We start from the raw sequence: 288,358 nt of genomic DNA, 5'->3' as shown, positions 1-288,358 counted from the left end.
ATGATGTACTCTCTACATCAAGTATAAAGATTAATTAAATTGCTAGAAAATATTTTGGTTGGTCCATTTTTGAGAATTTTTGGGTTCAAACCCTTGCGGCGGGGTACGCACCCTCCGGGTTAGACACAGTGCGTGGGACTGCACTTTTTCTACACGGAAGGTGTGGACCCTAAGCTTTTTCCCAATGGAGAAAAAGTCGGGGTCCGCAGGCCCGCAATGGTAAACCTGCGGGCCACCACGCGTGGGTTTTGCGCCTAAAAACCCTCCAAAAAATGAATTAAAGGACTAAAACAAAAAATTAAACGGTTAAAAATGAAGAGTAGGATGATGTGGATTACCTGGAGAAGACGGCGCTTGATTCCGACGGTTGGATTTTCCACAATCTTCACGGGAAGTTTTCTAAGCAAAAGCACTGTTTTCTCACCCAAACTCAAACGGTAAAAATGAATTGACAAAGGCCCTTTTTATAAGTTTTTTGAGTAAATAAATCACAAATTTGTTTATGTTTCACTTTGAAAAGGCATTTTGCGACGTTTTTATCCATTTTAGACAGGTGTGAGTAATGTTTGTGTTTTTGTGCAGAATAATGGATTATTCAGGCGAAATCTATCATTTTCAATAGAAAAACATGTAGAGTCATCTTTAAGCTCTTTTCTGACTCCTAAAATATGAAAATATTGCCGAGTGTTTCTTTTAAACTCGTTAAAACGGAATTAAAAGACGGTCCCCTTACAGCTCTTTTCCGACCGTAAAAACATGAAAAGATTGTCGGATTTTTGTCGTTTCAAATTCGATATTGGTTATAAAACGACGTGTCATTGATCGCTTTTTTACTTTTTTGGGTCAAAGGCACTAATGACGAAAAGTACTCCTTGGTCATAAAAGATCAAGCGGTTCTCTCAAGTATTATTTTATACTTTTTTAGGCTTGGGAGGCACAAATTTACGAAAAAGGTCAACCCTAGAGTCTTCTTAAGTTTTTTCAGACTCTCTAAATTGAAAAACTCCGAGTTTCTCCTATACTGGACTTGTTAAAATTTCACAGTAAAGGACCTGTTCAATTACAAACAGGAACGAACCACTCCTTCTTAGGGTTCGAATTTAAACTAAGTTGGACTCATTCGAAGGATGAGCTTATAATCAAGCAAATGTTATCCTCCTCAAGCTTGTCAAAAATAAAGAGGTACTTGCCAGAAATGGTGGGGGAAAACACTGAAAAATGAGCCTGTTTGTCATACTTTGTAACCACTCTTGAACATGACACTTTTATTCACCTGGGTTGGGAAATCCTTTGCCTAACAGTTGAGCAAACCACATTGAAAGTCTTCAGCCAGTTTCTGGGTATTAAGTTTGGGACAATTGCCATCAAACCATCTTTCATGTCGTTATGTGTTCAAGAGGTCACTGCCAATAAGCCATTCATCTGCAAAATATCTGTCATCCATCTTGACCATCCCTGACTCAGTTCTTGCAACTAAATTTCTTCAACTTGATCTATGATTTCGTGTTGTGGGCTTGCCTACGACGGATCGCTTTCTATCGACATCAGCTCATTATCTAGAAAGATGATCTAGGAATCGTCAGTACCTTGAGATCTGCATGCATCAATGGCAAGTTTCTCGCCTTTGACGATAGTTTACGTCATTGACTTTCGATCAAAGGACTCCATGACATGCTCGACGTCAACACATTTATTCACATCTCATGGATTGTACTAGGTACTTTGAGAGCCATTGACATCACTGGTGGTTTCTCTCACACTTATTAACAATTTACATCACTGACTGGTAATCAAGTGGTTTCTACCATGTTCGACATCAACACATTCATTCGCATGGATAGAATCATACTGTTTCGGGAAGTAGAAATGAAGACCCTGGATCTAGTTTCCACAATCCAGGCTGCGAGGAATTTTGTACTCATTATATAATGGACTATTCATAAATAGATGGCTGCATCCATACTGTGTCCACATGAGTCTATACTTGTGATGTTTTACAAGATCATTCCTGTATCAGAGCAGTAGTTAGTTTTTCTAGTCAGTTTTGATCTGAGCATGGGAATGCCTACCTCAGCGATGATATGATCTCATATATATATATTTTGCATTGAATGTGTTTACAGGTTCCAATTGGGTTCTCCACAAGATGATCCTTGAAATGATAAAGTACTTCACTCTTCCTAAATGATAAGAAATCCTCATCTACTGCAGACTTTGCACTTTAGGGGGAAATCTGTTACACAAAAATATCATCATCATGATTATTTGCGGTCAGTATGGGTCTATCATCACTTGTACTGTCCTCCTAAGCAAGTCTCAGATCTCAGCTCTTCAAATCAAGCTTTGGAAATGAGAGAAACACATTAAAAATCAATGTAACTCTGGTTCTGCACTTTCTCTCATGGTCACCTGCGGTCCCGCACCTTCTGTGTACAAAAGCTACAGACTTTCCTGCTCTGTCCCTAACGGTGTAGGTGCGTACCCTTGTGAAAGTCAAAAGGCACAAGTTTTATCTTAAAAAACTCACTTTGGGTTAATTCTAGAGGTTTCTAGAAGGAATTTTGACGTGGATTGTTCGCTCTGAGGTGGTTCATGCATCCCAAAAGAGAAGGAGCTAGTCCCTTAATGAGAGGAGCTATCCCTTTGAAGGAGGACCTAGTAACCTCCCTCCATTGCACTATAAATACAGGCATTGGGCTGGTTGCTAGAGAGGTTAGAAGCTGAACATTTTTGAGGGTAAATGCTGGTGAAATCAAGACTTCCTAGTTAAACCTAAAAAGGAGAGATCACATACCTTTTTGGTTTCATTGGGGAGTGAGTGAAACTTGTCAAAGTAGAGGAGACTTCTTGTTGGACCCTGGGAGGAGCTTGTACAGTGTCAAGGCAAAGGCTGTAAAGTTCTTCTTCTTTTGAATTAATACAATCAAACTCATTTTTCTCAACAATTATCTTATGTTATTTGTTTCATGGACTCCTTGACTTTCATGTTAAATATGTTTTATGCAATTGGCTTTTCAGGTGCTATTTAATTTGTTTGCCTTGTTTGTGTTTGCAGATTCGTGAAAAGGAGCTCATTTGGATCGAAGGAGCGAGGGCATCCACAAGCTAGCGTTGGACCTAAGGTAGGCCCTAAAAACACTTGTTTGCTATTGTTTATTAAAGCATATTTAGAGAAAGATAGTGTCTGGTTGGTTTGCTTGTCATTAGGTCTTCTTTAGATTCTAGGAAGGTTTATCTTGTCCGCAAGATCGACTTATTCCGTGTGACACACCATGTTTTTGTTGGGGGCATGTTGGGAACGGGTTCCCCCAAGGACAGCTTTGGGGCTAAAAGCCCATGTTTTGGGACAATTTTGTAATAAAGTTGTACAGTCTCCTCATTTTGTGGTCACGGAGCGTGAAGGTGTCAAGAGTCATAAAGTGTTATCCGCCCTTATTTTGTAAAGTGTAAAGTTAGCTGGATCTTGATCCACCCATGGTCCGTAGGCCATGGGATTGTATAAAAAGGATCTAAGTAAGTAAGCTCTAAGTAGTAGTAGTGAAGAATGAAGTGAAGAGTTAGGCATTGGAGTCTAAGTTTTCTCGGGTCTTAGCATAGGTAGAGGCTCTGTAGTTGAGTACGCAGAGGCCTAGGGTGGAAGTCTGCAACTGAGTGTGCAGACCCCTACAGTTGTGTGCGCAGGGCAGATAGAGTCTGTATTAACTTAAAGATATCAATAAAGAGAAGTATTATGTAAGTACTGTGTATTTAGTTCTTGTTAATGCATTTGATTATATTGTGTTTTGGGTTTAATTTACAACGTTTATGTGATGCAAAAATATATATAATTATATTGGTTAATTGAACGCAAGCAAGGATATCAGTTTATGTGGCGCTAACTGTAATTAATTAGTAAGATAAGTAAAACACTAAAGAGAACTTGGGAACCTATACAATACGTTGTCATAGCTGCGCGGAAGTACCTGGATCACGGGTTAGGGTTGCACGAAGTTCAATCGTACACCTTCACGAAGGTACTGAAGGGCAGAATAAATGGGTAGACTGAAAGAGCCCTAAGGCTTGCTGACCTGTGCAAAAGTCGGGGTTGAGGGTATAAACTGACATTACAACCATCTCAGGGTGCAGAAACTTGGTTCCAACATCCCCCCATACTGCTTTGGGTGAGACTTTGGTCCATGCTCTATGGGCTGATGCTGAAAGGGCCAGTAGTGTAGGGATTTTTTTGGCTAACTAACGCTCAACCTGGGTTAGGCCCCACAAAGCCAACAATTTTAGAGAGAAAATTGGGTTAACATATGCTTTATCAAAGGAGGCCCAATGATTAAAAGAGGAAAAATCTATGATGGAAGAAAACAAGAATGGAGTGGTATCTATCTTTGGATTCAACATGTACTAGGAAGACATGAAGACATGAAGAGATTACCACACATATTTTTGGCAAAGGCTAGAAGACATGACCACACCTCACGAGGCATATAGAATTGATGCAAACAATGTTGGATCAGATCTCGTAGGAGAAATAGCAACAACAATGGTTGATGCTTCAATTTTTTTAAGGCACTCTGATCTCACCTAATCCAATGATATTCTCAACCATGCCAAGAAACATTTCACATTTGCTAACAAGTACAAAGGCAAATATGACAACAGCATTGTTGTTGCACATAAGTATTATGCCTTGAAGAGTAGCTATGTATATGAACTTATTTGGGCAATGACATGGCTTCATAAGGCTACTAGAGATTTGTCTTACATGAACTATTTGATTGCCAATATAGATTCTCTAGGTAGAACAAGATGGAAAATGACTGAATTCGACTGGGATGTCAAGTATGTGGGAGTTCAGGTTCTAGCCCCAAGGTCCCTGATGCAAGGTAGAGGTGGGCATAGTAATGTTGTTCTACAAAACTATCAAGAAAAAATGAAGTTTCTCATGTGTGCGTGCTTGCAAAAAGGTAATAGGATTGTATAGAAAAATCCAGGTGGCCTCCTATTTTGGAAAAAATGGAACAACATCCATTTTGTCTCCTCACAGTGAGTTAGAGTGAGATTGGAGGCTAAACCTTGTTTGGAAATGATATTGGGCTATTTGTGGTGGATATATGGCATCTAAGTGAGGATGATACGAATGTAAATAGTCAAATGACAAGTTTTACCCTATTTTTTTCTCTCCTTAAAATGTGGATTTGATGTTCATCCCTGTGTTTTTCTCTCCTTAAAATGCAAATTTAAAATCTATCTTTGCATTTTTGTACTTTCAACCATCTATTGTTCATAATTCTATTAGTTTGAAACTTGAACTTTGAAGTTTAAAGTAGATCTTCAATCATGTTTGGATATTTCTTTCCATTTACCATGGTCCCAAGAGTGAAATAACCTGCATGGATCCATTTTGATAATGAGATGTGCTACAACTTTTGCAAGAAACACAGGGATTCATAGGCTGAAACAACACTTGGCTGGTATAAGAGGCAAAATTTCCCCATGCAAGGTAACATTAGAGGATATTGGACAGATTGGATTGGAGATGCAAAGTTAGTTTTAAAAAATTGAAGAAGATAAGGTCAGGAAAAAGGAGGTAAATAATGAAATAGAGAGGAAGAGGCAACTTGTTGTAGTGGGAGAAAATGTTGGTTTTGAATTTGAGGTTGAAGACTCTCCCTCTATTCCCTATACCAATGTCTTGGACCCCTTCCATTATGTTCCTACACTTGCTAGTGTTGATAAGCAGTGTAACGAAGAACATTCAAAGTTATGTCACAACAACCCCCAGTTATGCTAGTGGCTCTCAACCAAGTCAAAATCATCCCACCTTAGATACCCATTAGAAGAAGCAATATAAATATGTTTTTTGTGAATACATAGCAATATGGTTGTATGATGCATCTATATCCCCTTCAATGCATCCCGCTCTCCTTATTACCAGCCTATGTGGGATTTTGTTATTGTTGCAAGAAAGGCTTCAAAGGCCCTAGTTTGCATGACTTGAGAGGATTTCTTTTGCAAAAGAGATTTCATCCATAGAGGAATACTTGAAGGATTTTAAAGCTTCATTTGGCCAAGTTGTACCATATGTTAGATGAATGGACTGATGGAAATAATCATACAATCATAAATTTGTGTAAATTGGCGAGCCTCTTATTAAGGTGTTGCAGTTGGTGGATGGGGAAAAGTTGGCCATGGGATACATCTATGAGGCTATGGATTAAGTAAAAGAGAAAATAAGGACAACCATAAAGATATAATAGCTAAGTATGGGCTTATCCAGGACATCATTGATAACAAATGGAACAATCAATTCCATCACCCTATACATGCAGCTGAGTATTTCTTGAACCCAATATATCATTACAAAGCTCACTTAGGGGAAGATCAAACTATGGAGGTAAAAATGTGAAATAAATAGCCCCCACCCAATAAATACTTATGGGGTTTATCCCACTCGACCGATAGGGAGAGGTACAAACCCACTCGACTCAATACTTAGGGGGTTTATCCCACTTGACCGATAGGGAGAGGTATGAACCCACTCGACTTGGTAGTGTTGAGGTTTTGTAATATCTTGTCTATACCCTAACTTTCTTGCTTCGAAGAACCAATAAGATTACAAATTATAATAGCAAGGTAAACATCTTCATAACGTCTCCATAGTGACATCATATGTGAAAACGCGTAGATATGTGATATCGTGTATATAAATAGGTCCTAGTAGTAGATCTGACACTAAGGCTCTTGTATTTCACTCTTTCTCTCTTTATTCAAAGAATGGGTGATTTAATATTGATCATAAACTAAACTGAAGTAGAATCGATTATTTGCCAACAGTGAATTGATCGTTAACTTTAAGTACTGAATGTGGAAGACTGAAGTAAAGCAGTTGATTTAAGACTTAATCAAGAACTTAAGAAGCATAATTGAACATGAATTTGTAGCAAAAACGGAGATAGAAGACAACAAACATTGATTACAGAGTTCGTCACTGATGGACTATGTCTCTGGGTTCGCTTTCAAGATGGGCAATTGATTTATTAGGATTGATCGAAAGAGGCATTTTACACAAAAAAAACACTAGAATGAATGTGCACACAAGCACTTCTAGTCTCTATCAATAGAATTCTCTCTCTCCTAGCTTTCCAACACCTATCTCGGTTCCCAATTCTGCCTCCAGACGACCAAGATACACTGAAAACAACAACCCCATTTTTGGCTCAACATCAGCATACAAGTCTCAAAATCACTCTAATTCCCCTTCTATGGCTCAAAAGGATGATTTTATAACCCTCTTAGGTTCATTCGAACTCTCTATGGGCTAATCTTGGAATGTATGTGCTATATTAAATGTGTAGTCTTATGGTCTTGTAACATTGTGACACTTAAGGACCTAGTCACATGGTGGGTATATTAAACATAGCATAAACTACAAAAAAAACCCGAAACGGACTTTGGATATACCAAAACCCATTGGCAGTGAGGAAACTGTGTGGAGAAGTTCAACTACCAACATGTGACTACCATGGTCTAACCGCAGGCTGCCACCTAAGCAGCTTGTCCTCGGCGGTTCCGGTCTCCGAGCGGTGATGGTATATCTGACAACGCACAATTCTGATGGTTGCGGCTCCATCTAGCAGCTTAACCCTGGCAATTCTGGTCAATTGTTGTGGCTTTCCCCTAGTGGTTCTGACATGGTTTACAACTCATTCACATGCTGACTGCAAACCTCCGACAACTTCCGCTACGGTATTCTCCATTGCTACAGTGACTACCATATTGGTGTTCACATGTTGTGGTCCTACTGTGGTTAGGATTGTTGCATTTAGGACTATTTATTTGCATTGTTTCTTATTATATGGTTTATACATAGTTCGAAGTGGGTTTGTGTATAGGTTTTGTAATGTAGGTTTAGTGCTAGGACTAACACCTTTGTCACTTAAGATTTAGGACTTAGGTTATGTAGTGTATATTTATAAACTTAGGTTTTTAGACCTTAGTTTAGGATTTAAGCCCCTTTAGATCACCTTATTTAAAAAAACCATTACAATCAATACTGTCACATTATGACAATTGTCATCAAACACCATATCAACAATTTGGACCACGTCCACAATGAATAAAATTGAAGACCATACTAGTGAGCTGACGATGTTGAAGATGAACTTAACTCTCTGGATACACTAGATTGACAATATCCTCCTGGACGAATTCTCTCCACTTGAAATCTTTTGGACCGCAAAAGTTTGATTTAAGCAAATATCAGGTGAGAGTACAATTCCCTCACTCTTCCGATCTCCATCCACCTTGCCTTTCTTGAATTGATGCCCTTGAGTCCCACTCGAAGATATGCAACATCTCCATGCCTTGAAGATCAAATCTTCCTGTCCAAAATGGTATCTTGCTATAACTCATTCATATACTTAGGTGCCAAATCATCAATAGTCAGAATCTATGTATCTTCCTCTAGGTCCATGATCATCGGAGGTTCATACAACTTCAGATTTTCTACATTTACAATTGAGTAAACACGCATGTAAGGAGGTAAATCCAATTGAAATGCATTATTTCCAATCTTCTCAACAATCTTGAAAGGACCATACCTGATGGGTTTCAGTTTCTTACCTTCACCTTTCAACCTGTCTTTACAGATAGATAACCATATCTGATCGTCGACTTGAAAGTGATGATCGACTCGATGCTTATCATGGCACATTTTGTACTTGGCCTGACTCTTCTCTAATTGATCCTGCACTGCTTCATGTATCTGTTGTATCCATTGAATGAACTTAACTACTTTGTTTGCATCATCATGTTCACCCACTTTATCCTCTTCACCAAACATGAAATCCATCGATGACTTTGGTAGATACCCAAAACATGTTTCAAATGGTGATCGATTAGTTGAAGAATGTAAGGCTCGATTGTAAGCATGTTGCACATAAGGTAAAGATTCATCCCACAACTTAGGATGTTTACTACAGTAACCTCGGAGAATATGTATGACTATCTTGTTCACCACTTCTGTCTGTCCGTCAGTCTGTGGATGAAAATTTGTGCTCTTCTTCAGCTTTGTGTCCATGAGTCCCCATAAAATGGACCAAAACTCTCCTACAAAACAAGTGTCTCGATCATAAATAATGGAAGTAGGCAACCCAAAATGAACCCATACCTGTTCAAAGAACATCTTTGCAGTCTGTTCAGCATTCACTTGCTTTTTGCATGGAACAAGAATGCACATCATGCTGAATTTGTCAACCACAACATACAGGTAATCATGCCCTCTCCTAGACATAGGAAGTCCTCCAAAAAAATCCATGGAAATGTTGTCCCATGGTCACAAGGGAATTAGAAGTGACATGTACAAACTTATCTTTCGATTGCTTGGCTTGTTGATCAAACACATCACACATCCTTTAATGTACTTAACAATTGTTTCATACATGCGAGGCTAGTAAAAATACCTTTGAATTTGAGCCATTGTTTTTCTTACTCCAAAATTTCTTGAAATGCGAGATGAATGTGCTTCCCAAATAACATGTGCTCTTTTTGTCTGTGGTATGCACAAATTACCCAAATGATATAACAACTTGTCATGAATATGATAATTGACTTCTTCCACCTGAGCACCATGAGTTAGTGATTCATAAATATCTTTGAAATCAACATCTCTACTATATTGTTATATATAAATTTCATTTTTTAAAGAACTATTCTGCAACACTACTGAAGCATTCAAAGATGGTCTAGACAACATACCAGCTACTTTGTTTGTGACACCTTTCTTGTACTTAATTACTAAGTGGAATTGCTGAAGAAATCCCATCCATTTATAATGACGAGATTGTTGCAACTTAGTTTGAAACTAAAGGTACTGAAGCAGATGATGACCCATGTGAATCACTGTTTCCTTACCCATTAAATAATGTTTCCATTTCTTAACACTTTCAACCAAAGAAAACAGTTCTTTATCATATGTCGGATAATTCATTACTGCCTTAGAAAAAGTTTCATGATGAAAACAAATTGGTTTCCCTTTTTGAAGTAAGACTGCACCCATTGCATAAACACTAACATCTGTTTCAATTTCAATGGCTGTTGAAGATCTAGTAAAGCTAAGATTGGTGTTGTGACAATTTTCTTCTTAAGTGTATCAAAAGTTTTTTGTTGTTTTCCTCCCCACTGAAAGGGAAATTTAGAACTTGTTAAAGCATGTAACGATGATGCAATAAAATAAAACTGAGCAATAAATTTCCTCCAATACTGAATTGCACCTATGAAACTTCTAACTTCAGTCACATTCTATGGTCTTGGCCACTTAAAAATCACATCGATTTTAGTTGGATATATTTTCAAACTTCCACCTCCAATTATGTAACCAAGATAGTTCAGTGAAGTTTTCCCAAACCCACATTTGGAATGTTTAAGGTATAAATTTTCCCTGTGCGACACTTCAAAAACCTTCTTAACATGACTAACATGCTCTTCCATACTGAAATTGAAAATCAGAATATAATATAAGTAGATTATGACAAATTTATCAATGTATGGGTAGAATACATCATTCATAACCCGCATGAAAGTTGTTGGCACATTACACAAACCAAAAGGCATTACTAACCATTCAAATAGTCCTTGCCTAGTTTTGAATGCAGTTTTCCAGATGACATTTTCTGCAATGCGAATTTGATGATACCCACTTCGTAAATCTAACTTAGTGAAATAAACAACATTTTTCAATTGATCAAGTAAAAAATCTATTCTGGGAAGAGGATACCTGTTTTTGATTGTGATTTTGTTTAAGGCCCTAAAGTTGACACACATTCTCCATGTCCTGTCTTTCTTAGGAACCTAAATTATGGGTGAGACACATGGAGATGAACTAGGTCAAATAAAATCTTTTTCAATCAATTTGTGGATTTGTTTCTTTATTTCTTCGTTCTCTATAACTGTCATGCAATATACTCTGATATTAGGAATAGGGGCATCAAACATCAATTGTATCTCATGTTGTATTTATCGCTTAGGAGGAAGATGTTTTGGTTCTTTAAATAGACTTGGAAAGGATTCTACCACTTTAACCAAACTATCTTTAAACTGAGACTCACAACCTGAAAAAGAAACCTGTAGATCCTTATGTTGTTCCTTCACAATCATGAGTACATATTTCTTACTTGAACTTATTAATCACTTCATCTGATTAACTGAAACTAAATCCAAGTGTGATTTGAGTTTATGTGCCCTGACAATATATTCAATCCCATCTTTCTTAAGGTGATATTTATTCTCTTTCCTATGAAACATTGCATCACGATCATATAGATAAGGACTTCCTAACGCTACTCCACATATGTCTATTGGAATCACATCGAAATCCACTTCATCAATGTAATTAGCTGTAATGGAAAATTTTAACCAACACTGCTTTGTGACATTAATCTAAGTTTCTTTATTTAGCCAACCTAATGGGTATGGTCTTGGATGATTCTGTGTCTCCAAACCCAATTTCTTAACTAAATCTTTAGATATTAAATTTTCCTGTGATCCACTGTCAAATAATGTATCTATTTTCTTGTGCTTAGAAGTTATCCTTATATGAAATAATTCAACCCTTTTATCCTCATTCATATGATTTATGTTTGAAGAAGGTGTAGAAGTACTAGAACTTGAACCAGTGTCAGAAGTTTTACCTGTCGAAACCATTGTGGTTATTTTACCTTCATCACCTAAGTTAGAGCCTAGATCTTCTTGGATTGCTGCATTAGCCTTCTTTTCACCTTTCTTATTCTGGAACTTCTTTGGTCTGAGTTCTGGGTAAAGTTTCCAACATTTGGATTCATCATGTTCGATCCTCTCACAATGAGTATAGGTAGGTCTTTCACTTTCCTTCTGGGCTGTCGCTAATCTCTTTCCCTTCAAATTTCCCTTCCTCTTGTTGTCTTGGAATCCTTGATTTCCAACCGCTTGGATGATTTCGGTGAAAAATTGAAAGGTCTACCACCCGATTCAATATGTATGGCTTGAACACACACTTCATCAAAGTCATCAGGATTAAACATCAATAATGTATGTTGTAAATATGAATGTAAACTACCAATTTACTTTAATAATGTTTCATGTGTATCTAATGGAATACCAAGTGCCAAGTATTTCTTCATTATGCCCCTTACCTTGCCTCAAATGCTACCAATCAATAACAACTTGTTGCGTGTATCCAAAGGATAAAATTGCTTTCTAAGAGCTTTTAAAAACTTATACCATGAAGAGATGACTTTACCTTTCTACTTTACATCTATTTGAGTTTTACTTTCCCACCAGATTAAAGTTGTTCCCCCCATTCTAAGTGTAGCTAACTGAATTTTTTTCTTTTCATCAGAAATGTTCAAAATACTACAATACACTTCTAACTGCTTAATCCAGTTATCTAACTTTTTAGGATTCATTTCACCATAAAAAATAGGTAGCTTAAATGTCACATCATGTTTCAAAATAGATTATTTCTTATGTTTCTTTTCTGTTTCAGAATCTGAACTAGAAGAAGAAGATGATGATAATGATGATGGAGATGATGGAGGAGAAGGAGGTTTATCAGCCTTTCCTTTTCCCTTGTCCTTATTCGATGTATTTGAAGAAGAAGCTGCATATATCACCTTCTTATCTTCTCAGATCTCTCCCAACATCTGCTGCATGCTCAAAAACACTTTCTAAAACTATTCCTCGCTCATCCTCTCTTTAGGAGTTTCACTTGCATCAGATCCAGTCATTGTCGATTTATGAGTGACTTTTCGCTTTCCAATCTCTAGATCAAACTCGTCAAGTGTTCTTTCTCCATGTTGCTACCTTGACCTAGTTAACATTCACTGGAAAAAATTCTACAAAACACAACCTGCTCTGATACCAAATTATATGATCTGGTATTGATCATAAACTAAGCTAAAGTAGAATTGATTATTTGCCAACAACGAATTGATCGTTATCTTTAAGTGTTGAATGTGGAAGACTGAAGGAAAGAATTTGATTTAATACTTAATTAAGAACTTAAGAAGCATAATTGAACATGAATTTGCACCAAAAACAAAGATAGAAGACATCAAACATTGATTACAGAGTTTGTCCCAGATGGACTACGTCTCTGGGTCTGCTTTCAAGATGGGTGATTGCTTTATTAGGATTGATCCAAAGAGGTCTTTTACACAACAAAAAAAACAGAACAAATGTGCACACAACGACTTCAGGTCTCTGTCAACAAAAATATCTCTCTCCTAGCTTTCCAATACCTATCTCGGTTCCCAATTCCGCCTCTGGACAGCCAAGATACATTGAAAACAACAACTGCCTCTCTGGCTCAATATCTGCATACAAGTCTAAAAATCACTCTAATTCCCCTTCTCTGGCTCAAAAGGATGTATTTATGACCCTCTTAGGTTCATTCGAACTCTCTATGGGCTAATCTTGGCATGTATGTGCTATATTAAATGTTTAGTGTTATGGTCTTGTCACATTGTGACACTTAAGGAACTAGTCACATGGTGGGTATATTAAAAATAGCATAAACTGCAAAAAAATCCCAAAACAGACTTTGGATATACCAAAACCTACTGGCGGTCAAGAAACTGTGCAGAGAAGTTGAACTGCCAACATGTGATTGTCGCAGTCTAACCACAGGCTACCACCCAAGCGGCTTGTCCCTGGTAGTTTCGGTTTGCGGGTGGTGATGGTATATGTGACAACACACACTTCTGATGGTTTTAGATCCATGTGGTGGCTTACCCCCAGCGGTTCCAGTCAACTATTGTGGCTTTCCCCCCGCAGTTTCGACACGGTTTACAACCCGTTCACATGTTGACTGCAAACCTTCAATAACTTCCGTTGCAGTCTTCTCCATTGCTACTGTTACTACCATCTTGGTGTTCACATGCTACGGTTAGGACTACTGCATTTAGGACTGCTTATTTTCATTGCTTTTTATTATATGGTTTATACATAGTCCAAAGTGTGTTTGTGTATAGGTTTTGTAATGTAGGTTTAGTGCTAGGACTAACACCTTTGTCACTTAACATTTAGGACTTAGGTTATGTAGTGTAGGTTTCTAAACTTAGGTTTTTAGACCTTAGTTTAGGATTTAAACCCCTTTACATCACCTTATTAAAAAAAACCATTACAATTGATATTGTCACATTATGACAATAATCATCAAATACTACATTGACAATTTGGACCACATCCACCATGAATAAAACTAAAGACCATATTGGCGAGCTGATGATGCTGAGATGAAATTAACTCTCTAGATACACTAGACTGACAAGATCCTCCTGGATCAATGGGAAAATATATGTAATATTCCTTCTTAGAAAAACCCCCAATTTTCAATAAATTTCTGAGTTTGCAATTAAATCTTGAGACAAATTTCTTCAAACAATTTGTATTTTCACTGTTGTAGCTGTCTTTTCATACATTTAGCTTCCACTAAATTTTATTATGAATAGTAGAAACTCGAAAATAACTCCCAGTTGGTTCATTAAAATATCTATTGATTTAGAAATTTCATATAAGATTGATGTATGAAATAAAAACAATAAAAACAACGGCAACAATTATTTTTATTAGTCACTGTGAGAATAATTCTTACATGCAATGGATTAGATGAACCTGATAATGTAACTCCAGCGAAATAGAATGCAATTAGTCATCCCTCCTCATGAGAAAGACTCCACATATTAGCTCACATTTGACTTGTTTAGCAGTAGTATTTCCCATTCAAATCGTCCTCATTCAAGCAAAATTTTCACCAGTAACTCTTACGCTTAGCTAGATGAAGGGAAGGACTGATATTCACTATGATTCTGCCTCACTCAAGCAAAACTTGCACCAGTAACTCTTAAGCTCAACTAGATGAAGGGAAGGACTAATATTCACTATGATTGTTGTTAGCATGGGTTTTGGACATGCACGTTCTAGACCTCTCCAAGTTGATATACAATCACTATGTCCTCATCAAGGGCCACACACAGTCAAAATAAATAAATAAAATTATAACTGTTATTCATATCTCACCTTTTATTGGTGCTGTTGGAAAATCCGCATAGATAGGATTTCATACTTGGTTACTCGATGAAATGGAGGGTCCCACTCTAGTATCCACTTCGATTCATGTAGTTACTATGGTAACAACAAGCGTTCCCATGATAGTGAGTTGCTCCCCTCTATTTGTATACCCACCCACGACTTTGATTGCTATTGCTTTTGTAGGGGCTATGACATGATTCTCCGCGACAACCACTGGAATATTACAGAATGATTCAAAGAGGGTAACAGCTCATCCAACTTGCAGTCAATTAGGCTATATAATATTTTCTTGCAACACTTTCAACTATTAGGCTAGCATCTCTCATTTAATGAATCGCACTTTTTCCAAAGCATTCTTATTCTTCCTTTAGCAATGAAACTCAACCCTGTGAACAAGTCTTCAGCCCAATAATAGAATGTATCACTCAGCCTCCACAGAAGAGTAATCATACCACCTTGCTCCCAGTCTTTGAACTAGTGAAGAAAAAAAGAAACGCCCTCCCCTAGAATTGAGGAATATCAATCTATTGTGACCAAAGCAGAGATAAAATCTTAAGTGCCACCTCTTGAGCTATTGTGACCAAATAAAAACTATAACTACAGGTTTGAAAGTAGGTATAGGAGGGAAAAAATGTCCAACGAAAGATGTGAAGGTTTTGAAAAATGAGAAGGTTTTGAAAAATGAGAAAGTTTCCAAAAATGAGATAGTTCATTAAAAAGGAAATATAAAGGGATGTTTTTCCCTCCTAATGGGATATATACCTTTTTCCCTCCATTGTGATTTAATGTCAAAAATGTTGTTATAACTTTTGCAATTTTTTAACTTATTAAAACTAGAAATTGTATTAAAAGGTGTAAAGGAAAGCCGATAAGAGTAGATGGAGGAGATGTTGTAGGTGAAAACAATGCATATATCACCTATACTCTTGGTCTTTGCACCATTATAAGCAACCATATATCACCTGCACTTTTGTTTTCTTTCGCTACTTTTCATCCACACATATATCCTTCACGACGAAGAGACCTACACACTATTTTTCATGTATGACATTTTTCTCTTTTCCTACCCAAATAAACCAATAAAAAATCTATAGGTAGTTACATTTTTAATCTCTATCCTATAGAGGGTTATTGGTAAACCATATCTAAAATTGACATCAATATGTTAAAGTGAACCCGCTCGATAAACATATGGATCCATGTGGATTGTGGGCCTACCTCAGTTGTTTCCTATTTATTTCTCCTGACATGGCTTGTTTGAGTAGTAATGAGGAAAATTCACTAGATCATGATATACCTAACCATAGAGTTCTCTTTTCATGGGTTCACATAGGTATCGATGGATGAATAACCTATGGATGCATGTTATAGAATGCAATTCATGTAAGATTAATTTGTCTTTATTTACTTGATATATATTTTTAAAAAATATATTTTTTTTAATCTTTGAAATTTTAATCTAAATAATAAGAGAGTGAACATATTTTATACACCAAAATTGTGTCTTCAATTTATTTAACAATGTAATAGTACATATATAAATAAATAATTTTTTTTTTTGAGATAGACGTGCTATCTTGGCACATTAAAAACTTGTTGAGGAAATTTCAATTATGCACTAACTTAAAAAATCTTGCTAAACAAAATCTTTCATCAAGCCATGATCCAACAACCTCCGAAAAACACATAAGAATAATACACATGTTGAGACCAACTCTACATCACATTGATCAATACATTAACACACCACAACCTTTTCATGTATGATCATAAGCATGACATAATATTCTATATGATAGGTAGGAGTTAATAGTCCGAGATTTCACCCTTAGTGAGTTGGACATGTCTTTATCTTTGTTAGGTAAGTCTTCATTATCATCTTCTATTGGTTCAATACGTCAAAGAAACTCTAGTTGATCAATAAATTATATATATGATCTAAGTTGGAATTTGTGTCTAATTCCCCAATCATGTAGACATTACCAAATTGTTATCATCCACATAATTGAGTGACGATCCAACAAAATAAATGGGTACCTAACTATTGCAACTACTAAACCACTAATATCTCCTTCGAGTACATGGTTCATTCATATTTAAATGAACTCCACCTAAATGTATAGGAAACTTCAGGTTTTTAGGGCTATCTCGCCCCCTAAAGTTTACAACCAACACAATCCACTCATAGAGAATTCAACTGACACATGGCCCATACTTTATTAGAGGTTGTACATTATATTAAACAAGCTATCCAGATCATCAAGGACGCATGGATAATCAGAATGCCTTCTTAGAAGAGTCATACAATGATATTCCCTTTACATAATACATAGATATATATGGTTACATAATATTTTCATGCTCCATGTTATGGAGGCAATAAGTACAAGATTTTATAATATCACTTTATATTATAGTATTCCTCCCAAGTACCAACTCTAACTAAGATCAAGCTCATAAACATCAATGACCAATATATATAATCTACACACACCATGTTAGACTTCCTCTAAATATAAGATGTGATTCATATTTCCATATGATCCTGGTTTTGATTCAATATAATAAAAGGTATACCTTGTTTGTCCATCTACAACCAATCTCCATTGCTACCACAAGGAATATCATTGCAATGATTTTGGATGAAATTCCAAAAACTCTTTATTATGTCTTGAACATCATTATGTACTCCTTGATGCAAACTCATAATTCCAACTTTGAAATATCTACCATTAACACTAGGCGTTAAACAATATTGCTTCAATTCATGTTTCACCACTATAAAAACCAACCATTAGTTATTCATTGTAGAAACTTTCTAACATTTCTACGACAAATTCTTCATATATGCTTCTCCACTATGATTTACTTATAGTATTTTCATCTCAAATAACATATGAATTGGAGACTAATAATACATTTTTGCCACACATTGGGACTACACAAAATAATTAGAAACCTATTGTACTCTAAGGCCTAACATCAACCTAATTATAAACATTGAACGATAGGGAATTTTATGTACATACTTCAATCTATCAAGACACTAATGTATCCAAATAATTTTCACACTAATTCTCTAGGAAAATGTTATAGATATAAAATGCATCCAAATTGGTCTTGCACTCTATACCTACTAATATAAAGACTTATGACACCACATTCATTAAACAACCTTTCATCAATGAACAACTAGCGGAGATACAACCTCTTGTTATATTTTCCTTTTAGCTACAACATGCCATAACAAGCAAATGAAATAATTCCATTTACATAAAAAAGTGTTTCATTGCAAGGCTACAATAATCAACAAAAGATAATGGTACTTGTGACTAAAGAATTTTCTCTACATATTTCTCTAGGGTCATGAACGTACTTGGTGTCTTCATATACATCTTCAAATTATGGACTAAACATTCATCTTGGATATTTGTACATTCCCCTTTTTTGTTAGAATCATGAAATTAACAAAATGATTGCACTCATGTATTGGGTTAATGAAGCTCAATGCACTTTTTAAGTTTTGACTTCAAGGCATTTTTATCACCACCATCAAAGTTCTACATAAACATGTACAAATTGAATTTTATCTAAGGATATAATCATGCTATCAAAAAAGCATAAGGATTTCCTACAATACCATTTTTGTTATTAAACTAACCATGCCCAATTATTGGCCAAATGGAAAGTAGATTCAGTTTGTTCTTGAAGGCACCCACCCAAGTGTTATCGGGAAATCTAGTGTCTATTCAGAACTGCTAGTCCCACTAAGACAGGTAGCTATCTTACAAACAAACAAACTAAAGTTACTTGTGTTTTCCTTTATGAGAGAGAGATGAGAAAGAAGCAGAGAGTACCAACCTTAGTCTTTTTCTTGGCTCCTTGCTTGTTTCCTTTCCCCTTGGACAGAATCTTGATACTGCCTCCTTACTTGTCCCACTTCAAAGAGTACCTGTAGAATCACAGTAGCATAATACCATCAAATCATAGAGATCTATCACTCTAAACAATATAGGATCAGATATATATTGACCATACACATGCATATATCAACACAATATTCAAAGATACACAAGAATATGGAGGAAAACTCAAATAGCTTTATTGATAAAAGTAGTAGAAGAGAGGATTACAACCACTTGGTCTGACCCAGCGCCATCCTCGCAGCTTGAAAGCCCTCTTCACCTGATACAAAGAAAGATCACCCAACAATGTCTTCAAAGAGAAACTAGCAGCACCTCTTTGCAAATTACCAAATTCCAACCTTTGGATCTCTGGGATGAGGGATCTATATATAGATATTTGCAGGGGGGTGAGTCAGCTTATGGGATTTTGATTAGTGTCATCTCTCTGATAGTTCTTGGTTCCACTTGGAGATTTCATGATATCTTACTCATCCTTGGGCGAATTCAGGGAGGCAAGTGTCAAATGAGAAACTTCTAGAAGATTCTTAGGGTCTCCACCTAGAAAATTGCTTGTGCCATTTGTCTGATCTCGCTCATCGCACCCTACAGAAGGGCTTTCTAGTATGCATCGCACTTTTTTCATGTGTCAAGTGAGATGCATCGCACCCTTTGCTTTGGGAAGTCTGTATGGTCCCGCTTTGACCAGTTCTGAGTGGTTTTTCATGGAAAACTTCTCGGAGATGATGTAATCAGTTGACCTTGCTCCTTTAGGGTATGAAACAACACTTTTAGGGACTTAAAGGCCATTGGTTTATGGACATATGTGATTGGGGTTGCAGTGCCCAAATATGTCTATAACAGTTGCCCCCTAAAGCATGAGGTCATAAATCTTTTGATGTTGGGTGAAATGATTTATAATGAGGATTCGAGGTTTTTCGAACTGGAAGGTGACCTATAATAAGATACAATACAATAGATTATCTTCATAATATTTTCATGATCTAGCTGAGGTGGGCATTCCCATGCTCAACTTGATAAATTCATTTTCATGTACATAGGACAGACAACTGTCTGTGTGAAGACTGATGATTCTAGTAGAGCCATCATCCCTTAGTTTGGATGATTATCTGTGTAGCAATGATGTACATTTGATGTTTTTATTTTCCTGAACATATCATAGCCCGGATGGATGAAACTAGATCCGGGGTCTTCAAAACTCGTTCAATTTTCGCCCAAAAGTACAAGTCGATCCATGTGAAAAGATGTTTTGATGTCGAACATGGAAGGACATCACCTGATTACCAACCAATGATGTAAGTTGTTAACAGGTGCAAGAGGAATCACCGATGATGATGATGACCCTCAAGGTACTACAGTACAATTCACGTGGTATGAATACATGAGTTGATGTCAAACACCACACAAAATATTTCGGTCGAAGGCCATTAATGTAAACCTATCACAAGAAGTGAGAAACTTGCCATTGAGGCATGCAAGCTTCAAAGTACTGAAAGGGTTGTCCCTAGGTCGACTTCTTGGATAATGAGTTGATGTCGACAAGAAGTGACCCATCGTAGGAGGGCATTAACGGATCCCACATCTACGACACAGAATGGAGCAAATGATTTTGTAGAGGTGAAAATGATCTAATGATACATGGTTTAGGGTGGCGTCATGAAAGAATGAAACGTGAAGGTATTGCAGCAGATGAGACACAATCTGGGTAGGTGAATTCTCTAAGTGACTTCTCTTGAACATATCGACGACACTGAAATGGATTGGTAGCATTAACCCCAAAACTGGATGGTATGGTGGACCAATGGTGATATGACCGGTGAATGGAATTACCCAACCCGACTCAATCATGGTGATGGAGTGAAAGTGTCATGTTCAAGAGCGACCTGCTACCAATAAAGTTTCTTAAAGTTTTCTTCCCAGGTTTCCCCAGTCATTTCTGACCAGTACCTCTTTATTTTTGTCAAGCTTGAGGAGGATAACATATGCTTGTTCTATAATTTTCCCTTCGGGCAAACCCATCGCTATGTTTTAGCGAGCCTAGCGACAGCGAAACTCGCTCTTGTCTGAATGGACAAGTTTGTCATTATTGTTTTAACAAGTTTAATGACAAGGATAACTTGGTCCTTTTCAATTTTAGAGAGTTTGAAAAGAGACAGAAAGGAAACTCCAATATTCCTTTTTCGTAGTATAATCCCTTAAGTCTGAAAAAGTATAAAACAATGCGAAAGGGATGACTTTTCGATAGTTTTAACGAGCTGAACATGACAAACGCTCGATATTTTTGTGTAATAATCCCTCAGGTCCAAAAAGATTAAAATCTAGAGGAGGGATGGCACTTCCAATCACTTTAACGAACTAGAGAGGCCAATCGCTCGACAATATTTTCATATTTTACGAGTCAGATGAAAAGAGCTTAAAGGAGACTCGTTTTTGAGGAACGGGTGATATTTTAGGTAGTAGCTGGTTCCAAGTGAGGGTTGGAACTTTCCAATCATGGCAGTGTTAAGAAGATGGCTAACAGAATCACTTGGCACATCTGTTCCTGAAAAGGGGTAAACAATCAAACGGTGGGGAATTATCGGCTAAAATAGAGTGGAGGTGATAGTAAGAACACGACCAAGGCTCAAACGCCAATGATAATGCATTAACAATGGTTATTTACCGGAGGTGGGTTCATTTTTTAATGAGCTTAAACTTTGGTGGAACATATGCTCATTGCTAGGTTTAATTTTTAACGAGCTTGAACTTCGCGTAAAACTGCTCGTTCCAGTCGTATAATAAGGATGTCTCATTGATAGCTTAATTTTTTAGGGAGCTTGCACCATTCGAAATTATGCTCTGACTCCTTTTATTATGTAAGCTAGGAATGACCAATCCTATGAGTTTGAAGGGTTAAGAACCTACAAACTAAGAAAATTAATGGTCGCTTTTCACTTTCACGCAAAAAGGTTTACATGCCCCCAGGTATAGCGAAGTAGAGTTTCCCAGGTTACCCCTCAATTTGTAGACAAAACATTTGTTCTGTCGGGAAAGGCCTACCTTCTGACAGAGGTATCTTCTTCTGGTCTAATCCCATTTTCCTAAATGGATGGGTGTGTTAGACTAGTCATATATCCTCCGTGGAAACCTACCCTATACATGAAGTTTTTCTACCGTAGTAGACTAGGGTGCATGCCCCCTGGGTTTTAGTCACCACCACCGAATCACTCACACTCATCAGGTGGACAAACTAGATATTTATGAGACATTCCCTGTGCAAAAAGACCAGTTAGGGATGGCACTTGACTATTAGCTATGTGTGAACCGGGGAATGAAATCTGGTCTATGAGCTGGACCACTCTGCCTTCATGCGGAAAACAAATCACTCGAAAGAGTGAGGAAACAATAGCTCCCATGCTATAAATGTAGTCACGCCCAAGGAGTAGATTGTAATCTAAAGGTCCTTGGACTACCATTACATTCAGATAAATGGTTTTCCTTCTCAAATTTATAGGCAAATTTGGAAGGATCCCTAACGGTCGACTGGTTCCTTTGTCGAAGCCTGTCAAATATCACATCTTAGGCAAAAGCGATGGTGAACCAAGCACTTTCCAAGCAGTTGAGGAAAGGATACTCACAGAAGCCCCTTCATCTATGATGGTACCAACCATGACCATTTTGTAAGTTTGCACTATGATTCAGAATGGTACATTAGATGGTAAACGGGGTTTGCCTAGTAGATTCCAATTGAAGGAGACAACTAGGTTGCTTGGAGGTGGGACCGAATAAATGGCCAGATACATCTCTGATGAACTTCCTTCCTGCGGTAAAGGAATGGGTAGATTTCCCCCATGTTCATCGAAATCTGTGTTTACGAAAATAATTTGAACGGTGTCGTTCTCGTTCTCTTTGGTGACTGTATCATCTGAAGGTGAATCCTCTAAATACAAGATAGGGTTGATTGTCATCTCGACCTGTTGACTTTGGTCTGATGTGGACACAGAGGATTTATCTTCAATGATAGGTGCTTCGACTGACAACAAAGGTGCGTCAGTTGGATTTTCAACTAGAAATGGAATCGACAAGAGTTTCTTGTATCTAGGAGGGAGTCGCTGCAGTGACGTAGGACCGTTATCCAAGACTCTTTTAGCTTCATCTAGGAAGGGACAACAGTGGAGGGCATGATCGCGTTCACATAGTCTGCAAGGAAATTTAGATTTTCCTTTCTGTCCGGTGACTTTGTTTTCATTAGTTGATGGTGTACTCTCAACATGATCGTCAGAGGTTGACGACACCAGATTGTGCAAGCGGGGAGACTAGTCCCTTAAGATCCGTGGGATGCAAGGACAATCTCGATGATAGTGGTCCCCTTTGTAGATGACACATGGAGATTTAGGTTTGGATGGTGCAGTGTGTGGATTTTTGCTAGATGATGTACAGTTGCCCCTTTTTTCCGTTGGTTCCTTCTTCTTCTTCTCCTTCCCTTTCTTCTTCTTCTCAGTTACTTGGTTTTTAGTTTTACTATCTTCACCAAGCGAAGAGGAAGAAGGAGAGGGAGAGACAAACGAAGTAGAAGGTTGGGGGGTAACTCTAGTATCATATAGTTGCTGATTTGATTGCTCAAGAATCACGGTGCTTTGAACGACAGAGGTCGCGAAAAGCCATACCGGCAGGCCAATCGTCAGTCTTGGAAAGGAAAATGTCGCCATATGAGGTGCACCAATATCTCCCCAAGAGGAGAAAGGACTAGGATTTTCCCCAAGGGGAAATCCTTGGTTGGTGGACTCCATTTTCTCAACCTGAGATCAACAAGGGAACAATGACGTTATTCCGATTAAAATAAATTTTAGACGCTTTGACACAACTTGCTTTTTCAATTTTTAAGACTCGAGAGAAAGCTAAAGATGACTCTAGTCGGCTTCGATTTTTAATGAGCCTGAAGTGACAGGTGCTCAAATGGACCTTTTCCTTTAAGGAGTCTGAAAAGAAACGAAAGAGACTACTCTGGAAATCTAGACAGAGGTATTACCAAACCGATGGTAAAACTACAGAATACTTTTTACAGTACAGCAGTCAATCTTCCCGAATGCTATTTTCAATGCATTGTGATCGATAGGGCGGTAGACACGGCTTCCTAAGGATAAAGGATATAGCCTATTGTGGTTTCCCAATATATACTCGATGGTACATGGGAGCACAAGTCCGTACTGGCACTTATCGTCTCAAAGAGGAGGAATCACCCAACCAACAATGAAAGTGATAGTTACTAGGCTTTACGACGCCAGAATACGTCTCTAGCCTAGATTTCTAGATGTTGTGTGTTAGGTTCCAAAGCGTTTTTATGTTCATTGAATTTACTACAGTTGATCTTTCTTAAGTAGTTTGCCTTTAAGGTTCACCGCATGATGTAGATATTCAACTCCTAAATATGCAATATAAGATGATAAATAGTCATTTACTCTTCTTTTTGCAATGAAAATCCTAGCTACTAAGGAAAGAGAAACAAAATACTTTCAACATAGAGCAGAGGGCACACACTAGATGCACTGTCCTAAATCAAAATCAACAAGAAGTCTAAATGCAAATGCACATGCATGTATTTGTTTTTCGCTTTATTAATGTGTGAATGACAAAAAGAACATTAAGTACAAATATGAATTATATTTTCTTTCAAAACGACCATACTAACGATTTTCTTTTCAAAAAACGAAAGGGATACAGGATGACACTTTGCGATTTGGAATTGAAAACTAATTTCAACACTTGAAATACTGTTAATTCAGATCAAACACAAGAGTAATAGTGTAATCGACTATCAAAAAGAGAAGGATTATTTTCCTTGACTGAAAACGAAACTTGCGACACTTTCAAATCAAAAGACGACAGTTCGATTAAGCAAATATTTTGTAAATGAGAACTGTGAATGGTGAAAAATACATAAAAAAATTCACAAATCTTTATATAATATAGGTTGGATGATGCAAAGGAAGGGGGTTTCAACAGTGGTCTATTGATCACAAACAACAAAACTCCTGAATAAAGCTAAAGAGAGTGAAGAAAAAACCAAAATTTGGAGGCAAAAATAGTCTTGTTTGATCATCGCACCTGTAACATAGGGAAACAGGGATGCATCTCACCTACTGCACACGGGAGGTGTGATGCATCTAGATTTCCGAGAGGAAAAGGTGCGATGGTCCAAGGACGAGATTTTAACTTGGTTTTTGGTCACAGTTTGCATCTTAGTTCAGGGGTTTAGGCCGAGCTAATGATAGCCAGTAAATACAAAGTATAGGGGCTGATATGATGAGGTTACTTGAGCTACCTCTAGGGCACTTAGGATGTTTTCAAGTCAATTGTTCAGTTCATAAACAACCCTGGAGATTGACTGAAGCAGCATTGATCTAATTTTCACTTGCATAGCAAATGCAGTTCGAAGGCTAGCTGGCTTAACTTCAGGCTTCGTCTATGGTTTATGAATCAAACAAATAGAGACAAGCAATCAAACTAATCACTCCCCAGTGGAGTCGCCATTTTGTTACCGGGAAATCTAGTGTCTATTCAGAACTGCCAGTCCCACTAAGATGGGTAGATATCTTAGAAACAAACAAACTAAAGTTACTTGTGTTTTCCTTTACGAGAGAAAAATGAGAAAGAATCAGAGAGTACCAACCTCAGTCTTTCGCTTGGCTCCTTGCTTGTTTCCTTTCCCCTTGGACGGAATCTTGCCACTACCTCCTTACTTGTCCCGCTTCAAAGAGTACATGTAGAATCACAGCAGCATAATACCATCAAAGCATAGAGATCTATCACTGTAAACAATATATGATCAGATATATATTGACCATACACATGCATATATCAACACAATATTTAGAGATACACAAGAATATGGAGGAAAAATCAAATAGCTTTATTGATAAAAGTAGTAGAAGAGAGGACTACAACCACTTGGTCTGACCCAGGGCCATCCTCCCAGCTTGAAATCCCTCTTCACTTCATACAAAGCAAGATCACCCAACAATGTCTTCAAAGAGAAACCAACAACACCTCTTTGCAAATTACCGAATTCCAACCTTTGGATCTCTGGGATGAGGGATCCATATATAGATATTTGTAGGGGGGTGAATCAGCTTCTGGGATTTTGATTAGTGTCATCTCTCTGATAGTTCTTGGTTCCACTTGGATATTTCATGATCTCTTACTCATCCTTGGGCAAATTCATGGAGGCAAGTGTCAAATGAGCAGCTTCTAGAAGATTCTAAGGGTCTCCACCTAGCAAACTGCTTGTGCCATTTGTCTGCTCTCGATCATCACACCCTACAGAAGGGCTTTCCAGTATGCATCGCACTTTTTTCATGTGGCAGGTGAGATGCATCACACCCTTTGCTTTGGGCAGTCTATATGGTCATGCTTTGACCAATTTTGAGTGGTTTTTCATGGAAAAATTCTGGGAGATGATGTAATCAGTTGACCTTGCTCCTTTAGGGTATGAAACAACACTTTTAGGGACTTAGAGGCCCTTGGTTTATGGACATATGTGATTGGGGTTGCAATGCCAAAATATGTCTATAACACCAAGGGATGTGACATCTAGGACCCGTTGAAGAAGTTGATATCTACTGCATGAACCTAGACACACAAACTTATAATTTCTTTCAATAACATAGATATATGGAGTACATGTTCTATTGTATTCCAATCCTTTCCCAAATCCAAAATACAGTTAACAATAGAAGATAAAGAAGGATATGAAGAGAGAGTACCCAAGGGTATCATTGTCGAAGTAGTGTTTAAGAGGAGTTGTAGATGATTAGATCTATGCTTTGTGGAAACCCCGTCAACAATCATAAGAACAGTCGCAGTGAGGCCTGGAGTTGCAGTCGTCAAGATAGTAGGGGAATCTGAGATAGTTAGAGAAAGGACGAGAGGAGTCATTTCCATTGGGACAAAGCCTTTCTCTTTCATCTGGGAGATGAGGGCTTATACTTTCCTTTTTTTCCATTGAAACCAGTGGACAACTTGTAAAATTATGGTTATGTTTGTGACATTTGTGGCATATGAAGGGGATGCCCTCATATTCTAAAGTCTAAAGAGAAGTGATGCCTTGACGTTGGAGTTCCATTTCACCACATAAGCCATATTTGATATCCAAATTTACTGATACCCTCACCATATTCATCTCCATATAGTCTTTGAAAGTGAGGTTGGACTCCAATAATTCCCCCAACTTATCTCCAATTTCCTTGAGAGACTGATCTAACCAGTATTATACTTTTAGTCCCGACGGATGGACCCAAATAGGGGCCTTGTCTAGTCCCTCCCAAGTGGGATAGAAAAGAGTCATCCACTTCTTAACAATTCAAGGGATGGAGTTGATACTACAAACCATATTCAGATCCCAATAAACCTCTTTAGACTTGTTGACAAAAAAATGAGACAACCTCTTACTAGTATCTTGTAACTTTGCAACGAGTTGATTTGAGACCCCCACTCCTTTGTCATCCATTCTTATATTGTCTTCCCACAAAAACAACGAACATGAGCACAAACCACCAATGTAAACTCATACATTTGAACGACTTCATGCATCTCGATCTTCTAACCTAGAATCAAGGAGAGTCATGATTTTCCATGACTCTGGAGAATCTAGGTTAGGGTCTTAGAATCTATGAAACTACCAACTCTAATGCCACAACAAACTACTTTTCACAGTGGAATAAATATAGTAGTAAATCAACACGTGCACAAATATACAACTTTTTATAAATTTTCAATAACCCAACTTTGTTATATTGTCAAACTATGATACAATAATCTAGGGCTCATGTACTAGGGATCATGGCTCTCATACAACAACTGATACAAGGAATAAAAACTAGGGTTTGGTGTAAGTCCTTTGACAACCAATATACCCTGAACAAGAAAACACTTGACCTACTTGTTGATGTGGCACCCCTCAACCCTTTCAGTCCATGTGTCTTGAACACATATGTTGGTCATTTTCCTCTTGATTTGTATCAACACCAATCTGCCTATATTAATGATCCTGCTCCTTGAGGCCACTGAACACAACTACAATTTTCCCTCTATATGATCATTAGTCCTTCAATGAAGCATCACATAGGGTCTTCTAGTGAGATTTTCACAACTCCATTTGTGAACAACTCCTAGATTGCCCATTGTTGCTCCTCAACATTTACTAGACTTGTTCCCACTATTGCCTTCATGTGCTACTCCAATGAAGACAAGATTAGGGTATGTAGGGCTTCCCTCTATCACTGCAAGATATACTTCTCTTCAACAAACTTGGGTAGACAAACTCCTCCCTTGGATGCTTCTTTTGTCCTTCAAAGATCAATCCTTGAGCTTTTCCAAATATTCCTCTCTTAGAAAACATATAGTCCTTCAACCTATGCACTTAGGGCATCCATAGAAATCAACATGTTTCCCTCCAATAAACCTTAATATGCCCAAACAATATGTCCTTAACTAGGACACTCAACCACCTAGAAAAACCATCAACATAGGAGAACACTTACCTCTAATCAAGGACACATTACTCTGTTGTTTCTCATGGACCTGTGAAAATATCAGACTTGATATTTTTGTCCTAGTTAGGTCGCCAGATGAGCCATCAAACTACCTCAAAATTATCATTTTCCATTTCTAATAGACCAACCCTTCTTCGCTACTACATAGGCCACCTTAGGATGTTGTTCTAGCTCCTCTTTGAATGTAAACTAGTCCTGATATAAGGGTCGGTCCCTCCTGTAATAGACCAACAGACTTTGGCCCTACTTCCTTAAGGATATCAGCCTCAAACCATGCACTTTTATGTCCCTCAAGCTTGCGGCTAGCCTCCTACTCCTACTCAAATTTGTGCCAAATGCAAAAAAAACCCAAAAACAATCCTTTTTCATCCTCAACCTTGTCCTATTGAGATGCGACTACTTCAGATGCTCTCCACAATGATGATTTTCACTTGGGTTGGTGATAATGAGTCTCCTTCTCACTCTTATTTATACTTTTCTCTAGGGCGACGTCTAGCCCTTCAAGAATCCCATTCTTCTACAAACAGAGAAAATAATGCATTCATCTCTAATGTCAAGGGACCTTCCACACATTCCCAGATCCAACCTCAATTGATTTTCTCACCATGATTTTTAGATTTTCAAAGTCTACATACATTTTTTTCAAATTGTGTCATGTTTGTGCAAAAGAAGGCTTCAGTGTTGAAGGCTACAGGGTAAAGGGTAAAATAATATAGCTATTGGGAAATAGATAACTTGAGAGAAATCATTGACTAAATATACCTCATGGTTCTAGTAAGTCCAACGTTCATGAAAGGACCTATCAAGGATCAAAGCATTCATGAACCTCAAATTCCTTTCATGTAACCAGCTTCTTGTACTCAAAAAACTTGGTTTTCTCAAATTGCAATCATAAAATTTGAAAAAACAAAATGAATTGAGAGGCTTTATTACTCACCCTTCCTTAACAATTCTACAGTCGGACAACTGTGACAATATCATGAAATTCGACGGGAAATTAGGTAAGATTCTTATCAATACCATGAGCACAAACAATGGCACCAGTACCTAGTTTCTGACCACATTGTCTAGCACCAAATCCTCAACCATTGTTACAAATCATTGTGACTAACACTCAGCAGGAAAGAACACAAAATATTCCAAAGACAAATTTATGATAACCAAGGGATTTCTATTTTCTTTTAAGGTTGTGCTGATTTCTATATTAAATTAAAAGCATGTTAGGGGGAAATTTCATCGCAATGTGAACTTCCATTATTATGGAAGTGGTTCATGTCCAACTTTTATGAAGGAATTTTGATAGGATGATTTTAAATGTTTTTCAATTTGATTTTTTTTTTCCAATTTCACTTGTAGTGTTGTATTTGTAACAAGCCTATATCTATCTTAAATTTGGACTTACCAAGCATTGAGACATGATGATTCTATTTTCACTCTAAAATAGGTTTGCACCTCAAGAGAATTGATCTCTCGACACTTGGTAAATCCGGAGTTAAGATGGATCTAGGTTGGTTTAATTATTAATTACAATTAATTATAAGTATAATTATTAATTTTACTTTTTCATTTATTTTATTTTATTTTTAATTTTATTCTATTGTATATTTATTTTTACATAATTTGATCATGTCAAAAATGTTTAACAAGATAGGATAGGACATTACAACATTTTTTCCTTACTAGGTTGGATAGCACATGTATCACCTAGAATACACTTTATCAATGGGTCCTTACCCAAGCCAAGCTAGACATCTTCCATCGTGTGGAATGTCAAAGTTCTTGTTTCACAATGAGTGATGTTGTATCATCGTCACCCAACGATAGGCAACCTACTATCACACCCCCCTATCCAAGAATATTTGAACAATCGACTACCTAATGTGAGGCCATGTTATCATCCATATAATCTAAGGCATTGATAATTGATGAACATCATACTCCTCTTTCATCAATAATTCATGTATCTTCGATGCACTCATCAATAATAATTCCTTACGACAAATAAAGCACATAGTTAATCACATTTCCAAGTGTTATGGCTAAAAACTCCACCCCCTAGGGTCAACAAAATAAGAATATCCTTTGCTAAGTCAAAGGTTCAATTTATGACAGGTGAAACATAAAAATAAAAATAAAAACGTTTTGAGGGATCAATGCTCCTTCCAAGTGGTATGGACCAAACTACAAGGTCTAGAAATGCTCCTTCCTAGTGTTGGAGGTCGAAATAGAAGACCATCAAAGCCCTCTCTACACTAGATCTTTGAAACAATGCTATAATTCACTACAAGAAAAATGTCATTGGTGAGGGTCATGCCTGTGACAGACCTTTAAGGTCTGTCACCAATGCCACATACGGTGACGGTCTTGAAAAAAACGTTGTTGTAAGTGTATATAGTGATGGTCCTTTAAGGTTTGCCACCAAAGACATTATCAATGACACTTTTGGTGAGGGTTGTTAAAGGGTCATCACTAATTCTCTCTTTGGTGACACTTTTGGTGAGGGTCGTTAAAGGCCCATCACTAATTATCTCTTTGGTGACACTTCTAGTAACAATCTTTTATTGACCATCACCAATGATTTTTTTGGTTACTTTTGGTGACGGTCAATCAATGTTCGTCATCATTGATCATTCCAATGAATTTTTGATGATGCTTCATGCCTGTGACACACCTTTGAAGTCTGTCACCAATGTCGCATATGGTGATGGTCTTTAAAAAATCGTTGTTGTAAGTGTATATAGTGATGGTCCTTTAAGGTTTGTTACCAAAGCTATTCCAATGACACTTTTGGTGAGGGTCGTTAAAGGCCCATCACTAATTCTCTCTTTGGTGACACTTTTGGTGAGGGTCATTAAAAGCCCATCACTAATTCTCTCTTTGGTGACACTTCTAGTGACGATCTTTTATTGACCCTCACCAATGCTCTTTTTGGTTACTTTTGGTGATGGTCAAAAAATGTTTGTCATCTTTGATCATTCAAATGAGTTTTTGATGACGCTATGTACCTGTTACTATATTTTTTGTCAAAAGATAACAATTTAAGACCATTGTTGTAGAGTATTTTTCATTATGTGTCCAAGGTCGTAGTGGTTATAATAGTCAATCAATTTGTTAAGAATTAATGAGTGTGTATCATTTCCCTCAAGTCATAAGAATATAATTTTCCTATGAGTCAACACTTGATTCATCTCTATTAGGTTTATTATCTAGCAAATTTCCTTTAAATAAATTTCCAATAGTGTGTGTAGGAACTATATTATTTAATGCATAATCAAACTCTATCAATTCTATTAATGAGAGAGACCTAGCACTCCTCGAAACTCATGGCACACCTTAACATGCTTTGGAATAGTACCCTAACATTCCTTGGCACCTCACATGTCTTGGAACATCTTTGTACCTGGAACAACTTTCTACCTAGAACATCTTTCCTTGAGTAGGATGCACAAGCACATGTTGCGATGCCCTATCATAGCATAGCACTCCCCTATCATGTTTTGGCATGCCCTGTAGTCCCTAGCATGCCCTGGAACACCTTGGCATAATATTGCATTGACAAACATTAGCACTTGGTACACGTTGACATTTGGCATGTATTGGAACATATTATTAGTGTGCCTAGCATGACCCTTTTGAAAAATATAAATTCCCGACTTATTAACCCTCTTATGTGTTCATTTCCTTGAATTTCAGCTTGGCTATTCCTTTTGTTTCCTTGAAACTCTATGACGCATATTGGCATACTCTGGCACCCTGCACATCCTAGCATGTCTTAGCACCTGGCATGCCTTGGCACTATTTGGCACATGTTAGCACACCATGGAACTACCTAGCACACTCTAGAACTTCTTGACATTCCTTGATATTCCCTATAATGACTTACCCATGCTTAGCATACCTTGTCGCTCCCTCCTTGGCATGGCAACTAGCACTCATTGACACTCCCCAACACACCCTCACATTCATTCACTTCCATGCATTTTGACCTAGTGCTCCCTTGTGTTGTCCTAGTACTCCCCAACACTCCTCAGCATGCATTGGAACTCTCTAGCACACCTTAGCACTCTTCGATGTGCTCTTCCACTTCATAGCATGCATCACACTCCTTGGCGCACATTGGCACTTGACACGTGTTGGCACTTGGCAAGTCTTAGCATGTTTGGCATGCATTGAGATGACTTGGTATGCTTTGGCATGATTTAATATTAAATTTATTTGAGATCAATTATTGGAAACTATATGAGAAGAAACAGAGGAAGATTTGGCACTTAGAATGCATTCACACTTGGCACTTGGCACCTATTGGCAGCTAGTGCTGGTGTGCCTAGCATGCCCCTCATGGAAAAGGTAAATTGATGACTTATTAACCCTATTATGTGATCATTTCCTTGTAGTTTAACTTGTTCCTGCCTTTTTTTTCCTTGATAGTCTGTGGCATGCATTGTCACGCCCTTGTACATCTTGTCATGCATTAGCACTTGGCACATATTAGCTTGTTTGACATGTCTTCATACTATCTCGCACATGTTAGCATGCCCTAGCATTCCCTAACACACCTTGGCAGTCATGACCTCACAACTAGCATTACATTTTTCCATGGCTTGGGAACCTTACTTTCACTAGAACACCTCGGCGCTCCCTAGTTGTCATGCCCTCTATTATATTCCTCCACAATGTCCCAAGATGATGAGGATATCGAAGAGGTAACTACAGACCACGATTTTAGTTTGGTATCTAGCCCTACAAAACCAAAGAGGGATCTCTCTATGAAATTATAGCCAAGAGATGACTAGAATGTAAAGGATTTTAGGCTAGATAGCTAGGCTCAGGTGGGTTTTGGAAAATTTAGGCTCATCATGTTTGCTTGATGACCCCACCTCCATGGGTTGTACTGACATGGTTTGTTGTTGGCTTGGTGAAGTGGTTATATGTGTTTTCAAGGCTGCCTCAATGAAGGTGTCCCATTTCATGTTCTTCTCTTTCAACTGATGGAGTACTATAACCTTTATTAGGTTATGGTGAAAGAGGCTAGGATAATACACTTTGCCTTTCAATTGCACCTTTTCATACATTTTGGTTACGATCCTATACAAGTAGTTGGACAAATTTAGAGGCATGGCAGCTGTCAAGTCCATGCAAAGTCTTATATGGTATTGATATATCCTAGACAATATTCCCTCACATGTGAAGAAATTCATGACAAACTTCATCAATGGTGCATATCTCTCCAACAAGTATCTAAATGGGAAAACATGTGAGTGAGCTTATTTGTATTGTGATTTCAAGTAGGGTTTGTACTCTTCTAGGTATAGGTTCATGTCTTTGAACCAATTTTCACCATGGTTTGGTATGCTTGTAGCTTCAGAGATGGAATCCACTGAAAACATGAAATCAGTCCTGCAATGGTGATCTTGTCTTCCTTCAAAGTGAGGGAAAATATACCTGTGAGTTGCTCATGGTAACCTACTTCCTGCACTCTTTGACAAAACACTAAACAATTGACGTCTTCAAAGAATTTCATGGTAAATGGGGAGGAGGTGAATTCATTGCAATTAGAGGGCTCAAACCTTAGAATATTTCCCCCGTTAGTATCTTTAGACCAAAAGAATTGATGCTATTATAGCTAGGTGCCTTTGGGCTAGGCCTAAATCTACAAATAAGATACTTTTGGTCTATTTAGAGGTGCTTGCGAGACAGAGAAGGATTGAGGTTGAGGTATAAAGGACACATAATGTTTTAGTAAGGCTTTAATTGTCAAGAAATTATGGAAAATTTTCCAGGGCAAAGGTATTTGGTAATAGGTTATTAAAGAGAAATATCCAAAAAATAGATAGCTTTAAGGAATGGATTAAAGAGCCAGCTCCAAAGAAGAAGGTGGCATCTTATATATGGAGAATCATGATGAGAAACAAATATTGGCTACTACGAAATCTGAGATGGGAGGTTGGAAGTGGGAATAGGATAGAAATAGGACTAGATGATATCAAAGGGGTGGAGGGAATACATACTTTTTCTATTCACATCCTTGAGCATTTACATAAGAAAAGGATTTACTTTATGAACTATATCTCTTGTGATTGAGGATCTTCTTCTATTACAAGTTATTGGATTAATGCATTTGAACTTGGATTTCCAGAGGATCTATTTGTGGAATGGGCACGTTTTACAACACAATTAAGTCTAACAGGTTTAAAACTCATTGAGAAGAAAAAAAAAATATAAAATGGGAAGGTGTTATGTATAATGAGCAGATCTCGGTTAAAAAGATTTATAAACATATTTCTCATGGACGTGGCTTGAATGATAATTCTTTTTTGTTTCATAACAGATGGAGATGGGATATACCTCTCAAATTAAAATGTTTTATGTGGCTGGTGGTCCACAATAATATTTTAACTTGGGATAATATCCATAAAAGGGGCTTTGAGGATCTTGGAATATGCTCTTTATGCAAAGAAGATTTAGAAGACGTGGAAAATCTATTTCTAACATGTCCTTTTGCGATATCGGTATGGAGTGGGGTTCTTCAAACACTTAAAATACATGTAATCTAGAACATGGTTTCCATTTAGAGATGTCTCACTCAATGGTTTGAAGGTTTCAAGACATATCGTTTCATGCCTTTCTATATTTTGTGGGGCATATGGAGAAGCAAGAATGAGAAGATTTTTGAACAAACAGAACCAGATACTAGAAATTCCTATTTAAAGATCTTTGCATATTTTATGGAGATATGGCTAATGAAGGAGGAACAACCTAGAAGACATTTTCGACTCATGGAGCTATGGTCATACTTTATTTTTTTTATTTTTTATTTTTATTTTTTATAGAGCATCCACCAACAAGGTTTGTGGAAGTGGGACACATTTGGTTTTGAAGCCAAACAACACCTTTCATTTCAGTTCCTATAGTGGCATAGGGTCAAATAATAGAGTTGAGCTAGTCATACTCTTGGGGGCTCTTCTATGTGCTAATTGGATTGCAATTGAAGATTTACCTATGTTTGGAGATTCCAAGATGATCCTAGATTGGGTACAATTGAGAACAAAATTTGGACCACCTTCCCTTACTTTCTGGATGCAATGCATAAGATCTTTGATGAATACCTTTCAAAGACTGGCCTCTAATAATGTCTATAGAGAGTAGAATCAAGTGGCAGATCTCCTATCAAAGAAGGGATGCAACTGTACATGTGCCAAGGAGGATTTTCTACTCAGTTTTCGACAAAGGAATCCTTTTGCAACTCAGGGATTTTTAACTTATAAAGGGATGCCCTTGAAATTTTTTCCTTCATCTCGTTTATTTGTCATCCATCCATGAAAATTTTCATAGATCATGATATGTTTTTGTCATGTTTGAATCATATATGTTATATTTGTCATCATAAAAAACTTTAAGCTTTTTTTGTGAAAATTGATATAATAGACAATTTTCAAAAATAAAAGAACTATAATGTAGAGTAATAAGATACTTAGAAATTTAACCATTCTATTTTAAAATCTAATATATGGCATGAAAAAACATTAACAATGAAATACCAAAGTATATATCTACTTTTTATAAATGAAAATCAATAATTATTTCCTTATTAAAAATAAAAAGAAATTTAATCTATCTAAATTCTTGAATACTTGATTAATCCAAATCTAAAATAAATCTAATAACAATGTTGAATTCCAATTCCTAGCCCACTTGACTAGTGCACAATACATCATTCAATAGCGTTGTGAACCATTACATGTAGTTACATAAAACAGTCTCACCCAATTTTAAAATTAGCTTCATAAAAAATCTCTAACTTCAATCCAGACCAACATAGGGATCCAGTCGGGATATAAGGAGTTAGAGCATGAATTGGTCAAACCTTTGTAGGACCAGCCTCACAATCATGGTGGCCTACCATGGCGGATGAAAATAAAGATGAGGGGGCAGGAGATCCTATCAAAATATTGCTCGAAGAGGCCCTTGAGCGACAAAGGACCACGATGATGGACAACTTTTCCCAGATCCTTCAACGGCTACCCAGGGGCGACACATCTACTTCTAGCAGCTACTCTGGAGGCACCACACCCTTTAAGGTACAAGTTAACTTTGACATTCCCATATCTGAGGGTCAGATAGATGTAGACACCGTAGATAAATGGTTAAATCTGCTAGAAGGGTATTTTTCTATTCATGACTTTTCCGGTCGGGAAAAGATTACTTTCGCTCTTCTCAAAGTCACCCCCCACGTCAAGGATTGGTGGGAAACCTACTATGTGCAAAAGGATGAAAGTACGACCTCACTGTTTTCAGCCACACCCAATTGGAATTCATTCCAGACTGCCATCAAGGAGCAGTACTACCCTGTCGGAAGCTATGAGGATCAATACATAAAGTGGACCACGCTACGATAGGTAAGGGACCAAGATGTGCCAGAGTTTACCAATATTTTCCATACCCTTCGCACAAATTTGGTATCAAGGATTCAGAGCAGAATTTGGTACTCAAATACTGCGGCTACCTGCACAAGCACATCTAGGAAGAAATAGAATTCCTGAACATCTCCTCGCTTGGCATGGCATACCAATATGCCATCAAGTTCGAGCAAAAGTTTAAACAGAAGAAGCAAGACTTTGGATCTGCGAATCTGAAGCAAGGGAAAGGTGCCCCCAGACCACAGAAAAAAGGATAAAGCCAAGACAGGGCAGCCCAAGACAACCCGCCAAAGCTGTAAGCAAAGAACAGTGCTGCGAAGCCGAAAAAGGACATGGGAAAGTGGTGTGAGTTCCATAAGAGCTCCACTCACAACACAAGTGAGTGTCAGGCCAAGCAGTCACTGGTCGCCGAGCTAAGGGTTTCAGAATCAGATGTTTTGAGTCAGAACACGCCAAGGGAAATGAAAAAGGGAAGCAGATTATCAATGCGAAGCCCAATGACACCGTTTCCACCATGAAGATCTGGAAGGAGGAACTTGAAGATCCAGAGGAGGAGGAGTGTCTCTTCCACTCCCATATGTGGGTAAAGGGCTCCCCACTATAGTTCATTGTCGACAGCAAGAGCCAAAAGAACCTCATTTTGGCAGACGTCGTGAAGCCGCTGGGCTTACTGACCACAGCAAATCCACAACCGTACACCATCGAGTGGCTTCACCAAGGACGAGATCTTCGCGTAAGGTAGCAGTGTCACCTTCCGTACAACATCAAGCCCTTCATGGATGAGGTATTGTGTGACATTGCTCCCCTTGAAGTTTGTGATGTATTATTATGGCAACCATACTTGTGGAAGCGACATGCTATGTATGAATCAAAGCCCCGTATTGTTATTGTTACTTTGGGAAATAAGTTGTACAGGATATTGGAGGTAGCACCACCTACCGCCATCTCTTTGGTTACTACAAAACAATGTAGTAAGCTCATTTCCAAAACTGGGGAATTTGTTTTCCTGATGATACACCCTCAAGGAAAGAAGAAGACGGTGGCCACGACCTCCAGACAGGGCCCCTCCGCATGACAGCTACAAATGAACAAGGTCGTGGAGGAGTACGAGGACATCTTCACCTCCCCCGCAGGGGTTCCTTTACACTGTCAGGTCAAGCACTCCATCGATCTGACCCGAGGTGCGTTGATGCCCAATGGGCCAATCTATCAGTGCTTCGTTCTGGAGAATGATGAAATCAGGAGGCAGATTCAGGAGCTGTTGCAGAAAGGTCACATATGTCCAAGTTCATTGCCTTGTGGGAGCCTAATCGTGTTGGTACAGAAGAAGAATGGGACTTGGAGACTTTGTATTGACTATCGAGCACTGAACAAGATCATTGTCCATAATAGGTACCCGATCCCACGGATGGATGACCTCCTGGACCAACTGAAGGGGGAAAAATATTTCAGAAAGATCGATTTGAAGTCAGGATATCACCAGGTACTAATCGAACCCTCCGAAGTGTGGAAGACTACCTTCAAAGCCAAGGAGGGCCTGTTCGAATGGATGGTTATGCCTTTCGGATTGACGAATGCTCCTGCAACCTTCATGAGGCTAATGGATGACATCTTGTAGCCATTCACCAACTCATTTGTAGTGGTATACTTGGATGACATCTTGATCTTCAGCCAGAGTTGGGAATATAACCTCCACCACATTCGACAGGTTCTCCAAACACTGTGGCAACACAAGTTATGTGCCAATTTGGAGAAATGCACTTTTGGCATGACCCAGGTTCAATATCTAGGATACATTATTGATGAACATGGGGTGCATGTGTATCTAGCCAAGATCCAAGTCATTCTGGATTGGCCATCTCTAACCACTCTGACAGAGCTCCATAGCTTTCTAGGTCTTGCCAACTTCTACCACAGGTTTGTATTGGTATTTTCTCCTATAACTTGGCCCTTGAGTCAAGTCACCAAGGGAGGAGTGAAAGAAAAATTCTTTTGCTATGAATCCCAATAGAAGGCATTCACAGAGTGGAAATATCGCCTCTTCTCAACACCAGTGCTTGCATTACCAGACTTGCAACAACCATTTAAGGTCGAGACAGATGCCTCTGATTATGCTATTGGGGCAATCCTTACTCAACAAGGGCATCCAATGGCATATCATAGTGAGACACTTTCAGACACATTCCAGAAGTATCCCACTTATGATAAAGAGATGTATTCCATTGTGAAGGCCTGCCAACAATGGAAGCATTACATTTTGGGGAAGGAAACGGTCATCCACATAGACCATCGACCCTTGCAGTTCATACAGACCCAAGGGAAATTGTAGAATGATCGCCATGAGAAGTGGTCCACATACTTGCAACATTTCCATTTTAATATCAAGTATAAGAAGGGAAACACCAATAATGTTGTAGATTGCCTCAGTCAACCACCGATCATGGTGTTAACTACCATGCTCAACTCTTGTGGGCACGAGACTTCTGATTGGCCACTTCTCTACAAAAGCAACCCAGAATTTGGTCACACATACCAAACACTCTTGGAGGGTCAACATGTTCCATATTTTCACCTCCAGAATTCCATATTATGCCATGTGGGTCACCTTTGCGTTCCTTCAAGCGAGCGTGCCAAGATGATTTAAGAAGCACACTACAGTCGAGCTGTTGGGAATTTCGGGATCGAGAAAATGGTGGTAGTACTGCAAAAGTATTTCTATTGGCCGAATCTTCGAAAGGATGTCGGGAAGTACATCATATCATGCACTGCCTGTGCCATTGCCAAATCAACCATCAAGAAGCAAGGGCTCTATACCTCGCTGCCTACCCCTATTCGACCTTGGGAACCCATGTCCACGGATTACATGTTGGGCCTTCCTTCTGCTAAGCATGGAAATGACTGTGTTTTTGTGGTCGCCGACAGGTTCTCGAAGATGGCCATTACGGCGGCCTGCTAGAAGAATATCACAGCAGAAGCCACTGCTAAACTCTTCTTCGAAAACGTGTGGGTACACTTTGGGATCCCACAGTCTATCATTTCAGATCTGGATAGTAGGTTCATCAGTACATTTTAGTCCAGTCTCTGGTCAATGCTGGACACCAAACTCAATAAGTCCACAACCTTCCATCCTCAAATTGATGGCCAGACAAAGGTTGTGAACAGGATGATCGTACACATTTTGTGCATGTACAACTCAAAGCATTCCCGCACATGGGATGAGAGCCTCCCCTATGTTCAACACAACTATAACTGGGCTCTCCATAGCTCGACTGGCCACAACCCTTTTCAGGTGGTCTTGGGATTCCAACCACTATTTCCTATTTATGTGTCCATGCCATTTGTAGCTACTCACACAGATTCGGCTCATGTCCAATCCGAAACAGATAAGGCAAACATATTCATTGAGCACATCCAACATATTCGCCAGCAGGTCCACGACATTCTGGAGAAATCAAATGCTAAGTACAAGCAGTGACATGATCAACATCGGGTGCCACACAAGTTTTAGGTGGGCAACAAAGTCTGGTTGCATTTGCAAAAGTATCGCCTTATTGGAGCCTATCAGAAAGTCAGACCACTCTGATATGGTCCTTACACCATTAACAAGGCTGTGGGAGACAATGCATTTGAGCTCAGCATTCCCCCATTCCTTGGCTTGCACCCAATTTTCAATGTGGACCACCTTTGGCCATACTTCCCACCATTACTAGACACATCTGACATTGCAAAACAGCTCACACCCACAGAGTTAAATCCATATTGCATTGAATAAGATGCAACTGATCAGATCATGGACACATAGATCAAGCACACTCACTAGCAAAATATCCAACTGTATCTAATTGCCAAAGCAGGCCAACTCCTTCACTAGGACAAGTGGCTCACCAAGGACCAAGTTCAGCAGAAGTTTCCTCATCTCATGGAGGAACTCAACACAATGGGGACCATTGTTTCCTAAGGGGGGAGGAATGATCCAAGTGGATATTGGTGGCCACCCACCATGTCCACTTGGACCCCCAATATTGTTTCTTTCAGCTTTTCAGTTTCCTTAATTGAAGCATAGTTTACTATTTTTAGCAGTTTTTCAGGTCCTGAACTTCCAGAGCTGTTTTGAGGCACTAAACAACGTTTTTTGGGAAAACTTGGAGTAACATACGTCCATGGACCGATGTTTCTCTTCCTAAAGTTGTATTTCTCAGATATATCTTTCTAACAAGATATTGTGCACGTCAAACGAAGATCGTATACCAAAGTTACGACCCCAGGAGGTTGATGTACCAATTTACCCAAACAGGGCCCACAGTTTGGTGTTTCATCTTCTAGGTTAGGTTTTTGGATGTTTAGGGTTTTCCATTCTTTCTCAACAATAAATAGGCCTACTTTTTTTCGTATCTTGTCCTGCTAGTCCTTCACTCCCATTCTTCTCTCTAGATGCCCCTTAGTCCATCAAAGGAAAGACATAGAGTCTCGAGGAGGGCTGCCACCTATCACTGCTGCAATTCGCTTCTTCTTCAATGAACACAGGATGATCCAATCTACTCTTCTAGGTTGGCCAATCCCTAAGCTCCAATCTTCCTTCTAGTAGCCTCTTTCATCCATCAAAGAGCTACACATAGGCTCCCACTAAGCCCTTAAGCACTAAGCCATTAACCTCTAACCCATATAGACCTCAACCCCATGGCACTCAACCCCCTAACCCTTTTCCCTTTACCCTTGATTCCTAAACCGTTAAACCCCTTAAATCCTAGAACCCCTAAGCATTTCTCCCAATCAATAGGTGCTCCAACACTAATATTCTTGGTCATATTAGGTTTTTGTCTACTAACCCCTCCAAATACAACCTCCAAGAACTAGTAGGGTCCAAGGAAAAGAGCCACAAAGTCTCTAAATTTGATCCACATTTTATGGATAGTCACATTTCTCCCAAATATCTTCTACATATTTTCTTTCAAAGGGAAACAATATGTTCTTCTAATGTCCACAAGTGCATCTAAGTTCACAGGAATAAAGTAAGGTTCATCTCCAAGTTGCTCCAAGTATATTTTAAACTGACACAAGAAATCCTCAACTACACGAATGGCGCAATCTTCAAGCTATCCATATCTAGGTTCATCTCCTTTTGACCCCATTTTTTGCTCCTTCAATATAAAGCTAAGCAAGGTCATCTTATAATTGGATCTCCCTTTTGCATTCGGTGAGAATACCACCTCATTATTTAGTATTGGATTTCTTCTAAACATAATTACACAAATACTCTCAACATATGTGGGGCTATTAGGTAGATTAAGAGCATAAAACAAAGGTCAAACTCAAACTTGTTGTCAAACATATATAAAAAATTAAATTGTATACACATGTAATTCTTACATTGTTTGATGTTAACTCCACCATTTTATTTACCCACATTCATGTTAGTTTTTCATTCCATTAATTCTTCAACAACCGCTTTCAATTTTGCAAGTTCCTTGACATTTTCTCCCAATATCTCTTTTGCTTCATACAATTGAAGTTGATAAATAAAACAAAAAATAAACTATCTTAGATGAGGACATGGAAATGTCAGATAAATAAATACAAGAAGTGAACTCTATGGGTCCAAATACATATTGAATCTCTATCAAAAGAAAGGCAAGCACCAAAATCTAGCGAAGAAGAGCCATGAACAGATAACCCAAAAGGAAAGAAACAATTCCAAGAGATATGGAGGATGATGAAAAAGAAATGGATGTAGAGTAAGTAACCGTGACAGGCATGGTAGAAGAGATAAAAGGAAAAAATTACAAACAATAATGGAAAAGATGGTGTAGATGTGGATAACCCATCACAAGAAATAAACTTTGTGGATCCAAATATAGATCAAAGATCTATCAAAAGAAAGGCACCAGAATCCAGCCAAGAAGAGCCATGAGAACACAAACCAGAAACAAAAAAACAATTCCAGGAGATACCTAGGATGATGCAAAAGAAATGGATGTAGAAGAAGCAACCTTGGCAAGCATGGTAGAAGAGCTAAAAGGAAAATATTTGGGAACAATCTTGAACAAATAGTGTAGATGTTGCATCAACCCTACTTGAAACTTTGTAATCATAAAGGGATGACCTCTCAAAGATAAGGTTAGTCAAGATATGGCATCCAAACTCATAACTTCAAAGAACCCTTAAAGCACCCCAAGGAAGCAAAAAAGAATGGCAAAAAAAGCAACACAAACCTCATAGAAGAAGTGAGCGAGATGCTAGCCAACTCAAGTAAGGTGGCTCTCATGATGAATGTATTCCACTCTATTCCCTATCATTCTTAGTGAAATTAATCACATGGAACATTAGGGGCCTCAAATAGAAAGGAAAGTTGAGGCTCCCAAACAGTTAAAAACATAAGGAAATACCTATAGTACTCATACTACAAAAAACAAAATTCTCCAACGATCGTGTAAGTGAAATCCTAGAGAAATGTTAGAAAGGTAGTGCTTCAGTGGAACTGGATGCAAAAGGAAAAGTAGGAAGGCTAGCTCTTATATGAAATCCTGTGGAAAGTACCATCACCAATCTAACTATAGCCCCATGCATTCTTTCAGGCCATTGTCAATTCAAAAGTTTTAAGTCAATAGGTAGAATTACAAATGCATGTGGTCTAGCGTTATTGAATGATCTCCACTCCATATCTTTAAAACACCTATGGATAATAGTGGGTAACTTCCACATCATTAAATTGATGGAAGAAAAAAGGTGGCTTGCAATAACTGGGCTCTTTCTTGACCTCATGCAAGACATGCATGCCACATATGCAGATACTATACATGTGATATTTACTTGGAATAATTGAAAAGGTGGCTGCCCTCAAATTACTTCCATATTTGACATATTTTTGGTCTCAAAAGATCCTTGGGACAATGAGACCTTTGTAGAGGTTTTAATCCTTCCCTGTTGCATATCATATCATTGGCCTATAAGCTTGGAAGTAAATATCAAAGCAAGCCCCAAAAATAGACCCTTTTTCTTTGAAAGCTTTTTTCTTAGGGATCCTTCCTTCTTGGAAAATTCCCAATAATGGTGGTAGGAAGCCACTCCTCGATTGTCCTCAATTATGCACCAATTCCAGTAGAAAATCAAGTTCTTAAAAGCTCAAATAAAAAAATGGAATAGAGAATATTTTTGGAACATCCACCAAATCAAATAGGAATTAGAGGATCACATGGAATAAGTCCAACAATGCATTATTCTTGAAGGTTGATCTAACAAATTAGTTGAGGAAGAAAGTGAGATTCTCACTCAATTAGAAGAAGGTTTCATTTAGGAAGAATTTCTTTGGTGCCAAAAATCTCACATAAGATGGCTTAAGGAGGGGTAAAAAACTCTAGATTTTTCCACAAATCCATGATCAAACACCACCATCACAACAAAATATTCTAACTTCAAAGCACTACAGGATATAAGCTTACAAAACACAAAGAGTTGGAAGGATAATTAGTTGGTTGAATTATCTTTAATAAATCAATTAAATTTAAAGTCACATTTATAATATAAATACTATTTGGTTAATTGGCAAAGGTTACAAGTCATATTTACTATGACAAAATGAAGGACCAACAAGTATGGCCACCATGTACAACATAAAAAATGTGAAAATTGATCAGGGGTTGGGAAAGTGTATGTAAAGAACACTTGAATTTTTTTAATAATCAATTCAGTTGTCTCAAAAAGACCTATAGTTACATCAATATAAACTAACATCCTTACAATTGACCTTTATCTTTCAGAAACAAAGATGTCATCCATGAGAATACTTTTTCCTAGCTTGTTTTCAATTGTGCATAAATCTTGAATAGTCTAGGGTTCCAAGGGGAGTCCAAGAAGTTTTATCCATACTAGGGTGTTTGACATGGTCTCATCCCTAGCATAAAAAAGGAGTGGTGGGGTTTTATAGACAAATAATACCTATCCACAAACCAAACTTCATTTGATATAGAAACTACATCTTCTTCATTCCAAAAGACAAAAAGAATACATCTCTCTTGCTACTATGTGAGTTGCTAGTATATAACATAAACTTCAACTTCAACTCTACTTTATCTATCTCAGAAAATAGTCCATGCCTACCCTCTTGCCAATAAAATTTCATGCCAAAGTGCATCTTGAAAGGTCAAGGATTTGGTTGACTGCAATATATTCCCCCACAACTAAGAACACATTTTTCCTCAACTTCTATTGACTTTACATCATTATTATTTCCAATGAACCAAAAACCTTAGAGGCCAAGAAAACCACATGTTCCTTATACACTCCTTGAACATCACCTTCTGTCAATAGGTATAGAGGGTTCAAGCACACAGGAAGACGTTTGTTTTTCTAAACATTATCTCGCAAATTGAAAGAATTGGTTAGAGACAATACACCCATAACCATGTCCTACTTAGGAAGGCCCTTCTAATTGTCCAAAACATGGCAATATTAGCACTTGTACCACCAATCTTATCACTACTCATAATATTTTACCAATTCAAAAAACCCGTGTGAAAATATTCCTAATCATCTTAAAGATCATGTTATTACATTATACATAGACCTTTTTCCATAAATCTTCTATTATTTTTTTACAAATTAATTAGAAAACTTATGTAATCTTTAAACAACATATCATTATCATTCACTCACTTTTCAATTTCCTTTCCCACTTCAGCTTATGTTAGCTTTTATAAAATGACAGGGGAAAATGAAAAAAAAATATTTTTTTAAATATGAGGGAAATTGAAGAAACTAATAATTTTAATAAAAATAAATAAAAGGCCAAAAATGAAAAGGAAGTTATAAAAAGGGCAAATGAGAGTTCTCCTAGTTTTGGTCATTTGTATTTTCAAAGCCATTTCCTTTCCCACTTAAGGTTATGTTAGCTTTACCACTTCAGCTTATGTTAGCTTTTATAAAGTAAGAGGTAAAAATGAAAAAAATAATATTTTTTTAAACAAGAGGGAAATTGAAAAAAAAAAAAAAATTTTAAATAGGAGGGAAATTGAAAAAAAAAATTTTTTTTTAAATAGGAAGGAAATTGAAAAAAATAATAATTTTAATAAAATAAAAAGCCATACATGAAAAGGAAATTGTAAAAAGGGCAAATGAGCATTCTCCTCATTTTGGTCATTTGTATTTTTGAAGAAGAAAACTCTTAGAGGGTTTGGAATCTTGTGAGGCTACAGTGTCCAAAAACCACATTGGGAAAATTAGTTTTGGTGGTGAGAAACCAGCCCTAGGTAGATTGGAGCTAGATTTGGCCATTCACTGCATTGTTGTGGAAGAGAAATTTGACATTGGTGCTGCCCTAGCTAGATTGCAACGAGATTTCTACATTGCTGTGGAAGAAAAATTTGACATTGGTGCAAATTGGGCAGGATTTGGAACTCACGAAGGTACTAATTTCATGAATTCTTCCACAAATATTTGTGCCATGAGATAAATTTGTAATTGCATGTTTGATGAGCGAAGTTCTAGAGATTTTGGTGTGCAATTCTCTTTCTATTGGTGTCTGAAGTAGTTCCATATGGTAGAATAAAGGTTGAAATGCTTAATCGAGGGCGTTTAGTTCCCAACCATTGCTAAATGAAATCCTGAGAAAAATAATTAAGTGTTGGCTGGTTCTCAATGCCTTAGAGGGCGTAATTCTGTGAGAAATATCCAAAATTCATTGCCAAGATTTTACAAAATCCCATCAAGAATGGCACCCAATTTCATTAAATGAAGCACATTCTCTTGGGTGCACATATACTTTCAATATAAAACTCTCTTTTAACAGGGTTCTATAGCCAAGCAACAGAACTTTTAAAACAATAGCTACACAGGAAAGGTCGTATTGAAGCTTGCAGAGGAACTTTGACAAACATTGAAACTTTTTGTTGACTCAGACACATTCAATGAGTGTCTCATTGTTTAGGATCAACCTTCCCATGGGGTTTTATAGCCAAGCAATAGAAATTTTAAAACAATAGCTACACAGGAAAAGTCGTATTGAAGCTGCGGAGGAAGTTTGACAAACAATGAAACTTTTTGTTGACTCGGACACATTAAATGAGTGTCTCCTCATTTAGGATCAACTTTCCCACGATTGTTAATATCCAGTAGAATTGAAGAGTTGGAATTCTTATACAAATCGATAGCAATGCTGTGGAGAAAGAAGTAAATGGCAGTAACCCTTGTGCCATAGAATTAGGAAATTCTAGGATCAAATTTTCGCTATGCGATGGAGGCATCCAGAAGATCAATTTTCAGCGTAAAAGCACCGTAATTTATCTTACACCCATCAATATCACTAATCACATAGAGGTACTCTTCTGTAATCTGATCACTTTTGAGGCGTGCAAGGCATCTGAAATCGATTATGTGACATGTTACTTGAGTCTAATGTACGAGTTGGTCAACTCTGAAGAAGATGTAGCTGTGCTTAGGAAAAGTGACATCGTTATAAATTACCTTGGGAGTGATTCAGAGGTTGCCGAGCTCTTCAATGGTCTATGTAAGGGAGTCACCATGAGCCAAACAGATGCATTAGCAAAACTGAAGGGAGATGTACATGATCACTACAGAAGCAAATTCAAGGTTTAGTTTACCAAGCTTATGAAGGAACATTTCTCATCGCCCTAGAGAAGTCTAGCTCTGACGGGAGAAATTGTTGCACTTTTTCTTACTGCTGTGCAAACCATCTACTCAATATTGTCACCTAATTAGCCTCTCCAGTGATGTGTCTTTTAATTCATATTCATTGTATTAGTAACAACAGGTGCTTTTTACTTATCATAGTCTTAATGTTACAACTTACATATCAAAATAGCATACTGGAAATGGAAGTTTGTGCAATAGTTCTCACATTCTGATATCACATTTGACAACCTAGCCTCTCTCTATCATCCCATTCCAGAAAACCTCAGGTTTTCCATCTATATCTAAAGAATACATCAAAAACATTTTTTTTTAAGATTGACCAGAATCCTTTTTTAGTCCATTTCTTCACAAGTTCTGAAGCTTTATTTCTCTCACTTTCTCCCAAGTATGCATAAATAAGAGTAGTATAAATAAGGGCATCACCAACAAGACCCCTCCAAACATTTTATTGATTGTGTTTTTGTCCTTTCTCAGGTTTCCTAACCTCAAATAGTGTTTCCATATAAAAAACATCTTCAGATAAACCTCTTTCGAAAAAATCATCAAGAATCTTGAGAGCTTCCTCTTCATTGTGTTGGAAACAATAGCCATCAATTAGCCATGAGTAAACACTAAAATTAGGCATAAACCTGCAATCATCATTTTAAATAGGACCTCCATTGCTTCATTTATTTCCCAAACTTTCAAAATCCATGAATAAAATCCTTGTATGTATACACAAAAAAACATCCCGCTTTGTAACATCTTGTTGTGAAGTTTCCAGGAATTAGCCATGTTACCTCTCTTGCACTATGAATTGACCAACATATCGCACGTGAAGTGCTCAGGTTCAAGATCCCTCTTCTCCATTTCACGCAAAAGGTTATTGGCTTCTTACAATTTCCCTTCGTCATAGAGCTTATGGAGGAGGACACCATATGTCAAAATTCCTGGCACTAGCCCTTTCATTCCGCAATATAAAATCCCCAATCATATTATCTTCTCTACAATCGCCATCAATCAGGGTAGTATATGTTACATTAGTTGGAAACAGATCACCTATTTCATTCAAAATATTCAATGCATACCTCAATCTACCTTCTTTACAAAATCCATGTATCCGAGTGTTGTATGTTACAATATCAGGGGAAGAACCTTTGCCTACAATCTTGGAAAGGAAATTGAATACATTTTCAGTGTCCCCTTCCTTGTAGTATCCTTGAATGAGCAACAGTGTAAGTAACAATATTTGGTAACATGAATTTAGGCATCATTTCATCTATAAGGGCATTTGATTTCATCATCTTGCCTCCTTTGGAGATACCACTAATGAGTGCAATATAAATGACAACCGTGAGTTTGATATAGTAGTCCACCATTCCATCAAACAATTTGAAAGCATCATCCATTTTGGCTTGCTTGGAATATCCATTTATCTTAATAGTATACAAGATGGTATTGGAAGGTATGTTTATGGTCCTCGTATATTTGAAAATAGCCTCTGCCTCATGTTACCCCATCAATGCACATCGACACACATCAAATGGCTTATCATGAATATATTCCAACACATTTCCAGTCATTGCTAAATGATGAAGTGTTCCATTTTAAATTTCCCAAACTCATCATTCCTTCAGTTTTTGATATATGCAGTGCTCAAAGCAAATCAGAGTAGAGGAGACTACATAAAACCATGCCCTTGGGATTGCAAATTGTCATGAATTAATATTTATTGTTCCACACAACTGATGCTATGACTCCCTTCAAATTGACTATGGAGAATGATCATTCTCACCTCCTTACACCTATTCCAGAATAAGATAAAACAAAAATTCAAAAGAAGTTGTGTATAATAATGGTGCTAGAGACAATGGATCTTTATGTAATGCATGCTTGAATTATCAGATCTACATATAAACTAGTTCCAGGGAAAATACACAAATTTGTTTGATGCAAGATCATTCCACCAAGACACACTCCACTGCCTGATCTCACTTCTCTGATACCATGTTGAAAAAACTTTTCTGATCTACAGATAATTACTTGTGATATTATTTACCATGAGTTTAGCTTATTCAATTTTCATCAAGTAATTATACATCAGAAATTTAACCAATACTATTATGGCTATAGTCTAAGAGATTTTACTTAAAACATAGGAACAAGTATATGGGAACAAAGGCAAATTTGGCTATAGCTACTGCAACTAGAGCTTGCACAACTGTGATAACATAGGTACAACTCCTTTTCTTCCTGCTTTGTCCTAGTGATTTGGATTTTCTAGCCAAATTTTGGTATTTTGACTTGTACATTTCTTGCTCAAATTTATACATAAACACTATGTTATGTGGTGGTTTATTTTGTTTTGGAAAGCCATTGGAAATAGCGTCTGCTCGGATGTAAACTAGCGCATTTGGGAAATCAAAGGGACTTTGGCAAACTCTTACTGAGGGTTCTTGGAAAGAGGCATTCGATGGACTTGGTGTGTCTTTACTCTTGATATCAAATCCTACTATATAGGTACTATTAACACCACATTGTCTATTCAGTTTCTAAGTTAAAACTTTCCATTCTGCATTTGTATATCCTTTATCCATTCTATTTTACATGTTTATCTATCATTGATATGTTCTTTGTCTGCTAATGGTTTGTTTTATTTCTTACTTGGTATGGAAAATGCATAATTGAAAATAAACTGTGAAAAATATATAAATCCAGAAAAAATCCTTTAACTACATTTCATCATGATCAAAGCCTATGGGTTTGCTAAAATAGGTCTGCAACTTTAACAAAAGAAAAGCTAGAGACTCATTATAGGTTGAACATGGCTTTAAGAATTATATAGCATCAAATCAACACCTCTGACTAAATGCAGATGCAACTTAACAAAATACTAACATTTTGTTGTACATTAAGTCATTTTCCTTTCAATCGTGGGGTTTGAAACAATTTATTATCCCATTGAGATGAATTTTCTTAAAACCATGCAGTAAATTTTTTCTTATCTATGGCAAAGATTTATACTTTGTTTGATTTCCTCTGTCTCTTCCCATGCTAGTCACTCTTTTAAGGATTCAATTTATCATTGTGGTAATATTTTTTTGATCAGTTGGTTCATATCATTTGTTAGATTTTCTACCTTATTAGATTTATCACTGTTGGTGCACTTAATTGGTAGGTACAACAATAGTAAGGGTGTACCTTTTGCAGGTCCATACAATAGTAATAATGGCAGTGGTTTGTCATGGTTCCTGTGTACATTATAGTATGAGGGAGGTGTTGTTATGTAAGAGAGTAGAGGGTATATTTCTAGTTTTTCTATCCTCAATTAATTTCAGTTTGCATGTTATTTAAGATTAAGAAATTCCATTTTTTCTTCAGTTTAGTTTAGTTTGTAGTTCAGATTCAATTTAGTTCAGTTCTATATGCATGATCTAATATTTGGAGGGCACAAAACCCTGGATAATTAGAGTTCTTTTGCATGATAAGGTTCTAGTCTTGGTAGGGGGCACAATTCAAAAGGAAGGGGATACATGCTTCTGTTTGTCTTCTAATGGAGATGCACTTACCTGGCACACTTATCCATGCAACAAGGGTACACTAGATGATTAAACTTGGGCTAGCGTTTGACTGAGTCACCTTGAGTGCTTCATGCATGTGACCAGATAATTTGTATCTTTTCTCATCTTCCTATTCTATAAAGGAGATGTAGTGAACACTTCCGTGTTGGTTAGAAAGCTTTTGGTTTTGAGGTATTGCGTTGTATTTTCTTTGCTCTGCATTCAATAGAAGATAGATGTGATTGAGAGTTCAAATTTGTGTACATGCTCTTATTACTTTTCAGTAGTGTGTTTTTTTAGATTCTAGTATACCCATCAAGGGATTTAAATTACTAGGATCTTAGGAATATTCTTTTAGTGCAAAATTTACTTACTATTGTCTAGATTACATGGTATCAGAGTACTTTCAATGAAACTAATAGGAAGTTATGCATGCATAGGATTGCAACTTGTTAGAGGGAGTTGTTGAAGGGTTTCAAGGGTGAGATTCCCGAGTTTCAGCAATTGAAGCAGATTTCGACCAGTTAAAGGTTGTGGCCCATGGGGTGTGATGTCCCAGTTGTTCCAGGGATTGGAGTGTTATTTTGCATGTTTGCAAAAGGAGGCCTCCACCTATAAGAGGTTGTAGGTTCTATTCCTAGTTCTCAATATGTTTTCATGTTTGTTTAAAGAGTTGTAATCACAAGTAGTTAGGGTCTTTAGGATGGTCATGTTGGAGGGCACTTCCAACTCTATTATAGTTCAAGATGTAGCATCTCTTGGAAGAGGTTGAATTTTGGTACGTAGTGGAGAAGGAGATTTTACTTTAAATAAATACCAAGGAGTTGGCTAAGCATGATTAGAAATTGGTCATGTTATCACCCCAAGAAACTCTCCTAGTTTGTAGCTCAGAGATGCTTGGGAACATTACAAACTCAACTTAATGTTGGAAATAGATGAATAGAAGGAATGATGCTTGTTCAAGCCAGATAACCACTTCTACTATGCTTGACTCCAGACATGGGTGAGCACCCCAAGACTACAAGGCTTTAAACCACCAATTACTCATAGTTCAGAGATTCGGTGAATATGGAGAATACTGACCACACCAGCAAATGTAAAAGACCTTGTGATGGACGGTTGCAACCAGTCAAGAGGCCTACAAATCTAATTACCTAGTGCACAGATAGGATGACAACTCTCTAGCATTAGGTGAAATTAAACCTGAATAACTCATTCACTGATACATGCAAGATTTTAACACGGAGGTAGGATGACAGCTCCTCTAATGTTAAACATCAAGAGTTCAAGAAAATTGCATATCAGGCACTGCCTAGAACAGAATAGGAATGGAAAGTGATCAATTAATAGCAAAAGAAGCTTGTATTAGCTGAAAATGAAGACGAGACGCTGCAAGTATCAAAGTGGTTACAGTCTCTAGAAGTTGAACCTTACATCAAAACAACAACCATCAACCCTGATTACATCTTGTTTCTGGGTATATATAGAGTTTTATTATGAAGGCACTCGGCCACTCTAAGTATGGAGGGGTCATAATTGACCACCAACCACTTTAACTGCCTGATGGAGTCTGAGTGTGATTGCTTGTTGTAGTGGATGAATTTGATCTTCTCGGGTGCTCCACTATCCTCTGGGGTGGCTAGATTATCGTATGGGATGAAATCCCATAACTGTTAAATGCATTTATCTGTTCGTGCTCTGTCCTTTTCCTTCTCGGCCATACTGTCTGTTAAATGTGGTTGTTGAGGAGGAAATGCACCTGGTACTGAAAACTGGTCACCTTCGTCCTTTCGGGAGCATGGAACGATAGGTAGATGGACTGTGCAGTGGGTGGAATAGTCAAATGGAGGAGCGAGACTGGCCGTCGGATTAAGGGGATAGACGACGGGGATGAGCCCACAGGGATATCGGAAGAAGAGGGAGCTGAATGAGTGTGGGCCATTGGATCTTGGCGGAGCTGATCGAACGGCGGAGGGATGATCGGGCGAGTTGCTTTATCGAACGTGGTGGGAGTCGTCGAATTGGGTTTTTGGATCTTAGACCTTTACATATGCTGACATGCGATTGCGATCAGATCGCATCGCAATATCGCATCGGCAGAAGCAGAGGGTCGCGGATTTTATACACACCCCAATGTGATTTGCGATCAGATCACATCAGAATATCGCATCGGCGAAAGCCAAGGGGTGCGGCTTTTATGCATACATGGATGTGATTTGTGATAGGACCAATGAACGGAAAATAAGCGGTTCGAGGGAAGGAGAAAGTGACCGTTATGATTCTCTTTTTGGTATGACCATGGACCAAGCTTACCTCCGGCCTTTAGAAATCAAAGCTATGTAGCAGGGGTAACACTGGCTCCTTCTGAGGATGAGATCCTCCCTTTGAGGTCTCAAAAACTACAGACCATTGCCTTCCCTGTGAAAACCAAATTAGCAAAATTTCCTAGTGTTCGATTAGGCACGAAGTCTAATTCAGCCTATACTAAAACTGACAAAATGACATAGTTACAAATTTAAGGCCAAATGCCTTAGCTAACATAAATTTTCAAAAATTAGCCATTAACTGGGCCATCAAGAACTGTCTCACCTTCCATACATTGCAGTATGAAAGTATTATTCCCTTGGACCTGAGAAATGATAAAAGGCCCTGTCCATAAAGCATCAAACTTCCCATGGTTACCTTTCTTCTCTTTCAATGCATCCCACTTAAGAACCAAGTCTCAGACCTGAAAATTATCTGTTTTTGTCCTTTTGTCAAAAGCTTCCTTGTTCTTCTTTTCATGTGTTGCAGACTTCTCCACCAGCTGTTCTCTGAGTTGATGTGCCTCTGCTAAATCAGTTATCCTTTTTGCCATGTCCTATTGCTCACTCTACTCTTCTTGCAAGAACTTTGCCACAAGGAGGCTTAACTAAATCAGGAATACAGCCTCAGTGCCATATACTAGCTTGAATGGAGAATTCCCTGTCGATTTCTTGGTGGTCACTCTGTCAGCCCATAGTGCATACTTGAGCTTAGAATCCCAATCCTTTTTGTTGTCTTCCAACAGCTTTTTAATTATCCTTATCAGGCTTTTGTTGGAAGATTTTGCTAGGCCATTTCCTTGAGGGTAGTATGAGGTGGAATGAACCAGCTTAATGCCCATTGAGTCACACATATCCACCAATTCTTTTGCCCTGAAAGCTACTACATTGTCTGTAATCAGTTTATATGGACAGCCAAACCTAGTGAAGATATTCTCTGTTAAGAACCTTATGACCACATGATGATCAACTTTTCTGGTAGGGATGGCCTCAATCCATTTAGTGAAGTAATCTGTGGCTACTAGTATCCATCTGTGTTGGCCACTGGAATGTGTATTGATTTCTCCAATGAAATCCAAGCCCCACTGCTGAAAAGGGCCACTGGAATGTATGGGTTTTAAGGGCAGGGACTTCAATTGATGTTTCCCTTCAAATATTTGGCAGTTGTCACAAGATTTAACAAATGAAAAGACATCAACAAACAAGGTGGGCCAATAATACCCAGCTCTAAGGATTTTGTGGGCTGTAGTTTTCAAATAATGGTGTCCTTCACATATGCTGGAATGGAACTGCTGCTGACTTCAATAGATTGTTCTTTGTCCAGACAGCTCACAAGAATTCCAGAGGGGTCCCTCCAGTAGAGCAGACTTTCATGAATGTAGTATTTGGCTGCCCTAAGTTTAAAAGATCTAGAATGGCTTGAACTAAGACCTGGAGGGATTTCTAGCTTCCGCAAGAATTGAGCCATGATGGAATACCATTGACAAGAGGCTATATTTTCTGCTAATGACTGATTTTTTCCTGGTTCATCTGTTTCTTCTTTTGTCTGACCATTCTCTGGAATCATGCTCATGAGATTTATGTCCAGCGTTCTACAATTTTCTTCTGCCATCAGTTTGGCAAGGCCTTGACCTTTGACAAGCTTGGTGGGCTTCAATTCTATGTTAAATTCAATAAGCTTTGTAATCCATTTATCCCTTCTTCCATCAACATCAGGCTGCGTTAGAACATCTTTTATTGAAGCAGAGGGTACATATGCAATTATCTTGGAATGCAGAATGTAAATTCTGAAAGCTTTCAAAGACTTGATAAGAGCATAAGCCTGTTTTTCAATGATATCATACTTCAGCTCAACATCCCTTAATGTTTTGCTAAAAAAAGCCACTAGATGCTCTGAGCCTTCTTCATCTGCTTGCAATAAAACTGCTGCAAGGGTGTCTTCAGAGGCAAATGAAAATATATGGAACTCCTTGCTGTAATCTAGACTTCTTAAAGTGGGAGCTTCCATAATAGCTTTCTTAATGGACTCAAAGGATCTTCTTGCTACATCAGTCCACTTGATATCTGACCCCTTTCTCAACATGGAGGTAATATGCTTTACAAGTTCTGCAAAATTTGGGATAAACCTCCTTACAAAATTTATCTTGCCCAGAAAGGACTGAATATCTTTCTTTGATCTTGGAACAGACAAGGTTTGTATTTCTATTACTTTTTCTGGGTCAATTTGGACACCTGCAGTAGAAACGACATGCCCTAACAGCTTGCCCTCCTCTAAAGCAAACTATGACTTTTTAGGATTGACTGAAATCCCAAACCTTCTACACTTTAGGAACAATTTCCTCAAATGTTGTAAATGGTCATGATGGTTGCTAGAATACACTGTTATATCATCAAGGTAGAAAAGAACAAACTTATCCTTCTCTCCAACAAATGCTATATCCATAGCTCTCTGAAAGGTGGCTCCAGCATTCATCAACCCAAAAGGCATCTTGGAATACATAAAAGTGCCCCAAGGAGTGGTGAATGCAGTCTTTTCTCGGTCACTTGGATGTACGGAAACTTGATTATACCCTAAAAATCCATCCAGGAAAGACATCACTTTGGCCCCTGAGACCTTCTGAAGCAAATGCTGCATCTTGGGTAGATGATAGTTGTCATTTTTAGAGAATTTGTTCAAGTTTCTAAAATCAATGAATAGCCTGATTTCTCCACTTTTCTTCCTCACTACCACTAAGTTGGCTACCCATTTGAAATATTTGAGAGGAACTATGATTTTGGTAGCCAGTAACTTTTTGATTTCTTTTTCAATTAGAGGAAGGAGCAAAGGATTTATGGGCCTCAGCTTCTGCTTGAAAGGGATGGTGTATTTCTCTAAAGGAATTTTATGTTGGATGATCTTTTTGTCATATGTTTTCAGGTCACTATATTCCCAGGCAAAGACATCAGCAAATTGCTTCATTAAATTGCAGTATTCAGCACTATGGGTAGTAGACAGATGAGTGGACAGATTTATGTATCTGGGCTGATATGGACTCCCTATATTATGCTTATAGACTGCAAATTGGTCTTCTTTTTGGGCAGCCTTATAAGGCACATTATTTTGGTCAAACAACCTTTCTAATGGAACCAGACCCTTAGGTATATGATTTTTGCGCAATTGGACAATGCTATCTTTACCAATTCTATTTCTAAGCAGGGATTGGGGATTTTCTTCCAAGGCTTCATTTTCTTGGTCAATTTGCATTTCAAAGAATTCATCAATGACTTGCAAGAACCTATTTATTTCATCATCATCTTCAAAAACTTTCCAATGCTGGACATTATCAGGCAAGGATGGTCTGTATTTCATTTGAACTTCATAAACTAGTTTGGGAGGCATGGGAGGGATGAACATGCTATCAGACATAGCAAGGGAATCAACAAGCTGATTTTTGGCTCTACGAATTTATGAGATACAAAAATTATCAAAAGAATATTTGAGTCTCCATACCTCATCTCTATAAGCTTTTAGCCTTGGGTTCTTTTCTTGAAAAGTTTTGTTCACTTGTTGAATGATAAGATCAGCATCTCCAAACAACTTTATGTTCCTGTTTCCTCTATCTTTAGCTGCATTAAGGCTCGATATCAGAGCCTCATACTCTACTATATTGTTGGTGACTTGAAATGCCAGCTTAAAAGACAGATGTGTGCTTCCTTGTTCTGGAGATATCAGCACCACCCTTGCTCCTATGGTCTCCCTAGAACATGCTCCATCAAAGAACATTTCCCAAACCTGACTTGCTTGCTCTCCCTCGGACTGATTCATTGGTTTCTTGATCTGCATTGAGGCCTTATAGGATTCCTCAATTTGGAGAATACATGCTCCAAAATCGGTGTCCACAGCATATATGGGATGATTAGAAGGATTCTTCTCATCACTAATGATGTAGTCCAGTTGTGATTCTCTATACAATCTCCTGCTTTCTCCTCCAAAGACTAGGATAGTGGCATAAGATAAATCATTCTGTAGTGTCCCACCTAGTCTCTTGATCCACCCTCTGGACAACGGCATGCCAAACTTGGGAGGGACATTTGCTACCACAATGTCCATAATCATGCTCTTCATGGGCAACTGAGTGAGGGTAATGGCTAGGTCTTTGATTAATCCTAGGTATTTTACCTTTCTTAAATCAAATGAGAATAAATCATGATATGGTCTAGTGATATCAAAGCCTAACTCTTCCATGCCAGCTTTAGGCATCAGACATTGTGGCTGGCCACTATGTCTAACAGGCAGTTATGGAGGATTTTATCATGAATGGTCAAGGAGACATAAAATGATGGAGAATTATCATCAGCAGGTTCAGTCATTGGGCTAAGCACAATTGTAGGCTTATCATCTTACAAATTGACGTAGTCAATGGGGTTTTGTGAGGCTTTCAGCTCAAGGGCATCAAGGATAGGCTTTCTAAAAATTTCTTTACTAGTTCTATCAGAGGTACATATATTTTTAACTTCGAGACTTCTGAATCAAAACTGAAAGGGGAAGGGAACTTATCATGACCTCTTACCTCTTGAGTTGGTGCCTTGAGGATGATAAGATCAGCTACTAGTCTCTTCTGTCTGATATTTTGTTGCTCTGTTTGGAAAACAGCTCTTTGGGCAGGGTCCTCCTTGACATTGTTTGCTTTTGACCTTAGATTGTATTTTTGTTATTCACCAGTCTGCAGAATAGCCTCTTTGTCCCATTATCGACCAGTTTGGTCCTGTAGTAATGATTCTTCATATGCGGTCAATGTCAAAAGGCAACACTGCCTCTGTCTTCCATGCAATGAATTTCATCCTCTTCTTTGAACTGCTCCTCCTCCATGACCACATTTTGGAAAGGAGCCTTAACTCTCTGTTCTTCATTTTCTTCTTTACCCCTTTGAATGATTTGCAATTGCTCATTTGCTCTTTTGAATGGATTTGGATTTCTTGGAGAAAATGTGTTTGGAAGCCTTGCTTTTCTAGAGCTCTGCTTAACTTTCAGCTTAGATATCTCAGCGGCCAATGACTCGATCATTTTAGTCACCTTATCTAATTTGGGTTCTGAATATGAAGCAGAGGAAGAAGAAGCCTCACCTCTCTACCTCCTTCTATCATCATGACTTTTAAGCTTTTTTGTAGCCATGATATTAGATTCTACCTCTAGGGCTGCATCTTGCATTTCAGCTAGAGTGGCACATCTTCTTTCTCTCAAAAGCAGGCAGAAATCAGAGTCAAAAGCATTGGCATAAGTGAGTTTGGCAGAGGTGGAGGTAGGCTTTACTTCAGCTGGTATCTTACTATACATATTGTTAAATATTTTATTAAAATCAGGCAGTGCTTCCCCATTCTCCCTCTTTAGGTTTCCAAACTCTGTATGGTAATAGAGAAAATCTTTCATATCCCACCATTGCTTTAGGAATTCATCATCCAGTGCTTCGATGTCTGCTATGGATCTAGGGGGCAATTCTCTGAACCACTTTCTAGCCTCTCCATCAAGGCTCTGGAAAAACACTCTCATCCACACATCATCTTCATTGAGATCTAGGTTATCAGCATAGCTATAAAAAGATTCAAGGTGTTCTTCAGCGGTTACTCCCTCTGTACCAATGAAATTAGGCATATATTTATGATATTCTCCTACAGACATGGCATTCAAAGGAACAGGCAAGACCAGGGGTCTGTACTTAGCAGCTATGATTCTTTCCATCTTCGTGGGAGCTTGTTGACCTGCCATGACTGAGATAGGTGGAAGGATACTGGCAGATTGAATGGTAGGAAGTAATGAAATAGATGACAGACACAAAGGAATATGATGGACTGTATGGGAGGCTTTCTTTGGACTGAGATCCAAAGGGGAACTGAATGAACAAGGATCTTTATGAATCTCTGAAGGTATTTCTTTACCAACAATTCTAGGCTCTATATCTTCAAACTATTTATTCTCAGCTATAATATTCTCTTGCAGAGATACGTAAGATTTCTTAGGCTTACCTGATCATGATGCTCCTCTCTGTGATATTTTCCTTTGCTTAGTAATCTTCTCAGGGTCAGGCACTGGTTCAGTTGGTGATTTCTAAGGATTTCTCCAAGTATGCCTCACAAACTGAGCCAGAATTGTAACGTGGATTCGCAACAAGGTTGGTCCTCCAATAGAGTCACCAGATAGATTATTACAACCAGAAATGTTTCCAAACTTTGTCAATCATCAAAGCTAGAACTGTGTTGTTCTCCCAGGGAAGCTGAGCTTAAGTCTCCTCTCCTCGGAAACGACGCCAATTAATGTTATCACCCCAAGAAACTCTCCTAGGTTGTAGCTTGGAGATGCTCGGGAACATTACAAACTCAACTTAATGTTGGAAATGGATGAATGGAAGGAATGATGCTTTTTCAAGCTAGATAACCACTTCTACTATGCTTAACTCCAGACATGTGTGAACACCCCCAGACTACAAGGCTTTAGACCACCAATTACTCACAGTTTAGAGATTGGGTGAATATGGAGAATACTGACCACACCAGTAGATGCACAAGACCTCGTGATGCCCAGCTACAACCAGTCAAGAGGCCTACAAATCTAATTCCCTAGTGCACAGACAGGATGACAGCTCTTTGGCATTAGGTGAAAAGAAACCTGAATAACTCATTCACTGATACATGCAAGAATTTAACAGGGAGGTAGGATGACAGCTCCTGTAATGCTAAACATCAAGAGTTCACGAAAACTACATATCAGGCACAGCCTAGAACAGAATAGGAATGGAAAGTGAGCAATTAACAGCAAAATAATCTTGTATTAGCTGAAAATGAAGATGATATGCTACAAGTATCAAAGTAGTTACAGTCTCCAGAATTTGAACCTTACATCAAAACAACAACCATCAACCCTAATTACATCTTGTTTCTGGGTATATATAGAGTTTTATTATGAAGGCACTCGGCCACTCTAAGTATGGAGGGGTCATAATTGACCACCAACCACTTTAACTGCCTGATGGATTCTGAGTGTAATTGCTTGTTGTAGTGGATGAATTTGATCTTCTCGGGTGCTCCGCTGTCCTCTCAGGTGGTTGGAGTATCGTATGGGATGAAATCTCATAACTGTTAAATGCATTTATCTGTTCATGCTCTATCATTTTCCTTCTCGGCCATATTATCTGTTAAATGCGGTTGTTGAGGAGGAAATGCACCTGATACTGAAAATTGGTCACCTTCATCCTTTCGGGAGCATGGAACGGTTAAGGTACGTGGACTGTGTAGTGGGTGGAATTGTCAGATGGAGGAGCGAGACTGGCCATCGGATTAAGGGGATAGATGGCGGGGATGAGCCCACGGGGATATCGGAAGAAGCGGGAGCGAAATGAGTGTGCGCCATTGGATCTTGGTGAAGCTGATTAGATGGCGGAGGGATGATTGGGCAATTCGTTTTATCGGGCGTGACGGGAGTTGTCAAATCAGGTTTTTGGATCTTGGGCCTTTATGTATAGCGATGTGCGATTGCGATCATATCGCATCGCAATATCACACCAGCAGAAGCAGAGGGTCACGAATTTTATACACACCCGGATGCGATTTGTGATCAGATCGCATCGCAATATTAGATCGGCGGAAGCCAAGGGGCGCGCATTTTATGCATACATGGATGCGATTTGCGATAGGAACGATGAAAGGAAAATAAGCGATGCGAGGGAAGGAGAAAGTGACCGTTATGAGTCTCTTTTGGGTATGACCATGGACCAAGCTTACTTTCGGCCTTTAGAAATCAAAGATATGTAGCAGGGCTAATAGGTCAAACTGGAATGAATAGTTTTGGATTTGGTGAAGAATCATCTAACCCCTTTCACTCTAGAGAGAAACATTGATAGGGAAATGCATATTACCTTGATTACAGTGTATTGGAGCGAGAACATGTCTAGGGGAATGCTCTTAATGAAGAAATTGTCTATTACTTGCATGAGCAACACTACTACAGTGGTTATCTATCTGATAAAGATGAAGAGTTGAGATATCAACAAGCTACACTTGATGACAAGGTAGAAGAGAATGGACTAATTTGGATTAGTTTGAATGGATTTGGTCCATCTTGGCACCATTTTGTACAGTTTGTATGTGCTTGTGAGAAGCTACCTTCAATCAAAAGTTTGTGGGATGCATTTATCGAGGAGTAAATGAGAATGGAGATGGTTTCAGTTAGTGATGAGGATGTACCAGAGCTATCCCTCATTGGGAGGGTGAGGAAACGAGGGAATAAAATAGGATTTTTGAAGGGTTAGAAGAAGAAGGAAGATTCAAGCTCTTCTAACCAGCAAAAAAATAATTTGGGCCATATCAAATGCAAGAAGCATGGCCAATATGCTTCTCAGTATCTTCAGAAGTAGGGGAAGGGTAAGCAACAATAACAGTAAAATAGTTTGGAAGAATTGTAGAACCTCCAAGTATTGATGGCCACTATGCTTCTTAGTGTTCTAAGAAAAAAGGGAAGGGTAAGCAAGAACATCAATAAAAACAGTTTCCATGAATTCCAGAAGCTTTAGTTTCATACAAGTTCATTGATTGGTGTGATACAACCTTTGCCATGGTTTCATGCCTTTCCACCACCACTATTTCAAGTGTTTGTGGTATGTTGAGAAGTGGAGCCTCAAGACATGACTGTAAACAAAATATCTTTTTTCAATTGTCCAGTATAGTATACCTCACAACTTCTGGTCAATGTTATCTGCCTTTAGGACAAAGTAAACATAGCACTCCACATGAGGTACATGATGTTATCTGCCTTTAGGAAAATGTAAATAGAGCATTGCACACCAGAGCCAGTTATATTTAAATATTACAACACTTGCACACACAATTAACCTAGTTGATTTGGACATTACCTCTTAAATGATCCTTAATAACCTGCAAGCTATTTCTTAGAAGCATATATTTGGATGTGAGTGAATTCATCTTACATATACATTTAGTGAAGGAAAAAATATTACTAGGAGTCGTCAAGGCCAACTATATGGTTGAAGATATATTTGTTGGCCTTGATGACTCCTAGTAATATTGATTTTGTATTGGAGTTTCTAAAATACATAAGAATTATATATGGTGTATTGGCATTTGAAAAATACATAGGATGTCACAAGTAATCCTAATAATCAACTTCCCTAATGACTAGGAGGCCTTAAAACTCCACTAGTGGTTTTTGCACTAAATGTGGGTATCATTTATTGATAAAAGTGGGATCTCATGGAGACTTTTGTGGAAGTTGTCTGTAAAGAGCAACCAAATTTAGAAGTAAAACTTTGGCACGAGTGCACTCTAAAAAAACTAAACAAGTTTCTCTTTATGCTTTTAGGGTAGCCCAGGACACCCCTATAGTTTGGTAGTTACTGATTGTACATTCTAGTCTCATTGGCATTTTTTTGTCATTTGTTGGACATCAATAAAATTATTTTTCTCTACTTACTGAAAATTAAAAATGTTAAACAACTGTAGTTTGATATGAATGCTCTGAAGGAAGGTATCCAAGTGGTGGAACCTATTATGCTTTTCTCTTAAATAAGATAATTGACCACCAATGAATTCCTTCTCCAGGACTTAGCTCTCCTACAACTACAGTCCTTCCATTGAGAGAGTATATGTTGTCCTATTAAGTTGTCTAAACACATGAGAGGCTTTGATCATCTGGAACTGCCTAGAGAGATCTTTCATCTGAGTAGATAAGGGAGATAAGGAAGTATCCTGAATCTGACCTTGTGCATTCATCCAATTAACATCTAGTTTTGAGTGCCCAAAGACCTATAGATGACCAATATCCTTGTCAAAGGAAGATGTTAATAAGGAAAATAGAGCCTTCAACTTCACCAAGTTATTTTTATCTTTTTCCATGTTTTCCTTAGTTTGGAAATAGTGAGTGTCACAACAATAAAGCACAAACGCATGACTACAAATCTGATGAGAGTCTTGGCAAGAAATTCTACATGTAGTAATTTTTTTGTTTTTGTTTCACATGTATTGCTTTTAAGTTATCAAACTGTACAGTGATCAAAGGACAATAGACACATGTGTTGATGATAATTATCACAATTGTAAGATATTCAACAATAAAAGTTTAAAACCATTTTTATGTGGACTGTGTTCATTTAGTCTCATTTGTGTTATTGTTTTCCATTAGATAGGGTCATCTTGGTCTTGTTGCTATAGTTTACCTCTTTCAGAATCTTGACAAAGATGGCTTATTTAAACTTTCATGCACACATATATCTAAATTTAATAGGAAATCAACTTACGAGTTGTACAATGGTATAATGAATCAGTTCTCTCTCAAGGAGGCCACATAGTTATGTTAATGACAAGGTTATCATGCTTCATTCAATGAGTAAGTTCAATATGCCACATGGTTCAGATATGAGCCTTCCAAATAATAACAACCAAGTTTTGATAGTTACTACGGCTTTCACCAACAGGAATATACTATAATTTTACTGAAACAATGACCTTCGAGGCCAAAAGATTGTGTAAAATGACCATCGAGTGCCAAGTGTTGACTAATCAAACCTTCTTGTGCTCAGATTATCAAAAACCTTATTTTAGGGATACCTCCAACATAACCATAATATGTCTCTTGGGATCAATATGATCCTTCTTTAACTTTTCTCTTATGCAATCCCTTAGCCTTATTCCTGCAGCAAGTTACATGATTCAATCCTTCAAGCAAGGCATCATAGTGACTTGACCCTATCGCAAAAAATTTCTATCTTCAAATTGAAATATCCTTCCAAAATCAAAGGCACTCATACAGAGAATAGGTTCTGAAAAGTTGATACTAATCAATGATCATGGTGATCATGCTTAGAATTTGATGGAGGAATTTTAGATTTCGAGACCCTTCTGAAATATGTTTTGGTCTAGGATTTGGTACTCTTGATCGATGTCCAGGACTGTAACTTCTTAGGAAAGAATCTCAGCTTCAAAAGTAATGATAGAATGAATGCAAGCCTATACTTGTTATCTGAAGTATTTGATATATCTTAGATAGATATATCCTGCACTTGATCAGTCCTCTAGAGATGAGAATAGTATTTCAAATAGATATCTGTAGAGGATTGACCTTACCTCCAAGGATCATAAAAAATATCTTTCCATAAGCTTATGATGATGATACAATCTTAAGCTTGATGAGTAGGACTGCTATAAAGTACAAGAACATATTGTGTTGTCTTCCAACTTTTCCCCGTGATAGTTGAATATATTTAGGATTATTTCCCATGTTTACTGATTAGGGCTTGAATAAGGCCTTGAGAAACAACTCAGATTTGAACTCTAACTTGATTTACCATAGAGAGATGGAGGCATCAATGAATTCTTTAGTGATTGCAATCTCTTTAAGCTTGAGTTTGTCCTCACCTGAGCTCTGATACCATGTTAGTTTTCAGTTAGCATGTTCTTTTTTTAGGTTAGATACTTCATTCAACCATATGCCCATTAATCCATTTACCAATCACATTAGACACTATATAACAGTAACTGATGAAATAACATAAATGATAGATGCAAAAGACAAGCCAAGACAGAAAGACATGAGAATATGGCTCAAACCAGGGGAAAACCCCAAGACGGGGAAAACCCTTGATCAAATCTTCTTATTATTATTATCAAATTTTCAATAGAAAAAGAGAGAGAGTAAAATGATATAAAATAACTTTCCAATATTAACATCAGGCATCACTTCTCTTAGATCCATTCAATCCTGTAATCTAGGCAGTTTGTTCATAGAGGACAAATCATATTGTTTTATAGGATCGGTCTGGTTAGGGAAACAATAGTCCATTTCTTTCTAAGTTGACTAATCCAAAAATCCTCCTTTCTACTGCGACCTTCCTTATTTCACATGATGCTCCCTTTGGCTAGCTTAAGGAGTTGGTTTATGACCGCATTAAGGTCATCGCTGATATTATCTTTGTGGTTTTGGATTAGGGCTTCTGAAGCATGCTGCTCCAGCCCTTGAATTCTGTAAACAATGTGGCCTTTTTCTTCTTACAAGGGCTCTATTATTTGTAGTAGTCCTACCCTGTTTTTAAGTTTCCATATCATCCTCAACAAGTACCTGAATACTATCATATAAGTTCAATGACTTTCTGTTGTATTTCAACTTCTCGGGCAAGTGATTCAAGGCCTGCGGTCAAGTTGTGAGAATATCTTCTAGCTGCAGCCAAACTACAAGAAGAAGTCCCATACGAAAGAAGCCACAATCCATATATAAGGTTTTCCTTAACCATAGCGAATCACTGCTTCCAAACTCGGACCTGTTATGACAAACCCCTAACCAAAATAGTCCCAATAATAACCAGAATTTATCATCCTTAATCTTCGCTGCCATAGAGATATATTTTTGTTTTGATTGATGTGTCCCAAACGAGAGAGAATTCTCCTCTATATATAAAATTCAGTGGAGTTTAGGGGACGTGACTTTTGATCTTATTAAATCAACATATAGTTGAGGCTGGCCTCAATAATTTACATGAGAGAAACATAAATTCAAAATTCCGCTTCTACTTATCCAAATTTGAGGATCTTTAGATCGATTTTGATCCTCTAGAAAAGAGGAATCCAATGGCATAATTATACTCCCAAAAGGATCTGTTCAAAGTGGAATTTGGCCCTAGTTTCCATTTAAAAAAAAATAACCATCAATATTTTTTTCTAGCATTTTGGGCTGAATTCACAATAGTATGCTAAAAAGTGTCATTTCAAAGTCTGGAAAGTAGGATATTTACATGTGAGATATATACTCTACATCGTTGGGTTATCTCCTTTTCAAATCTGAGTTTTTTTAGGCTACATGTTAATTTTGTGAACTTTGAACTTTGAAGAAATTCCTTAATGGACTTCGTAAGGCAGTGGTACCATAAATTATGTTATTTCAAAGATTTTACTTCCATATTTTCACAAAATATAATGTCCTCAATATATACTTATATATATAGATACTTATGTTTAGGATTATATGTGTTGGAGCAGTTCCTTTATGTTTTACTATAATCTTGATGTTGACAAGCTTTAACTGACTTTTTTCATCAATTGCTCATAGAGTATGCAAAAGCAAAATTATTGTCAAAATGTAGCAAAAATTACATTTCTCCTGATTTCTTTTTTATTGTTCATGACTGGATAATCATGTTGTAGGAATGAGTTATCCTATAGTTTGTTTCAATTTTTGGATTATTTTTTTCCTCCCATTTTTTTACAAGAATGTAGATTTCATTTTCATGTTGATGGTTTTTGCATGTATCATATCTAACCCCAAATGTTGGTAATGGAGCTGATCTTGAGAAGTAGTCATGGACACAGACTCTATCAGAGGTTAATCTTACAATACCACTTCCACCTGGTATCATAAAAATTTTAATGGTCTGTGACGTAAAGAAGAGTTATTTAACGACAGTGTCGAAAGGGAAACCTCATGTCTTAGTTGTAAGTCATTTATTCATGTTTCTTAGTTGTAAGTCATCTTTTTTATTTTGACCTTTATCCCATGAATTATTTCGCTAATCCAATATGCATGGCCTGTATTTCTCACCCGATCTTAGTTACCTAACATGGTTGATATAACATTTAATTCTAGGCCACTTTTATTTTAAGTAGAGATTTTATTGATTAAAAGGATGTTCATATTTTGATTGGTTTACTTGGAGTTTGATTTTAAAAAGTTTTGTCAAGTCCATGTGCCTACTATTTTTTCAGGGTGAGATCTTTGCACCAGTAAGGTCAGATGATTCCTAGAACATAGGTGTACAAGTAGTGCATTTTTGGCCTTTGTTGTGTATCTGTTATTATTTATATCATTGCTTGATGGTTATTCATTGATGTAAAACAAAGGATGGGAAGGTCCTACCAGTTCTCTTGACAAAACAAAATCAAATGGAGTGGTAGAATTGTGTTTTAAATGGTGAGCCAGAAATCAACACTTGAAAGGTAGAACTTCATAATAATAAGCTATCTGATTTGGATCTAGAGACACAATAGACCATGGAAAAAAATGATGGTATTGACGAGTCTTCCCTACAAATAAGCTCTAACTATTACACCGCTGCCCAAATTTCAGTTATCTGCAATGACAATAGTGACTCTAGCTTTACTTATATGAAAGCGACTTTGGCCATTCTCTTGTTCATTTCCTATGAATGGTTTTGATTTTCAAACCCCAACTAGTTCGTTGTTAAACTAATTAAAGCTTTGATGAAAATCATATAGCTTTCAAAGCTCTTTTCTAAATCTCTTTTCTTGAGAAAATTTGTCTTTTTATTTTAGGTATTGTAGATTGCTACCTGTGACATATGCTATGATATAGTTGCCTGGATAAATAACAGAAGTGTTGTACAACATAATCTTTTTTAAATCTAAAGAAAAAAATTCCAAATACAAATTTTATTAATTAAGAACATCTTTTAGACTTCTTAGCTAACTTATGATTATATTTCGGTAGGGGATTTTATGTACACTTATATTGTGTTGTCTCTTTCGTTTATGTCAGGTAAAAATGGTTAATAAGGAATGTTTTCTTGAGTAGCAGACACACATATTATTCTACTATCGACATGGATATCCATGGTTTTCAAGCATGAAAACAAAAACACAGATGTCAGTGGGATCTCCAAAGTCCGTGTTGGATGAATTTAATACTAGTGATGATTTCGATTCCTTGTCAAATAAAGAATGTCACAAATCAGATTCAAATAAATAGAAGCAGCTCATGAATGAAGGTGAAGCTATTGCTTTTTGTCCAAGTCAATTCCTTTTATTTGTTGGTTGCTGTCATGTTTTGAGTGTGGACTTGTGAAATGCAAAATTGCATGTTGGTTTATGTAAAAGAGAAATATATATATATATATATATATATATATATATATATCCGCGTTACGTTTGCACATAAGTTTAGATATCATTTATATATCTAAACACAAAACAAAAACAACATTGAGATTTTTCTTTCTCTCAACCTATAACATGTTTCATCTATCTTCGTCAATGTTCTTCTTCCATATGCTATCCACTTATGACATTTCCTTTGCAATATTTGGTGCATTTTCTAGTTATAGATCATTTATAGATTATAAATGTCTTCAGAGTTTCACTTCTAATTGAGTATTCAACTGAACATATTGATTCTCTTATACATAATTATTTTTCCTTCCCCCCCCCTTTCATAACTTCCATAACCATTAGGTAGGGACCTGCAGCTTCGATGTTGCTTTGCTTGTTTAGTAAAATATTGCCGAGACTTTAATTATTGAAAGTTGTAGTATTTACAATTTATGAAGTTTCAAGGTCTAATTTTTAAAAGTATAATTCTTTAAAGGGTGCTAGCTCAATGGAAGAGCACCTTATTTATAAGCAGGAGGTTGGTGGTTCGATTCCATCGTGCCCTGATATCCATATGGAATGACGACGATCAATTTTTGGTGATGGAGGATCTTTTGACCATCACCAATGAGCATTGGTGACATTTTTTGACCCCCACCAAAATATGAAATGGTGATGGTCAACGAACGCCACCATATATACGCATCAATAGTGATGACCCTCAAAGGTCTATAACCATAAATCATTGTTGCTGATATGAAACGGTGACGGTCGATGTTCGTCATTATAGTCATTATTCGTGACAGACCTTGAATGTCACCACAACACCTATACTTCTGGCAATGCAGCTTTTGGTGACGGTCAACAAACATCACCATATATATGCGGCAATAGTGACGACCATGAAAGGTCCACCACAATAAATTGTTGTTGTTCATATGAAATGGTGATGGTCACTATCCGTCATTATAATCAATAGTCGTGACGGACCTTGAATGTCACCATAAAACCTATACTTTTGGCAACGCCACCTTTGATGACATTCAATTTTTGGTGACGAAGGCTATGGTCCATCACCATTTCTCATATGAAATGGTGACAGTCGTTATCCGTCATTATAAATCATTATTGGTGACAGACTTTGAATGTCACTACAACACCTATACTTTTGGCAACGCCACATTTGGTGACATTCAGTTTCCTGTGACGGAGGCTATGGTCCATCACCATTGCTCATATGAAATGGTGATGGTCGCTATCCATCATCATAAATCATTATTGGTGATGGACTTTGAATGTCACTACAACACCTATACTTTTGGCGACGCCACCTTTGGTGACGTTCAATTTTTGGTGACAAAGGCTCTTTTAACCGTCACCAATGAGCTTATGGTGACATTTTTCGCCCCTCAACGATGTCCTTTTTTCTTGTAGTGATTCCGTTGGATAAGTTTAGATTCGGTCCAAATTAACAACTTTGTTTAAAATAATCATTGTTCATTAAAAAAATGATTGATTTGGTCTATCTTAATCTTCACCTTGATATAGTCAATAAAGTGTCTAGGTGTAATTAAGCTCAATCATGATGGGAATGTATATAAATAGAGCTCTTCACTAGTCATGGGAAGAAGAAGGAACTTCTCCGAAATTATGTCAGTGATGCAACTACGATAAACTTGGGCATCCAAACCAGTGAGCATATAGGTTATGGAGTAGATCAAGGGTAGAGGCTTGGAGGACCCATCGATGTATTATAGTTCTAACAAAGAGAAATAGTAACGAAGAGTTTCCCCATTATCTATATTTCGTGCTCTATTTTATTTGATGTGATTGATGTATTATGTTTATAATGGGATGCAAAAGTGGATGTAATAATAAACATGAAAAAAATGCAAACTTGGATGAAAAACAAGATGAAAAGAGGGATGTAAAATTGGATGAAACATGGGTGCAATAGGCGAAACAAAATTGGATGGAATGGAAGTAGATGAAAAATTAGATACAAAATGAGATGCAAAACCCAATGCATAAATCCAACGCAAAAGTGGATGCAAAAATAGATGCAATACTTGATGCAAAAGAGGATGCAAACATGGATGCAAAATTGGAAGCAAACGTGGGTACAATAGTAAGTGCATAACATGGCACAAAAAAAGTGGATGTAATGATAGATGCAAAAAAAAAAAAAAAAACTTTGATGCAAAAAGGGATGTAAAGGTGGATGTAAACATGGGTGCAATAGTGGATGGAAAATTTTATGCAAAACAAAACACAAAATCTGATGCAAATCTTAACTCAAAAGTGGATACAAAAAGGATGAAAATATATATGTCTAGAACATCATTATGTACTCCTTGCTGCAAACTCATAATTCCAACTAAGAAATATCTACCATTAACACTAGGCGTTAAACAATATTGCTTCAATTCATGTTTCACCACTATAAAAACCAACCATTAGTTATTCATTGTAGAAACTTTCTAGCATCTCTACGACAAATTCTTCATATATGCTTCTCCACTATGATTTACTTATAGTATTTTCATCTCAAAAAACATATGAATTGGAGACTAATAATACATTTTTTCCACACATTGGGACTACACAAAATAATTAGGAACCTATTGTACTCTAAGGCCTAACATCAACCTAACTATAAACATTGAATGATAGAGAATTTTATGAACATACTTCAATCTCTCAAGACACTTATGTATCCAAATAATTTTCGCACTAATTCTCTAGGAAAATGTTATAGATATAAAATGCATCCAAATTGGTCTTGCACCCTATACCTACTAATATAAAGACTTATGACACCACATTCATTAAACAACCTTTCATCATGAACAACTAGCGGAGATACAACCTCTTGTTATATTTTCCTTTTAGCTACAACATGCCATAACAAGCAAATGAAATAATTCCATTTACATAAAAAAGTGTTTCATTGCAAGGCTACAATAATCAACAAAAGATAATGGTACTTGTGACTAAAGAATTTTCTCTACATATTTCTCTAAGGTCATGAACGTACTTGGTGTCTTCATATACATCTTCAAATTATGGATTAAACATTCATCTTGGATATTTGTACATTCCCTTTTTTTGTTAGAATCGCGAAATTAATAAAATGATTGCACTCATATATTGGCTTAATGAAGCTCAATACACTTTTTAAGTTTTGACTTCAAGACATTTTTATCACCACCATCAAATTTCTACATAAACATGTACAAATTGAATTTTATCTAAGGATCTAATCATGCTATCAAAAAAGCATAAGGATTTCCTACAATACCATTTTTGTTACTAAGCTAACCATGCCCAATTATTGGCCAAATGGAAAGTAGATTCAATTTGTTCTTGAAGGCACCCACCCAAGTGTTATCGGGAAATCTAGTGTCTATTCAGAACTGCTAGTCCCACTAAGACAGGTAGCTATCTTAGAAACAAACAAACTAAAGTTACTTGTGTTTTCCTTTACGAGAGAGAGATGAGAAAGAAGCAGAGTACCAACCTCAGTCTTTTGCTTGGCTCCTTGCTTGTTTCCTTTCCCCTTGGATGGAATCTTGCCACTGCCTCCTTACTTGTCCTGCTTCAAAGAGTACGTATAGAATCACAGCAGCATAATACCATCAAAGTATAGAGATCTATCACTCTAAACAATATAGGATCAGATATATATTGACCATACACATGCATATATCAACACAATATTCAAAGATACACAAGAATATGGAGGAAAACTCAAATAGCTTTATTGATAAAAGTAGTATAAGAGAGGATTACAACCACTTGGTTTGACCTAGCACCATCCTCCCAGCTTGAAAGCCCTATTCACCTCATAGAAAGCAAGATCACCCAACAATGTCTTCAAAGAGAAACCAGCAGCACCTCTTTGCAAATTACCAAATTCCAACCTTTGGATCTATGGGATGAGGGATCTATATGCAGGGGGGTGAGTCAGCTTCTGGGATTTTGATTAGTGTCATCTCTCTGATAGTTCTTGGTTCCACTTGGAGATTTCATGATCTCTTACTCATCCTTGGGCGAATTCAGGGAGGCAAGTGTCAAATGAGCAACTTCTAGAAGATTCTCAGGGTCTCCACCTAGAAAATTACTTGTGCCATTTGTCTGCTCTCGCTCATTGCACCCTACAAAAGGGCTTTCCAGTATGCATCACACTTTTTGCATGTGGCAGGTGAGATGCATCGCACCCTTTGCTCTGGGCAGTCTGTATGGTCCTGCTTTGACCAGTTCTGAGTGGTTTTTCATGGAAAACTTCTGGGAGATGATGTAATCAGTTGACCTTGCTCCTTTAGGGTATGAAACAACACTTTTAGGGACTTAAATGCCCCTGATTTATGGACATATGTGATTGGGGTTGCAGTGCCCAAATATGTCTATAACAGTTGCCCCCTAAAGCATGAGGTCGTAAATCTTTTGATGTCGAGTGAAATGCTTTATAATGAGGATCCGAGGTTTTTCGAACTGGAAGGTGACCTATAATAAGATAAAATACAATACATTATCTTCATAATATTTTCATGATCTAGCTGAGGCGGGCATTCCCATGCTCAACTTGATAAATTCATTTTCATGTACATAGGACAGACAATTGTCTGTGTGCAGACTGATGATTCTAGTAGAGCCATCATCCCTTAGTTTGGATGATTATCTGTGTAGCAATGATGTGCATTTGATGTTTTTATTTTCCTGAACATATCATAGCCTGGATGGATGAAACTAGATTCGGGGTCTTCAAAACTCGTTCAATTTTCACCCAAAAGTACAAGTCGATCCATGTGAAAAGATGTTCTGATGTCGAACATGGAAGGACATCGCCTGATTACCAACCAATGATGTAAGTTGTTAACAAGCGTGAGAGGAATCACCGATGATGATGATGACCCTCAAGGTACTACATTACAATTCACGTGGTGTGAATACATGAGTCGATGTCAAACACCACACAAAATATTTCGCTCGAAGGCCATTAATGTAAACCTTTTGCAAGAAGTGAGAAACTTGCCATTGAGGAATGCAAGCTTCAAAGCACTGAAAGGGTTGTCCCTAGGTCGACTTCTTGGATAATGAGTTGATGTCGACAAGAAGTGACCCGTCGTAGGAAGGCATTAACGGATCCCACATCTACGACACAGAACGGAGAAAATGATTTTGTAGAGGTGAAAACGATCTAATGATACATGGTTTAGGGTGGCGTCATGAAAGAATGAAGCGTGAAGGTATTGCAGTGGATGAGACACAAGTTGGGTAGGTGAATTCTCTAAGTGACTTCTCTTGAACATATTGACGACACTGAAATGGATTGGTAGCATTAACCCCAAAAGTGGATGGTACGATGGACCAATGGTGATATGACCGGTGAATGGAATTACCCAACCCGACTCAATCATGGTGATGGAGTGAAAGTGTCATGTTCAAGAGCGACCTGCTACCAATAAAGTTTCTTCAAGTTTTCTTCCCAATTTTCCCCAGTTATTTCTGACCAGTACCTCTTTATTTTTGTCAAGCTTGAGGAGGATAACATATGTTTGTTCTATAATTTTCCCTTCGAGCAAACCCATCGCTATGTTTTAACGAGCCTAGCGACAGTGAAACTCGATCTTGTCTGAATGGACAAGTTTGTCACTATTTTTTTAACGAGTTTAACGATAAGGATAACTTGGTCCTTTTCAATTTTAGAGAGTTTGAAAAGAGACAGAAAGGAAACTCCAATATTCCTTTTTCGTAGTATAATCCCTTAAGTCTGAAAAAGTATAAAACAATGTGAAAGGGATGACTTTTCGATAGTTTTAATGAGCCAAACAAGACAAATGCTCGATATTTTTGTGTAATAATCCCTCAGGTCCAAAAAGATTAAAATCTAGAGGAGGGATGGCACTTCCAATCACTTTAACGAGCTAGAGAGGCCAATCGCTCGGTAATCTTTTCATATTTTACTAGTCAGATGAAAAGAGCTTAAAGGAGACTCATTTTTTAGGAACGAGTGATATTTCAGGTAGTAGCTGGTTCCAAGTGAGGGTTGGAACTTTCCAATTACGACAGTGTTAAGAAGATGGCTAACAGAATCACTTGGCGCATCTGTTCCTCAAAAGGGGTAAACAATCAAATGGAGGGGAATGATCGGCTAAAACAGAGTGGAGGTGATAGTAAGAACACGGCCAAGCCTCAAATGCTAATGATAATGCATTCACAATGGTTATTTACCGGAGGTGGGTTCATTTTTTAATGAGCTTAAACTTTGGTGGAACATATGCTCATTGCTAGGTTTAATTTTTAACGAGCTTGAACTTCGCGTAAAACTGCTCGTGCCAGTCGTATAATAAGGATGTCTCATCGATCGGTTCATTTTTTAGGGAGCTTGCACCATTCGAAATTATGCTTCGACTCCTTTTATTATGTAAGTTAGGAACGACCAATCCTATGAGTTTGAAGGGTTAAGAACCCACAAACTAAGAAAATTAATGGTCGATTTTCACTTTCACGCAAAAAGGTTTACATACCGCTAGGTATAGCGAAGTAGAGTTTCCCAGGTTACCCCTCAATTTGCAGACAAAACATTTGTTCTGTCGGGAAAGGCATACCTTTTGACAGAGGTATCTTATTCTGGTCTAATCCCATTTTCCTAAATGGACGAGTATGTTAGACTAGTCATATATCCTCCGTGGAAACCTACCCTATACCTGATGTTTTTCTACCGTAGCAGACCAGGGTGCATGCCCCCTGGGTTTTAGTCACCACCACTGAATCACTCGCGCTCATCAAGTGGAAAAACTGGAGATTTATGAAACATTCCCTGTGCAAAAAGACCAGTTAGGTATGGCACTTGACTATTAGCTATGTGTGAACAGGGGAATGAAAGTTGGTCTACGAGCTGGACCACTCTGCCTTCACGCGGAAAACACATCACTCGAAAGAGTGAGGAAACAATAGCTCTCATGCTATAAATGTAGTCGCGCCCAAGGAGTAGATTGTAATCTAAAGGTCCTTGGACTACCATTACGTTCAGATAAATGGTTTTCCTTGTCAAATTTATAGGCAAATTTGGAAATATCCCTAACGGTTGACTGGTTCCTTTGTCGAAGCCTGTCAGATATCGCATCTTAGGCAAAAGCGATGGCGAACCAAGTGCTTTCCAAGCAGTTGAGGAAAGGATACTCATAGAAGCCCCTTCATCTATGATGGTACCAACTGTTGGGTTCCTATACCAATAGGTTTCATTTTTCATGATTGACCAGGGAAGTGCCAAATATGTTCATCTTTTCATGCTGCAAAGGTTCCATATTTTGTAAAGAGCTAGAGAGAGTTAATAAATGTAAAGAGGGTATGCCATAAAAGAATAATCAAGGGGCAAAAAGAGTAAATTGGTCAGAAAAAATGATAGAAATGAACCCCAAACCAAAAGACTAGGAAAGTGGCCAATCAAAATGCCACTGCTATCTACTTTGCAAGTTCACAATGTGCAAATACTGCTGATTATCACACTGGATGGATGGCCCAACAGTTCAATCTGGACCATCCCATGTTTAAATTTGTTGTTGTAGAATAGAGAAAGAATATATGTCCAAGCAGTTTAAGCTTGGCAGATGAGTAGATAGGTAGAGAAATTAAGGAGCCCAAATGCTTAATCTGGGCCCTTGGAAGAGATAAGGGTAGATTTATATAGGAGGGCAGTCAAAGGAAAAAAGGAACTTCAGGGTTTGCAAGTCCAAATGCACCCAATCAAAAGGAAGAAAATATGTTAGGTGTATTAGGCTGGGTAGGCAGTTGTTCGGTTGCAGAACAGTGGAAGCATGACTAATTTCCCCTTCATTTCCCAGAAGTTATTTACTAACAATCCCCTCAAGGACATTGGGATCTGCCCAATAGTCCTATTTCACTTCATTTTTTGAGAATTACTAAGTTAAACTCTGAGTTTACTTAGTGGAAAGAAACCACATTTCTTGTGTAAAAATCATCTTCCACACTCCTTTCATTTTCTTATGCCTAAGTCTTTACTTTATAAACTTGGCCTTTACTCATTTAGTCTCACCCCATAAGATCATATTAACACCTAACTTTATTATTTAGCTCCTCAAGTCATTTTCCCACCCCTATTTCTACAAAAAACTATATCAAAATCCCAAAAAAATACTAAATACCCCTACCCCTTGGCATTATAGCCATATCATATAGTTTTGGGAAATATTATGCCCATTTGGGACTTATATTAACCCTTCCGCATCAAAACCACACTTGGGAGTAATTTAACATTTGGTCAAATTACTAACCACACCTAAACCCTCCATCTAAACCTTACCATATTACCTCCAGCGCATATATTTTTATTTTTGGATTTCATTTAATATTTGATTAAATGAATAACCATTACCACGGCGCCCTACATACAAAACCCATTAACCTAAAGTTTTCCCCCGCCATATTTTATATAATATTAAAACATATGGGCGGGTCCCCGTGTCGTATCACGCCACCATGTAGGCATCCCGTCAACCATTGATTTGTGCCCGGCAGATCGGACGGCCCTCGCTAATATCGGAGCAACCCCGCTGTACGAGGGTTAGCTCCCGATAGACGGTGGTTTTTCCGCTGTACACGGGGACGCGTGGCCCGTTTTAATTGCATCGGGCCCGCGCTGACACATACCACCCCCGTACCAAAGGCAGTCTGACACCAAACCGCTTACCGCCTGTTCTCCCCGCTGTAGAGCTGTAACAAGGGTCTCTTTCACCTCTAGTTATGCTACATTAATAAGTCAATCCGGGAACGCTTTGTTATTGCAAAGAGTAGCTCAATCCGAGGCTATTCGTCAGAGTAATGCTTCGTAGTACAGTGTCTAGAAAATACAAGAGTAAATGGATGCTAAACTATAACTAATTTTCTTTTAAAAGAAAGGAATCACACCAAACGATTTATCAGTCAAGGGTGCGGAAGCAATAACCCATCCCTCTAGAAACTGATGAAGGAAAAATAGAGCATGGACCAAAGATCTGGGAGCTAAGCAGCGACTTGCTGACTCACTACAGCTTTAGACCTTCTCTCACACCAAAACAGTAAATGCAAGGAAATGGAACAGCAGAAAGTAAAATGGAACAGCAAACGGAAAATGGAACAGCAAATCTGAAATGGAACAGCAGTAAATGGAACGGAAATAAATGGAACAGCAACTCAGTAAACTAGATCTCGCGAGTTAGAACTGAACTCTCATTCTACAATCAAATAACAATCGTCAAAAGCAATTCCAATGAACCTTACTTTATGAGGCGATATTCACAAATGAATTATGGAACAACATTTATCATATATACACAACACACTTATTATAGCAATCTGATGTTTCCAGAGAATATGACTCTGCTTCCAGATAGAATAATATTACTTTCGGGTTCCCACGAATAAGAGTTCAAATGAATCCAATAGCAATATTTAATATGAAGGCTCTGTAACAAAAACAGCTGGCTTAAATAGTGAACATGCAATCAACTTTGAAGAGATTCATTTACACGATACAGAGTTACTTACATAAATCTCCCGAATGAAACCATTAATGAATTAGTTGTAACAGAGCATGGAACCGCATATGTAAAACACGTCAGATTATCAAACTATATAAACAATCCACACAGAAACCAAATTATAATGATACAAAAGCAAGCGTCCTTCGGAGCCGGGCCCTTAGCTTCCAAGGATACACCGCCTTAGATTACTCCAGATGCAGAGATGAAATAAAGCACCAGGTCTTTAGTATTAATGCATCAACACAAGTACAGTAAAAACAAGTCTTAACGAGACTCGATGATCAAAGTTCAAACTGAGACTTAAATTTACATATATGAAAAAAGGTCTCCGAGCCTAACACTGTTGCCTCTTTTTATAAGAGAAATGGCGGAGGTATCTAGGTAGCAAAAATAAGCAAGACAGCGATCCCTCAGGATCAAAGATCCTGAGGGATTCGCCAAGCCGTTACTCCTTGATTTTCCTTTCCCTGCTTTGCCGAATCGATAATTCTTCTTTCTTTCTCGGGTCATTCTGCTTCGATTCGCTTGATCTCGTTCGCATCTGGTTCCCTCCCAAAGGGACAGCAGTTACTCTTCCTTTGTCGTTTCCTCTTAAACAGTAATCCTTCGTTTCCACCCTTTTCTGCATGAAAAGATAACAATTATCAGTGATTACGTTTTCATACTAATTCTCACATATTCTACTAAAAATGCTTTATCTCTTTAAGTTCATTATGCAGAAAGGGTTACAATTGCTACCGAAAAGTCACTAAATTGTTTGTCAAAAACATACCTTTCCAGAGCTCCACACACCCCCCTGCTTACCCTGTTTCATGCCCTCATGAAAACATTATAGTTGATATGAAAAGCAGTAAGAGAGTAGGCCGGAGAGGGAATCTCATGTGGAGACCTACAACCATGATGAGCAACCAAATCATCAAAAAACGGATTTGTTTGACCTTCAGGCATTTCATACAAGGCCTGGTATCCGGGTGCAAGGTGCCAAATGATTGGACTACGAAATCGATACCCTAACCAGGATGGCCCTACTTGCAAAATTCGCTCGCCATAAAGGTTCAAACAGCTAGCTGCCAGCTCAAAATTTTCATATCTGAATGGTTCCCTGAGCTGGATGTTTGGGTTTGAAATCTGATATCGGAATTTTGCAGCATCGGTAGCAAGGTCTTTAATAGTCAGAAAATATTCCAAATTTTGTCTGATTAAATCCTCGTGCATGGGTCCTAATGTCTCCATAACACCTGGAGTTCTCATAAGGTTTCTATGTGCTCTCCATAACCGTACTGGGTCTCTAGGCTCAGCTCTCACCCACAAGTCTAAGCTATTTTCCTGTCTCTGGAAAGTGGTATAAGCCCTGAGCCATTTTAGCTGATTAACCCCGAAGGAAACAAAGGCTTAAAATTGTATGTCCCCAACGAAAGGGCCAGGATTTAAATCAGTTTCCTGGTCTAGCACGAGGTTATGCAAGTAAAATTCACATAATAATATTTGGACCTTAATTCCATAATGCTTGCAACAATCTATGAAATCATTAAGGGTATTGATTTGTATAGGGGCACCTGCCCTGACAGCTTTTATCTTTAATCGTAAATATCGTTCAAGCAAAAATAAAGCATAGTTTTTAGCAGGGGCCCTACAGGCTAGAACGTCATTATACAAGGAACACACAGTGTCCATCTGCCTAACAACAATATCTAATCGACGAGTTACCTTTGCAACCTTTTCCTGCTCTTTTTGCCAGCCTTCGAAGGCTTGGCTCTCGGACTGACTAATATTCCGAAGTTGCTACTGCAACTCTTCATATTTCTCTCGGGGGACTGTTTGTTCCTTCAATCTTTCAGTTTCCTGTTGAGCTTCCTTCATCATTTTATGCAAGGTTCTTGTTTTTGGATCCTTTTTCCATAAGGCCGTAGAGGCCGGGAGTTTTATCTGAACCTTTTTGTTATGCTGCTTAGAATTCAGAAGCCGGATCACCCCTGAGGGCGATGCCTCTGTTTGGATCTCCTTATTCTCCTTTTCTTTCTTGACATGAACAAAAGGTTGTTGTGGTTCCTCTGCTAATGGAACGGCAGTCTGTTCTTCAGTAGCAATTGGAACAGCAGTTTGTCCCTCAGTGGCCATTGGAACAGCAGTTTGTTCCTCAGCGTCATTTGGAACAGCTGCAGGTCTTCTAATCGGGTTTCGACCAACATTGTGAGTGTAGGTCCCTCGACTTCTTATTCGACGGGATTCTGTTGTAGCGGTCCTCTTCCTCTTCTGTGTGGTCCTTTGTATCCTCAGACTAGCTTTCAGAATGCAAATTTTCTGTCGGAGTCGGGCTATAGTGCTCAGTAGCCTCTGCTGTTTAGTCTTCAATTTCCTGATTTCCCTTGTCTCGGCAGAGAGTTTGGGCCTGGCCCTTAAATCTACCCCTATGTCCAGCATTTCTTCTGGTGCTTCGGGAACAGATTGTTCCCGGCTGGCATCCCTTATTTCTTCCTCATGAACGGGTGGATTTTCTTCTCCTTGGTTCTCTGCATGTGAATTCTCGGGTATCTCTTCCTCTGGCGGCCCATCGGGAGGACCTGCTGGGCTAGAGGGTTGGCCATATTCCCCCAAACTGGCCAGAATTGCGGCCAATTCTTCTTCGCCCACAGGGTCTCGCAGCGGGCTGCTTTCTGGCTGTATTACTTCCTCCTCCCGATTGTCTTGTTCAGTGACTCCCTTGGAGTGTTCAGCTTCAAAGTGCATTTCTCCTTCCTTTCCTCCTTCTTCGGCTTGTTCAGCCTCGTCCCCAGATTGTCCAGCATTTTCATCAGAAGGTATTTCTTCTGGTTCTGGAGGTTCATCTGTAATCTCAATTGGTTGGCTGGTGTTCCGAATCTTTTCCAGCCTCCCTCGTATTCGAGCTAGCCGAATTGATTTCTTTGGTTTTTCTGGCTGTTCAGGTGTACAGGCAACAAGTTTTTCTGCTATCACTTCTCTGCGTTTTTCTGGTCGCTCCGGTGTATCTGAAGAATGCTTTCATTTCGGAGCGACACATTTTCCAGCTGCCACTTCTCTGCGTTTCTCTGATTGTTCTGGCGTGCTGGAGGAAGTTTTAGTTTTTGGGGGTGGTGCAACCAATCCCCCCTCAATCACTGCAATGAGCTCCTCCCAGCTGCTCTGCTGTTGAGTGAGACTATGGCTCACTATCAATCGAATCAATCCATGGTGGCTAACAACTGCGTCTACGTGCTGGGCCATTTTCAGGCTTCGGTCCGCATCATGCAATAGCAAATTTAAAAGTGCAGGCATATTTACAGAACATTTTTCTTTTAAAACAGCTAAGAGTTTAAGATGGCGAGGTCTTACCACGTCCTTCCTTCCTTCGCAAGTAACGTAGCTCTATACTACCTTTGCTAGTTCGGTCTAGGGTTCTTCTAACGTAGCTGGCAGAACTCCCTTCCCTTTCACTGTCAAGCTTTGGCCTTCATCTTGAAAAATCTCTATAATCTTCTGCAGTCTTTCTTTCTTCAGCGTCCATACAGGTCTGGTGGCTGGTAGGCCTGAAACTTCTGCAATTACATCGTCAGTGACCAATATCCGTCTTTCTCTTACTGTGGAGTAGTCTTCCTGTAGGTTTTGCAGAAATTCCAATGCCACTGTCTCGTTTCGTTCTTGTAGGCGATTGAAATAATTCAGCCATCCAGCCTTTTCCAGGATCTCCTGAGCAGCAGCAGAGGCTGTCAATTCTTGGGGCTCGCTTCGGATTGCCTTACCTCCCATGGTTCTACTAAGAATTTTTAATGGAACAGCAACTGTCTGAGTTGTTTTGGAATGCAGAGAAGGTGATCGTCGCGAAAAAACAGAGCATGCAGCAAAAACGGATTGCGGATGGCAACTTTGCGTAAAATAGAACTATCATACCGTTAAACCATGCCATTCCTTCGTACACTATCTACCCCGAATGGTGTGGTGACATGTACCCCGTGGAGTAATGAGATCACCTTCCCCCCCACGATGTGATAGGCTGCCCCAGCCGTCAAATAGAGGAGCAGCAGCCATCGCGTTACCAGTCATAAAGAACAACATATAAAATTACGCCATGTTTTGGATAGACAACTAAATACCGAAATCGAGGCAAAAAGGTGGATCGCGTTTTACATAAGAGCTTTCATAATATGATGCGAGGCCGAGGGATGGGACGTCTGTCACTCGTACGAAGTCCCGAGGGGTCATTGTCAGTTCCTTTGCCATGATTGGTAGTAATGAGTATTCATGCGATATGTTAATCGGGGAATAAAATATGAATTATTCATAGAATAGAAGAAATAAAGAGGTATTAATATTATCCCTGTTGGTGTAACCATTTATGACTTCGATACCATTAACAGAGCTCTGCTGCCAACAGGTGTCCATAACCTTGGCAGAGTTGTTTATTTCGCCCCCGGAACCATGATCCTATATGTGTATAAAAATATTTAGTCAAAATACAGGTCATTATGCTGGCTTGGTAACCAGGTAGCCATAATGCCATTCACCAGGAAGGCGCGAAACGTGGGCAGGCCGGCTCGTGATGAGACCCCCTGTTCCAAGGTCTGCTTAGTTAGTGTACCTTTGGACCATATCCCTGGTATGGTGGCCATGCTGGGAATGCCACTTCGCTTCCAACCTGATGATCATGGTAGGCTGGCTCTTGATGAGACCCCCTATCCTGCATTTGACAATAATTCACATTCGTCATCATTTTTCTTTTTTTTTTCTTTTGTTTTTTTTCAGTACTTTTTCTTATATATTTACACATAAGGGTGGTTCAGCACTCCTTAAGAGTGGGAATGGCGGAAGAAGTCTTATCATCCCAACAGGAAAATATAAATCCTTTGTTCTTATTCTTATGTAATAATCAAATTTTTTTATTTTTTTTTTAAGGGAATCGCCATGATAAAGATAACCAACCAGGGCAATGGGAATAAGTCAATGACAACGAGGATGAGAAGTAAGTATGTCCCCCCTCTTGTCCTCTTATCAACACTAGGCTCTATAAAGATAGCGATTTTATGATATCCTGACTTCGACATGTTGTAATTGATGTTCATTGCATAAGTGTATAGATGTATCTTAAAGACTGGAGCGACAATGGGTGAAAGAGCATCCTCAATCATGAATCATCACTGAGACAAAGATATGACTATGGTGTTCCTTTTGAAAGAGAAGAATCCATGCAAGCAAATAGTTGGGATGCCGTTCTCCTAAGATCATGAGTGCTGTCTAAAAAAATTGTCAACTGTTGTTCCTTTTGGAAAGGAACAGCAAAAACTCGCAAATGCTGTCCCTTTCTGAAAAGGAATAGCAAAAACTCACCACTGTTGTTCCTTTGAAAAGGAACAACAAAACTCAAAACGTTGTTCCTTTAAAAAGGAACAGCAAAACTCAAAACAGCAAACCCAAAATGTTGTTCCTTTTGAAAAAGGAACAGCAAAAACACGAACTGTTGTTCCTTTTGAAAAAGGAACAGCAAAAACACGAACTGCTGTTCCTTTTGAAAAAAGAACAACAAAAACACGAAGTGCTGTTCCTTTTGAAAAAGGAACAGCAAAAACACGAAGTGCTGTTCCTTTTGAAAAAGGAACAGCAAAAACACGAAGTGCTGTTCCTTTTGAAAAAGGAACAGCAAAAACACGAAGTGCTGTTCCTTTTGAAAAAGGGACAGCAAAAACACGAAGTGCTATTCCTTTTGAAAAAGGAACAGCAAAAACACGAAGTGTTGTTCCTTTTGAAAAAGGAACAGCAAAAACACAATAATGCCAAAAACACGAAAACAAGCAACTGTTGTTCCTTTTGAAAAAGGAACGGCAAGACTTCGCAACTGCTGTTCCTTTTGAAAAGGAACAGCAAAAATCCAAAAATGTTGTTCCTTCTGAAAAGGAACAACAAAAATTCACACCTGCTGTTCTTTTTGGAAAAAAGGAACAGCAAAGACACAAAAACAAACCACTGTTGTTCCTTCTGGAAAAGGAACAGCAAAAACTCAAAAATGTTGTTCCGTTTGAAAAAAAGGAACAGCAAAAACACACTGACTGTAAAGAGCAATCTTAAGAAAGAGAGATCAAAGAAATATTAAAAAACGTATATACAAGAACTTATGTACAAGTCAAAAGAATGAGTTCCTTACTGAATTGTAGGTGAGGAAGATTTTACTTCCTCTCCTAAAATTTTCATGTCAGTATCTTGACGTAGCTGATCACAGAAGGATTCCCTAGTGAGTGGCCTGCGATAGAGACGAACTCGATGGCCATTTACCTTGAATGCATATCCAGAACCATCGATTGTAATGAGAGTAAGGGTCCCATTATCATGTACTTTCTGGATTTCATATGGCCCCAGCCATCGAGTCTGCAATTTCCCCGGGAAATCCTGAAACCGAGAGTCATATAACAGAGCCCAGTCCCCTTCATGAAAGACTTTGTTCTTGATAAGTGCATCATGCCATTTAGCTTGCTGCTGTTGAATAAGTGTTGTATTCTGTAATGCAGAGAGCCTTATTTCGTCCAATTCATTAATCTGCTATAGTCGATTGATTTGTGCCTCACTTAAATCTAGGCCAACTTCCTGTGCAGTTCGTAGGGTTTGGATTTCGAATTCTATGGGGAAAATAGGTTGTTTCCCAAACACTAATTGATAGGGTGAATAACCAGTGGTACTTCTCCAGGTGGTTCTATAGGCCCAGAGTGCTTCAGGTAGTCGGGCAGCCCAATCACGCCTGTGTGAAGCAATGGTTTTTGTTAAAATTGATTCTATTACCATATTGCTGCTTTCTACTTGCCCATTCGCCTGTGGGTGATATGGGGTAGTAATTTTGTGCTGGACGTGATAGTTGTTAAGTGTTGCAGCTAATTTGTTTCCAGAAAATTGAGGTCCTCCATCTGTAATTATTTCTCTCGGAAGGCCATATCGTACAAACAAATGAAATAGAAACTGAACTACCGAATCTTCTGTAGCTCTAGGTAACGCTTCCGCTTCAACCCATTTAGTAACATATTATGTGGCTACCAAGATATATGTTCTCTGATTTGATGATGGGTTGATGGGTCCAACGAAGTCAAGAGCCCACTGTTCAAATGGTTCAATAACCAATTGTGGCCTCAGAGGCATCTCGTCGGCTTGACCAGGTCAAACTGCTCGCTGGCAGCTGTCACAGGCTTGAACGAATTTCTTCGCATCCTTAAAAATTGTAGGCCAGTAGTATCCTGTCTACAGTACCTTATGTGCTGTTCTTTTCTCTGCAAAGTTTCCCCCACATGGTCCGTCATGACAGGATTTTAAGATGTCAAAAATTTCATCTTCTCGAATACATCTCCTGATTTGCATGTCTGCCCCTGTGTGGAACAAATAGCCCCCAATCCATGAAAATCGAGTGCTTTTCTGAACAATCTACTTATGTTCATTAGGGGTTAAGTGCTTTGGTAGTCTACCTGCTGCAAGGTAATTAGCAACATCATCATACCAGGGTGTTTGAGCAGCAATAGCAAACAGGTGTTCATCTGGAAATTGGACTTCTACTGCTGCTGCTTCAATTGGTTTTGGTATCCGTGAGAGAAAATCAGCTACAGGGTTCTCCTTGTCGGGTCTATCTTTGATTGTGATATCAAATTCCTGCAATAAGATCAACCATCTTGTTACTCTGGCATTTGTAACAGGCTTATTTGCTAAATATTTAATAGCAGAATGATCTGTATATAAAACAACGGGATAGCCTGTGATATAATGTCTAAATTTATTGACAGCATGTATTACAGCAAGGAATTCTTTTTCGGTGACAGTGTAATTTAATTCAGCAGGGGTTAAATTTTTGCTGATATAGTAAATAGCATAAGGTTTTTTATCCTCCTCCTGTCCAAGGACTGCACCGATTGCTGTGTCTGAGGCATCAGATGAGATTTGGAATGGTAAATTCCAGTTTGGTCCTCGAAGGACTGGAGCTGTTGATACGAGTTTCTTTAAATCCTGGAAAGCACGGTCACATTTTTCTGTCCACATGAAATCAACATTACCCGTTAGTGCATATAGAGGTGCAGCAATGTGTGAATAATGTTCTATAAATCGTCTGTAATACCCAGAAAATCCAAGAAAGTTGCGTACCTCCGTCTGAGTAGTGGGGGTGGGAATAAGCAAAAGAATCTGAATTTTAGCCGGATCTACCTGAATGCCGGTTGCTGAGACGTAGTGCCCTAGAATAAGCCCTTCTTTCATCATCATATAACACTTTTCGTGGCTTAAACAAAGCCTGGTAGCAATGCAGCGCTGTAGGACTTTTTCTAGAGTGTTTAGAGCTGGGTCAAAATCATCTCCATATGGTGCAAAGTCATCCATGTAGACTTCAAGCCCATCATTTATTAAGTCTGCAAAGATGCTAAGAATGGCCCTTTGGAATGTGGCAGGGGCATTACATAGGCCAAAGGGTAGAACTCTATAAGCGAACGTTCCCCAAGGACAAGTAAAGGTAGTTTTGTCCTGGTCTTCAGGGGCAATCTGAATCTGATTGTATCCACTGAAGCCATCTAGGAAAGAAAAGAATTTCTTTCCTGCTAACGTGTCCAGTACTTGGTCTATGAATGGGAGGGGAAAATGGTCTTTTTGTGTGGCTTTGTTTAGTTCTCTATAATCCACACAAATCCTCCATTTCCCATTCTTCTTGGGTACAACCACAAGTGGAGAGACCTACTTACTATCAGAAATAGGATAAATAAAATTAACATCTAAAAGCTTCTGAAGTTCTGCTTTCACAACATCTTTTAGATGGGGGTTGAGTCTTCTTTGCGGTTGACGGACAGGTCTTGCATCTTTTTCTATGTAAATATGGTGGGTGCATAATTGGGGATCAATCCCTTTCATATCAGGATAGTCCCATGCAAATGCTTCTTGATATTTTCTTAACAAATTGATGAGTTTAGTTTCTTGGTCTGGTGTAAGGTTGGCATTAATGTTTAGTGTTTTTCCCGGTTCAATTTCCACTACTTTACTATTAGCAACAGAAGTCACAGGTATCGTTTGGTCATGTGTATCTTTCAAGGGGTCTTCTTCCAGTTCGTTCTCGAATGTAGCTTCTATCATAAAACACTGTGCATGAGGTCTAGATTCCGTTTGACTAACGAAGTTGTTGATGGCATCATCTTCTGTTTGATCTTTAAAGTCTAGAGCCTTCTGTATAGTCAATGGTGATCTGATATTGTCAGTAAGGTATGATACAGGGTGCTGGTTAGTTTTTATCATTGCAAGACTTGGCTGTGCTGGAGGATATAGGACTAGATTTTTGATATTTGGTCCTTTGGTTATTGTCATATTCCCCTGCCGACAACCAATGTACGCATCGGCAGTGGCCAGCCAGGGTCTACCTAAAATTAGAGGGTGTCCATCCAGTCGGGTTTTTGGATTAATTACCAGGAAGTCAGTCAGGTATTCCCAAGAATCTACAGAGACCATGACATCGTATAGAGTTCCTTCTGGTCACACTACAGATCGGTCAGCCAATTCTAACAAAGTAGAAGTGGGTTCTACCGATGTAATCCCAAGCTTTTGGCACGTAGAAGTTGTCAAAATATTAATTGCAGCTCCTAAATCAACTAAAGCATTAGTCAGAGTCTGTCCATAGATTTGAACAGTTACTATTGGGTTTCCCGGATCTTCAGATTTAATGGGTATTCCTGATAACAAGTCAGATAAAGTACCAACTACTTGGACTCTTGGGTTAGTGGTTGGATTCCTCCTTGATTTCTTTATGCACAATTCTTTTATAGTTTTTGCGTATATAGGGATGTCTTGAATGGCTTGGAGGAATGGAATTCTTATGTACAGATTTTGTAACTCCCCCATAATGTCAAAGTCTGGTTGTTGTACAGGTCGTGGTAAGACTAATCGTTCTGGGAAGGGAGGAGCGGGTTCATTTATTTGATGACGAGTCTGCTCCTTATTTACTCTCCCTTGTTGTAACAGTTGTTCTATTGGTAACTGATCTTCAATGTGCATTGTTTTATCTCCCTCTGTTTCTATTATTCATCCAGATCTTAACTGAAGATCATTGCACTCCCTCAGTTCAGGTCCGATTTCTACTGATTCTATATTTGGAGAGACTGGACCGGCCTATTATTAGGATTAGGAGTAGGTTGGGCTGGGAGTTGCGGTCTCAGATTAGACTGGGGATTTTGTTGCAAAGTTGGCAGAGTCGGTTGAGGGAGTGGAATAGTTCCTGTTGGCTGATATGTCGATCTTGGCCAATTTGTCTGCCAGGGTGAACTTTGTGAAGTAGGGGGGGTCCATTGCAGAGGGTATGAGTTATTTTGCCAATATGGTGGAGTGTAAGGAAAATTTGGCCAACCAAATTGGCTTAGTTGATTCATCCATGGATTTGGAGAAGGAAATGGTTGTGATGACCAGTTCGGAAATGGGGGTTGAGATTGATTTTGCCACATACTATATTGTGGAGGCTGAAAAGAAGAAGTCGGGTCTGAAAACATACCTGATTTCCTTGGTTGCCATTGGCGACGCTGGTTAACAAAGTATGCTGATTCTGGTTCTTCTTCTGCTTCCTTATCTACTGCTTTCAATCCAGGAAGTGAGGGGCAACTTTCAGTAAGGTGATCTTTTGTACAGATGGCACATGTTTGAACTGTATCTAGCGGACATTCCTTGTGGCTATGCTTTCTTCTACATCGGGGGCAGAAGATCACCAAATTCTGTTCTGCCTCAATCTGCTTCTGTTTAGCCTGCACAATATCAAGTTGTGTAGTTAATGTCCCCAGAATATCAGTTTTAAAATTTTCTAATAAATTGCCAAGTTCTACATGTGTTACTCCTTCTGTTGGTGCTTTGTTATCTCTGACAAACCGATCATATTCTGCTGGTTTTATCCTTGTGCTGCCTCTTGAACTTCTGATACATAGATCAATGATGTCAGCAAAATTTTCTTGATAAATATCCCCTTTTCCCATGATATTTAATGTTTCGATCCACTGCTCTTTCATGCCTCTGATTAATGCAGTTTTTAACACATTATCAGGCAGTGGTAATGATGCGTAAGGCGACCTTTGTAAATTATACTGAAAACGTTCTACATATTCTTCTAATGTTTCATTCAGTCTAGCTATCATTTGAAATATTTCGTCTTTCAATTCTCTAGACCTAAAATAGTCTTGATATTTCTTTAGAAAAGATTCATTCATCTGCTCCCAGTTATTTATAACCCCACCACCTAAACCCATAAACCATCTTAAGGCTGCTCCTTTCAAAGTGGAGGGGAACAACTTTAATTTCTGTGGGTCAGTGGTGTAATCATATCCCCTGCATAAGACATCAAATTCAAATAAGAATGCGTCCGGGTCTTCTGATGTTAGTCCATGAAATGTAGGAATGTGTTGAAGGGGAATTGCTTTCATAAGAGCATTTGCTGCGGAATCCACTATAGGATATTGTAATGTAGAAGTTTGAGTATTGGGTTGATTCTGCGCCATCGGATCGAATATGTGCCAATAACCTTCAGGGATTTCTAAAAGGGTATTCTTAGGTTGAGAAGGTACGGTTTTGGTTGTCTTAATAGCACTTCCTTTGTCCGGAATAATGGAAGCTCTTGCTACTTGAGGAGATTGAATCCCTTCAATGATTTTTACAGCGCTCCCTTTATCTGGGCTTTCTAATGGATGGATTATCATAGGAGATCTTGGTTCTTCAACTTCAACTGTTTCCCCTTCTCCTTCACAAAGATTGCTTAGATTCCCTTCCTGCAGTCGTTCTGGAATAGAATTTTCAATTTCTTGAAAGTCATGTTCATCAGTCTGACTATGCACCTCAGCGAAGGCTACAGATGGTGACCTTGTGGCCTGAAGGGAACCAGTAGGCTGTTTGGAATTGGTTTTTCTGAAACCTACTGATGGCTGAGATTCAGTTTTCTTATAGATTTCATCTATGAAGGTCGTTCGGCCAAGGGTTACCGGCCCTTTGGCTTTTTCGGGTTTGAATGGAGGTTTGATAATTTTTTCTGGCTTTTTCTGCTTAGTCATGCATTCTATAAACTACCAAATTCTATTCAACCCACAATTCTGCCAGGAAAGCGGACGGTGGAGCAGGGCTTTTACATGCTCCGTACGCAGGTTCTTACCTTCCATTTTTAAAATCCAACTCTCCCCTAGCAGACTCATACACTACTCTGTAAAAGACAAATGGCTGTACTCTTTCCCCTGCAACGGCGCCAAAATGTAGAGCTGTAACAAGGGTCTCTTTCACCTCTAGTTATGCTACATTAATAAGTCAATCCGGGGACGCTTTGTTATTGCAAAGAGTAGCTCAATCCGAGGCTATTCGTCAGAGTAATCCTTCGTAGTACAGTGTCTAGAAAATACAAGAGTAAATGGATGCTAAACTATAACTAATTTGCTTTTAAAAGAAAGGAATCACACCAAACGATTTATCAGTCAAGGGTGCGGAAGCAATAACCCATCCCTCTAGAAACTGATGAAGGAAAAATAGAGCATGGACCAAAGATCTGGGAGCTAAGCAGCGACTTGCTGACTCACTACAGCTTTAGACCTTCTCTCACACCAAAACAGTAAATGAAAGGAAATGGAACAGCAGAAAGTAAAATGGAACAGCAAACGGAAAATGGAACAGCAAATCTGAAATGGAACAGCAATAAATGGAACGACAATAAATGGAACAACAACTCAGTAAACTAGATCTCGCGAGTTAGAACTGAACTCTCATTCCGCAATCAAATAACAATCGTCAAAAGCAATTCCAATGAACCTTACTTTATGAGGCGATATTCACAAATGAATTATGGAACAACATTTATCATATATACACAACACACTTATTATAGCAATCTGATGTTTCCAGAGAATATGACTCTGCTTCCAGATAGAATAATATTACTTTCGGGTTCCCACGAATAAGAGTTCAAATGAATCCAATAGCAATATTTAATATGAAGGCTCTGTAACAGAAACAGTTGGCTTAAATAGTGAACATGCAATCAACTCTGAAGAGATTCATTTACACGATACAGAGTTACTTACATAAATCTCCCGAATGAAACCATTAATGAATTAGTCGTAACAGAGCATGGAACCACATATGTCAAACACGTCAGATTATCAAACTATATAAACAATCCACACAGAAACCAAATTATAATGATACAAAAGCAAGTGTCCTTCGGAGCCAGGCCCTTAGCTTCCAAGGATACACCGCCTTAGATTACTCCAGACGCAGAGATGAAATAAAGCACCAGGTCTTTAGTATTAATGCATCAACACAAGTACAGAAAAAACAAGTCTTAACGAGACTCGATGATCAAAGTTCAAACTGAGACTTAAATTTACATATATGAAAAAAGGTCTCCGATCTTAACACTGCTGCCTCTTTTTATAAGAGAAATGGCGGAGGTATCTAGGTAGCAAAAATAAGCAAGACAGCGATCCCTCAGGATCAAAGATCCTGAGGGATTCGCCAAGCCGTTACTCCTTGATTTTCCTTTCCCTGCTTCGCCGAATCGATAATTCTTCTTTCTTTCCCGGGTCGTTCTGCTTCGATCCGCTTGATCTCGTTCGCATCCGGTTCCCTCCCAAAGGGACAGCAGTTACTCTTCCTTTGTCTTTTCCTCTTAAACAGTAATCCTTCGTTTCCACCCTTTTCTGCATGAAAAGATAACAATTATCAGTGATTACGTTTTCATACTAATTCTCACATATTCTACTAAAAATGCTTTATCTCTTTAAGTTCATTATGCAGAAAGGGTTACAATTGCTACCGAAAAGTCACTAAATTGTTTGTCAAAAACATACATTTCCAGAGCTCCACACCCGCCACCCACGTCAACTCTGCGTCAGCCTTTTTTGTCAGCGCCTCCGCTACTATATAGTCCTCCGTGTCTGCCCCATCACCTATCCTTGTCAGCTTCCACGTCACTATCCCGTACCCGCTATGCACCAAATTACATCATGCTGACGTCATCCCCAAAAAAGCGACCAAAAGCGCAAAAATGTCCAAAATTTGATAAAAAGTCATGAAAATGACTATTTCGTTTGTTTTCTATTGTGAACCCGTGGAGCCTTTTGCATGAAATTTTATGTCCAAGTCGCCTGATAACCCGCACAGTGCATCACCCGGTGAATCCGCCTCCATAGTCCGATCTTGCAGCTCGAAGTTGTACCTACTAACAGTTCTCCGCGCCATATAAACAGGTATTTACCATCTGTTCACCTGCAAACCCTATTTTCCGCAATTTATCCACTAAAATTTGTTAAACACCTGCAAATTGAAACCAAAAAGGCCCTTCAGCTCCTGAAATTCCACCTGATAATTCACTTATTCACCCTTTATTCAAGTGAAACCCGACATATTTGCCCTCCTCTGCAAAATTGTCGTTAAAACTTGAAATCCAGCTCCAATTAGCATGCAAAACCACTGAGACTATCTGCAAAAGCCCTTTTATCTCCATCCCCTTCAAGCATACTTGTTGCAGAGCCCTGCACGCTCTATTCCCATTGAGCTCTACTCAGCAGGGCTACCTTCGTGCGGAATCCAAAACTGCAAATTCCCTGTCAAAAATCCATTTGTCAGAGCTCTGTTTTCTTGTTGAAATATACACCAAATCCAACCATAATCCAAGTAAAATCATGGAGGCCCCAATAGCTTTAAATATTGCACCATTAAATGTACCTCATAGACAATTAGAATGGATACCTCTAACAGACAGAGACTATCAAATTGCTGACATGGAGGGATTCAAGCCTCGCCTTCAGGCTTTCTGTGAGATAAGGAATAAATTCATAAACAAATATGACCTATTGGAATATGGGAATCCAATATGCCTATATATTACCTGCCCTCAGTCAATGTTTTCCCTGACCTCATCCATCAATGTTGTTCCAATTATGAGCCCTCTCAAAGGGCAGTGATGGACCCTATTGGAAATATCCTCTTTTAAATTACTCCTCAGTCTATAAATGAGATGTTGCAATTCAAACCAACTCAGCCTTTGGTCCCCCTTTCCATGAAAAATCTGCTGGATCAAGCCTCAAAATTTCCCTCTGCATAAGTTGACCAAATTTCCAAGTTGTTTATGCCACCAGACTGTTACTCCAGATTCACAATCCCCTATCTCCATGTTGCATTCACTGAGGAGGGAAAAATGCTCATAGATATGATCTCCTACATCCTGGGATTCAGAACAAGTGAAATTGTAGATAAGACTGTCTTTGCCTTGCTGTCCATCTTTACTCCAGGACAGCCCCCTACTGTCCAGCATGATTATGCCACCTTCATAGCTGACAAGATTCATAAGAAATTCAAGAACCTGGAGAGAGAAAGAGTGTCCAAATACACCTCATATATCTATCATTTGTTGTTATATTATTAGTCTGAAAGTTTCCCGGTCTTCCTGAAGAAATTGGATGCTAGGGGGGAGCGAAGGTCTGTCATATTTTGTCATCAGTACTCCACCATGTTAATTACTCCCCATACACATATTGTGAGTTCATTGACCTTTTTGTCTATCTAGCTACTTTCCTTTTATCAGCAGATCCTCCTCCTAGGCTCACTGCTGAAATGCAAAGAATCCTGCACCTCTCAAAAGGATACAGCATTGGTGACTGGTATTACTACCAAGACCACACTGTAATAAGGATCTATGGCTGTGAATTGGCTCCATGCAGACTACCAAAATACATCCCCATGAGACTCTTTGCCTTGGAGTACTACCGGCAGTTCAACAGTGCAGACTTAAAGCACTTCTATGGTACTAGGAAAAAGGCACAGCTTAAAATAAGACATCAATTGGGCCCCTTTATCTTTAATAAAAGGGAAGAGGCATGGAAGGATGCTGATGAGATTTTGAGAGAAAAACTCAAGCTCAAGCTGAGTTTCCATTGGTCACCATATGACCCTGAACACTTCATAAGCTTTAGAAGGGTCAAAAACAAGCTCACAGGGTATCCCCATCACAGAATCCCTGAAATTGAACAATATGCCAACCAACAAGAATGGGTAGAGGGCACACTTGTGGAAGAGCTTACTGAAGAAGAGATAACAGAAAAAGCAATAAAGAATCTTGAAAAATCAGTTGACTTGGAATCTTTTGGATAGGTGTTTTCACAACTCCGCGGCACCTTGGAGAAGGCACCTCATCTACCACGGCCTCCCAGCAACCTGCCCAAGTAAGTGCCCCACCAACAGCAACAGATAAAGGTAAAGAGGTGCATCATTCAGAATAGCAAGTGCACAATTTGGAATAGCAAGAAACAATGGTAGACCAGCCGATTTCTACAGATGAACAAAGTCAAGGGCTAGACCCTTCTACTCAAGCAAAGGCAACTGAAATCCCAATGTTACAGACTCATCTTAATGAGGAAAGGGTTAAGAAAAGAGATAGACAGGAAGAGACCCCTCTAGGGACATCCATAGAGCAGCAAGGAGAAAAATGTCAGAGATTAAATCCTTTCTTAGAGGAAGAAATACCAGAAGGGCCAACTGAACAGCAAGTTCCCCCAAGCATGGAGACATCAACTAGCTCCTTCCAACCTGAGCAAGAAAGACAACAAGGGGTGGAGGTTACATCCACCAGGCAACAGAGCAGACAGGGCTCTGATATTAAGAAGGCATTCACAGATATTAAAGCTAGAAATGAGCCAGTAAGGTACCAGCTTTACAACCAGTTGCTAAGGATGGCTCCCACTAATCAGCAAAGGCTAATGGCAGCCTATGACATCCAAGAAGGGAAAATGACTCTCAGTCATTTCAGACCTACAACTCAGCAACCACAATCAGTTGCCGACTATATCAGAACCAATCTAGAAGTTCTCTCCAAAGATATACATCCGATGGACCAGATTGAATTACATAAGCAAACCGGTAAAATGGTGTATTCCACCTTGGCAAATAAAACATTGTTGGCCCATAGATTGCAAAACTCTTTGCACAATACTGTTGTCCAGCTAGAATTGGAGAAATCTTCATCGTAGGCCAAGGAAAATAGAATCAAGTCCTTGGAGGAGATCATTATAGAGCTGGGACATGATCCCACTGATCCCAAGGGCATGCAAGCTTTGATAAAGAAGAAAGAGGAAGACATAGCAGCCCTCAAAAGACAACTCAAGCTGCCAGCTACACTACATCCTCAAACCACAGAGATAGCACAACAAAAAGAAGAGCAGGATGTGGTAACTTTGCTTATGAGCTTACATAAAAGGTTGATAGAAACAGAGAGTGCCTTGGAGGCATCATTACAAGGAAGACAGGGAGAGTTGGCCTCTCAGCCAATTCAAACAACTCACATTCTTACAGCTGCTCCTCCTATGGCCACCACAATAGTCCCTCCCACTGCTCCAGCATCAGAAGCAGGTACCTCAAGTTCAACACCAGTTTCGGCAACTACTACAACACCTGCAGAGCAAGAGACCAGCCTGAGTATGGACAATATGATGAAAGAAATAAAGGCCCTGGAAGTGCAAATGGCAGAATTGAGAGAGGCCAAAGAAAAGCTGGCTAAAATTGAGGAAAAATATGACAAGTCAAAGCAGGATGTAGCTGAGAAGACAAGGGAAGTGAAAGCCCTAGAAAAAAGGATAAAGGAGCTAGAGAAAGAGCTTACTCTTGATAGCACCCTAGCTGAGGTCAAGAAAATTTTGTGGGCCAAGATTGGCCAATCCATTACAGACCAATGGCAATCCATTGAAACCATTCATGAGCAAATGGATTTGATAGGCTTGGCTCAGTTTGAAAATCAAAAGGCTAGAGCATCTTTGGGAAATATGCCTGAGCAAGCTAATAGAATGATCCAATTCCTGAACACTCACACCAAAGAGTAGTTGGCAGCAATAGGAATCAGGAACAGGACTGATACTATCTTGCTAGTAAAAAGGGTGTTGACCCTAAGGAATTTTGTGCAAACCCTGGAAAGAAAATGCCAAGAAATGCAAGCAAAGGTGAATGAATTCAGAATAAATTTTGCAACATTACAGAACAGGGGGCTACCAAGTCTAGTAACTAGCGCTGGAAGACTGCTATCACATGAGCATTATGCCAACAGGGTGAACAACTATGCCTCCAATCAAATCACAGCGTCTTCAAGCACATCAGAAGAAACAGGGCCTCCATCTGGACAGAGTCTCTATGACAAACTAGAAAACCCGTTTTACATTGAGCATGAGATAAACCATCTCTTTGAAGTCCAGCCAAACTTTTATAGATACACTGAAGCTGATGAAACACTAATAAAGATACAAAGACATCAACTGCCTACAGAGGATTGGTGGAAAGGAATGATGGAGACATTGCTCAGGTGATTTTATTTATTAATTCTTTTTTTGATCAGCTACAGGTCAGCACATACAGATGGCACGGTCCACCTGTCAAAGGGAAGAAAAAGCTGCGCAAGGCAGAAATGGAATGATCACTACAGCTCATTTAATGCAAAGAAACCGAGCACTGATGATGAAGGCCAAGACAGCAACAAGCAAAGTACCAACATCAGGACAGGAAACGCAGAATGAATGCACAACAAGCAGCCGACTCACACAGCCCAGAAAAGTCAAAATATCTCTAACTAATTGGACAACTAGCACATTCATATTTATTACAGCATTTATTCCCTCATTTAATACTTCTTAAGAGTTGGTAAAGAAATTTATGAGTTCAAAAACTTATCTTCATGATATTTTGTATCTCCCTTTTTGCATAAATACCTCCCCATAATATGTATTTGGGGTTGGTGATTTTCTCTCTAAGTTGCACTGTAAATTCTAAAACTCTCTAATACAAATGGTTGTTGAAGTTCATGGTTTCTGAGTTGTCTGAATGTGCAAATGATGTTCTGGGACCTGTTACTAAATTCCTGAGTCATTCGATGGAGCAATAAGTTATTCTAAGCTTCGTTTTATGTTTTCTGTGTTTACAAATTTCACATATGTTTCATAGTCTTGATAATAGGGAGAAAGAATAGCCCAGGATTTGTTTAATTACACCCTGTACTCAATTTCTGTTATTACTTATGTTTTCCTCAGAATTAGTCATAGGTATGAATTCTTAACTACTCATGTTTGCATTAATCCCTTCACTTTGAATACTGTTTAGGAATTCTTAACTGCTCCTAGACAATACTCATACACTTTCCCTCTGCTAGCTTAATGAAAGATTCTTGATTGCCTTTCATTCCTTGACTTCATTCCATCATTTCAAATTTGAAAATTGTTCCTAGACTGCTTACCTTGCTCTGTAACATTACCACTTACCCCAAGAGACACTTTCAGCTGTAATCCATCATCCTTGACTCCATGGCCCAATGGAACAGACTGTCTTAGATTTTCTCCTCAGCTCTGCTTGAAATCACCATCCAACAAACTTAAAACAAAAACTTGTGCATCATAACTAGCCTAAAATATTATAAAACAAAGCTAAATTACAAAGAGGGAGCCCTCTCTGGTTGCAGGTAGGCTAGGACCTACAGCTAAAAGATTGGTTAGTGGTTACATCGGTCGTATTCCCTTCAGGAGGTAGGGAACAACCTGAGTGATAACACCAACCATGACCATTTTGTAAGTTTGCACTATGATTCAGAATGGTACATTAGATGGTAAACGGGGTTTGCCTAGTAGATTCCAATTGAAGGAGACAACTAGGTTGCTTGGAGGTGGGACCAAATAAATGGCCTGATACATCTCTAATGAACTTCCTTCCTGCGGTAAAGGAATGGGTAGATTTCCCCCATGTTCATCGAAGTCTGTGCTTACGAAAATAATTTGAACGGTGTCGTTCTCATTCTCTTTGGTGACTGTATCATCTGAAGGTGAATCCTCTGAAGACAAGATGGGGTTGATTGTCGTCTCGACCTATTGACTTTCTTATGATGTGGACTTAGAGGGTTTATCTTCAATGATAGGTGCTTCGACTGACAAAAAAGGTGTGTCAGTTGGATTTTCAACTAGCAATGGACTCGACAAGAGTTTCTTGTATCTAGGAGGGAGTCGATGCGGTGACGCAGGACCGTTATCCAAGACTCTTTTAGCTTCATCTAGGAAGGGACAACGGTGGAGGGCATGATCGCCTTCACATAGTCTGCAAAGAAATTTGGATTTTCCTTTTTGTCCGGTGACTTCGTTTTCACTAGTTCATGGTGTACTCTCAACATGATCGTCAGAGGTTGATGACACCAGATTGTGCAAGCGGGGAGGCTAGTCCCTTAAGATCCGTGGGATTCAAGGACAATCTCGATGATAGTGGTCCCCTTTGCAGATGACACATGGAGATTTAGGTTTGGATGGTGCAGTGTGTGGATTTTCTCTAGACGATGTACAGTTGCCCCTTTTTTTCATTGGCTCCTTCTTCTTCTTCTCCTTCCCTTTGTTATTCTTCTCAGTTACTTGGTTTTTATTTTTACTATCTTCACCAAGTGAAGAGGAAGAAGGAGAGGGAGAGACAAACGAAGTAGAAGGTTGGGGGTAACTCTAGTATCATCTAGTTGCTAATTTGATTGCTTAGGAATCACGGTGCTTTGAATGATAGAGGTCGAGAAAAGCCATACCGGCAGGCCAATTGTCAGTGTTGGAAGGGACAATGTCGCGATATGAGGTGCACCAATATCTCCCCAAGAGGAGAAAGGACTAGGATTTCCCCCAAGGGAAAATCCTTGGTTGGTGGACTCCATTTTCTCAACCTGAGATCAACGAGGGAACAGTGACGTTATTCCGATTGAAATAAATTTTAGACGCTTTGACACAACTTGCTTTTTCAATTTTTAAGAGTCAAGAAAAAGCTAAAGATGACTTTAGTCGGCTTCGATTTTTAATGAGCCTGAAGTGACAGGTGCTCAAATGGACCTTTTCCTTTAAGGAGTCTGAAAAGAAATGAAAGAGACTACTCTGGAAATCTAGACAGAGGTATTACCAAACTAATGGCAAAACTACAGAATACTTTTTACGGTACAGCCATCAATCTTCCCGAATGCTATGTTCAATGCATTGTGATCGATAGGGTGGCAGACACGACTTCCTAAGGATAAAGGATATAGCCTATTGTGGTTTCCCAATATATACTCGACGGTACGTGGGAGCACAAGTCCGTACTGGCACTTATCGTCTCAAAGAGGAGGAATCACCCAACCTACGATGAAAGTGACAGTTACTAGGCTTTACGACGCCAGAATACATCTCTAGCCTAGATTTCTAGATGTTGTGCGTTAGGTTCCAAAGCATTTTTATGTTCATTGAATTTATTTTACAATTGATCTTTCTTAAGAAGTTTTCCTTTAAGGTTCACCGCATGATGTAGATATACAACTCCTAAATATGCAATCTAAGATGATAAATAGTCATTTACTCTTCTTTTTGTAATGAAAATCCTAGCTACTAAGGAAAGAGAAACAAAATCCTTTCAACATAGAGCAGAGAGCACACACTAGATGCACTGTCCTAAATCAAAATCAACAAGCAGTCTAAATGCAAATGCACATGCATGTATTTGTTTTCCGCTTTCTTAATATATGAATGACAAAAAGAACATTAAGTACAAATCTGAATTATATTTTCTTTCAAAATGACCATACTAACGATTTTCTTTTCAAAAAATGAAAGGGAGGCAGGATGACACTTTGTGATTTTGAATTGAAAACTACTTTCAACACTTGAAATACTATTAATTCAGATCAAACACAAGAGTAATAGTGTAATCAACTATCAAAAAGAGAAGGATTCTTTTCCTTGACTGAAAACGACACTTGCGACACTTTCAAATCAAAAGACGACAGTTCGATTAAGCTACTATTTTTTAAATGAGAACAGTGAATGGTGAAAAATACATAAAAAATTTCACAATCTTTATACAATGGAAGTTGGATGATGCAAAGGAAGGGGGTTTCAATAGTGGTCTACTGATCACAGATAACAAAACTCCTGAATAAAGCTAAAGAGAGTGAAGAAAAAACCAAAATTTGGAGGCAAAAATAGTCTTGTTTGATCATCGCACTTGTAACATAGGGAAACAGGGATGCATCTCACCTACTGCACACGGGAGGTGTGATGCATCTAGATTGCCAAGAGGAGAAGGTGCGATGGTCCAAGGACGAGACTTTAACTTGGTTTTTGGTCACAATTTGCATCTTAGTTCAGGGGTTTAGGCCGAGCTAATGATAGTCAGTAAATACAAAGCATAGGGGCTGATATGATGAGGTTACTTGCGCTACGTCTAGGGCACTTAGGAAGTTTTCAAGTCAATTGTTCAGTTCATAAACAACCCTAGAGATTGACTGAAGCATCGCTGATCTACTTTTCACTTGCATAGCAAATGCAGTTCGAAGGCTAGCTGGCTTAACTTCAGGCTTCGTTTGTGGTTTATGAATCAAACAAATAGAGACAAGAAATCAAACTAATCACTCCCCAGTGGAGTCGCCATTTTGTTACCGGGAAATCTAGTGTCTATTCAGAACTGCTAGTCCCACTAAGATGGGTATCTATCTTAGAAACAAACAAACTAAAGTTACTTGTGTTTTCCTTTACGAGAGAGAAATGAGAAAGAAGCAGAGAGTACCAACCTCAGTCTTTCTCTTGGCTCCTTGCTTGTTTCCTTTCCCCTTCGACGGAATCTTGCCACTGCCTCCTTACTTGTCCCACTTCAAAGAGTACCTATAGAATCACAGCAGCATAATACCATCAAAGCATAGAGATCTATCACTGTAAACAATATAGGATCAGATATATATTGACCATACACATGCATATATCAACACAATATTCAGAGATACACAAGAATATGGAGGAAAACTCAAATAGCTTTATTGATAAAAGTAGTAGAAGAGAGGATTACAACCACTTGGTCTGACCCAGCGCCATCCTCCCAGCTTGAAAGCCCTCTTCACCTCATACAAAGCAAGATCACCCAACAATGTCTTCAAAGAGAAACCAGCAGCACCTCTTTGCAAATTACCAAATTCCAACCTTTGGATCTCTGGGATGAGGGATCCATATCTATATATATATATATATATATATATATATATATATATATATATATATATATTTGTAGGGGGGTGAATCAGCTTCTGGGATTTTGATTAGTGTCATCTCTCTGATAGTTCTTGGTTCCACTTGTAGATTTCATGATCTCTTACTCACCCTTGGGCGAATTCATGGAGGCAAGTGTCAAATGAGAAACTTCTAGAAGATTCTCAGGGTCTCCACCTAGCAAACTACTTGTGAATTTGTTTTCTCTCGCTCATCGCACCCTATAGAAGGGCATCGCACTTTTTTCATGTGGAAGGTGAGATGCATTGCGCACTTTGCTCTAGGCAGTCTATATGGTCCTGCTTTGACCAGTTCTGAGTGGTTTTTCATGGAAAACTTCTGGGAGATGATGTAATCAGTTGACCTTGCTCCTTTAGGGTATGAAACAAAATTTTTAGGGACTTAGAGGCCCTTGGTTTATGGACATATGTGATTGGGGTTGCAATGCCCAAATATGTCTATAACACCAAGGGATGTGACATCTAGGACTCGTTGAAGAAGTTGATATCTACTGCATGAACCTAGCGACACAAACTTATAATTTCTTTCAATAACATATATATATGGAGTACATGTTCTATTGTATTCCAATCCTTCCCCAAATCCAAAATACAATTAACAATATAAGATAAAGAAGGAGATGAAGAGAGAGTACCCAACGGTAGCATTGTCGAAGTAGTGGCTAAGAGGAGTTGTAGATGATTAGATCTATGCTTTGTGGAAACCCCGTCAACAATCATAAGAACAGTCGCAGTGAGGCCTGGAGTTGCAGTCGTCAAGATAGTAGGGGAATCTGAGATAGTTACAGAAAGGAAAAGAGGAGTCATTGCCATTGGGACAAAGCCTTTCTCTTTCATCTGGGAGACGAGGGCTTATACTTTCCTTTTTTTCCATTGAACCCAGTCGACAACTTGTAAAATTATGGTTGTGTTTGTGACATTTGTGGCATATGAAGGGGATGCCCTCATAGTCTAAATTCTAAAGAGAAGTGATGCCTTGATGTTAGAGTTCCATTTCACCCCATAAGCCATATTTGATATCCAAATTTACTGATACCCTCACCATATTCATCTCCATATAGTCTTTGAAAGTGAGGTTGGACTCCAAGCATTCCCCCAACTTATTTCCAATTTCCTTGAGAGACTGATCTAACCAGAATTGTGCTTTTAGTCCCGATGGATGGACCCAAATAAAGGCCTTGTCTAGTCCCTCCCAAGTGGGATAAAAAAGAGTGGTCCACTTCTTAACAATTCAAGGGATGGAGTTGATACTACAAACCATATTCAGATCCCAATAAACCTCTTTAGACTTGTTGACAAAAAAAATGAGACAACCTCTTACTAGTATCTTGTAACTTGGCAATGATTTGACTTAAGACCCCCACTCCTTTTTCATCCATTCTTATATTGTCTTCCCACTAAAACAACGAACATGAGCACAAACCACCAATGTAAACTCATACATTTGAACGACTTCATGCATCTTGATCTTCTAACCTAGAATGAAGGAGAGTCATGATTTTCCATGACTTTGGAGAATCTAGGTTAGGGTCTTAGAATCTATGAAACTACCAACTCTAATGCCAGAACAAACTACTTTTCACAGTGGAATAAATATAGTAGTAAATCAACACGTGCACAAATATACAACTTTTTACAAATTTTCAATAACCCAACTTTGTTATATTGTCAAACTATGATACAATAATCTAGGGCTCATGTACTAGGGATCATGGCCCTCATACAACAAATAATACAAGGAATAAAAACTAGGGTTTGGTGTAAGTCCTATGACAACCAATATACCCTAAACAAGAAAACACTTGACCTACTTGTTGATGTGGCACCCCTCAACCCTTTCAGTCCATGTGTCTTGAACACATATGTTGGTCATTTTCCTCTTGATTTGTATCAACACCAATTTGCCTATATTAATGATCCTGCTCCTTGAGGCCACTGAACACGACTACAGTTTTCCCCCTATATGAACATTAGTCCTTCAATTAAGCATCACATAGGGTCTTCTAGTGAGTTTTTCACAACTCCATTTGTGAACAACTTCTAGATTGCCCATTGTTGCTCCTCAACATTTACTAGACTTGTTCCCACTATTGCATTCATGTGCTACTCCAATGAAGACAAAATTAGGGCATGTAGGGCTTCCCTCTATCACTGCAAGATATACTTCTCTTCAACAAACTTGGGATAGACAAACTTCTCCCTTGGATGCCTTCTTTTGTCCTTCAAAGATCAGTCCTTGAGCTTTTCCAAATATGCCTCTCTTAGAAAACCTATAGTCCTTCAACGTATGCACTTAGGGCTTCCTTAGAAATCAACTTGTTTCCCTCCAAAAAACCTTAATATGCCCAAACAATATGTCCTTAACTAGGACACTCAACCACCTAGAAAAACCATCAACTTAGGAGAACACTTACCTCTAATCAAGGACACATTCCTCTATTGTTTCTCATGGACCTGTGAAAATATCAGACTTGATATTTTTGTCCTGGTTAGGTCACCAGATGAGCCCTCAAACTACCTCAAAATTATCATTGTCCATTTCTAACAGACCAACCCTTCTTCGCTACTACATAGGCCACCTTAGGATGTTGTTCTAGCTCCTCTTTGAATGCAAACTAGTCCTGATATAAGGGTCGGCCCCTCCTGTAATAGACCAACAAACTTTGGTCCTGCTTCCTTAAGGATATTAGCCTCAAACCATGCAATTTTATGTCCCTCAAGCTTGTGGCTAGCCTCCTACTCCTACTCAGACTTGTGCCAAACACAAACAAACCCAAAAACAATCCCTTTTCATCCTCAACCTTGTCCTCTTGAGATGCGACTACTTTAGATGCTCTCCACAATGATGATTTTCACTTGGGTTGGTGATAATGGGTCTCCTTCTCACTCTTATTTATACTTTTCTCTAGGGTGACGTCTAGCCCTTCAAGAATCCCATTCTCCTACAAACAGAAAAAATAATGCATTCATCTCTGATGTCAAGGGACATTCCACACATTCCCAGATCCAACCTCAATTGATTTTCTCACCATGATTTTTAGATTTTCAAAGTCTACATACATTTTTTTCAAATTATGTCATGTTTGTACAAAAGCAGGTTTCAGTGTTGAGGGCTACAGGGTAAAGGGTAAAATAATATAGCTATTGGGAAATAGATAACTTGAGAGAAATCATTGACTAAATATACCTCATGGTTCTAGTAAGTCCAACGTTCATGAAAGGACCTATCAAGGATCAAAGCATTCATGAACCTCAAATTCCTTTCATGTAACCAGCTTCCTGCACTCAAAAAACTTGGTTTTCTCAAATTGAATTGAGAGGCTTTATTACTCACCCTTCCTTAACAATTCTACGGTCGGACAACTGTCACAATATCATGAGCTTCGACACGAAATTAGGTAAGATTCTTATCAATACCATGACCACAAACAATGGCACCAGTACCCAGTTTCTGACCACAGTGTCTAGCACCAAATCCTCAACCATTGTTACAAATCATTGTGACTAACACTCAGTTGGAAAGAACACAAAATATTCCAAAGACAAATTTATGATAACCAAGGGATTTCTATTTTCTTTTAAGGTTGTGTTGATTTCTATTTTAAATTAAAAGCATGTTAGGGGGAATTTCATGGCAATGTGAACTTCCATTGTTATGGAAGTGGTTCATGTCCAACTTTTATGAAGGAATTTTGATAGGATGATTTTAAATGTTTTTCAATTTGAATTTTTTTTTCCAATTTCACTTGTAGTGTTGTATTTGTAACAAGCCTATATCTATCTTAAATTTGGACTTACCAAGCATTGAAACATGATGATTCTATTTTCACTCTAAAAGAGGTTTGCACCTCAAGAGATTTGATCTCTCTCGACACTTGGTAAATCCGGAGTTAAGATGGATCTAGGTTGGTTTAATTATTAATTACAATTAATTATAAGTATAATTATTAATTTTACTTTTTTATTTATTTTATTTTATTTTTAATTTTATTTCTATTGTATATTTATTTTTACATAATTTGATCATGTCAAAAATGTTTAACAAGATAGGATAGGACATTACAACATTTTTTCCTTATTAGGTTGGATAGCACATGTATCACCTAGAATACACCTAATCAATGGGTCCTTACCCAAGCCGAGCTAGACATCTTCCATCGTGTGGAATGTCAAAGTGCTTGTCTCACAATGAGTGATGTTGTATCATCGCCACCCAACTATAGGCAACCTACTATCACACCCCCCTATCCAAGCATATTTGAACAATCGACTACCTAATGTGAGGCCATGTTATCATCCATATAATCTAAGACATTGATAATTGATGAACATCATACTCCTCTTTCATCAAGAATTCATGTATCTTCGATGCACTCATCAATAATATTTCCTTATGACAAATAAAGCACATAGTTAATCACATTTCCAAGTGTTATGGCTAAAAACTCCACCCCCTAGGGTCAACAAAATAAGCATATCCTTTGCTAAGTCAAAGGTTCAATTTATGACAGGTGAAACATAAAAATAAAAATAAAAACGTTTTGAGGGATCAATGCTCCTTCCAAGTGGTATGGACCAAACTACAAGGTCTAGAAATGCTCCTTCCTAGTGTTGGAGGTCGAAACAGAAGGCCATCAAAGCCCTCTCTACACTAGAGCTTTGAAGCAATGCTATAATTCACTACAAGAAAAAGGTCATTGGTGAGGGTCATGCCTGTGACAGACCTTTAAGGTCTGTCACCAATGTCACATACGGTGACGGTCTTTAAAAAAACGTTGTTGTAAGTGTATATAGTGATGGTCCTTTAAGGTTTTCCACCAAAGACATTTTCAGTGACACTTTTGGTGAGGGTTGTTAAAGGGTCATCACTAATGCTCTCTTTGGTGACACTTTTGGTGAGGGTCGTTAAAGGCCAATCACTAATTATCTCTTTGGTGACACTTCTAGTAACAATCTTTTATTGACCGTCACCAATGATTTTTTTGGTTACTTTTGGTGACGGTCAATCAATGTTCTTGATGATGCTTCATGCCTGTGACAAACCTTTGAAGTCTGTCACCAATGTTGCATATGGTGACGGTCTTTAAAAAATCGTTGTTGTAAGTGTATATAGTGATGGTCCTTTAAGGTTTGTTACCAAAGCTATTTCAATGACACTTTTGGTGAGGGTCGTTAAAGGCCTGTCACTAATTCTCTCTTTGGCGACACTTTTGGTGAGGGTCATTAAAATCCCATCACTAATTCTCTCTTTGGTGACACTTCTAGTGACGATCTTTTATTAACCCTCACCAATGCTCTTTTTGGTTACTTTTGGTGATGGTCAAAAAATGTTCGTCATCATTGATCATTCGAATGAGTTTTTGATGACGTTATGTACCTGTTACTATATTTTTTGTCAAAAGATAATGATTTAAGACCATTGTTGTGGAGTATTTTTCAGTATGTGTCCAAGGTCGTAGTGGTTATAATAGTGAGTCAATTTTTTAAGAAGTAATTAGTGTGTATCATTTCCCTCAAGTCATAAGAATATAATTTTCCTATGAGTCAACACTTGATTCATCTCTATTAGGTTTATTATCTAGAAAATTTCCTTTAAACAAAGTTCCAATAGTGCATGTAGGAACTATATTATTTAATTCATAATCAAACTCTATCAATTCTATTAATGAGAGAGACCTAGCACTCCTCGAAACTCATGGCACACCTTAACATGCTTTGGAACAGTACACTACATTCCTTGGCACCTCACATGTCTTGGAACATCTTTCTACCTAGAACATCTTTCCATGAGTAGGATGCCCAAGCACATGTTGGCATGCCCTATCATAGCATAGCACTCCCCTATCATGTGTTGGCATGCCCTGTAGTCCCTAGCATGCCCTAGAACACCTTGGCATAATATTGCATTGACAAACATTAGCACTTGCCACGCGTTGACATTTGGCATGTATTGGAACATATTATTAGTGTGCCTAGCATGACCCTTTTGAAAAATATAAAGTCCCGGCTTATTAACCCTCTTATGTGTTCATTTCCTTGCATTTCAGCTTGGCTATTCCTTTTGTTTCCTTGAATCTCTATGACGCATATTGGCATACTCTGGCACCCTGCACATCCTAGCATGTCTTATCACCTGGCATGCCTTGGCACTATTTGGCACATGTTAGCACACCATGGAACTACCTAGCACACTCTAGAACTTCTTGACATTCCTTGATATTCCCTATAATGCCTTACCCATGCTTAGCATACCTTGTCACTCCCTCCTTGGCATGGCAACTAGCACTCATTGACACTCCCCAACACACCCTCACATTCATTGACTTCCATGCATTTTGACATAGTGCTCCCTTGTGTTGTCCTAGTACTCCCCAACACTCCTTAGCATGCATCGGAACTCTCTAGCACACCTTAGCACTCTTCGATGTGCTCTTCCACTTCATAGCATGCATCACACTCCCTGACGCACATTGGCACTTGACACATGTTGGCACTTGGCAAGTCTTAGCATGTTTGGCATGCATTGAGATGACTTGGTATGCTTTGGCATGGTTTAATATTAAATTTATTTGAGATAAATTATTGGAAGCTATATGAGAAGAAACAGAGGAAGATTTGGCACTTAGAATGCATTCACACTTGGCACTTGGCACCTATTGGCACCTAGTGCTGGTGTGCCTAGCATACCCCTCATGGAAAAGGTAAATTGATGACTTATTAACCCTATTATGTGATCATTTCCTTGTAGTTTAACTTGTTCCTGCCTTTTGTTGCCTTGACAGTCTGTGGCATGCATTGTCACGCCCTTGTACATCTTGGCATGCGTTAGCACTTGGCACATATTAGCTTGTTTGACATGTCTTCATACTATCTTGCACATGTTAGCATGCCCTAGAATTCCCTAACACACCTTGGCAGTCATGACCTCACAACTAGCATTACATTTTTCCATGGCTTGGGAACCTTACTTTCACTAGAACACCTCGGCGCTCCCTAGTTTTCATGCCCTCTATTATATTCCTCCACAATGTCCCAAGATGATGAGGATATCGATAGAGGTAACTACAGACCACGATTTTAGTTTGGTATCTAGCCCTACAAAACCAAAGAGGGATCTCTTTATTAAATTACAGCCAAGAGATGACTAGAATGTAAAGGCTTTTAGGCTAGATAGCTAGGCTCAGGTGGGCTTTGGAAAATTTAGGCTCATCATGTTTGCTTGATGACCCCACCTCCATGGGTTATACTGAAATGGTTTGTTGTTGGCTTGGTGAAGTGGTTATATGTGTTTTCAAGGCTTCCAATGAAGGTGTCCCATTTCATGTTCTTCTCTTTCAACTGATGGAGTACTATAACCTTTATTAGGTTATGGTGAAAGAGGCTAGGATCATGCACTTTTCCTTTCAATTGCACCTTTTCATACATTTTGGTTAGGATCCTATACAAGTAGTTGGAAAAATTTATAGGCATGGTAGCTGTAAAGTGCATGAGAAGTCTTATGTGGTATTGATATAACCTAGACAATATTCCCTCACATGTGAAGAAATTCATGACAAACTTCATCAATGGTGCATATCTCTCCAACAAGTATCTAAATGGGAAAACATGTGAGTGAGCTTATTTGTATTGTGATTTCAAGTAGGGTTTGTACTCTTCTAGGTATAGGTTCATGTCTTTGAACAAATTTTCACCATGGTTTGTTATGCTTGTAGCTTCAGAGATGGAATCCACTGAAAACATGAAATCAGTCCCTGTAATGGTGATCTTGTCTTCCTTCAAAGTGAGGGAAAATATACCTATGAGATGCTCATGGTAACCTACTTCCTGCACTCTTTGACAAAACACTAAACAATTGACGTCTTCAAAGAATTCCATGGTAAATGGGGAGGGGGTGATTTCATTGCAATTAGAGGGCTCAAACCTTAGTATATTTCCCCCATTAGTATCTTTATACCAAAAGAATTGATGCTATTATAGCTAGGTGCCTTTGGGCTAGGCTTAAATCTACAAATAATATACTTTTCGTCTATTTAGAGGTGCTTGCGATACAGAGAAGGATTGAGGGTGGGGTATAAAGGACACATAATGTTTTCGTAAGGCTTTAATTGTCAAGAAATTATGGAAAACTTTCCAAGGCAAAGGTATTTGGTAATAGGTTATTAAAGAGAAATATCTAAAAAATAGACAGCTTTAAGGAATGGATTAAAGAGCCGGCTCCAAAGAAGAAGGTGGCATCTTATATATGGAGAATCATGATGAGAAACAAATATTGGCTACTACGAAATCTGAGATGGGAGGTTGGAAGTGGGAATAGGATAGAAATAGGACTAGATGATATCAAAGGGGTGGAGGGAATACATACTCTTTCTATTCACATCGTTGAGCATTTACATAAGAAAAGGATTTACTTTATGAACTATATCTCTTGTGATTGAGGATCTTCTTCTATTACAAGTTATTGCATTAATGCATTTGAACATGGATTTCCAGAGGATCTATTTGTGGAATGGGCACGTTTTACAACACAACTAAGTCTAACAGGTTTAAAACTCATTGAGAAGAAAAAAAATATAAAATGGGAAGGTGTTATGTATAATGAGAAAATCTCAGTTAAAAAGATTTATAAACATATTTCTCATGGACGTGGCTTGAATGATAATTCTTTTTTGTTTCATAACAGATGGAGATGGGATATACCTCTCAAATTAAAATGTTTTATGTGGCTGGTGGTCCACAATAATATTTTAACTTGGGATAATATCCATAAAAGGGGCTTTGAGGATCTTGGAAGATGCTCTTTATGCAAAGAAGATTTAGAAGATGTGGAAAATCTATTTCTAACATGTCCTTTTGCGATCTCGATATGGAGTGGGGTTCTTCAAACACTTAAAATACATGTAATCTAGAACATGGTTTCCATTTAGAGATGTCTCACTCAATGGTTTGAAGGTTTCAAGACATATCGTTTCGTGCCTTTCTATATTTTGTGGGGCATATGGAGAAGCAAGAATGAGAAGATTTTTAAACAAACAGAACCAGATACTAGAAATGCTTATTTAAAGATCTTTGCATATTTTATGGAGATATGGCTAATGAAGGAGGAACAACCTAGAAGACATTTTTGACTCATGGAGCTATGGTCATACTTTATTCTTTTATTTTTTATTTTTTATTTTTTATTTTTATTTTTTATAGAGCATCCACCAACAAGGTTTGTGGAAGTGGGACACATTTGGTTTTGAAGCCAAACAACACATTTCATTTCAGTTGCTATAGTGGCATAGGGTCAAATAATAGAGTGTAGCTAGTCATACTCTTGGGGGCTCTTCTATGTGCTAAGTGGATTGCAATTGAAGATTTACCTATGTTTGGAGATTCCAAGATGATCCTAGATTGGGTACAATTGAGAACAAAATTTGGACCACCTTCCCTTACATTCTGGATGCAATGCCTAAGATCTTTGATGAATACCTTTCAAAGACTAGCCTGTAATAAAGTCTATAGAGAGTAGAATCAAGCAGTAGATCTCCTACCAAAGAAGGGATGCAACTGTACATGTGCCAAGGAGGATTTTCTTCTAAGTTTTCGACAAAGGAATCCTTTTGCAACTCAGGGATTTTTAACTTATAAAGGGGTGCCCTTAAATTTTTTTCCTTCATCTTGTTTATTTGTCATCCATCCATGAAAATTTTCATAGATCATGATATGTTTTTGTCATGTTTGAATCATATATGTTATATTTGTCATCATAAAAAGCTTTAAGCTTTTTTTGTGAAAATTGATATAATAGACAATTTTCAGAAATAAAAGAACTATAATGTAGAGTAATAAGATACTTAGAAATTTAACCATTCTATTTTAAAATCTAATATATGGCATGAAAAAACATTAACAATGAAATACCAAAGTATATATCTACTTTTTATAAATGAAAATCAATAATTATTTCCTTATTAAAAATAAAAATAAATTTAATCTATCTAAATTCTTGAATACTTGATTAATCCAAATCTAAAATAAATCTAATAACAATGTTGAATTCCAATTCCTAGTGCACTCGACTAGTGCACAATACCTCATTCAATAGCATTATGAACCATTACATGTAGTTACATAAAACAGTCTCACCCAATTTTAAAATTAGCTTCATAAAAAAACTCTAACTTCAATCCAAACCAGCATAGGGATCCAGTCGAGATATAAGGAGTTAGAGCTTGAATTGGTCGAACCTTTGTAGTACCAGCCTCACAAATCCTGGTGGCCTACCATGGCAGATGAAAATAAAGACGAGGGGGCAGGAGATCCTATCAAAATCTTGCTCGAAGAGGCCCTTGAGCGACAAAGGACCACGATGATGGACAACTTTTCCTAGATCCTTCAACGGCTACCCAGGGGCGACACATCTACTTCTAGTAGCTACTCTGGTGGCACCACACCCTTTAAGGTACAAGTTAACTTTGACATTCCCATATCTGAGGGTCAGATAGATGCAGACACCGTAGATAAATGGTTAAATTTGCTAGAAGGGTATTTTTCTATTCATGACTTTTCCGGCCGGGAAAATATTACTTTCGCTCTTCTCAAAGTCGCCCCCCACGTCAAGGACTGGTGGGAAACCTACTATGTGCAAAAGGATGAAAGTATGACCTCACCGTTTTCAGCCACACCCAATTGGAATTCATTCCGGACTGCCATCAAGGAGCAGTACTAACCTGTCGGAAGCTATGAGGATCAATACATAAAGTGGACCACGCTATGATAGGGAAGGGACCAAGATGTGCCAGAGTTTACCAATATTTTCCATACCCTTCGCACAAATTTGGTATCAAGGATTCGGAGCAGCATTTGGTACTCAAATACTGTGGCTACCTGCACAAGTACATATAGGAATAAATAGAATTCCTGAACATCTCCTCGCTTGGCATGGCATACCAATATGACATCAAGGTCGAGCAAAAGTTTAAACAAAAGAAGCAAGACTTTGGATTTGTGAATCTGAAGCAAGGGAAAGGTGCCCCCAAACCATAGAACAAAGGATAAAGCCAAGGCAGGGCAGCCCAAGACAACCCGCCAAAGCCGTAAGCAAAGAATAGTGCCGCGAAGCCGAAAAAGGACATGAGAAAGTGGTGTGAGTTCCATAAGAGCTCCACTCACAACACAAGTGAGTTTCAGGCCAAGCAGTCACTGGTTGTCGAGCTAAGGGTTTCAAAATCAGATGTTTTGAGTCAGAACCCAACAAGAGAAATGAAAAAGGGAAGCAGATTATCGATGGGGAGCCCAACGCCACCGTTGCCACCACGAAGATCTAGAAGGAAGAACTTGAAGATCCAGAGGAGGAGGAGAGTCTCTTCCACTCCCAGATGTGGGTAAAGGGCTCCCCACTACAGTTCATTGTTGACAACAGGAGCCAAAAGAAACTCATTTTGGCAAAAGTCATGAAGCGGCTGGGCTTACTGACCACAGAAAATCCACAATCGTACGCCATCGAGTGGCTTCACCAAGGGCGAGATCTTCGCATAAGGTAGCAATGTCACCTTTCGTACAACATCAAGCCCTTCATGGATGAGGTATTGTGTGACATTGCTCCCCTTGAAGTTTGTGATGTATTATTAGGACAACCATACTTGTGGAAGCGACATGCTATGTATGAATCAAAGCCCCGTGTTGTTATTGTTACTTTGGGAAATAAGTTGTACAGGATATCGGAGGTAGCACCACCTACCACCATCTCTTTGGTTACTACAGAATAATGCAGTAAGCTCATTTCCAAAACTGGGGAATTTGTTTTCCTGATGATACACCCTCAAGGAAAGAAGAAGACGGTGGCCACGACCTCCAGACAGGGCCCCTCCCCATGACAGCTACAAATGGACAAGGTCATGGAGGAGTACGAGGACATCTTCACCTCCCCCGTAGGGGTTCCTTTACACTGTCAGGTCAAGCACTCCATCGATCTGACCCGAGGTGCGTTGCTGCCCAATGGGCCAATCTATTGGTGCTTCGTTATGGAGAATGATGAAATCAGGAGGCAAATTCATGAGGCTAATGGATGACATCTTGCAGCCATTCACCAACTCATTTGTAGTGGTATACTTGGATGACATCCTGATCTTCAGCCAGAGTTGGGAAGAGAGCCTCCACCACATTCGACAGGTTCTCCAAACACTGTGGCAACACAAGTTATGTGCCAATTTGGAGAAATGCACTTTTGGCATGACCCAGGTTCAGTATCTAGGATACATTATTGATGAACAGGGGGTGCATGTGTATCTAGCCAAGATCCAAGTCATTCGAGATTGGCCATCTCTAACCACTCTGACAGAGCTCCACAACTTTCTAGGTCTTTCCAACTTCTACCACAGGTTTGTATTGGTATTTTCTCCTATAACTTGGCCCTTGAGTCAAGTCACCAAGGGAGGAGTGAAAGAAAAATTCTTTTGCTATGAATCCCAATAGAAGGCATTCACAGAGTGGAAATATCACCTCTTCTCAACACCAGTGCTTACATTACCAGACTTGCGACAACCATTTGAGGTCGAGACAGATGCTTCTGACTATGCTATTGGGGCAGTCCTTACTCAACCAGGGCATCCAATGGCATATCATAGTGAGACACTTTCAGACACAGTCCAGAAGTATCCCACTTATGACAAAGAGATGTATTCCATTGTGAAGGCCTGCCAACAATGGAAGCATTACATTTTGGGAAGGAAACGGTCATCCACATAGACCATCGACCCTTGCAGTTCATACAGACCTAAGGGAAATTGCAGAATGATCGCCATGAGAAGTGTTCCACATACCTGCAACATTTCCATTTTAATATCAAGTATAAGAAGGGCAACACCAATAATGTTGTAGATTGCCTCAGTCAACTACCGATCATGGTGTTAACTACCATGCTCAACTCTTGTGGGCACGAGACTTCTGATTGGCCACTTCTCTACAAAAGCAACCCAGAATTTGGCCACACATACCAGACACTCTTGGAGGGTCAACATGTTCCAGATTTTCACCTCCAAAATGCCCTATTATGCCACGTGGGTCACCTTTGCGTTCCTTCAAGCGAGCGTGCCAAGATGATTTGAGAAGCACACTACAGTCGAGCTATTGGGCATTTCAGGGTCGAGAAAATGGTGGTAGTACTGCAAAAGTATTTCTATTGGCTGAATCTTCAAAAGGATGTCGGGAAGTACATCAGATCATGCACTGCCTGTGCCATTGCCAAATCGACCATCAAGAAGCAAGGGCTTTATACCCTGCTACCTACCCCTATTCGACCTTGGGAACCCATGTCCATGGATTACATGTTGGGCCTTCCTTCTGCTAAGCATGGAAATGACTGTGTTTTTGTGGTCGTCGACAGGTTCTCGAAGATGGACATTATGGCGGCCTGCTAGAAGAATATCACAGCAAAAGCCACTGCTAAACTCTTCTTTGAACACGTGTGGGTACACTTTTGGATCCCACAGTCTATCATTTCAGATCAGGACAGTAGGTTCCTCAATACATCTTGGTCTAGTCTCTGGTCAATGCTGGACACCAAACTCACTAAGTCCACAAACTTCCATCCTCAAACTGACGGCCAGACAAAGGTTGTGAACAAGATGATCGTACACATTTTGTGCATGTACAACTCAAATCATTCACGCACATGGGATGAGAGCCTCCCTTATGTTCAACACAGCTATAACTGGGCTCTCCATAGCTCGATTGGCCACAACCCTTTTCAGGTGGGCTTGGGATTCCAACCACTATTTCCCATTTATGTGGCCATGCCATTTGTAGCTACTCACACAGATTCGGCTCATGTCCAGTCCGAAACAGATAAGGAAAACATCTTCATTGAGCACATCCAACATATTCGCCAGCAGTTCCACGACATTCTGGAGAAATCAAATGCTAAGTACAAGCAGTGACATGATCAACATCGGGTGCCACACAAGTTTTAGGTGGGCAACAAAGTCTGGTTGCATTTGCAAAAGTATCGCCTTATCGGAGCCTATCAGAAACTCAGACCACTCCGATATGTTCCTTACACCATTAAGAAGGCTGTGGGAGAAAATGCATTTGAGCTCAGCATTCCCCCATTCCTTGGATTGCACCCAATTTTCAATGTGGACCACCTTCGGCCATACTTCCCACCATTACTAGACACATCCGACATTGCAAAACAGCTCACACCCACAGAGTTAAATCCATATTGCATTGAATAAGATGCAACTGATCAGATCATGGACACATAGATCAAGCACACTCGCCAGCAAAATATCCAACTGTATCGAATTGTCAAAGTAGGCCAACTCCTTCACTAGGACAAGTGGCTCACAAGGACCAAGTTCAGCAGAAGTTTCCTCATCTCATGGAGGAACTCAACACAATGGGGACCATTGTTTCCTAAGGGGGGAGGAATGATCCAAGTGGATATTGGTGGCCACCCACCATGTCCACTTGGGCCTCCACTATTGTTTCTTTCAACTTTTCAGTTTCCTTAATTGAAGCACAGTTTACTATTTTTAGCAGTTTTTTGGGTCATGAACTTCCAAAGCCGTTTTGAGGCACTAAAACGACGTTTTTTGGGAATACTTGGAGCAACATCCATCCATGGACCGATGTTTCTCTTCCCAAAGTTGTATTTCTCAGATATATCTTTCTAACGAGATATTTTGCACGTCAAACAAAGATCATATACCAAAGTTACGACCCCAGAAGGTTGATGTACCAATTTACCCAAACAGGGCCCACAATTTGGTGTTTCATCTTCTAGGTTAGGTTCTTGGATATTTAGGGTTTTCCATTGTTTCTCAACAATAAATAGGCCTACTCTTTTTCGTATCTTGTCCTACTGGTCCTTCACTCCCATTCTTCTCTCTAGATGCCCCTTAGTCCATCAAAGGAAAGACATAGAGTCTCGAGGAGGGTTGCCACCTATCACTACTACAATTCGCTTCTTCTCCAATGAACACACGAGGATCCAATCTACTCTTCTAGGTTGGCCAATCCCTAACCTCCAATCTTCCTTCTAGAAGCCTCTTTCATCCATCAAATAGCTACACATAGGCTCTCACTAAGCTCTTAAGCACTAAGCCATTAACCTCTAACCCATATAGACCTCAACCCCATGGCACTCAACCCCCTAACCCTTTTCCCTTTACCCTTGATTCCTAAACGTTAAACCCCTTAAATCCTAGAACCCCTAAGCATTTCTCCCAATCAATAGGTGCTCCAACACTAATAATCTTGGTCATATTAGGTTTTTGTCTACTAACCCCTCCAAATACAACCTCCAAGAACTAGTAGGGTCCAAGGAAAAGAGCCACAAAGTCTCTAAATTTGATCCACATTTTATGGATAGTCACATTTCTCCCAAATATCTTCTACATATTTTCTTTCAAAGGGAAACAATATTTTCTTCTAATGTCCACAAGTGCATCTAAGTTCAGAGGAATAAAGTAAGGTTCATATCCAAGTTGCTCCAAGTATATTTTAAACGGACACAAGAAATCCTCAACTACACGAATGGCACAATCTTCAATCTATCCATATCTAGGTTCATCTTCTTTTGAACCCAGTTTTTGCTCCTTCAATATAAAGCTAAGCAAGGTCATCTTACAATTGGATCTCCCTTTTGCATTTAGTGAGAATACCACCTCATTATTTAGTATTGGATTTCTTCTAAACATAATTACACAAATACTCTCAACATATGTGGGGCTATTAGGCAAATTAAGAGCAGAAAACAAAGGTCAAACTCAAACTTATTTTCAAACATATATAAAAAATTAAATAGTATACACATGTAATTCTTACATTGTTTGATGGTTTTGGATTAACTCCACCATTTTATTTACCCACATTCATGTTAGTTTTTCATTCCATTAATTCTTCAACAACCGCTTTCAATTTTGCAAGTTCCTTGACATTTTCTCCCAATATCTCTTTTGCTTCATACAATTGGAGTTGATAAATAAAAGAAAAAATAAACTATCTTAGATGAGGACATGGAAATGTCAGATAAATAAATACAAGAAGTGAACTCTATGGATCCAAATACATATTGAAGCTTTATCAAAAGAAAGGCAAGCACCAAAATCCAGCGAAGAAGAGCCATGAACAGATAACCCAAAAAGAAAGAAACAATTCCAAGAGATATGGAGGATGATGCAAAAGAAATGGATGTAGAGTAAGTAACCGTGACAGGCATGGTAGAAGAGATAAAAGGAAAAAATTGCAAACAATAATGGAAAAAATGGTGTAGATGTGGATAACCCATCACAAGAAATAAACTTTGTGGATCCAAATATAGATCAAAGATATATCAAAAGAAAGGCACCAGAATCCAGCCAAGAAGAGCCATGAGAATACAAACCAGAAGCAAAAAAACAATTCCAGGAGATACCTAGGATGATGCAAAAGAAATGGATGTGGAAGAAGCAACCTTGGCAAGCATGGTAGAAGAGCTAAAAGGAAAATATTTGGGAACAATCTTGAACAAATAGTGTAGATGTTGCATCAACCCTACTTGAAACTCTGTAATCATAAAGGGATGACCTATCAAAGATAAGGTTAGTCAAGATATGGCATCCAAACTCATAACTTCAAAGAACCCTTAAAGCACCATAAGGAAGCAAAAAATAATGGCAAAAAAAGCAACAAAAACCTCATACAAGAAGTGAGCGAGATGCTAGCCAACTCAAGTAAGGTGCCTCTCATGACGAATGTATTCCACTCTATTCCCTATCATTCGTAGTGAAATTAATCACATGGAACATTAGGGGCCTCAACTAGAAAGGAAAGTTGAGGCTCCCAAACAATTAAAAACATAAGGAAATCCCTATAGTACTCATACTACAAAAAACAAAATTCTCCAACGATCGTGTAAGTGAAATCCTAGAGAAATGTTAGAAAGGTAGTGCTTCAGTGGAACTGGATGCAAAAGGAAAAGTAGGAAGGCTAGCTCTTATATGAAATCTTGTGGAAAGTACCATCACCAATCTAACTATAGCCCCATGCATTCTTTCAGGTCATTGTCAATTCAAAAATTTTAAGTCAATAGGTAGAATTACAAATGCATGTGGTATAACGCTATTGAATGATCTCCACTCCATATCTTTAAAATACCTATGGATAATAGTGGGTAACTGCCACATCATTAAATTGATGGAAGAAAAAAGGTGGCTTGCAATAACTGGGCTCTTTCTTGACCTCATGCAAGACATGCATGCCACATGTGCAGATACTATACATGTGATATTTACTTGGAATAATTGAAAAGGTGGCTGCCCTCAAATTACTTCCATATTTGACATATTTTTGGTCTCAAAAGATCCTGGGACAATGAGACCTTTGTGGAGGTTTTAATCCTTCCCTGTTGCATATCATATCATTGGCCTATAAGCTTGGAAGCAAATATCAAAGCAAGCCCCAAAAATAGACCCTTTTGCTTTGAAAGCTTTTTTCTTAGGGATCCTTCCTTCTTGGAAAATTCCCAATAATGGTGGTAGGAAGGCACTCCTCGATTGTGTTCAATTATGCACCAATTCCAGTAGAAAATCAAGTTCTTAAAAGCTCAAATAAAAAATGGAATAGAGAATATTTTTGGAACTTCCACCAAATCAAATAGGAATTAGAGGATCACATGGAATGAGTCGAACAATACATTATTCTTGAAGGTTGATCTGACAAATTAGTTGAGGAAGAAAGTGAGATTCTCACTCAATTAGAAGAAGGTTTCATTTAGGAAGAATTTCTTTGGTGCCAAAAATCTCACATAAGATGGCTTAAGTAGGGGTAAAAAACTCTAGATTTTTCCACAAATCCATGATCAAACACCACCATCACAACAAAATATTCTAACTTCAAAGCACTACAGGATATAAGCTTACAAAAGACAAAGAGTTGGAAGAATAATTAGTTGGTTGAATTATCTTTAATAAATCAATTAAATTTAAAGTCACATTTATAATATAAATACTATTTTGTTAATTTGCAAAGGTTACAAGTCATATTTACTATGACAAAATGAAGGACCAACAAGTATGGCCACCATGTACAACATAAAAAATGTGAAAATTGATCACGGGTTGGGAAAGTGTATGTAAAGAACGCTTGCATTTTTTTTAATAATCAATTCAGTTGTCTCAAAAAGACCTATAGTTACATCAATATAAACTAACATCCTTACAATTGACCTTTATCTTTCAGAAACAAAGACGTCATCCATGAGAATACTTTTTCCTAGCTTGTTTTCAATTGTGCATAAATCTTGAATAGTCTAGGGTTCCAAGGGGAGTCCAAGAAGTTTTATCCATACTAGGGTGTTTGACATGGTCTCATCCCTAGCATTAAAAAGGAGTGGTGGGATTTTATAGACAAATAAGACCTATCCACAAACCAAACTTCATTTGATATAGAAACTACATCTTCTTCATTCCAAAAGACAAAAAGAATGCATCTCTCTTGCTACTATGTGAGTTGCTAGTATATAACATAAACTTGAACTTTGACTCTACTTTATCTATCTCAGTAAGTAGTCCATCCCTATCCTCTTGCCAATAAAATTTCATGCCAAAGTGCATCTTGAAAGGTCAAGGATTTGGTTGACTGCAATATATTCCCCCACAACTAAGAACACATTTTTCCTCAACTTCTAATGACTTTACATCATTACTATTTCCAATGAACCAAAAACCTTAGAGGCCATGAAAACCACATGTTCCTTATACACTCCTTGAACATCACCTTCTGTCAAGAGGTATAGAGGGTTCAAGCACACAGGAAGACGTTCATTTTTCTAAACATTATCTCTCAAATTGAAAGAATTGGTTAGAGACAATACACCCATAACCATGTCCTACTTAGGAAGGCCCTTCTAATTGTCCAAAACATGGCAATATTAGCACTTGTACCACCAATCTTATCACTACTCATAATATTTTACCAATTCAAAAAATCCATGTGAAAATATTCCTAATCATCTTAAAGATCATGTTATTACATTATACATAGACCTTTTTCCATAAATTTTCTATTATTTTTTTACAAATTAATTAGAAAACTTATGTAATCTTTAAACAACATATCATTATCATTCACTCACTTTTCAATTTCCTTTCCCACTTCAGCTTAAGTTAGCTTTTATAAAATGACGGGGGAAAATGAAAAAAATAATATTTTTTTAAATATGAGGGAAATTGAAGAAACTAATAATTTTAATAAAATAAAAGGCCAAAAATGAAAAGGAAGTTATAAAAAGCGCAAATGAGAGTTCTCCTAGTTTTGGTCATTTGTATTTTCAAAGCCATTTCCTTTCCCACTTAAGGTTATGTTAGCTTTACCACTTCAGCTTATGTTAGCTTTTATAAAGTAAGAGGTAAAAATGAAAAAAATAATATTTTTTTAAATAGGAGGGAAATTGAAAAAAATAATATTTTTTTAAATAGGAGGGAAATTGAAAAAAATAATATTTTTTTAAATAGGAGGGAAATTGAAAAAAATAATAATTTTAATAAAATAAAAAGCCAGAAATGAAAAGGAAATTGTAAAAAGGGAAAATGAGCATTCTCCTCATTTTGGTCATTTGTATTTTTGAAGAAGAAAAATCTTAGAGGGTTTGGAATCTTGTGAGGCTACGGTGTCCAAAAACCCCATTGGGAAAATTAGTTTTGGTGGTGAGAAACCAGCCCTAGGTAGATTGGAGCTAGATTTCGCCATTCACTGCATTGTCGTGGAAGCGAAATTTGACATTGGTGCTGCCCTAGCTAGATTGCGAGATTTTTGCATTGTCGTGGAAGCGAAATTTGACATTGGTGCTGCCCTAGCTAGATTGCAACGAGATTTATACATTGTTGTGGAAGCGAAATTTGACATTAGTGCAAATTGGGTAGGATTTGGAACTCACGAAAGTACTAATTTCATGAATTCTTCCACAAATATTTGTGCCATGACATAAATTTGTAATTGCATGTTTGATGAGCGAAGTTCTAGAGTTTTTGGTGTGCAATTCTCTTTCTATTGGTGTCTGAAGTAGTTCCATACGGTAGACTAAAGGTTGAAATGCTTAATAGAGGGCGTTTAGTTCCCAACCATTGCTAAATGAAATCCTGAGAAAAATAATTAAGTGTTGGCTGGTTCTCAATGCCTTAGAGGGCGTAATTCTCTGAGAAATATCCAAAATTCATTGCCAAGATTTTACAAAATCCCATCAAGAATGGCACCCAATTTCATTAAATGAAGCACATTCTCTTGGGTGCGCATATACTTTCAATATAAAACTCTCTTTTAACAGGGTTCTATAGCCAAGCAACAGAACTTTTAAAACAATAGCTACACAGGAAAGGTCGTATTGAAGCTTGCAGAGGAACTTTGACAAACAATGAAACTTTTTGTTGACTCAGACACATTCAATGAGTGTCTCATTGTTTAGGATCAACCTTCCCATGGGGTTTTATAGCCAAGCAATAGAAATTTTAAAACAATAGCTACACATGAAAAGTCGTATTGAAGCTGCGGAGGAAGTTTGACAAACAATGAAACTTTTTGTTGACTCGGACACATTAAATGAGTGTCTCCTCATTTAGGATCAACTTTCCCACGATTGTTAATATCCAGTAGAATTGAAGAGTTGGAATTCTTATACAAATCGACTGCAATGTTGTGGAGAAAGAAGTAAATGGCAGTAACCCTTGTGCCATAGAATTAGGAAATTTTGGGATCAAATTTTCGCTATGCGATGGAGGCATCCAGAAGATCAATTTTGAGCATAAAAGCACCATAATTTATCTTCCACCCATCAATATCACTAATCACATAGAGGTACTCTTCTGTAATCTGATCACTTTTGAGGCGTGCAAGGCATCTGAAATCAATTATGTGACATGTTACTTGAGTCTAATGGACGAGTTGATCGACTCTGAAGAAGATGTAGCTGTGCTCAGGAAAAGTGACATCATTATAAATTACCTTGGGAGTGATTCAGAGGTTGCCGAGCTCTTCAATGGTCTATGTAAGGGAGTCACCATGAGCTAAACAGATGCATTAGCAAAACTGAAGGGAGATGTAGATGATCACTACAGAAGCAAATTCAAGGTTTGGTTTATCAAGCTTATGAAGGAACATTTCTCATCGCCCTAGAGAAGTCTAGCTCTGGCGGGAGAAATTGTTTCACTTTTGCTTACCGCTGTGCAAACCATCTTCTCAATATTTTCACGTAATTAGCCTCTCCAGTGATGTGTCTTTTAATTCCTATTCACTTCATTAGTAACAACAGGTGCTTTTTGCTTATCATAGTCTTAATGTTACAACTTACATATCAAAATAGCATACTGGAAATGGAAGTTTGTGCAATAGTTCTCACATTCTGATAGCACATTTGACAACCTAGCCTCTCTCTATCATCCCATTCTAGAAAACCTTAGGTTTTCCATCTATATCTAAAGAATACATCAAAAACATTTTTTTTTAAGATTGACCAGAATCCTTTTTTAGGCCATTTCTTCACAAGTTCTGAAGCTTTATTTCTCTCACTTTCTCCCAAGTATGCATAAATAAGAGTAGTATAAATAAGGGCATCACCAACAAGACCCCTCCAAACATTTTATTGATTGTGTTTTTGTCCTTGCTCAGGTTTCCTAACCTCAAATAGTGTTACTATATAAAAAACATCTTCAGATAAACCTCTTTCAAAAAAATCATCAAGAAGCTTCAGAGCTTCCTCTTCATTGTGTTGGAAACAATAGCCATCAATTAGCCATGAGTAAACACTAAAATTAGGCATAAACCTGCAATCATCATTTTAAATAGGACCTCCATTGCTTCATTTATTTCCCAAACTTTCAAAATCCATGAATAAAATCCTTGTATGTATACACAAAAAAACATCATGCTTTGTAACATCTTGTTGTGAAGTTTCCAGGCATTAGCCATGTTACCTCTCTTGCACTACGAATTGATCAACATATCGCATGTGAAGTGCTCAGGTTCAGGATCATTCTTCTCCATTTGACGCAAAAGGTTATTGGATTTTTCCAATTCCCTTCATCATAGATCTTATGGAGGAGGACACCATATGTCAACATTCCTGGAACTAGCCCTTTCATTCCACAATATAAAATCCCCAATCATATTATCTTCTCTACAATCGCCATCAATCAGGGTAGTATATGTTACATTAGTTGGAAACAGATCACCCATTTCATTCAAAATATTCAATGCATACCTCAATCTACCTTCTTTACAAAATCCATGTATCGAAGTGTTTTATGTTACAATATTAGGGGAAGAACCTTTGCCTGCAATCTTGGAAAGGAAATTGAATGCATTTTCAATGTCCCCTTCCTTGTAGCATCCTTGAATGAGCAACAGTGTAAGTAACAATATTTGGTAACATGCATTTAGGCATCATTTCATCTATAAGGGCATTTGATTTCATCACCTTGCCTCCTTTGGAGAGACCACTAATGAGTGCAATATAAATGACAACCGTGAGTTTGATATAATAGTCCACCATTCCATCAAACAATTTGAAAGCATCATCCATTTTGGCTTGCTTGTAATATCCATTTATCTTAATAGTATACAAGATGGTATTGGAAGGTATGTTTATGGTCCTCGTATATTTCAAAGTAGCCTCTGCCTCATGTTACCCCATCAATGCACATCGACACACATCAAATGGCTTATCATGAATATATTCCAACACATTTCCAGTCATTGCTAAATGATGAAGTGTTCCATTTTAAATTTCCCAAACTCATCGTTCCTTCAGTTTTTTATATATGCGGTGCTCAAAGCAAATCAGAGTAGAGGAGACTACATAAAACCATGCCCTTGGGATTGCAAATTGTCATGAATTAATATTTATTGTTCCACACAACTGATGCTATGACTCCCTTCAACTTGACTATGGAGAATGATCATTCTCACCTCCTTACACCTGTTCCAGAATAATATAAAACAAAAATTCAAAAGAAGTTGTGTATAATAATGGTGCTAGAGACAATGGATCTTTATGTAATGCATGCTTGAATTATCAGATCTACAGATAAACTAGTTTGAGGGAAAATACACAAATTTGTTTGATGCAAGATCATTCCACCAAGACACACTCCACTGCCTGATCTCACTTCTTTGATACCATGTTGAAAAACCTTTTCTGATCTACAGATAATTACTTGTGATATTATTTACCATGAGTTTAGCTTATTCAATTTTCATCAAGTAATTATACATTAGAAATTTAACGAATACTATTATGGCTATAGTCTAAGAGATTTTACTTAAAACATAGGAACAAGTATATGGGAACAAAGGCAAATTTGGCTATAGCTACTGCAACTAGAGCTTGCACAACTGTGATAACATAGGTACAACTCCTTTTCTTCCTGCTTTGTCCTAGTGATTTGGATTTTCTAGCCAAATTTTGGTATTTTGACTTGTACATTTCTTGCTCAAATTTATACATAAACACTATGTTATGTGGTGGTTTATTTTGTTTTGGAAAGCCACTGGACATAGCGTCTGCTCGGATGTAAACTAGCGCATTTGGGAAATCAAAGGGACTTTGGCAAACTCTTACTGAGGGTTCTTGGAAAGAGGCATTTGATGGACTTGGTGTGTCTTTACTCTTGATATCAAATCCTACTATATAGGTACTATTAACACCACATTGTCTATTCAGTTTCTGAGTTAAAACTTTCCATTCTGCATTTGTATATCCTTTATCCATTCTATTTTACATGTTTAGCTCTCATTGATATGTTCTTTGTCTGCTAATGGTTTGTTTTATTTCTTACTTGGTATGGAAAATGCATAATTGAAACTAAACTGTGAAAAATATATAAATCCAGAAAAAATCCTTTAACTACATTTCATCATGATCAAAGCCTATGGCTTTGCTAAAATAGGTCTGCAACTTTAACAACAGAAAAGCTAGAGACTCATTATAGGTTGAACATGGCTTTAAGAATTATATAGCATCAAATCAACACCTCTGAGTAAATGCAGATGCAGCTTAACAAAATACTAACATTTTGTTGTACATTAAGTCATTTTCCTTTCAATCTTGGGGTTTGAAACAATTTATTATCCCATTGAGATGAATTTTCTTAAAACCATGCAGTAAATTTTGTCTTATCTATGGCAAAGATTTATACTTTGTTTGATTTCCTCTGTCTCTTCCCATGCTATTCACTCTTTTAAGGATTCAATTTATCATTGTGGTAATATTTTTTTGATCAGTTGGTTCATATCATTTGTTAGATTTTCTACCTTGTTAGATTTATCACTGTTGGTGCACTTAATTGGTAGGTACAACATTAGTAAGGGTGTACCTTTTGTAGGTCCATAAAATAGTAATAATGGTAGTGGTTTGTCATGGTTCCTGTGCACATTATAGTATGAGGGAGGTGTTGTTATGTAAGAGAGTAGAGGGTATATTTCTAGTTTTTCTATCCTCAATTAATTTCAGTTTGCATGTTGTTTAAGATTAAGCAATTCCATTTTTTCTTCAGTTTAGTTTAGTTTGTAGTTCAGATTCAATTTAGTTCAGTTCTACATGCATGATCTAATATTTGGAGGGCACAAAACCCTGGATAATTAGAGTTCTTTTGTATGATAAGGTTCCAGTCTTGGTAGGGGGCACAATTATCAAGGAAGGGGATACATGCTTCTGTTTGTCTTCCAATGGAGATGCACTTACCTGACACACTTATCCATGCAACAAGGGTACACACCTTGAGTTCTTCATGCATGTGACCAGATACTTTGTATCTTTTCTCATCTTCCTATTCTATAAAGGAGATGTAGTGAACACTTCCGTGTTGGTTAGCAAGCTTTTGGTTTTGAGGTATTGCGTTGTATTTTCTTTGCTCTGCATTCAATAGAAGATAGATGTGATTGAGAGTTCAGATTTGTGTACATGCTCTTATTATTTTTCAGTAGTGTGTTTTTGTAGATTCTAGTATACACATTGTTAGCACTTGAATTTGGCCTCAGGCTGAAAAAGACAAAATCCAAGGCAACATCAAACCACCTAGCCTCGTAGCTAGCCCTACGAGGCAGGAGAGGGCTCTCTCCGGGTCTATCTCGGCAAAAGGTCTTCAAAGGGCGGAGATGACCAATAAAGAACACTGATTTTAGGCTAGTAAACTGATTGAGAAGGTTTGATTTCAGATTTTTAGGGTTTTGGTGGACAGGAGGAGAGCAATTTTGGGTGCGGGGATGGGACACAGCTTTTGCAGAGGTCTTTTTGGGGCAAGGTAGGAGATTGTCTTGATGCCTTTGATTTAAGTGAATGGATAGGAATGACTGATGAGGAGCTAAAGAGAGCAAGAAACTTTCGAGAGTTCTCTTTAGACAGAGGAAAACATAGATATTAAGCAAACTTAAAGGCAGAGCATATAAATTATGAATTCTACCTTAACACTTCATTTACTTAATGTGCAGAAAAGAAAAGTGGGAAAATGATACACATAACACACTTAAAAGTACATGAGAGAAGCACACCATCAACACAAATAACCACAGGAATCCCAAAAAGTGTTGCAAAACCCTGGTCTTTCCTTTGCCAAAATTGCAGAGATACAAAGTGTAATACAATAGAAGCTTATCCCTCAAGAGTCCAACCATGAAAATGACTAAGAAAATACATAATATAGGCAAGCTAACACCTTTCCTTGCCTCTAGGGGTCGATCTCATCATCCTAGGAGTTGTTTCAACCAATTCTAAACTGAGCACTACAATCTAGGCAATCAAAACAACTTGCCTCTATAAGCTAGGAAACCAATTCATTCATTAAATTTTTGCCATTTTATGAATGAATCTTCTAGAATAGGTAAAAAAATGCCATGACATCATAAAATTACATCAATTACATCAAGGAGGATTAAAAATCACTCCAAAAAGTCAAAACTAGTCAAATCTGCGTTTTGCTGAGCTGTAGGTGAAAATCTGGCAAATTTCCTTGATGCGTAGCGCCCCAATTCACAATGCGTAGCGCGCCTTTGAGCCCACTTTTGAGGCACTTCCCGGCACCCAAATGAGGCAAAAGTAGGCTTGTTGGAAAGGTCTGGATGTCTACTTTCCAACCCAAGTGTAATTTCTCAATTTGGTGTCCATTTGCCCCTCCAAAATTGCAATTTCCCAAGACTGCTTCCTGTGTGTCCAAAAAGTGGCAGAAAGTCATTTTTTGCATGTTTTTTGACCTTCTGAGGGCTCAAAACCTGATGAAATGTCTTGGAAATTGCTGAGCAAATGTAATTTGTCATAAAAAATCCAAAAATGCTGAGTTTTTGAGAAATGGACTTGCCCATCTTCAGGGTAGCGCGCAGCGCGCTACGCGTTGAGGGCAAAAACCTGCTTTTTGACCAAAAAATTCAAAAATGACCAAAATTGCTCCAAATTCTCTGAAATTTGAGCTGAAGATGTGTCATTTAGTACCATGCTCCTCCAAGGAAGCCTCAACCAAAATATGAAGGGGATCGGGCCTTTTCCTCCGTTTTAGTGCCTTGGCCAACCGTCCTTTGAGCACCTTCATTCTTGCTTTACACACATGCATTCGAGCCCAATAGTGATTCTTCATGTGTCGGAGCATGTCTTTGTCCCTGTTTGCCTTTGCTATCAACCTCTCTAGATGTGTGTTCACCTGAATGAGCATAGAGCTTTGCTCCTTAGGTGTCAAATCACCGGGTCTCTTGCGAGCCAAGTTCCGGTCTTCTCGGATCCTCCGCAACTCATCAAGAGAGTGTTCATCCTCTAATTGCTTGTTGCGCTACTCTAAATAAGTAATTGTCCAATTTTCCATCTCCAACTTTTGCTACAACAAGTCATTTTCAGCCCTTAGCTGCTGGATGATCTCCTTTGACTCTAGGCTAGGAGAAATGATATCAAGGTCAACAACATCTATGCCTGGAACACCTGATGGCCCCTCATCAATCTTGGGCTGCTTGCCTCTCTCTTGTACCTGTGCTGCTGTCAAAAGCGAGGCCCCTTCCACCTGATGTGGAGATAACACTCGCCGTGTAGATGCAAATAAGACCCTGTGGCCTCTCTGATATGTAACAAATGGAGGGGAGATGACATGCTCAGGCTCTGGAATGTCAAACTGATGTGAAGGCCCTCCCTCATCACGGACAACCTCAGGAGGTGGCTGTGGCACTGTGAACAAGTCACGAGAAATGAAATCCTCCCATGGAATACCCTATTGTGCCAACTGATGCATGACCACAATCTTGATCAGTGCATAATGATAAATGCTCTTGTGTTGCTGTGTTGGGTTCTTTCTTTGCACCAAGGGCACCATCCTCTCTATATTTCGGCACATGAAGAATGGAATGTTCATCATTCGTACCCATGTGAAATGCATCAACAAACGGATATGGTATGAATATAAACGTGAAAATCTGCCCTCGCAAGTGAATTAGCGAATGATGATCCTCATCAAAGGTGCATACTCGTCTCTTAAGAATCTGAAGGGAAAAACACTAGTTAGGTGCCTCATATATACAGGTTTGATATATGGCTCATAATGAAATCTGTCCAACTGCTGGCGCTTGTTCCACTCTTCTCCAATATTGGGTATCCCTATTGCTTGAGAAACAATCTCGAGTGACAATGTGAAGTCCACTCCTGCAAGATTCACATGCCCATTGTGCAAATGTAGGACAAACAAGCGGGCCAATTCCTTGTGGTGTTGAATTTGGGAGATTCTCTCACAATATTCATAGCATGGTTGATATCGGAAACATGACACTGCAAGTGGACAAGCTTGTAGATAAGCCAAAGAGGTGGGCTCCTCCCTGACATGCTGACCACCTTTACCACCCCTGTGATGCCTCCTTGGCACCTCTACCTCTGGTGTTGTTTCACGGTCATCACTTTGCTCATAATCTGTTTCGGTTTCTGACATGGTTTTGGAGGCAAGTGACTGAAAAATAATGCTGACTGTGCACCCAATGAACTACTGTTTTGAATTGTTTAAATGCTGTTACCAAGGGGACAAACACACATGGGAAATGTTAGGGAAAAGGGAACATTGAGGGGTTTAGGGAAAACAAATGTGAAAGGAAATTTTAGGAAAGGAACATGGAACATATATAATCATAATTTGTGGGATTTTAATGGGAAGTAGGGTTTAGGGATTTTAATGATTTTTAATAGGGAAATTATATGATTGCATGGAAAAATGTCAAGGAAAATGGTGATGAAAATATGGGGAAAGAGGAATGGAAAATGGGTAACCTTGGGCAGCAAATTTCAATGAAACCCTAGCACATTTGCATTTTTAAAATTTGATACAGCAAGGTAGGGTTTTTACTTCATATTAGCATGGCATTTTTTGCATGTTCATTGCTCATTCATCTTAGCCAAACCAAAATCACCATGGATTAGAGGCCTACCTGAAAAGATTTTGAGAGAGAAGTAGTTTTGGTGGCTTGCTGGCGATTTCCTAAGCAAGAAACCCAACGCGTAGCACGCCCAGCCTGATGCGTAGCGTGCCTCCAACGCATAGCGCCTGAGTTATTTAGCACTGGAAAATGTGCACTGATGCGTAGCGCGCCCCCAACGCGTAGCGCGCCTCCTCTGATGTGTAGTGCGCTGCTGCAATTGCCCAATTCACCCAATGAACCTTGAAATCAACTTGACAATTATTCTCTTGAAGTGTTGAGAGGCAAATGAGTTACCAATGAGGAATGGCATGCTTTTATAGGCTTCCTTTTAATTTTTACTTGCCCAAAACCCACTTTGTAATGTTTTGAATGTTGACACCTTTTGCTTTAATTGGCTCTGACCTTTAATTTCATTTCTTTGAAAAATTGGTTGAAATGATGATTTCTTCTGAAAAGTTTTGCAGGAATAGCTTCTGGGATGCTTTGGCAAAGGACACCAAGGCTGCACTTCGACATTTGAAGAATTTGAAATTTTGAGAATTTTTACAAAAATGAGATAATGACCTTGTTTTCAAAAACAGAGTTTTTGAGAACAAGGTAAAAATTTAGCTGTACAATGATGAGAAATGTTTAATGAAGGGCATCCCTCTGGCCTGCTGGTCCTTGATGACCTCTCAAGATAAAATTAGACTCAACCCTAGACCAAAGACCTTGACATTTAAAACATGGAAATGACCTTGTGAAGATTTTATTTACTCAAGAAAACATGATCCAGCAGTGCCAAACAAGAGGGGAATAAAAGACATAAGCTTCTCCACTAGGGTTATGGCATGCCTAACGGGATGCAACATGATCACATTGATGAGACACCTAATTATGAAATGCAAAGAGTTTTGATCTCTGGTGGAGGGCTACTAGACCGACTCTAACACCCATCAAGGGATTTAAATTACCAGGATCTTAGGAATATTCTTTTAGTGCAAAATTTACTTACTATTGTCTAGATTACATGGTATCAGAGCACTTTCACTGGAACTAATAGGAAGTTATGCATGCATAGGATTGCAACTTGTTAGAGGGAGTCGTTGAAGGGTTTCAAGGGTGAGATGCCCGAGTTTTAGCAATTGAAGCAGATTTCGACCAGTTAAAGGTTATGGCCCATGGGGTGTGATGTCCCAGTTGTTCCAGGGATTGGAGTGTTATTTTGCGTGTTTGCAAAAGGTGGCCTCCACCTATAAGAGGTTGTAGGTTCGATTCCTAGTTCTCGATATGTTTTCATGTTTGTTTAAAGAGTTGTAATCACAAGTAGTTAGGGTCTTTAGGATTGTCACATGTTGGAGGGCACTTCCAACTCTATTATAGTTCAGGATGCAGAATCTCTTGGAAGAGGTTGAATTTTGGTATGTAGTGGAGAAGGAAATTTTACTTTCAACAAATACCAAGGAGTTGGCTAAGCATGATTAGAAATTGGTCATGTTATCACCCCAAGAAATTCTCCTAGTTTGTAGCTCGGAGATGCTTGGGAACATTACAAACTCAACTTAATGTTGGAAATGGATGAATGGAAGGAATGATGCTTGTTCAAGCCAGATAACCACTTCTACTATGCTTGACTCCAGACATGGGTGAACACCCCCAGACTACAAGGCTTTAAACCACCAATTACTCATAGTTTAGAGATTTGGTGAATATGGAGAATACTGACCACACCAGAAAATGTACAAGACCTTGTGATGGACGGCTACAACCAGTCAAGAGGCCTACAAATCTAATTACCTAGTGCACAGACGGGATGACAACTCTCTGGCATTAGGTGAAAAGAAACCTAAATAACTCATTCACTGATACATGCAAGATTTTAACACGGAGGTAGGATGACAGCTCCTCTAATGCTAAGCATCAAGAGTTCAAGAAAATTGCATATCAGGCACTGCCTAGAACAGAATAGGAATGGAAAGTGATCAATTAACAACAAAAGAAGCTTGTATTAGCTGATTCAAAATGAAGACAAGACACTGCAAGTATCAAAGTAGTTACAGTCTCTAGAAGTTGAACCTTACATCAAAACAACAACCATCAACCCTGATTACATCTTGTTTCTGGGTATATATAGATTTTTATTACAAAGGCACTTGACCACTCTAAGTATGGAGGGGTCATAATTGACCACCAACCAATTTAACTGCCTGATGGAGTCTAAGTGTGATTGCTTGTTGTAGTGGATGAATTTGATCTTCTCGGTGCTCCGTTGTCCTCTCAGGTGGCTGGATTATCGTATGGGATGAAATCCCATAACTGTTAAATGCATTTATCTGTTCGTGCTCTGTCCTTTTGCTTCCTGGCCATACTGTCTGTTAAATGTGGTTGTTGAGGAGGAAATGCACCTGGTACTGAAAACTGGTCACCTTCGTCCTTTCGGGAGCATGGAACGGTTAAGGTATGTGGACTGTGTAGTGGGTGGAATAATCGAATGGAGGAGTGACACTGGCCGTCGGATTAAGGGGATAGATGACGGGGATGAGCCCACAGGGATAGCGGAAGAAGCAGGAGCGGAATGAGTGTGGGCCATTGGATCTTGGCGGAGCTGATCGAATGGCGGAGGGATGATTGGGCGAGTCGCTTTATCGGATGTGACGGGAGTCATCGAATTGGGTTTTTGGATCTTGGACCTTTACGTATACTAACGTGCGATTGCGATCAGATCGCATCGCAATATCGCATCGACAGAAGCAGAGGGGCGTGAATTTTATACACACCCCAATGTGATTTGCAATCAGATCACATCGCAATATCACATCGGCGAAAGCCAAGGGGTGCGGCTTTTACGCATACATGGATGTGATTTGCGATAGGACCGATGAACGAAAAATAAGCGGTGCGAGGGAAGGAGAAAGTGACCGTTATGAGTCTCTTTTGGGTATGACCATGGACCAAGCTTACTTCCGACCTTTAGAAATCAAAGCTATGTAGCAGGGCTAACACTGGCTCCTTCTGGGGATGAGATCCTCCCTGTGAGGTCTCAAGAACTACAGACCATTGCCTTCCCTGTGAAAACCAAATTAGCAAAATTTCCTAGTGTTCCATTGGGCATGGAGTCTAATTAAGCCTATACTAAAACTGACAAAATGACATATTTACAAATTTAAGGCCAAATGCCTTAACTAACATAAATTTTCAAAAATCGGCCATTAACTAGGCCATCAAGAATTGCCTCCCCTTCCATACTTCGCAGTATGAAAGTATTGTTTCCTTGGATCTGAGAAATGATAAAAGGCCCTATCCATAAAGCATCAAACTTCCCATGGTTACCTTTCTTCTCTTTCAGTGCATCCTACTTAAGAACCAAGTCTCTGACCTGAAAATTATATGTTTTTGTCCTTCTGTCCAAAGCTTCCTTGTTCTTCTTTTCATGTGTTTCAAACTTCTCCACTAGCTGTTCTCTGAGTTGATGTGCCTCTGCTAAATCAGTTATCCTTTTTGCCATGTCTTGTTGCTCACTCTACTCTTCTTGCAAGAACTTTGCCACAAGGAGGCTTAACCAAATCAGGAATACAGCCTCAGTGCCATATACCAACTTGAATGGAGAATTCCCTGTGGATTTCTTGGTGGTCACTTTGTCAGCCCATAGTGCATACTTGAGCTTAGAATCTTAATTCTTTTTTTTGTCTTCCAACAGCTTTTTAATTATCCTTATCAGGTTTTTGTTGGAAGATTTTTCTAGGCCATTTCCTTGACGGTAGTATGAGGTGGAATGAACCAGCTTAATGCCCATTGAGTCACACATATCCACCAATTCTTTTTCCCTGAAAGCTACTACATTGTCTGTAATCAGTTTATATGGACAGCCAAACCTAGTGAAGATATTCTCTGTTAAGAACCTTATGACCACATGATGATCAGCTTTTCTATTAGGGATGGCCTCAATCCATTTAGTGAAGTAATCTGTGGCTACTAGTATCCATCTGTGTTGGCCACTGGAATGTGGATTGATTTCTCCAATGAAATCCAAGCCCCACTGCTGAAAAGGGCCACTGGAATGTATGGGTTTTAAGGGTAGGGACTTCAATTGTTGTTTCCCTTCAAATCTTTGGCAGCTGTCACAAGATTTAACAAATGAAAAGACATCAGCAAACAAGGTGGGCCAATAATACCCAGCTCTAAGGATTTTGTGGGCTGTAGTTTTCCAATAATGGTGTCCTCCACATATGCTGGAATGGAACTGCTGCATGACTTCAATGGATTGTTCTTTGTCCAAACACCTCAAAAGAATTCCAGAGGGGTCCCTCCAGTAGAGCAGACTTTCATGAATGCAGTATTTGGCTGCCCTAAGTTTAACAGTTCTGGCTTGGCTTGAACTAAGACCTGGAGGGATTTCTAGCTTCCGCAAGAATTGAGCCATGATGGAATACCATTCACAAGAGGCTATATTTTCTGCTAATGACTGATTTTTTCCTGGTTCAGCTGTTTATACTTTTATCTGACCATTCTATAGAATCATGCTCATGAGATTTATGTCCAACGTTCTGCAATTTTCTTCTGCCATCAGTTTGGCAAGGCCCTGACCTTTGACAAGCTTGGTGGGCTTCAATTCTATGTTAAATTCAATAAGCTTTGTAATCCATTTAGCCCTTCTTCCATCAACATCAGGCTGCGTTAGAACATCTTTTATTGAAGCAGAGGGTACATATGCAATTATCTTGGAATGTAGAATGTAAATTCTGAAAGCTTTCAAAGACTTGATAAGAGCATAAGCATGTTTTTCAATGATATCATACTTCAGCTCAGCATCCTTATGTTTTGCTCAAAAAAGCCACTGATTCTCTGAGCCTTCTTCATCTGTTTGCAATAAAACTACTGCAAGGGTGTCTTCAGAGGCAAATGAATATATATGGAACTCCTTGCTATCATTTAGACTTCTTAAAGTGGGAGCTTCCATAATAGCTTTCTTAATGGACTCAAAGGATCTTCTTACTGCATTAGTCCATTTGATATCTGACCCCTTTCTCAACATGGAGGTAATATGCTTTACAAGTTTTGCAAAATTTGGGATAAACCTCCTTACAAAATTTATCTTGCCCAGAAAGGACTGAATATCTTTCTTTGATCTTGCAACAGAAAAGGTTTGTATTTCTCTTACTCTTTATGGGCCAATTTGGACACCTGCAGCAGAAACAACATGCCCTAACAACTTGCCCTCCTCTAAAGCAAACTATGACTTTTTAGGATTGACTGAAATCCCAAACCTTCTGCACTTTAGGAACACTTTCTTAAAATGCTGTAAATGGTCATGATGGCTGCTAGAATACACTGTTATATCATCAAGGTAGACAAGAACAAACTTATCCTTCTCTCCAACAAATGCTATATCCATGACTCTCTGAAAGGTGGCTCCAACATTCATCAACCCAAAAAGCATCTTGGAATACATAAAAGTGCCCCAAAGAGTGGTGAATGCAGTCTTTTCTCAGTCATTTGGATGTACGGAAACTTGATTATACCCTAAAAATCCATCCAGGAAAGACATCACTTTGGCCCCTGAGACCTTCTGAAGCAAATCCTCCATCTTGGGTAGAGGATAGTTGTCTTTTTTAGAGCATTTGTTCAAGTTTCTGAAATCAATGTATAGCCTGATTTCTACACTTTTCTTCCTCACTACCACTAAGTTGGCTACCCATTTAGAATATTTGAGAGGAACTATGATTTTGGTAGCCAGTAATTTTTTGATTTCTTTTTCAATTAGAGAAAGGAGCAAAGGATTTATGGGCCTCAGCTTCTGCTTGAAAGGGATGGTGTCTTTCTCTAAAGGAATTTTATTCTGGATGATATTTTTGTCATATTTTTTTAGGTCACTATATTCCCAGGCAAAGATATCAGCAAATTGCTTCATTAAATTGCAGTATTTAGCACTATGGGTAGTAGACAGACGAGTGGACAGATTTATGTATCTGGGCTGATATGGACTCCTTATATTATGCTTACAGACTGCAAATTGGTCTTCTTTTTGGGCAGCCTTATAAGGCACATCATTTTGGTCAAACAACCTTTCTAATGGAACCAGACCGTTAGGTATATGATTGTTGGGCAATTGGACAATGCTATCTTTACCAATTCTATTTCTAAGCTGGGATTGGGGATTTTCTTCCAAGGCTTCATTTTCTTGGTCAATTTTCATTTCAGAGAATTCATCAATGACTTGCAGGAACCTATTTATTTCATCATCATCTTCAAAAACTTTCTAATGCTAGACATTATTAGGCAAGGATGGTCTGTATTTCATTTGAAATTCATAAACTGGTCTGGGAGGCATGGGAGGGATGAACATGCTAGCAGACACAGCAAGGGAATCAGCAAGCTGATTTTTGGCTCTAGGGATGTATGAGATACAAAAATTATCAAAAGAATCTTTGAGTCTCCATACATCATCTATATAAGCTTTCAACATTGGGTTCTTTACTTGAATAGTTTTGTTCACTTGCTGAATGATAAGATCAGCATCTCCAAACACCTTTATGTTCGTGTTTCCTCTGTCTTTAGCTGCATTAAGGCCCGATATCAGAGCCTCATACTCTACTATATTGTTGGTGACTTGAAATGCCAGCTTAAAAGACAGATGTGTGCTTCCTTGTTCTGGAGATATCAGCACCACCCTTGCTCCTGTGGTCTCCCTAGAACATGCTCCATCAAAGAACATTTCCCAAACCTGACTTCCTTTCTCTCCCTCGTACTGATTCATTGGTTTCTTGATCTACATTGAGGCCTTATAGGATTCCTCAATTTGGAGAATACATGCTCCAAAATCGGTGTCCACAGCATATATGGGATGATTAGAATGATTCTTCTCATCACTGATGATGTAGGCCAGTTGTGCTTCTCTGTACAATCTCCTGCTTTATCCTCCAAAGACTGGGATAGTGGCATAAGATAAATCATTCTGTAGTGTCCCACCTAGTCTCTTGATCCACCCTCTGGACAACAGAATGCCAAACTTGGGAGGGACATTTTCTACCACAATGTCCATAATCATGCTCTTCATGGGCAACTAAGTGAGGGTAATGGCTAGGTCTTTTATTAATCTTAGGAATTTTACCTTTCTTAAATCAAATGAGAATAAATCATGATATGGTCTAGTGATATCAAATCCTAACTCTTCCATGACAACTTTAGGCATCGTATTGTGGCTGGCCCCTATGTCTAACAGGCAGTTATGGAGGATTTTATCATGAATGGTCAAGGAGACATAAAATGATGGAGAATTATCATCAGCAGGTTCAGTCATTGGGCTAAGCACAACTGCAGGCTTATCATCTTGCAAATTGACGTAGTCAATGGGTTTTTGTGAGGCTTTCAGCTCAAGGGCATCAAGGATAGGCTTTCTAAAAACTTCTTTACTAGTTCTATCAGAGGTACAGATATTTTTAACTTCTGGACTTCTGACTCAAAACTGAAAGGGGAAGGGAACTTATCAGGACCTCTTACCTCTTGAGCTGATGCCTTGAGGATGATAGGATCAGCTGTTGGTCTCTTTTGTTTGATATTTTTTTGCTCTGTTTGGACAACAGCTCTTTGGGCAGGGTCCTCCTTGACATTGTTTTCTTTTGACCTTAGATTGTATTTTTGTTATTCACTAGTCTGCAGAACAGCCTCTTTGTCCCATTATCGACCAGTTTGGTCTTGTAGTAACGATTCTTCATATGCAATCAATGTCAAAAGGCAGCACTGCCTTTGTCTTCCATGCAATGAATTTCATCCTCTTCTTTGAACTGCTCCTCCTCCATGATATTCTCCCTCTGATATTCTTCCCTCTGATATTCTCCTGCAGACATGTCATTCAAAGGAACAGGCGATACCAGGGGTCTGTACCTAGCAGCTATGATTCTTTCCATCTTCGTGGGAGCTTGTTGACCTGCCATGACTGAGATAGGTGGAAGGATACTGGCAGATTTGATGGTAGGAAGTAATGAAATAGATGACAGACACAAAGGAATATGATGGACTGTATGGGAGGCTTTCTTTGGACTGAGATCCAAAGGGGAACTGAATGAACAAGGAGCTTTATGAATCTCTGAAGGTATTTCTTTATCAACAATTCTAGTCTCTATATCTTCAAGCTATTTATTCTCAGCTATAATATTCTCTTGCAGAGATACGTAAAATTTCTTAGGCTTACCTGATCCTGATGCTCCTTTCTGTGATATTTTCCTTTGCTTAGCAATCTTCTCAGGGTCAGGCACTGGGTCAGCTGGTGATTTCTAAGGATTTCTCCAAGTATGCCTCACAAACTGAGCCAGAATTGTAACGTGGAGTCACAACAACGTTGGTCCTCCAGTAGAGTCACCAGATAGATGGTTACAACCAAAAATGTGTCCAAACTTTGTCAATCATCAAAGCTAGAACTGTGTTTTTCTCCCAGGGAAGCTGAGCTTCAGTCCCCTCTCCTCGAAAACGGCGCCAATTAATGTTATCACCCCAAGAAACTCTCCTAGGTTGTAGCTTGGAGATGCTCGGGAACATTACAAACTCAACTTAATGTTGTAAATGGATGAATGGAAGGAATGATGCTTTTTCAAGCTAGATAACCACTTCTACTATGCTTAACTCCAGACGTGTGTCAACACCCCCAGACTACAAGGCTTTAGACCACCAATTACTCACAGTTTAGATATTAGGTGAATATGGAGAATACTGACCACACCAGCAGATGCACAAGACCTCGTGATGGCCGGCTACAACCAGTCAATAGGCCTACAAATCTAATTCCCTATTGCACAGACAGGATGACAGCTCTTTGGCATTAGGTGAAAAGAAACCTAAATAACTCATTCACTGATACATGCAAGATTTTAACAGGGAGGTAGGATGACAACTCTTGTAATGCTAAACATCAAGATTTCAGGAAAATTTCATATCAGGCACAACCTAGAATAGAATAGGAATGGAAAGTGAGCAATTAACAACAAAAGAATCTTGTATTAGCTGAAAATGAAGATGATATGCTGCAAGTATCAAAGTAGTTATAGTCTCCAGAAGTTGAACCTTACATCAAAACAACAACCATCAACCCTGATTACATCTTGTTTCTGGGTATATATAGAGTTTTATTATGAAGGCACTCAGCCACTCTATGTATGGAGGGGTCATAATTGACCACCAACCGCTTTAACTACCTGATGGAGTCTGAGTGTGATTGCTTGCTGTGGTGGATGAATTTGACCTTCTCAGGTGCTCCGTTGTCCTCTCAGGTGGTTGGAGTATCGTATGGGATGAAATCCCATAACTATTAAATGCATTTATCTATTCATGCTCTGTCCTTTTCCTTCTCTGCCATACTATCTGTTAAAGGCAGTTGTTGAGGAGGAAATGCACCTGGTACTGAAAATTGGTCACCTTCATCCTTTCGGGAGAATGGAACGGTTAAGGTACGTGGACTGTGCAGTGGGTGGAATAGTCAGATGGAGGAGTGAGACTGGCCATCGGATTAAGGGGATAGATGGCGGGGATGAGCCCACGGGGATATCGGAAGAAGCGGGAGCGAAATGGGTGTGCGCCATTGGATCTTGGTGAAGCTGATTGGAGGGTGGAGGGATGATCGGGCAAGTCGCTTTATCGGGCGTGACAGGAGTCGTCGAATCAGGTTTTTGGATCTTGGGCCTTTATGTATGGTGACGTGCGATTGCGATCATATCACATCGCAATATCGCACCGGCAGAAGCAGAGGGTCACAGCTTTTATACACACCCGGATGCGATTTGTGATCGGATCGCATCGCAATATCACATCGGCAGAAGCCAAGGGGTGCGAATTTTATGCATACATGGATGCAATTTGCGATAGAATCGATGAAAGGAGAATAAGCGATGCGAGGGAAGGATAAAGTGACCGTTATGAGTCTCTTTTGGGTATGACCATGGACCAAGCTTACTTCCAGCCTTTAGAAATCAAAGATATGTAGCAGGGCTAATAGGTCAAACTGGAATGAATATTTTTGGATTTGGTGAAGAATCATCTAACCCCTTTCACTCTAGAGAGAAATATTGATAGGGAAATGCATATTACCTTGATTACATTGTATTAGAGCGAGAACATGTCTAGGGGAACGCTCTTAATGAAGAAATTGTCTATTACTTGCATGAGCAACACTACTACAGTGGTTATCTATCTGATAAAGATGAAGAGTTGAGATATCAACAAGCTACACTTGATGACAAGGTAGAAGAGAATGGACTAATTTGGATTAGTTTGAATGGATTTGGTCCATCTTGGCACCATTTTGTACAGTTTGTATGTGCTTGTGAGAAGCTACCTTCAATCAAAAGTTTGTGGGATGCATTTATCGAGGAGTAAATGAGAATGGAGATGGTTTCAGTTAGTGATGAGGATGTACCAGAGCTATCCCTCATTGGGAGGGTGAGGAAAGGAGGGAATAAAATAGGATTTGTGAAGGGTTAGAAGAAGAAGGAAGATTCAAGCTCTTCTAACCAGAAAAAAAAAAAAAAATTGGGCCATATCAAATGCAAGAAGCATGGCCAATATGCTTCTCAGTATCTTCAGAAGTAGGGGAAGGGTAAGCAACAATAACAATAAAATAGTTTGCAAGAATTGTAGAACCTCCAAGTATTGATGGCCATTATGCTTCTTAGTGTTCTAAGAAAAAAGGGAAGGGTAAGCAACAACATCAATAAAAACAGTTTCCATGAATTCTAGAAGCTTTAGTTTCATACAAGTTCATTGATAGGTGTGATACAACCTTTGCCATGGTGTCATGCCTTTCCACCACCACTATTTCAAGTGTTTGCAGTATGTTGAGAAGTGGAGCCTCAAGACATGACTGTAAACAAAATATCTTTTTTCAATTGTCCAGTTGAGTGTACCTCACAACTTCTGGTCAATGTTATCTGCCTTTAGGAAAAAGTAAACATAGCACTCCACATGAGGTACATGATGTTATCTGCCTTTAGGAAAATGTAAATAGAGCATTGCACACCAGAGCCAGTTATATTTAAATTTTACAACACTTGCACACACAATTAACCTGCATGATTTGGACATTACCTCTTAAATGATCCTTAATAACCTGCAAGCTATTTCTTAGAAGCATATATTTGGATGTGAGTGAATTCATCTTACATATACATTTAGTGAAGGCAAAAATATTACTAGGAGTCGTCAAGGCCAACTATATGGTTGAAGATATATTTGTTGGCCTTGATGACTCCTAGTAATATTGACTTTGTATTGGAGTTTCTAAAATACATAAGAATTATATATGGTGTATAGGCATTTGAAAAATACATAGGATGTCACAAGTAATGCTAATAATCAACTTCCCTAATGACTAGGAGGCCTTAAAACTCCACTAGTGGTTTTTGCACTAAATGTGGGTATCATTTATTGATAAAAGTGGGATCTCATGGAGACTTTTGTGGAAGTTGTCTGTAAAGAGCAACCAAATTTAGAATTAAAACTTTGGCACGAGTGCACTCTAACAAAACTAAACAAGTTTCTCTTTATGCTTTTAGGGTAGCCCAGGACACCCCTATAGATTGGTAATTACTGATTGTACATTCTAGTCTCATTGGCATTTTTTTGTCATTTGTTGGACATCAATAAAATTATTTTTCTCTTCTTACTGAAAATTAAAAATGTTAAACAACTTTAGTTTGATATGAATGCTCTGAAGGAAGGTATCCATGTGGTGGAACCTATTATGCTTTTCTCTTAAATAAGATAATTGACCACCAATGAATTCCTTCTCCAGGAATTAGTTCTCCTACAACTATAGTCCTTCCTTTGAGATAGTATATGTTGTCCTATTAAGTTGTTTGAACACATGAGAGGTTCTGATCATCTGGAACTGCCTAGAGAAATCTTTCATCTGAGTAGCTAAGGAAGATAAGGAAGTATCCTGAATCTGAACTTGTGCATTCATCCAATTAACATCTAGTTTTGAGTGCCAAAAGACCTATAGATGACCAATATCCTTGTCAAAGGAAGATGTTGATAAGGAAAACAGAGCCTTCAACTTCACCAAGTTATTTTTATATTTTTCCATGTTTTCCTTAGTTTGGAAATAGTGTGTCACAACAATAAAGCACAAACGCATGACTACAAATCTGATGAGAGTCTTGGCAAGCAATTCTACATGTAGTAATTTTTTTGTTTGTGTTTCACCTGTATTGCTTTTAAGTTATCAAATTGTAGTGTGATCAAAGGACAATAGACACATGTGTTGATGATAATTATCACAATTGTAAGATATTCAACAATAAAAGTTTAAAACCATTTTTATGTGGACTATGTTCATTTAGTCTCATTTGCATTATTGTTTTCCATCAGATAGGGTTATCTTGGTCTTGTTGCTATAGTTTACCTCTTTCAGAATCTTGACAAAGATGACTTATTTAAACTTTCATGCTCACATATATCTAAATTTAATAGGAAATCAACTTACGAGTTGTACGATGGTATAATGAATCAGTTCTCTCTCAAGGAGGCCACATAGTTATGTTAATGACAAGGTTATCATGCTTCATTCAATGAGTAAGTTCAATATGCCACATGGTTCAGATATGAGCCTTCCAAATAATAACAACCAAGTTTTGATAGTTACTACAGCTTTCACCAACAGGAATATACTATAATTTTACTGAAACAATGACCTTCAAGGAGGCCAAGAGATTGTGTAAAATGACCATCGAGTGCGAAGTGTTGACTAATCAAACCTTCTTGTGCTCAGATTATCGATAACCTTGTTTTAGGGATACCTCCAACATAACCATAATATGTCTCTTGGGATCAATATGATCCTTCTTTAACTTTTCTCTTATGCAATCCCTTAGCCTTATTCCTGTAGCAAGTTACATGATTCAATCCTTCAAGCAAGGCATCATAGTGACTTGACCCTATCGCAAAAAATTTCTATCTTCAAAGTGAAATATCCTTCCAAAACCAAAGGCACTGATACAGAGAATAGGTGCTGAACAGTTGATACTAATCAATGATCATGGTGATCATGCTTAGAATTTGATGGAGGAATTTTAGATTTCGAGACCCTTCTGAAATATGTTTTGGTCTAGGATTTGGTACTCTTGATTGATGTCCAGGACTGTAACTTCTTAGGAAAAAATCTCAGCTTCAAAAGTAATGATAGAATGAATGCAAGCCTATACTTGTTATCTAAAGTATTTGATATATCTTAGATAGATATATCCTACACTTGATCAGTCCTCTAGAGATGAGAATAGTATTTCAAATAGATATCTGTAGAGGATTGACCTTACCTCCAGGGATCATAGAAAATATCTTTCCATAAGCTTACGATGATGATACAGTCTTAAGCTTGATGAGTAGGACTGCTATAAAGTACAAGAACATACTATGTTGTCTTCCAACATTTTCCTGTGATAGTTGAATATATTTAGGATTGGTGCCCATGTTTACTAATTAGGGCTTGAATAAGGCCTTGAGAAACAACCCAGATTTGAACTCTAACTTGATTTACCACAGAGAGATGGAGGTATCAATGAAATTCTTTAGTGATTGCAATCTCTTTAAGCTTGAGTTTGTCCTCACCTGAGCTCTGATACCATGTTAATTTTCAGTTAGCATGTTCTTTGTTTAGGTTAGATACTTCATTCAACCATATGCCCATTAATCCATTTACCAATCACATTAGACATTATATAACAGTAACTGACGAAATAACATAAATGATAGATGCAGAAGACAAGCCAAGACAGAAAGACACGAGAATATGGCTCAAGCCAGGGGAAAACCCCAAGACAGGGAAAACCCTTGATCAAATATTCTTATTATTATTATCAAATTTTCAATAGAAAAAGAGAGAGAGTAAAATGATATAAAATAACTTTCCAATATTAGCATCAGGCATCACTTCTCTTAGATCCATTCAATCCTATAATTTGGGCAGTTTGTTCATAGAGGAAAAATCATATTGTTTTATAGGATCGGTCTGGTTATGGAAACAATAGTCCATTGCTTTCTAAGTTGACTGATCCAAAAATCCTCCTTTCTACTGTGACCTTCCTTATTCACATGATGCTCCCTTTGGCTGGCTTAAGGAGTTGGTTTATGACCGCATTAAGGCCATTGCTGATATTATCTTTGTGGTTTTGGATTAGGGCTTCTGAAGCATGCTGCTCCAGCCCTTGAATTATGTAAACAATGTGGACTTTTTCTTCTTACAAGGGCTCTATTATTTGTAGTAGTCCTAGCCTGTTTTTAAGTTTCCATATCATCCTCAACAAGTACCTGAATACTATCATATAAGTTCAATGACTTTCTGTTGTATTTCAGCTTCTTGGGCAAGTGATTCAAGGCCTGCGGTCAAGTTGTGAGAATATCTTCTAGCTGCAACCAAACTACAAGAAGAAGTCCCATACAAAACATGCCACAACCCATATATAATATTTTCCTTAACCATAGCGAATCACTTCTTCCAAACTCGGACCTGTTATGACAAACCCCTAACCAAAAAAGTCTCAACAATAACCAGAATTTATCATCCTTAATCTTTGCTGCCATAGAGATATATTTTTGTTTTGATTGATGTGTCCCAAATGAGAGAGAATGCTCCTCTATATATACAATTCAGTGGAGTTGAGGGGACGCGACTTTTGATCTTATTAAATCAACATATAGTTGAGTCTGGCCTCAATAATTTACATGAGAGATAAATTCAAAATTCCGCTTCTACTTATCCAAATTTGAGGATCTTTAGATCGATTTTGATCCTCTAGAAAAGAGGAATTCAATGCCATAATTATATTCCCAAAAGGATCTGTTCAAAGTGGAATTTGGCCCTAGTTTCCATTTAAAAAAAAATAACCATCAATATTTTTTTCTAGCATTTTGGGCTGAATTCACAATAGTGTGCTAAAATGTGTCATTTCAATGTCTGGAAAGGAGGATATTTACATGTGAGATATATACTCTACATCGTTGGGTTATATCCTTTTCAAATCTGAGTTTTTTTAAGCTACATGTTAATTTTTTGAACTTTGAACTTTGAAGAAATTCCTTAATGGACTTCGTAAGGCAGTGGTACCATAAATTATGTTATTTCAAAGATTTTACTTCCATATTTTCACAAAATACAATGTCCTCAATATATACTTATATGTATAGATACTTATGTTTAGGATTATATGTGTTGGAGTGGTTCCTTTACGTTTTACTATAATCTTGATGTTGACAAGCTTTAACTGACTTTTTTCATCAATTGCTCATTGAGTATGCAAAAGCAAAATTATTTTCAAAATGTGGCAAAAATTACATTTCTCTTGATTTCTTTTTCTATTGTTCATGACTGGATAATCATGTTGTAGGAATGAGTTATCCTATAGTTTGTTTCAATTTGTGGATTATTTTTTTCCTCCCATTTTTTTACAAGAATGTAGATTTCATTTTCATGTTGATGGTTTTTCCATGTATCTTATCTAACCCCAAATGCTGGTAATGGAGCTGATCTTGAGAAGTAGTCATGGACACAGACTCTATCAGAGGTTAATCTTACAATACCACTTCCACCTGGTATCATAAAAAGTTTAATGGTCTGTGACATAAAGAGGAGTTATTTAACGACAGTGTCGAAAGGGAAACCTCATGTCTTAGTTGTAAGTCATTTATTCATGTTTATTAGTTGTAAGTCATCTTTTTGATTTTGACCTTTATCCCATGAATTATTTCGCTAATCCAATATGCATGGCCTATATTTCTCACCCGATCTTAGTTACCTAACATGGTTGATATAACATTCAATTCTAGGCCACTTTTATTTTAAGTAGAGATTTTATTGATTAAAAGGATGTTCATATTTTGATTGGTTTACTTGGAGTTTGATTTTAAAAAGTTTTGTCAACTCCATGTGGTTGCTATTTTTTCAGGGTGAGCTCTTTGCACCAGTAAGGTCAGATGATTCCTAGAACATAGGTAAACAACAAGTGCATTTTTGGCCTTTGTTGTGTATCTGTTATTATTTATATCATTGCTTGATGGTTATTGATTGATGTAAAACAGAGGATGGGAAGGTCCTACCAGTTCTCTTGACAAAAAAAAATCAAATGGAGTGGTAGAATTGTGTTTTAAAGGGTGAGCCAGAAATCAACAATTGAAAGGTAGAACTTCATAATAATGAGCTATCTGATCTGGATCTAGAGACACAATAGACCATGGAAAAAAATGATGGTATTGACGAGTCTTCCCTAAAAATAAGCTCTAACTATTAGACCACTGCCCAAATTTCAGTTATCTGCAATGATAATAATGATTCTAGCTTTATTTATATGAAAGCGACTTTGGCCATTGTCTTGCTCATTTCCTATGAATGGTTTTGATTTTCAAACCCCAACTAGTTTGTTGTTAAACTAATTAAAGCTTTGATGAAAAACATATAGCTCTCAAAGCTCTTTTCTAAATCTCTTTTCTTGAGAAAATTTGTCTTTTTATTTTAGGTATTGTAGATTGCTATCTGTGACATATGCTATGATATAATTGCCTAGATAAATAAACAGAAGTGTTGTACAACATAATCTTTTTTAAATCTAAAGAAATAAAATTTCCAAATACAAATTTTATTAATTAAGAACATCTTTTAGAATTCTTAGCTAACTTATGATTATATTTCGGTAGGGGATTTTATGTACACTTATATTGTGTTGTCTCTTTCGTTTATGTCAGGTAAAAATGGTTAATAAGGAATGTTTTCTTGAGTAGCAGTCACACATATTATTCTACTATTGACATGGATATCCATGGTTTTCAAGCATGACAACAAAAACACAGATGTCAGTGGGATCTCCAAAGTCCGTGTTGGATGAATTTAATACTAGTGATGATTTCGATTACTTGTCAAATAAAGAATGTCACAAATCAAATTCAAATAAATAGAAGTAGCTCAAGAATGAAGGTAAAGCTATTGCTTTTTGTCCAAGTCAATTTCTTTTATTTGTTGGTTGCTGTCATGTTTTGAGTGTGGACTTGGGAAATTCCAAATTGCATGTTGGTTTATGTAAAAGAGAAATATATATATATATATATATATATATATATATAGATATATATATATATATATATATATATATATATATATATATATATATATATATATATATATATATATATATATATATATATATATATATATATATATATATGTCATTCATGGTTTTCAGAGATCCGTGTTACATTTGCACATAAGTTTGGATATCATTTATATATCTAAACACAAAACAAAAACAACATTGAGATTTTTCTTTCTCTCAACCTATAACATGTTTCATCTATCTACATCAATGTTCTTCTTCCATATGCTATCCACTTATGAAATTTCCTTTGCAATATTTGGTGCATTTTCTAGTTATAGATCATTTATAGATTATAAATGTCTTCAGAGTTTCACTTCTAAATGAGTATTCAACTGAACATATTGATTCTCTTATACATAATTATTTTTCCTTCCCCCCCTTTCATAACTTCCATAACCATTATGTAGGGACCTGCAGCTTCGATGTTGCTTTGCTTGTTTAGTAAAATATTGTCGAGACTTTAATTATTGAAAGTTGTAGTATTTACAATTTATGAAGTTTCAAGGTTTAATTTTTAAAAGTATAATTCTTTAAAGGGTGCTAGCTCAATGGAAGAGCACCTTATTTATAAGTAGGAGGTTGGTGGTTCGATTCCATCGTGTCCTGACATCCATATGGAATGACGACGATCAATTTTTGGTGATGGAGGATCTTTTGACCATCACCAATGAGCTTTGGTGACATTTTTTGACCCCCACCAAAATATGAAATGCTGATGGTCAACGAACGCCACCATATATATGCATCAATAGTGATGACCCTCAATGGTCTATAACCATAAATCATTGTTGTTGATATGAAACGGTGACGGTCGATGTCCGTCATTATAGTCTTTATTCGTGACAGACCTTGAATGTCACCACAACACCTATACTTCTGGCAATGCAACTTTTGGTGACGGTCAACAAACGTCACCATGTATATGCGACAATAGTGACGACCATGAAAGGTCCACCACAATAAATTGTTGTTGTTCATATGAAATGGTGATGATCACTATCCATCATTATAATCAATATTCGTGACGGATTTTGAATGTCACCATAAAACCTATACTTTTGGCGAAGCCACCTTTGGTGACATTCAATTTTTGGTGACGAAGGCTATGGTCCATCACCATTTCTCATATGAAATGGTGACAATCGTTATCTGTCATTATAAATCATTATTGGTGACAGACTTTGAATGTCACTACAACACCTATACTTTTGGCGACGCCACCTTTGGTGACATTCAGTTTCTTGTGACGGAGGCTATGGTCTATTACCATTTCTCATATGAAATGGTGGCGGTCACTATCCATCAGCATAAATCATTATTGGTGATGGACTTTGAATGTCACCACAACACCTATACTTTTGGCGACGCCACCTTTGGTGACGTTCAATTTTTGGTGACAAAGGCTCTTCTAACCGTCACCAATGAGCTTATGGTGACATTTTTTGCCCCTCACCAATGCCCTTTTTTCTTGTAGTGATTCCGTTGGAAAAGTTTAGATTTGGTCCAAATTAACAACTTTGTTTAAAATAATCATTGTTGATTAAAAAAATGATTGATTTGGTCTATCTTAATCTTCACCTTGATATATTCATAAAGTGTCTAGGTGTAATTAAGTTCAATCATGATGGGAATGTATATAAATAGAGCTCTTCACTAGTCATGGGAAGAAGAAGGAACTTCTCCCAAATTATGTCAGTGATGCAACTACGATAAACTTGTGCATCCAAACTAGTGAGCATATAGGTTATGGAGTAGATCCAGGGTAGAGGCTTGGAGGACCCATCAATGTATTATAGTTCTACCAAAGAGAAATAATAACAAAGAGTTTCCCCATTATCTATATTTCGTGCTTTATTTTATTCGATGTGATTGATGTATTATGTTTATAATGGGATGCAAAAGTGGATGTAATAACAAACGTGAAAAAAAATGCAAACTTGGAGGAAAAACAAGATGAAAAGAGGGATGTAAAAGTGGATGAAACATGGGTGCAATAGGCGAAACAAAATTGGATGGAATGGAAGTAGATGAAAAATTAGATACAAAATGAGATGCAAAACCCAATGCATAAATCCAACGCAAAAGTGGATGCAAAAATAGATGCAATACTTGATGCAAACATGGATGCAAAATTTGAAGCAAATGTGGGTACAATAGTAAGTGCATAACATGGCACAAAAAAAGTGGATGTAATGATAGATGCAAAAAAAAAAAAAATTGATGCAAAAAGCGATGTAAAGGTGGATGTAAACATGGGTGCAATAGTGGATGGAAAATTTTATGCAAAACAAAACACAAAATCCGATGCAAATCTTAACTCAAAAGTGGATACAAAAAGGATGAAAAAATATATGTAAAATTTGATGAAAACCTAGATGCAAATGAGGATGCAAACATGGATACAAAATTATAAACAAACATGGGTGAAAATGGAGGTGCCAAACTAGGTGAAAATTGTGGTACAACAAAATTGGATGCAATAGTGGGCACAATAATAGATGAAAACGAGGATGTGAATATGGATGAAAACAAGATAAAAAAGAGGATGCATCAAAAGTAGATGCAAAATTAGATCAAAACTAAACACAAAATTCGAAGTAAAACTTGGCGCAAAAGGCATGCCAAAAATGATGCAAAATGGATGAAAAATATGATTTAAAAAAGGATGCAAAATATGTTGCGAAATTTGATGCAGGGTCAGGTGCAAAAAGTGGATGCAAAAGAGGATGCTAAAGTAAGTGAAACATGTGAATACTGTAAACAACATGAAACATAACGACAACCATCAAATCACAGGACACAAACACATTGATAACGAAGTTCACCCAGTGTGGGCAATGTCTCTGAGCCCTATGTCAAGAGGATGGAGGCCGCTTCATTAACTATTGCAAATGATGATGATGTACATGGTAATTTCTTTGTCATTACAAGGAAAAATACCCTCAACCTAAGTGGCGTGTCTCCCCACGAAACGTTCTCCCTATAGGAACTCTCACTCAAATGAATCCTCCTTCAACATGACAAGCTAAACAAATCTCACATGATGTGGCAACAAGTATCCGTCAACATAATGGTAATCAGGGATCTCAACAATAAATACATCATCTCAGAAAATCAAGAAGAAAGACATGGCATAACTGTATCATATACCTCCACTTTCGAAGATGGACAAAAAATGAAAATTTCAGCTACTAAAATGGACTACACCACTAAATTCCTGGCAATGAGTGGTGTAAAATCAACTATAAACTTGTCCAATTCTGACACTATCAAATTTTGGACCCTCGGGAATCTTGAAGATTCCCCCAAAGATTCTTTCCTGAAGATGGCTGGAAAATCTGCTACTCGAATGAAGACTTTAAGCACACCACTACAATCCTTGCGAAATTCTATGAAAAATGAATATAAAGCTGGCAACATTTTGCCTCGGTCAAAAATCAGCCTACAAGGAATCTTTAAGATTCTACAAGATTCTCCAAAGTTTCTTTGTCATTGGACACCTGCGTTTTTTCTGTTGAGATGGATATTCAGACTGCACGGTTGGACTCCTAGTGAGAAAACCTGAAAAATAACTATCAACTTATCAAAACTTACATTGTGAAAATTCACCCTCCAAAGAATCTCAAAAATTCCTCACAAGCATCAAAAAGATTATGTGAAATATTCATTCTCTCAAAAAATGTACCGTCATGCTTCCCCTCAATCACTGTGTCAGGGTTCCACGGCTTTATCAAGGTTGCTGCTCCGCTCTACATTCCCCTCCGCATCCATATCTCCACGGCAGCGCCTAACGAGCCATATATAGGGTATTAAATGCCCTTGAAGATGCACGGGACATAGCCCGCTAACACACGAATTGCCTTTTTTAATTTAGTGGCGAATTTCGCAATTCCTGTGTTAATGGGTTATGTCCCGTGCATCTTCAAGGGCATTTAATACCCTATATATGGCTCGTTAGGCGCTGCCATATCTCCACCCCGAGTTGAATACAGTATACGAGTTTATATATAATATGTTTGGTGGATTTAACAAAGGCTTAGAAAAGATAATTTAATTCAAGGGTCACGATTTCAGAACTTGTGGAGTTCCTATTTGCTTTGATACAAACAAAAATATGTTGTATAAAAACCGTTGTCGATTTGGAGCTTCTTTTTGTTGGTCGTTGTTTGTATTTTTGGTTGGCGGTGGTTATGGTTTGTTTGTGGTGGACATTTGTTATGCCCATACTTTTTAATATACAACAACCCTTTTTTATATATAATTCTATGTTTGATATTTTCGAATGGTTATGGTTTAAAAAGATTTTGTTTGTATTTAATATAAATCAATATAAATCATCATATTTATTACATGGTTATATTTATTTTAAATATAATTTTTGTTTTGAAATAATATTATATGATTTTTTAAATTGATTTTGTTTTTTATGATTTTTCTCATTATATGAGATTTTTTAAATATCATTTTTTGTTGTTGCCTTTTTACAGGTGCAAGAGTTAATGATGGATTACTATGTGTTAATTGTTGATGAGCTGTCATGTACCTTGTGGATCTCACTTGCCGACTGGGATGTCATGTGGTACAGTGTGGGCCTCACTTTTTCCCTGTCTTGTCAAACATTAAAGAGCCATAAGTTGGTCATACAAACTCGGATTTGAGTGTCGTCTATGCCACCAGAATTGTAATGATGAGTACTACAACTTGGTATTGGTTTGGATACATTTTGAAGACTCTGATTTTCGAGCCTTTCTGGAGCCACCTTCGATTTCTGAGTGTGTCTAGAGCCACCTGGATCAATCAGGTGACTTCACCATGGGCGAGATCTCCACATCAGCCAACAGTTTCATCTTCCCTACAACATCAAGCCCTTAGCAAATGAGGTATTGTGTGATGTTGCTTCTCTTGAATTTTGTGATGTATTAATAGGACAACCATACTTGTGGAAGTGACATGTTGTGTATGAGTTTAGGCCCCACACTATTATTATTACTTTGGGAAATAAGTTGTACATAATACTGGAGGTAGCATCACCTACCACCATATCTTTGATCATCGTGAAGCGATGCAATAAGATCATTTCCCAAACTGGGAATTTTTTTCCCTTATGATTTGCCCTCAGGGAAAGAAGAAGATTGTGGCCACGTCTTCCAGGCATGGCTCCTCCGCATGGCGCTAGCAGATGGATAAGATTGTCATGGAGGAGTACAGAGATATATTGATCACCTCACCCACATGCGTACCTCTACACTGTCAGGTCAAGTATTCTATTGATATGACCGTAGGTGCACCGTTGCCCAATGGAATGATCAATCAACGCTCTATTTTGGAGAACAATGAAATCAAGAGGTAAATTCAGGAGTTGTTGCAGAAAGGGCACATCAGGCCAAGTTCATCACCCTATGGATCTCGATCATGTTGGCACAAAAGAAGGACGGACCTGAAGACTCTGTATTGACTATCAAACATTGAACAAGATCATTGTCCAGAATAGGTGTCCAATCCCATGGATTGATGACCTCCCAGACCAGCCCAAGGGGGCCAAATATTTCATAAATATTAACTTGAAGTCCAGGTATCACCAAGTACCAATCAAACCCTCTAATGTGTGGAAGATTGCCTTCAAATCCAAGGAAGGCCTTTTCGAATGGATGATCATGCCTTTCGGGTTGAAAAATTCCTCTGCAACCTTCATGAGGTTGATGGATGACATCTTGCAACCCTTCACCAACTCATTCATCGTGGTGTATTTGGATGACATCCTGATATTTAGCCAAAATTGGAAAGAGCACCTCTTCCATATTCTATAGGTCATCCAAACTATGCGACAACACAAGTTGTGTGCCAATTTGGATAAATGCACTTTCGGTATAACCAAGCTTCAATATGTGGTGTACATCATTGATGAGCGTGGTGTACATGTGGTCCCAACCAAGACATAATACATTTAGGACTAGCCACCCCCGACCACTCTAATGGAGCTCTGCAACTTTCTGGGTCTTGCCTATTTCTACTGCAAGTTCGTGTTGGGTTCTCTCATATCACTTGGCCTTTAAGTCAAATCACCAAGGGCAGAGTGAAATAAAATTTATTTTGGTCTGAATCCCAACAAAAGGCATTTTTCAAGTTGAAGCAACATCTCTACTCTACACCAGTGCTCACATTACTAGACCTGCAACAACCATTTGAGATTGGGACAAATTCCTCTGACTATGTTATTGGTGTAGTTCTTACTCAACAGGAGCATCCCGTGGCATATCATAGTGAGTTACTTTTAGATACAGTCCAAAAGTATCCCACCTACGACAAAGAGACATATTCCATTGTGAAATCATGTTGAAAATGGAAGCATTACATTATGGGGAAGGAAACGGCCATCCACACAGACCATCAACCCCTCCAGTTCATACAGACACAAGAGAAGTTACAAAACCATCATCATTAGAAATGGTCCACATATTTGCAACAGTTCCATTTGAACATTAAGTACAAGAAGGGCAACACCAATAATGTTGTAGAGTGCCTCAACCAACCGTTGGTCATGGCATTGATCACTTTGCTCGACTCTTGTGGGCATGAGACTTAGGGCCGGCCGCATCTTTACAAAAGAAATCCATAATTAGGCAACACATACCAGATGCTCCTAGAAGGAAAGTAAGTTCCAAATTTTCACCTCTAGGATGTATTGTTATGCCACCTAGGACACATCTTTGTTCCTTAAAGCGAGTGCACCAAGATGATTTGGGAGGCACACTACAGTCGAGTTGCTGGAAATTTTGGAGTAGAGAAAATAGTGGCAGTGCTACAGAAGTATTTTTATTGGTCGAACCTTTGACAATATGTTGGGAAGTACATCATATCGTGCACTACCTATGCCATCTCCAAACCAACCATAAAGAAGCAAGGCCTATATACTCCTCTGCCTACTCCTATTCGACCTTAGGAATCCATATCCATGGATTACATGTCAATCCTTCCTTCTACTAAGCATGGAAATGACTATGTTTTCATGGTCATTGAAAAATTCTCTAAGATGGTCATTCTAGCTGACTACAAGAAGAGTATCACAATAAAAGCCATTATTAAGCTCTTCTTTGAATGAATGTGGATACACTTTGGGATCCCACAATCCATTATCTCAAATCAGGATAGCAAGTTCCTATGTACATTTTGGTCAAGTCTCTAGTCGATCTTGGATACCAAGCTTACTAAGTCCACGACTTTCCACCCCCAAAATGATGGCCAAATAGAGGTCGTCAACAAGATGATCATGCACATTCTGCTCATGTACAACTCAAAGCATACACACACATGGGATGAAAGCCTCCCCTATGTCTAGCATAGTTATAGCAGAGCTCTCCATAACTCAACTAGCCACAACCCCTTTCAGGTGGGGTTGGGATTCCTACTACTATGTCCCATTGCTGTATCCATACCATTTGTAACTACTTAGGCATATTCGTCTCATGTCCAATCTGATGCTAACAAGACTAAGAAATTCATTGAGCACATTCAACACATACACTAGTAGGTTCATGACATATTGGACAAAGCCAATTCTAAGTACAAGCATCATCATGATCAACATCGGGTACCACATAAGTTCCAGGTGAGCGACAAAGTTTGGTTACATTTGCAGAAGGAACTCCTCGGTGGGCCCTACCGCAAGCTTTGACCTCTCCAATATGGGCCTTACAACATCACTAAGGTTGTAGGGGACAATGCTTTTGAACTCAGCATTCCACCATTTCTTGGCCTTCACCCAGTGTTCAATGTGGACCATCTTTGACCATACCTTCCACCATTACTAGACACATCAGACATTGCAGAAGAACTCACACCAACATAGTTAAACCTAAATTGCATGGAAGATGCCACAACTGATCTGATCATGGAAACACAGATCAAGAATACTCACCAACAAAAGATCTAACTATATCGGGCTAACAGAGTTGGCCAAATCTTGCACCAAGGTAAGTGGCTCACTAGGGACCCAGTTCAACATAAGTTTCCCCATCTCATGGAGGCACTCAACGCAATTAGGATCGTTGATTCCTAAGGGGGGATGACTGATCCAGGTGGATATTGGTGGCCACCCACCTATTCCACTTAGACCCCCACCAATGTTTCTTTCAGTTTTTCAGTTTCTCTAATTGTAGCTTAGTTACTATTTTTGGCAGTTTTTCAGGCCATCAACTTCCAAAGTTGTTTTGATGCCCTAAACGATGTTTTTTTGGAAAACTGGAAAACATATCTTTAAAAGTTTTTTGTAGTCAAAATTTGTAGTCCTCGGATAGATCTTTCTAACGAGGTATTGTGTGCATCAAACAGAGATTGTATGCCAAAGTTACAACCTCGAGAAGCTGATGTACCACTTTACCCAAACGAGGCCCATAGTTTTGGCACTTCATCTCCTAGGGTTAGGTTTCTGGATGTTTATGCTTTCCCATTGTTTTCCTAATAATAAATAGGCCTTCGAGCCTCATTGTAACATAGTTCATAAGCATGTAACTGCCACATCTCTTCTCAGAGATAAGCTACCATTGCTCGAACAAGTTTATTTCCATTCCCCTTGTAAGCATATTTCATTTATTTGATATTAATGAAATGAAGTTTTATGTGTGCTACATATTTGTATTTGTGGTTATATCTTTATTTTGTTGCGTTGTTGTTTAAGTTCTAATTAGTAAATGAAGAAATGCAATTATCAAATCAAAGGGCAATATAGCCCTAAGAAAAATTAACGTGGTATTAAAGCTGGGATGAAGAAAAGTCATGGAGATCACCCCTATGATGACACCATTGATGGAAGCAAGAGAAGACCTAAAAGAATTCTAGGGTTTAAAGGAAACCCTAAACGATTTTGCTATTAGGATTTGATCAATATTATGAGGTTAAGATTTGAGAGAAACCTTGGTTTATGGAAAAGATTTGAGATATGAAATCTAGAAATCCTAGCATGGTCAATGTGAAGACGCTCAAGTACTTGTGACATATTTGATGAAGCCCTAGATGGGAAAGTTTCTATTAGGCCCAGTTGTTGGTGAACTTGATGAATATATATTGAAGGAAATAAGTGGACAATGGATAGTGATGGATCTTGAAGGCTGGTTCAAGAGGGAGATGATCACCTCTCATTAAAGATAATATTTTTCGATTTATGATGCTTCGTTATGACTTTACTTTTGTTTATACTTATGAATTTGATTATTATTTTGATTTTTACTTATACTTCTTGCATGTATATGTGAGTATTTGGATACCTATTGATGGTGCTGGACCCGCCAACATTCAGGGGATCACCCCAGTATGAAGTCCCAACTAGACCTCACACTGTTTGGTGTGGGAGTCCCATCCGGTATGATGGCCCAGTTTCCATTATCTTAAGGATTTGCCTCAACTCTTGCTTGTTAGCGCAGGAGAGTGGTTCAACTTCTTTTCGAGAAGTGATGTTCACGTGCTTGGTGAGTGTAAGTATACTTGTGTCAATGGTTCTTTCACTGTAAGGGGAAGAAGGTGAAGGTGAGTTCCAGGTTGAAAGGGATTAGTCCCAACTCGGTAGGAACACACAACACAAAGGACATACACAGCTTTCTGTGGAGCAGTCCACTTGGATGCAACAATCACACATATAAGGTAAGATAACATGTACAACACTCACGGATCAGTCCGAATGAGTGCAATGGTTGTTACAACAAGGTTCATGTGAAAGGTATGTCTGATGTCTGGCAGAGCAGTCAACATGGATGGGACAACATTAGGAACATATACAACACATTTCCATTAATATATTATGCATTACAGCAAATGAATCAGTTCAGATGTAGAACACAGGTTAAAGCAACATGCATTAAAAGTGTTAAAGATTAGTCAAACAACAAATACAATACATGTGTGAAAATGTGTTGGCATGTTGACAAGCTTCTGAATTAAGAAAAAGTTCCAAGACACAACATTACACCATACATCACTAACCCCATTAGTGGGGAGTTGGAACCACTACTTACTCATCAAAGAAAAGATTATAGACTCTCTTGGCTATGTGGTAGGAGTTGAGGTGAGAAGTGCTTTCATGTACAAATGAGAGGGGTATTTATAGCCAAGGGTGAAACTGACCCTTGTGGCTGTTGGACTACCCTCATGATCATTCAACTTCCATGAATTTTTGACTTACATGACTCTATGTTCAACAAGTGGGTCCCTTGGACTTCCACATTACATCACATTGATTGACAACAAGCCCATAGTGGAGATGCGGGTAACATGAATCATGACTTGACTCAACATGACTTGACATGGCAATGCTAGTACATTCATGTTGTTGTTGGAGTGCATGTTGAGCTATAGTACTGCTGAGTGATGGATGTCTTCATAGTGTATCATAGTTTCACCTCCACATGGCGAAGTGTGCGGAGTCTTCGATAGTCCTTGGTTCGCTTGATGAACCTTTAGCATGTTGTTCCTTCCTTCCATGCTAAAAGGCTTGACAGGCTCACTTGTTTGTGAAGGTGCACGTTCGTCGCGTTCATGGAAAATTTTATGGGCGAATTTTAGCCCAAGGGCAAAATTTAAGGGTTTTTTCATTTTAGAGGGGCGAAATTTTTATAAAATGCCCATTTCATATATTTAGCCCAACTTTTATTTAAAAATTAATAATTTTTTTCATTTTAGCCCAAAAACAAAAGGGGCGGATAAACTATGAAAAGGCTCATTTGACTCGACTTGCCTAGTTTGGGAGGTTATATTCTATTCCAATTGCGTGATTTTTTGCTTTGCAATGTTAAATTCGTTTGCAATTGCCCACTTTCTGGTTTGGGTGGTTGTACTTGGTCCCAATATATAAAAATATAAATAAAGTGGAGGTATGGTAAATAAATAAAACCTCTTTCTATACTTACTCCAAAGGTTTGGTAAATAAATATAAATATAAATAAACTAAAGGTATGATAAATAAATAAAACATCTTTTTATATTTAGTCCATAACCCTCTTTCTAAATAGAAAGCTCAAAGGAAGAGGTTTTATTTAAGTGAATGCTATGGGCCAAATACCATATTTATAAAAGAGTTATGGTAAATTAATAAAAATATAAATAAATGAGAGGTATGGTAAATAAATAAAAATATAAATAAACTAGAGGTATGGTAAATAAATAAAACCTCTTTTTATATTTAGTCCACAACCCTCTTTCTATTTAAGAAGCCCCAAAAAAGAGGTTTTATTTAAGTGAATCCTATGGGCCAAATATGAAATTTATAAAATTCGTATGGTAAATTAATAAAAATATAAATAAACGAGAGGTATGGTAAATAAATAAATAAATAAATAATTATATTTACTCGATAAGTCACCTTATATTTAAGGAGACTAAAAAAATGAGTTATATTTAGGTGAAGCCTATGGGCCAAATTATTATTAATACCATGCAAAAAAACATTATTAACCCTAATATTAGTATTAGTAAAAATAAATATGGCACATGGTATTGACTCATGGTATTCATGTGGAATGTAGTCTATTTAAAGGGGGGAATTAAACCAGCATAGATCCATCTTTAGTCTGGATCTACTAAGCCCCGAGAGGGATCAAATATCGTGATATGCAAACTAGCATAGAGTGAAAAAATATTTGATCCCTCTCGGGGGTTTGGTAGATCAAGAGTAAAAATGGATCTCGTAATTTAATGTCACTCAAACATTTTAACTTGGTTAAAATAAAAATTAATTATTAATTTTATTAATTTTTATAAATTACTAGTAGTAGCTTTTAAGCTCTAGGTTTATGATAACCCATGGTATCATGTGAGCATAGACTATTTAAAGGGGAAATTATATCAGCTTAGATCCATCTTAATTCTAGGTCTACCGTGCTGAGAGGGATAAATAGATTTCATCCCTCTAAGAGTGGTAGATGTGGAGTTCAGATGGATATAGGTTGGTTTTTAGGATAACGAAGATATTAAATAGACTTAGGAAAGTATATTATAGAAAACATCTTAAGGTGAATGGTTAAAGCTACATTTAGTCACTTCACAAAATTTAGTAAAAAATACCAATATCTCCATTAATATTGGTTTTTCTGATTTAACAAAAAAAAAATCAAAACAGTGAAATATTATCACTTTTTCCACACCCCCCTCCAAGAAGAGAGATAGTCGCTGCCCAGATTTCCCACCATTTTTCAAACGTTCTCAATATGATATCTTCATGAAAAAGTTAAGGTACTGATGTTGGATTAGTTGTTTGAAAAATATGCTGGTTTGTACAACCTTTCATCTTTTCTGTTATTCTTAGTTTGTGGTAATGGGGTTGGTCCACTGCACCATATTGTCCTAAAAGGTGGAGATAGTGCACCAAAATGGAAATTAAACCACATGTTACAACACTGTTAAAAAATGAAAGACGTATGAAGGTAGTGAATTATGCTAATAAGCAATTTAGATTGGGAGAGACGTAATTAAATTTTATTATTTAATTGAAGATTTCCAATTAAAATAATAATAAATCTACATTTATATATTTATATATTGATTGGAAGGCTTTTGAAAATGGTCACTTCTTTCCATTAGATCCCCTTCAGGCCTTTGGGATACCTACTACTTTCTTATATTATATAGTTGGGGCTTGCTACTTGTTGGCATGTTGGGGTAAACAAACTTGATGTGTTTTTTTTTTATCTCGCAGTTGGAGTCTATGGAATAAGAAAGAAATTTGATAGCTTGAAAAAAGTGGTAGAGAAAAGATTAATCTCTCCTACCTTAACAAAACTGGTGGTCAAGATCAACACCTACAAGAACTTTTTTGTGGAATATTATCAAAACTAATAGAAGGATATGAAAGAGTGTACAGTAAGAACCTTGACAAACATGGCCACTGAAACTTGCAACATTGTTTGTAGCAAGAGAAAATTATGTTTCATTTTTCCAAACATGTATGTTAGTATATTACAGTTTAATGAATATGTTTTCCTATTATCATATATGGTTTCATACTTTAACAAAACATTCGCTAAGAATTCACAATCTTTTATTATTTAGTGAAAGATTCGCCATGACTTTACAAGATAATATAATCTAGTGAGAGATTCACCAAAAAAATTATATATAAATATTATATTATTGATAAAATCACCTCCCCATTTTTCTATGTATCATGGGGATTCACCCATTTATTATACATATAAATTTAGGATGGTTCTTAAAATTTTCCTTGGCCGCGTTCATCCGCTTCGCATGCTTCGTTCGTTCATTCGTTGGTGAACCTTTCCATCTACATGTGCTCCCTTCGTTCATCCCATTCGTCATCTTGACATGTTTGTTGGTGTACATGTACCTGTAGTCACTCATGATGAGACGACTTCAAATCCAAAAGCTCCTTGTCTACCATGACACTTGATCATTCGAATGAAAGTGACCAAGAGAGGCAACGGGGTTGTGATGCACGATGATGGATCTAGGAAACTACTGATAAAAATTGCGCAAGAATCACTGAGAGATGGAGACAGATAATCTGAGTCGACAGTGACTGTCTGCAAGGTTTGGCTCGGCTGCGAGGAAAAATTGCGCAAATTTTGGGAGGGACAGTCTAGGCTGCAAGAGGGCAAGTCAAGCATTCTTTGTGCATTTTCCGGAATGAACAGTTATCACGGGCTGGATAGGAAGATTTGCACAATTTTCTAGAGGAATGATTCGAGCTGCATGAAGGGTCAACATGCAAGGATTACACAGTTCTTTTTGGGAACTACTTGGGAGGCTGGTAGCCAGAACTACGCAATTCCTGGAGGGAACTGCCAGTTGGCTGCTAGGTCACTGGCATCCAGAACTACACAATTCCTAGAGGGAACTACTAGTTGGCTTCTGGATCATTGGTAGCCAAAACTACGCAATTCCCAGAGGGAACTGGCAGTTGGTTGCTAGGTTCACTGGCAGCCAAAACTGCGTAATTCCTAGAGGGAACTCGTAGTTGGCTGCTCAGTCACTGGCAAAAGAAACTGCACAATTTTTGGAGGGAACAAGTAGTCTATTGCTAGGAGCTGTTGGTTGTGAAAACTGCACTGGGGCCAGGAGGCTAGCCTACTGATCATCTCTCCACGATTTTTGAGCTGAGCTAACCAATGGGAAGCGAAAGGCTTGCTCATGGGCATTGTGAAATTTCTAAGATGAACAGTAGGTCGACTGTCTGGATGACTAGCTGAGAAAACTGCACAATTTTCTGAAGGAGACAGGGACGTGCACTTGGTGTCTGTCTAGCCTGTCTGTGCAATTTCCTCAGTCAGTTGAACGGGTGAGGTCAGTGGCCTATGAAAATTTTGAGGGGAGTCAGTCCTAGGGTGACTGTTGGGTCTAACTATCCGAGTGGCTAGCATGAGAGTTGATTGAGTTTCTTGTGCGCAACGCATATTGAAAGGACTAGCTTGGTGCTTCTGCGCTGTTCTGGTTGACAGTCGATTGAGTTGAAAGTAGGGTGATGGACCACTTGTCAGTGAGGAGTTTATTCCTCAAAACTTTAGCAAAAATGACTAAGTGTGTGAATATTCGAAAGATGAATAGGTGATCATACGAACACACACTTGCATGACTTGACGACGAAACGACCAAACCATCCAGATACACATGTTCAACATGACTGGACAACAGTGCAAGTGACAAGCGTGACACTCATGATTGATCATTCATGATCGAGATGACAATTGCGCGACAGTGAATGTGACTCCGTGTGTGAGTCCGACTGATGCTTTCATGGCAAACACAATAGACACATACAAAGAAAATACTTTGAGCATAACGAGAACACTGTCGCAAGCATGACTTGGACATCAACATGCAGAGAATTGGATGCAATGAACAAGCAAGGCGAATGTAAAGACTCAAATGAGCTCACAGAGTGAACCCGATTGTGTGCAATCATCAAGTGAAACTCTTCAGGGGAGGCTCTGAAATTGGTGCAGGCCAAAATTTTGGAGGGTGGTTGTAGCCGTTACAACACTTGGCGACACACTAGTATAACTCCAGCTTCTCTGTTTTGGTTCATTGCTAGCATAGGGCCTTGGTCTTTTGGGGAGTATTGAGTCGCTATGTAGGTTACTTCAGTTTCCCCACTTACCCCATGGACATACATGGTTCACCCTTTTCCAACTCTGTTAAACACAATAAAAAATTCAGCTTAGATATCAGTGTTTCGAATCCGGGAAGGGTAGTTTATTTCGTGAGTTGAATATTTTCAGAGTATAAGTTTTCATCTCTGGTGTTGCTCCACTGCTAGTAGGCCTGGATAATACCTCGGTGGAGTCACGCAGGAACACACACATTTCTCCACTACCAGTGAGCCTGGTCAGTACCTCGATGGAGTTGCATGCTTCACCTCTTTGCGCAGAAAGCCTTTCTCTTCTTTCATCTTTGTATTTTTTAAGAGAACTGTGCATAGGCACTTATCTATTTTTGGGGTGGAAGAGGGATCCTAACTTATTGAGAGAAGAAGAGGTTGTTCCTTCAGAGAAGCATGTAAGACCTCTAACATAGGTTTTCTCGTTTAGATTTTTCCCCTTCTCCATTTCTACTAGTTGGATAAGCTTAAACACACAGAGCAGAAAGTTGAGTACAGGCATGGGGCTTCCTAGTGTGGACACAAGTTCATAATTGGACCAAATATTTCCTTACATATGGTTCATATTTTCCATCAAAACTTCATCGGCTGAAGGTTTTAACCAAGCACAGAGAAAACAGACACAAGATTAGGCAAGTGCTGCAGTGTCACAAGTCTCTTCACATTTCAGCCACATACTATATTCAAAAGCCAGAACGTAGTAATTGGAAGCACTTATTTCTGGAAACAAAAATAGTAACATATCAAACAAACAAAATGAACGTGAAAAAAATAGTAACCAAAATCAAACAAAGCAAAAGAAAAGATAATAAGCAAAACAAACCAAATGAAAACAATAAGTAGTAGGCAGACTATGTACATGGCACAGGCGTGGCTCGGCCTATTGAAAATAATGCTTGAGATCTTGGTCGTTGATAGGAAGGTTTTAAATCCTCTCATCAAGTGATCACAAATGATACGTGCATGGGCCAAGCTTCTCATAAACTATGTATGGGCCAATCCATAGGGACTCGAACTTCGTATGTTTTCCTTTGTCTTCATGGGGCTTATCCCATTTCAGAACTAAGTCATCCACATTGAAGCTAGATTTCCATGTAGACTTCTTATCGAACCACCTCTTGATATGGTTCTGGTGGAGTGTGAATTTTTATTTTTCTTTCATACTTTCTCCCTGGAACTTATGGAGAGAATACATCCTACACCAAACTAGTTGGAAAGGCTTGCTTTGGGATTCCGGGGAAGGCTGAAGAGTAGGCAAGTAGATATTTGGCGGGAGGATAACTTCTTTATCGTAAACCAAGAAGTATGGTCAAGTTTTTAGAGAGGGCTTAGGTGTTACACGGTCAACCCATAGTGCATTCGTCAGGGTGGTATGCCATTTATACTGCTCAAAGAAAACGGTCTTCTTGATTATACGAATGAGGTTATTATTCATAGACTCTGCTAGACCATTTCCTTGTGGATAGTAATTCGATGAATGCTTTAACACAATAACATTTTTTAATGCAAAGTCATAGAGCTTCAAAGATGAAAAATAAGTTTCACTATAAAAAACAAGTGATACCGAAACGTCGAAGCGTGAGATGATATTTTGCTAGAGGAAGCTGATGACCTCTTGGTTGTTCACTTGTTTGAGCGGAATTGCCTCTGTCCACCGCGTAAAGTAGTTAGTTGCTATTAGGATATAATGGTGTTTCTTTGACTAATGAGGGAAAATTTCCCCAACAATGTCCAGGCCCCACTATTGGAATGGTTCAGTCACTACAACAGGGTGTAGTGGGGCTGTTGATCTTCATTTTCTGTCGGTGCATCGCTGACAGACCAGGAATTTGCGGGAATAGTCATGTGCATCCTTTAATAATGTGGGCCAGTAAAAACCATCTTGCATAACCATGTGTGCCATTGTATTTCCCGCAAAGTGACCCCCAACGGGTCCTTCATGCAGGTCTTGAAGTACCTTCTCTAATTATTGTGCCTCCAGGCACCTAAGAAAAACTCCATTACTGTGCTTTCTGTAAAGCACTTCATGCACCGACTGATATGCTAAGAATTTCAGGCGCAATTCCCTCTTCTGTCTGATATAAAAGTGAGAGGGTATGGGGCCATGATCAAGGTAATGGAGTACATTTGTGTACCAAAATGTTCCATTTTCCGTGGGGTTTGCTTTCCTTATTTCATACATTTCAATCTCCTACTCCTAACAGGCAAGCTTTTCTTGGTTCTCTGGAGTGTGTATCGCTTTAGCTGCAATTTTGCAGAGCCCATGTCCTTTGATTGTGTGTGCTAGCTTGATTTCAAGATCATATTCTTGCAAACTTGTCATCCAGTTTGCATGTCATTCTCCCAGCTCTTGTTGTACTAGCAATGTACGAACTGCTTGATGGGGAATGAAATATGCAGCGGTTCTTCAGCAAATAGGGCCTGAAGTGTTTCACCACCTTGTAAACTGCATAAGCTTGTTTGTCAATGGCGGGGTAGTTAAGCTCTGGTCCCTACATGATTTCACTCATGAAAGAGATGGGACATTCATCATTAGCTTCGTCTTTCTGAGTGAGTACTGCAACTAATGAGTTATCGGAAGCGAAGGTGTATAGCAAGAAATATTTTTTGAAATCTAGGTTGTAAAGTGTGGGTGCTTCGGCAATGGCTTTCTTAATTTGGGCAAATGCATGCTTTTCTTTCTTGCCCCAAGTGTACACTACATCTTTCTTAACCATGTCCTGCATGGGCTTGACTATTTGCGCATAATTTGAGATGAATTTCCAGAGGAAGTTTATCTTGCCCAAGAAGGATTAAATGGCTTTCTTGTTGACTGGGTGAGGAATTTGTGTGATAGCTTGGACCCGGTCTAGATCCACCTTGATCCTGCTCTTGGAAACAATGTGTCTGAGGAGGTTCCCCTCTGACACGGCAAATACGCTCTTCTTGGGATTCAGGGAAATCTCGTATCTTCAACATCGCTCGAAAATTTTCTTAAGATGGCGTATGTGGTCTTCTCATCTTCTATAGAACACAGTCACATCATCGAGATATACCACCACACTCTACCCAATGAGTCCACGAAAGGCGATTTCCATAGTGTGCTGAAATGTTGCACCTGCATTTATAAGCCCAAATGGCATTTGTCTATATGCAAACATACCCCACTTGGTACAGAAAGTAGTTTTGAATTTGTCAGGTTCTACTACCAGAACCCAATTGTATCCTAAAAAACCGTCAAGGAGAGAGAACATATGTGCCCCAGATACTATTTGTAAAATATGGTTCATAGACGACATGGGGTAGTTGTCTTTGTTCGAGGCGCAGTTAACTTTCCAGAAATCAACACATAAGTGGATTTCCCTGGATTTCTTTCGTACAAGCACAAGGTTGGAGACCCAAGTGGAATGAAGAACTTTATATATGATCCATTCATCCAACAATTTAGTAAGCTCTTTTTGTATGAGGGGTTCAAGCAATGGATGTACTTTTCTCATCTTTTATTGATATGGCTTGACCCCTTCCTTGGTTGGGATGATATGTTAGATGATCCGTGTGTCATAAGTTTTCAATTCATCATACGTCCACGTGAACACATCTCAGTACTATTTGAACAAGCAGATCAAGGCTTGTCATTCTTGTTGTGTACAACATGTACCAAGATTAACAAACTTTGGATCCTTTTCTATTCCCAGGTTTATCAGTTCGTGCCTCATGGTGGAACTATGGTTCTTGATGTTCCTTGGCCCTTGGAACTGCTCTTGCAAGTGATTTAGCTTTTCCAATGATACCACACCTTTTGTGATAATGTGGCCTTTCATTCCATCAGCTCCTGCTTGCAGAGAGCGCTCGTGCTCATCGTCGTTTATGGTTGCATCTTTGAAAACATCAGTGTTGGCCATAAGATGTAGTATCTGTTTATTATGATTAAACATGCATAAGTTAGTTATGTTGTCTGGGATAGACGGTTTCTACAAAATTTCAAGAGTGAATCTATCCCTAATCGGTGACATTCTTGAGGCTACATTTGCTAGTGCATTGGCAGCTGCATTATGCATATGTGGCACAACAATAATATTAAATGCTTGGAAGTTTGAGATTAGTCTTCATAACTCTTCTTGGTAGTTTTTTAGATGTGGTGATAAATAGTGAATGGTGTCACGTACCTGCCGTACCACTATCTCTGAATCAGCTACCAATTTAAGCATGACCACTTTGAGGTTGATGGCCTTCTACAATTCCAACACGAGTGATTCATATTCTGCGACATTGTTTGTGCACTCAAACTCCAAGCGGCTTGAAACCAGATGCTTCCTATTGCAAGGGTCAATCAGAGTACATCCGGCTCCTGAGCCATCATGTGTCTTTGATCCATCAAAGTACAGAATCCACAACCCATCTATATGCAAACCGCTTGATGTGCTAGTACTGCTGCGACTACTGTCGCTGCTACTACTACTACTATTGGTATGATGTGTTGTACAAGTTTCATTACCATTAGTTGGGCAAGGAAGGAGTCCTAGCTGTGTTTTTGGTGGGGTTGGAGCTGGCCATGCAGGATAACACCCCAACGTTGTCTCAAGGAGGTAGTTTCCAAACATGAGTTCTGTGAGAACCAACTGTTCATTCTCGCCATTGATGGGAGTGACATTATGCTTCATGTACCTCTCGGAATCTACCCGGATTTGGTTGCACTTGCGCTTTTACGGAAGCCACATATGAGACTAGTCTGTAGTGAAATATCTATCTAGCTTGCTGGACTAGTCTCTGCTGAGTAATAATCCATATGCTTCCGGTATGTCCACAACAACTATGTTGATGCATTGGTGGACTCAAATTTCATGGGATAGTCGGATGTTCATGTCTCGCAGTTCACCAATGGCTAGTACCGATGTTTGAACAAGTTGGATGATTTGCGTGGATGTCTTACTCCATTTTCCATTGATCTTATTAGCAATGGAGAGTGTCATGACGTTGGTTTCCATGCCAAAATCAAACAAGCAGTTGTGAACATTGTAGTTAAAAAATTGAAATGAAAGTAGGAATGGAGGGAAACCTGAGTTTGCTTCTTCCATTTGAAGTGTATTAAGCACTGTGGAAAGTGATCCGGGAGGTGTGCTTGCTCCATGACTGGTAGAAGATGAACTGTCTGTTGTTGTCTGTCCCAAAGTGTGCAACATGATATCTTGCTGACTCTAGATCTTAGCCAGCTCAAACAAGTTGATGTTTGCTCGAGTTTTCTTCATGTCATGAACAATGTTGTAGTCCAGAGGTGGTTGACTCACTGAGGTGTCTAGGTGGAATGGATGTTTGTGTTTTCTAGCGGAGTGTTTTGCAACTTGCTGCTCATGTATGTACTCTTATCCACCGTTGTCTTCCTGGACTTTCTTTGTGTTTGTTGCTTTGAGGGAGTCGGTGGATTAGTCTTCCTTATCAATAGTCTGACCTTTTCTTGCATCTCGCTTAGTGTGGGGGGAACCCCTTTACTTATAAGACTGTAATGGTCAGTTTGCTTTTGGGGCTGCTTCTCGGTGTTCATCTTTGCCATTGTTTATGAGCACTGATACGTGCTCACCACATGCACAAAGCTTTATGCATCATTAGGTGCAACCTCTTCATCATTGTATGTGTCTTCCAGTTGCTCCTACATATTGCTTCTCGCCTCAAGCGTACAACTGTAAAATGTATTTGTGACTCTCTTCCAGCCTAAACAAGAGTTCTTAGGATGATGTTCTTCATGGAAAGAATAGAATATCGAATCTGCACACTGTTTGAGCTGGAACACAGGCTTCTGTGCAGTTTTTAGAATGAACTAGATGCTTCTTGATGGGCTTCTTGCATGTCTCTGCTTAGGTGGGTGACTACTTGCAAATGTGTCCTATATACATTGTTTGCGTTTAGACATTTCAGTGGAAAAGCTCTTAACAAGATGAGTGAGGGTCTCAATGTCATTTTCTTCCTTGTCTCTACCCTTGCTCACCATTGCTTGGGACTGCCTGCTCGCATCCTTGGAGTCCTTCGTCGATTGATCATCCTTGATGACTCCAATTGCACATAGGTCTTTCTCAACAATGATAGCCTCTTCACAGTTTTACAATAGTGTTGGTCTTGCATCTTGCTTGACGAACTGTGCAATGCTGCTGTGCAGTGTAGATGTGTAGTAATCATTGGTGATGGATTCATGAGTCTTAGTGTCTATTGAGAACCTATTCAATATACACGTAAACCTCTGATTGAAATCTTTCACTTTTTCTTTTCCCTCCATCTTAAGGCTTCCCAACTCTTTGAGTAGCATGGTTAGGGTCTTGTCATCAACGAACTTCTCAAGGAACAAATGTTTGAAAGAACCCCTGTTATGTATGGAGTTAGGTGGAAGGCTGTGATACCAAGAAGCTTCCCGACCATCCAAGGTACATGGAAACAATCTACATGCTACATCGTCATAACGTACCTCAAGGGTCTGTAGCTGTAGGTAGAAGTTGTCTAAGTGGTCCTCCACCTTCACCGCACTCTCAGGGTTAAACTTGATGTTCATTCTCTCCGCTCACTTCGGAATCTTGTGTAGAATAGCTGAGAGAGCCAATGGTCCCTGAGTCATCCATTCAATATTTGGGTCAGCCATCTCTTTGTCTTCTTTGTACTCTTACTCTCCTTCAAAGTTTGATGTTTCTGACTCTGAGTTTGTTGGTCTATCTCTACCTCTGCCTCCTCCGCTCCCTTCCTGTTCGCCTCCTCCGCTGCCTTCCCCTCCACCTCCTACACCAAAGTTTGATCCTAAGGTCACAAGAGTGCCTTGTTCACTTTTCCAGAGGATGGGAGATTTATTTTCATCTTCGATAGCTTCTCCGAGACCTTCAAGTGTGGAAAGGGTTGCTTCTTCCACTAATGATACAACAACACTCGTGGGAGTGGCCTTTGGCTACCTCACTGCACGTGGAAGATCCGGTCTGTTTAGGATCAATCTGACTACTTTCATGAATTGGCAAGTGATGGGACGAATGGAGCAAAGGTGTTGATCTGAAGTCTCGTGCTCAACACTAGGAGGTGGGGAGTAACCAACCGCTAAGTTGCGTGTAGGTGAGAGAAAGTGTGAGTTAGTGCCTTGACCAGATGTTTGTTGAATGAGTGTGAGGGGAATTTCAACCATGTAAAACTAGTTGCCCTCCTTCTAGTGCCAGAAATGTTGATGGTGCTAGACCCTCCAACATTCAAGGGATCACCCAGGTATGAAGTCCCAACTAGACCTCACACCGTTTGGTGTGGGAGTCCCATCCGTTATGATGGCCCAATTACCATTATCTTAAGGATTTTCCTCAACTCTTGCTTGTTAACACATGAGAGTAGTTCGCTTTGTGTTAGAGAAGTGATCTTCACATGCCTAGTAAGTGTAAGTGTACTTGTGTCAATGGTTCTTTCACTGTGAGGGGAAGAAGGTGAAGGTGAATTCCAGGTTGAAAGGGATCAGTCCCAACTCGACTAGGAACACACAACACAAAGTACATACACTGCTTCTAGTGGAGCAGTCCACTGGGATGTGGAAATCACACATACAAGGTAAGATAACACATAAAATACTCATGGATCAGTCTGAACGAGTGCAATGATTGTTACAACAAGGTTCATGTGCAACGTCTGTTTGATGTCTGGCAGAGCAGTCGACACAGGCAAGACAACATTAGCAGCATATACAACACATTTCCATTAATATATTATGCATTACAACAAATGAATCAGTTCAGATGTAGAACACAGGTTAAGTCAACATGCATTACATGTGTTAAAGATACATGTGTGAAAACGTGCTGGCATGTTGAAAGGCTTCTCAATTAAGAAAAATTTCCAAGACACATCGTTACACCATACATCACTAACCCCACCAGCGAGGTGTTGGAGCCACTACTTACTCCTCAAAGAAAATATTGCAGACTCTCTTGGCTATGTGGGAGGAGCTAAGGTGAAAAGTGCTTTCATGTACAAATGAGGTGGGTATTTATAACCAAGGGTGAAACTGACCCTTGTGGTTGTTCGACTACCCTCATGACCATTTGACTTCCATGACTTTTCAACTTACATGACTCTATGTTCAACAAGTGGGTCTCTTTGACTTCCACGTTACATCACATTGATTGAAAACAAGCCCATAGTGGAGATGTGGGCAACATGACTCATGACTTGACTTTACATGACTTGACATGAAAATGCTGGTACATTCATGCTACTGTTGGAGTGCATGTCGAGCTACAGTGTTGCTGAGTGATGGATGTCTTCATGGTGTATCATATCTTCACCTCTACATGGCAAAGTGCATAGATTCTTCGATGCTCCTTGATTCGCTTGATGAAGCTTTAGCATGTTGTTCCTTGCTTTCATGTTGAAAGGCTTAACAAGCTCACTTTTTTCGCGACGATGCATGTTCGTCGCATTTGTCCACTTCGCATGATTCGTTCGTTCATTTGTTGGTGAACCTGTCCATCTGCATGTGCTCCCTTCGTTCATCCCATCCATCATCTTGACATGTTTGTTGTTGTACCTGTACCTATAGTCACTCATGACAAGACGACATCAAATCCAAAACCTCCTAGTCTACCATGACACTTGATCATTCGAATGCAGGTGACTAGGAGAGGTAACAAGGTTGTGATGCAGGATGATGGCTCCAAGCAACTGTTGATGAAAATTATGCAAGAATCACTAAGAGATGGAGACAGACAATCTAAGTCAATAGTGACTATTTGCAAGGTCTAGCTTGGCTGGGAGGCAAAATTGCGCAAATTTTGGGAGGGACAGTTTGGGCTACAGGAGGGAAAGGAAAGCATGCTCTACACATTTTCTAGAACAATAATCAACAGGGGCTGGATAGCCAGATTTGTCCAATTTTCTAGAGAAATGGGTTGGGATGCATGAAGGGTTAGCAGGCAAGGATTGTTGCACAGTTTTTTTGGTGAATTGCCTAGGCAGTTGGCAGCCAGAACTGTGCAATTCCCAAAGGGAACTGCGAGTTGGCTATGGGGTCACTGGCAGCCAGAACTGCACAATTCCCATAGGGAACTTCCAGTTGGCTGTTGGGTCACTGGTAGACAAAACTGCGCAATTCCTAGAGGGAACTGGCAGTTGGCTGTTGGGGTTAGTGGTGGCCAAAACTATTCAATTTCCAGAGGGAACTGGCAGTTGGATGCTTAGTCACTGGCAGCAGAAACTGCGCAATTCCTAGAGGGAACATGCAATTTGCTGCTAGGAGCTGATAGCTAGGAAAACTGCACTAAGGCCAAGAAGTCAGCTTGCTGATCATCTCTGCACAATTTCTGAGCTGAGCTAACTGATGGGCAGTGGAAGGCCTACTCATGAGCAATGTGCAATTTCTGAGATGAACAGTTGGTTGACTGTTTAGATGAATGGCTGGGAAAACCGCGCAATATTTTGAAGGAGATAGGGACAGGCACTTGGTGTCTGTCTAGCCTGTCTGCACAATTTCCTAAGTCATTTGAATGGGTGAGGTCAATGGCCTCTAAGAAAATTTTGAGGGGAGTCAGTCTTGGTGTGACTGGCGGGTACGATTGTTCGGTGGAAAACATGAGAGTTGATTGAGTTGATTGTGGGCACTGCTAATTGAAAGGACTAGCTTGGTGCTTCTGCACTGTTCTGGTTGACATTCGATCGAGTCGAAAGTAGGGTGATTGTACAGATGTCAGTGAGGATTTTAGTCCTCAGAACTTCAACAAAAATGACTAAGTGTGTGAACAGTCGAAAGATGCATAGGTGATCATACGAACACACACTCACATGACTTGACGATGAAACGACCAGACCATCCAGATACACATGTTCAACATGACTAACCGTTGGTGCAAGTGACAACCGGGACACTCATGATTGCTTGTTCATGATTGAGATGACACTTGCGTGACAGATGCTTTCATGGCGAACACAACAAACACATACAAAGCAAATAATTTGAGCATAACTAGCACATGGTTGCAAGCATGGCTTGGACATTAGCATGCAGAGACTTGGATGCAATGAACAAGCAAGGTGAATGTAAAGACTCACATGAGCTCACGAAGTGAACCCGAGTGTGTACAATCATCAAGTGAAACTCTTCAGGGGAGGCTCCGAAATTGGTGCAGGCCAAAATTTTGGAGGGTGGTTGTAGCTGCTACAACAGTTCCTCTAACTTCTTGATGAGATATGATAAGTGGATCATTCCTAAGGATCATTTGAGATGTATGAAATATGGTTAGTGCATGAAGAGAAGAACTAGCATTGGAAAAGTTAAAGAGGAACTTGATGAAAAGGTGACAAAGTGTTGCAACTGTTGATGTAAAATAAGAGGGTACACATGTATCTAAACACTACAAGGTATGTATGGTGTTGTTTTAATGTTATGTTTCAGCTGCAATATTGATGGCAAGGTATGCCCTAATACATGATGAGTATATGGCTTACGCATATGGAAGCTTGATTTATGATACCTATGATGAAATGATGCACTTTGTAGTGAACAAGTATCTTATAAACATGATGAATTTCTTGATTCTATGAAGCTACTTAATATTAATCTTTTATATATTGGTATACTTGATGTTTGGCTCACATTTATCATTTTGGATATCTTGATCCCATAAAGAAGGCCAACACATTGATTCTAATAGATGGTAACTTGATACTATTGATGATGTTTGTGATAATCATGGTAACTATGATGATAGAAGTGTAACAATGGGATTGATATTCGGGATCTTTTGTTGACCGTCGTTATGTTTTGATGTCCTTAGTAATTATGGCATATGGTAAAAAAATTGAATTCCCTGACCTAATGGACTGAGTTACGTGACAAAGAAGTAATTCCATGATCATGATTCTTGAAGTATAGTCTTATTAGCTATTTGACACTACCCCTTGGTAAAATATTAATTTCATGATGTAATGGTGAAGTAGATGATGCTAACATGATTTGACCATAATAAATATGTAATATAGTATGACTTTATGATTTAGGAGATCTATTGATGCATAGACTTTGATGACTTGAATGAAGATGACTAAAGTGGCTTCCCATTTAGAGGGAGAAACTCTCCATAAGATCCCTACTCCTATTATCATTTGCATTATATGTATAGAATGTTATTTACTATTGAAGTGTGATTTATGGACATGAATAAACAAATATTTGTTATTGTTGGTCTACAACAAAGTTCTGGTATAAGAAGAAAGCTTTTTTTTACTCTAAGCCTCAACCACATTAAAGCAAGCCTAAGGGTATGACTATAGCCTATCAACCACATGGAATAAGGTCTAAAGGTATGGTTATTCCTATGGGACACAAAAATGAATTTTTGTGCATGAAATCAGAAGGTCACCTAAAGGATGTTAGTCCTACAAACATGGAACATACAACATAAAGTTTTATAGGAAGGGAAGTTTGAATGTTTAACTTACTATAATGTGAATATGTTGACTAAAATTGTGTTTTTATGTGACCAATATATGCATATCAATATGTCATTATGACTTAACCAATGAGTCCTATGCATGACAATATTTGATAACAGTTGCAAGGAACCAGATTTGGTTGATTGATATAGATAAGCAGCTTTGAGAGTTTTGACATGATGCTTGATAGTGATTTAGAACTTTGACTTTATGTTCAGATATGTTTAGGGCTATAGATATCACTGTGTAGAAATTTTGGGTTTTGACCTGATGACTAATGATTTAATTTGATGACTGGTGATTTGCCTAGATAACAATTCTATATGGGCATAATTACTTTCAATGAATTTTATTGGTATTCAATAGATATTATGTGTTGAAATCATTATATTTGACACATTGATTGAAGTATAAACATTAGTGATTCAATATGCAACATTCTCACTATGAATGGATGAAACTTATATGGCTTGTCATTGATGTATCCATTCATATTTAGTAGCAGAAATGATTCATGTTGTGATCATGAGTATGGCTTCATAAAGTTTGATTGATAGTGTTGTAACTTGTCATTTGGATATGAGCTCTATTGGCTACCTGGTCCAAATAATTTGTTAAAGTGATATTGATGAGTTTCATATTCTGATATGGATTCTAAACTTTCATAAGCTAACTTAGTTGATTTGATTGCATGGTATTGATTTGTGTAAGGCTAAACATATTCCTTTGATCAAGTGTTATGTTTGCATAAATCATTGTATTAAGCAAGCTCCCCGATCTCGATATGTCCGCATTGAGTTATCTGGTGAAGCCAAGATGATGTGTCGATCCAAACCTCTAAAATGGTCCAAGGTATGATCTTGATTTTGGGTTTATATACTGATGCTATACTTTTGACAGCAAATGAGCCTTTGATAATAAAAATAAGAGGGATATGGTCTCTGAAGTTAGAAATGAAGAATCATGGTATGATGTATTATGTCTTGAAGTTGGGAAAATAAAATCTATATAGTGAAGTTGTTAAAGAAAGTGGAAATGCAAATCCTTGGACAACTTCGATCAAATTTCAAGAATTTATGAAAATATATTGTTGAAATTGAATAAAAAACCAAAATTTGAATGAAAATTTTTGTTCCAACACCCATCCATATATATGTATGTTGTGCATAGAACCTGAATGAATTAATGATTCATCTATTTCATACACATTGAGTTGCCACTGAGCACCCGTTGAGATATGTACATGGGATGATCAATTTTTGTCCTGAGATATTCATTCTACGATATGTGATTACATGGATGTATTGAGGATGTTTGGGATCATTATTGATGGGCACATTTGGTTGTTTCCTTAGTATGATATCTACAATGAGATTTTGGATGAGGGGTTAATAGCTTTACGCATGACCTAGGTTGAGTACGATGTTGCTATCATGACTAACTGTGAGGCAAGATGAAGAAGATCCTTGGAGAGTCGTTTGAGCAAGTTCTAGATATGACAGGGATATACTGCAATTGGAATATATCTTTAGCTGGTGTTGTTGTACGAGACAAGCTTAGGCTTGTTGTTTCTACCTCCGTGAGAGAGAGAATGACTATGGTATCCTTTTTGTGATATGTATATATATATATCTATATATATATATATATATATATATATATATATATATATATATATATGTTGGCATTATGTTTCTGGTATGGCTATATGTTACAGATGTTGTACTTGATGGAAACTCCCGTGGCAAGACTCTCAATATGTTGAGAATTAAGAAGTACGCAGGAGATCAGTTCAGAAGGCGCGTACCCGCAGGTACACCGTGAAGGGACCGCGGCCAGATACGCAGGTCAGCCGTTCAGGAGGTGCGTACCCCCAGTGCACTCATTTCAAGGCAGAGAAAAGCTCACGTGGGGTTTCTTATGTTTAACCTTTGGTATTTAGCCGACGGTATTTGTGTTACTATGGTTTTGGCTCGTGGTATTGATCCATGATTTTAGGAGGAGCTTGCCTATATAAAGCAAAGGAGATCACTTGGCTAAGTATCTTTTGCAATTGAATATCTTAAGATCTGAAATATTGGGTTATGGTCTTAAAAGCTTGATCTATATGAAGTTGAAAGCGAATCTGTGAAGGGTGATCTCTCGAGCGCATGATCAGATCTGGGCATCTGAGCATCTGTGCCACTCTGGTGGACTGCCTATTCAACCCTAATCAGAAGTACGCAGGTGTTTAACAGGAGAGCTGCGAAGGTACGCAGAGCAGAAACAGAAGATCTGCGTGGGTACGCAGAGCAGAAATAGGAGAGCTGCGTGAGTACGCAGAGCAGAAGGAGGAGAACTGCGTGGGTATGTAGGGCGACGAAGGTTCAGGTGCATACGCACAGTAAAAGTACGCGGCGCGATAGTATATCTGGGTGCTTACCTGCAGTAACAGTACGCGGTGCGATAGTGTCTCTGGGTGCGTACCTGCAGTAACAATACGCAGTGCGGTTGAAGGAACAGTGCGTGGACACGCAATGCGGCAGAAGGATCTCTGCGGATATACGCAGGGAAGCAGAAGGTGAAGTGCGTAGCGATGCAGGCCACAGAAGGGAAGACTGCGTATCTGTCTTAAGATCTTCTGTTGATTGAATTTGTTTCTGTTGATAAGGTGTTCTGGGTTAGTTCTATTATTGCTGATCTAATAACTTTAGTGGACTGTAACTTATATGTACTTGATGATCATTTGATGCTTTATGAAAAGAAGTAGGGGGTTGTAGCTCCCTTCCAGGAAAGACTGGAAAACGAGAGAGAGTTGTAGCTCTCTGCAGGTTGCAGCCTGTGTACTGGTAAAGGACTGCACCAGTACAAAATCATTGTAAAAGAAGTTTCTAATTTGAAAGAAGATAGAGACATATTGCAGCAGGTGGTTTTCACCCACATTGGGTTTCCACCTTACATCTGGTGTTCTTTGGTGTTTTTCTTGTTCATGCTCATTATTTTTATGGTACTGATATGCTGAAATAATTCAAAGTATAAATAAGGAAGATTTGCTAAAAAGAATTTGATAATACTGATTCACCCCCCCTCTCAGTATTATTTCCAACAATTGGTATCAGAGCAGGTCCTTCGGAGAAGCTTGATCGCTTGAAGGAAGATCATTCATCATGAGCAACTACGAGAGGGAAGCATCAATCAGGCCACCAATTTTTGATGGGATGAACTTCAATTATTGGAAGGTAAGAGTTACTGCCTATCTTCAATCTCTTGGTACAGAAGTTTGGGATATCATAGATACGGGCTACGCTTTTCCTTCAGCTACTCCTACAGATGCGGCCGAAAAGAAGAAATATGAAACAAATGCTAAAGCAGTCAATACTTGGCTGGGATGCTTATCTCAAACAGAATTCGTAAAGGTTATGCAATATAAATCCGCAAAAGAAATATGGGACAAGATTGTCTTGAGCTACGAAGGAGATGAACAGGTAAAGCGTGCTAAACTTCAAACTCTCAGGATTCAGTATGAGAATCTCAGGATGTATAATGATGAAAGTGTGGCTAACTATTTTCTTCGGGTAGATGAGATTGTTAATTGCATGAAAAATTTGGGTGAAGAAATAAAAGAGGCTATTGTGGTCGAAAAGGTTCTAAGATCATTGTCCCCCAAGTTTGAATCTAAAGTATCTGCAATAGAAGAAAAAGAAAATCTACGAATTCTTACTATGTCTCAGCTTCATGGAATTCTAACTGCTTATGAAATGAGAAAGGGAGGTCCATCAGACAGAAGAGAAGCTGCTTTCAAGGCATCAGGCAAAGGAGATTATTATGAAGCAAGTCACGTACCAGAAGAAGAAGAAGAAGAATCAAATTTTGTCAGAAATCTTCAAAGGGGTTCTGGAAGGTTCAGAGGTAAGTTACCTTTTAAATGCTTTGCTTGTGGAAGAGTAGGTCATTATGCTGCAAAATGTCCTTATAAGGATAAAGGAAAGGAACCTGCTAGATGGAACAAGAAACAGGGTGCAAATAAGAAAAGCTACTACACTCATGAAGATAGTGATGGTCTATCAAATAGTGATGAAGATGAACAAGGTAATGAATATAAACTGTTAATGGCATTTGAAGATGATGATTATATGGATGCTATAGATGTGGATAACCTTTTTGAAGAAATTACTAGACTCAAGAGATGTATAGAAGAAAAGAATATGATCATTGATACTCTACAATTTCAAATTGATGAAAAGGAAAAACATTTTGAAAAATTAGAAGGTGAAATTGTTGCTCTTAGAAAAGAGATTGAGAAAACAAAAGCTATTAATCTTAAGTTTGTCAAAGGATCTGAAACTCTGGATGAGATTATCAATGTACAGCGTTCTCCTCTAAACAAGACAGGTCTGGGCTATAATGGAGAAACTTCTCAAGCATCCACTTCAAAAAGTTATCTTGATGCAGCAAAAAGGAATGAGCAAAAGCACAATGGAGACTATCAGGTAAAGCAGGGACGAACTGCAAGCAAAGACTATCAGGGGCAATCCGTCTTGAGAGTGAACAAAAGCTACAACCAGCCATAGGTAAAATTTTCTCAATTTGGTTCAAGAATAAATGACAATAGAGATTACAATCACTTGGCCAGTAGATTTGATCAACGCAGAAGTTTCTTCAATGGACAATGTTTTTCTTGTCATAACTTTGGTCACAAAGCAGCTCAATGTGTTGCATATAAAACAATCATGACTAGAGAAGCTCAAAAACAAAGAAGTATGACCGGGATTACAAAAAGGACCTATAACAACTTTTCGGCTCTTGAAAATGAAGTTGAATGCTCTATTTGCAATAACTTTGGTCATGAAGATTCTGAATGCAGGAGCAGGTTTCAACAGAAAAAGGAACAAGCCTCAAGCACCAAAACATGGAGAATAAAAGAACCACAAACAGAAAGATGTGGGATAGCATTTTATGCAGAGGGGTAGGAAAATCTATGGTACATTGACAGTGGATGTTTGAAGCACATGACAGGTGATAAAGAAAAACTTGAGTCATATTCTGCTTTAGAAAAGGGAAAGAAAGTTTCTTTTGGAAATGATACTCCTGCAACTATAAAAGGAAAAGGCATTGCTCAGTTAAAAGAAAAGGTCAAGGCTGGAAATGTTTTGTATGTTGATGGATTGAAGCATAATCTTCTAAGTGTCAGCTAGATGTGTGATCAAAGAACTGAGGTGATATTTAGATCAAATGGATGTCTTGTTCGTGATCTTGATACAGGTAAAACAGTGATCAAAGGCAAAAGAACTCCAAATAATCTGTACATATTTGAAGAAGGACAACAACAATTATATCTGAGCAAGGATGATGAGCACTGGTTATGGCATCGGAGGTTGGGACATCTAAGTTTTTCACAAATAAGGAAAGCATGCAAATATCAGGCAGTCCGCGATCTTCCAGATATCAAAATTCCTGACAACACCATATGCAAATCATGTCAGTTTGGAAAACAAACCAGAACTAACTTTCCAGAGAAGGAAGGATCAGCTAGCATGCCTCTTGAGCTAGTACATACAGATACATGCGGTCCATTCAGGAAAAGAACACCTCGAGGAGAAGAATACTTGATACTATTCATTGATGATTTCTCCAGGTTTGTCTGGTTAGGACTTATGAAGCACAAAGATGAAGCATTCGAAAAATTCAAATCCTTCAAAGCCTTGGTTGAAAATGAATCAGGTCACAGAATTAAGTGCCTCAGATCTGACAGAGGTGGGGAATTTACCTCAAATGAATTTTTCGATTTCTGTGAAGAACATGGGATAAGAAGAGAATTCTCTACAGCTAGAACTCCTCAGCAAAATGGAGTTGTGGAAAGAATGAACAGAACAGTCCAACAAATGGCTCGTGCTATGCTTGATGAGTCAGGAACTCCCGCAACTTTCTGGGGTGAAGCTGCACATGCTGCGGTTGTTATTCTCAACAAAACAAATGTTCGGGTGAACAGCACTCAAACTCCTCATGAGATCTGGAGTGGTAGGACTCCTTCGGTAAAGCACTTCAAAATCTTTGGGAGCAAATGCTATATCAAGAATACTGATGAGAAGCTTGGCAAACTTGAACCTAGCGCAGATGAAGGCATTCTTCTTGGTTACTCTCCACATAGCAAAGCATACAAATGCTACAATAAAAGACTTGGCAGAATTGTTGACAGCATTGATGTAGTGGTTGATGAGAAGGGATACATTCCTAGGCAAGTACATCATGAAGAAATCGAAGAAGATGAAGGCTACCCTCAATGACAGAATGATGAAGAAGAAGAACCTCAAGAAGAACCAGAGGAGCAAACAAAAATAGAAGAAAAACCTCCATCTAGATATGTTCAGAAAAATCATCCAGAATCTCAGATTATGGGGCAGAAAGAAGCAAGTGTACAATCAAGAAGAACAGTTGTAGAAGCCTCAAGCTATTTGGCATTACTCTCCTCTACTGAACCACAAAATGTGAAAGAGGCATGCAAAGATGAATGCTGGGTGAAAGCAATGGATGAAGAACTTGAGCAGATCGAAAAGAACAACACTTGGTAGCTGGTTCCTAGACCAAAGGATAAGAATGTTATCGGAACAAAATGGGTCTTCAAAAATAAATTGAATGAAAATGGAGAAGTAATTAGAAACAAGGTCAGACTTGTTTGTAAAGGGTATGCACAGCAAGAAGGAATAGACTTTGAAGAAACCTTTGCTCCTGTTGCAAGACTCGAGGCCATCCGAATGTTCCTTGCTCTCTCAAGTTTTCAAAACTTCAAAGTATTTCAAATGGACGTGAAATCAGCCTTTCTGAATGGAGACTTGGAAGAAGAAGTATACATTGAGCAGCCAGATGGGTTCATTCTTGGAAATGATCCAAATCTTGTATGCAGATTGAAAAAGGCCCTCTATGGTCTCAAACAAGCTCCAAGGGCTTGGTACTACCGTTTGGACAAATATCTTCATCAACAAGGTTTTTCAAAAGGATCAGCAGATAGCAATCTTTATATAAAAGTTGAAAATGACAAATTGCTAATACTTGTTGTGTATGTAGATGACATTATTTTTGGCAGCAATGAAGAAGCTATGAGTCAAAGCTTTGCCTTGGTCATGCAGAAATAATTTGAAATGTCCTTGCTGGGAGAACTGACATATTTCCTTGGTTTGAAAATCCAACAAAAGAAAGGAGGAATCTTTTTATCTCAAACCAAGTATCTCAAACAAATTTTGAAGAAATATGGCATGGAAGATGCAAAACCAGTATGTACGCCCATGGTCACAGGATGTAGCCTCAGTGCAAATGATGAATCTGCAGCAGTACATCAACCAACCTACAGATCTATGATTGGAAGTTTACTTTATTTGACAGGTACCCGACCGGACATCATGCATGCAGTTGGAATAGTTGGAAGATTTCAGGCAAATCCGAAGGAGACTCATCTTCAGGCAGTGAAGAGAATTTTCAAATATCTTCAAGGGACTCAAAATTATGGCTTATGGTATCCTAGATATACATATCTCACACTTCATGCTTATACAGATGCAGATTGGGCCGGAAGCGTGGATGACAGGAAAAGCACAAGTGGTGGTGCGTTCTTTATGGGTTCTAGACTGGTATCTTGGTTCAGCAAGAAACAGAGTTCGATTGCCTTGTCTACAGCTGAAGCAGAATATGTTGCTGCTGCATCTTGTTGCACTCAACTTCTTTGGATGATGCAGACTCTGCAGGATTTTCAAATCACTTGTACACCACCTATCCCCATCTTATGTGATAACACAAGTGCAATCAGCATCTCAAAGAATCCTGTCATGCATTCAAAAACCAAGCACATACCAATCAAGTATCATTTTCTTCGGGAACAAGTGCTTGAACAGAAGGTCAAGTTGGAGTATGTTCCTTCTAAGGAACAAGTTGCTGATATACTCACCAAACCATTGCCCAGGGACACTTTTGAATACCTCAGGAAAAAGCTGGGGGTTGTTGATGCATCATCTTATTACTGAACCTCTTCTGATTGATGGTTGTATATGCATACATGTGCTGGGTGGCTGATTGGTTGAAGATTGATGGTACAGGTTCAGGGGGAGCATATAATGCATTGTTGGCATTATGGAGGATGTACAGAAGGAGATCATGGAAGTAGCTGCAATATGTCTCTATCTCTTTCATGGTGGTTTATGGTTCTTCGCTGCAGATCTGGTTCATATTCAGGGGGAGCATGTTCTTAGGGGGAGCATAACCCTTTGCCCTTGATGTCAAAGGGGGAGAATGAAGCTGAAGTTTGTGAGGTTGCCATCAAGTCCAAAGGGGGAGATTGTTGGCATTATGTTTCTGGTATGGCTATATGTTACAGATGTTGTACTTGATGGCAACTCCCGTGGCAAGGCTCTCAATATGTTGAAAATTAAGAAGTACGCAGGAGATCAGTTCAGAAGGCGCGTACCCGCAGGTACACCGTGAAGGGACCGCGGCCAGATACGCAGGTCAGCCGTTCAGGAGGTGCGTACCCCCAGTGCACTCATTTCAAGGTAGAGAAAATCTCACGTGGGGTTTCTTATGTTTAACCTTTGGTATTTAGCCGACGGTATTTGTGTTACTATGGTTTTGGCTCGTGGTATTGATCCATGATTTTAGGAGGAGCTTGCCTATATAAAGCAAAGGAGATCACTTACCTAAGTATCTTTTGCAATTGAATATCTTAAGATCTGAAATATTGGGTTATGGTCTTAAAAGCTTGATCTATATGAAGTTGAAAGCGAATCTGTGAAGGGTGATCTCTCGAGCGCATGATCAGATCTGGGCATCTGAGCATCTGTGCCACTCTGGTGGACTGCCTATTCGGCCCTAATCAGAAGTACGCAGGTGTTTAACAGGAGAGCTGTGCAGGTACGCAGAGCAGAAACAGAAGATCTGCGTGGGTACGCAGAGCAGAAATAGGAGAGCTGCGTGGGTACGCAGAGCAGAAGAAGGAGAACTGCGTGGGTACGCAGGGCGACGAAGGTTCAGGTGCGTACGCACAGTAAAAGTACGCGGCGCGATAGTATATCTGGGTGCGTACCTGCAGTAACAGTACGCGGCGCGATAGTGTCTCTGGGTGCGTACCTGCAGTAACAGTACGCAGTGCGGTTGAAGGAACAGTGCGTGGACACGCAGTGCGGCAGAAGGATCTCTGCGGATATACGCAGGGAAGCAGAAGGTGAAGTGCGTAGCGACGCAGGCCACAGAAGGGAAAACTGCGTATCTGTCTTAAGATCTTCTGTTGATTGAATTTTTCTGTTGATAAGGTGTTCTGGGTTAGTTCTGTTATTGTTGATCTGATAACTGTAGTGGACTGTAACTTATATGTACTTGATGATCATTTGATGCTTTATGAAAAGAAGTAGGGGGTTGTAGCTCCCTTCCAGGAAAGACTGGAAAACGAGAGAGAGTTGTAGCTCTCTGCAGGTTGCAGCCTGTGTACTGGTAAAGGACTGCACCAATACAAAATCATTGTAAAAGAAGTTTCTAATTTGAAAGAAGATAGAGACATATTGCAGCAGGTGGTTTTCACCCACATTGGGTTTCCACCTTACATCTGGTGTTCTTTGGTGTTTTTCTTGTTCATGCTCATTATTTTTATGGTACTGATATGCTGAAATAATTCAAAGTATAAATAAGGAAGATTTGCTCAAAAGAATTTGATAATACTGATTCACCCCCCCTCTCAGAATTTGATAATACTGATTCACCCCCCCTCTCAGTGTGTGTGTGTGTGTGTGTGTGTGTGTGTGTGTAATATTTTATTTGATGTCCTGTATGAATAGGAGACTGCTACTATTGAGACTTGATGATTACCATATGTGACCATGATGATATGTTTCTCATCTACAAATAGCATCATTGATCGATGAGTCAGGACACTAAGCTCATTCTTCCCACCCCCTGTTTAAGCTTCCAAGGTGTGGAAGTGAGATGGAGGGCTCCTGGGGTTGAGGGATATATGAATAATAGGGTATCACACATATCTATTACCCATAGGGTTGGAGATGTTTCTCTCCTATCTTGGTCTTTGCAGAGTATACCCCAATTGACATTATACCCACAATCCATGCTTGTTGGGACTGTCCCTCTGTAACTGACCAATGGGTTGAGGAGGCTTGGGGCATGTGATCCTTCCCTTTGATAAGTCAGGCATCTAGCCTAAGCTTGGATTATGATGCAGGTGTTCTACCACATGAATCTTGAGGCTCTTTTCTAGGAAGATTTGTAGGCAATAGGATGGGTTGAGATTTTCTCCCCTATACCACCTATTCCATGATATGTGGTTGTATATGTTTAACACCCCCATGAGATTCTGGGTTGATATGTTCTCCTCGATGTGATTTAGATATGTTCTCTCTAATGTTGATTCAGGGCATAGATTTGTCTCCCTGCTGATGTTTCTAGAGGGGTAGCATTAGGCTCCTTGCTGGCAGTGATTCTGGGTGGTATAAGTGACTCCCAGATGGATAGAGGGTGGTATCTTAGGCTCCCCTCCAACGTCAAATTCTTCTTTTTTAGATTCGAGAATGTTCATCATATGAGTAGGGAAAATAAAGAGCTAAGCATGAATAATCAAGAGATGAATCAATATGAACAACGAAGATATGTGATGATGAAATACTTGAGATTGGATATTATTTGATGATAAGATACACATTACATGATGTAAGTGGAATTATCCCTAGTTGAGAGGGTGTGTTAAAATTGGAAACTAGGAAAAAAATCCAATTTGTAAAAATAATTTGATGTAGATGATGATTGCATTGAATTCCTCTTTTTGAGAGGATCAAAATCAACCTAAAGATAATTAAATATGGACAAGGGAAAGTGTATTTTTGAATTATAAGCTCACATGTGCATATTTTTTCAAGTCGGCCTTAAAGAAAATTGGACACCCTTGGAAGGTTATAAATACAAGTTAGCTCCACCTCATTTGGAAATTATCATGGAGAATTATTCTATTCTCTTCGTTTTTTGGCTCACATAGGTCTCAGGATCGTCCGCGGAGAATTGGTTCTCACGAAGGAGAAAATGCAAGGTCTGAAGCTTGCATTTTTGTTTTAGAGTTTTGGGCCTCAGTCTCTAGCATGACACAAAAATGTCTCAATTGTAGTCTCTCACTGGAAGGCCTATCCATGTGACTGAAGCCTTTTAGTCGCATGCACAACTTGTCCTCCATGCAACTAGAAACTATGGTTCTGGGTTGCAGTTGCTAGCTTAACAAAGGATACTTTCAGCTGTAGTCACTATCTTATAGACTCAAAGAAGAGATTGCAACCTCTCGGTCACACGCATGACTCCTCCTCCATGAGACTGAGACCTAAATGTTGAAATTTCAGTTGTATGAAGTTTTTGCTTGTTGATCATAGTGTTCAACAGTTGACTGCAGACAGTGATAGTGCATTACATGCTTTTGAATAAGGATTTTGAGTATGAACATTGTGGGGTCCATCTCATAGGTTTATTTTTGATGGATAGTTGTATGGGTGCAGATATGGATCATTGTACTCTTTTGCTGAATCATTCAATGACAATATAATAAGAAGAAGAACTTAAAAAGGTTTCCCCATAGTGGGTTTTTCCCTAGTCTCCGACAAACCTTGGTGTCTCTATGTGTGAATGATTTTCTTCTATTGTTCCTTCATGTTCCACTGCATTGATGATGATGATATTGCTTTTTCTACATAGTTTTATATGCCACTGAATAATGATGTAAATCTAAATAATGTTATGGTGTTATGGTGCGAATTTAATGTGTAAAATGAAGAAATTCAATTATATAAGCAAAGAACAATATAGCCCTAAGAAAAATTAACACTCCTTCAGTTAGTGTTTGTAGTCTCCTTCACAAGGGGTGGGGAATTTTGTTCTTCTTTTTCTCTCTTTACTTTTGGGATTTTTGGTGTCTTTAATCTAGTTCAAGTTAGTTGTTCTATTGAGGATTTTATTGGAACTTCCCTTATGTCCCTTTGTATCCCTCATAACTCTCTTAGCCTGCGTCACTACTTCAAGATGTCTTTGCTCTTATTTTTCATAAATTATCTCCTCTCCCTTGTTACACTATGTCTTGTGTCCAATTCTCTTTTGGTTGTAGGGGATGACGAGGCCCTCAACCTTTCCCTTTTTCAAGGGCCCAATTAGTAGAAGAGCACTTAAGAACAACCTTTGTAGCTAGTAGTCAGTTTCACAAGGAAATAAATTAGGCTAAAAAGGAAGCAAGGGTAGAATGCAAGTTTATATTAGATGTAGAAGTTTAGGACAAGGTTGGAAGTTGAATACCATCAACTGGAAACATGTGCACTAGAAAAACCATATATATGCATAGTATAGACTTATTTTGGTAGCTCAAGACCATTACAGGAAAGGTGCTTGTGGAACAATCAGAGGCCTGACCATTACAGGAAAGGTGCTTGTGGAACAATCAGAGGCCCGGATGAAATCATTTTGAGTATAGATGACATGAGGTTGTAATTGATGAAAGTCAATTAAAAGGCATCTATGCTAGCGAAGAAAGTTGCTAACTCGAAATTCTCCAACCCAGAATAGGACACAATAAAATGTTACACAATATATGTGGACTGTTCATCAAGCTAAGTGCCCACTATGTTTATTTTGTTTTCTATATTAGGAGCAATAAGATTACTAGTCATAGGATATATAGGACTTAACTTTATAGAAAAAATTTAGACGCTATCATAGTCTTTAGAATTTTTGAAAAAGGGATATCATATGTTCCATTAGTACGGCCAGAAACAACTCTTCTATGCTACTAGTATGGTTTAGCCATAGACTAATAGTCATAGAAAAAACTTATTTCTATTTTCTATATATTAATATAAATATTCTCCTAACATTACTAACACCAAATCACTTTCATCTAAATTTCACCCTACCATACAGAAAACAAAAAAACCAAATATATCAAACATCTCATATAATGTTTTAATTTTCAAACTAAATAACCATAATCTATTAACTAATAATTTCAATTAAACACGATACTTTTCTAACATGTTCAATTTAAATCTAACATAACATACTACCACTTCTATATTAATCCAACCTTCAACTAAATAATAGGCATAAAATATAATAAAAAAATAATATATTTAAAACCATTTATATAATATTTATGTTGTACTCTAGAAACTAATCTCGATAAGCATAACAACTTCCATAAAACATATTTCTTAAACCCAATAAATACAAAATATCACCAATTCCATTTTAATGTCACTTACAACATCTAAAAAAAACCACTATTTAAAACATTTATAAGATACCAACATAATTGGAAACCCACTTAAATGATATTTCCCACACTGCTCACAAATAATATACATAAAATATAATAAAAAATATATTTAAAACCATTTATATAATATTGATGCTGTACTTTAAAAACTAATCTCGATAAGCATAACAACTTCCATAAAATATCTTGCTTAAACCCAATGAATACAAAATATCACCCCTTCCATTTTAATCCCACTTACAACATCTAAAAAAGCCACTATTTAAAACATCCATAGGATACCAACATAATTGGAAACCCACTTGAACGATATTTCGCATACTGCTCACAACTCCATCAGCCCATTATAACGTAACACCATTGACTCCACCATCCATAAGATCATGAAGAAACAATACTTACAGAAAAAAAAGAGAGTAGATGATAGATAAGACAAGTCTCAACTTAATCAAGGCCACAAACCTCCTAATCAAGGGAATAAAGGGTCTCAACTTAATCAAGGCCACAAACCTCCTAATCAAGGGAATAAAGAATCGCCATTAAGGGATTAAAATAGATATTATGTTTTCGGATTTTTGTTGAGATTATATCAATTCATTGCAATTTGGGTGTCATTGTTTACCTATCACGCTAATGGTAGCTAAAGGGTTGTATCATTAGTTCCTTTTCAGGTCTCAGTTGAAGGTAGTTGAAGCGTCTATCTAACTTCAAAGCTTAAATGTAATATGACACACATTATAACAATGATGAAAGTCAGGGAGACAAAACTATGGCCCGCAGTGTGCATGGTTCTGGACACTCCAAAGGAAATTTTGATGATATGATATATCAGTTTTGGATGGTTAGAATTTTTTGTTTCAGTTTTGGATGGTTGAATTTAGTTGCACTCTCTGGACACTCCAAAGGAAATTTTGATGATATGATATATCAGTTTTGGATGGTTAGAATTTTTTGTTTCAGTTTTGGATGGTTGAATTTAGTTGATAGTGCAGAGAAATCAGTTGATTGAAATATCATTCTCCAAAAGTTAGCTCGGTTTTGAAGCTTATCATCGACTCCAAATATTGATACTTACGTATGACTCTTTGCAGGTTGTGTGGATACACTGTTTTGGAAAATCCGTGTATACTACCATAATTTTTCATAAACAAGACATTGCATTGGAGCGTTGCTTTCTTCTGGATATGCTAAATCATTTTACCACTCGTACTTGCTGTAACTAATTGGTATTATTTTTGGTTATGGGTGGCTCCATTCCATCATATTCATTATGCTCATAGTTAATTTGTGTTGCATGTGTCATGTGATTATCTTAATTTTTAATTGTTAGTGACTTTCTAATTTTTGTAAATATCTTGACATCTTTTAAAATGGATTTAAATCACATATACAAGAGGAGGTTATTTGTTTCTTGTTTTTGGTTTTTAATGAAATATTGAAAAGTAAAACAATATAAAGATTAATGTTCAATAAAATAACACAAATTTACATTTAAAGAAACATCCACGTGATAAGGTATCAATATTTTTATGATTCAAAAAATAAGATTACAATCTTCTCACATCACACTGCTAAACTCTCCACAACAACTCTCAAGTTACATGAATATATAACTACCATTGCATTATTATACATGTTATATGAACTACACTATTATATAAAGAACCCAAACAATCAAATATTTATTTGAAGTAAATTTGGCTCTCTCTCTCTCTCTCTCTCTCTATATATATATATATATAGAGAGAGAGAGAGAGAGAGAGAGAGAGAGAGAGAGAGAGAGAGAGATGCCATACATCTAACAATCACCATCTTCACAACAATTTATCTAATACCTCGCCCAAGCCCATTCATCACCTTTTGTACAATCCAAGAGAAGACAAACACCACTACAACTTCTCTAAAAATAATAGTTTTGTAAACATGCATGCATGATTTTCTCATGTATGGACTTTTAACCTATTTGACAAAATGGTATTTAATATCAATATGCTCAGTCATATTATGATAAGCTATATTGGCAGTTAAATGATTAGCATTTTGACTATCAAAAACGGCATTCACCTTGTCCTACACTTTTCCAAATCCAATAGACCTATTAACCAAATTTCTTACTTGCACACATGTGAGACAATTATATATTTTGCTTCAATAGTAGATAAAGCAATTGTTTCTTGAAGCTTTAATATTCAACTAGTATATCCTCCAACAATTATAAAGACTTAACCTGAAATCAATCTCCTCTTGTCCAAATCACCTACAAATGTTGAATCAACATGACCACGTTACTAAATTAATACAACCATTAAAGGTTATGCAATAATGATTTATGAAATTATAAATATTTGACTTGAAATGGATCTTCTCTTGTCCAAATCACCTACAAAATATGAATCAACATGACCATAGAATAAATTAATGTACAACTATTAAATGTGATATAATAATAATTTATGCCCCTAAGATACCAAAGCACCCATTTTACTATTGTCCAATGCTCTCTACCTAGATTATCCATGTATTTACTAAACACCAAATGCATGTGAAATATTTGATCTAATACATACCATCATCTACTTAAAACTTCCTACTGCACTAGTATATGATACATGAGAGACATAATTCTTTTCTTTTTTACCACTAGACATAGATGAAAAAAATCTTAAAATGGCAAGCCAAAGGTATCTTTACATATTTCACATTATCCATACTTAATTTCACAAGTATCCATTTCACATATTTCTATTGTGATAACAAAGTTTGCCATTTTTCTTGTCTTTGTGTATTTCTATGCCCATATTTTTTCTCTTGCTACTCTTAGATCTTCAATATTAAAGATACATTAAAGAATCATGTTCAGCACACTTTTTTTAATGTATTTTCAATTTTTGTCAATGTGGGCCTTCTAAGAAGTATGCGTAATGACTCCTCGTTGGATGTGGAATTTAATTCCACATCCAACAAGTGTCTACACTTGAAATTTGAGTAAACCTATAAGGAGATAAGTGAAAAATTCAATTAATTTTTTTTTCTTCTTTTCCTTCCAAAATAATTACTTGTATCTTTTTTCAAATTTAAAGGACTTTGATTTCCTTACATATTATGACTTGGAAATTACATGAACATTTCACAGAAACTTTTAGGCTAAAATTTCCTCTAATGCCCTATTTCCTATAGTTTACTAGTAAGAATTCAAGCATAATTACGAGGTAGACTACCATGCACAGGGGGCTTCAGTCGGGGAGCAATACCTTACCACGTGCATTCATATTGGGGGATATATATTGAGGTAAAAATGACATAATATATTGGGGGTAAAGGATTTTTATATTTGTAGGTATAAAAAATGGAGGTCAAATTTAATGAAAAAATATAAAGGGGTATACAAAATGTTAATGAAAAATTGGATATCTACAATATCTAGTGAAAGTATGGGTTTTTTAAATTGGGAAGGTGTATTGGGTTCGTATTGGTAGGGGGTTAAATAATTTGATTTTTAGATGTATTTTCCATTATGTAGTTAAATTATGGGTATTCTTTAGTATGACATGAATGCATGTGATATGTTAGAGGTTCATTGAGTGAATCCCCCTTGCTACCATGTGTTTTGGAGCTCACTGAAAGTCTATGTATGCATTTTCAAAGTTTAGGAACATGGAGTAGTTACTGAGCCTTTGTTTACATACAGTAGCGAACTAAGGAGCATTGGTATATGTATGTTATTGACACCAACACTAAACCACTGTAAGGAGTATAACTTGGCACTTCTTGTATCGAAATAAACAACATGTAGGCATACAAATATTGTAGCTTAGAAGGTTGTATCCTTAATAAACACAAGGAGAATTTTAAAGGACAAATTTAGGCATGTGAATGTCAATAAGATTGTTTTTTGATAAAATTAAAGAAGTAACTCAAAAATCCCCCTTTTAACTTTGTGTTCAATCCCCCAATTTTAATGGTGGAACTTTATTTGTCTTAAATATTTTTTATATTCATCTTACACCTCTCACGTAATGCTTATACCATGTTTGGAGATTATTTTGTTCAACTTACATTTCTGATATGATGGTGCTTGTATAATATTATGGAACTTCTTGAGAAATATGGTCACAAGGTGTCAACAATCAATCTAATGAGTGGTGGTACATATTTGGTTACTGTTGATTCCATCACATCGTTTGAGGAATATGATCAGCCTCTTATGCACTTCCTAGCCAAGCTCCCACAGACAGAAAAGGTGATTGTATTAATTATGGTTATAAATTCATACTAATTGTTGAATCCATTTTCATGTTTTCAATGGTCATTAATGTAGTTAGAGGAGATTGTATTGGAACTCAATCTATGTGTCCTCTTTGGAGTCCTTGGTATACTAAAAAATAAAAGGGTACGCTTCCACATCAATATCTAGATAAAATGACATATCTAGCCTTAAGGCATCAAGGTTTTCTTCTAAATTCCCTTCCTGCACAACTTTTGGTGAAATTTCTTTGTTAGATCTCAAAAAAGTTCGAAGGCACTAGAACATCCTAGGTCTTAACTACCAAAAATGTGTAGTAGTTGAATGTGTAGAAAATCCTTGAAATATTGTAACCACTAATAAGAGAAAATTGATTTGCAAAATACAAAATATTTCTCTACCAAAATTATGCAGAAGGAAAAAAATTAAAATAAACGCGATCACACACAAAACACAATAATTTATCTAGGGAACCCAACTGGGAAAACCCCCTCTTGCTTGTATTAAATCAACTAGGAAATTTGAACTATTACATAAAAATTGCCTCAAGCCTGAAGCTCTATTGCAATACTGATCAACTCTCTTAAGGCTTACCCAACACTTAAGGAAATCAGGTTTGCTAGGAGATCTTATTTCCAAGCACAAATCTACCCCTACAAAATAAAAATTTCTCCTATTTCCTTATGCAATTCCTGAGAGTATTTCTCTACTTTCTTCTCAAGCTCTGCACACAAAAGCACGTGTACAATGAATAAATATATCTATGCATTCAATCTCAATAGAAAATTTGAATTACATGACCTATTAGGGCCAAATTTAGTAGTCACAACTAGTTAATTGAGAGTTAGTTGAGTTAACAAAAATCAGACTACTCAACTAAACTCAATAACTCAAGTCTATCTCTATTCTTGAACTAGAGATCAATTAACTGATAGACACTAAAGTTTAACTCCACCAAATAGCTAAATCTTAGCTATCAACTAGTACACAGTTCACTGAAAGTCGTCTAAGTTGAATTAATTGATAATAACTCAGTGATAGGCCACATTGCACATGTTAACTAATAACTAACTCAAATATCTATGAGTCTGAATTCGAATTAACATCTTTGACTAAGGAAGAAGTCAAAGAATCCATTCCTTGCTACAATTTCAACACTCCCTCTTAGTGAGGAAGGGATTATTGGAAGAACCTTGTCCACCTGGATCTGCCTTCAAGTCTACCAATTGCTTTGTTGCTATAGCTACTCCCTATGAACTTGAAGGCTTCTCTACTTTCTTTTGTAGAATCTATTTTGAAGACCCATTCTTTCCCATCATGCTCTACTTCTTGAAGCTATGGGACTCAACTCTCTTCTGGTCTCCCTTAACCAAATCCTCTACCCACTTGGCTCGAACACTCCCTATATTGGGAGTCTCTAACTGAGTGGATTCCTCCACTTTCCCTGGGCTATGGTCCTCATCATCATGCTGCTAGTCAACCCAACTACCAACTAGGTAGACTGAAATTGAGATACTAGTTGAGGCTCCATATTGAGAGTTTTATCCTGATGTCACTCAACCACCACATCTCTACTCTGAGAACTCTCTTCTTTGCTTCTCAAGGCTACACATGCATCAACCTCCAATTTTTAGAGGTTCTCAATCCTTACACCAATTTTTTTGACTTGTCCTAAAACATAATGCTTAAGGTAGGCATTCCCTTTGCTAAATACTGCATCATACCCTTAGTCTTCAGGTACAATTTCTGAGAAAACATTTTTCTTCAATCCTAGGACGTACATCACATTCTTGAGATGGAGAAGGGAACTATATTCCCTCTTAGATATCAGTGTACCAAATCCTTTGATCATGCATTAGTCATAATCTCCAAGTTCGATATGGAATTGCATATCTTTCTCCTCCAAAATTTTGAAGAAATATCTATTCCCTGTCATGTGGAATGAATTCCCTGAATCAATATACCATAGACTACCTTGAACTCAGCTTGCCACATAAGGTATCAAAGAGAAATCCAATTTGAACTAAGAAGAAAGTGCTTCTCCTACTGCTATTGTTGTATCATGATTGTTGGATTTCTTACTTGGACATTTTGTAGAATAATGCCCAAATTCATGGCAATGAAAACACTTGATCTTGCTAAGATTCATCTTTTTCTTGCCTCCATTCTGACTAGATTCAGGCTTTCCTTGGTCCTTCTTGTAGAAATTTTGAATAATATGACACTTATTCATAGAGATTATCCCAATTATACACTATTGTGGAATACATGCATAATACATAACCTCCTCTACATTGATCATCAATTTAGCAGCATTAAAAACAATGAAACATCAATCACATGCACACATTAACACAGTATGTAACCCAAGGAAAGCATACAGCTGAAAACCCCACACTATCTATATATTATAATGATTGAGAACATGTAACAATACATAGTACAATACTCCTCACAAGTACTTAGTACTATCTCCACCTGTTACACACAAACTAGCTCAGATCTGATGCCTCAAATCTCCTCCACTGTTTGCCTGCCTCCACTGCGCAATCCTGCATGAGAATAATGATGAATGGCTAAACCAAACTTGTATTTCCTTGGCTGAACCATGCAATCCTCATTGGAATTACTCAATCCCATTGATTATGCAAGATCTCATGCACAACTATAGTCACAACTGATAGCAATCTCAACCTCTAACACCTGTCTCCACTGAACTGTCCATGCACTGAGTTAACAGATGTATTCTTTAGTTGCTTTATGAGTTAATAATTAGTGAATTAATTAAAAATTAATTCACATCACTCATCACTAGTGTATTCTGCAGTTAGACTAAATACAACTAGTTTAACCAAGTCAAACTGAACACAACTCCATCAACTCCTCAATCAACTCCACCAAAACTCAACCACATGAGTTCTAACTGAAGTACTGCATGCAATAGCTCAACTAACCCACAAGAAAATCGTATTTCCTTCTGACAGCTACATGTGCCACATCTGTAGCTCAAACTAAAGTGCTCCAAGAGGATAAGATAATGTTTATAGTCCAAATATTATTATGAGCTAATAATATTTGACTGTTCTATTTTTAGCCCGACAGTCTAAAAATAGAAACCGCCCATATGTCTAAAAATAGAAGTCCATCTATTTTTACCAACATGACCAATCATCCATAAATAGCATCCTGCAACTCATAGACCATGATCCATATGTCTAAAAATAAACATAGTCTAAAAATAGACTCTGCGCCAAAAATAGACTACAGGCCCACTTAGTGAAGGCGACTTCTTTCCACTAAGCTCCATCATCTTGTTGCATTCTCAACACTCCCTCTCAACAAGATATGGATTATCAACAACCCCTATCCTGCCTCAGTGGTATTCGAATTTGCTCCTGGTGAGCACCTTCATCAAGATATCAGCATCTTGAACCTCCGTTGGAATGTATGAAAGTAACATGATTCTCCGCTGCACATAATCTCTGATATGATGGTACCTGATGTCAATGTGCTTAGATATATCATGAAATACTGGATTAGCTGAGAGTTTAATGCAACTCTGGTTATCACAATAAATCACAGTAGGCTCCAAGTATGAACCGAACAACCCGACCAGGATCTTCCTCATCCATATAGCCTTGCATGCAGCCAAACTTGCTGCCATATACTCGGCCTCTGCTGTACTGAGTGCCACGGATCTCTACTTCCTACTATACCAAGAAACTGTTGTCGACCCGATACTGAAGACCCCTCCAGATGTTCTCTTTCTGTCCGTTGGGCTCCCTGCCCAATCTGCATCCATGAAGCCACATAGCTTCACCTCATCCTCCTGTATGTACCACAATCCATATCCTGATGTGCCTCTAAGATAACACAATACATGCTTGCCTGCCTTCCAAAAGAGCTTGGTTGGCTTAACCATAGCTTGTGAAAGCTGGTTAACAGCATAGCATATATCGGGTCGTGTATTGACCAGATACATAAGTGACCCCACCAACTGTCGATAAACAGTGGCATCCACTACCTCTGCTGAAGTAGCATCCTCCTTCCTCCAACCTCCAGGAAGAGGAGTATCAACAAGCTTGCAGCCATGCATGTTGAACTTCTCCAATATCTCCCGAGCATACTTACCCTGAGAAACAAATAGTCCATCACTGTGCTGCCAAATTTCCAATCCCAGGAAATAATGGAGGCCCAAGTCCTTCATCTCAAACTCCTTAGCAAGATCATCCTTGCATGAAAGTATCAACAGCTCATCACCTGTTAGAATCAAATCATCTACATAAAGTACAATGATAAGCAACTTACCCTCCACCACAATCTGGTATAGGTTAGGATCCGCCTCACTCTTGGAGAATCCAAGTCCAGTGAAATAACTGTCTATCCATGTGTACCAAGCACGTGGTGCTTGTTTCAACCTATACAACGCTCTCTTGAGCCTGCACACATGCGACTCGCTGCTGAAGATCTGGAAACCTTCGGGCTGCTCTATGTACACCTCCTCCTCAATGACTCCATTGAGGAACGCAGTCTTCACATCTATCTGATGAATGTGCCACCCCATCTGCAATGAGAGAGCAAGAATCATTCGTATGGAAGAATCCCTTGCGACAGGTGCAAAGGTCTCCTCATAATCGATCCCCTCTATCTATGAAAAGCCTCAAGCAACAAATCTTTCCTTGTACTTCTCCACACTCTCATCAGCTACTTGCTTAACTTTGTAGATCCATCTCGAACCCACCACTGATTTCCCTTCTGCTCTTGGGACAATCTCCCATGCACTGTTTCTGACAATCGAATCATAATCTTCCACCATGGCATCTACCCATGCGGGGTCCTCCACAGCTTCCTCGAAAGAGGACGGCTCAGTCATGACACATTTGATCACAAGAGCCATGTATCTAGTGTACCGATTAGGTGACTGTCTCTGTCTACGTTGAGCTGTAGGTGGTCCTACAACCTTCTCTGCATCTTGAGCTAGTCGCTCAGCTTCTGTCAAGCGTTTTCGCCCTCTGATGGTTGGCACTGCATGAGTGGTTTCTTCCACTCCATGAACTTCGTCCTGTGGCTGATCCACGTCCTGAAGCTCATCCTTAGGAACTAATATCTCCTCATCTGCATGCAAGTGTGGCTCCCTCTCAAGCGAACACTTCATGGCTTTATCCTCCTGAAATTTTATATCCCGTTGCACAACGGTCTTGCCACTATCTGGAAAATACACACGATAGTTGTGGGGCGTATCAGTATACCCCACAAATATCCCAACCTCTGCGGTCGGCTCCAACTTCTTCCTGGCATCCTTTGTCACATGCATGTAAAAATTAGTACCAAAAATCCTCAAATGAGAAACATCAGGCCTCTTACTAGAATAAGCCTCCTCGGGTGTACTCATGCCAAGTATCCTGTGAGGACACACATATACTGTAGTATTGCATGCTTCTGCCCACAAGTGAAGGGGTAGGCCCTAATCATGCAACATCGCCCATGCAGCACCCACGATCGTTTTGTTCTTCCCCTCAGCAACCTCGTTCTGCTGTGGGTTATGGGGAGCTATGAGCTCTCTTCGAATCCCTTTTTCACTGCAAAAGTCCTTGAAATCGCCAAAGATGAATTCACCACCATTGTCGCTCCTAAGAGCCTTCACCTTCTTCCTTGACTCCTTCTCGACCAGTGCTTTGAACTCACAGAAATTTGAGTATGTCTCGCTCTTCTTCTGCATGAAGAAGATCCAACACTTTCGAGAGAAATCATCAACAAAGATCACATAGTACCTGTGCTTCGTTGTTGAAGCTATTGAGAAAGGTCCACACACATCTGTGTGAATTCTCTCAAGAATCATCGTGGCGTGACTATCCTTCTCGTGAAAGGTGGATTTCACAAATTTTCCCAAAGTACACCCCTTGCATTGATCTGACTGTGCAAGAGTGCCTTTAGGAAGCCCTGTAGTAATCTGCTGCAGTATCTTCAAGGCTCCATGGTGAAGGTGACCCAATCACCTTTGCCACAGCTCACCAATCCTTCTGCCTTGCATGCCATTGCTGTGTAGCCATCTACATGCAACTGATAAAGGTTCCTGACTCGAACCCCTATCTTCTGGGTTTCTCCAGTTGTCTTACTGCGCAGGAAAGCCTTTCCCTCGCTAAAAACAACATCATATCCCTTGTCTTCTAACATCACCACAGAGATAATATTCTTCTTCAATCCTGGAACATGCATCACTTCCTTCAATACGAAGGGTTTACCAGACTCCCTCTCAAAGGAAATGGTACCGATACCAGTCACACTGTATCTACCATCATCGCCCATCTCGATGTGCACTCCAAGATCTTTCTCCTCCAGATCATAAAACAAATCTCGATCTCCTATCATGTGAAAAGACACACCACTGTCCAAGAACGATACTGATCCCATCACACTTGATACCAAGCATACGATCAATGAAAAATCAAGCTCAAACTGTGAGGCTAAGGCCTCTCCTGCTGCGGATCCGGCAGCTTGCTTATTTTCGTCTTCTGCGGACAATTTGTGGCATAATGTCTGTGCTGGTGACAATGAAAGCACTTCACCTTGGACATGTCCTGCTTCTTGCCTTTCGCACCAGAATGAGAAGCTTTCTTGTTCTTCCCCTTCTTTGCTTTGGCAGCCAAAGCGCAATTTTCTTCATTAGTTGCCTTTGATGAAGATCCATCCCTAGTATTCTGCCTGATCTCCTCCTGCACAAGATCTGACCAAAGTCTCTCCCATCCTGGCAATTTCTCTTGACCATTGATAGGGTCCTGATAGGAATGTCAACTCTTCAAAAGACCAAGGAGAGCCAAGCTCACCAAGTCCTCATCATTGACAGTCACCCCCACACTTCCCAGCTCATCCCTGCATTGAGTGAAATTCGTGAGATACTTGGGCATACTGTCTCCCTTCTCGCACTTAATGTTTCTGAGTTTATCCTTGAGCACCAACTTCCTCTGGTCGCTCTTTCTTTGGAATAGATCTGTCAACGTTTTCCACATCAAGTATGGAGAAGCCTTTCCATGTAGGCTGGACACAATGTGATCCTTCATGCCCTCCAACGGAATCCTTCGACACTTTGTTGTCTTCTTTTGCCAAGTATCAACTTGCGTAGTATCAGTAGGCTTTGGGACCTCAGCCTCTATGAACTCCTTCAGCCCATTATCATCTAACACCGCCTCCATCCTGTCTTTCCATGCAATATAATTCGAGCTACCCTCAAGAGCATACTCCAATCCCAATCCGTTGAAAGACATTGCAACGTTGACACCAAGAAAACACTGCTGCAAATTCGAATTCCACCAGCTCAAACTCAACTGCCTCTGATCTAAAATTCATGAGAACAAAGTATTTCTCGTACAAAGATTGACTGTATGGGCTTTTACCGGATATCTCACCTTCCAAAGGAAGGATGGATCCAGAGGCTACCTGACCCGATTATAGACTCTGCCTGAAGAAATAAAACGTAAACACTTTCTGAATAATAGATCTGATGATCAACAGCTCTGATACCATGTAGAAATTTTGAATAATATGACACTTACTCACAGAGATTATCCCAATTATACACTATTGCAGAATACATGCATGATACATAACCTCCTCTACGTTGATAATCAATTTAGCAGCATTAAAAACAATGAAACATCAATCGCATGCACACATTAACACAGTATGTAACTCGGGGAAAGCATACAACTGAAAACCCCACACTATCTGTATATTATAATGATTAAGAACATGTAACAATACATAGTACAATACTCCTCACAAGTACTCAGTACTATCTCCACCTGTTACACACAAACTAGCTCAGATCTAATGCCTCAAATCTCCTCCACTATTTTCCTGCCTCCACTATGCAATCCTGCATGAGAATAATGATGAATGGCTGAACCAAACTTGTATTTCTTTGGCTGAACCACGCAATCCTCATTGGCATTACTCAATCCCATTGATTGTGCAAGATCTCATGCACAACTATAGTCACAACTGATAGCAATCTCAACCTCTAACACTTGTCTCCACTGAACTATCCATGCACTGAGTTAACTGATGTATTCTTTAGTTGCTTTATGAGTTAATAATTAGTGAATTAATTAACAATTAATTCACGTCACTCATCACTAGTGTATTCTGCAATTAGACTAAATACAACTAGTTTAACCAAGTCAAACTGAACACAACTCCTCAATCAACTCTACCAAAACTCAACCACATCAGTTCTAACTGAAGTCCTGCATGCAATAGCTCAACTAACCCACAAGAAAAGCGTATTTCCTTCTGACAGCTGCATGTGCCACATCTGTAGCTCAAACTGAAGTGCTCCAAGAGGATAAGATAATGTTTATAGTCCAAATATTATTATGAGCTAATAATATTCAACTGTTCTATTTTTAGCCTGGCAGTCTAAAAATAGAAACCGCCCATATGTCTAAAAATAGAAGTCCATCTATTTTTACCAACATGACCAATCATCCATAAATAGCATCCTGCAACTCATAGACCATGATCCATATGTCTAAAAATAGACTCTGCGCCAAAAATAGCCTACAGGCCCACTTAGTGAAGGCAACTTCTTTCCACTAAGCTCCATCACCTTGTTGCATTCTCAACACTTCTTTCCCTTGTCATTTCAGCTGTGTTTTTCTTTCTTTGAAATAGTGTAATGAACACAGTTTGTTCCTCTTCAATCTATGGATTTCTTTCTTCCCTTTGCCAGCTAAAGCAAGTTCTCCTCATATTTTGTCCCATATGAGACTACATCCCTTGTGTTCCTCCTTATCTCTTCCTGCGCAATATTTGACCATAGTCTCTCCCAATGAGGGAGCTTATCTGTATTATTCATTGCATCCTGAAAGCTCTGCCAGGATTTGTGAATCCCAAGAAGAGCAAGGCTCACAAGATTTTCTGGTGGAATTGTATCTCCAAAATCTCCAAGTTCATCCCTCACTTGAGCAAGCTTTAATAGATATGTAACAATGGGCTCATTCTTTCCCATTTGAATGTTCCTCAATTCTTCCTTCAAAGTGAGTTTTTTGGCATCACGAATGATTTTAACCAAATAAGTAAGGGCCTTCCAAATCTAAAATGTTGTATCCTTCCAATGTAAATTTGGAACAATAGTCTCTAACTCCTTCTAAGACCATCCTCCTGGCTTTGGTAATGTCCTTCTTCCATTGAGTCAAATATTATTCATCTAATGCAGGAGGTTTAGGAATATCAATCTTGATGTATTCCAAAACGCCATTATCATCTAACACAAGCTCCATTATGTCCTTCCATGCATAAAAGATCAAAGTCCCTTATAGGGAATGCTCAGTCCTAAAGCCATTAGATGGCATGATTCTTGCACTTGTAGAATTCTTGCACTAACTGACCTTCTCTTCAATATGCTTTCAATATGATCAAGGAACCCAGTCTCTATCTTGTTTTATGTACTGATGACATGTAGAAAATCCTTAAAATCTTGAAACTTCTAATGAGAGCAAACTGATATGAAAAAGACAAAATATCTCTCTACCAAAATTCTGCGAAAGGAAAACAACGAATAGAAACACAATCACACATAGAACACAATAATTTATCTGGGGAACCCAACTTGGAAAAAACCCTCTTGCTTGTATTAAATCAACTAATCAATCTGATTTATTACATAGAATTGCTTCAATCCTGAAACTCTTCTGTAATATTGATCAACTCTCTCAAGGCTTGTCCAACACTTAGCAAAATTAGGCCTTCTAAGAGCTCTTATTTCCTAGCACAAAACTTCCCGTAAAAAGTAGGAATTTCTCCTATTTCCTTGTGCAATTCCTAAGACAATTGTTCTGCTTGCTTCTCAAGCTCTGTGCACTAAAACATGTGTACAATGAATAAATATATGTGTGCCTTCATTTAATCTCAATATGAAATTTGAATTACATGACCTATTAAGGCTAAATTTAGTAGTTGCAACTATTTAACTGAGAGTTAGTTGAGTTTAAAAAAATTCAAAATACTCAACTAAATCCAATAACTCAAGTCATCTCTATTATAGAAGTAGAGATTAGTTAATTGACACACGCTAGAGTTTAACTCCAGTAGATAGCTAAATGTTAGCTATCAACTAGTACATAACTAACTGAAATCCATCTAGGTCGAATTAACTGACAATAACTTAGTTGTAGGCCACTTCACACATGTTAACTAATAGCTAAGTCAAATATCTATGAGACTAAATTTGAATTAGCATCTTTGACTAAGCACAAGTCAAAGAAGCCATTCCTTGCTACAATTTCAATATAATGATGGACTTGGAGACTCATCCTTACTATTAGAGCACTTGCTCAAGTGAAACCACATGATACTTGAGATGATGCTTTTCCCAATGCTAATCATGCATGGATTTATACTTCTATTGAGATTTGGGTTTGGTTAAGAATGGACTAATACCATTGAAGGTTTCCATCATAGATAGAACTTCGATCATGGTGGGACTTTGAGACTATCTGGAAGTTTTGTTGTATTCAATATACATTCTATTTTAGTAAGCTTACATTTTTACCTAATTGTCTGAAGGTGTCTAAAAACTAGAAATTGCATCAAATGTTGCAAAGGAACACCATAAGGAAATAACATATGGAGAAAGAGCATAGATGAAGAGAGATATGATATGTTACAATTTCAATGAGAGAAATAACATGGTGTTAAAAGTAAAGTGAACTCCTCTTTCGCTATCCTATTGATTTGAGTTGCAATATGTCAATTGAGGGAATTCTTAGTAGTTTCAACATTGTACTTGTAGCTTTAGTTTTGTTTTATACCCTTTTAGGAAATTGGCTAGCCTCGGAATTTGGAAATGGATGGTTGGTGAATGTAGGTATGGATCCTTGATTGAATGCAATGGTTCTCTCGTGTTGATGGTTTTTTTAAGATGTAATGAACCCTTAACTTTTGGAATCAGATCCACAGAAGAGTCTGTGAATTCCACACATTTTTTAGCATTAACAATATAAAATTCAACCAAAGTGGCATATTTCAAACAAGGGATGAAGCTAGGAGCAAGTCCCAGATGATTTTGGCAGAATAGAAACCCCTCTGATGTAGCACATAAGCTAAATACAACTCATGTTCTGCACCACAACCTGTAATGTGTAAGCCAAAATAAATCATGTTATACACCATAGCTCCCTACCTTGGGCAATGTTTCTCAAAGAAAGTTCCCATAAAATTAAACAAAAAAAGGTCTAAAAACTTCGACCCAGAAAACAGAGTTAAAATGAACATTCACAATCATTATAAATGATAACCATTTCAATCTATTGTATAATTTGGTTATAATATCAACATTTATTCAACCTAACCTAAAAGAAAAAATTTCAATCCCAATTGGGCTCGTATCCAATTCAATTCATGTATAATTATATAGAAAATCTTGAGCTGGCGGGTCTGCATTAAAATCGAAAATTAAATTAATCACATTCATCCTATATCTAACAAGAATTGTATACGTAATTGAATATTTTAATCTTAAAACAAGTCAAAACTCTAGTTAGCAACCATAAATACTCTAAACAACCTCCTATATGTTGTAGATTCACATTAAAAGAGGGAAAGGAAAAAGGATAATAAACTCCCTTATTCACATACAGGAAATAGATACCCTAGCAGAGTTGCGCGTATAATAAAGGTCAATGATCAAATTCCACACATGTTGTGACAACAATATATTATAATCATTACCACAAGCTCTGAACCAAAAAATTCATTAAAACCATGCAAAATGAAGGTCCCAGACAAATTATGAATTCTTTGAGCCCAACAAACCTTGGAAATTTAATTTTCGTGGACACATCAACTAGCAAATGTGGAGCAGAGAAAAACCTACAAACCAATAAATTAGTATTGTCAATGCCTTTAAATATTTGTACCACATAGAGACAAAATTTTCTTTCACTCAGGAGTTTTACATAAGGAAATCTAATCTAGATGGCCACCAACTATAAAGGAAAAATATATAGATAACAGAGAGCCGAGAGCACTGGAGATGGAGATTTAAAAATTTATTACTAATATGTTTAGACATTTAACTGCATAAAGACAACAGAAACAAACTCTCCCACTCAAGAGGCTAAACAACAAAAGGCACTCTAGATGGCATTGAAGTATAAAAAATAAATACAAATAGAAGATTACTTTGGAAGGAAGAATTGAAATCCTGTAGAATCTTTACTTTCATAAACAACGTTAAACCCCAACCAAAAGGTGAAGGCATGGGTTGTATAGTGCCAATGCAAAATGTAATTGAAAACTGGGTAAGAAAATTTTCAATCGTACACAATGTTTATGCTTGCAAACAACATAATACCCAATTCTCTTTTAATGAAATCTACAAACTTCTCTTGTCTCCAATTCAACCATACATGATACAAAACATCAAGACTCGGTTTCAAGACCTGAAAGTTCTCTAGAAAACATTAATCTTTTTAGAAATTCTTAGCATTTAGAATCTTAATTCTGGAAGAAAGAAGGGGTTGTGGATCACATAATACAAAATTTTATGCACTTATTTCCCACTAAATATTAACAAATGACTTTAACGGGAAAATCTCAAGGCCCAAACATAACCCCCTGCTTATACCCAACCATGGTATCCTTTTGGGCTATCTAGTTTTCTAATCTTTTTTCTCTAATATAAAGGTATTTCTATAAAATTCTCAGTGATGGTTGCATTATTTTTATAATTTATCCTATCACGTGATGAGACTTGCTTCTCGAGAGGCATGATGTAGAGTGTCCAAACTGAATTGCCACAGACACATGGAGATTGCAATAGAGCCCATGGAAATTATATCAACCACATTTGTTGTGTGTGAGCTTAAATTCCTCCCCAATTAATTCTACAACAGTTATACCTATGTTTATTTCAATTGCTTAATACCATTCCTCACTTTTGAAAACTGAATCTTTATGGTTTATATCTTCCTCAAATGATGTGAATTAGCCCATCTGATTAAATTCTACAATAGTTATATCTATGTTTATTTCAATTGCTTAATACCATTCCTCACTTTTCAAAACTGAATCTTTCTGGTTTATATCTTCCTCAAATGATGTGAATTAGCCTATTTGATTATATCTTGCATATCAAATGGGAAGATCTATGCAGGTTTTTTACATCCATCTTGATTTAAAGTTCTTTTTGTCTCCAATTGTCACATGATAACAAATACTTTTGTTAATTTGTATGCTTCTTGGAAAGTTTTCAGAATTTTTTGGCATACAACTCCATGTTTCATGTTATGATGCTCACGTAATATATATATATATATATATATATATATATATATATATATATATATATATATATATATATATATATATATATATATATATATATATATATTACCAACACACAAGGCTTTTGGTTTCCATGCATTGTGAACATGATAACACCATGCAGTTGATTTTTTATATTTGGCTTTTGGCTTCCATGCACCAACGATTTCTATCCTTTTGGTTCACAAGGGGGCATGGTATTCCTTTCTTCTATTTCTATCCTTCAAGCAAATCTTCTAAACCAACTTTATGCATTCTACTACCAATTGCAGAAATTGTTAAAAGACCTTGCCTTGACTTTTTGAGTTTTGATCCTTGTGCACTTGCACTTCTCATCACATTTTTCTGGTAAAAACTCTCTGATTCAAAGGTATATTCCTTTACCCTAGTATATTTTTCTTTAAGAGGAAATATTTCCCTTGAAACATGTATCCTCTTATTGACACAGTCATGCATATTTTGTCTCCTAAATACACATTCCTTTAGTCCTCATCTTCTGTCTCCTAAATACCCCGTTGCTTTAGTCCTCATATTCTGTCTCTTGAATACCCGTTGCTTTAGTCCTCATCTTTTGTCTCCTAAATAACTGTTGCTTGAGTCCTCTGTTAGTTTTCAAAGCATCCTCAACAATTTCATTATTTTTGTTTTCATATTTTACTACTTCCCTAGAACTATAGAATCTCCTTGACCTCTTTGGACATATAACATTTGAAGACATGTTTCTTGCAACCCATGCCCAAGTTTTTTGTAGAGGAGGAAATGAAGAAACACCCCAAAAGCATTTTCTTGACTTGTTAGCCTCTCCACATCATTGTCATGATTCTCATCTATTACTCCCCAAATATTTTGTTGTTGCTTCCATGCCAAACATGCTTGTAAAAGAGAATAGTAAATGAAGAAACACCCCCAAAAGAATTTTCTTAACTGGTTAGCCTCTCCACATTATCATCATGATTTCCATCTATTCCTCCCCGAATCTTTTGTTGTTGCTTCCATGCCAAACATGCTTGTAAAAGAGAATAGTGAGATATAGTGAACATTAAGGGAGTTATAGCGAACATCATGACACCCACCCTGTCACACCCCTACACCTGCGGTAGTCTTCCAACCGCTTGTAGCAAGGTGCGGCACCATCGAACGCGTTCTTTTCACCAATACTAACATTCGTGGATTACGCCTACTTTCATATTAACATACTTAGCTTGTGTTTTGCAACTAAGTAAAATGCAATTATCCTTTATACTTAATGAAGCCCATACTCATTCATTATCATCGTGCAATTATACCGAGAACAACAACAATTGCAACAAGTATAAAGGGGAGGGGCAACTCCCCGTAATGTGAGTCTGCCCGACAATTTTATTAAGAATATTAGATTTACAACACAAGTGTGTCTTGGCCGAACCAAGTCTCACACGTAACCAAATATTACAACCAAGGCAAACCTTGCCTTTACAATCATGTGCACCCTTGCACAAAGAGTAGTGCTCACCCGAGCCACTTATTCCTCTCTACCAAGTCCTGCACAAATCTGCATACATATCGAACCCCGGCACACTTGCCTACACCTCAACCGGCACAAGAATATACCAAATCTGCACTTAGATAGTGCGCATGAGATATGCGCATCTCCTATCTCCCCTTGCGCAGATTTACTCCTCTCCTTATGCGTAGAAGTGATGATTCAATTCGATGATTTATGAGCCTTCATGCTCCACATATATATACCAAGTCTACGTGGGTTTACATGGGGTGTGCAGCCCCATGGCCGACCCCAAAACCACTAACGCATGCCCATATGCTTCATTTTCAAGTCGGCTTTCATATATTTTAATATCGCATATATATATGCTCACGTCCAACACTTAGTCGCATAAGTGTTCTCCATTTTGTCGCATTTAACGTCGCATTCTGTCGCATGCATTTGTCGCACCCGTCGCACATTTCCTCCGCGCGCCCATGCACCCGCCCACGCGCTCGCTCTCGTGCACGACTCGCCGGTGCCCGTCGCACTCATCTCCCGAAGGCCTTACATCCTCCTCCACCTGAAATCGTTGTCGTCCTCGACAACATACCATCCTGGTAGCCATCCACCAAGATCATCACTCATCCGTGATGTGAACTCCTCTTCGCAAGGCAAACATCCTTGCAACATATGTAGAGACTCTTCTCCACTATGTCCCGGCTCAATGACCAGCTGCCACCAAGCTCACCATACCAAGGCATGCACCTCCACGGTATGCTCTCCATCAGATATCTTCTTGATCCATGATTGTTGACCTCTTGTCTTCATCATGTGTCCCTCCTCCATGTAGTCTCCCTGTCAGATGCCAACACATATGTGTCACCATGTCTCGACTAATGCCAACATATCTCTGCACATTGGTACCCCTCATGACTCGAACTAGTCGGGTGATCAGTCCAACCATACGCCCAAACCATAAGAATGCACATCCTTATGCCATCACAAGTCTTCCCCTGACTTCTGCTACATCTCGGACTCATCAAGAATCTATCAATCATCCCATGCTCAGGTCCATGGAAACTCCATCTCTTCTACAACATGCTCCATATAACCAACCTGATGTCCATGACTCTAGCTGTCCATGATGTCCAACCCATGTAGACTCCATCTCAACCTCTGGCCATCTTCACCCAAGTCTGCATCTGTCATAAAGAAGCCTCCTCCAAGGCCCCTTGTAAAGTTGGTGTGGTTCCTTCCTACCAAGGCCTCCACACCAACCTTCCTCCAAGGTTATCTATAGAGAAAGGAAGGCCAGGAAGTTTCCTCCCTGACTCTCATCCACCCATGTGTCAGATTGATGTTGTGTCCTCAAGTATCTATGCACAGCCTCAATCTCCTCACATGTACATCCAAGCTCACCTAGCTTGCCCTTTGTCAACTGAAAGTCATATATGCCCATAACATATCTACAAAAGTCCACTATCCCAGCAGGATCTCTACCTCCATAATCCTCATCAACCACTGCCTCTGAAGTAGCACTCGGGCTCCCTTCATTTGCAACTCCATTGTGAAGATCATCAGTAGAAGATGCTCCCAACAAGTGTCTCCATGTTCGTGAGGTTGTCTTCTCACTCCCTTTATCCTTCTTTCCAGCTCTTGCAACAAAGTCAACTAGCTTCCTTTCCTTCGTTGTTTGAGTCACACTCCCAAGTCCTCTTTGCTCCACATCCTCATGCTTCACATTTGGATCTTTGGGATACAAAGTCATAGAAGCCATCCTTGGTCTATACCCCAAGCAACTCCTCCTATTCATCGGTACCATCATGGTTCTTCCTTCAGCTGTGATCAAGAGAACGTCCCGATCCACCATTGGTATGGCTTGTGCAAGCTCCATAAAGTCCAGCCCCAACACCATAGAATGATCATCCATGTCCACAACTCTCAAGTCCAACTTCCCAAACCACGATCCTACTTTCACCTGAGTGTCCTTCAACACCCCATCAACAGCTCTAATGGTAGAGTTGACTGCTCTGAAAGCACTCCATTCCCTCTCCATCTTTGCTTTTTTCCCAAAAGACTTTGTTGCCTTCCTGCTCACGAAGCTATGAGTAGCCCCCGTATCCACCAAAGCTGCAAATCTCTTGCCCTTCATGGTCACCTGCACAAAACTTAGCTTCAAAGAATCACCTTCCTTTGTTGGCTTTGTCTTGTGTCTCACATCAGCAACCTTCTTCAAGAATTCGGCCTCAGAAGTGTCAATTGGCTCATGCTCCACCTTGACATTCCTCCTAAGGTACTTCACCTCCTTGCTTGGCTCCTCTAAGCAACCCGATCCTGGTCCAGCTTGACTCCCTTCAAGCTTGCCCTTCATCGCATCTTGCTCAAGTGCACCAACCAAGTGTCCACTGACCAAGTTCATAGAACTAAACTTCCGAATGTCCTCTGGATGCTCTCGGTAGTGAGTTCCCAACCTGTCAATGTAGTCGAGCTCTTCCTGCTCAATCACAACAACCTTCTTACCAAGAAGCTTCTTCTTTATCTCTTCCTCAATTTTCTTGATTTCGGCTTCCACCCTAGCACTTTCCTTCCTCAACTGGGCTCTTTCATCAAAGAGCTCTTGAATATCAAGACCACTTCGTTGGATCTCCTCATCAAGTTCAATGAGTTCAACTTCTGTCGTACTTCCACATTGGCTCTTGAGTTCTTCAAGTTCCTTCTTTAGTTCCGAATAGCTCTCTCGAATCTTCATGTTCTCGGCCTTCATCGAAACCCATTCAGAACTCCATCGACTCATATGTTCCAACACTTCGTACCAGAGAGCTTTAACTGCACTAAGGCTAGATTCACCTTTCATAGGTTCATCCACCATCACTGCCTTTTCAGCCTTCTCTATGTTCACCAAGTCACCTACAACCTAAACCAACCTTTGTTCCACTTCATGTGAAATGGTTTCCTTCACCTGCAAGTACCTGTCACGAGCAACCCTGCTCACCGGCTTCAAACCGAAGCTCTGATACCACCTGTCACGCCCCTACACATGCGGTAGTCTTCCAACCGCTTGTAGCAAGGTGCGGCACCACCAAACGCGTTCTTTTCACCAATACTAACATTCGTGGACTACGCCTACTTTCATATGAACATACTTAGCTTGTGTTTCACAACTAAGTAAAATGCAATTATCCTTTATACTTAATGAAGCCCATACTTATTCATTATCATCGTGCAATTATACCGAGAACAACAATAATTACAACAAGTATAAAGGGGAGGGGCAACTCCCCGTAATGTGAGTCTGCCCGACAATTTTATTAAGAATATCAAATTTACAACACAAGTGTGTCTTGGCCGAACCAAGTCTCACACTTAACCAAATATTACAACCGAGGCAAACCTTGCCTTTACAATCATGTGCACCCTTGCACAAAGAGTAGTGCTCACCCGAGCCACTTATTCCTCTCTACCAAGTCCTGCACAAATCTGCATACATATCGAACCCCGGCACACTTGCCTACACCTCAACCGGCACAAGAATATACCAAATCTGCACTTAGATAGTGCGCATGAGATATGCACATCTCCTATCTCCCCTTGCACAGATTTACTCCTCTCCTTATGCGTAGAAGTGATGATTAAATTCGATGATTTATGAGCCTTCATGCTCCACATATATATATATACCAAGTCTACGTGGGTTTACATGGGGTGTGCAGCCCCATGGCCGACCCCCAAAACCACTAACGCATGCCCATATGCTTCATTTTCAAGTCGGCTTTCATATATTTTCATATCGCATATATATATGCTCACGTCCAACACTCAGTCGCATAAGTGTTCTCCATTTTGTCGCATTTAACGTCGCATTCCATCGCATGCATTTGTCGCACCCGTCACACATTTCCTCCGCGCGCCCGTGCGCTCGCTCTCGTGCACGACTCGCCGATGCCCGTCGCACTCATCTCCCGAAGGCCTTACACACCCCCTTATCCATCATAAAGTAAGGAAATGAATTTATACTTTTATGTGAGTTTGTTTTTTTACGCACCCTAACCTGTTCAGCTGTACAGTTTTTCCATTCATGCCTAAATAAAGTAACATGTTACTAGATATTCTTTTCCTCATTAAAAAGGTCATTATGCCAAAGCCTTTTATACATTCAACTTCAATTTTTTATCATTCACACAAAATGTACTTAAATTTAAGCAAATTCGTTGCATATACCAAATATTTAAACAAATATTAAATTTTTGGCTCTAAATATTAAGGCCCGTCATCTCAGTACCAAATTCCAAGTAATAGTAAACTTTAGGAATAAAAAATTGAAATTTTAGCAGTATAAAATAATTGTTGGAGCTATAATAAACAATTTTTGGTCTCAAATACTTAATTTCAAGGACAAAACCACACCCATCAAAACTAGCTAAGAAGGAATAGTGTCGTGTTTAGGAATGAGATTCGTGGTCTACCACAAGGCCGCGAGCACCAATATGACACACACAGATCGAGAAATGATCAGAGAAAATCCACCTAGCTTTGGTTTAAGACAGGTGAAAACGAGCTTCACTGCAAATTATAAGACGTTGAAAATGCTCAAAAGCTTTGATAGACTTTGGAATTTTTTTACTTGAAATTGACCAGGACGTTGGCAATTTAGTATCAAATTTCAGGTTAAAACAAAAAGAAAAATCTACTTTTCTGCGAAACTGAGGTTACACGATGACACATAAGGCTGAAATCAAATGTCATCCATATCGATATCCTTAGAATCTTTCAAGATTTACATGTGTTTATGGATTTTCACTGTCGAATGTGCAACAATTTAAAGGCAAATTTGACTTCAATAAAGCTTTTTGGAATTCCCTTTCCAGATTCTTTGGTAGGCATAGTTTTCAAGGTTTGAATTACAATTGTTACAATATTTTAAAATGTAAAGGTGCTTTTGGATTTTCATTGCAAAATGTGCAACAATTTAAAGGTATATTTGACTTCAATGAAGCTTTTGTAATTCCCTTTCTAGATTCTTTATTACGCATAGTTTTCAAGGGTCGATTTGCGATTCCACAACTCTTTACAAATTTTAAGGTACTCGTGGATTTTCATTGCCAAATGTGCGACAGCTTAAAGTTATATTTAAGTTCAATGAAGGTTCTGAAATTCCCTTTCCGGATTCTCATTTGCATGGGTAATTTTCAGGTATTAAACTGTGGTTCTTATAATATTTAAAGGTTTAAAGGTACTTGTGGATTTTCGTTTCCAAATGTGCAACGATTTAAAGGTAAATTTTACTAAAGCTTTTGTTATTATATTTCCAGATTTTTCTTGGTAGGAATAGTTTTCAGGGTTCCAATTGCATTCTTTGATGCGATTTTATTATTTTTGTCTTTTGTATATGTTAATTCGACCTTTTAAGTAAATATCTGACCTCTCTCAAAACAAGGTTTGCAGAAGGTCGATGATTCTTGCTCCCAGCACGAGCTTCAAAGTAAGTTGGCTGGAGAGAAAAAATTATTGCAAAGAGACCGGTATATCAAGAAACCAGCCTTTGCAACTGTCAGGAAAGTTACAACCGCTCGCGTCCAGTCTATCAAGAAACCAGGCTTCACAAGTTTCTAGCTCCCACATGTAAGCTTATCTCAGATCAACGGATGCGTATAATTCAATCTTCTAACAAAAGATCGAATGGTGCATAGTGAGGATTGGTGGACACCAGGAGAGTTCTTCGCAGAGAGAAATGCTTACGTTTATTCAACTAAATGTCTCTTCCATGATTATCTACCTGCTATATGTTTAGCCACATAAATTTGGTATATATCCCTCATAGCGACATATTCCATTATTGGTGTGTACTTTCGTAGCACATTTGGATTGAGAAATTGTCTTTAATAAGGAATAAGAGAGACAATATAACATTTAATCAAGCTCCTATTGTGATTAGCTTCTCTTGGGCCATCAAAATTTCAATCTTGATAATCTCTCTCTACGGTCATTGTCTCTAAAATGTTCAAGGCTTAGATGTATCCCTTGTATTCAACCTATTTCCCACATTGTAGGACGATTCCCACACAAAATGGAAGATTCGCCGTGAAAAGGGACCTTTTCATTGGTGGTGGAAGTTGGATTGCAACTAGAGCTGCTCAAATTAAGGCATCCATGCTAGTAGTTGAAGTAATTTTAATAATTTGATGTATTAAAATGATGGAGATTTCATGTGGCTAGGAAGTACATACATGATACATGCATAATGGACTATCTGGGTATATGATGTGAAAGATAATGGAAATGTTGTAAGGAAACTTGGGCAAGTGTATAGTCCCTTGTAAAAGTAAATTCTTTGACATCTTGGAGTTGGTTTCTCTCTTTTGTCAGATAGAAGTAACACTTCGTTATCAAAGATAATTAATAGAATTAACACTTTTTTATCAAAGATAATTAATAGATGCCATGAAAGGGGATTAACATATTTCAGAAAAATCAAATTAGTCTAAGTGGATGGTTGATGTCAATAAGATTATTTATTTTATTTTATTTATGCAATAAATATGGGTAATAGGCATGTTGGGGTAGCTTTGTAAGATGCACATATTATATTGGTAGACATTCGATCCATTAGATATGCATAGAGGTCAAGACCAAAAATGAATAACTATTAGAGGACTAAGGTTCAAAAGGTTAGTCGAAAAGATATTTCTTGCAAATAGAATGAAAACAACAACAACAACAAAAAATACTGAAATTTTAGATCTGATTCTCATGGTCACTGGGTTAGCGTAGTAACCACCTCTGGTTATTAGAGTAGATAAGGGGGTATATTACACAAATTAAATCCCAAGTACATCAAGGTTTACAACCCACCAATAAATTTAGGCTTTGGACATAATCAAGCTGCAAATCTTGCCTACACTAGAAAAACTACTACATTAACAACAACTCTGATCTTGGATCCCACCCATGATCAAGATTGTTTTCGAAGTTGTTCTTCTTATTTCATACATTGATCCACTCCAAGGATTTGTCTAGAACTGTGGTAGAGGAGACAATAGCTACATTTTGTTGCGGCATGTCTACTTTTGAAGGGTCTTCAATGTTGGCTACTTCCTTATCACTATCTGAATGATATGATTCATGGAAGCATTTACGTCAGCTCATAGATAAGGACAAAATTATAGCTGAGGTTCATTCGAACCTATTCATGGGGAGAACCTCAACATCAAAGGAATGGGACACGATGACTTGTGGTTGCTCTTAGGCTGTGGACCTTGAGTTGTCTGAAGGTGTTTTTGGTTGTTGCTTTCTACCTTGTGGAGGAGTAGAAGGTTGCTTATAAACCTTTGAAGTCTTAGGATCTTTCCACCATTGAGATGTTTTCATGCGTGTCAAGGGTGGAGAGGACCCTTCAGAAGAATGACATACATTCTGGATATGATTAGGCTATTGACATATATATCCTACAACAGAAGGTTGTGTTCTCATAATCTAGTGCCTATGAATAAACAACTCCCCTCTAGTTCAAGAGGATTTTGTCAGGTAATCCCTTGTTGAGATCAACTTCAACACACATATGTGCAAATGTTATAATGCCCTTCACTATCCAATCTGAGTCATTCTTGATAAATCGGTGAGGGAATTACCAATATCGGCTAAAATATTTCGATGCATAAGATGAAGAGGAAAATTAGGGGGTTGAAACCAAAGAGGAGTGGCCAAAGTTTGAATGTAAGTGTGTAATTAAGAAAAAATGCATAAACATACATTATCACAACAATATAAATTAAATGGCTGGTAAACACTGATAGGCATCAATTCATGATAATTATCCAAATAGTTACTTATGATACTTCTCACATTGCAAATTTAAAAAATCATAGAAATTAACTAAATTATAACTTTATTAAAATTATTATTATTATATAAAAAGAGTTAACATATAAATTAGACATTTATACATTTAAAAGAAAACATGTAAAAAGATTCTTAACCATGGAGATTCACCATCATTTTACCATGGAGATTCTTAAATAGTCTTTGTTATAATACCATGTTCCAATACCATGGAATATCAATACCACATGCCCAGAAAAGATAACTCGTTTCATATGACACTTGTTCATATGACAATTTTTTTAATTAGTCAATTTTATTAAAAAAAGAAAAAAAATACATAACCACTTTGGAGATAAATATCAAGCTTTGATTTGTATATACTTGTAAGAATATCCTAAAAAATTCCATGGAGGTTAAATCCCTACCATCCACCTAATAATTATTGATAATTAAACTAAATTCTGGAAGCCCTATTCCAAAATAGGCACCCCTAACGGCATAACGAAATATAAGTTTTGATCTACAATAAAGAAATAATGCTATGAGATTTTTTAGGTTATTATCAACTCTAATTTTTTAATTCTAGAACATATCATCAAGCATACATTATAATTGAGCTTTGAAATATCATAATAGTGGAATAATTACTCATGTTTCATGAATAAGTTCTTTACTATGCTATAACATGAGTAGACAACAACTTCTCATTGAATCTTGGTTAAAATTAGCTTCAAATAAGTTCGAACAAAACACTACCATGGGATGGAAAATTTAGTGAGAAATGTTCCAAATGGTGATTTGATGCCCAATAAAAGGCACAAAATATTGTTCAAGAATTAAAGAAGAAAAACATCATATCCAATAAAAAGAAGACTAGAAACATAGAAACCAAGTGCAATTATGAACGTAAAATGACTTGAAGTTAACCAAGTGTAATTATGAAGGTAAAATGGCTTGAAGTTAACCAAGTGTAATTATGAAGGTAAATGACTTGAACTTTCCTAAAGTAGTTTGATGTCAAGGTAGTGAAAATTTAACTTGAATGCAAGTTTAATGTGATTGCAAGTTTTTCCTAATAATGATACATAAAGCCAAAAGTTCAATTCCCAATTAACCAAATTACACAATATTCAAAATTTCAATGATGCTGAAATTGAGGTGGGAGATGGTTATGCCCACTATAAGTTGAACTATATATATATATATATATATATAATATGTTTGAGTGAAGAAGTTATTAAAGAGAGTGAGGGTGGGGATTGGGAGTGAAATTATGAAAGTGTCAAAGAGCAAAAGATCCTAAGATCCTAGGAAAAAAGATTCTGAAGAAATTGATCGAATCATAATTTTTTTTGAGAGAATGTATAGTAAATAATTAAATTGACCTCTAATTTAAATCTTTCTTATAAGAAATATGATTTTATATATTCCTTGACAACATAACATGAATAAGGGATTGCAAGTGTGTTTTGAAGGATGCGATCATTTAGGGTTTTTAAGTAAAATTGGTGATTGCTTTTGCAAGGGGATTAGATGACGTCTTCACTTGGTGAACTTGTGAGATAGCACATGCCTTAATGGAATACTAAAGGACACCCTTAATTTCACTAGATATTGCTAAATACCTCCTTAAATATTTTTGTTGAACTCCATCCCAATATATCTTTACAATAAATAAAACCCCCATTTTCACTAGATACTAATTTTTATACTCCTCAATGCCTAAAAACCCCCTCATACCTTACCTACCACCCCCGACAACATATCTATAATATATTGAATTTACTTTTAAGAATTCTACACCCTCATTTATGAATTAATGTGATAACATATTGAGCAACTAGGTGAAGCCCCCATGGGGAGTTAGGACACACAACAAATAATGAAGTTGAAGTGCTAGTAACATATAAAGGAATCAAACTTTTAAATCTATAATTAAAGACCCAGTAGTCAACATTAGTGGCTCTATGATAATTATTTGACTTTGATGCAAGGAAGGACCCCCTTCTCACCTTATGTGGCCTAAACCATTAAGAAAATAGTTTCATTTCTTTGTAGTTGTCGATATGTCATCTCTTACTACGTAAAGTGAAAGCCATAAATCCAAGAGTTCAATACCCAATTAACCAAATTACATAATATTCAACATTGCAATGATGATTACTTGATGGGGGAGATGATTATTCCCACTATAAGTTTGAACTTGATATATGTGTGTGTGTGTGTGCGTGTGGAGAATATATTGAAGAGAGTGCGGATGTGGGTTGGGAGTGAAACTATGAAAGTGCTCAAGAGCAAAAAATACTAGGAAATTTTTTTAAGAAATTGATCCAATCAATAATTTTATTGAGCTAATGTATAGTAAATAATTAAATTGACCTTCAATTTAAATCTTTCTTATAGGAAATATGATGTTATATCTTCCTTACAACATAACATGAACATGGGATTGTAAGCTTTTTTGGGGGGGTGTGGTCATTTAGGGTCTTTAATTAAAATTTGGTGATTGCTTTTGCAAGGGGATTCGACAGGGTCTTCACTAAGTGAACTTGTGAGATAGCACATGTGTTCATACTAAAGAATACTCCTAATTTAAATAGATATTGCTAAATACCTCCGTAAATATTTTTGTTGAATCCCATCCCAATACATATTTCTAATAATGAAAACCCCTATTTTTACTAGATATTAATTTGTATGCCCCCTCATACCTAAAAAACCTTTCAGAACCTTCATACCCCCACCTCCCCAAACATATCTATAATATATTGAATTTACTTTTCACAATGTTACACCTTCCTATATGAATGAATGTGATAAGATATTTATCAAAAGGGTGAACCCCCCATAGGGAGTTGGGACACACAACAAACAATGAAGTTGAAGTGCTAGTAACATATAAAGGAATCAAGCTTTTAATTCTAGAATTAAATACCTAATAGTCAACATTAGTGACACTATCATAATTGTTTGGATTTCATACAAGGAAGGACCTGCTTATCACCTTATGTGGCCTACACCATTAAGAAAATAGGTTCATTTATTCATAGGTCTTAAGATGTCATCTCTTACTATGTGAAGTGAAAGCGTACCTTAGATGACAAGGAAATTCTTCAGAATTGACTCAAGATAGGTTTGTTGATTAGGCCAAAATATAAGCATTGAAGTTACAATTACCTAATCACATGAGAATTAATGTTAGGCGTCTGTAAAAGGGGTTTTCTCCCTCTCCTCATGTTACATTAAAAAAAAAAACTCACAAATGTGCATGTCAATGAACATTATATTTGATGCTAGCTCCCACAAAATCATCCTTTTAAAATATTAAAGGATTTGTCTAGTACATGATTCCTTTCAATACATGCATGGAGATGTTAATGAGGGATGTTTAATATAATTTCAATCATCATGGGAGCTATGAAAATTTGTAGAAAGGGGTATAGAAGGATTGGAATGTTATGGTTCACTCATTCAATCCCTTCTCCTTAGATTTCAATAACGTTGTATTTTTCTTCCCTTCATTTTCAGGGCTTGAGGTTAGGTCTTTGATTGAAAAGAGAAATGACCATTGATTTGGACATGGAACATTATGATTCAATAAAATATGTTTGCAAATTAAGGAGGTGCCCCAATGGGTGCATCAAGGAAGTAGTGGGAGTTAAACCCAATTTGTCTTGGAAATATTTGATTTCGAATGCATGGATAACCCACTTCAAATCAAAATTCAATAAGGCTAACAAAGCGTAAGATTAGTTCAGTGAAAAATGTAGAAAACATTGTATGCTTTAGTGCAAAGTGTTAAGAAATGGAAGCATTACTTAGTGGGAAGGGAAATGATAATGCAAATGAATCATCAAACATTATAGTATTTGCAGTCATAGATGAAGCTATAACAATCCAGACATTTCTAATGGATGGTATTTTTACAGCAGTTTCATCTGTCATCAAGTAAAAGAAGGGTGTAAGTAACAAGGTGGTTGATATTCTATCTAGACCTCCATTTTATGAATCTATATTCTTGTATAATGATTCTTTAACTATTAACAGTTATGTTGAGCCATATGCTATGGATGCATACTTAAAGGATGTGTATGAGAGGTTAACTCATGGTTCACAAGAAGAGAATTACCATTTGCAAGGAAAGTTACTCTATCATGTTAATAAATTATGTATTCGAAAAGATGAAAGAATGCATGTGATTAGAGAAGCCCATACTTCTTGTATTTCAGGTCATTTTGTTGTAGGAAAGATTGTATCTCATTTTCAGAGATTTTGTTTTTTGCCTCAAATGAGAGAAATAATATCCAGTATGTTGAAGGTTCTGTATTATGTGGCACTAGTAAACCCACTAATAGGGAATTGGGTTTGTATACACCTCTTCCAATTCCTTCTCATCCATGGGAAAGTGTCTCTATGGATTTCATAGGAGGCTTTATTATATCCAAAAGAGGTCATGATTACTTGTTTACAACTGAATAGTTTGTGTAACTATTTTTTCAGCATGTTTGAGTTCGCTTTGTATTTCCCACTTCCATGTTTTTGTATCGAACAACCAACCCGTTGACGGTATTGGAAATCCAATAGCACAAGGGGGTCTCCCTAGTATGAAGTCCAATTAGATCTCACACCGTTTTGGTTAGGAGCCCCATCTACAAAATTGATCCAACTATCATAATTATGAACTTAAATATATGCCTTGGCCAAGAATAACAACATAAGAGAGAATCTATATCACTTTTGAGGAAAGCAATAAATGTTAGCTTTGTGAGATAAACAATTATAATGAATATAAGGTGCTTCCACAAGCAGGGTAAATAAAGTGAGCCTTTAGAAGAATAGTATAGAATTAATCTAATAAAGGCACACATAGATGTAAAGAATCATTGATACGTTTGAAAAGTAGTTTTCAAATAACCAAAATCAAGAAAAGAAAATAGGACTTACAATTTCAATAAGAATATATACTAAAGATAATAAAGTAGTCCATTCTCCATAATACATGTAAGCACAAACATATACTGCAACCATTAAAAAAAAAGTCTTATAATGCTTCTAATACATCCATGAAAAGGTTGCCTGGCTCTAGAGAGCTTCAAATGATTAAGTGGAAACTTCAAAATACAAAATTACAATGTCATCTCACTTACTCCAATAGTGGAGCATGAAGCCACAACTTTCTTCTCAAAAGAATGATCTCTCTCTCTCTCTCTTTCTCTCCTATGCTAGCAAGAGAAGCCAAGGCTAAAATTCCTTTAGTTTGATCCATGAGGGTATGTATCTAACAAATGAGGTGACCTTTCACCTTCCATGTGACCCTTGAGCTCCTTCATGACTCTTGAGCTCCAATATGACTCTTGAGCTTCTATATGACCTTTGGACTCCCTAATGAATTTTCACATTCCACATGTGGATTTTTCACTTCCACATATTTTTTACATTTTTCATTATCTAATTAAAAAATTACATTTCACAAAATTGTGGCAAAGTTCCATAAAAAAAAAAAAAAAACATATTTGTGTTCATACTTGGGAAAATTGTAATTCGGTGACTATGACATGAAGCTCTGTTGTAATGTATTCATACCAAGCTCTATACTTCGTGGCTATTCCTTCGACTAGTTTTTATAGGTTTGGGTTGTATCTCATCTTTCCCTCTAAAGCATCTGGGTATATAGTTTTGTACATTGCTTGTTTATTGTTCCACAACATGACTAGCTTCGTATGTAACTTGACTGGCTTAGCTACATATTATAGAATGATGTCTTTAGTCACCTCTAATTCATTTTAGGCAGACACCTATCTAATGTGGTCTCAAAATTCCTTTGATTCTCACCTGATATTATATATGTGACTCACCTCCTCAAGTGCACCTATAGAAGGCATCTTGTGCACTCGTACGAAAGCTTCCAATTTGTTGTGCAACAACATATAAGCTGACATAGTGTTGGCTATATGATTTTTTAATCAATCCCATATCTTCATATGAATTCTCATCTCTGCTCTATCCATTTTAGCTTCAACCCTTCCTTTCCTAGCCAGCCATGCTGATGCATTTAATTACTTGGTGCCCTATTCCTGGATCGTGCCTATAGTTGTATGAGCTAACTTTAATATCCTCAAGTTTTCTTGTGATCCCTTCTAGGATTCGTACATAGGTGTGATTTCCTTCTTAAAGAAGATCATATCTTCATAAAATTGCTTCATCGTGTCTTCCAAATTCTTGAGTTCTTCGAGTATAGCTAACTATAATTGTTCTCTACTAGAGCTTTCATAAGGCATCCTTTGATTTTTGACAAGGAGTTGATCAATTTTTTTCTTTTGTTAGGTCCCTATAATACTAGTGATCCCCCCATTAATATTGACATTGTAGCCCTTATTGATATTAGTGTGCCCCATAAAATCCCACTATTGTTATTGTTGTACCCTTATATTATTATTGTTATGTCGGCTTTGATTATATTGTGACCCCTAAGACTCCTATATATATAAATGAGGTTTAGTTATTTGTATCATCCAAGAATTTTTCATTTGTGTAATTTAAAGGAGGCTTCCCCCATGAAGTGGCTGATTTTGAAGTCATTGATCTATCTTTTATATCTTTATGTGAGTTGGTTCATAACATTTGGTATTAGAGGTTTGGATTCTAGGGTTTCGCTGCTCCTAACAGGTCATCATGGACATTTCACTATAACTTTTTTTCTGCATCATTTCAGAAGCTAAAAAAAAAACCATTTGAGCAAGAATATCGATGATCCTCAGGTCTAAATTTCAGACCTTGTCTCACTATATTTTCAGAGATATGATTTAAGGAAGCTAGGATTTTTGTAGGCTCCCGAATTACATCCCAAATAGGTGACCTTGGGAAAATAAACATAACTCTCTCTCTAAGTATCAGTTTGAAATTTCATAAGAAGTTACAGAAAGAGGACGGAGTGTAGTTTTATGTGCATCGTTTTCAAGTCCGAAGGTTGAAGCAGTGACATGTGGCACTTCGTACAAGTTCGCTCTACTAAAAAAGTATATCATTAGATCATCTTGGGAGATTGGGCATAACCTTTTCTTGGAGAATCCAATTTCAATCAAACTGGTGGCATTGGAAAGAGGACTTAGAGGGATACCACAATTCACAATTTTAGACCTTGGAGATTCAAAATTGCATAGATACATCAAATTGAATATCGAGTGCCTACAAAGTGAAAAAATGTGTGTAGTTTTTTTAAAGTTTTGCAAAAGTTTGGTTTGAAAAATTAGTTTGAAGGAATTCGAAGGGCGTAGTGAAGCATAATTATCATTGATTGATGCCCTGAAGAAACAAAATAGGAACACCTAGTAAGCAACCTGAAAGCTCTAGCATGACTCATGAAGAAGAGGAAGAAATGCAACATGATATATCAAAATTATGAGACCAAGTGCAACAAATTTCACTCTCACAAAAAGTAACAGAAGCTAAGATGGATGGTTTAAAGAAAGGCGTGGAAGCTAAGATAGATGGCATCGAAGCTAATATGGATGGTTTAAATAAAGGTGTGGAAGCTAAGATGAATGACGTGGAAGCTAAGATGGAAGGCAAAATGGAAGATTTGAAGATTGATTTGACACATTTTCTACAAGAAATGTTTACTAATGGTGAAAGGGTAGTAAAGGAAACTCATGATGAGAAAAAAAGAAATGTTAATCATGATTTCATAGACTCTAACGTTGGATTGAAGACCGATTATGTTCCAAATATCGATATGAGGAAGTCTTGTAGCGGCTATAACCACCTTCCAAAATTTTTCCTTAGCTTCGTTTTGGAGCCTCCCTGCAAACCTTTCACAACACCTTGTATTTCTTCGTCAAGTACACAAGCTTCAATGTTTTGCTTGCACAAAGGCAGCTTGTTGATCATAGCTTGATGCATTCCCCTCACATGATGATCACAGGGATTTGGTCTAGCTGCAGGTTGAGCAGCTCCCCCAAGCAATTGCGCATTTATGGAGGGCAACCATCCTTCCCTCCTAAAATTGTGTAATCTTGTCTCACAGCCTACTGGGCTCTAGAATTGCGCAATTCTACCAGTCAGCACTCCCAGTGAAAGTTACGCAATTTTCCCCAGTAGGGCTACTCAGCCTAGAATTTGTGCAAATCTGGGGAGAAGTCAGCTGCTTTGCCTAGAAATTGCACAAATCTCTTGGGAACCCAGCCTAGATCCTAGCCAGACATGCTCATTTTTCTCAAGCAGTTGAGCAGCTTCATGCATGAGCAGTCCAGTTGACAAATTCCACCCGGGACCAAGGAAACTTGACTTGCATGCATAGCTTGCTTTTTTCCGGAATAAAAAAAGGCAAAATGAAAAAGGAATCCCATGATTTAGGGAGCTATCTTTAGTAGTTGGAGGTTACATGCAAAGTTGTTTTAGAAACTTTCCTCCAAGTGTCGCTTTTTCCTAGATTTGTGGCATGCGCGTCATGAGCTCAAAACTTATTTATTCAACACATCATAGCTCATTATTTCACATCGATCTTGGAGCTCTGACATCCCACAACACATCCAAGACTCTTCGACACATCTAGCTCAACTATTCACTAGTAAGTGGCCTAAACTTGTCTTTTTCAACATTTCTGTCACTTTTTGTGTACTCGCTTGTGTGAGCATTGTTTTCTTGATTTCTTTGAACACTTGATTTCATTTTCATGTATACTATCTTGTCCTAGCTCTATTTCAGTTTGCATTTCTATCTCATTTTTGTCACATGCATGAAATTGTTTTGCACGAACAGTCACCGATTCGACGAATCACTTCACCCACATGCATGTTGATCTATTTGTTGAATATTTCATTCACACTTGCATGCATTGTCAATCACTTCTACTTTCACTTAGTGTCGCCATGCATTCACTGTCTTATTTGCTTTCAGATGCCCATCAACATGTCGGGCTAACCTTGGCCCAGACTCTACCTTCACTGAGACAACATTGTGCAATCTAGGGAGGGAAGGCTCTATCTTCCTCTCCAGAAATGTGCACTTCTGCCCAACGCTTTCCTCCAAGACTCTTTTGCACATTTCTAAGGGACAGTGACTGTTGGCCCAAAAAATTGTGCAATGCAGTCCTTGAGCCTGCAGTCACTCCCAGCTAGACTTTCACATCGCGCAATCCCAACAGCTAGCAGTCGGTCTGGATTGTGCTGATCTAGTAGCCAGTCTTTCCTCCCAGATGGCCCAAACTACCTTTTACACAGTTTTGGTAGCCAATTACCCAGCCTTACGGAAGAAATCACACAATCTTTCCCATCAGTTTCCCAGGTATGTGTTGTATCATTCCCTGAATTTGCTTTGTTTTCCGCTAATAGATTGCTTGCCATGCATGTTGCTTGTCTCTAGATCTTTCAGGTGTTCATCTGTCTCAATGGCTTCCAAGAGAATAGGATCACAAGAGATTAATGGAAACGTAGCTAGAGCAGCAGTGGAGAGAGTGTCCTCTAGTCTTTTGATATATGAAGATATAAAGTTGTATCGAGACAGGGACATCAAACTGAAGTGGAAAGAGGTCAATGAAACATTTGTAGGCATTTTTTAGCAAGGCCTCAAAGTCCGTCAATGTACGTGAACATTCAAAAGTTCGGCTTGTATCGGATTGCATGTAGATACCCCACGTTCCCATGCATGGACATGATACACTAGATCATCTCTCGCACTGATACTGAGACAATGACCTTGAGTAGTGTCAGTGGGACGAAGCTTGCAACCTTCTGGGCACGAGATTATGATGAGGTTTATCAGATGTCCAGGCTCGTGACTATCATGAAGACTCCATTCAGCTTACCTAACAGCATTTCTAACTCCAGAGACATTCTAAAGAACTGGGTAAAGGACCCAGCTCGATTCAGGTTGACACCCAACCAGATATACAAGACAAAGATACTAAGGAAGGCATACCAATACTTGGTCATATTTTCTTGTCAACAGTACGGCCAAGAAAGCACAAAAACCTTCCCACAGAGTTGGGTGATTGCATTGGAACAAGTGGCTAGAGAAAAAAAACCATGTAACCGGTCCAACATATTGGCTCAATAGGTGAAGGAACAAGTAACGAAGGCTCGAGAGTCACCCGGAGGTATCCATGTAGATATTTACATGTCTACCTACACCTTAGATGTAGTTTTTGCCCGATAGGAGTTCCCAGTTTTGGAGTGGGCATGGTCACTGGCGGAGACTGTTGTGCACACATTTCAAGTTGTTGTCCAAATGCAGATTTAGAGGAGTAATGACACGATTGTCCAATCATTTTGTCACCCCTATGTACAAGATGATATTTGAAAAGGATCCACCCTGCATGTCAAAGGAAGAAATAGAGGCATTGCTAGGCATTGCTAATTAGTATGCCTCGCCATCTGGCACCTTCATCTGAATGTTAAACGCGAAGAAGGCTCCTCATGTTCTACCAAAGTTTTGCTTGGATGTACTTGTAATGCAAGAAGTAGCATATCACATCTCGGCAGGATTGACAGCTTGACTGCATAAGAAGAAGAAGGCACCTTGGCCCGCTCTTCTGTTGCAGATTGGGTTATATGAGATCCAGATTATCAAGCAAGCAGATGTCGAAGAAAATCAGATGAAGAAGTACTCACTCGACCTCCGAAGCTACAATCCATATGACCCACATTTCATTATGAAGGATCACTACATGATAGTTCAGTTCAACTGGATCCATGAAGCATTTCATTGGGCTGAGGAGGAACCATGGAGATATTGCTACAGTTTCTCCAAACCCAATGAACAAGTCAGCTTCGTTGTGGAGTGGTTAGTGAAGCAACATGAAGCAGCATCATGGAGAGCACCAACAACAACAGTAGCAGTAGTAGCAGCAATGGCAAGATAAGCAAGCATACCAATGCGCAACAAAGGTAAGAGGAAGATTGTCGATCGCATGGAGGAGTAGCAAAGTTGCAAGTTTCAAGCAGATCCACTCATAGAACAAGAAGCTATGGCTATAGTGGCAAAGAGGCACCAACGCGACAAGAAAATTGTGCAAAGGTAGATGGATAAAAAGAAAATGGAAAAAGCAGAGAAGGATTTGCATGAGCTGAGGGAGAAACTCCAAAAGGAACAAGAGCTACGCAAACAGGAGAGGGAAGCGCAATAGATATAGCGGGGGGCGCAACATGTGCAAACAGATGAAGCAGCACCCGTGCAAGTAGTTGATTCATCAAAACAACTGGCATCAGGTGAATGGGGTGAACCATCGCAAGGGAAAAACTTTGCTCATGAGATAGAACAAGTGCTTCAACAGTTGGATGTAGACATGGAGCAGCAGGAGTTGGAATAGGACACTGACCTCATGACTCACCACAAAGAGGTCAAATCACTCACTTCAATGCATCTAGATGATGAACAAGTCTCGAATGACCAAGGAGACACTAAGATCCTTGGTGATCAGCTAGAAGAAGAGATGCACAACATCTCATTCGATGAATCCCAACATAGAGTTGTGAAGTCTCGTAGAGTGTCAACTCCAGAGGATGAAACATCTCCTATGCAAGTCGAGGAATGAGTGATCATGACTAATGTGGGCAAACATCTAGCTACCTTGGCCGAAGCAACTAGAGTTAACGTCGAAGCCACTAGCTCAAGTGTTTACTTCCTAATAGCTGAGAATGAGTGAATGGAAAAGGAACTACAAACAACCAAGAAAGGAGGAGACTTGGTGACAATGTCCACCTGAACTGAACTGAAGAAGGCAATACTAGATGAAGTATTGTCCCTTGAAACAATTATGTGAGCATTGTACTCCAAGTTTGGTACCGTGCAGGAGGCAGTCGTCCATCTCAACAGATGGCAGCAACGATGCGCTAGAAGAGCACGTACCTTAATGAACTTTCATGCTGCTTTGATGACATGCAAACATGGATGGTGAGGTACAAGGGAGACCCACTTCATTTTCCTAAGATGATGAGGGGCAACGCGGTTGAGCTAAAGTCATGTATCCGGAGTTAGATCCGTAACTATGAAGAGCTCCCGCAGTTCATCACTAACATATAGGCTTCCCATGAAAGACTATTCAAGAGTATGGATGTTGTGGTGCGCACACATGTGATCCCATCACTTGGGACTCTCACCCAGGTGAAGACAAAGAAACAAGTCCGACTAAATCTTGACTCGTACTTCGACAAGTTGATGTGTTGCCACCAGCCTAGACTTTCCCATCAGCGTAGACATCATGCACAAGTATGTTGTTGGTTCGACCACATTAAAGACAATGATGTGCATGATTTCAAATGAGTTGGACAAAGGAGCCCGAGCAGTGTACCCAGATGCTATGGAGGTAAGAGTCGGGTTTTAGATGGATGTCACCACGGAACACATGGACACCATCAAGGACTACATATCTTGGAATCAATATGTTACTTTCGATCAACATGAGGATGTTGAGGAGTTAGACTTCCACGGTTGTCTAAGTCCGAGTGATGTCTAGCTTGGCCTTCTCAAGCCATTTTGTTCATGTGGGTACATGTGCATTGTAATCTCAAGTCATGTCAAGTGTAAGTCAAGTGTCAATAGTTGGATGTAACAATCATAGAGTAGGTGAAGAGTCATGAGGGTAGTTGAACGTTCATAAAGGGGAATGTCAAGGGTCACCCCACCTTTTGTTATAAATAGTTCCTCATAACTCATTGTACAGGCTTTTGGTTACCCAAGCTTCCAATAAGACTATCTTGGAGAGAGCTTAGATAGTATTGTAACGCATCTTGGCTTCTCCACTGCATGGAGCTAGTACATCTCTTTTGAGGAGTAGGCGGATGTGGCTGTAACGTTACACTATTGGGGCTAGCAGGTGTACATGGATGTATTGTATGACTAGAACTTACACTTCTTTATATAATAAGAGCCATCACATTTCATGCATATGTTGTATTGTATTCCAGTTGTCTTGTTTACTCTAAATGTCATATTTATTTGCTTTCTTATGCACACATGTATGGAATGTTTTGTATGAGCATGTATGAATCTTTCTGAAATGTGTTGATTGGTTTAACCATCACTTTGAATTGTGAACTGACTTGCTCTTCAACTTGTGATTCATCTTCGCTCGTGTGTTCCCTTCCCATCCGAGTACTATTACAGGTTACCAAGGGGCGCACTCATCTCAACCCACCGGTGTTAGAACCTCTCATGCACCTTCCTTGACTCACTATAGCAGTCACACCCTTACTACTAACATAATTGTCTTTCTTGCCTCTATACGAAATTGTGGTCAAGGCATTACCATACAACCCACTATTGGGAATCCTACACTAAACAGTCTGAGGTCTAATTGGGACTTCTTACCGGGGAGATCCCCTTGACATGTTGGCAGGTCCAACACCATCAACATTTTTGGCGCTAGAACGAGGGCCAGATGAAAAGTTGTGTCCTCTCATCCAATTTTGAAACTTTGCTTACCTTTCGTGGATTCTTTCGCACTTCTCCCTCCACGATGTTTTTCAAATCATGAAGATGTCACCATCACAGGGGAATTCTTAAATCTCTTGTTCACTTACACCTATGATGGTGAAGGCGAAGTGGCCTGGCATAAGTACTTACATGACTTTCTTTCCATGCTTCATGAGGAAGATGGGTGTTCTAACGAATAGGCCACTTCACAAATCTCCATGTCGATGGTTGCTCAACCTACTGGCTGACAGTGTGCACTCACTTGAGCACTTATGTGATCTCATCGAAGATAGTTTCTATCATTTTGATCCAGACCATCTTGATCGAAAATTGTTACAACAACAAAAGGTTTCACGTGAATCGGTTATAGATTTTTGGTAGCATTTTCATGACTTGTAGTTTCAAGCTTCGAGGAGTCAGATGAAATTTGCCTATCTTTGGGACCAATTTGAGTATTTCCTTAAGAAATATTCTCGTCCCAAGAAGAAGCTTGAGATCAAGCCTTGCTCAACATTCTTCAGTGAGGTAGCTGCGCAATCTCATGTGGATGCGGTCACTGTCTCGATTGACTGTACACCTTCCCCTCATTCAATAGTTCCACCACTATCAGGTGATGTTGAGGACCATGCTCACACACTTGTTCACCTTTCACATCCTCCCAATAACACTTCACTTAATTTTCACGCAGATTTGGTTGTGAGTCCTTTGAGTTTTCGTATGTATTCTCTTCTACAGCCTCCATCTTCATACTCTGCTATTCCTCCGGATGATACTGTCTCGTGTTCGTCCATTCCAGACACTTCACTAGTTGTGAACGAGGAACAAGCCACTGACAGAGTTGGCGTTGCACAACCAACATGCGTTGTCATTCACGAAGAGTATGAGTAGGAGCTTGAGCATCAACACTCATCGAAGGATGACTCACTTCAATCTGAGCCCCCTCCGTTCTTTCCTAACATCTTTGTTGAACCGACCATCCATCATTTCGCATATGTGTATTCATCCACAGATGCACCCATTATTGATCACTCGCAGGACTCGCCAGATGTTGGTCCATCATTCGATAATGCAGAGGATAAGTTATTCGTTGAAAATCCACTTGATCTTTCATTTGTCTCTTCTGGAAACACAAAGGATGAATTTGTCCACTTGTCATCTACCCCTCTATTTGATTCATCTGATCATGAGGACACTGATGAATTCGTTGATTTTTCTGATCGTAGCAGTTGTGATCCATTCATTTCCATATTTGATTACGATTGTGACTCTATCACAATTGATATTTTGAAGCCACCGGTTTATGATGATCTATCTGATGAGGAAGTTGAAACACCCAAGACTGTCAAGGCACTTTAGCCCGAGCTGATGGTTATGTTAGATCCTCGCTCTCCCGGGGTTAGTCTCACTTCCAATCATGAAACTATTCAATCACCCAAGGCTCCTCACTACTCATCTGTATGAATTAAAGATCCATCTCACACACAGATCACACCACCTCCACTCAAACTGCATGATCCCATTTCCCATGCATTGGAGGAATCTTACATTGCAAGCACTCATTCGCGATACGAGTTATCTTTGTTTCTTTCATTTGCCTGCATGTCACAATCAAGAGTGTGCTTATGTTTCAAAGTTGCATGCAATGTCACACCTCACTATGATAAGTCCACGGACTACTCATCATGTGCTTTCACTCACTTATGTCCTATGGACACTTTGAAACACAAAGTGTGGCTATCTTCATTGTTATATCTTTCTTGCTTTCTAGCTTGCACAATTAGGTTGCTCGTGGACCAAGCCTTCACCAACATGGGTTAACAATGCGCCGATGGTTGCATTCGAAATATCACTTCACGTGATTAGGCCCATGCACCGTTAGTGTAGGAGTAGGAGTAGTGTTTGCTTTCAGTTAGTTTTGCTTCATGCTTGTTTGCTTACTCGCTTTGTTTGTTTGTTTTTATGCTTTCTTATTTGCTTACTTGCTTTTCTTTCGCTTTTGCTTCTACTCTTGCTTTGCCTTTTTGTTTGTTAGTTCGCTTTTTTCATTCATATAGTTCGCTTGTTTCATTCGTAGTTTAGTTTCGGATGAAACCATGTATGACTCTTGAAACGAGCTAGGTGAAGTATAAGAGGGCTTGTACGACTATCACTACATGGTTATCTGTCATCCTCCCTCTCTATGAAGAACTTGTTACTTTTAGTCTGTGATATGTCAAAGGAAAATACATATTGTTTGAAGTGAACCTTGGTGAAAACACAACACTTGCGTGCTAACTAGTGTCACCTTCTCTAGTTGGTTGTTTTTAGGTTAACCTTTGTCAGCTCAGTCAAAGTAGAGTAAGGTGAGGGGGAAAAACTTAACAGGCACATCAAAGATATAATAAACTACTTCTCTGCTGGAAAAACCACTTCTGCTCTCAATAAGTTCGGGATCCCTCTTCCACCTCTAAAATGAATAAGTGTTATGCACAGTTGAAAAAATGAAAAAAATTCCAAAAATTCAAAATGAAAAATGAATAAGTCGAAAGAAGAGAAAGGCTTCCTTCTCAGGGAGGTGATGCAAGTAACTCTGTCGGGGTACTGACCAAGCTCTTTGGCAGCGGAGCCATGCTTGTGTTCCTATGTGACTTCGCCGGGGTTGTGTACAGGCCTGATGGCAGTGGAGCAACACTAGAGATGAGAGTAAGACTCTGACGACTATACTGTTTGTGCACCAATATACCCCTCAACCCCAATCAAAATAACTGTGTTGCCTTGGATTGGAATGTGTTTCAATCGACCAAGAGCTTGGTAGATGCTACATCTTTCAATCAAGATAGTGTGAAACCAAGATGAGCTGAGAACAGAGCAATAGTTCTGAAGGTGTTAGACTTGATTTTCACGAACAAGGTCCATTCAGAGAGATGGAGTTCTACCAATGTATCGCCAAGTGTTGTAGCAGCTACAACCACCCTCCAAAATTTTTCCTTAGCTTCATTTTGTAGCCTCCCTACCAACCTTTCACAGCACCTTGTCATGCTTCATCAAGTACACAAGCTTCAATGTTTTGCTTGCACAAAGGCATCCTATCGATCACAACTTGATGCATTTCCCTCATAGGCTGATCACCTGGACTTGGTCCAGCTACACGCTGAGTAACTCCCCCAAGAAATTGTGCATTTCTGGAGGGCAACACAGCCTTCCCTCCAAAAATTGTGCAATCATGTATGGTAGCCTGCTGGGCTCCAGAATTGCGCAATTTTGCCAGTCAGCACTCCTAGTGAAAATTGTGCAATTTTCCCCAGCAGAGCTGCTCAGCCCAGAATTTGCACAAATCTAGGCAACAATCAGCTACTTTGCCCAGAAATTGCGCAAATCTCCTGGGCAGCCAACCCAGCTCCCAGCCAGAAATGCACATTTTTCTCAAGCAGTTGATCAACTTCATGCATGAGTAGTATGGTTGACCAGTTCCACCTGAGACCAAGGAAGCTTGACTTGCATGCATAGCTTAATTTTTCCTAGAATAGAAAAAGGCAACATAAAAAAGGAATCACATGATTCAGGGAGATACTTTTAGTAGCTAGAAGTTACATGCAAAGTCGTTTTAGAAACTTTCCTCCAAGTGTCACTTTTTCCTAGATTTGTGGCATGCGTGTCATGAGCTCAAAACTTATTTATTCGGTGCATAAAATCTCATTCTTTCACATCAATCTTGGAGCCCTGACATCCCACAGCACATCCAGGACTCTTCAACACATTCGGCTCAGCTATTCATGGGTAAGTGGCCCCAACTTGTGTTTTTCAGCATTTTTGTAGCTTTTTGTTTATTTGCTTGTGTGAGCGCTGTTTGCTTGATTTTTTTGAACGCTTGCTATCTTTTTCATGTATACTAACTTGTCCTAGCTCTATTTCAGTTTTCATTGCTATCTCACTGTTGTCTAAGGCATGAAACTGTTTTGCACAAATGGTCGCCGATTCGGCGAATCACTTCACCCAAATGCATGTTGATCTATTTGTTGAATCTTTCCTTCACGTTTGCATACACTGTTAATCACTTCTTCTTTCACTTAGTGTCACCATGCATTCACTGTCTCTTTTTCTTTTAGTTTCCCTTCGGCGAGTTGGGCCAAACTTGGCCCGAAGTCTGTGTTCACTGAGACAACATTGCGCAATCTGGGGACAGAAGCCTTTGTCTTCCTCTCCAGAAATGTGCATTTCTTCTCAGCACTTTCCTCCAAGACTCTTTTGCACATTTCTAAGGTGTTATCACTCAAAACCTTTCCCTACAAGTTTTCAGAAGAAGGAAAGAACCAAGGTAACCATAAACCAATCTTTTAAGTATAGGCTCTAACCAACCTATGACTCTGAGATGAATCTCTCTATATGATTTATCTTTTTTTGTTGGGATTTTAGGCTAGTTCTGAAGGTTTAGGGGATTTTGATTTGTACTGAATGGTTGGATGGTGGAATCCTTAAAACAGATGGATAGATTGATGTCTTTGGACCATTGGGCTATGGAGTCAAAGGAGGGCAACAGAACTGGAATTAACTCACTAAAGGGAGTGTTCAAAGGGAAAGCTAGCAAATTAAAGTGCGGGTCTTTGGGCCAGATGGGTGAAATGATCTTAACCAGGGTGGGAGAGCACTTAAGAATTCTCAGACTGAGATTAAAATGAGGAACAAAGGATAATCATGAATAAAGGGCAATTAAGAATCCTTTGCTATAGACTACAGGGAGACTACCTAGACTAAGGAGCAATCAAGAATTCCTTAATTTATATAATTAGCAGAAAAAATTAAAATGCATCAGAGTGCAATGAAGAAAATTCTAAGATATCATTCCATATTATAGCATTCAGATTTCAGATACATTAAAGGTTTTGGAAAAACTTTTAAAAGAAAAATAACAACACAAGAGAAAATACTTGTCTATACTTCGCTCTACACATGAATCCTGTGAAATGTATTGTCTTTATTCATTAATCCAGCTTGTTGGTCCAAATAGTGATACAATATCTTACAGTCTTTTGATCAAAAGGTCTATAGAAATGTCTAAGAATCCACACTACATACTTCGAATGGAGAAGTATTTATACAAAAATTATTACAAAATTCTCAAAGCAAACTTTAGATTTAATCTAGGAAATACAAATATCTTCTTGCAAGAAGATAGAGACAGCTATTGAACTGTTTCATGCTGTCCCTTTTTATGTGGTCTTGTTGGATTTTATGGTTGGATTTGTAGCCCTTTATGCTAGCTTGTAGTTGTGGTCTTTTACACTGGAATCTTCTTCAATTTTTATCTTTCACTTGATACTCTTTGACCCTGTTGTCTTGTTTTCATCTATTTACCTGGATGCTCTATTTTTACTGTGCAGTAACTTTTTACTATAATTTTTTCATAGTAAATAAGTCATGCTTTCCCACCATTCTACATTAGGTAATTTGACATTCATCATCCTTTGGTATATCTCATCAGCTTCAGAATACTTGGCAAAATTTGGCTTGGTGATGAATAAGTGTTTTACTTCATGTTGGAGGAAAAACAGGTTCTCAAAAGTGTTATATAAAACTTTGCCTATTGGCAGGGCTTGCAATGGTTTACAGAATTTACACAGAGAACGCGAGGAAAAAGGGCGAAAGAGGGCTTCGCGGCCTTTTATAGAGAAAAATGATTAATTTTGGCGGGTTCACTTTTAGATGAATAGTTGACAGTTTTTTGGTTAAGTGGGGGAAGCGGTTTTGGAGGGCCATCGCACCGCTTTTGTGGCACAGGCAGTATTTGGGAGGGGTCACCTGATGCGATACAACGTTTGACATGTAGCATCCGCAGGGTCACGGAAAACCACTTTACCGGGTTGTTATCATTCAGCCATCGGGCGCAGACGATATGGTTGTGCGCTGTTGGATGGGGGGGGTGATGATCAACGGTAGTCGGGTGGAAGAGCTGTATGGTGGGAAATGATGGGAGTTGATGGGGGGCCCAGGGATTTAATCATGATGATTCGGGATTAGTTTAGGGATAAATCATAGGTTTAAAATGATTGGGTCAGGCTTAATGAGAGATTAAGGAGTTGGGTGAATTTAATACCGAGATTAACTTAAGTTTAATGGGGTTAGGTAAACTAAGTGAGATTATATTAGGGTGTGGGAGACATGCTACTTTATCGATAGACAGTCAGCTGTTTGAAGAACGAAGAGAGCGCCATGGAAAGGAGAATCCCCTGCGACTGCAACACCTGCGGCGGCGAAGCCCAGTGCCATTATCGCTCAGTGGAGGTTAAGCTCAACACGAAAGTCGATGGTGAACAAACCCTGGACGTCACGAGCATAGATCTCGTGAGAGAAAACCACATTTTTGCTGTGGATCGTGCTATCGATTCAAAGTTTTCTGATCCATCTGAACAAAGACTGAGCGGATCTGCGCTGACGGCAAGTAAAGGTTTAGATCCCCTGCCCTTCTCCCATTGCTGTGAGATACTCCTGAGGTCTAGGGTTCGTTTGATCAAATGATGGGGCCAGATTCAGATGGTCCATGGACTGGATCCTGCGCGGGGAGCATGGAACCTCAAATACGTTTTAGTATCAAGCAGCAAACAAGCTGTAACGCGTTTAGAGGCCAGGGCGCGACATACTCAGAATGCATGGAGAAATGACAGGGGGGTCTGCATGCTGCAGATCTGATCCATCCTTCAATGCATTGGCCCAAACAATTCAGATCCAGCCTGGATCTCCCTGATCCAGCAAACATTCAAGAACAGCCAGATCCCAGGCAGCAGATCGGTGGCACCAATAGATCGAGCAGAGGGTTTGTAGATCCAGTCATGCACAAAGAAAGACGACCGAAAACGAGGCCAGATCTAGAGGTTTGCTTACAGCCAGAGCAGGTAACAACAACTCGTTTTCAGATCTTTATTAAATTCCCTGAGGGGAAAACTCGTTTAGTGTGGGTTCATGCAGGAGGCACCATCTCGCAGCTGAAACAGCAAATATGGGCAGAGACGGGATTGTTATAGACATTTTTGTGCCTAACAGCATGGAGCATGAAATGTCGATAATCTGAGGGATCCAAAGTCCCTAAACATGTTGTTCTTACCCTTAGAGGAACAAGGTCTGCAAACCACAGCACTGAAAATCAGTTCTCCACCTGAAAACACTCAAAAACAGGCTATTTCTGGATCATGTCAGCTGCTTCACTGAGCATCTGCGCTGAATGTCAACTGCTCCTCCTTGTACCTGCGCTGGAGGTCAAAATCAATGAAGGCTACCTGCGCTGGGCGAGATTGGCCAAGTGGAACAGTCATTCTGCAAGGTGTCAACTGCCCAGGAAGCTTCCAAACTGACACTTGGTTCAAGGAATTCGCCCTATGATGAGTAAGAGGGTCTTGATCTCCAAGTGGAAGAAAGATTCTCCAAGTGGACTCAAGAACTGAAGATTAACTAAAGTGGGAGAGGACACTAGTCAGCTTTATGCCAGCCTCAAGCTGACTCATCCTTTCTCCAAATCTCCTATATATAGAGCTCTCTCATGAGGTCTAAGGAGGCTGGAATTTTGTGCAAGTAAGGAAGTGTTGTTGGTTTGTGTATAGAGCTATTGGGTGTTTTGCTTGAAGGAGGTGAAGAGGAGATTTCTTTCAGCTGGGAGGTGTTGCTGGATTGGGCCCATTGTGGTTGTAACTCTCTCAGAACTTTACTTCTATTATCAATAAAGTATTTGAGGTTCTTCTATATGCATGTGTCTTTATGATGAATAGATGCTTGTATATTTGATTTATGCTAATCCTATAATCGATTATGGATGTATGCTTCTTGTAGTTTCCTCTTCTTGTGCTTTTACAGGATCTGTGTGTAGCTGGGCCGGTGAAAGGGCAAGCAGCAAGGAGCAAGCAGCAAGGAGTGAAGACTGGATCGACTATTAGCGCAAGATAACGGTTAGTAGATCATCCTTTTCTTCCCTCTCTCATCTCATAAAGAAGAAACTTTGAATAGCTTTGCATTCAGTTGTTGCTGAAGTACTATCACCTTCAGAGTGGGATAGAGGCATTCTGCATTAGATACTTTTCCCCCCAACAAATTGGCGACTCCGCTGGGGAGCGTATCTTGTTGGTTGTTTGTGGTTTTTTTGCTATTCATTTCATAAACAAAGGGAGTACCGAATCGAACTGTGTTTGAATCCATCAAACACAAAGTAGAGGGCAGCTACTCTAGCTCAGTTTCTGGGCAAGTTTATGATTTGAAGAGCTGATCCACGAGGACTCTAATAAGCTCTTAGTGATAGCTTTTCATCCTCCTTTACATCCCTTAGTGTGTCCTTGACTGATAGCTTCTGATTTGAGCAAAAACTGTGAATTTTTGAGCAATCTGTGACCCGAAAACCAAGACGGACGAAAGTCTCGTTCTTCATTGCAGGTTGTACAAAGGCAGTCTGCATTTCAGCGCAGTTCCCGAAGGGGCTACCTGCGCTGAAGGTCAAACATGCAGTGTTACACCTGCGCTGGACCAATCTTGGCTTGAGCTACTAGGGTTTCCTGCTGTGTCTTGCCTTGTTTTCACTATTGTTTTTGTTGTTTGTTGCCAGTCAGTGGGCCTATCTGAAACCATCTTCCTTTGTCATTATTCCGCCTCAGTTGTATAAAGAAACTGTATTTGTTCTTTTGTATTTCTTGTGTCATTTACAGTTTCCCATAACGAAAGTGAACCAGTCTTGCATTGACCTCTTAGATCTAGACCTGTGATTAAGTGTCGTTCTGATCTTAAGAGTTAGTTTATTTGCTGTTCATAGCTGATTGAGTTTGTCGCTTTCGTTATATGGTTTGAATTTATATATTTCTAAGTGTCGAAACAAGTGAATCGTAAGGTGTCTTTCGATTTTGGACAAACTTGTTTGCTTCCGCTTGAAATTGAATTCAAAGTTATACAACAGCTTTCTTTTTGCATTTCATCAACATTAACAAAGAGAAAAGAAATACTTGCATTGTGCATGTGCATTATGACAGTTTGCATGTTGATTTAGAAAAGTGCATTAGTGTGTGCTCTATGATCTGTGTGAAAAGGTGTTATCTTTCTTCTCCCTCAGTAGTTAAGGTTTTCAAAGTTGAAAGATTGAAAAGCTTGCTTATCATCTTAGATTGCATTCAGGAGTGTTTCTATACATCTCGTGGTGATCCATAAAGGCAAACTGCTAAACAAGATCAACCTTAAAATAAATTGAATTTACATAACAACGCATTGAAACATAACGCAAACATCTAGAGGTCTAAGCTAGAGACGTGTTCCGACGTCGTTAAACGTGATATCTTAGCGTTGAGTGGTTGGGTGATTCCTCCACGGTGAAGCGATAAGTATCAATACGGACTTGTGCTCCCACGTACCGTCGCGTATATATTGGGAGACCCCTATAGGATCAAAGCCTTTATCCATAGGAAACCGTGTCGGCCGCCCTACTGATCGCAATGCAGTGAACACAGCATTCACGAAGATCGACCACTCGTACCGTAAAACGTATTCTGTGGTTTTGCGAAAGGTTTGGCACACCCTCTGCCTAGAACTCCAGAGCAGTTTCTTTTGGCCTTTTTCAAACTCTATAACTGAAAAAGTCCATCCGAGCATTTGTCACTTCGGGCTCGTTAAAACATCGAAGGAGACTAGAGTCATCTTTAGCTTTTTCTCGACTCTTAAAAAGTGAAAAAGCAAGTTGTGTCTAAGCGTCGTTATAAAATTTATTTTAAACGGAACATAATCACCTCCTATTCCCGCGTTGATCTTTGAGTTGAGAACATGGAACGCCCCAACCAAGGAACTCCACATGATGGAAATCCTGGTCCTTTCTCCTCTTGGGGAGAAGTTGGTGCGCCCCACATGGCCACATTGTCGCTTCCAGGACTGACAATTGGCCTGCCTGTTTGGCTATTCTCAACTAGTGTAGTTCAGAACACCATGGTTCCTGAGCAGTCGAGTCAACAGTTAGATGAGTCTAGAGCCTCCCACCAGCCTTCTACTTCCTCTAACCCTTCCTCCAATCCTTCATCTTCAAAAGGTAAAGCTGGCAAAAGCCAAGCTCCTATGGAGAAGAAGGAAAAGAAGAAGAAAGAGAAGAAGAAGAAGGAGCCTAAGGCGACTGGGGGCAAGCAAAAGACATCTGACAAAAACCCACACACAGCACAGACCGGGCCTAAATCGCCATGTGTCATATGTAGAGGAGACCACTTCCATAGAGATTGTCCCTGTATTCCCCGGATACTAAGGGACTGGTCCCCTCGTCTGCACAATTCGGAAGCATCAACCTCTGATAACCATGTTGATTGTTTACCGTCAACCAGCGAAAGTGAAGGTTCAAGACAAAGAGGGGGAGAAAAATCCCCCTGCAGACTGTGTGAAGGCGGTCACGCCATCCACCGTTGTCCCTTCTTAGACGAAGCGAAGAGAGTTTTGGAAGATCGTCCGGTTTCTCCGGTAGTACTTCCTCCTGGATACAAAAAACTCGTGCCAAGTCCTTCGTTGGTTGAGAATACAGCTGGCCCGCTCAAGTGGTCAGCTGAAGCGTCAGTCATTGAAAATGAACCTACTGAATCCAGACCAGACGAAAGTCTAAAGGTCGATACGGCAGTTGACCCGGTTCCTCCTTCAGAGGTTTCATCCTCAAATGACACCGTCACTGAAGATTCATCTTCAAATGACACCCTCACGGAAGAGAATAAGGATGACACCATCCAGATTCTTTTCATCAACACAGATTCTGATGAGCATCAGGGCAATGCGCCCATTCCTTTATCGCAGGAAGGAACATCGTCAGGGTCGTATCTAGCCGTATATTCGGTCCCACCACCAAGCAACCTGGTTGTGTCCTTTGATTGGAACCAACTAGGCAGACCCCGGTTACCGGCCAGTATACCATTCAGAATCATAGTCCAAATTTATAGAATGGTGATGGCTGGAACTATCATTGATGAAGGGGCATCTGTGAGTATCCTTTCCTCTGTTGCTTGGAAAGCACTGGGTTCTCCGGCGCTTTTGCCTGAGATAAGAAATCTCTCGGGCTTTGATAAAGGAACCAGTCGACCATTAGGGATCCTCCCCAATGTGCCTGTTACATTAAAAGGGAAGACCGTTAATTTGAACGTGATGGTCGTTCAAGGACCCTTGGATTATAACCTACTCCTTGGACGAGACTATATATATTGCATGGGAGCTATAGTCTCCTCACTCTTTAGAGTAATGTGTTTTCCACACGAAGGAAGGGTGGTCAAGCTCGTAGACCAACTTTCATTTCCGGGATCACGCATCGCAAATAGTCAAATACCAATCCTCAATGGTCTATTCACCCAAGAAATGTCTCCACCCCCAGTCCTCCTTCCCGATGAATGCGAGTGATTCGGAAAGATAGAACTGGAACCCAGGGGGCATGCATCCTGGTCTGCTTCGGGCAGAGGAAACCTTGGGTATAAAGTAGAATTTCCGCGAAAGAATATGACTAGTCCGTACCCCGTCCATGGAAGGAAAAGGGGTTGTTCTAGAACAAGATTCTTTTGTCAAAGTTATGTGTTTGATGATTTCTAGTCATTCACCTTTGCCTAAACAAGTAGGCTACCAAGGAAAGAGATTCTATTGCGGCAGCAAATGGTAACCATCTTTGGGTAAAAGGCAAGCCTCACCCATTAAAACTAATGTTTTAGAGGATAAGTAGGGGCAGCCTCCAAAGAAAGGGATTCCTTTGCTGCAACAAGTAGTAACCATCTTTGAGTAACCTAATGATAGACATCGCCGAAGAAAGAGTTTCATTTGCGGCAGCAAATAAAACCATTTTTTGGATAACCTGAAAGAGGCAAGCCTCACCCATCAAAACGAAAGTTTTGAAGGATAAGTAGGGGCAGCCTTGAAATTGTACCTTATACCCGGGGGCATGCAAACCTTTTGGAGTGTAAGCAAAGAGCGGTCATTGATCGTTTCCTAACTTACATAAAGAAAGGATGAGAGGGAGCATAGCTTTGGTAAGGCGCAAGCTCTATAAAAAATGGGATCTTTCAGGAGACATTCTTATCTTATGACTGGTATATCGAGCAGTTTTAGCATAAAGTTCATGCTCGTTAAAAAATAAACGCAAGTTCGAGCAGTTTTACCGCGGAATTTATGCTCGTTAAAAAATAGAAAAGCGTGAGCAAGGGTTCCACCAGAGTTCAAGCTCATTAAAAAATGAACCTATCCCGGTAAATAACCATTGTGATCGTAAATTTATTAGCCATAAAAGCCTTGGTCGTGTTTACACCTGCCACCTCCATTCCGTTTGGCCGATCATTCACCCCCATATGATTGTTTACCCATTTTGAGGAACAGCTGCGAAGAGTGATTTCACTTAGCCGTCCTTGTGACACTGCCGTGATTGGAAAATTCCAACCTGTACCTGGAATCTGCTGCTATCCCTGTTTATCACTCGTTCCTCAAAAGACGAGTCTTCTTTGAGCTCTTTTCAATTGACTCGTAAAATATGAAAAGTTTGCCGAGTTTTGGCCTTCCAGCTCGTTAAAAAGACCGGAAGAGCTATCCCTCCTCTAGATTTTAATCTTTTTGGACCTGAGGGATTATTGCACAAAAAGGTCGAGCGCTTGTTTTATTCGGCTCGTTAAAGTTATCGAAAATTCATCCCTTTTGTATTGTTTTATACTTTTTCGGACTTAAGGGATTAGATGACGAAAAAGGAATTTTGGAGTTAACTTTCTGTACCTTTTCAGACTCTCTAAAAATGAAAAGGACCGAGTTGTCTTTGTCGCTAGACTCGTTAAAATGATTAAATAGCGACAAACTTGTCTTTAGACGAGAACGAGTTTCCCTATCGCTAGGCTCGTTAAAACATAGCGATGGGCTTGCCCGAAGGGCAGGTTATAGAACAAGCATATGTTATCCTCCTCAAGCTTGACAAAAATAAAGAGGTACTGGTCAGAAATGACTGGGGAAAAATTGGGAGAACCTCAAAGCTTTGATGGTAGCAAGTCGCTCTTGAACATGACACTTTGTCCTCCGTATCACATCGGGTTGGGTTGTTTCATTCACCGGTCTCATCACCATGGTCTTCGCCAAAACATCCGTATTTGGGGTAATGCTACCGATCCATCACATCAGTGTCGTTATATGTTCAAGAGATGTGTTCAGAAAGAGTCAACCGTGTCCCATCCACTGCCATACATTATCCTTCATGCACCCATGATTGCCACCCTGAATCATATTTCACAGATTGTTTTCACCTCCACTAAAGTCATTAGCTCCATTCCGTGTCACTGATGTGGGATTCATTAAGGCCCTCCTTTGACGGATCGCTTCTTGTCGACTTCAGCTCATTATCCAAGAAGTTGATCTAGGAACACCCCCCAGTACTTTGAAGCTTGCATGCCTCAATGGCAAGTTTCTCACTTCCGGCGACAGGTATACATCAATGACCTTCGACCAGAAGATTTTGCATGGTGTTCGACGCCAAGTCCTTTATTCACACCACGTGAATTGTACTGTAGTACCTTGAGGGTCATTGTCATTATTGGTGATTCCTCTCGCGCTTGTTAACGGTTTACATTATTGACCGGTAATCAAGCGATGTCTTTCCATGTTCGACTTCAACGCAATTCTCACGTGGATCGACTTGTACTTAGAGTGAAGATCGAACAAGATTGAAGACCCCGGACCTAGTTTCATCCATCCGGGCTGCGATATATATTCAGGAAATATAAAGACATTGGATATGTACACTATTGCAGCAGATGATCATCCTACTCAAAGGATGATAATTTCAGCAGAGAATTATCAGTCTATCATCAGACGGTCATCTGTTATGTGTACCAAAATGGATTTATAAAGCTGAGCATGGGAATGCCTGCCTCAGCTAGATCATGAAAGTAGAATGAAAATTAATGTATTGTATTGTATTTTATTGCAGGGCACCTCTCAGCGATTGAATGAACTTCGGATCCTCCTAATAAAGCATTTCACCCGGTAAACGACCTCATACTTTAGGGGGCAACTGTTATAGACATTTTTGTGCCTAACAGCATGGAGCATGAAATGTCGATAATCTGAGGGATCCAAAGTCCCTAAACATGTTGTTCTTACCCTTAGAGGAACAAGGTCTGCAAACCACAGCACTGAAAATCAGTTCTCCACCTGAAAACACTCAAAAACAGGCTATTTCTGGATCATGTCAGCTGCTTCACTGAGCATCTGCGCTGAATGTCAACTGCTCCTCCTTGTACCTACGCTTAAGGTCAAAATCAATGAAGGCTACCTGCGCTGGGCGAGATTGGCCAAGTGGCACAGTCATTCTGCAAGGTGTCAACTGCCCAGGAAGCTTCCAAACTGACACTTGGTTCAAGGAATTCGCCCTATGATGAGTAAGAGGGTCTTGATCTCCAAGTGGAAGCAAGATTCTCCAAGTGGACTCAAGAACTGAAGATTAACTAAAGTGGGAGAGGACACTAGTCAGCTTTATGCCAGCCTCAAGCTGACTCATCCTTTCTCCAAATCTCCTATATATAGAGCTCTCTCATGAGGTCTAAGGAGGCTGGAATTTTGTGCAAGTAAGGAAGTGCTGTTGGTTTGTGTATAGAGCTATTGGGTGTTTTGCTTGAAGGAGGTGAAGAGGAGATTTCTTTCAGCTGGGAGGTGTTGCTGGATTGGGCCCATTGTGGTTGTAACTCTCTCAGAACTTTACTTCTATTATCAATAAAGTATTTGAGGTTCTTCTATATGCATGTGTCTTTATGATGAATAGATGCTTGTATACTTGATTTATGCTAATCCTATAATCGATTATGGATGTATGCTTCTTGTAGTTTCCTCTTCTTGTGCTTTTACAGGATCTGTGTGTAGCTGGGCCGGTGAAAGGGCAAGGAGCTAGGAGCAAGCAGCAAGGAGTGAAGACTGGATCGACTATTAGCGCAAGATAACGGTTAGTAGATCATCCTTTTCTTCCCTCTCTCATCTCATAAAGAAGAAACTTTGAATAGCTTTGCATTCAGTTGTTGCTGAAGTACTATCACCTTCAGAGTGGGATAGAGGCATTCTGCATTAGATACTTTTCCCCCCAACAGGGATACCCAGTTCAGATCCAACATTTGGTTAGTGGTAGATGGTCCCTTCAGGATTGTAGAACGATGAAAAGTTATGAGATTAGTTCAGGAACAACCATTGGTTTAAACCTGAGGTTGAGAGGAGGGGCTCTGCCTCAGGGACAGAGAAGCTCTTTAGGGGGAGACAAGGGGAAAAAGACAGCGCCCCAGAACCAACCCAAGGGAGGTTTATCCTACAAAAACATTTTACAGGGCAACAGAGACTCAGGGTCCTCTCCAGATCACAGCGGATATAAACCCAGGCCATACATAGTAGATCAGTTAGGGCAAACCCCAGCCCTGAACGTTGATTCTACAGGGCTTGATGATTTCGTTAAGTCCTATGAAACGCAGGCCCTAATCTGCCATTTTAACAGTTTTTGGCCAAAACCAATGGATCTATTCCACTGGATCTTCACTAGTTGGACCATGGAATGTGATATACATCTATGCTCCAAGGGGTTTTTTATAGTAAGATTTGCATCCAAGGAAGCCAGAGATACAGTCATCAGTGTTGGGCCTTGGTTTTGAGGAACATCGGGGCTGTTTATGACCCCATGGTTTCCAGATTTCGATCCAAACAAAATGACTGTCCCCAGAGTGCCGGTTTGGGTCCGCCTATACAACCTTCCCCTTCACTTTTGGAATGAATGAGTTCTGGAAGGCATTGGGAATAACATAGGGAAATATATCAAAACAGATCTGGAAAGGATTGATGAAAGGGTCTACACTTTCACATGCATTTGTGTGGAATTCGATCTAAGCAAAGGGCTGTCGGACAACATAAAGCTGATCTACAAACAACAAAATTGGCTGCAAGCACTAGACTATGAAAACACCGCTTTCAGATGTAGGCTCTGTAGGCAGACAGGACACTTGCAAAGCACATGTCCAGAAGCCAAGAAAGTAAACAGTAAAAAGAAGCAGAAAGGGAAGCAGAGGAAAGGATGGCAATTCCCCCACCCAGACTCAGAGGACGAAGAGTCAGAAGCAGAGGAGGAAGAGATCCCCACAGAGAATGCCGAGGTTTCTCAAGAAATGGAGACTCAGAAGGGAACCACATCAGACAATAAGGATTCACAGTTTCACTCAAATCAGGCAGAGAAGGCAAGCGAGGATCTGAATATGGGAGGGATCAAAAGGCATCACCACTCAGACACTTCAGACTCAGACAAGGAAACAACCTCACAGAAAGTAGAAACACAATTAGTCATAGCTTCGATTGAGCCCACTCAAGGAGAGTGGCGCAAGGTTGAAAAGAAAAAGGGGAGAAAAACTTGATGCGGGAGTCTCTTACTCACTTCCGGTTTCCAGTTTTCTCTGCCTTGTTCTCCCTTCTTCTCTCTTATATCTTTTTCTTCTTCTAATGCAAGTTAGTTTGTAACGTTGCATGGGGTGCGAGAGCACTGGAGCCCAATGGGCATCATAATGAAATGCTTCAATGCATCTGCTAGTGTAACTTTTCATTTTTTAAATAAAAGTTACCATTTTTTTTCCTTGGAAAACTATTAGGGTGTGGGTAATTTCTATTATTTTTTATTAAAACCAAAGGTTGGGGTATTTTATATAGGGAATTAATTTAATATGGGATAATGGGATTTTGGGGAATTTATATAATACAATTAGAAATTAATATGAAATATAAAGGGCGAAGTGGATTTTTCATTAGTACAAGGGTAAAGTAAAACATTCATGCACTTAGCTTTATACTTAGGAAAAAGGTTTTTTTGTGGGTTTTTTTGTGAAAAGGGATTTACATGGGGGTTTCCATTTTTCCTAGGTAAATGGTATCAATCGTAGGAAAGTGGGGTATTATCAGGGAAATGGGGGGAAATGAATTTTTTACAAAGTGGGTTCTAGCACTTGTGTCCATAAGTCATCAAGCTGAGGGTCCAGTCCCTCCAAAAGTCAAACAAATGCTCTGAGCCTCTTTGACTAGTAGGATTTAAGCACTTAGAACTTATTTGTAGGAAATTAGTGAAGTAAAGGGGTGAAATGAATGAGGGGATGTTAAACAAACCATATTGTGAACCATTGTCTTTGCTTTGTTTACTACTTATGCACATGTGAAAGATGCATTTAAAACAATGACATAAGTGCTTTTGTGTAATCATATGATATTTCTGCAACCTTTCTACTACTTACCCATTTACTCATCCTACCATTTTTTTTTCATTTTATTTAGGTGCATTTAGGCTAGCAAACCCTTATCAAATTCCTTTTCTTTTACAAATAAAATTATCTAATTCTAACCTTATAACATCCAAGGGCTCAGATTAAACTGATGAGCTCCTTTTATTTACTCTACCTATCTAATGATCTACCAAGGTTACACTTTTTGGTTAGATTTTATTCTCTAACTATAAACATAAAATTCAAAGCATGGTATAATCAAGATTAAACAGTTTGATTACCATGGATTGTAGCTGAGTAATAAGTTGCACACAATCATTATTATGCATAAAAGTAAATAGTAGTGGCATTTTTATTTGCACACTTTCATGGTCTCTTTTATTTTTTGGATTCATATATTTTCATTTTTTTGGACCTTTTCTTATTCTTTTTGTCCTTTGATTATTCTTTTAGGACATACCCTCTTTACATTTTTTAATTTCTTAATATGGAAACCATTTGTAGAAAGCAAAGGTATGTACAATATTACAAGGCTTAACCTTAGTCATTCAAAATTATGACTCTTATTGGTATAGCAACCTAACATTGGCTCCACTTGGGGATGGCATTTTCTAGTGAAATGTCAAGAACTTTCTAGATCAGTAGCGTATGAATTGTTGTTGATGTTACCTTGCAAAATTTTCCTCTATGCCTTTGCATTATTGATACTTATGACAGTAGATCTTTTAAAGCTTAGGGCCTTCTCTTCGGGATTCAACTTCAAAAATCACCATCCAATCCAAACTAGACTTTTGAAAATAGAATATGTACAAATGGGAAATGAAAAACTAGTAACCAGGCTCAAAGTAATATTTTAGCATTTGACCATTCACTGGCCCACCTTCTGCTTCGGTACCATCCATTTCTCTTAGGAAGAAAGCATTATTACCTCTGAAATCATAAATGACATATGGGCCTTTATATAGGAAATCAAATTTCCCATGTTTACCTTGTCTTCCCTCCTTGAATCCCACTTGAGCACTTTGTCACCAAGGTAGAAATCTTCAGCCTTGGTTCTTTTATCAAAGATCTTTTTAACCCTTTCCTGCACAACTTGAGACCTGATGTAGACCTCTTCTCGGGTTTGTTGTAGGTGAATAGTTTGGTTGATTTTTCTTTGGATACTATTGGGTTCAACCTGCAATTCTTGAAGTATCTTCATTACTGGTACTCCCAAAGAGGATGAAAAGATAGCTTCCATCCCATAAACTAGTTGATGGGGAGAAGTACCAATTGATTTCTAAGTAGTCAATCTGTCTACCCATAAGGCATTGACTAGCTTCTTATTCCAAGTTTTCTTATTTTCCTCTAGTAACTTCTTGATGATGCTTACCAGGATTTTGTTTGAGGATTCTGCCAGTCCATTTCCTTGAGGGTAATAGGCTGTACGATGACCCAGGGTGATATGATACTTATTGCAGAAATCTATCATTATTTTGGATTTAAAGGCTACTGCATTATTAGTAATGAGCTTAGTTGGACATCCAAATATTGATAGAATATTAGTTTCAAGGAAGGTTATGATAACAGTGTATGTGGCTTGCCTTGAAGGTATGGCCTCTATCCATTTTGTGAAATAGCCTATGGCTATGAGGATCCATTTGTGTTTGGCAGAGGAGGGTGGGTGAATTTCACCAATTAAATCTAAACCCCATTGTTGAAAAGGTATTTCAGCAGAGATTGGCTTGAGGGGTAAAGGTAAAAGATTTTTCTTTCCCTCAAAAATTTGACATTTGTGATAAGAGGTCACATATTTCTTGACATTAGAAAACAAGGTAGGCCAGTAAAAACCAGCTCTAAGGATTTTATCTACAATGGTCTTCTAGTAAATGTGTCCTCCGCAGTCACCTGCACGAAACTCTTGTAATACTATGTCATATTCATCTTTTAATAAGAAATTAAGAAGAATACCTTCATGATCTTTCCAAAACAAAGCATTGTCTGGTATACAAAATTTCAAGGATTTCATCTTTAAAAACCTGCTTTTAGTCCTAGATAATTCAGGAGGAGCTTGTAAGTTCTATAAAACATAAATAATATCAACATACCAAGGTGATTCAATAAAGGCCTAGCTGATTAGTGGAGTCACCATCTCCTCTCCATCATCTATTGTTGCAATAAAGTTTATATCCAAGGCCTGACAGTTCGATTCAGCTATGAGCTTGGCTAAACCTTGGACCTTTATTAACTTAGTAGGTTTGATTTCCATATCATACTCTAAAATAGTAGCAATCCACTTTCCCCTCTTTCCATCTAGACCTTCTTGAGTTAGGATATCTTTGACTACTAAATTTGGAACATAGGCTACTATATGAGAATATAAGATGTATACCCTAAAGTCCTTAATGGATTTGGCCAAAGCCAATGCTTTTTTTTTCCATTATATTGTATTTTAAGGGGGGAATGTCTCATGGCTTTGCTAAAGAAAGCAATAGGTTGTTCACAGCCCTAGTCATTTTTCTGCAATAGAACTACAACTATTGCGTGCTCAGAAGCAAAGGAAAATAAGATGAAATCTCTGTCAAATTTAGGACTAATTAACATAGGTGTTTTAGTTAAGGCCAATTTAATGTATTCAAAGGATTTTTTAGCCTCAACAGTCCATTTTATGGTCGAATCTTTTTTCAACATATTGTTAAGCGATCTAATTAATTATGCTAGATTAGATGTAAATCTTCTAAGAAAGTTAATTTTTCCTAAAAAAGCTTGTAACTCTCTAATGTTCCTCGAGTGTTGTATTTGCAAGATGGCTTCTATCCTTGCAGGGTCTATTGTTATACAATCTTTTGAAATTATGTGACCTAACAACTTTTCTTTCTCTAACCCAAACAAACACTTCTTGGGGTTCAAGGAAATTCCATATTTCCTACATTTAATAAAAACTTGTCTTAGATGATCTAAATGTTATTTGGTAGATTTTGAAAAAACAGTAATGTCATCTAGGTATATCACAATTAAATCATGAATTTATTTTGCAAAGGCTATACCATAGCCCTCTGGTAAGTTGCTCCTGCATTCATTAGCCCAAAAGGCATTTTCACATACATAAATGTGCCCCAAGGAGTAGTGAAGGCAGTCTTAGGTTGGTCATCTGGATGACCCAAAATTTGATTGTAACCAGAAAACCCATCCAACAATGAGATTCTGGTTGATCCAACTACCCTTTGTAAATGGTGATCAATTTTTGGGAGAGGGTAATTGTCTTTTAGTGACACTTTTTTGAGGTTTCTGAGATCCACACAGAGTCTGATCTCACCAGTTTTCTTCCTAGTTGGCACCAAGTTTGAGACCCAATTAGAAAACCTGATTGGTGCAATTATTTTGGCATCATACATCCTCTGAATTTCTTTCTCAATTGAAGGTAATAAGACAGGATTGATCCTCCTTAGTTTTTGTCTGAAAGGCTTTTGATTTTCTTTAATAGGAATTGTGTGTTGGATGAAATTGGTGTCATAGGATTTGAGGTCCTCATAACTCCAATAAAAAACATCCTAAAAATCTTTCAACAACTCAATGTATTTTACTTTTTCGGTGGGAGGTAATGATTTTGAAATTTTGATTCAGTTTAGGATTTTCACTGGTTCCTATATTACATTCCTCTATATCAGATCTTACTAGTTCCATTTTAGGTTTCCTAGGAACATCATTTGAATCAAATAAATCTTCTAGAGGGGTTAATCCCTTTGGTAATAAGTTATCCTTGAGATTAATTAATTCGGTTTATTCACTTATTATTTCATCAATCTAAATTTTCTCTAAGTTATCTACATTTGATTTAGTAAATTGGTTGGGTTAAATCTATTTAATTCATCACCTTCTATCTCATTTATTTCTATTCATCCTTAGAGTCAGGATCTATGGATGTATCAGTATCTATGTTGTTATTTACAAACTCTTCTTCTGAAATTATAAAGTTATTTATATGTTTATCATTAGAAAATACTTGCCAATTCTTCAAATTGTCTGGAATTGCAGGTCTATGCCAAACTTCAGCAATGTACTGATGGTTAGGTTGGAAGGGTAATTTTCAAGTGTTGGCAAACACTGCTAAACTATGGGCTTGCATATTGTGTTTTCTGGGGATTACTAGAAACTTTGTTTCTAGGAAAGTATTAAGTATTTCTACAATAGTTCCTCTATAACAACTTAATCTAGGGTCGTTTGTCATATATGCAGCATCAATCTGTTTTATAACTAGTTCAGAGTCTCCAATGACAGAAACTCTTTTAGCTCCCAAATTCCTAACTAACTTAAGACCTAAAATTAATGCCTCGTACTTGGCCATATCATTAGTACATTTAAAATTCAATCTATATACATGGCCTTCAGAGTGATTATTTTCCAAATTGTATATCCACACTCCTGCTCCTACTGCAAACTTATTGACTGACCCATCAAATTCAATATGTTATAATATCTCATGCTCATAATTTTCACTATCTGGTGCAACAAACTTTTAATCACTTACAACAGTTTGTCCATCTTGTTCATTGAGAAATTATGAAGTTTGGTTAGTTTCATTTTGTGTAGAAACCACAATTTCTTTTGGTTCTATATTAATATTGTTTGAAATTTCTTTTGGTGTTTGATCAACATTATACAGGATAAATGAATCAATGTCTGAGTGTATGGAGTAGATAGGAAAGTTTTGAGGCCGATCCTAGCTACTTACCATGTATTTCATTAAGGTTTCTCGGTATAGTTTCTTAGGTTGTCCAAAAATATAAATTGTTGCATATGACATATCTAGTTGTAAGGATCTCTGAAGTTTGGCTCCCCATGATCTGGATAACAGCATGCCATACTTTGGTGGGATGTCAGCAACTACAATATCCATAAGGATGCTTTTGGCAGGATATTGGACTAAAGTAACACACAAATCTTTAATTAATCCTAGAAACTTTACTTGACTAGAGTCAAATGAGAATAAGTCTTTATAAGGCCTTGTACTGTCTAGGTTTAGTTTTTCCATCATTAATTTGGGAATTAAGTTGTGAGAGGCCCCAGAATCCAACATTACAATGTGTAGAATTTTATCATGGATAATAAGGCTGATGTAAAAAGGTGGAACCCCTCCTTCTACTGGTTTGCCATTAACATTTGGACCAAATATGAGTTCTAGTTGGTCATCAAACAAGTTGACAGAATCCTCATTTTCAGCAATGTTTAAGGTGTGGTTTATCTATGATTTGTAAGTTTCATTCTTGATTAGTTTTTTTAAACGAACTGAAGTCTTTAGCTTTGCTATCTCTACTCCCAAATTGAATGGTGAAGAAACTTTTTCTGTTTGAAGATTTTGGACTTTTGAAGCATGGATCTGAGTAGACTTGTCTTCCTTTCCTTTGTTGGGGATCTCCTTATGTGGATTTTTAGATCTGGTGTTTTGAGTTTTGTCCACTATTTCCTTAGGTGGAATTGAGGTGGATGGTTGATCAACAGAAGGTTGATCAGAGGTTATATCTACAATGGTGGGACCAGAAGGATTTGGGTTATGCCTAGGGAGAATTTGGAGGATCTTTAACATGGGCTTCTTTTATTTCCTTAGGTTGATTTTTCACTATTTTATTGGTTTGGTGAGGGACATCAGCGTTCTTTCTGCTTCTTAAATTATACTATTTATGTACTTCAAAAATGGCAGAATGTTATCCTTGTTTATAATCAAATGACTCTCCAGACTGGATTTGCAATTGCTGCAGCATATGCAGTTATTGCCATCTTGGGTTAGAAAAATAGTATCCTTGTCATCTAATCCCATTAAATTGATCTGTGTATCTTATTCTGGATCTTTTGGTTGTGATGTTTCTGCATAATTTTCTTGAAAAGGAGGTCTAATGTTCTAATCCAGTCCATTTTTCCCAATGTTTTGATTTTGGTTTTTTCTAAAATTTGGGTTTCTAACTGGAGGTTCTTGTTGGTTATCCCATTGGGGTTTCCTTTATATGTTATCTATTCTTTCAATTAGTCTTTCCATACTTTTGGCTAAACTCTATATTTTGATGTCAGATGTTGAAGCTTCGTCTTTAGCAGTTCCTCTTTCTTCATTTCTAACTCTAGCCCTTTTAGCTAACAAATTAGCTTCAACGCTAACAGCTACACTTTGCATTTCTTCTAATGTTGGGTGGTTTCTTTCCCTAAGTTGATATGCCATATCTGTGTCAAAACCATCAAGGAACTTTATTAATGCTAGTCTAGGTGGGGGTCTAAGGTTAACTGGGATGGCGTTATATATATTGTTGAATCTGGTGCATTAATCTTGAACAGTTTCATTAGTTCCCCTTCTAATATTTTCATATTTTGAAAGGATTTGTAGGGGATTCTTTTTCTTTTCCCATTTGTTCAAAAATTGCTGATGGAATACTTCTAAACTATCAATACTATTATCAGGAAATGCTCTAAACCATTTCCTAATATCACCAGCTAAATTATGAGCAAATAGTCTCATTTGAACATCCCAAATATCAATTTCATGTAGTTCAAAGTAATCTGTCATCTTATTGACATAGTGATGTGCAGTGTAGTGTCATATGCCATCAAATTGAACAATTTTACTTTGGTAGTCTGCTGGCATAGCACCAAGTGGGGCAGGTAAAATAAGAGGAGCATATCTATTTGCCATGGCTGTAGGCTGGGAGGGTTAAGATGTGGATGAAGAGTGGATGAAGAACCAAGACTACTGGGTGATGAAAGGGAGATGATAGGTTGGCGAGGAAGAGTAGGTACAAATGGTGGTGAAGAATGGACTTCAGAAGGTATTATTGATGACGCTGAAGGGAACAATGGTGAACTTAAAGTAATGGAAGATTGTTCAAAAAGCTCAGGAGTTGTGGAAGTATTAACAGATTATTTTGGAGATTTCAGAATGTACTCATCAATGGATTTGTTGGCCGGTTGAACTTCAAGGACTACAATGAATTTAGGATCTAGAAAAATTTCACTGAGTGCACTTTCAGATTTTGTTCTAAATAACGAAAGATCAAATGACTCATCAAATGGAAGTTCTTCTAGAAATAACCATTCATCAAGGCATGAATTAGCTTTAACTAAAGGTGTCTGATTAAATGAACATTCTTATTTTTTGGATTTTCTTGAAATTAGGTTGGGATTATCAAATACTGGGGTAGTATTTGGGTCTGGGTTAGCCCTGGTAAAATGAGTCTTCCTGGAAGCTAGAGTTTCAAACTTTTTGATTCTGTTTGTGATATTTTTTTAAGAGAACTTCTAACAAATGACTTTAAGAGGCTTAAAATAAAAATTTAGGATTTATTAAAGCTTTATTAAGACTGAGGATTCGAAGTCCCCAGTATGATCGCCACTATGTTATCACTCATAACTTTTCTCTAGAAGTTTTAAGAAGAAGGAAAGCACCAAGGTAACCACAAACCAATCTTTTAAGTATAGGCTCTAGCCAACCTATGACTTAGAGAGGGCTCTCTCTATATGATTTAGCTTTGTTTGTTGGGATTTTAGGCTAGTTCTGAAGGTTCAGGGGGTTTTGATTTGTATTGAATGGTTGGATGGTGGAATCCTTAAAACAGATGGATAGATTGATGTCTTTGGACCATTGGGCTATGGAGTCAAAGGAGGGCAGTAAAACTGGAATTAACTCACTAAATGGAGTGTTCAAAGGGCAAGCTAGCAGAGTAAAGTGCAGGTATCTGGGCTAGATGGGTGAAATGATCTTAACCATGGTGGGAGAACACTTAAGAATTCTAAGACTAGGATTAAAATGAGGAACAGAGGATAATCATGAACAAAGGGCAATTAAGAATCCTTTGCTATAGACTATAGGGAGACTACCTAGACTAAGGAGCAATCAAGAATTCCTTAATTTAGATAATTAGCAGAAAGCATTAAAATGCATAATAGTTCAAACAGAGTGCAATGAAGCAAATTCTGAGATATCATTCCATATTATAGCATTCAAATTTCAGATACATTAAAGGTTGTGGAAAAACTTTTAAAAGAAAAATAACAACACAAGAGAAAATAATTGCCTATCTTTCGCTCTACACATGAATCATGTGAAATGTCTTGTCCTTATTCATTAATCCAGCTTGCTGGTCCAAACAGTGATACAATAGCTTACAGTCCTTTGATCAAAAGGTATATAGAAATGTCTAAGAATCCACACTATATACTTCGAATGGTGAAGTATTTATACAAAAATTATTACAAAATATCTCAAAACAAACTTGAGATTTAATCTAGGAAATACAAATATCTTCTTGCAAGAAGATAGAGACAACTATTGAACTATTTCATGTTGTCCCTTTTTATGTGGTACTGCTGGCTTTTATGGTTGCATTTGTAGCCCTTTATGTTGGCTTGCAGTTGTGGTATTTTATGCTGGAATCTTCTTCAAATTTTTATCTTTCACCTAATACTCTTTGACCTCGATACTCTTTGACCCTGTTGTCCTGTTTTCATCTATTTACTTGGCTGCTCTATTTTTATTGTGCAGTAACTTTTTACTGTAATTTTTTCAAAGTAAATCAGTCATGCTTTCCCACTATTTTGCATCAGGTAATTTGACATTCATCATCCTTCGGTATATCTCATCAGCTTCAGTATACTTGGAAAAAATAGGCTTGGTTATGAATAAGTGTTTTACCTCATGTTAGAGGAAAAACAGGTTCTCAAAAGTTTTATATAAAACTTTTCCTGTTGGCAAGGCTTGCAATGGTTTACAGAATTTACACAGAGAAAGCGAGGAAAAAGGGAGAAAGAGGGCTTCGCGGCCTTTTATGGAGAAAATGATTAATTTTGGCAGGTTCACTTTCGAATGAACAGTTGAAAGTTTTTCGGTTAAGTGGGGGAAGCGGTTTTGGAGGGCCATCACACTGCTTTTGTGGCACAGGCGGTATTCGGGAGGGATCACCCGATGTGATACAATTTTTGAAACGTAGCATCCATGGGGTCGGGGAAAACCACTTTATCGGGTGGTTATCATTTAGCCATCAGGTGCGGCCAATATGGTTGTGCATTGTTGAATGGGGGGGGTTGATGACCAATGGTAGTTGGGAAAAAGAGCTGCACGGGGGGAAATGAAAAGAGTTGATGGGGGGCCCAGGGAATTAATCACAGTGGTTCGGGATTAGTTTAGGGATAAATCGGGGGTTTAAAATGACCGGGCTAGGCTTAATGAGGGATTAGGGAGTCAAGTCAATTTAATACTGGGGTTAACTTAAGTTCACTGGGATTAGGTGAACTAAGTGAGATTATATCAGGGTATGGGTAATTTCTATTAGTTTTTATTAAAACCAAAGGTTGGGGTATTTTATATAGGGAATTAATTTAATACGAGATAATGGGATTTCAGGGAATATATATAATATAATTAGAAATTAATATGAAATATAAAGGGCAGAGTGGGTTTCTCCTTAGTACAAGGGTAAAGTAAAACATTCACGCACTTAGCTTTATACTTAGGAAAAAGGTTTTTTTGTGGGTTTTTGAGTGAAAAGGGATTTACATGGGGTTTCCACTTTTCCTAGGTAAATGGTATCAATCATAGGAAAGTGGGGTTTTATTAGGGAAATGGGGGGAAATAAAGTTTTTATGAAGGGGGTTCTAGCACTTGTGTCCATAAGTCATCAAGCTGAGGGTCTGGTCCCTCCAAAAGTAAGAGAAATGATCTGAGCCTCTTTGACTAGTAGGATTTAAGCACTTAGAACTTATTTATGGGAAATTAGTGAAGTAAAGGGGTGAAATGAATGAGGGCATGTTAAACAAACCATATTGTGAACCATTGTCTTTGTTTTGTTTACTAATTATGCACATGTGAAAGATGCATTTAAAATAGTGGCATAAGTGATTTTGTGTAATCATATGATATTTCTGCAACCTTTCTACTACTTACCCATTTACTCATCCTACCATATTTTCTTCATTTTATTTGGGTGCATTTAGGCTAGCAAAACCTTATCAAATCATTTTCTTTTACAAAGCAAACTATCTAATTCTAACCTTATAACATTGAAGGGCTTAGATTACACTGATGAGCTCCTTTTATTTACTCTACCTATTTAATGATCTGCCAAGGTTACACTGTTTGGTCAGATTTTATTCTCTGACTATAAACATAAAATTCAAAACATGGTATGATCAAGATTAAACAGTTTGATTACCATGGATTGTGGCATGAGTAACAAGCTGCACACAATCATTATTATGCATAAAAGTAAATAGTAGTGGCATTTTGACTTGCACACTTTCGTGGTCTCTTTTGGTTTTTGGGGTTCATATATTTTCATTTTTTTGGACCTTTTCTTATTCTTTTTGTCCTTTGATTATTCTTTTAGGACATACCTTCTTTACATTTTTTAATTTCTTAATATGGAAAACATTTGTAGAAAGCAAAAGTATGTACAATATTACAAGGCATAACCTTAGTCATTCAAAATTATGACTCCTATTGGTATAGGAACCTAACATGAGGGACAGTGAATGGTGGCCTAGAAAATTGCGCAATACAGTCCCTGAGCCTGCAGACACTCCCAGCTAGAATTGCGCATTGTGTAATCCCAATGGCGAGTCTAGATTGTGCATTATGTAGATCCAGTAGCTAATCTTACCTCCCAGACAACCCAGACTTCCTTTGAGAATAAATCGCGTAATCTTTCCCATCAGTTTCCCAGGTATGTGTTGTGTCATTCCCTAAATTTTCTTTGTTTTCTGCTAATAGATTGCTTGCCATGCATGTTTCTTGTCTCCAGATATTTTAGGTGTTCATTCATCTTAATGGCTTCCAAGAGAATAAGATCACAAGACATTGATGGAAACGTAGCTGGAGCAGAAGTTGGGTGAGTGTCCTCTAGTCTGTTGATCTATGAAGATTCAAGTTGTATCGAGAGAGGCACATCAAACTGAAGTGGAAAGAGGTCAATGAACCATTTGTAGGCACTTTCGAGGAAGGCCTCAAAGACCATCAGGTGCACGTGAACATTCACAAGTCTAAATTGTACCGGATTGCATGCATATACCCTGCGTTCCAATGCGCAGACATGATACACTGGATCGTCTCTCACAATGATCCCGAGACGATGACCTTGAGCAATGTCAGTGGGACGAAGCTTGAAACCTTCTAGGAACGAGATTATGATGAGATGTATCAGATGTCCAAGCCCGTGACTATCATGAAGACTCCATTCAGCTTACCCAACAAGAGTGCTAAGTCCAAAGACATTCTCAAGAACTGGGTAAAGGGGTTGACTCAATTCAAGTTGACACCCAACCAGATCTACAAGACAAAGATACTAAGGAAGGTGTACCAATACTTGGTCATATTTTCTTGTTGATTGTATGGCCAAGCAAGCATGGAAACCTTCCCACGAGTTGGGGGATCACACTGGACCAAGTGGCTCGAGAAGGAAAACCATGTAACTGGTCTAGCATATTGGCTCAACAGTTGAAGTAACAAGTAACGAAGGCTCAACAGTCACCCAAAGGTATGCATGCAAAGATTTACATGTTTGCCTACATATTAGATGTAGTTTGTGCTTGACGATAGTTCCTGGGTTTGGAGTGGGCATGCTCACTGGTGGAGACTACTGTGAACACATATTTCAAGTTGTTGTCTGAATGAAGCTTCAAAGGAGTAATCACATAGTTGTCCAATCATTTTCTCACCCCTGTGTATAAGATGATATTTGAATAGGATCCACCTTGCATGTCAAAGGAAGAAATGGAGGCATTGCTAGGCATTGTTGATTGGCATGCCTCACCGTTCGACAACTTCATCTGAATGTTTAGTGTGGAGAAGCCTCCTCATGTTCTACCAACATTTTTCTTGGACATACTTGTCATGCAGGAAGTAGCATATCACATCTCGGCATGATTGACAGTTAGATTCCATCGGAAGAAGAAGGCACCTTGTCCTGCTCTTTCATTTTGGATTGGGTAATATGAGATCTGGAGTATTAAGCAAGCAGATGTTGAAGAAGAGTAGATGAAGAAGTACCCACTCAACCTCTAAAGCTATAATCCGTATGACCCACATTGCATTGTGAAGGATCAATGCACGAGAGTTCAGTTCAATTGGATCCATGGGGCATTTCATTGGGCCAAGGAGGACCCATGGAGATATTGCTACAATTTCTCCAGACCCAATGAACAGGTCAGCTTTGTTGTGGAGTGGTTAGCAAAGCAACATGAAACAACATCATGGAGAGCACCATCAGTAGCAGTAGCAATAGTAGCAGAGGCAAGCATACCAGTGTGTAACAAAGGTAAGAGGAAGATTGTCAATCGCATGGACGAGGAGAAAAGATGCAAGTTTTGAGCAGAACCATTCGTAGAATAAGCAATTATGGTTATAGAGGTGAAGAGGCACCAGCACAACAAGTGAATCACACAAAGGCAGAGGGATAAGAAGAAAATGGAAGAAGCAAAGGAGTTGCATGAGCTAAGGGAGCAACTCTGAAAGGAACAAAAGCTACACAAATAGGAGAGGGAAGTGCAATAACAACAAATATAGTAGGGGACGCAACATGTGCAAACAGATGAATTAGCACCCATGCAAGTAGTTGATTCATCAGAATAGCTAGCATCAGGCGAACAGGGTGAACCATCACCGGGGCAAAACTTCACTCATGAGACAGTTGCATGTAGACATGGAGTAGTAGGAGTTAGAACAAGACACCAACCTCATGCCTCACCACAAAGAGGTCAACTCACTGGCTTCAATGCATCCAGATGATGAGCAAGTCTCGAATGACCAAGGAGACACTGAGATCCTTGGTGATCAGCTAGAATAAGAGATGCATAACATCTTGCTCCGCGAATCCCAACATAGAGTTGTGCAGTCTTGTAGAGTGTTAACTCCGGAGGATCATACGTCTCCTGCACAAGTTGAGGAATGAGTGATCATGACTGATGTGCGCAAACATCCAGCTTCCTTGGCTGATGCAACCAGAGTGTATTCTGAAGCCACTAGCTCAAGTGTTTGCTTCCTAATAGCTGAGAATGAGTGAATGGAAAAGGAACTACAAATGGCCAAGCAAGGAGGAGACTTGGCGACAATGTCTGACAGAGATGAACTGAAGAAGTCAATACTAGATGAAGTATTGTCCCTTGACACAATTATGCGAGCATTGTACTCCAAGCTTGGTACTGTGAACAAGGCAGTCGTCCATCTCAACCGATGGCAACAATGATGTGCTACAAGAGAACGTATCTTCATGAACTTGCATGCTATTGTTGATGACATGCAAACATGGACGATGAAGTACACGAGAGCCCAACTTCATTTTCCTAAGATGATGAGAGCCAACACGGTCGAGCTGAAGGCATGTATCCGGAGTCAGATCTGAAACTATGAAGAGCTCCCGCAGTTCATCACTAGCATACAGGCTTCCCATGCATGACTATTCAAGAGTATGGATGTTGTGGTGCACACACATGTGATCCCATCACTTGGGACTCTGACCTAGGTGAAGACAAAGAAAAAAGTCTGACTAGAGCTTGACTCGTACTTCGACAAGTTGATGCGCATTGCCACTAGTGCAAACTTGCCCATTAGCGCAGACATCATGCACAAGTATGTTGCTAGTCTGGCCACATTGAAAACAATTATGCACATGCTTTCAGACGAGTTGGACAAAGGAGCCTGAGTAGTGTACCCAGATGCTATGGAGGTAAGAATCAGGTTTCAGACAGATGTCACCGTGGAACACATAGACACCATCAAGGACTACAAATATTGGCATCATTATGTTACTGTGGATCAGCATGTGGATGTTGAGGAGTTGGACTTCCATGGTTGTCTAAGTCAGAGTGATGTCTAGCTTGGCTTGCTCAAGCCATTTTGTTCACATGGGTACATGTGCATTGTAATCTTAAGTCATGTCAAGTGTAAGTCAAGCGTCAATAATTGGATGTAACAGTCATAGAGTAGGTGAAGAGTCATGAGGGTAGTTGAATGGTCACAAAGGGGAATTTCAAGGGTCACCCAACCCTTTGCTATAAATAGTCCCTCATAACTCATTATATAGGCTTTTGGTCAACCAATCTTTCGATAAGACAATCTTGTAGAGAGCTTGGACAGTATTGTAATGCACCTTGGCTTCTCCACTACACGGAGCTAGTACATCTCTTTGGAGGAGCAGGTGAATGTGGTTGTAACGTTCCACTGTTGGGGCTAGCAGGTGTACATGGATGTATTGTATGATTGGAACTCACGCTTCTTTATATAATAAGAGCCAACACGTTTCATGCATATGTTGTATTGTATTATAGCTGTCTTGTTTACTATAAATGGCATATGTATTTTCTTTCTTACGCACACATGTATGGACTGTTCTGTATGAGCATGTATGAGTCTTTCTAAAATGTGTTGATTGGTTTAACCATCACTTTGGATTGCGAGCTGACTTGCATTCTAGGTTGTGATGCATCTTTGCTTGTGTGTTCCCTTCCTATCTGAGTAATATTACAGGTTGCCAAGGGGTGCACTCATCTCAACCCATCGGTGTTAGAACCTCTCATGCACCTTCCTTAACTCACTGCAGCGGTCAAACCCTTCTACTAATAGAGTTTTCTTGCTTACCTTTGTGAAAAATCGCGGTCAAGGCATTACCATGCAACCCACTGTTAGGACTCCTACACCAAATAGTCTCGAGTCTAATTGGGACTTCTTATCTGGGAGATCCCCTTGACATGTCGGCAGGTCCAACACCATCAATAGAACGTTTGATGACAAGGATCCCCTAACATGGATACTACATATGGAGCAATATTTTGATCTCCATAATGTGCAAAACACACAAAAGGTATGCATTCAAACTTTATATTTGGAACCAAATCAGTTTGTATGGTATTGATGGCTTTTCTCTCGTAAACAAATTGTCACTTGGGAAATCTTTATGGAAGAAATTATAGCACATTATGAGGATACAAAAAACAACACTCTTTTTAGCCAATTGATAAATCTCAAACAAAAGGGTTTAATGATGGAGCACAATGAGGACTTCCAAAAATTGAATATAAGAGTAAAAGATATTCCAGAGGAGCATAGGATTGATGTGTTCATAGGGGCTTTAAAGGATAACATCCAACATGAGGTTCGCCTTTGGGAACTTGATTCATCGGAGAAGGAATCCAGGTTGGCAAGAAAAATGGAAAGAAAAATTATGGTAACCAGGAAGCCTACCACTCACAACTATAAATATGGAAGTGTTGTCACCCCTAGCCTTCCACAACCTACAAGGTTGACACCACAACAATTGGAAGAAAAATGAGAAAAAGGGCTTTGTTACAGTTGCGATAGAAAATACACTAAAGGTCATAAGTGTGCTAAGAAGAAATTATTTTACATAGATTGTGAAGAGGTGGAAGAAAACGAACAAGAAACATCAAAAGAAGAGGATATACACCAGGAACAAACCCTAGAGAAAGAAGAAATGAATCCAACCATATCTTGTAATGCATTGGCTAGAATTACCACTCCTCAAACTATCAAGATAGAAGGACAAATCAAGAGGAAAAAGGTAATAGTGTTGATTGATTCGGGCAGTACCCATAATTTTGTTCATTGTAAGATAGCCAAGGAATTGAATTGCTTCCTATATCCAGCACTAGAGTGTCAAGTGATGGTTGCAAGTGGAGGAACCATAAATTTCTCTGGAAAGTGCCATAATATCAAGCTATCCATTTGAGAATATGTATTGAATAGCCCAATGCTTTCCATTCGAATGGGTGGTGCTGATGTTGTACTATGAGTCCAATGGATACAATCCTTGGGTACAATAGCTTTTAATTTTCAAGAACTTTTCATGAAATTTTGTTCGGAAGGAAAGGAAGTTCAATTAATAGGTATCATAGGAAAACCAGGAAAGATAATCATCTCTAACAGAATGACAAAGCTTCTAAAGAAAGAACAACGAGGCGTAATTGCATAATTATGTTCGCTATAGGTTCCCACATCGAAATCATCTATTTCTCCAAATCTCCAAAAATTCTTGGACAATCATTCCAAGGTATTTGAGACTCCCAAAGGCCTCCCACCTATTCATGATCATGATCATGCTATTCATTTGATTCCAGGAAGTGTTCCTCCTAACATCAGGCCTTACAGATATCCCTATGCCCAAAAGAGTGAAGCTGAACATATGGTTGCAGAAATGCTAGAGGCTGGTATAATCAAACCTAGTCAAAGGTCTTTCTCTACTCCAGGAGTATTGGTGCACAAGAAGGATAGATCATGGTGCATGTATCCGGATTATAGGGAGTTCAACAAGCTCACTATTAAAGATAAATTTCCCATTCATGTCATTGATGAATTGCATGGATCAATTTAATTCACCAAGTTGGATCTTCATTTAGGATATCATCAAATCAGAATGAAGACTGTAGACATTTCGAAAACAAAATTTAGAACTCATGGGGGTCATTATCAATTTTTGGTCATGCCTTTTGGCCTTACCAATGCACCTTCTACATTTCAAGGTTCGATGAATTCCATTTTCAAACCATTCCTTAGAAAATTTGTGTTAGTATTTTTTGATGATATACTAATCTACAGTAAGTCTTGGAAGGATCATGTTCAACATGTTGACAGGGTGCTCAAACTATTGGAGGAGAAACAATTATATGCAAAAAGATTTAAATGTTTCTTTGGAGTACAAGAGGTGGAATATCTAGGTCATATTGTATCTCATGAAGGTGTTAGGATAGACCCTAGCAAAATTAAATCCATTAAGGAATGGAAAATCCGTGCATCCATAAAGCATCTGCGAGGATTTCTCAGGTTGATAGGGTATTATTGCAAGTTTGTTAAGAATTATGGGAGAATAATAGCACCTCTAATAAAATTATTAAAGAAAGATGAATTTTCATGGACTCCAGAAGTAACAAATGGCTTTGAACATCTTAAAAAGGCAATGTGCCAAGCACCAGTCTTGGCTATGCCGGACTTCACAAAAACCTTTATTGTGGAATGTGATGCCCCAGGAAATGGAATTGGTGTTGTTTTAATGCAAGAAGAAACACCCATTTCTTTCGAAATTCGTTCAATCAAAGGAAAGTATTTACACAAAGCTATTTATGAGAAGGAAATGTTGGAAATACTACATGTACTTAAGAAATAGCGACCCTACCTAATGGGAAGACACTTGAAGGTAAAAATAGATCATGATAGTCTTAAATAATTTTTAGAACAAAGATTACCTTCAGAAGAGCAAAAAATATGGGTCACAAAGATGTTGGGTTATGACTTTGAAATCATCTATAAAAAAGGGAAGCAAAATGTTGTAGCAGATGCATTCTCAAGAAAGGATGAAGATGTGGAAGCATTGCTTTGCATGATTTCTATTATCCAACCAGATCAGATAAACAAAGCAAGGGATGAATGGAAGAATGACGAAGAAGTGTGGGCACTCATTCAAAAGTTACAACAAGATCCCAGTACATATGATATATTTAGTTGGAAAAATGATTCGTTATGGTATAAATACCGCTTATACCTATGTAAAAATTCCCAACTCAAACAAAATATTCTTATGGAATTTCACACTTCTCCCTTAGGAGGCCACTCAGGATTTTTAAAAACTTACGACAGGGTTAAGAAGGAATATTTTTGGGATGGCCTTAAATTGGATATTCAAAATTTTGTGGCGGAATGTTTGGTTTTCCAACAAAATAAAGTTGAAACAACTAAGACCTCAGGTCTATTACAACCTTTATCCATTCGAAGAAAAATTGGGAGGAGGTTTCAATGGATTTTATCATAGGTTTACACAAGTCCGAAGGTAAGTGTGTCATCATGGTGGTAGTTGACAGACTTACCAAGTATGCACACTTTTGTGCATTATCTCATCCATTTAAATCCAATATAGTTTCTACTTCATTTATGGAAACAATTCAAAAGCTACATGGAAACCCAAAGATTATTGTAAGTGACAGAGATCCCATTTTCACTGGAATTTTTTGGAAATAATTATTTTCTTGTCTCGATACTCAGTTAGCTCATAGATCATCTTATCATCCTCAATCTGATGGGAAAACTGAGATAGGAAACAAATGTTTGGAAGGATATGTTCGTTGCTTTGTCTTTGATAAACAGACACAATGGGTCAAATGGTTGCCTCGGGCTGAATGGTGGTATAACGCTTCCTTCCATATTGCAGCGAAAATGACCCCATTTATGGCTCTTTATGGATATCATCCACCATCCATCACATCATATTTAAGAGAAAATTCTAAGGTTCAAACAGTGGAAGATCACATCTAGCATCAAAAACAAGTTCTCCAACTCTTAAAGGATAACCTCACTTTGGCGCATAATAGAATGAAACAATAGGCAGATCAACATCGCAGTGAAAGAAGTTTTGATGTAGGTGATTGGGTATTCCTATGACTACAACCATATAAACAAATGTCCTTCAAGCAAGCTAAGAAGGATAATAAATTATCACCAAAGTATTATGGTCCATACAAGGTGTTGCAAAAGATTGGTACTATGGCATACAAATTGGAGCTTCATGCAGCTTCCTGAGTGCACCCAGTTTTCCATGCTTCATGTTTAAAGAAGGTTATAGGTGACAAGCTACCAGTTTAAAAAATATTTCTAGAACATGACAAGGAAGGAAAAATAATATTGGGACGTGAACCAGTCACAAAAACAAGAACTCGACATATACGAAATCGACCAATTTCAGAGTATCACATCAAGTGGAAGAACTTACCTGCTAAATATTCCACATGGGAGGATGATAATTTTATACAGAAGCATCCATAACTGCTCAAGCATTAAGGACAACAATTTTTTGAAGGAGAGGGTCATGTTAGGTCCCTATAATACTAGTGATTCCCCCATTACTATTTTCATTGTAGCCCTTATTGTTATTATTATGCCACTATTGTCCCCATATTGTTATTAGTGTGCCCCATAGAATCCTGCTATTGTTATTGTTGTGCCCTTATATTATTATTGTTATGTCAACTTTGAATATATTCTGACCCCTTAGACTTCTATATATAGAAACAAGGTTTAGTCATTTGTATCATCCAAGAATTGTTCATTTGTGTAATGTAAATGATGTTTCCCCCTTGAAGAGGTTGATTTTGAAGTTTTTTATCTATCTTTTGTATCTTTGTGTGATCTGGTTCATAACAGCTTTACACTAGCCAATTGTTTATTATTTTGCATCAGAAAACTAGTGTTCTTTTTCATGGCTATTACAAAGGTTGCATTTGCTGAAGTGACTGCCTTGGGATTTGTCTTTGTGTTTGACACAATAACGCTTTTTGTATGAATGGAAATAGGTCAATATGGTTCGTTTGGGAAGTACTTCCTCCTTTCTTGAATGATATTATCTTTGAGTTCATCAAAGGTGAAATTATATATGTCCTTAATCCTGGCATCATCTGGAGGTGGAATCCCCATCTCACTAAAAGGAAGGTGCCCACCGGTCAAAGGCGTTGGAGGCTAAATATTCAAAGGAGTTATAATCGACTCAGTTTATACTTCCTGGTTCTCTTCCACTTGTTCATCATCTGTACCTTGGGCCTCCAAATCTTACTCTAACTTCTTTGCAAATTCCTCTTCTTATTTATTCTTGTTCTCTGTTTCAAACTATAATCTTCGGTGCTCTTCTTCTTCCCTCTATTTTCTAAGAGATTCATCTTGTTGTCTCTTCAAGGCTTCCTCCTATTTTCTTTTCTTCCGTTCTTCTTTTCTCTTTAGAATATCCTTTTGTTTCTTCTTATCTTTCCCTTATTTCTGTTTGCTCTCTTCCTCTTGTCTCATTTTCCTGGCCTCTTTTAAGTTCTTTTCTTCTCCTTTCTACCTTGATTTCCCCTTTAGTATTCAGATCAAATTTAAAATTCTTACTCCTCTCCTGCCCAACATCTTGTTCCTGCTTCCTCTTCAACTCAACATTATCCTATTTTTCATTCCCTGTTGGGTCCCTTCTTTATGCGTATCAGGAACATTTATTGTGTTATAAGGGCCTGCTTCTTCACTTGGTTGAATTGATGATGAGGAATTATAACAGTTCTTGATATTTTCTTCATCCTCCTAATAGACATAAGCATATGGCTAGGTATACCTCAACTTTGCACAATGTTGCTTGCATACACTTCTAAGGTCGTGTCGGTGGAAACCCATTTCATCAAATCTAAAGAAATTAACTTATTTAATTTATGTATTCACTAACTTTGAATTCTTAAATTCATATGACCCAATTTTTAGAGGAAAAATAATCCATGGTGAATTCTTCGACCTCTACAATTATTGATACATTCCTGTGCAGAGCTGGTAACCAACCTCTTACATGACTACTTTATCTGTTACAAACTTCAACATAAAATGCAAACTCTTATAAGTTCTGAACACTCTTATGGATGTTCCCTGAGAATATATGAACCAGTCTGCAACTTCAACTACAACTCCTCTAGATTTATCAGTCATGCATGGTGCCTAAACTCCAAATATCATATGATATAACACTGCAATGAACTGCTAAGTTATTTTCGCATACATACCCTTGTAGCTAACCTTTAAAAATATCTTACACTAGGTGTAGAGAAGAAATTGTTACTTGATCCACTTCCACTCCAGACTCGGGAATTCATTCTTGGCATAGATCCCATTAAGAAAGTATGATGACTTGTAGAACTCAGGATGCTCACCTTTCCAAACATTTTTCACCTTTGTAACAATTTGTTGCAATTGTTGGGCTATCGAGTCAAACCAATTGAAAATATTTCCTTCAACGACACATGGGTAGACCATATAGCCCATATTTCTTCAAATAGTTTTGCATTTTCAAGCCCATATATCCCACAACACATAACAATTAGATATTGATATACTTTATTCAGTGGCTTAGTTCTGTAAATCCCATTAGGCTTATAGTGAAAATTGCTTGGTGCTTGCCACCATGTCTTAAGAATGTCTTTTGTGGAATACTAAAGAGAGATAGCAACATAGAATTTTGAATTCAGGGCCAAGAATTGGCATGCTTTTTCATCGGAAGTGCGCTATGTGCTACTCAAGGCGATGCTGCTAGTGGTGGGCATAGTGCACAAGTGAAAGGAGCAAGGGGGTTAGGGATTATGCTCTTGAAGTGCACTATGCGCCAATGGGGAAAGGTTGGCCTTTTGATGGGTGCATGTCACAGTATCTATAGATAAGGGTTTGATGAGTCTACTTGATAGTAGAGCGCAATGTGCCAACACTTATATTGAAGGTTTCATGTGCTTAGAGTTGCACAAGGCATGATAACAAGGGGTTGCTCAGAAATTGACTAAGTGTGGAGTGAAAGGAAAGCAAGGGAGAACATAGAAATGGAAAAAGGGTGGTCATACAGACATGTATATACAATAAACAGATGACAGGAATACCAAGAGTCTATAAATGCGAAGAGACACTAAAAACCAACATGCAAGAACTAAAATGACGACATAGCAATATCAATATCCTAGTGCAACAGTGGAGAGACTTACCCGTGAGATAGTGCTCATGCGACCAAGGGTGACAGGCTAGCCTTGTGCTCCAAAAGTTTGTAGAGCTATCATGAGAGAAATATGTGTGGAATGAGTTCTTGGGATAATCTCTTTATATAGGAATAGCCATATGTGCAACTAGGGTGGAAGAGAGAAGTGCCCCTAGCACAAATCTTTGTGATAAAGAGTGTCAATTATCACTAGAAATTATGATAGCCTTAGGTCAAGGAAATTCACCCATCGCATGTTATTATGACAAAGGGGATCAACTAGTGGTTGAATATGCACTGGAGCCGCTTATAGAAAGTGCACTAGCTTGTGTTTTGAAAGCATGATAGGACTATGGAAACAAAGTGCATTGATGATTAGGGTTTTTGAGGAGGAAACTTAAAAACTTAGGAAAAATTGACCAAGTGAGAAATGACTTTGATGACTAAATATAAAAGGAAATGACCATTAGGGGGCTCCAATATTCAAATGAGTTCAAAATTTTGGAGGGTGTTGTAGCAGCTACAAAACTTGGAGATTCATTGGAAGAACCTCAACTTCTCTATTTAGGTCTAACTTATGCATGAAGTCTAGCCTTCAGGAAGTATTGTTTCGTCTTATAGATTTCCCCAGTTTCCCTAGTCAGCTTTGTTATAGATGTAGTCTCTCATAATCCTCTCTTAGACTTAACACACTTCATAAAATTAGTTAGCTCTAATTACTTCGATTAGGGAGAAGGACCATATGAGTTTGCGAGTTTAATATGTTTGGAGTTTTGGCATCGTTTCTAGTGTTTTTCCACTACCAGTAAGCTTATTTAGCACCCCAATGGAGTCACTTCAATGAGTCACAAGCATTTCTTTGCTACCAACAAGCATGTTCAATACCCGATGAAGTTGATTTCTTCACCTCTCTGCACAAGAAGCCTTTCTCTTCTTTTACACTTTATTTATTTTATTATGTTATGCACATTAGCATTTTATGGCAATTTATTTCGCTAGGGTGCATTACAAAAAAATAGGGCATTAACACCAGAAATAGTGCCAAAGATCAATGTATTTGAGCCTATGAATTAGGTTCAATTAGCGGTGCAAAAACCAACGCTACAATGCATTTTCACCTGGGTGCCAAAAATACCATCATGATTAGCGCCAAGAATTGTTTCTTCCATATTTGCTTCCAATTTTGTGTCCATTTGTACTTCTACTTTTGCTCCCAATTGTGCTTCCTGTTTTTCTTATGGCATGGAATAAAAAATAACTTATTTTTTGGCTTCCTAATTTATTCCAAGTTATGTTTTCATTATAATCTCATTTGTCGGTTCGAGTTTTGCTTCCAATACGGAATCACTTATTGCATCTAGATTTGGTTCCATTATGGCATCTTCTTTAGCTTCTAATATGGCTACCGTTATAGTGTCTTTTGTTGCTTCTAATATTGCTTCCATTATGCTGCTTGATTTTTTTATTTTCCAGAAGAGATCAGTAGTATATTGGCCCATTAGGTAGAGGTTCACCAGGGGTCGAATCAACCGAATGCTTGACCTGGAAATGCAAAGTTACCCCCGAGGGTGAGGATAATATTTCCTTGTACTCTTCCACGACCTTATCCACTTGCTTTTACTGCATGGATGAGCCTTTTCTAAAGGCCATGGATGTGGCCACGATCTTCCCCTTACTTTGAGAGAGAATCAGGAAGAAAAAATAATTCTCGGTCTGAGAGACGATCTTACTGCATTGCTTAGAAAAGATCAAATAAATGGTGGTAGGTGGGGCTACCTGCTTATTCCACTTGGATCAATAGGATTGAAGGATTTACAAAGGTGACACAATAGGAGAAGGAAGGAGGCATCAAATCCTATCCCCCCTTATTGACAACTTCTTAAACTCCTAACATAGATTTAAGTTTAGAAAACAACATTTCCGTAAGATAATTTATGAAAAAATCTTCAACTTGATCATTTGTAGGATAAAAGTTCACTTCAATAACTCGATCATGAATGATTTTTCTGATGAATTGTAGTTGTATGTCAATGTTTTTGTTGCATTGATGCTAAAATAGATCTTTAGTAAGCTTGATGGCACTCTGATTGTCCCACTAGAGGACAGTTGGATGTTATTTTTGGAATTCAAACTCCAAAAATATTTGTTGAAGCCACAAGCCTTCTTGAGATATTGTAATTGTTGCTCAATACTCTACTTCTGCTAAAGAAAGAGCAATAACCTATTTCTTTTTGCAAGATTGAGTGACAGGTATGGAACCAAGATTGAAAGCATAACCTGTAATAGAATTTCAATCATCAGGGTCACCAACTGAATCTAAACTAGTGAAACAAACCAAAAAGGGAGTCCCCCATGAACTATAATGTATCCAAACTGAATTGTACTCCAAATATAGCAAAGTATCATTTTTACTACTTTCCAATGACTTTCATGTAGTGTTTGCATATACCGGGAAAAAAACCAACAAAAAAGGAAATATTAGGATCGGTATCATTCAAACATAAGAGGCTACCAACTAACTAATAGTAAAAAGTAGCATCAACTTCGGGTGTAGTGTAGGTAGTAGTAAGTTTGACTCCAAACTAAAAGGGAGAAGGGGTTGTTTTACAATATTCTGTGTGAAAATGTTGAAGAAGGTCACATGTATACTTAGATTGGGAAAGATAAATTCTCTTGGTTTGCAATACTTGGAGGGCAATCTTGTGTCTATCATTTTAAACTCATTCTTAAGGATTGGCTTCACACGAGTTAAAAGTTTAGGGTCACTACTAATGAGGATAAGGCCAAACAACATAAACTTTGAAATGGGAACTATAAACTCAAAACGAGAACTCTAGCCAAAATACCCCCAAAAAACATGAAAAACAGTGCTAAAAATGAAAAGTGTTGAGGTTGGAATAACATTTTTTTTTCTAGGGTAAATTTTAACATGTTTTAAAAATGGCAATGAAAACCAATTTTTTGTGCAAAATTTGTGCAAAAAACACTCTGAAAACAAAAAGCATTACAACACTTCTTTTTTCCTAGGGTAAATTTTCAACATGTTTTAAAAATGGCAGTGAAAACCAATTTTCTGTGCAAAAATTGTGCAAAAATGACCCTGAAAGAGAAAAGCGTTGATGGTGGAATAACACTTTCTTTTACTAGAGTAAATTTTCAACATGTGTTGATGAAATAAGCATTGTTTTTGTTTTTGTTTTGTTTTGTTTTTTTTTTTTTTTTTTTTTTAAGGATAAATTTTCAACACTTCGAAATAATGCGTAAAAGATTTTATCATGACTCCGAAAAACATTAAAATTTCAAAAGAATAATGAAAACACAAAATTAACAAATAAAAACAAAAATTAACACAATTAAAAAAAACAAAAAGTTAAGAAAAAATAACAAAGCTTAAATAAAAATATATATTAAAAACAAAACATAAAATTAAAAAATTAAAAAAAAAATAAAAAATAAAAAAAAAGAAAGAAATCAAATATATAAAAAAGACAAAGAAAAATCAAATATATAAATAAAATAAAAAACCAATCATAAAAATGTTAAAAAAGAAAAACAAAATTAACATATAAAATATAAGAATTAAAAGACAAAAGAAAATTAAAAAAAAAAATATAACAAAATAAATAATTAAAAAAAATATATATATTTTTAAAAACAACATAAAAAATGTAGAAAAAAAAAAAAAAAACATTATCTCGTAAATGATAAAAATAATTGGAAAAATTTAAAAATAAAAATAAAATGTAAAAAAACTATAAAAATAAGTAAATAAAAATAGGAAATTTTAGAAAACCATTAACAAAAAACAAAAAATATAAAAGATTTTTTTTTAAACAAACTAGATTTAAAAAAAAAAAAAAATAAAAAATAAAAATTTAACAAAACAAGAAAACCACAAAAATTAGATTAAAACATTTAAAAAAACCTAAAAAATACTCAAATTTAAAAAAGAAAATACAAAAAAACTATTTAAATTTAAAAATATATATATATATTTTCAAGTGAAAAAAAAAAAGTTGTGCTGCCACGAGTCGCCAGGTGGGGGAGATCTGATTTTGAGAATCAGATCTCTATTGCTCGGTGGCCCGTGGGGGCATGACCATGAGTGGCAGAGCTACGTGCAACACTTCCATCCACAGTCGCGCTACCACGGGCCATCGAACTGCATGCAGTTCCGCCAATCATGATCGTGTCCCCATGGGTGACCGGGCGGCCCATGGGGGCACGACCAAGAGCGATGGAGCTGCATGCATCACCGCCGCCCACAACCATGCCCCCACGGGCCACTAGGCAGTGAAAATCCGATTCTCAGAATCGGATCCCACGGGCAGAAGAGATATGATTCTTAGAATCGGATCTTCGTCCCCTGACTGCCAATGGGTGGCGATGTTGCGTGCAGCTTTGCCACCCATGGCCTTGACCCCACGAGCGATCGGGCAACGATGATTTGATTCTAAGAATCAGATCTCTGCCGCCCAGCCGCCCGTGCGGGCGTGACCATTGGCGACGGAGCTGAGAATCAGATCTCCGCCACCCAGCTGCCCATGGGGGCCATGGGCAGCAATGTTGCGTTCAGCTCCGCTGCCCATGGTCACACCCCCACAGGCAGTTGGGCAATGGAGATCCGATTCTGAGAATCAGATCTTTGCCGCACGACCGCCCATGGGCGTGTGACCATGGGTGGTAGCACTGCGTGTAGTTCCACCACCCATGGCCACGCCCCCATAGGCGGCCGGGCGGCAGAGATCCGATTCTCAGTATCGGATCTCTGTCGCCCAGCCACCTGTGGGGGCATGGCTATGGGTAGTGGTGCTGCACGCAACTCCACCGCCCGACCACTTATGGGGGCATGGCCATGGACAACGGTACTGCACGCAGCTCCGCCGCCCATGGTCAAGCCCCAACGGGCAGCCGAGGGGGCGCGACCATGGGTAGTGGAGATCTGATTCTCAGAATTGGATCTCTGTAGCCTAGTGGCCCATGGGCGATGGTGCTGCACGTAGCTCCGCCACCCATGGTTGAGCCCCCACGGGCAACCGAGTTGTAGAGATCTGATTCTCAAAATCAAATCTCTGTCACCCGTGGGGGCGCAACCCAGCGGCCCATGGGGGTGAATTTTTTTTTTTTTTACTTGAAATATATATATATATATATATATATATATATATATATATATATATATATATATATTTATTTATTTATTTATTTATTTATTTAAATTTTAATAGTGTGTGTGTGTGCGTTTTTTTTTTCTAAATCTAATTTTTGTGGTTTTTTAATTTTTTTTAATTTTTTTTTGTTAATTTTCTAGTTTTTTTGTTTTTAATTTAGTTTGTTTGTTTGTTTGTTTGTTTTTTTTTTTTTTTTTTTTTTTTTTTTTCGTTTTTTTGTCAGTGGTTTTTTAAATTTTCTATTTTTATTTACTTATTATTATAGTTTTTTCAACCTTTTTTTTCAAATTTTTATGGTTTACAAGATAACTTTTTTTTTTTTACATTTTTTATGTTTTTGTTTGGTATTTTATATATATATTTTTATCTTTGTTTTTTTAAGTAACCAACATTTAAGAAAAGAGAAATAAAACAACTAGAAAATTTGTTAAGTAATCGATTTCAAAAAAAATCGAATATAAAAATTTTTAATGTGTCAAAAAATGTAATATTTAAAACAAAATATCGACACTTAATACATTAGAAAATTTAAAGTGTCAAAAATAAGCCCTCTAAAAAAAAGAGTTGATGTTGCATCAACACGTTTCAAAATTAGCATGAAAATCACTAACATTTAAAAACAGATATTTATATTTGTTACATAACAAAATTTAAAGTGTCAAAAATATGCTTTGAAAAAAAAAAAAAGTGTATTCTCCATCACCACTTATCAAAATCAGTTGACTTTTTTGCTACCTCAACGAAATAGGTAATCGTATCAGTTTTCGTTTCAAAGTTTACATTGTTTTCATCAACATAAAGAACAAGAATTATGAGATGGTTTCCTACTTTCTTTGTGTCGACCGTGGGGTTAAAATGACATTTAGAGAAACTAGTGTCACAAAGAAAGCTATCCTTTTTTTCATACCAGGCTCAAGGAGCTTGTTTAAGACCATATAGAGATTTCTTAAGGCACAAACAAGGTGTCACTTTTAATATAGCCAAGAGGTTGTTCCATGCATACTTTTCCTTGTAGATCCCCATGCAAGAAGGTGCATGTAACATCCATCTAATGGACCTCCCATCCATGTGAGGCAACAAGGGCTAGACCAAGGCGAATGGAATTCTTTTTGGCAACATAGGAAAATGTTTCATTATAGTCAATTCCTTCAACTTGCCTTGTATGTTTTAGCAACTAACTAGGAGTTATGTCTTTCAATACTTCCATCTAATGTATGCCCATTTACATCTAACAATTTTTCTTCCTTTTGAAAGAGGTGCAAGTTCCCAATTATGGTTTTCCATCAAAGAACGATATTCTTCATTCATTATTGTTTCTCAGTATGGATGACTTGAATATTTTATAAATGTTTATGGATCATGATTCTCTAAAATTTGAGCCAAAAGGGAGGAGTATCATTGGAACTATGAATGAGTATGATGTTTTATCTTAGAATTACCGACAAGGTCACTAGCCACTTCACGCATTGAATGGACATATTTGGGAAGTTGGGTTGCTAGTGCAAGTTCTTGTTCAATGGACCCGTTTTGAGGAATGTGAACAAGCGGTGGATAATCCTCAGTGTCATCATTTGAACAAGAAACTATAATATGAAGAGAAGGTGGCATAAAATCCAAAGATGGATCACAGGTCAAAGAGGGTACACCTACCAACTTAGGCTCACAGGCTAAGATATTTGCATCAAATTTAATATCTCTTCTAGTGATTATTTTATTGGAGTGAGATTGAAGAAGTCTATAACCCTTTACATCTTTAGAATATCCAACAAAAATAGACTTCTCACTTTTAGGTTGTAAAGCTTTCCTTTTTTCATCATAAATGTGAGCCCATGCTACACTACCAAAGATACAAAAGTGGTTTCCCGTGCTACATTACTAAAGATACAGAAGTGGCTTACATATGGCTTAATTTAGCCCATGCTTCTTTTGGTGTTACATTGCTTAAAGCCTTTGTGGGAGTGTGATTTACTATTTAATTTTCACATTCGATTACTTATGCCCAATAATTAAGACTTGATCCTTTAAATTGATCCTACAATTAGCCATGTCTTTTAACGTACAATACAACAACATCATTTTGTTGTGGTGCATATGGAACAATATGTTGCATTTGAATGCCCTATATAATGTTGTAAGTTGTGAATTTATTAACCTACTTATTAAATATTTTTCCATGTTCCACACTACAACAAACAACAAATATAATCAACATAGCAATGCCCCACGATCAACTAACACCATTTCCTTAACCTCCATAGCACCTAACACTGAACCTCCATAACATTATGAAGAAACAACAATGAAGATAAAATAGAAAAAAAGTAGATGATAAAGAAGATGAGTATCAACCTTAATGAAGGCCACAAACCTCCTAATCAAGCTTATGGATAAAAGATCACCATTGTGCATATGAACAACTAGAATGATCAAGCCTTTAACCACTCGAATAAATCAATGATATTATGTTCTTGGATTGTTGGTGGGATAATATCAATTCATTGCAATATGGGTTTCATTGTTCCCTATCACTAGTTCCTTCTCAGCTCTTAGTTAGGCCGATAGTAGTTGAAGGGTAGTATCTGAGTGGGTGTCGTTAACATGAATGATAAATTCAAAAGTTTTAAAGATGGGTAGCTCAGTTTTGAAGGTTATTATCGACTCCAAAGGTTTACTTCGCTATGACCCTTTGCAACTTTTAATCATTGATCCATGTAGATTGGAGGATGAAATCAACTTCTAAATCATTTTACTAATTGCTTTATTTGCTTATGTTTTTTTAATTTGTTATTTTATTTTTTCATAGATATTCTTTATTGTTTGAGTTAATTTGAATTTGATCTCTCATATGACTATATTAACTTTAAAGATTTGGTGCATTATTAATTACTCTCTACTTTTTGTAAATGTCGGGTCATGTTTTAAAATAGATTTAAAACTTCCACAGAGGATATATCTTTATGCTTGATGAATCATCTAAGCATTTCTTCATAATTGTGTTGTGATGTTAACCGTTGGTGTTCTAGGTTTATACCAATTGATTTAAATTAATAAATTCATTAAGAAATTAAAAAATGATGGAAACTGAGAAATAAAAACTGGATGGAGGGTTTTTGTTTTTTTAATGGTGTATCTTTTTTTTTAAATATTCAATTAGATTGTTAATATTTCAATAGCTTTTATGTTGTGTTTTATTTTTTTTTGTGTTTGGGTTGAAGGTTGAATTTAGGTAGTTAATTTGGAAAAAATATTAATTGTTGTGTAAATTAAATATTAAAAAAATATTGAAAACTAAAACAAGATAATTGGATAACATTTGATAAAATAGCATGGATTTATGTTATGTCAAAGAAGCATCATATGCAAGGTATTGATACTTTTATTATTTAAGAAATAAGATTACAATCTTCTCATACTATGCTTACAAAACTCTCCACAACACTTGTGAAGTTATATAGATATATAATGATCTTAGCATTGTTAGATGTGTTATATGAAATACGACTATTATATAAATCACCACCATTACACAAACTACCAAATATTTACAAGAAGTAAATTTTATTTTTTACAATAAAAAATATTTTAATTATTGTCACAATTCCAACACTCTCCACCTTGGAAAAATGTTACGTGATACCTTGCCCAAGTCCATTCATCACCTTTTCTACATGCCAAAAGAGTCCAAACATCATTATTGTTTCTCTAACAATACTAGTTTTGTAAGCATGTTTGCACAATTTTCTTGAGTATGAGATTTTTTAATGATACTCCACCTCCATCAATAAATTGTCTAACAAAATGGTATTTAATATCAATATGCACTTACTCTTGCTATGATAAGCTAGATTGGTAGCCAAATGAATAGCACTTTGACTATCACAAAATACATTCACCTTGTCATGCACTTTTCCAACCTCATCCAATGGACCTTTTAACCAAATTTCCTAATTACATGCATGTGAGACAACTATATATTTTTCCTTGATAGTGGATGAAGCGATTGTTTCTTGAAGCTTTGACATCCAACTAATAGATACTCCTACAATTGTAAAGACTTAACTTGAAGTAGATTTCTCCTTGGCCAAATCACCTAAACAATCTGAATCAACATGACCACAAACTAAATTAGTGCAACCATTAGAGGTGGTGCAATAATAATTTCCTCCTCTATGTTACGAAAGCATCCATCTCATTATTGATCAATGCTTTCTACTTGGATTTTCCATGCATTTACAACAACAACTACATGTGAAATATTTGGTTTAGTACATACCATCGCATACATTAAACTTCATACTACATTAGCATATGATACATGAGACATAATTATTTTCTTCTTTACTAGTATGACTTAAACTTGAAAAAATCTTAAATGGAAGCCAATGGGAAGTTTACATATTTCACACTATTGATACCAAATTTCACGAGTATTATTTCCATATAGTTTTATTGTGATATATAAATATTAATATGTTTCACGTCTCTGTGTATTTCTATGACCAAAATGTGTTTCATTGCTCCTAGATCCCTTATATCAAAATTCCAAGCCAATGGGGACTTTAACCCATTATTCACAACGATGTTTTCCTTACAACAAGAATATCATCAACATATAACATCAAGATAATGAATATATCTTTTATACTTTTTAAGTAAACACAATGGTCATACTCACTTCTAGTAAAATTTTGATTCCTCGTGAAGGAATCAAACTTCTTGTACCATTGCCTAGGGGACTACATCATGCCATATGATGACTTCTTGACCTTGCAAAAACAAATCTTCTACAATCTTGATCAAACCCTTTTGGTTGTTCCATATGGATTTTCTCATCCAGATCTCCATGTAAAATGTTGTTTAGCATATAAATGCTCTAACTCGAGACCAAGTAACACAACTAGTGTTAATATTATACAAATGGAAACAAGATTAACAATTGGTGGAAAAAAATCATGGAAATCAATACCTTCCCTTTGAGAATATCCTTCTTCTACCCATATTGCTTTGTATCTTTCAACTTTATAGTTTTTAGACCCACTTTCATCGAACAAATTTTCTATCCATTAAGAGTTCTATCAAGTTGTAGACTTTGTTCTTCTCCAAGGAATCCATTTCTTCTTTTATTGTTATTTTCCATTTAACACTTGCAATATCATTCATCACTTCCATATAACAAGAAGTTTCATCATTATTAGTAATCAAAGCAATAGATGAAACACAACCTTCATACCTCTTAGGAGGATTTTGTCCTAAGTAAATATCCTCATGTTGGTTGTCGAATTTCCACATTTTCCTATATATTTTCTACATCGACATCTTCTTTTCCTTCACAATATTTTTCTTGCTTCCTAGTTTTTATATATGGCTAAGTCTCCAACTAATTCTTTTGATTTTTTGGCATTTATTATTATTTCATTTCAGATTCTACAATGTTTAATTTATGAGAGGGGATTTATCAAATACTACTCTCTACTAATGATGATTTTGTTTGTAGTAGGATTCCACAATATATTTCCCTCAACTACATCATCATAACCTACAAATATGTACCTTTTTGATATGGGTTCTAATTTATTACATTTGTTTTTAGGAGTAAGATCATAAGCTTCAGAACCCTAAAAAAATAAATTTGAATAATGACAAGACTGGCCTATCCACACCTCCTTAGGAATATTATAGTCCGTTATGATTCATGGTGACTAACTTCTACCCACAACTCTTATTTCAAATTGGAGTTATTGAGCATACTCCTTGCTTGTCTTCTTATGCCAGATATCTATTCCTTTACTTAGAATGTTGATCTTGAACCTTAACGCATGCCACGACTCCACAAAAGATTTCTATATTTGAGAGAAACCTGCATTCCACATCATACTAGTTAGATAATTGTTATTGGAAAAATATATCTCGGATCTCCTTCAACAATTTCTGGGAAGGAATTGGTAAAGGCAAGTCTCGTTATTTCAGGTGGGTAGGTTGTTTGTCAACACTTCAGTAAAGGTTGTGTCATGCCGTCCCGATAAGAGGGGAATAGCTGTACCCACCCACTAAGCGATTCATGAAATAAATTGTATAAAAGTCATGGCCATGCATTCTACCTTATTATTTTGTTGAGGACCTTTCACTCCCAACTTTCTTAAAATATTTTTCAAATTCCAATGATGTGAACCTGGCTCCATTATTTATTCTTAAACACTTTATATACCTACCAATTCTCTTTTAAACCAAAACTCTACATTTCTTAAATACATTAAACACATAAGATCTTCTTCTTTTGAGAACATATACCCACATTTCTCAAAACCCACATTTTTTTAGAGTATAATTATATATAAATGTTATAAAGTATGATGATCCTCCAATGAAACTATATGGAATGCTCCAAAATATCGCAATGGATATAATCTAGACTACCTTTACATGTATGACTACCATTTTCAAAGATTTCCTACACTACTTCCCAAAAATATAATGCTTACAGAAATTCGATTTCACATATTTTAAATTAAGAAGCAACTTGAGGATTATTAGTACCTTTATCCCTTTCTCACTCATATGACCTAGTTTCTAATGCCATAAATGATTAGATTTAGTTGTTTCGCCAACTACCATGGTTGCTTCATTTATTTGATTGCTCCCTTCCAACGTATAAATTTCCCAATATGTGTGACCTTCATAAACACCAAAAGACCCTTCGACACATTCAATTCTCCACCTTGACTTGTAAGATTATAATCTCTAAAATCTAAAGCTTCTAACGATGTTATTTTTTGTTTAGTTACCTGTCAACTTCTTCCCTTTTTTTCTTTTTCTATCGACCACTAGCCACCATTTCTTCTGGTGGTTTTCGATTATCTATTAGTTGTTTCGTTTATTGTTGATAAAAAATGGTGAAAACCGTTAAGAGTTTACGTGGGTTTGTATAAATAAAATTATCTAACAATTACATATTAATAATATATTATTTCTTGTTTTAAAAATATCATATCTAAAATATTTAATACAACGTAATGAATATATGAATTATACAAATTATAATACATTATATATAATCATTAAGAGACAAATGTTTAGTATAAAGAGAAGGAAGGAATTATGGAAATTATGATATATTATATATAATTGTATTAAGAATATTTTTATAAATAGAAATGAATTAATGTATTAATATTATATATGGTATTGTTCATGGGGCATAGAATAGACGGTGATGGAGGTGTCTTGTTAAGTCACTCTGTGATGTGAAGGTCACCAGTTCAAAATTTTGTTGGAAATAATACCGAGAGAGGGGGGTGAATCAGTATTATCAAATTATTTTCACTATACCTTCCAGATTTATAATTTAATTTATTCTTCAGATGTTGACCATTAATTTGTATGTCAGTACCATATAATAATGAACAAGAACAAGAAAAACAGATAGTCATACCAAAGAACACCAAATATAAGGTGGAAACCCAATGTGGGTGAAAACCACCTGCTGCAATGTGTCTCTATCTTCTTTCAATTAGAAACTTCTTTTTACAATGATTTTGTACTGGTGCAGTCCTTTACCAGTACGCAGGCTGCAACCTGCAGAGAGCTACAACCCTCTCTCATTTTCCAGACTCTCCTGGAAGGGAGCTACAACCCCCTTAGCTCTTGTACTAGCTGAGCTACTAGTACGTAGGTGCTGACCTACTTCTTTTCTTCAAGGGACCACGTTTCATAAATTTTCAGACTGGATCCATGAACATCAAATAATAATCAAGTAAATGTGAATCAACCAATCTCCTTTTACAATCAACTAATGAATCAACCAATAGCTTCTCAGAATGCAGTAACCAGAAAAGCAATACCAGTAATCAGACACAGATTCTAAACCCAGAACTCTGTAGCAATAGACAAAAGGTAGCCAACATATATTTCAAGAAAAGTCCGCAACTTCACCAATAGAGACCTGCGAATATCCGCACTTCTGTTGTGTCTAGCCTGCGTAGCTCCGCACCAGCTCTGTCTACTCGACAGCGCGCCTCCGCACCTGATCTGTCTACTGGACTGCACACCTCCGCACTTGATCCATCTACTGGACTGCACACCTTCGCACCTGTGCCATCTACTGGACTGCGGACCTCCGCACCTGCGCCGTCTACTGGACTGCGCACCTCCTCACCTGGACCGTCTACTGGATTGCGCACCTCCGCACCTGCGCCATCTACTCGACTGCATACCTCCGCACATGCGTTGTCTACTGGACTATGCATGTCCGCACCTGCGCCGTCTACTGGACTGCGTACCTCCACACCTACATCGTCTACTGGACTGCGCACCTCCGCACCTGAGCCGTATCTTGCCTGTGGAACTTCGGATATAAACACTTTATCAGTCCTCAATTGTACCCCAAATTGTTAGATCCACAAATCTGATCATGCGCTAAAGAGATCACGACCCCTCAATTGATCAATCTTCTCATGCTCAGGTTTAATTATAACTCATCAACCGATTTCAAGTATTTTAGATCTTGTTCGTCTTAAGATATTCAACGCATAAGTGCTTGGCCAATTGATCTCCTTTCCTTTTTATAGGCAAGCCCTTACTCAAACCATGGATCAAAACCACAGAAAGCCAATACAAGGGACCCAAAACCGGGGTTCAATATTTTAGATGCAATACGACGGACCAAAACCATACAATCAAACACGTCGGACTAAATACCATGGATCAATCATAAAAATTCCCACGTGCGCGCTCTTCTCTACATGAAAGTGAGTGAATTTGACGTCCGCACCTTTTGTTCAGAGGACCTGCGGGTATTCCGCACCTTTTGTTCGGGGCACCTGCGGGTCCGCAGCTTTTTTTAGGTGCACCTGCGAGTATCTCATTTTCTATTATTTGAGAGCCTGAACAGTGATTTGCCACTTGAGTGAGTTGCCATCAAGGACAACACTTATGCCATAGCGCCACAACTGTGTCATAATTCCAACAATCTCCCCCTTTGGACTTGATGGCAACCCCAAGATCCTCAAAGTAATTCTCCCCCTTTGTCATCAAGGGCAAAGGGTTATGCTCCCCCTGAGAACATGCTGAAAACTTTGATCTGTTGTGCTGATCGTGCTCCCCCTGACTGTAGGCCAGATCTGCAAAAGAAATTTTCTTCAAGACGAACCACAATCCACCATACACCATAAATGACCTTCCTATCACCAAAAGACTCTATACATACATTCATCACCCAACCAAGTGGGGATCATCCACCCAACCAAGTGGGGTTACATCAGAAATTTACATATGACAACCAAGTACATTATATCATTCATCCCAGGCATAGGCCGTTACATGACCTTGACAAAAGAAATATAAGACATAGAGACAAAACATTAGCAGCAATATTCAGATCAGCATCTATGTTTGATCAGGGGCTCATGTCCCAAGTGTCGTAAAATGCTCAAAAATGAAATTGCTCGGAACTAGTTCAAACTTAAACGAATGGAAAGAGCTTGTTCTCCTGATTTCGGCGTCGCAAATGGTTCGAAAAACAGTCTCCGTATGCAGAAGTTATGCCAAAAACAAAATCGCCCAATGACTCTTAATTTTTGAATTTTTTTCCAAAAAAAAAAAAAAAAAAAAAAATAATATTCCATAGAATATTCCAGGGAATATTCCTTTTGGGCAGCGAATCACAGGATGCCACGTGGCAGGCCCGGAGGCTGCCAAGTGGCCCAAGGTGACATCAATATATGTGGCGCATTTCAAAATTTTGTGGGCAGATGGAGTATTGAACCCGCGACCTACAGTCCACAAGTGCCACACCTTACCGTTGGGCCACAACGGTGGAACTTGCATGCAATGCGGACCAAACATTATTTAAATGTTAAAGTTGGTTTGGGCGGGTCCCGAAGGGGGCCAACCCCTAAAGGCCAGCCCCCATATCATATGTCCTCAAGCCCGGAACCGTGGGTTCCTCCCTAAACCGCCGGTGCTAAAGCTAACGGTCACCGCAGGTTAATACGTGGTCACATTACCACAAAGTGCGGGGTTAACATGCAGTTAAGGGCAGGTCAACAAAATGTGCTGGCACACAATCCCATGCAGAACCGCCAAGCCGTAAACCACGCTCACATGCAAACTGAACTGGCAGTCCACTAACAGTTAATGCGCGGTTAAGATGGCGGAGTTTTTGGGCGGACCGCCAAATTTGGGCGGACCCGCCATAATTGGCGGAGTTAACTGGACTCCAACTAAAGTTAGCTGGAGTCTTTTTAGGACCAGCTGGCAGTTGGGAGTAAATGGCCATAACTTTGGCTAGGAAAGGTAGTTTTGGACGAATTTGTTTTTGATTTTGGGTCTCTTCGACCTTCTGAAGCCATTGGCACAGGTTTTATAGCCATCTGAGGTCATTTTCAGAGGTTTTGGTGCCGTGGAAGTTCTAGGAGCCACCAGGGTCCAGTATTGTGAGAGCTATATAGGGTTGCAGGTACTCATTGGAGGTGAACCAACAGTCAATCCTGAAGGATTCGAGTGTTCTGAATCTGTTTTTACAGTCTATTCCACCTGTAGAGGCTTTTATTCAGCTGTATATTCATTTTGAGCATTTAATTAAAACGAGGACATGCCCATTTGGGAGCCTTGGACCCAGCAGAACGTAGCCCAGGAGGAGTGAACTGCTTTATCAACTTATTTTGCATCTGTGGTTTATTTATTTTGCAGAACAAATTCGTTTTAGTGTGTTAAACAGTAAAAGGAAATAAATCTTCTATACTTAAATGGGTCATGAACAGCTGAAAATTTCATTTTTTTTTTTTTTGCAAGACATGGACATCTTTTAAACATGTATATTACTGAATTGAATACCTTGCAAACCATTTACGAGTAGTTTCAAATTCAGATCAATGTTCTCCTTCTTTACTTTCTCCTCCAAGATCTTCTACAATAATGCCAACAATGCATTGTTAGAAGATATATGCTCCCCCTGAACCTGTGCCAGTTGGTCTTTGACCAATCCATAAACCAGCGAATGTACGTGTATACCCCATATGAAACTCGCGTACAACCAACAATCTCTGAAACAGACAAGATTTAACAGCAAGATGATGCATCAACTACCCCCAGCTTTTTCCTGAGGTATTCAAAGGTCTCCTTGGGCAGTGGTTTGGTGAGTATATCAGCAACTTATTCTTTAGATGGAACATACTCCAACTTGACCTTTTGTTCAAGCACTTGTTCTCGAAGAAAATGATATTTGATAGGTATATGCTTGGTCTTTGAATGCATGACTGGGTTCTTTGAAATGTTGATAGCACTTGTATTATCACATAGGATGGAGATAGGTGGAGTACAAGTGATTTGAAAATCCTGCAAAGTTTGCATCATCCAAAGAAGTTGTGTGCAACAAGATACAGCAGCCACATACTCTGCTTCAGCGGTAGATAATGTTATTGAACTCTATTTCTTGCTGAATCAAGATACTAATCTGGAACCCATAAAGAATGCACCACCACTAGTTCTTTTTCTATCATCCACGCTTCCGGCCCAATTTGCATCTGTATAAGCATGAAGTGTGAGATCTGTATCTCTAGGATACCATAAGCCATAGTTTTGAGTTCCTTGAAGATATTTCAAGATTCTCTTAACTGCCTGAAGATGAGTTTCCTTTGGATTTGCTTGAAATCTTCCAACTATTCCCACTGCATGCATGATGTCTGGTCGGGTACCTGTCAAATAAAGTAGACTTCCAATCATGGATCTATAGGTTGGTTGATGCACTGCTGCTGATTCATCATTTGCACTGATCTTGAAGAAACCAGGGGTACATACTGGTTTCGAATCTTCCATGCCATATTTCTTCAAGATCTTCTTGAGGTACTTGGTTTGAGATAAAAAGATACCGCCTTCATTTTGTTGGATTTGTAGACTAAGAAAATATGTCAGTTCTCCAAGCAATGACATTTCGAATTATTTCTACATTACCAAGGCAAAGTTTTGACTCATAGCTCCTTCATTGCTGCCAAATATAATATCATCTACATACACAACAAGTATTAGAAATTTGTCATTTTCAATTTTTATATAAAGATTGCTATCTGCTGATCCTTTTGAAAAACCTTGTTGATGTAGGTATTTGTCCAAACGGTAGTACCAAGCCCTTGGAGCTTGTTTAAGACCATAGAGAGCCTTTTTTAGTCTGCATACAAGATTTGGATCATTCCCAAGGATGAAACCATCTGGTTGCTCAATGTACACTTCTTCTTCTAAGTCTCCATTCAGAAAGGCTGATTTCACATCCATTTCAAATACTTTGAACGTTTGGAAGCTAGAGAGAGCAAGGAACATTTTGATGGCCTCAAGTCTAGCAACGGGAGCAAAAGTTTCTTCAAAGTCTATTCCTTCTTGTTGAGCATACCCTTTACAAACAAGTCTAGCCTTGTTTCTAATTACTTCCTCGATCCATTTTGTCCCTATGACATTCTTATCTTTTGGTCTAGGAACCAACTCCCAAGTGTTATTCTTTTCGATCTGCTCAAGTTCTTCATCCATTTCCTTGACCCAGTGTTCATCTTGGCATGCCTCTTTTACATTTTTTGGTTCAACGGAGGAGATTAATGCCAAATAGCTTGAAGCTTCTGCAATTGTTCTTCGTGTTTGTATACTTGCCTCCTTTTGCCCCAAAATTTGAGATTCTGGATGATTCTTTTGAACATACCTGGATGGAGTCTTTTCTTCTATCCTTATCTGTTCCTCTGGTGCCTCATGGGTTTCATCTTCATTATGAATCTGATTTGATCTTGATGGATAGTATTCATCATCTTCGAAGTCTTCAGATCTTACCTGTTTGGGAGTGATTTCTTCTTCATCCACGACTACATCAATGTTGTCGACAATTCTTCCAAGCCTTTTATTGTAGCATTTGTTTGCTTTCCTGTGAGGAGAATAACCAAGGAGAATGCCTTCATCTGCTCTAGGTTCAAACTTGCCAAGATTTTCATCATTATTTTTAATATAGCATTTGCTTCAAAAAAAATTTAAGCGTTTTACTGAAGGAGTCTCACCATACCAGAGCTCATGAGGAGTTTGAGTGCTGTTCACCCAGATATTTGTCTTGTTGAGAATGACAACTGTAGCAAATGCAGCTTCACCCCAGAAGGTTGCAGGAGTTCCAGACTCATCAAGCATAGCACGAGCCATTTGTTGAACCGTTCTATTCATCCTTTCCACTACTCCATTTTGCTGAGGAGTCCTAGCTGTAGAGAATTCCCTTCTTATTCCATGTTCTTCACAAAAGTCGAAAAATTCATTCGAGGTAAACTCCCCACCTCTATCAGACCTGAGGCATTTGATTTTGTGATATGATTCGTTCTCCACCAATGCTTTGAATGATTTTAACTTTTCAAAAGCTTCGTCTTTGTGCTTCATAAGTCCTATCCAACACATCCTGGAAAAGTCGTCAATGAATAATATAAAATATTCTTCTCCTCGAGGTGACCTTTTCCTAGATGGACCACATACATTAGTATGGACAAGTTCAAGTGGCCTACTAGTTGATCCTTCCTTCTCAGGGAAGTTAGTTCTAGTTTGCTTACCAAACTGACATGATTTGCATTTTGTATTGTCTGGAATTTTGATGTCCGGAAGACCACGAACTGCCTGGTATTTGCATGCTTTCCTTATTTGTGAGAAGCTTAGATGCCCCAATCTTCTGTGCCATAGCCAGTGTTCATCATTCTTGCTTAGATAGCATCGATGTTGTCCTTCTTTGAATATTTATAAATTATTTGGAGTTCTTATGCCTTTGATCACTGTTTTTCCTGTATCAAGATCACGAACACTACATCCATTTGATCGAAATATTACCTCAGTTCCTTGATCACACATCTAACTAACGCTCAATAGATTATGCTTTAAGCCATCAACATACATGACATTTCCATCTTTGACCTTTTCTTTTAACTGAACAGAACCTTTACCTTTTATGAGAGCAGGGATGTCATTTCCAAAAGAGACCTTCTTCTCCTTCTCTAAGGCACTATATGATTGAAGTTTTTCTTTATCACCCGTCATGTGTTTCGAACAGCCACTGTCGATGTACCATTGATTTTCTTGCCCTTCCGCATATAAATCTATACCACATCTCTCTGGTTGTGGTTCCTTCATTCTCCATGTTTTGACACTTGAGGCTTGCTCCTTCTGAGTTGTCTGCCGAAACCTGCTCCTACATTCAGAATCTTCATGACTGAAGTTGTTACAAATAGAGCATTCTATTTCATTTTCAAGAGCAGAAAAGTTATTGTAGGTTCTTTTCACGATCCCAGTCATACTCCTTTATTTTTGAGCTTCTCTAGTCATGATTGTCTTATAGGAAACACATTGAGATGCTTTGTGGCCAAAGTTATGACAAGAGAAACATTGGCCATTGAAGAAACTCCTGCGATTATCAAATCTACCAGCCAAATGATTTTAGTTTCTATTGACATCCATTCTTGAGGCAAATTGAGAAGGTTTTACCTGAGGCTGGTTGTAACTTCTGTTTGTCCTTAAAGTAGATTCCCCCGATTTACCTGATATTATTTGTTCATTCTTGAGGTAAACTGTCCCTGATTTACCTGATGATTTCTATTAGACCTTTGCTCGCTCCTCCTTGCTGCATCAAGATAACTTTTGGAGGTGGATGCTTGAGATGCTTCTTCATTATATCCCAGACCTGTCTTGATTAGTGGAGAACGCTGCACATTGATAATCTCATCTAGAGTTTCAGATCCTTTAACAAATCTAAGATTAAGAGCTTTTGTTTTCTCAATCTCTTTTCTAAGAACAACAATTTCACATTCTAACTTTTCATGAAGTTTTTCCTTTTCAGCCAGTTGGAATTGCAGAGTATCAATAATCATATTTTTCTCTTCTAAACAAATTTTGAGTTTAGAAATCTCTTCATACAGACCTTCTTCATCTATAGCATCCATGAAATCATCATCTTCAAAAGCCATTAAAAGTCTATAATTGTTACCTTGTTCCTCTTCATCACTATTTGAAAGTCCATCACTGTCTTCATGAGTGTAATAGCTTCTCTTATTTACATTCTGTTTCTTGTTCCATCTGACAGGTTCCTTACCTTTATCAAGCTTATCTTTATGAGGACACTTTGCAGCATAGTGACCGACTCTTCCACAAGCAAAGCATTTGAAAGGTAACTTACCTCTGAATCTTCCAACACCTCGTTGAAGGTTCTTGACAAAATTTGATTCTTCCTCTTCTTCTGATAGATGTCCTGACTCATAGTAATCTCCTTTGCCTGAAGCCTTGAATGCAGCTTCTCTTCTATCTAATGGTCCTCCTTTCCTCATTTCGTAAGCAGTTAGAATTCCGTGCAGCTGTGACATGGTAAGTTGCTGTAGATTCTGTTTTTCTTCTAGTGCAGAAACTTTTGATTCAAACTTAGAGGACAAAGATCTTAGTACCTTTTCAACCACAACAACCTCTTTTATTTCTTCACCCAAATTTTTCATGCAATTAACTATCTCATCTATATGTAGAAAATAATTAGCCACACTTTCATCATTGTACATTTTGAGATTTTCATACTAAATTCTGAGGGTTTGAAGTTTTGCTCGTTTTACCTATTCATCTCCTTCATAGCTCAGAACGATCTTATCCCATATTTCTTTTGCGTATTTGTACTGCATAACCTTGACGAACTCTGATTGAGATAGACATCCTAATAGAGTATTGACAACCTTTGCATTTGTTTCATATTGTTTCTTACCAGCCGGATCTATAGGTGTTGCTGACAGAAAAGTGTACCCTGTATCTATGATATCCCAGACTTCTGTACCAAGAGATTGAAGATAGGAAGTGACTCCTACCTTCCAATATACGAAGTTTGTCCCATCAAAAATTAGTGGCCTGATCGATGCTTCTCTCTCATAGTTGCTCATGATGATAGATCTTCCTTCAAGCGATCAAGCTTCTTCTGAAGGACCTGCTCTGATACCAATTGTTGGAAATAATACTGAGAGGGGGGGTGAATCAGTATTATCAAATTCTTTTCACTATACCTTCCAGATTTATAATTTAATTTATTCTTCGGATGTTGACCATTAATTTGTATGTCAGTACCATATAATAATGAACAAGAACAAGAAAAACAGATAGTCACACCAAAGAACACCAGATATAAGGTGGAAACCAAATGTGGGTGAAACCACCTGTGGCAATGTGTCTCTATCTTCTTTCAATTAGAAACTTCTTTTTACAATGATTTTGTACTAGTGCATCCCTTTACCAGTATGCAGGCTGCAGAGAGCTACAACCCTCTCTTGTTTTCCAGACTCTCCTGGAAGGGAGCTACAACCCCCTTAGCTCTTGTACTAGCTGAAATACTAGTACGTAGGTGCTGACCTACTTCTTTTCTTCCAGGGACCACATTTCATAAATTTTCAGACTGGATCCATGAACATCAAATAATCATCCAGTACATGTGAATCAACCAATCTCATTTTACAATCAACTATTGAATCAACCAATAGCTTCTCAGAATGCAGTAACCAGAAAAGCAATACCAGTAATCAGTCACAGATTCTAAACCCAGAACTCTGCAGCAATAGACAAATGGCAGCCAACATATATTTCAAGAAAACTCCGCAACTTCACCAATAAAAACCTGCAAATATCCGCACTTTTACTATGTCTAGCCTGCGTAGCTCTACACCAGCTTTGTCTACTTGACAACGCACCTCCGCACCTGGTCCGTCTACTGGACTGCACACCTCGCACCTGATCCATCTACTGGACTACGCACCTCCGCACCTGCGCCGTCTACTGGACTACGCACCTCCACACCTGCGCCGCCTACTGGACTGCGCACCTCCGCACCTGCACCGTCTACTGGATTGCGCACCTCCGCACCTGCGCCGTCTACTGGACTGCATACCTCCGCACCTACGTTGTCTACTGGACTGCGCACCTCTGCACCTGCGTCGTCTAATGGACTGCGCACCTCTGCACCTGCGTCGTCTACTGGACTGCATACCTCCGCACCTACGTCGTCTAATGGACTACGCACCTCCGCACCTGAGCCGTATCTTGCCTGCGGACCTCCGGATATAAACACTTTATCAGTCCTCAATTGTACCCCAGACTGTCAGATCCACAGATCTGATCATGCGCCAAAGAGATCACGACCCCTCAATTGATCAGTCTTCTCATGCTCAGGTTTAATTATAACTCATCAACCGATTACAAGTATTTCAGATCTTGTTCATCTTAAGATATTCAACGCATAAGTGCCTGGCCAATTGATCTCCTTTCCTTTTTATAGGCAAGTCCTTACTCAAACCATGGATCAAAACCATAGAAAGCCAATACAAGGGACCCAAAACCGGGGTTCAATATTTTAGATGCAATACCACAGACCAAAACCATAGAATCAAACACGTCAGACTAAATACCATGGATCAATCATAAACATTCCCATGTGCGCGCGTTTCTCTGCATGAAAGTGAGTGAATTTGACGTCTGCACCTTTTGTTCAGAGGACCTGCGGGTATGTCTACACCTTTTGTTCGGGGCACCTGCGGGTCCGCAGCTTTTGTTAGGCGCACCTGCGGGTATCTCATTTTCTATTATTTGAGAGCCTGAACAATGATTTTCCACTTGAGTGAGTTGCCATCAAAGACAACACTTATGCCATAGTGCCACAACTGTGTCATAATGCCAACAAATTTTATATGCAAAAATCTAGTCATGTTAAGGGCTGGTGTGGCCTAGGCCGAGTGCGATCCCCAAGTGATTTTGATGGCTTAGATGCCCCTAGATCATAGTTTCTCAAGCCACAAATCAAGCCTAATATCATCTCTAATTACCTCAAACTACTTAACAAACACAAAAAATATTATATATAGTATTGATTATATTAAACAATCATCGAAATTTAATATATATATAGATATATATATAAAAACTTCATTTAATTTAAAATTATTAATTAATATAAAATATCACACTTTTACTTATGTTTCATTTTCACATATTCAAAATAATATTTTAATCCCAATTATGTAGTCTTAGTCTACACCTTTCATAAAGCTTCCAAGTGAAATCTAATCAACATAAAATTAAATATCATCTCTTCTATCTTAATTCAACCTCCAACACTATAATCATAAAACACAGAGCAATATGTATAAAACAATTTATATCAAT

The sequence above is a fragment of the Pinus tabuliformis genome, chromosome 7, assembly GCF_031772625.1.
Source record: "Pinus tabuliformis cultivar Carrire ecotype Pingquan chromosome 7, CPIR1, whole genome shotgun sequence".
In the NCBI taxonomy this organism is placed as follows: Eukaryota; Viridiplantae; Streptophyta; class Pinopsida; order Pinales; family Pinaceae; genus Pinus; species Pinus tabuliformis.
The sequence above is the reverse complement of the archived record's forward strand: the minus strand, read 5'-3'. Positions refer to the sequence as shown.